This window comes from Gymnoscopelus braueri (genome assembly GCF_963280865.1).
Source record: "Gymnoscopelus braueri genome assembly, chromosome: 10".
In the NCBI taxonomy this organism is placed as follows: domain Eukaryota; kingdom Metazoa; phylum Chordata; class Actinopteri; order Myctophiformes; family Myctophidae; genus Gymnoscopelus; species Gymnoscopelus braueri.
Window position 1 is genome coordinate 16,271,064 of NC_137611.1, and position 245,000 is coordinate 16,516,063.

The following is a 245,000-nucleotide window of genomic DNA, read 5'->3' on the forward strand; positions in this document are numbered from 1 at the left end:
ACACACACAATGTATGCATGGTTCATGTATAAAGGCTATAGTAGACAATATCATCTCAGGCCACCACCACCACTGAAGCCCCTCGCTTCAACCAGTTGAGTAAATAAGGCTGTAATCCAGTGGTTCTCAAAAGTGGGATCCAGGGACCATGCATGATCTGGGTTCCTTGAGGAGAGGGTTCCGAATGGACCCTTTCACAGTCACAGCCAGGTCTGTAACTCTGAGAGTGTACAAATGCCATTTGTATGGAACCAAATGGTCCCTTATGGGTCCATTTGGTTCCAGTTGTACACTCTCAGAGTTATGGGGGGGGGGGTCCTTGAGATTAAAAAGGTTTGAGAACCACAGCTGTAATAATCCTATAGTGAGTCTAACCAGCGGTGCTGTTGTCAATGTGCGTCAGTAGGGCTCCTTCGGCTCTGTCCTGGTCCTGGGCCGCCGCCGCGCTGCTGCTGCTGTCCGGCTCGGAGCGCAGCGGGGATGATGACGGGCCCTGATGCAGGAGTTGGTCCTCCTCAAAAACCAACTTGAACTCGAACTCGCCCTCCTCCCAACAACCCGCCGGACCCGGACCCGGCGCGGCCCCCATCATCCCCGCAGCGAAGAGAGAAGAAAAGTGGTCCCGGGTTGAGGCTGGGATACAGAGAGATATAACTGTCTGTATATCCGTTACACTGTTTAACAATATCCTGGGATACAGAGAGATAACTGTATCCGTTATACTGTTAAACGATGTCCTGGGGATACAGAGAGAGATATTAACTGTATCCGATGCTGTTAAACAATAAATATCCTTGATGATGCGGTATCAAAGTGTCATCAACGTTCCCAAAAAGCTGCTGAAAGCGTCCCGGGTATGATAACGTCTCATTGCCGCAAATATCACTCTGATTACAAAGATTGTACGTTGACTTCTGTAACTTTTCATGACAGTGTTGGTTAAACGATGCCGTCTGTTTGCTTAGTCGAATATCTGCAAAGTTTTAAAAGTTCATGAATTCCTTGCCGTAGGCTACGAAATGTCCATGATAAATCAGAAACACACGCTATACCGGTTTTTTATTCCCTTGCTCTCGCCATCCTTTCTTCTTCTTCCCCGTTCAGGGAAGGCAAAAAAAAAAAGTTTATCAAATATTTTTGTCGTCCTTTACCCTTAATTGCCTTTGGGTGGGTTTCCCAGCCCCAGTTGGTCCGTTACTCATTCCCCATAGGACCTTTGGCTTGTCAGTCATGGGATCCCCCACCCCAATCCCCTTCTCCCTCTCTCTCTCTCTCTCTCTCTCTCTCTCTCTCCCCCTGCCATGGAGGCTTCTATTAGTCAGACTTTATTTTATCCCTTGCAATCTCTCATATCAGCAAGAGTAGGCTAGTTCACTCTGTACATAGAAGAAGTTAGATTACTTTTTATGAGCTTGATTCTCGACTTGCTGCCAGATTCATTCAACCAGATTATCAATCTTCATTAAAAAAATAAGAAAAAAGTACATTTTCAATTAATGTCTCTAATGCCAGTGGTGGAAAAAGTACTCAAATGTCTTACTTAAGTAAAAATATCAATACTGCAATGTGGAAATACTCTGTCAAAATCATTTTTTGAAAACTAAAGTTTTCAAATAATTGTGGTGGAGTACAAGTGAAATATTTGCCTCTGAGGTGAGGTGTAGTGGAGTAGAAGTAAAAGTACTGAAAATTCGAAATACTCCAGTAAAGTAAAAAAAATACCTCGAAATTGTACCTAGGTACAGTACTTGAGTTAGTTAGTTACTTTACACCACTGTCTAATGCCACCAGCCTAATGCCACCAGCCTGGACTCACCTGGTACTGTGGGCCAACATTCATATAGGAATGAATCCTAACTGTCTGTGCATGGAGCTATCATGTTAACTGTCAGCTGGGGGACATAGAAGGGACTATTTCCTGTGGCGTTGGACTTGGACATGACATCCCCCTCCTCCTCCCCCCCCCCCCCCCCCCCCTCTCTCTCTCTCTCTCTCTCTGGCTGTCGCTCCTCTCCTTTCTCCCTCTTTCCCCCACCCCCTTTTCCCTAAAACTCCTCGTCCCTCCTCCTTTAAAGCCTTCCAAGTTCCCTCCCTCCCCACCTCCCTCTACCCCTCAAACCCCCCCCCCCCTCACCCACCTCCCCATTCTCACTCTCCCTCACTCCTCCCCTTGCCTCGAAAGATCTGTTTCTCATTATCCTCTGTAGTCTGCTCTCTGTCTGAGTCGGGGAGACGAAAAACTTAAATAAACATACTCTCTCCCCCCCTCCTCTCTCTCTTGCTCACTCTCTCGTGCTCACTCTCTCTCTCAACTCTTTCCTCACCCCCCCCCCACCCCCTCCTCCCCCAGTTCTCACAATCATTAGGTTTTTATGCTGTACTGGTGGTGTGTAACTGGGGTCTCTTCTCACTCTCTCCCTCTCATCCTCTTGGGGCTGCGTGGGCAGGCCGTCTATATACTGGATGGTTGGTTGGCAAGAAGAGGGTGCAGGATTGTAGTGTTTAAGTTTCTGTCCCAGCCCAGGCCCATACATGAGCTATATGACACTCAGGCCACTTTTGTTTCCTTACACACGTGGTATCTCACCTCACCTTAGGTTAGTTTCTAACTCAATGCAAGGATATTTCAGGTAATGTGTGTTCTTTGGATTGCACTCCCCCAAAGCATCTTGGTATAGTCTCTAAACGTACTAAGCAGCAAATACATTGTACTTGAACTTGGTCTTGCATACTAGGAACATTTTCGCAGCCCTGCGGTGTCTTCGTGGGAAAACAGTGAGCTGCACTTCGAAATGGAAAGATCTGGGTCTTTGAACGGAAGATTTAAAGAGCTCAGGTACTCCTTGCTATGTTATTTAATTATTTAAAGGTGCCGTAGCAAGGTGATGGATGTTTGCAACACACCAGAGGAATGGCTGAAGTTTATGGATGGAGAAGCAAGCAAGAGGGAGGGGGGAAGAATTCCTGTGGATTTGTTGCCACCATGTGGTAAAAAGGGAGAGCACTCTCATTGACCAACTTCCTTTACTCTCCTTATCTGCTATTCATGGCCTGAGGCCACATACTGTATTACAGTCACAGGGGGGAAATATTGGGCAATGTGCTTTGCCTCTCAGACTTAGATGTTTTGTCTCATCAGAAGACAGTCAAAGTCAGATTTGTAAGCATTATAGGAGGAAGTGCATATTGTACAATTCAAGGTGTGTGACATAATTTATAGTTTTTGACTGTGTAATCAAGAATCCAATCTCACTGTTTATTGTGTCTCTCCACTGCTGTGTCCAGTAAAGAAAATCTGACATGAGCTGCACATGTAGGAATGAAGTGTGAGTTCTGAGAGTTAATGTTTCTGCATGCCACACCAGCATTTTGCGCAAGAGTGAGTGACAAATAAACCTCTTTATTAACTTGCCAAAGAAAGTAGCCGTTTTTCACCACTCATGGCCGATGACCTATGTCTGCAAAATGTCGGCTGCAAGTTGATGCATGTTTGCTGTAGCTTTGTCAACAGCAAGCTATCAGATTACCTCTGACTGAAAACAACTGACTGATATCGTGATATGATCAGTTGCTGTTCAGAATAGGTTTTGCGGGTATGTGGGTTTACTGCTCTTATCAGAGCTGTGAAAGCTGCTGTGTCTTTGGGTGGCTCGGTGTATTATAAATCAATAAAGACACAGTGTGTGCCAGCAGGCAAGGGTCAAATCCATTTAAAAGTCCTCTTGCTGTTTCCAGGCACACTCGAACCAGCCACTTAAAACTCATCTGCTCTGGCCGAGTTGCTCACGGGCCAACAGTGTTATATTGTACTGTACTGTATGTGAAAGTGGAGCAGGGCATTGAATCATTCCAAAATCATGCCAGGATGTATAAGAGTAAAACACAACCTTTGTAGTGTTTTAAGTTGAACTGTGATGTCTTACTCATCTTTACCTTTTTGCCACACCCCGTAAAGCAGTATTGCTTCAGTGTCTTGGACCTGTGTGAACTAGTAGCAGGTCCTAAGTTATCTATCGGCACGCTCTCCATGCATGTGCATGTTTGCACTTGTGCATTCAGCATCATCAACCGTGAATGTATATTACGCAATGTATGTTTGAGAATAATTGCCCCTTGTGTAAAGTGTGTAGCCCTATTTGTGTTATTATGGACCATCTACAATTGCCCGGGGAAGAGAAATATGCACTTCCTAATTCATGGGATAAGGGGACTATTTAAAGCAAATGTTTGTTTATTTTTTTAAGTGGCCATCAAACTAGTTTTGTGGCATAAACACTGAGGATATATTGTCCAAGATCAGACCCGTCATAGTCCCTGTTTAAATCCTGTGTGAGTGTGTGTGTGTGTGTGTGTGTGTGTGCGTGTGTGTGTGTGTGTGTGTGTGTGTGTGTGTGTGTGTGTGTGTGTGTGTGTGTGTGTGTGTGTGTGTGTGTGTGTGTGAGAGAGAGAGAGAGAGAGAGAGAGAGAGAGAGAGAGAGAGAGAGAGAGAGAGAGAGAGAGAGAGAGAGAGAAAAGAGAGAAGAGAGAGGAGGATGGAGAATAGAGAGAGTGAGTGAGTGAATAGAGAGTGTGAGAGGAAAAGAGAGAAGAGAGAGGAGGATGGAGAATAGAGAGAGAGATGGAGAATAAGACTTGAAGTAAACAGAGAGAGAGAGAGAGAGAGAGAGAGAGAGAGAGAGAGAGAGAGAGAGAGAGAGAGAGAGAGAGAGAGAGAGACTCAAGGAGGGGAGAGGTGGAACATAAGGACAGGCACACCTCTCCATTCACAGCATGTTGCAGCCTGTGGGGCAGCAGCACGTTACTCACTTTACTGCACACTGTTTGGGTAAGTAAACATACTCTCATAAAAACTTGGGCCTAAGAAAACTGTGAGAAGAACGGAATAAACAGTAGGACGAGAATAGAATGTTTAGACTGGAGAGGCGGTTGGATATTTAAGACTCAGATTTAACACATATACTGTAGATTGTTAGTGAGGGCACAAACAGAGCTATCAGACATTCATCGCATACTCAGCTGCTTGACAAAGGTGAGGTAATGATCTTCTTCACTACATCCTTCTCTTGAAAGTTGCTGCTTGTATTTACTTGACCTACATTTCTTATCTTTGAGAAAGGATATGATGATATTGCTGATACTTTGTGGGTTACAGTGTAAATGACATCGTTTTTTGTATTTTCCAGACATGCATATAACCCTGTCATTTTTTACTTTGTGTACTTACATGAAGCACTAAGTATGATGTTCCACTCATAACTTGGTGTTTTAGTTGCAGGTTGCTCTTTTTCTATTTCTGCTTTTGTAATTAAGGCTCATTCAGGCATTGCAATGGTATTTTATATAGCTTCTGCAAAGAGGAAAACAACTCAAAACTCTTACATTGGTGGCTTTCATGTTTTGTTTTACTTAAATGTATTGGTCACATTGGATTAGCTTAGTTAAGACTTTCACTTTCACTGTCCATTGCTTTAAGTTATCAATTATTTGATTGACAAACGAAAACAAAATATATTCATCAGTACTAACACGTTATTTTGGGGATACAAAGCTTTTCTTTTGACTACATTTTGGTGAGCTTGCGCAATCTGAGGCTGTGCTTTCTTAATGTTAATCCAGCTCTGCTTTGACTCATTACAGTATGTTTACTGATTCACTCTTATGTAAAGGCATCCTGGGAAATAAACAGTGGACTTTGGAAATGGCACAGTCAGGATATATGACATGAGGAACTAATGTAGTTTTCTCACCCAAGGAATTTGCTTTCATGGTAATGGAGCAAACTAGTTTGAGAGGTTATTTGAAAGGTTATATCCTCTTTGGTCCTTGTGGAAAGTTCAAAACTTTGAGAAAGATTGAGAAAGATCAAAAGAAAGCTACGTGCACATGCACACCCTGAGCGAAAAGTAATAGACTAAACTAAATTAAAATAAATAAAAAAACGCTCGCACACTGATGAAAGCCTCAGTATGTAACTTGTTTTTAATGAATATAATGTAATTTTGTCCAATCTGTATGGTAGAGTATGTTAATTGTACAATTGGGGTGGTTGTGTTTTGTCTCCCTGCTCTTCTATCGAGGCATTTTGATTGTGTCAAAGGTCATGTCTCACCTAGACACAGGATCTGACACAAATGTTGACCTGATGGTCAAGATTCAATTCATCCCCCGAGCAAGCAGGCAGGATCTATTAGCTCAATGGCAAAAATGTCAGCACTTGCGCAGGAATCTGGGTAGAAGAGGAAAGTTACATAGTGCTGCTTTAAAGAAAAATGCATTTATTGCACCCTAAAGGGCTCACATGCCCTTCATCAGAACGAGCCTGATGAAGGGCACGTGAGGCCGAAACGTCACAGCACTTTATGGCGCAATGCATTTATTTTTCTTTAAGTAATGATTGAGAAAGAGACACAGAGGGGGAGACGACATGGAATGGAAAATTCCTTTTACATTCATTGAATGGATGGCTGTGTCGTAATATGTTTTGTTTCTTTATGACAGAGCGCACTTCTAATACTTGACGTGTTTTATCATGTCTCCTTAGAACCTTGCCAATATACTGTGGCTCAGTGTGAATGTTTGGAGGTCTACATATTACGGTTGTTTTGCTGCTATTGTGTGCCTTTACAGTGGAAAGGAATTCCCCCCTGGGGACAGTAATGTATATAGAGTCTAAGGTAACCGTGTAAAGTCAAAACTATAACCATCTAGAAACGAATGATGCCTTTCTAGTTATGTGAAGATTCTGGTACATTCTTTTGCTCAAACAGTAATGTCAGCTTTGTACCCAGAGCTGTAGCTGTCACTGTCATATAGCTCCAGCCTATATCATAATCATATCATCTATCACAGCTTTCATATTATTTACTGAAACAGTATTTTGATTATATGTCTATGTGTCTTTCATCATTTATTTTTAGTACAGTAAGAATTATAATAATTATATAGATAATAGGATGACAGAGTTGATACAAATTCAGTATTGAAGTTCAGTCATGAAGTCTCAGGCTAACATAACTGCTTGGAGTAAGCTCCTATAGAGATCAACCGGATTTTAGACACTTCTAGGTTTGTGGCGAGGCTATGGGGACGCACTAAATCAGATAGCAAAGTCTGAAAAAAGAAGAAGAAAGGGATTAAAATCTCAGCTAACTTGATTGGGGCCATTAAACTGAAAAACAAATCTAGATAAATCTCAGTGAAATGTAGTATATTAACAGGCTTACTGAATGGTGAAGGTCCGACCATTGTTTAAAGAAGGTGTGGCCTGATTCAATCAAGTATTTGTATCTTCATATAACTGGTCCTTACTAATGCTCATTGTAAGATGGCACCATATCTACTCACTCTGTGTCTCAGAGGAGGTCTGTGGACGGTTCAGGAACCTGCCTACCAGTGACATCATTAGTAGGTAGGTTTGGTAATTTCAAACAAGATTTAAAAAAAAAATATATATATATATGTATTGATGATTGAAGAACAATGGCTTCTATTTCAGTTACGTTCCAGAAAGAGAAAGGCTGTAGTCTCTATTAAGCTTGGAATCCCAACCGATGCTGTCACTGGTAGGCAAGTTTCTGAACTGTCCATAGCCCACCGATGAGACCCAGACTGATTAGACGGAAATTATGCCATCTCATAATGAGCATTAGTGAGGACCAATTATATGAAGATATGGTTGAAAATGGGTGAAGTGCTCGTTTAACATCAAGGCCGGATCTCTGTAAATGCTCTGTGTAATTGCTCATGGGGTATTGTTACACAACATGGAGTTAATGAGAAGAATCATCAGCATCTATCTCGACTCCTCTCCCATGGGTCAGATGATGATGATGAGGATGATGATTATGATGATGAAAAAAACTTCCTGAGATTAATGAACAAATTGGTTTACTAGCTGCGTATCAAAATCATAATGCGGTGATGAGCTACGGTTGAAAGAATACCCAAGTCAAATTTATTTATACAAAACATTTCATACGACAGGCGTATGCGCTTCAAAATAAAAACTAAAATAAGCAGAGTAAACATGCCAAACACATAAGATAGGAACATAGACATTATTACATATAAACACAAAATAAGATAATAAGATAATACAAACCTAAGATAAAAAAACGTATGCGATTTAACAAAAGGATAAGATAACAACACACTTTGAACCTAGCTAAACAGCTTGTACTGTATGTTTTGAGTCTGCTTAATTCAAGTGGTAGAGCTCCATTAGTAGGACCATAATGACAGAAGGCACCATAACCTGATTTAGAATTTATTCAGGTTTAATGAGGGGACCTTTATCTGATGATCTTTTCTAAGGGATCTATCTGTTTAGTGAGCATGCCAACAACGTAGAAAGAAAAGCTTTTAATAGTGTACATATATTTGCGAAAGAAGCACTGACTTAATTCCACTCCATGACCCCAAAATGCCCCAGTCAGTACTCTCTGGTCAAAAGCTGGAAAATATATTTTGTGCTTCCTTCTCTTTTTCTAGAATTATACTGTATCTATCTCTGATGTTCCTCCTCCATTTCCTGACCATGTCTTGAAGAACTCCTGTTATACATCTCGTTTTTTCCCCCTATTGCACACTCATTGTAGTGTTACCCCGCAAATAAATGCAAGACGGACCACAATGTAGGGTACAAAAATAGCAATTATTTTATTATAGAAAAGCTTTACAAAAATGGTACTTGTATTTATTTGTATATAGAAAATGGTTTAAAAGTGTTTAAGAGTGCATCAAATAGAAGGGAAGACTGGTACAAAAAGTAATCAAACAAATCAAATAAAGAAGGGAAAGGAACAGCGGTCCTTAAGGTGCCGCTTGTCCCACATGGACCTACAATCAACGACAAAGCACATTTGTCAGTTCATATTATACACATGGCACGATAGCATGTGTCCCCCTGTCTCCGCCTGTATCTGTTAGAGCAATGACATCATACATGTAAGTTAAACACAGTGTTACACAGAAACAATTATGTGCGGTAGGTACTGGAGAAATGTGAGTATGTTGCCTATATGTGCAGGGTTGATATATTATATCAACCCTGCACGTATACATATACTCACATTTCTCCAGTTTAAATGCCTTGTACATGTAGCTGAAGAAGCCACACCCCAAACAATGGACAGGCACGACAACAGTACACAGTGGCACAGAACTGGCAATATAAAAACATTTCTTTGTTGTAGACCATACAAAATAATGCAACAGTAAAAGCGAGGATACAAAACAAAAACAAACAACAGGCCCTCGAGAGTTAACAGGTCAGCACTCAAACACCCCCCTCTCAACAACACGCTACCGGCAGTGTTGTGAAGACCCACAGATTATCGAAGTGTTAGCCTGTTCTGTTCAGAACCCTCTTAAATATGCGTCTCACTCAGGATGTCAGTCAGGACGTCACCCTGTACTCTGCTACCCTCTAGGCCTAGGGGCTACAGTAGGATCACAGAAATAGTGTTAAGGCAGCAGGACTATGATCAGCAAGGTGCCTCACATCATTTCGGATGTGACACTGTGTTGAGAGATTGTGAGCTTGTAGATCTGTTATTAAAAAAAATTGGCCTATAACATACACATGTACCCACAATTGTTACACTGTTGTACTGTATATATCGCTGATATACATTACACAGTTGCATGCAGAATAACCCATTAAAACCGGGAAAGCATCGGTGTCATTTTAGATTTTAGCTATATATATAGCAACATATAGGTTTTTCAGAAAACTCTTAGGATTTAGAACAGTGGTTCTCAAAAATAGCAGATGTACAAGCTTGTACATCTGCTATTTTTGAATGTTTTTTAAAAATCTTGAAAGTGTTTTTTAACACAAATCAGGTCCCTGGCACAAAACATTTTCAGATGCGGGTCTGTGGTCAAATACATATGATTTTGGGGGTCCTTGGCACAAAAACGTTTGGGAACTACTGGCTTAGAAGTTAATGATACTCATCAAGTACAACTTAATGTTAATCTAGGGAGTTTTGCTTGCTCATCAACTAATTGCATTAAGTTAAAAGGATGGCAAACTTCCAGTGCTCTGCCTCTAAAACTCCTAGATTCCAGGACATTTTTAAGAGTGTCATGCAAAAGTGTAGGAAACTTGCTATTTGGCTGTAGAGAATCTGTTTCTGGTCCACATTTAACTGTCATTTGTCTCCCTTCCCCAGAACCGGATGCCATTTTAACATGAACAATCCAAATCCTCCCCTACCACTCGTCAACGGCACAAATCCGGAGGACGATAGCCTGGTGAGCAATGACTTCACAACGGCCTTGGGTGCCCTCATCCTCGGCTTGGTCTTCCTCCTGGGGGTCCCTGGCAACCTCTTCATCATCTGGAGCATCCTGGCGCGCGCGCGTCGGCGCTCCATCACCACCATCCTCATCCTCAACCTCGCGTGCGCGGACGGCTTCCTCATGGCCCTCACCATCTTCTTCATCATCTACCTGGCCAAGCAGTCGTGGGTCTTTGGCGACGCCATGTGCAAAGGCCTGTTCTACCTCTGCAACGCCAACATGTACGCCTCCATCTTTATCATCACAGTGATGAGCCTGCACAGGCTGGTGGCCATTGTGTGGCCAAGTAAATTGCCCGTCCTCGCCAGCAAAAGAATCGTGATGAGGGTGATCTGTGGGCTGTGGGTGCTGGTCACGTTCATGTCCATCCCCGCCCTGGTGTTTCGGGATGTGAGAGAGGATGTGGATGAGAGGAACAAAACCAGGCTGGTGTGCGCCTTCAATCACTCTAAACCTACATATGTAAGTGCATAGTGGGGCCTTGGACACAGGTTTTCAAAGTGGGGGCTGCCAGGGGGTGGTAGGTAGAACGGAGAGGAAAATGAGATTACAGAGAATTAGACATTAAATAGCAGCTCTTCTAGCTCACAACATGTCACGATGCGACACCTTGTGAGCTTGCAGTTCGACTATTTCAGTTAGTTTTTTTAAAGCCATACACAGGAAGTCATGAAACTATTCCATGCGGCATCAAATTAGGGAGAGCATCTCATTTTTGTGAAGTTTGAGAGTGGAAGCAGTTATATCTGGTAGGATTCCTTGAAATGATCAAGTGGGCATGTCTCATCACCACAACATATTTTAACCCATAAAGCATTAAACGTGCCATCACTTGTGATAGAAAACATTTGTGATGTGCATGTTTCTCTCTCGTGTCTTTTCATGCTCTTGAGGTTTATGACTAAAAGACAGATCCAGTCTTGTTTGGAGAAGCCAAACTATTCACAAAGCAATTATTTGGAGTGAGGATAACACGTTTTTATCCTGTTTTACCTGTGCACACAGGTGAGGTTCCAATACGCCTTTGAGACTGTGTCTGGGTTCATACTTCCATACACGCTCATAGTGACCAGCTACATCCTGATTCTACGACGTCTGAGGCAGACCAAGTTCCGTCGCAAGGTTCGCAGTGAGAACCTCATCCTGGCCATCGTGGTGACGTTTGGCGTATTTTGGCTGCCCTATCACGTGATCAACATGGTGCAGGTGTGTGGTTGTATGCTTGTTGTATCATACCGTACATCACGTGTGTGTGTGTGTGTGTGTGTGTGTGTGTGTGTGTGTGTGTGTGTGTGTGTGTGTGTGTGTGTTTCTTTTTACTGACTTAAAGACAAAGCTGACAGGGAAAAGTTGAAGGGGTGGTACTGTAGGTACTGTCACAATTAACCACTTATATACTTCATTGGCCATGGGGCCCCCAGTCTGTACTCGGTCCCCTCCTTTTTCCCCCCCTCTACACCAAATCTCTTCGCCGAATGTTGGCCTACTATGACATGCCCAGAATAGGGCATGTCATAATAGTTGGTTAACCTTAAAGGGTAAGACCACTTTAGTAGAGGTTTGGGTTGTGTAGTTACCTTGCCATGATGTAACTCCAAAGGTGGGCAAGAAATCAAAAATAATTGCTCCATTGATTAGAAATTGATAATTCAAAATATGCTCCTCATTGACTTACATTGTACGGTAAAACAGCTCTCAAAGTCACTCTTTTAGCACATAAATGAACCCAAACATAGCTGATTCAGACAATATAGAGCATCACCAAACCCAGTACTGTTTGTTTTTTTAATAAAAATGTCAACTTCCTGTTGATTTTACTATTTGAAGATCTGGATCCGGATCCGCCGATCCAGTCCGGGTTTTCTACTTATTAAAAATGGCAAAATCAACAGGAAGTTGACATTTTTATAAAAAAATAAAACAGTACTGGGTTTGGTGATGTTCTATATTGTCTGAATCAACTTTGTTTGCGTTCGTTTTTGTGCTAAAAGAGTGACTTTTAGAGCTGTTTTACCGTACAATGTAAGTCAATAATAAGCATATTTAGAATTATCAATTTCTAATCAATGGAGCAATATTTTTTTATTTCTTGCCCACCTTTGGAGTTACATCATGGCAAGGTAACTACACAACCCAAACCTCTACCAAAGTGGTCTTGCCCTTTAAAGGCCAGCTTGGGGTTCATGTGGGTCTGGAAGCAAGGCACAAAATCAAAAACATCTGGTCATCTGAATGAATATTGTCTGCTTCTGTCCTATAGGTGGCAGCAGAGTGGTTCAATGAGCACTCAGCAGTAAGAGAAAAGTGAGTATCAGTTGTGTCCTACACTTTATTGTCATGAGAAACTGAACTTTCACATTTACACATGAAAGTTAATTTCATATGTCTTGTATGTTTCTGCATATTTAGTTAGTATTTAACCAAAATGAATTCAAATCTTTGACTATAAAGTATAACTTTTCTTCAAGCATGAAATATATTCTGATTCAGAAGGCATATTGCATACCAGAAATACAAACTGACAAACATTAAAGAGCTCCCATAGACCATATTCACACGGCGGCCATGTTGCTATTAAGTCAATGAAGTGCCACCCCCGTTTCCACGGCAACGGGGTGGCACTTTCAATGTTAAATTCCAATATGGCCGCCGTGTGAATATGGTCTATAGAGCGTGCCAACGTGTCGTCACCACGGGGGGCGTGGCATTGGGCGTGGCATTGGGCAATGTTAAAGGGCAAGACCACTTTGGTAGAGGTTTGGTTTGTGTAGTTACCGTGCCATGATGTAACTCCAAAGGTGGACAAGAAATGAAAAATAATTGCTCCATTAATTAGAAATTGATAATTAAAAATATTCTCCCCATTGACTTACATTGTACACTGAAACAGCTCTCAACGTCACTCTTTTAGCCCATAAACGAACACGAACTAAGCTGATTCAGACAATATAGATTATAGAACATCACCAAACCCAGTACTGTTTATTTTTTTTATAAAAATGTCAACTTCCTGATGATTTTACTCTTTGAAGATCCGGATCCGGATCCGCCGATCCAGTCCAGGTTTTCTTTCTAATAAAAATAGCTAAATCAACAGTAAGTTAAAATCTTTATTAAAAAAAAACAGTACTGGGTTTGGTGATGTTCTATATTGTCTGAATCGACTTTGTTTACATTCGTTTACATGCTAAAAGAGCGACTTTGAGAGCCGTTTTACCGTACAATGTAAGTCAATGGGGAGCATATTTTGAATTATCAATTTCTAATCAATGCAGCAATTATTTTTGGGCGGTGAAACCGCCCCTATAAGTGAGATTTGGAGAAATGTACATTTTCCTGCGCTGTGATCTGGGCCCAGGAAATGTGTACAATTATCCTGCGCTGTGATTGGCCAATCACAGTCTATTCAGGACTGTGATTGGCCAGTGTCACATGACACATGTGCATAGCCCTATATAAGCAACCATAACTTGAAAAAAACCAAACTTTGGTTTTTTTCAAGTTATGGTTTCGTCCATCATAAAGAGTGTTTCAATAAATGTATTTATCTTTTGTACATGATTGGTTGACTCCATTCAGTATTGTGATTAGCTAGCAAGACACCGCCCACTTCACACAGGGTGTGATTTTTTATTTCTTGACCACCTTTGGAGTTACATCATGGCAAGGTAACTACACAACCCAAACCTCTACCAAAGTGGTCTTGCCCTTTAAGTCAACCTGGTTTTTACCCCTCAAAGATGTCCGCCGCTACCAAAAGACACTTGTTGACGCCCCCTTCAGGATTTTTGGCACGCTCTATTGAGGGATTTATAGAGCAACAATTGGATATGTCCTATTGGCTGTAAACTGTCAAAAGGGCCACTTCACAATTCACACAGAATACAACTTCAATGATTCATATGCATGTAGGTAGCACATTTTGTACACTAAAATACAATATAAGGCACTTAACAGTTAACAGTATGTGAATTTGCAGAGATTAAAGAAAGTAGGCTAATTAAAGGCAGTGTAAGTGATTTTCTTTGGTTCAAATAAGTGTTAAATAGCTCTATATTCTGATTACTCATTGCTACTGTAGTGTTTGTTCAGGACAGCAGTCTCCATGTCTCTCCAGCTCTTTATTAAACAGAAAATGCATTTTCAGGTCAGGATACCAATTTTATCCAATCAGGATAAGTGAACTCAGACAGGATACAGATTAAACAAGTGAAATTGGAAGTGATGACACAAAGAAATGAGCAGCCAAAATTAGAACTGGAACTATAAAAATTAAGCTGATAAATGGGTACTCTCTCCTGATTGCCAATTTTGCAACACAACCTGCACATTTATTCTCTGTTTATTAAAGAGCTGGAGAGATGAGAAGACTCCTGTTATTGACCAAACAGCAGCTTGTAGATCTGCTCTTTTCACAATTGTTCACCCCCATAGGGGAAACTGAGGTTCATATTTAGAAACATATTTAGGCTTACATGCCCACAGTAGGGATGCCAAAGTTAATCGTTAAAGGAGATTAAAAGTAAATGAATCAAGGGTATTGTTTTTTCAACAGATAAGGTTGTTCAATTATTCTGGGTCAGGAGTTATCACGTATCACTCAGTAAGGTAATATCACTCAGTTGTCAGGGATGTGTAAGGAGACATACAGTACTAGTGACATAGCCTGACTGTCCTTTTCATTCTCTCTCCCTTCAGGTTGGATCACATTTGGAAGTCCAGTCGTGCCGTGACCTCAGCTTTGGCCTTCATCAGTAGCTGTGCCAACCCCGTCCTTTATATGTTCGCCGGGAAGTCCTATATCAGGCAGAACGGCTTGGAATTCATGGCTCGCCTCTTTGAGGGCACATCAATGGACATCACAGGGACTAAAAAGGGTGCTCATAGTAGTGCAGCAGACAACAGTATGGGACTTACAAATGCAGAGTCTACTGCAACTGTAAGCAACGGCGCCAATGCTGTGCAGAACAACCTAACACAATAAGAACCTTTGTGACCCTACCAGAGCACTCTGTCGAGTGAAATGACGTGGAGCATGAGACGCTGGTTAAAGCCAAGCATTGTCAGCCTAGCTGAGCCTGAATTTTAAGATTACCTTTAAATCAGAGCACCATTGTGGCGTTTACATAGTTGCGTTGTAAATAGTGTATAATATACCCATCAAAAGTGTCTATAGTATGTCTAGGCTGTATTCTAGGCACAACGCTGTTCACTATTGAAATACATAATATTTGTATATAGAGATATTGGTCACACTTTACTTGAGCCTATTGGAGCACTATCTGCAGAGAAAAACAAAAACTAATTAAAATAGACATTAATCTGGCATGGCCATACTGGAGAAGCCATCACAGCTGTACACACATTGAATAAAGTATAAATACTGTATGTGGACATACTGTTAATTTCAGTAACACTCAAGTTAGAATAGTTAGTTCAAGACCAAGGATAACAATTTGAATTACCGTCTCAACATGACAGTAACTGGATAGTTGATAAATGGATAGAGTAAATGTATGTCATACCCTGGGAAAAGTTAAAATTCAGAAAGTTACCCGCTACCACTAAATGAAGCTCTGCAATTTTGTATTTATTAGAGACAAACTCCACTATGCTGTAAATGCAGCAATTTTGTTCTACATTGAAAATGTAAATGTCTTGTGTTCATACAGTAGTTAAACTACAATTATACATATAATTCATGTCCAGACTGAATTGGTTTATTTTTTACACTTTTATATTAAAAGATAAATGCCATTTTGAAGCGCTTTGTGTTTTTATTGGGTCGTGCTAGTCTTTTCCTAGGTAGAATAGTTTAAGAGTGTGTTCAAAACATAGAAATAGAATATAACCATGCATCATGTGACTGAGGCCAGGTATATCCAGACGGTAACCGGAACAGTAGGCACCTGGCATTTCTGGGCATCTTTTTAAACGTTTCTTTTGTAGTTTTAAGTTTGATTTTAAATATGTAGGTGGTTAAATACGTATGACATTTTTTAAATCACTTACACATTTTACAAATCCTGCAATATGATATCCAGTAGCTAATTTAGGGGATAAACAAAAGGTTGAAGGGTACATTTAGGTCTGATAATGTACCAGGCATGTTCAAACCATAAATACTTCCAAAGCATACATTTAGGTTAATTATTTTCCACTGAAGTCTCCACAGGGTGTAGGTGCCCACTGGACCTGTATCCATCCAGACAGTAAGCTAATATAAGGATTTCAAATCTTGTAATGTTCATAAAGCCTCTGACCAGACAGCAACTATGTGTGGTGCGTTTACACAAACCCTAATGGCTGCAAATCAACTAAAACTTATGACAGATAATCAAGTCACATAAATTAATCTTATGCATTTCAGAATGGTATATTAACTGCACAGCACACACAAGACTTAATCAACTTCTTGTTTATTCAGTTATTGAAAAATGTTCTGGCATAATACTACAATACTTCCCTAGTCATCCAGTGATGTCCCCAATACCTAGAGCAGCAAAAGAAAAACATTGTTTTAATAATAGTCTACATAGTAGTTCATGTCTCAATTTTTTTTTTTACATTTTATTTTGTTTGAAAGTGACTGGCAGATGTGGCACCAGGTAGCCGCTCTGCTAATTAACCTCCAGTGTTCTCTGGCACAACAGAAATATCACAGCTCTAAAAAATGGAAGAGCAAGACAACTACTGTGCTGTAATGTCTACATTTTTGCATAATAATAAATTATTAAACAAATTCAACTCATGGAGCTTACCGTTATGCATAATGATCCAAGTCCTCCACAACCTATTGGGGAGGGGGAAAAAAACAGAATACCCATCATTAAACTCACTTCACCAACACACGTGACAATCTGCAACATGGTGGAGGAGGAAATCAAACCCATCAGTGCAGTAAATAATGTAATCATGAGGTTCAGGTGAAACACGGACTGCAGATCATCATGTTAGGTTTGACTAAAAACTGTAGGTGAATCGAGCGCATAAATAATGATACTAATAATCATGTTCGAACGTTACACCTGCTTGTAACAGAGACACACACACAACCCCCCGCATGTCGAGTCGATGTTACATGCGGTTAGCTACACGCTAGCACACGAATAGGCTACTATCAACAATAGGTTGTTTAATGCCAATGTATGGATGGCAGCCTACCAGTTAACTATCTCAGCTATATATATATATATATATATATATATATATATATATATATATATATATATATATATATATATATATATATATATATATATATATATATATATATATATATATATATATATATATATATATATATATATATATATATTACAGACACAGATGGCAACACCAGTAGCCTACAATTAAAGAATACCATGTGACGGACGGTAATCCAACGCCACAGAAACAGCGAACGACTTGACGTTAAATGAGAATTAATTCTACGCACACAAAATGAAGCGATAAATAAAGTGATCTAATAGAGCATGTTCTTACCGGTTACAGGAACATGTGGGATCGTCACCAGGAGCACATGCGGTCGGTCCACCGCATGTTGAGGACAGACAGAGAAAAGAAGAGACACATTTTGAGGCTGCGGCTGTATTTATGGCTTCATCAAAACCACGTGTTTGTTGTCCTACCTCCCGTTTCCGGCCTGGTCTGTGGCTCTCTGCCACTGTCTCTAGGCAGACTATATAAGCACACCAAAATAAATACATTAATCATATATATATACATATATATATACATATACATGAAAGGAAAGTAGATCTGGCTGTAAAACAACTGAAAACTAATTTTCCAGTGCATTTGATATAAATTAGTATAAAAAGCACACACTATTTTGTCAAAAATGTAAAAAATAAATAAGGTGGGCACCAAGGAAGAGTGGGCACTTTGGTGTTAAATTAGCTTTCTTCTTTTTTTAACCAAAATTAAAAAAAATATATATATATTTGGAAAATCTTTTTAAAAAACTGTAGCTACAACTTGCAACAAAACCTGTATATCCAGTCATTCTGGGGCATAACAATGAGGTTGAAGGATAAAATTAAGTCTGATAATGATGTACCGTGTATGTTTTGTAGCTACAGTAGAAATATTAGACCTTAATTGTCGAATATTCAAGCATGTATACTTTACTTTAAAAGATTTTCCAAATATATATATATATATATATTTAATTTTGGTTTAAAAAAAAAACACCAAAGTGCCCACTCTTCCTTGGTGCCCACCTTTGAAAATGTTCCCTCACCAAGATGGCGAACAACACCGTCCGGTTTGGATTTCTTACAGACGTTTCGGCTACGGAAACACAGCAGGTCCAAATCAGACATGCAGTAGAGCTCAGACAGGACAGTCTGGACATACTGTACAATATTACACTGTTACTGCGACCCATTATAACATTATAACCGGGACGTCTGTGGTCATGAGGGTATTAATAGGTATGTGAATGTTTTTCTTGTTGTGATTATATGTGCTTCAGTCCCAGACTCAATGTGCAGGGAAGGTCAGTGTGTGTTTGGTAACAGCTCATTTATACTTGGTTGCGCGCTGTGTCGCGCACCGAAAATAGCAGATCTACAAGCTCACAACGCGTCGCGGGGCATTGCTTTGAGAGTTTGTAGATCTGCTATTTTCACAGTATCACCTCTAGCAGTGTTGCTTATTATGTGTGTCAATGAATGTTCAGTCGTTGTTATAACACCCATCCAGTTGTTTCAGTGTGTGTGTCATTACAACTCAAACAGGACATTTTTGATTGATTGAACACTTTATTAACAATTTGTACAGGTACGGTTTACAGTTATTGTTAAAAGGATAACACAAAAAGCCCTATAGGGGCTTGTTTCCATTGTGGGCTTGTTTCCATAGTGTCTGTTGACACTAAAGGTACATTCAATGGGCTTGCAAAGTTTGATACACAGGAGTCAGGAGGACCCCAATGGAAACAAGCCATAGTGCTTTCTTGGGTTCAATCCTTTTAGCATTGTATTCAATCAATAAAACAAACAAACAAAAAAGTGAAACAGACATGTTTGTTATGAGTGTTGCATTGTTTTTGTCCCAATAAGAGACTTTCTTGAAGGTAGGGCAAGTGATTTTCTTTAGTTAAAATACGTGTTAAATACCTCTATATTCTGATAGTATTCGTTGCCATATAGAGTGTTTGTTCAGTAACAGATCCATGTCTCTCCAGCTTAATAAACAGAAAATGCATTTTCATGTTGGTATACCAATTTTATCCAATCAGGATAGAGAACTCAGACAGGATACAGATTAAACAAGTGAAATTGGAAGTGATGACACAAAGAAATGAGCAGACAAAATTGCAGCTACAGTATAGGCTACTCTCTCCTGATTGGCTGAAATGTTGACACCTACCTGAAAATGTATTTTCTGTTTATTAAAGAGCTGGAGAGATGGGAGGACCCCTGTTATCCTGAACAAACACTCTATAGCAATGTAGCCAATATAGTGCTTTTACCTTTTTAACAAAAAACGTTTTGTTTTGACCAAAACATACTTTTGTAAAGTTTTGCTTCACTTACTCTGCCTTTAAAGTGAGGATGAATTGTTGTTGGACGTGGCATCTTTTTTTATTTCTTTGTAATCGTGTTCATTGTCCTCCTATCTCCCTTTGAAGGAGGGGGGTCTGGCTTCGTGGGCCGTGAGCTGACACGTTTGCTGCGAGACAAAGGTCACGAGGTCACAGTCATATCTCGCCAGCCAGGTCCAGGAAAAATCACGTGGGTGAGTATGATGTCATAGAAGTGATTTTGGTCATGGATAGATTCATATCCCACAATTATAGCAGCATTATAGATTCATATCCCACAATATTAGCAGCATCATAGATTCATATCCCACAATGATAGCAGCATGTACATAGATTCATATCCCATAATGATAGCAGCATTATAGATGCATATCTCACAATGGTAGCAGCATGTACATAGATTCCTATCTCATAATGATAGCAGCATGTACATAGACATAGATTCATATCCCACAATGATAGCAGCATTATGTACGTACATAGATAGATTTATATCCAAGAACAATAGCTGCATCATACATATACAGTAGATTCATATCCCAGAATAATTACAGCATATAGATTAATATCCTAGAACGATAGCAGCATCATGTACATACATACATAGATAGATTTATATCCCAAAACGATCTCAGCATTTTACATGAATATCCCAGAACGATGGCATCATCATCATGTAAGGGACAGGGCAAGAGTCTTATCTAAACCTGGGAATTCCTTTTGATTCCAAAGGATGAGGTAGTATACAGTCAATGGGTGGCACACTGGCACTCCACCGCCTCTGTAGCTGGACCATGCTGACTGACTTAAAGTGTATTGTAGAATGATAGCTTTTGCTCGCCTTCTAAGTGTCTTGCTTAACCGATTTGCATTGTGCTGTTGTCCTTAGTAGGGCAGTTTGTCAGCGTGACTTTTTCCGCAAAGCCATCAATACAGTGTTTTGGGTTGTACATGATGAATGAAATTATTCTAAGTGCAGCGGTGCGTTCAACTTTGTTGACATTGCGCCTCATTGTTTCTATAGGGTGAGTTGGAGTCTGGGGGCCTCCCACCATGTGAGGGCGCTGTCAACCTGGCAGGAGAGAACCTTATGAACCCTCTTAGATGGTGAGGTACTAACCGGAAAACTAGTTGAAATTTTGAAGACAGAACTGTCTTTACACCTGCTTGTAAGAAAAGTTAGAAAACATGTGTTTTCTTGCATTTACATCCAGGCCACATAATATGTGGTCATCATAAGCGGTTTGGGGCTGCAATTTGTTTGATGTTACAAATGTAGACTAAATGGTGTCTTTGTAATATATTTTTGTATTTATTTTTGTTTGTTTGTGATAAGGCCCATTGATACTCAATGCTAAATACGGATACAGATTAAATTAATGCAGTGTATGGACTGAGCCTCCCTCTGCGTTCATGCCATCGGTCTTTCTGCATATTGTCTGAAAGCTTATGGATCCTAAATGTATATGCATCCATAAGGTGCAATACTGCAGGAAACCGTGAAACTCTGCTAGATGGACAGCAAATTGAACACAGTGAAGAAAGAGACAAATTGAGGTTCATTTGCCATCTTTGTGTTGCCCTATCCTGCCCTCTAGTGGATGAAATTGGTTGAACCTCCATTGAAACATTAAATAAGTATGACATGTATTGTGACCAGTGTTGGAATAGTTACTACAACAGAGTAATATGTTACTTATTACATATTACTTGTTTAAAAAGTAATGTAGTTACTTTACTTATTACTCCCTGCCAAAAGTAACTAGTTACTTATTACTTAGTTACTTTTTTTCTCTCGCCCCCAGTAATTGCATCCTTTCTCCCCAAAAGTCTGACTTTGCATTTTCAACATTAGCAGTTGTTTTTTTTCTCTTTCTGCAGCCTACATTGTAAAATCCTCATTGTTGATTTAACTCTGAAAAGTGTTCTGTACACATGACGGGTCCATTTGGTTCTATTTGTACACTCATTTCAATTATATTAACACTAAGACTTTTACTGTGTATGAATTCATAACTTACAGACTAAATGAACAACTTCTGTTGTTTATTAAAAAAATGTATTCTAATAAAATACAAAAATAAAAAGGCTCCCATAGCAACACATATCAATAAGCAGACATGGCAACACTGTTTGATCCGGTTTAAAGGGGCCACACCATGAATTTTTTTTTTTTAACATTCAGTCATTCATTCTCATTTCAGAGATTTTCAGAATGGGCGTGTCTGAACAGGCCATTTTAGAATGGCAATGCATGTGACATCACTTGCATTGCCATTGCATTGATGCTGGCCAGACAGAATTGCTCAGTAGCCCCCCCCCTGCCCAAGAGGACGTTTTGGTATTGCAGCTGAAAGTGCTGTATAAGCCAGAGACAATTGACTTGGGATGAGTATATCTGAGTGATGATTTAGGCTCAAACCTTTTGAAAAAGGTTTGAGGGACATACACCATATGATATTAAATATCAAATATTTTTTTTAAATTCATGGTGTAGATCCTTTAAGGCCCGCCCTTCCGCAGCTGATAATTCACACATAGACAAGTGCGCAACGTTTCCGTATCCGCTCTAGACCGGATCAGCAAGCAGCCTGCATAGCAACTGGATCCCAACCAGTCTACTATTATATCAATTGACCAAAAACAACACAGGATCAAATAAACACACTCAAACCCAGAGTACCACCAAGGCTCGTGAAAAAAAGTAATAAGTTACTTTTTGAAAAAAAGTAAAGGTAATAATATTACTCAAAACGTGAAAGTAATTAGTTACATTACTAGTTACTGGGAAAAAGTAATAATATTACTTTAAGTTACATATTACTTTAGTTACTTTCCAACACTGATTGTGACTTTGTGAGCAATGCCGCTTGTGTTTCTGAACATATACTGTATGTACATTCACATCCGTTGTGAACAGGAGTATAAATGGGCCATTAATTGAGCTATCTCGCCTTTTTCTACTTGAAAAGTTGTATTATAGTTTAGAGTTTCTCAGTGCCTTTACTTGGTCTTGTTGTTTTCAGGTGGAATGAGAGTTATAAGAAGGATCTGTTCTCCAGTCGCATCGACACCACAAAGACCCTGGCACAAGCCATCGCAGCTTCACCCAACCCCCCACACTCCTGGGTACTGGTAACAGGCGTAGGTAGGTCACTGTCAAAATGCCATCATGGATGGTGTATATATGACACATGTTTAGTTGTACAGTAGCTTATACACTGCCCTGAGTGTTAATTTACTCTGAGTGTACAGATGGAACCAAAAGTTTAGTTCCATCTGTACGCTCTCAGAGTAAAATCAACACTGAGTTTTTTTTTTTTTTTTCAAGGTTTTTTTATTTTATATTTTCACATACAGGTCTATAACAAAGGGCATACAAAAACAGTGAATGTATGTTACCCCTCCCACCCCCCCAAAGTTCCCGCTCTGAAAGAGCCACAACCCTGGTATCTCATTGTACCATTAAAACAAAGGACAATACAAACAAATAAGACACAATTGCAATGAAATGTCAAAAAATAAAAAATAAATAAAGTATACACAGTAGAATATATATATTACTAAAGAAAGATTTAAAATGAATTTAAAAAAAATACACAAAAAATATAATACAAAAACAAATTCAGTGGGGTCAACACTGAGGATTTCAATGTTATATATATATATATAATGTATTCAACTATGACAGTTTTTATATTAAGCTGCTTTTTGTTTTTGCTTACACTTTCTACAGTATGTCCTTGATGATGCAGGCAGTAGTTTATCTAAACATCTTTTGACCCACAGCCTGCTACAAGCCCAGTCTTACAGCTCAGTATTCAGAAGACAGTGAATGGACGCCCTTTGACCTGCTGTCAACATTGGTAAAGGAATGGGAAGCTGCAGGGCGTCTTCCAGAGGATATTTCCAAGGCTACTAAACAAGTGGTCATCAGACCTGGTATGAACTAACTGCACAATTCTAAGTGTATTATTGTATTATTGTACAAGATTTCCAGTACTTTGCTATATAATAAACTACACATAATAGTTCTTCCATTCCATGATTGGCTGAGCTGTTCTAAAATCACTGTAAACCACAGCTTCTTGTGGCTTATTATTTCAAGCCTGATTTGTATTTAGTTGCACTCGGGTGTTGGTCACCGAAAATAGATCTACAAGTTGATTGATTGAATGATGTAGTTTATTTAGTAAGACATGAGAATAATACATGACAGTACATAACAGTACATGGAAGTACAAATTCACAATACAAGGTATACTAAACTGGAACTCTCATTAAGCACGCAGCTTGTTTAAGATGTGAACCCCATGCACACAAATCATGATGACATATAAGAGGCAGACAGATATACACACTACTATACAGAATGTCATACAATCAGCTTTCAGGTTACTGGTATGAAGAGAGAAAAAAATATATATATACAAAAGAGGAAAATGAAGGAGGGGGGGGGGTAGGTTAAGACTTAGACAGGGGCCATTTTCGAATTGCAGCCTCCTGAAGGTGTATCTTTCAAGGTGTATTTTTAGTTCAAAATGCGTTTGCGAAGCGTTGTGATCTTGTAGGTTGGGCTTTTACATTGTGCAGCACCCATGTGCAACTGAGAATAACTCGGGCTATTGTGTGTGTGTGTGTGTGTGTGTGTGTGTGTGTGTGTGTGTGTGTGTGTGTGTGTGCGTGTGTGCGTGTGTGCGCTCTTACCTGACATTTTCTGGTTCTCCTGCCTACTGCCAGGAGCCGTGCTGGGTCGGGATGGCGGCGCCATGAAGCAAATGCTGCTGCCCTTTTGGCTTGGCCTCGGAGGCACCCTGGGATCTGGGAGACAACCTTTTCCGTGGATTCATGTCTCTGACTTAGCAGGAATCATCTCCCATGCCCTGGAGCCCTCACCCGACACGCCTTCACCAGACCCTCAAATTCTCAACGGAGTTGCCCCCACGCTGTACACCAACCACGAATTCACCAAAGAACTGGGTCGCGTCCTGAGGCGGCCCACCATCTTCCCGGTGCCAGGCTTTGTCATGAATGGTCTCATGGGCTCTGAGAGAGCCGTGGTCCTCACGCAGGGACAAAAAGTAGTGCCCGAGAAGACTCTGGAGTCTGGGTTTCGGTACAAATACCCAGATCTGTCCTCAGCCCTTAAAGAGATTGTTGGGAGTTAACATAATAGGGAGAGATGCTAAAGTGCAGTTTGACTTGTGTGACATCATTTTAATCTGAGCTGTCGGGTGAAACTGGAAACCTTGTATGTCCTAAACCGTTACTTTTCAGGAAATGTAACAAACATTTTCAGAAATAGACTAGTAAAAATATCCGATCTACAAGTTGCTGATCGGGTATTTTACTACTTTTGCTTGACTCTCTTGTGCGACGAAGTAGGCCATTAAGTAATCTGAGTTCCCAGAAGTTCTCGCCAGCTCTTGCATACAAACAGGCATTAAGTGACACAAAAATGTTTTATGTTTTTTTTTCATGTATGTTTTTTTTCCCCAAAAAACATACACATTTGAAATATGGAGATACAAGGTTTCTGCCCGACATCGACGATATGCAGTATTTGCCCCCTGTATGTAATGATTCTGAATATAGTTAATATCACTACATTACATTTATACAGTAAAATCCTTTGTTCTGAGGACCACATACAACACCAGGCGATAGGAACTTTTTAATTTTATTTTAGAAATTAGCACTGCCATCTGAATCTGATCCACCTTCCTTCCACTTTTTTATTTATTTGAGTGTTCATTTCTTTGAAGAGTTTCACTCTGTCTATAATGCATTATAACCTGCTTATAACACTGTATAGTTACTTATAAGCATATGTTTCCCTAAAGCAATGCCATTAATACTTTGGCTATGAATGCTTACACCTACAGTATAATTATGAATTGTTATAAGCAGATTGTAATGTATTATAGACATGGGCTTCATAGAAATGTATTTCCGCTTACTGTTGCATGTGGAATGTGCTTGAAGGTACTGATGTACTCTGTGGACATTCCCAGGTTCCACAGCATAGAACAAGATAGGAGATCTCTGAGTCCAAAGCGATATCTATGTAATCTTGGATATTAGCTCATGTCAGTTTTCTTCATCAAATAACATCAACATACAGTCGCACACCATTTGTAAATGTATTGGTATGCAATCCCAATTTCCTTCATACAGTAAAGGAGGACTTTACATGATTTAATGACCTCAGTGAGCCAGAGCCTACAGAGCCTGCAATGACATAAAACTACCTCAACAGTCAGTGGTCCTGTGGACCTCACCGGTGGGATTCTTTTAGGAAATCAGTGTGGTTTTTCTCATGATGTAAACACTTGGCAAAAAACGGCCACATTTCAACATATATAATAAAATGTTATTTATGTAGCAACTTTCTGAAACATGATCTACAAAGTGCTTTACAAATGAAATAATGCTCTATAATACAAGTACAACAGAGGCCTCAAAGCAATACCTATACTGTCTATAAATTCAGGAATCTCTGAGTGAGTGAGTATAGTCCAGTGGTGGAGAGTTACCCTAGTACATTTACTCAATTACTCTTAAGCACTTCCTGTAATTGGTCCTCTCTGATGCTTATTTTAAGATGGCACAATTTCTGTCTACTCGCTCTGCGTCTCTTATGCTTATGCGTTAACTTATGCCAACGGCTGCCATGATATGGTAGTGAAAATACTGTATTAGTTACAAAAGGGACTGATAAGGCAGTTGTTTTTTTATTTGCAGTTTTTGAAAATTAATTTCAACATGCATTAGGCAAGTTTAAATTAAGGCCCGCCCTATACAGTGTAGCCCACCCACCCATTTTACATTCTAAATGCATGTGGATGGTTTGTTTTGGCATTGCTTTAAAAGCAAAACAATTTAGAGATGATGATCTTGATGAGCATCATCTATAAAACGTGACAGTCACCTTTCGTGGCGACATGTTTTATCTGGCAGAGAAAATTCAGTTTCGAGCTCCTGCCAGAGTTTAGACTTCACCACTTTGTTGGCATAGCATCTATCAGTCATGTCGTACTGATAGACAGAGCTGTCCTCTCCTGGATCCTTTTGACGAAGTGCTCTTCGGTGGCTTCGTTCCAGATGGCCGTCTTGGCGAATGAAAACATTATGTGTTAACGAGTGTTATTGTTTGCCTGGTTTCTATTTACTGCCCGTGTTCAGATCTGGTCTAAAGCCCGCACACTGTATCCGGTCATTTGCACGGACGCACACACACAGGTCGCTTCCGCATCCGCTCTCGACCGGATCTGCGAACCACAAACCGAATTGATCCCCGATTCCCCGATCCAGTCTCTACTTCTTTTTGGAAGCTCGGAGCACTTAGAATATATCCCACAAACCCAGTTATAAATCTAAACATATATTTCTCCTCGTGATGTCGTCTGCTGCGTTGTTTATTTATCATTCTAAAAGTCGTCCCTCAACAGTGGTGGAAGTAACTAAGTACATTTACTTAAGTACTGTACTTAAGTAACATTTTTAGGTATTTGTACTTTACTTGAGTATTTCCAATTTCCAATACTTTTACTTCTACTCCACTACATCTCAGAGGCAAATATTGTACTTTTACTCCACTACAATTATTTGAAAACTTTAGTTACTAGTTACTTTTCAGATATAAATTATGATTTAATGAAAAATACATTAACCACTTCAGCCCTATTTTATACTTAGGGTATTTTAGTACTTTAAGTACATTTTGATGCCAATACTTTTGTACTTTTATTCAAGTAAATTTTGAATTCTGGACTTTTACTTGTAATGGAGTATTTCTATATTGCAGTATTGGTACTTTTACTTAAGTAAAGAATTTGAGTACTTTTTCCACCACTGATCACTTGTCTTTCCACTTTCCACCACTGCGTTTATGCATCCGGAACTCTTTGTAAGGAGTGTGTTGTCAGGGGGACGGGGACGGTCAACACAGCTCGAGCTACCAGCTATCTTTTTAGGCAAAATGTTGCACTCATTTGATGACGAAGGGAATGTAGGTTTGTTGTGTGTTTCTAAGTTTGTTGTTAAAGTTTACGACTATAAGACAGAATATTATATGTTTGAAGGAACTTCATACTTTATTAACAGTTTGCAAATAGTACAGTGGTAGGATTGATTATACAATGCTAAAAGCAGGGCTAGACTGGGGGGGACTGGGATTCGGCCTTGACATTGTGGCCCAGACTGGCCCACCACAACCCGGCGTGCAGATACTCTAGTACCGCCCCGCTCCGGGCCGTGGAGGCACATACACACATGATGCCCCACTTTAACTAAGAAACACCCTCCATGTTCTGGAGCCTTGAGTAAAACAAAACTACACATTCTATAAATATGCTAATAGCCTCTATAGCAGGGGTCTCCAACTTTTTTACGACCAAGGACCGCTTAGCTGAGGGAGAGATGAAGCAGGGGACCCCCATTGTATAACATTGTGTTGCAAACCTTTTCATTGATTTCGTAGACTGCTTCATAGACTTGTTGGACAGCACTATGATCAGTGTAAATGAATGTTTTGTTAATGTTTTCAGACATTTATCCACTTTAACCTCCAATACTCAAGTAAACTTGCCCCTTGCTCACAACGCCTTGCTGTGAGCTTGTAGATCTGATGAGAGACACGCCAGTGGGCCCAATTACATGAGTTCATTTTACTTTGTGGGCCGACCAGCCCCATTGTGGTCCTGGGTATTCAATTCATAGAGACAGACATACAATAATATGTTTTCTGTTTGTGTACAGTTGCAAATTGGACCCATGTGCTTACAGATGTATGGAGAGGAGACCGCTTTTAAGGTACTAGCCCATTTCCTTTTTGAAATGTGCATTTATTTATGGAATTTGTGTTTGTTGTAAAATATATATACAGTATATGTTTACTGTCATGTTTCTTTCATTGGATGAATGAATGATGTGATTGCGCCAAAAATGAATCCACCAGACAAAGAACTATGTCGTGTTTTGGAGAGAAGATGTGATTCGATTCGATTGCCAGTCTGTATAGTGTAAACTTAAGTAGTCTGTTTGGTGGAGAGCAGCCTTTATACAAACGGGGTTTGGACTACAGTTATAATGCAAATTACAAAATGGCAACAATAAATTGGACTACTTGGATGGTTGGTTATAATGGTGTGTTTTTTTTGGGGGGGGGGTTGATTAGCATCTTTGGTTTCTATTGATCCAGAAGTTAAGGCCACACCTCCCTGCCTGGACCAAGCATAAATAAAGCAGCATAGCATGCTCCTGTTTATACTTTCCGTTTACTACTATGACTAGAGAACGTTCAGTCTGTAACAACCGCTGTGAACAATCTTTCAGCTGTGGGTAGAATCAATCAGCGGTGGAGAATTAGAAATGGAGGACTCACTACCCTTCAGTCACTACCCTGTGGCGGACATTCTGAGAACTGTGCGGTTTATACTGAACTACACAGAAGATCACGGCATCAACCTGCGTGGAATTCACCTTGGTCGTGCTCCCTTTGAGGACTTAAGTACGAGGAAGCTGCCTATAAGTTACAACAAAGCCACAGTTTGGAGTGTCTACAAAGATGCTGTGGAAAAGCTTGGTATGTGGAAAAGTTTAATGTTATCAAACCATACACTTCATTTCAGGCCAGATAGTGACAATAGCAGATATATAAGCTCACAATGGGTTGTGAGCGTGTGTAGATCTGCCATTTTCGCCAAATGCTTAACTATTTTTGCTGATATATTAATATTTTTGATATATTTATATTCCGGCTATAACACATGCCCAGGACTGGACAGGTGGTTAAATGCTTTTTGTAATGTTGTGGTGAAAGGTATTCATAACATTTCTGTCTTTGCAGGAGAGCGTGTTGTTGATCTGATCAACTTCAGAAAGATGTGGAAGCATTTCTTCCCTCAGATAGTAAACAAGGAACCCACGACAGAGCTGTGCTTGTTTTGCCACGGTAACAAGCAGCTGTCTCGTGCCATGCTGCCGACTGCGTTAAAAGAAGTCATTGAACAGGAACGGCTGCAGCATGTCGAATTTGTCGAAAAGGAGAGGTCATTTTTCCAGAAGATGAATACTAAATGTGGAATGGTCTGTGAGGACTCTCATCTGTCTCTGGGCACCTCCAGTCCCATCAGCAAGAAGATCACCATGAGCTACAGTTTTGATTATACACAACAGGTGAAAATAATGATCATAACACCATTGTTTGTTTTACTAAACACAATACTATGATATGCAGATGTGATTTCAATGTATCGGCTCTTTTTCTATCTTTCTCTCTCAGGTTCACTACCCTTCTAACCCTCAACAGCCTGGGCCCTTGTATTTTTTGATTCCACGCAAGTGTGGCCTTTTTGGTGTCTGCTGTGGAGGGATGCCGATGCAAGTGAGTTATCTAATGGATGAAGGGATGTTACCAAGCGAACCAGCCTCAAACTTCATAAACTATCTACATCATTTTTTCAACAACTATGGAGTTGGAGAAACGTATGTGGACCTTCATAGCAGTGAGGGAAACCGGACCAATTGTTTGCTATGGTACTGTGCCTGGCGGACGATGCACAACCTTCACCTGAAGGTGGACCTCCACTTTCGGATTACAGGCCATGACATGTCTGGCCCCGACTTGCTCTTTGGACTGTTCAGGCAGGTCTTTAGGAAGACCAGAGTGCAGACGTTGTCAGACATTGCTGGGGTTGTGAGGGACAGCACTCCTAAGAAGCAACTAAACATTCCCCAGCTTGTAGGACTGGAGGATGGCACCGTGCTTGTTGAAGCCTACGACTGGCACAAGCACCTGAGCAGCTGCTTCAGAAGCTTCAAAAGCATTGAGAGACACAAGCACTTCAGGTAATTATCATTGGCATTGTACAGTATAGCTATTCTATTTTACAACATTTTATGCAAACAGCACATTGGTGACAGTAGGCATTAGGCAATATATTAAATGAACTATCTGCTTCAATTCTATTACAGCTTTGATTCCCAGAGACCTGGTGTGATGTTTGCCAAAGAACAGTCTGATACGGAAGAGGTCAAGTTTCAGCTGCTGTGCAACACTGATGTCCGCCCCCCCATAGATGGCCTTCCTGTCCAACCACCACCCGGACTGAGCATGTACAGGAAGAGATATCTTTTTGAGAATATCAGAGAATTCTGTTCTGATGTGGGGACAAAAAACATCACATGCCCTACACCAGCCTACAAGTCCTCAGCCTGACTTTACACTCAGTGTGTACACTACACATATACCACAATGATAGATCAGATGATATTTAAAATACTCTAAATGTATGCATAGTTATGTTAGTTTTTTTTCCAATATATATTTTTCAATACCTTCCTTTTTAATCCTATGAATCCAAGGGTTCCTAGTATTTTGGGGCGAACATGTGGCAAAAAATAGCAGATCTACAAGCTCACAATTGTGACCCGTTGCGAGCTTGTAGATTGTCAATCTTTGGTCAAAAGATTTGGTGTGTAGACTGAAGAGGGGAACAAAGGAGCGGACCATGTATAGAGCCCTGGTTGGCCCCCGTCAACGAAGTACTGTATAAGGTTTAAGTGAAGATTGTTCATGTTTAAATAATACTTTTCTCCCAGTTTATACAATGTTTGCTTTGTTTTGCTTTTGTACTTCACGGTCTGTCTTTGACTTCACCAGTCTCACGGAACTTGGTCCCAAGTTTGGAAACGGTACCGGTGCTGACACCAAATAATGCTTCCACTCTGTGTAACGAAACACCAGCTTCCACTTGCCCTATTGCACGGGCCTTATCCTCAAGAGACAAACGTGGTATCGTTCCATGGGGCAGTGTTGCTGCTTGGAGCATACACAAACTCAACAAAGTTTCAGGACCCATGCTCAGGTGCCAGTCACAGGTGTGTGCTGGCAGGTCGCTCAAAACGAGAGTGATAACGAACAGAAACATTTTTGGCAACTTTTTGGGGGGCGCTACCCACACGTTTAGCTGTGTTGCTCATTCCACGATTGCACGATCCTTACAAGTTATACATTGTTGTAATCAACGATGACAACAAAAATACAATACCATTTGCTATTATTGAAGGGGAGAATTCATCGACCGAAGTTAAGTTGACAACGTTCTTTCGAGGAGTTTAGTATAGACTATCATAGCTCTCAGAAAATACATGTTGAGGTTGGGATGCCAATTTGGTAGGAGAGAACTCATACAGGATTAAAAAGAAAAAAATGGAAGTGATGAAACAAATTAATGAGCAGTAGACAAAATTGGAACTGGAACTAAATTATCTTTGTGAGGTTCTCTCCCTGACTGAATGAAATTTGGTAGGCTACCCACCTGAAACTGTATTTTCTCATTAAAGAGCTGGGGGAGACTCCTTTTATGGAACAAATACTCAATATTTATATAGTATGGAATAAATCACATAATTTAATATATGAAAAGCTGGTCCCCTGCTATGCAAATAATGAAAAAGAAAAAGATGTAACTAATTTGCCTACGGTTGCCAAAGATAAAACATCGCAGACCCCCACCCCAAACCTCTTCCTTCCTTAAAAAAAAGAGATTATTTTAAGCTACACAGTTATTCAATTCTCTAATGTTTTATAAGTTCTTATCGTCTGATAATTTGGTTGCCTATTTTGAGTTGTCTCTCTCTTTGTCTTGCTTTGTTATGTTACGGTTTGCTTTGGTTTAAAAATATTGTAATAACTATTGCAAATGTAACTACTGTCATGTATATGAGGCTATATATAATACTGCAACACAACTGACAATAAAGAGTTTAAAAATATATAATTTATTATTGAATTTTGTATTGACAAATGTGCATATGTTTGTACTGTAAAAAGTATAAAACAAAAAACCTAGCAGAGACATACAGAAAAATATAATCCATAATAATAAAAATTTTGCCAAGTAAAATAGCAAAGAACAACTAAGGAACTGTAAAAGGTACCTGCTCAACGTATTGACTGTTATGTCCAGCTGTTCAGCCAGCTCTTTATAGACTTGAAGTTAATACAAAGTTAATAAAATTTTATTTTGTCCAATCTGTATGGTAGAGTAGTGCAATATGTAACTTGTACAATTGGGGTGGTTGTATTTGGTCTCCCTGCTCTTCTATTGAGACATTTAGATCCTGTGTCTAGGTTGGACACGGTCCTGTTTTTGACTTGAAGGTCAAAATTCCATTTCTCCCCAGACCAAGCAGGCTCTAATAGCTCAGTGGTCAAATAAATTCAGCTCTTGTCCAGGAGACCTGGGTTCAAATTGGGGGTAAAACAGGAAAGTTACATAGCTCAGCTTTAAGGCCAGGTAAAAGCCTGTTCAAAGAATCCCATTCGACTGAATCCCAACCTCAGAATATAGAGCTTTAACCTATTAAACCAATTTAACCAAACAATATTACTCGGAGCACATTTGATTGTCCATCTTTTATAGATAATACTATATAGTTTAATCCATTTAGAATATTCTGGCTAGAGAAGGATGATCCTCACAGCTGAAATTATACCTGCTAGCGCCGATTCTGATTCAAGACATAGATGTGAATATTTTATGTTAATGATAGAAATCATAATGAATGCATGTTTGTGTTATTTTTATGCTATGTTGATGAATTGAATTCATAGGACCACAATGGAAACAAGTCCCCATGACTTTTTTTGTGTTCTCCTTTGAGCCCATACAGTCAGTATGTTTGACTGCCTGCTTGTGCTGTTTACATTTCTGACTAATAAAGTATTCAATCAATCAAACATGATTCATCTATAGCAGTTTTATGGACCCAATTTGCTCACACACAAGGTCAATTAAAACAAAAAACACAGTCTACATAGTTGTACCAGTTACTCTTAAAAACTATTTTAGTTTTTTAAATACAGTTTCAATACAATTTTAAATGGAGTTCTTTGTTTAAACGCTGATATTTTATATATATATTTTTTTTTTTGCACAGTTATATTAGCTGCCATAATTATGCTATAACGTTATTTATTTTATTTATTGTTTATATGACGTACCTTGGACATTGGTTTGTTTTGTGTGTTTGGGAGTTAATTTATGTTTCCGACCGGAACTCTTTATATGGTGTGTTGTGAGCAGGCAGATGTGGTAACACAATCACCTCCTCTTTGAAGACGAAGTGGCAGAAAAAGGTTTGTTTTAATACGTTTGTTGTTTAAGTTTGAACATCTAAAGTAAGAATATTGCATATTGTAGAGTACAACACTTTTGTAATTTTACTGAAGTACATTTTGAATTCTGGACTTTTACTTGTAACAGTATTTTTTACAATGTTGTATTGATACTTTTACTTAAGCAAAGCATTTGAGTACTTTTTCCCACCACTGTTGTTTTGTCTAGAAGGAGTGATAACACTTCTACGTTACATTCCTGGGCACACTTTAAAGTGCTAATTAAAAGGGGTCTTCCTCGTTGTTCTAGCCTACCCATATGGCGTTACCCATGGCAACGCGATGGGGCCATTGGAGTGGACTGTTATAATGCAAATCACTTAATGCTGGTGTGAGACCCGCAATGACAATGAAGCGGGCTATTGGGATGACTGACTACAATGTAAATAATTAAACAGGAAGTGGGCGTTATTGATTAGCATATTTGGTTATTCATTGGCTATAGACCGCCGAAGTCTGACGTCATTTACACATCCTTTGTTTGTCTACCTGGTTCGCAGTTTTCCACCCCCGTTCTGAATCCCATAGACGTATTTAATATCGCGTCAAATAAGAACTGTGTTCCAAAAATAAACAAATGACCACGGCGGGTTGACTCTTATGGATATGAAGCATCAACTGACGGTGAGAAAACGCTAATGTTACTTCCGCCAAATTAGTTACATTTTCGCCAGAAACAGACTGTATCAAATATAAGTGACTGACTATCATAAACTATACAGAACCTCCTCCCTGACAATAACGCCGACACGCGGTGTTTATTTTTGGACCACAATTCTTATATGAGACGATTCTAAGATGACCCAATGTTATTCTCCATAGAGAAATTACTTCCGCAAACCTGGGGATGAACGAGTGACGTCAGGACTTCGGTGCTCTATTGATCCAGTCAGAAGTTAAGGCCACGCCTCCCAGCCTGGACCAAGCATAAATAAAGCAGCATAGTGCATGCATGCTGTTGTTTACTCTCTGATTACTACTAGAACGTTCAGTCTGTCTCCAACTCTGTCTGTGAAACAATCTTTTCAGATGGATCATCATCTTTTCTGCCAGATGGAAGAAGCTCGCGTCATGTTAACTAGAATCATCATGGACGAGGGGGAAAAATTCGAGTCGTTCGGTTTCAGTCACATCCCTGAGGAGGATGCGATGAGAGCCGTGCGGTTCATGCTGAACTATGCAGAGGACCACTCCGTTATCCTGCGTGGACTTCACCCTGCTCGTACCCCCTTCGAGGAGCTGAGTACGTGGAAGCTGCCGTTGAGTTTTAACAAAGCCACAGTGTGGGGTTTCTACAGAGATGCTGCGAAAAAGCTTGGTATGTGGGAAAGTTGAATGTTGTTTTAGAACAGTGGTTTTCAAACTTTTTCATGTCAAGGACCCCCAAATTGATATGTATTTGGCCGCAGACCCCCATCTGAAAATATTTTGTGCCAGGGACCCCCAGAAGAGAAGATTTGTGGTAAAAAATTGTTCAACATTTTCCAAACAGTTTAGATATTTTTCAAGTATTACCAAAAAATAGCAGATCTACAAGCTCCGCACTGTGAGCTTGTATAGCTGCTATTTTTGAATAGCCAACGTATAAATGGATAAAGTGAAGATGATTGTATTGCTAATGCTATGTTAACTACTTTGCTACTTAGCTGTGAGTGAGCATGTAGATCTGCCATTATCACCAAATGTTTACGTGTGTGTGTGTGTGTGTGTGTGTGTGTGTGTGTGTACACACACACACATATATATATATTCATATTTTGTATATAATATTCCCAGGACGCTAGGATTCATGTGGTTAAATGCTAAACTGTAATATTATGTGGAAAGGTTGGTATTCATAACATTTCTGTCTTTGCAGGATGGCGTGTTGTTGATCTGATCAACTTCAAAAGGATGTGGGAGTATTTCCTCCCTCAGATAATAAGTGAGGAACCCCAGACAGATCTGTGCTTGCAGTGCCACAGTAGCAAGCAGCTGTTTCATGCCAACCTGCTGGATGGGTTAAAATTATGCGAAATAATACGTGAGCGGCAGGAGCATCTCGCCCTTGTCGAAAAGGAGAACTTGTTGTACCAGGAGATGAATGCTAAATGTGGAATGATCTGTGATGATTCTCAGCTGTCTCTGGGCCCCTCCAGACCTGCCAGCAGGAAGATCACTATGAGCTACAGTTTTGGTTATGCACAACAGGTGAACATAATTATGATAATACCATTGATTTATTTTTACTAAACACAATACTATGGTATGCAGATGTTTATTTTTCTGATTCTTCCTCTCTCAGGTGCACTTCCCTTCTGACCCTCTACAGCCCGGGCCCTTGTATTTTTGGATTCCACGCAAGTGTCAACTTTTTGGTGTCTGCTGTGGAGGGATGCCGAAGCAAGTGAGTTATATAATCGATGAAGTAATGGTACCAAGGCACGCAGTCATAAACTTCATACATCATTTTTTCAACAACTATGGAGTTGGAGAAACGTATGTGGACCTTCATAGCAGTGAGGTATACAAGAACAATTCTTTCCTATGGTACTGTGCCTGGCGGACGATGCACAACCTTCACCTGACGCTGGACCTCCACTTCCGGACTGTAGGCCACGACATGTCTGGCCCCGACTTGCTCTTTGGACTGGTCAAGCAGGTCCTCAGGAAGACCAGACTGCAGACTTTGTCAGACATTGCTGCGGTTGTGAGGGACAGCACTCCCAAGAAGCAACTAAACATTCCCCAGCTTGTAGGACTGGAGGATGGCACCGTGCTCGTTGAAACCTATGACTGGAACCAGCACATATGTAGCTACTTCAGACGTTTCCCTCACATTGAGAGATACCAGCACTTCAGGTAATTATCATTGGCATTGTACATTATAGCTATTCTATTTTATGAACATTTTGGGAAAATCACACTTGGTGACAGCAGTTCATATATTAATCCATTAAAGGAGCATTTCACCCCTGGAAGAACTTACAGTCACTCAATGTTAATAATATTTGTAGTAGATAACAGTAGCAACATTTTAAATTTGCACCCTATGGCCAGAAAAATATAGAAGTATGTGTGTTTGACTGGGGTTTGACTGGACTGCTGCATTACTACAATGACCATAATGCTTTGGGGCACTGCCCTTCCTTGTGGGGAGGGGAGGCTGCGTGGGGGTGTGGTCTACATTGTAGTCAGGAAATAAGGTGAGATAAAGAGACTATGAGTCAAATGACTCATAGTCTCTGAGGATATGGATACAAATCTAAAAATACAGATAAAACACAAAAAACACACCAGGATCATGTTTATGGGTCCGTTTTCTGAAAAACGTATGTTTCTATGTCAGCGGTGACTTGAAAGAGAAAGAAGCAAGCAAGTACATGTGTACCGGGTGCACGGTTCAGGCGGACATAGTTTCATAGATAGGAATACCAGCACTCACTTTAGTCCATTTAGGATCTTGTTTATTAAGGTCTTATCCCCCCAGCAGCAGCTCATACAACGGACGTTTCGGCCCACCGGCCTTCCTCAGGGTATATGAGACATACAGACATGTGTCACTTATAAAGGGGACCTTGGTGCCTCGCACACAGCGGTTGCAGGTGAAAAAACACACTTTTCCACATGAGGGTAAAAACACAGAAAAACAACACAATAACAGTATTCATTTGTTTCACTTTTGGAACACTTTTTTATAAAAACCTTGTCTAGTTCCTAGACACCCCTTCAAAGACAGACTCAGATTTTTTTTAAATTACACAATTCTAAAAAGACTGCAAAGCACATTTTAAATACCGAAATATACACTGTATCACAACTAGAGAGGCATCAACACTTATTTTCGTCTTTAAGACGCATAATCAACTCATTGCACTGAAAAGTGTGACACATTTAAATATATAGCAGCACTCTTTTTCTGCTTAAAAAAGGCACAATTCTATAAGAAACAGCCAAGCAGTAATTCTTCATTAAGCCTTTTAGGGTGTTCAGTTTGTAGGGTGTGTATCCACCACGCCTCTCTCTGTAACAGAAATCTATCTCGATCCCCACCTCTTTTTAACGGCTGTACTAGCTCTATACCCTGGAACCTTAAAGAGCCGCATTAAAATGTCTAGCCACAGGCGATTTTTCATCCTTGTTTCTAATATTACTTTTATGTTCTGAAATTCTCACTTTAAGTTCTCTTTTGGTTTTATACACATAACAATGGGCATTTTAACAGATATACCACAAACTTAGTTTTACAGGTGATGATGCTCTTGACATCCTTTTTTTTTACCTGAATGTGGGTGTAATACATGATTACCTCTGATCATTGCATTACAATGAACACAGTTAAAACACGGGAAGTTGCCCGTAGGCAAATCGGACATAAAATGTTGCGGTGGAACATAACAGTCTGCTCTCACTAAAGAGTCTTACATTTTTGGCAAAAATGGGATTGGGATCACTAGATAACACATACCAGTCTTTCTTCACGGCACTCTCAATATCAGTACATAAAGGGGAATAAGTTGTGGACAAAACCATCTTCGACTCCCCTGCACGAGCAGGCTTAGGAGTTAACAAGCTAGTCCTCTCTTTCTCTCAAGCTCTCTCTACATTAGTACTCAGCACTTTGTCACGGGTGTAGTGACAAAATGGATGTCAAGAGCATCATCACCTGTAAAACTATGTTTGTGGTATATCTGTTAAAATGCCCTTGTGGCCTTTGTTATGTGGGTAAAACCAAACGAGAACATAGTGAGAATTTCAGAACATAAAAGTAATATTACAAACAAGGATGAAAAATCGCCTGTGGCTAGACATTTTAATGCGGTGGGACATGAAGTCTGCTCTTTAAGGTTCCAGGGTATAGAGGCAGTACAGCCGTTAAAAAGAGGTGGGGGTCGAGATAGATTTCTGTTACAGAGAGAGGCGTGGTGGACACACCCTACAAACTGAACACCCTAAAGGGCTTAATGAAGAATTACTGCTTGGCTGTTTCTTATGGAATTGTGCCTTTTTTAAGCAGAAAAAGAGTGCTGCTATATATTTAAATGTGTCACACCTTTCAGTGCAATGAGTTATGCGTCTTATAAGACGAAAATAAGTGTTGATGCCTCTCTAGTTGTGATACAGTGTATATTTCGGTATTTAAAATGTGCTTTGTAGTCTTTTTACAATTGTGTAATTTATGAAGTGTCTGCATGTCTCATATACGCTGAGGAAGGCCGGTGGGCCGAAACGTCCGTTGTATGAGCTGCTACTGGGGGGATAAGACCGTAATAATGCTCAAACCTTTTCAAAAAATCGGAAATTCGAAAATATTTTGTTCCAGCGACCCCCAGATGCAAAGATTTGAGTAAAAAAGCTCTAAAAATACATATATATATATATTCAAAGATTTTCAATTTTTTTTGTGGTAGATCTACAAGCTCACTTCATGAGCTATGAGCTTATATATCTGCTATTTTTGAATAGCCAAAGGATAAAATAATGGATAAAGTGGTTCAAATCTAAAATGACTCGGATGCTTTCCCGGTTCTTCATGGGTTAAATTAACTATCTTGATTCTATTCTGTTTATATTCTATACAGCTTTGATGCCCAGAGACCTGGTGTGGTTATGGCCAGAGAACACTGTGACGCAGAACCATTGGAGTTTCAGCTGCTGTGCAACCCTGATGTCCGCCCCTCCGCAGATGATCACCTTCCTGTCCAAACTCCACCTGGAGTGAACATGGCCAGGCACAGCTATCTTTTTGAGAAGATCAGAGAATTCTGTTCTGATGAGGCAAAAAACATTACATGCCCTCGACCGAAGTCCACAGCATCTCGGAAGAAGAAGGCTGTCTGATTTTAGATGAACTTCAAGTGTACACACGTATACCACAATGATGGACCATTGGATCCACATGATTACATTTTTTAAATGCTGTTAAATGTTTTTTTCCTACACTGTCTATTTGCAAATACCGTTTCTTTTTTCAAATTGTAAATACTGTTTTTTTTTTACCACATGAATCATAGCTACCCCATTTTTGGGGGGTGTGTAGCGGGGGAAAAGGAGCCCTGGTAGTATAGCCCTGGTGGACCCCTGTTGCTAAGTATAGAGGATTTACATTTTAACCCATTAAAACCGGGAAAGTGTAATTTTTTTATAGATATTAATATCAACGTTTTTCAGAAAACTCTTAGGATTTAGAACAGTGGTTTAGAACAGCAGTTTAAAAAAAAATTGGAACAATTTCGTTTTTTTTTTTTAACACAAATCTTCTCTTCTGGGTCCCTGGCACAAAACATTTTCAGATGGGGGTCCACAGCCAAATACACATAATTTTTGGGGGTCCTTGACACGAAAAAGTTTGACAACTACTGATTTAGAAGACATTTGTAGAATCGGCCTCAGGTCTTAATGGGTTAAGTGAACATTATTATTTTAATACTCTATCAGAGGTTTTACTTCCATATCTCTTCTGTCAGGCAGAAACCAGCTATGTCCAAAATATTAACTTTTCAGGAAATGTTTTTTTCTTTTCTTTTTTTTAAACACGATACTGCCTCATTAAAGTCGGTATGGTGACTTTATACATCGTCAAATACTTGAATGTGTCCTTATATTATCATGACTTTACCCAAATACAGCTTAAGTGGATTTAGGAGGTTACTGATCATTAATGTGGAGATATTCTGTGGTTATTTGTACAGGGTTTGTTTTTGTAATAGTGGTTTTCTTTGCACCATTAAATTCTAATTCTGATGTTTTTGTTTTCTTTGGGGTCTTTTGAATGCAACTGGCTATTCAGCACAATAAATGGTAATTGTTTAAGCACCTTAAAACAATACATAGTTACGGCACGCATGATTAATGGGGCTTGTAGGATTCATCTAAATAATACAGGAAACGTAAATACATATTGTAATAGTAAATACACAGGCTAGTGTACTTGCTTTGGCAATGTTAACGTTTGTTTTCTCATGCCAATAAAGCTCCATTGAATTGACTCCCAATGGAAACACTACAAGTCAAGCCATTGAGAGCTTGGTTTATTATTCATAACTAGATAAAGGTTGCACCCCAGAAAGGACAATTACTGAGTTAAAAACAGGTTGAAACAAAGTCCTCCGTTTGTCTCACTATAGGAGTGTGCTTGATAGGGCCAAATAATGCAAATCATTTATAATATACAGGTGTAGACTAATTAATAGAATAGATGATAGAAACATATATTTGATAATTTAGTAAAACAATTATTGATACCTTTTTTTGGCATGTTATATGCAAAAATATTTTCAAAAACTGAAAACTATGCCGAGTTATGAGTGAGTAATACCTTTATATTTCTACACAACAGCCTAACAGTATTCAACTGTTATAATGTAAACACATATTTAGGTGCCATAATTATTTGTAAAGTAACTAAATTACATTTACTCAAGTACTGTGCTTTACTGTACTTTTACTTCTACTCCACTACATCTCAGAGGCAAATATTGTACTTTTACGCCAATACAATTATTTGAAAAGTTATTTAATTACTTTGTAGATTTTGAATATTATTACATTAATCACTGCATTAACCACAGCCCTATGCATACTTAGCCTTAGGCTATTTGAAAATAGCAGATCTACAAGCTCACAACGCATTGAGCTTGTAGATCTGCAATTTTCAAGGTATTTTTATACATTTGGAAACTTGTGAAATGGGACATTCTGCAAAAAAAAAATCACACTGGACTTTAACTTATAACAGAGTATTTCTACATTGTGGTATTGGTACTTTTACTTTACTAAGTACAAAATGTGAGTACTTTTTCCACCACTACTTGGAAGTTCATTTACGTTTCCGCCCGGAACTCTTTGTTATTGTGTGTTGTTTTCAGGAGGACCAGTTAAGTGGTCACACAGGCACCGTGCTCACCTTTTGAAGAGAAGACCTAAGCGGTAGAAACTACAAGGTTTGTCTTTAACAAAGTTTGTTAAAATGTAACATCATAAGAAGAATGTTGCATATTGTCTGTTTTATGGACAATTTGGTTTATGGATTTATTCTAGCCTTTACTAGATCAAGACTATCATACATGTGTTTTTTATCGAGTCTTACTTTTGCTTCCGTATTTGATAAAAAAAAAGCATCTATCCATGATGGTCTTCTTTTTCCAAGGCTAGATTTATTCCCTCAGTTCAGTGGTGGTAAAAGTACTAAACATTTTTTACTTAAGTAAAAGTATCAATACTGCGATGTAGAAATACCCTGTTACAAGTAAAGGTCCGGAAGTCAAAGTTTACTTAGATACTAGTATTGGTATCAAAGTGACTTAAAGTACCAAAGGTAGAAAGTATATCTTCTGCCTACACATACGTCATGTCCTAGGCAAGCATGAGCGAATAGGGTGAAGGGGATCAACGTCACGTGGTTGTTTGGCCCGGCAAGCAAAAAAATGTGTCTCAAAGTCATGATTATTGGCAGAATGGCGGAAAGTTTACTTTAGAATATTAGGCGCAGTGGTGGAAAAAGTACTCAAATTCTTTACTTAAGTAAAAGTACCAATACTGCAATATAAAAATACTCTTGTTACAAGTAAAAGTCCAGAATAAAAAATGTACTTGAGTAAAAGTACAAGAGTATTGGCATCAAAATGTACTTAAAGTACCAAAAGTAAAAGTACTAAATATTTGAAAATAGCAGATCTACAAGCCCACAACTCGTCGCGGGCTTGTAGATCGGCTATTTTCAAATAGCCTATATAAAATAGGGCTAAAGTGGTTAATGTATGTTTTATAATATCATAGTTTATATCTGAAAAGTACCTTGTAACTAAAGTTTTCAAGTAAATGTAGTGGAGTAAAAGTACAATATTTGCCTCTGAGATGTAGTGGAGTAGAAGTAAAAGTATTGGAAATTGGAAATACTCAAGTAAAGTACAAATACCTCAAAGTTGTACTTAAGTACAGTACTTAAGTAAATGTACTTAGTTACTTTCCACCACTGCCATATGCTGCGCTATGACGAAATAAAACCACACAATGTAACGAATGTGTGCATTCAGTGATGCAATTCCAATGGTGAAAGCTGTGTTGTTTCACCCGGTGAAGTAATGACTGTATATGTGTGTCTCAAAGACATTTCACAAGTTTTCAAATGTCTAAAAAATTCTTTCGTAAATAGTAGATGATATGCTATTTGAAAATAGCCGAAATGTGGCTGAAGTGGGTAATGTTTTGTTTTAATAATCAATCTCTACAAAGTAACTAGTAACTAAAGTTAATATTTGCCTCTGAGATGTAGTGGAGTAGAAGTAAAAGTACAGAAAATTTGAAATGCTCCAGTAAAAGTAAAAGTACCTCAAAATTGTACTTATGTACAGTACTTGAGTACTTGTACTTATGTACTTTACACCACTGCAACCAGTGTTAGATTAGTATCTTTGGTTTCATTAGCTATTGATCCAGAGTGAAGGCCAAGCCCCCCGCCTGGACCAAGCATAAAGTTACATAGCATGCTGCTGTTCTTACTCTGTTTACGACTAGAGAACGTTCAGACTGTCACCACTCACCACCACCTCTGTGAACAATCTTTCAGCTGCAGGTGGAAGTCATCGGTGGTGGAGAATTCATGGAGGAGTTCAGTCAATACACCCAGGAGGACGTGGGAAGAGTCGTGCGGTTCATACTGAACTATGCAGAGGATCACGGCATCATCCTGCGTGGACGTCACCCATCGTGTCGTGCCGCCGGTGCCGAGGACCTGCGTACGAGGAAGCTGCCATTAAGTTTGAACGAAGACACAGTGTGGCGTTACTACAACGAAGCTGTGGAAAAACTTGGTGATGGTATGTGGAAAAGTTGAATGTTTTATTGAAAACATGTGCAAAAATAGCTGTTTGAAGGCATTGACCCATTAAAACCGGGGAAGCATCTGTGTCATTTTAGATTTTTGCGTTGGCTATTAAAAAATAGTAGATATACAAGCTTGTACATCTGCTATTTTTGAACATGTTTTGAAAGTGTGAGAACTACTGATTTAGAAGGCATTTGTAGAATCGGCCTCAGGTCTTAATGGGTCAAAACGTTTTTGCAGTATACAGTGGTCTCCCTCTATCCGCAGGACTCTCCACTTTTTTGTGGTGTATAGTATATAGAAAACTTAACCATACACTTAGTTCTACATCAGATAGTGACAATAGCAGATCTGCAAGCTCACACCGTGTTGTTGTGAGCGTGTAGATCTACCATTATTGCCAAATGTTTGCCTGTTTTTAATCGATTTTTAAATTGTGTTAAATGCTTTTGTAATGAACAGTAATGTTGTGTGTGAAGGTGCTCATAATATTTCTGTCTTTGCAGGAGAGCGTGTTGTTGATCTGACCAACTTCAAAAAGATGTGGAGGTTTTTCCTCCCTCAGATAATAACCGAGGAACCCCAGACAGATCTGTGCTTGCATTGCCACGGTAACAAGAAGCTGTTTCGCGCCGACCTGACGAAGATCTCGATAAAGTCGAAATCTGGCAAAATACGGGAACAGCTGCAGCATCTCGACCTTGTCAAAAAGGAGAACTTGTTGTACCAGGAGATGAATGCTGAATGTGGAATGATCTGTAAAAAAAAACATCTGTCTCTGGGCCCCTCCAGACCTGCCAGCAGGAAGATCACTATGAGCTACAGTTATGAATTTGCACAACCGGTAAAAATAATCATCATAACCACCCCTGATTTGTTTTACTAAACACAATACTATGGTATGTTGATGTCAATGTATCCAATCTTTTTTTCTGTTTCTCTCTCTCAGGTTCACTACCCTTCTGACCCTCAACAGCCCGGGCCCTTGTATTTTTTGATTCCACGCAAGTGTCTCCTTTTTGGTGTCTGCTGTGGAGGGATGCCGAAGCAAGTCAGTTATATAATCGATGAAGGGATGTTACCAAGAGAACCAGACATACACTACCTGCATCATTTCTTCAGCAACTATGGAGTTGGTGAAACATGTGCGAACCTTTATAGCAGTGAGGAAAACAGGAACAATTGTTTGCTATTGTACTGTGCCTGGCGGACCATCCACAAACTTCACCTGAAGCTGGACCTCCACTTTCGGATTACAGGCCATGATTTGTCTGGCACCGACTTGCTCTTTGGACTGGTCAAGCAGGCCTCCAGGAAGACCAGAGTGCAGACTTTGTCAGACATTGCTGGGGTTGTGAGGAACAGCACGCCTAAGAAGCAACTAAACATTCCCCAGCTTGTAGGATTAGAGGATGGCACCGTGCTTGTTGAAGCCTACGATTGGGACCAGCACCTGAGTAGATACTTCAGATGCTTCCCACACATTGAGAGATACCGGTACTTCAGGTAATTATCATTGGCATTGTACAGTATATCTATCTATTTTATGAACATTTTGTGAAACGGGCACATTGGGGACAGTAGGCAATATATTAAATAAACTATCTTGCTTCTATTTTATTACAGCTTTGATGCCAAGAGACCTGGTGTGGTTATGGCCAAAGAACACTGTGATGCGGAACCCATCGAGTTTCAGATGCTGCTGAACGCTGATGTCCGGCCCGCCATAGATGGCCTTATTGTCCAAGCTCCACCTGGACTAGACATGGACAGGCAGAAATATTTCTTTGAGAAGATCAGAGAATTCTGTTCTGATGAGACAAAAAACATCACATGCCCTCCACCAAAGTCCTAAGCACCTCAGAACAAGACTGTCTGATTATACACCCACTTCAAGTGTACACACATATGTGTACCACAATGATGGATCATTGGATCCTGAGAGCCATGTGATTTGATTTTTTTTTAAATAACCCAATGAATCCTAGCTTTCTGGGGCTAATGTTCGGCAAAAATTTGGCTAGTGCTAGTGTTGACTCGCAATGAAAACAAGCCAAGCCATTGAGAACTTGGTTTATTATTCATAACTACATAAAGGTTGCAGGCCAGTCGACACAATTACGGAGTTAAAAAAAAAATCCATGTCATTATAGGTGAAAAAACGTAAAAAGAAAATAGCCTATCTACAAGCTCACAACACGTCGCATCACGACACAAGCTTGTACATCAGCTATGGGGCTCAACTTGTAGATTGTCAAGGAGATGTATGACCCAACCAGCAGACAAGCCACCAACTTCAGAAATAAAGTAACTCCAAATTTGATATGAACAAAATAGACCTGTGCTGGGAGGACTAAAGATTTTCTGTGATTGTCCAAAATTGGAAGCTTATTGAGACAGGGTACATTAGAAATACTTGCCATTTTGATTTATCCCTTACATACATTGACTTATATTATGGAAGTTACTGTTTACTGTGGATAAACAAAAGGTTTAGGCTACTTGTTGCACACTTACTAGTGGCAAGAAAAATTGTAACTTTATTCTGGTTTAAACCGTTGCCGCCCATAATACATCAATGGCATGAAAGGTTCTTTATAATATTACAGCTAAACTCCAGTCTGATATCTTGTATTAGGTTATTTGAAATGACCATTCTGATTATTTTCATTTTGTATTTAATTTTAATTATTTTTTAAATTAAAGAGGAAATTCCTTTTTGTATGAATTCAGGTGATGCCATGTATGAACGCTCCTTTTTTTTGTATGTTTGCCAAATTTTTCTTTTTCATTTTCTTTAGTTTTTTTTTATCTGCGTGACAAAGATGGCTGTCTACAATTTGAAAGTGCATAAATGCTCATAATGATTTTTGTTCCCAAAAATACATAAATAACTAAAGTTACTACTGAGTCTGTACTGCTTGGCCTTGATGGCTAATTTATGTGACATAACGTTGCTGTCAGGCAGAAACCTTGTCTCCATATTTCAACTTTTTATGTTTTTTTTCTCTGTAAACGAATGCACTACTTCATTATACAAAAAAAAAAGAAAATAGCACATTTACAAGCATTTTTACACTACTCCTCCCTCTCACACACAGTCAGACACACATACACACACACATCTGCGCTTGCTTTCTGCCGCTCTTGACATTAGGGATGGGACATCTAGACGTTAACCGTGGACTTGAAAAACCAGTATGGGGTCGTGTCTACCAAACGGTGAGGGAGCACAACTCAAACTGCAGTGCACCAGTGCATATACCCTCTGGATTCTGGAAGCAGAGGACGTCCGGACCCACTGGGCAGACAGACGGAGCCTATTCTAGACAGCTCACCTACAAGAAATTAGGTGCCGATTAGTCCAGTGGTTTGTATGATAATCCCCAGACTCACAGACACACCCACAGACAAAGGAATGAAAACATTCATCTCCCCCTTTGACTTCAGCCTTGCGCTGGGTGGCTGCCTGGCTTTAAGTCAAAATATCATGGTCATCTTAATTTGTTGCTTTTGTGCTGCATGAGCAATTATAGTCTTTGTTATATAGGAGAGTGCAGTAAGAGGATATTTAAACCAAAAACACTGCAGGTTGCTGTGTTTTTAAACCAAAATTCGACCCCTTCTAAAAATAAGTAATATTCCAGTTAATAAATCGAGACAATTATGTGATATGTCACGCATTTTTTAAAGACAATATTGGGAGATATTACCATTTTCACTAGATGGTACAATGGTACAATAATTAACACTATTGATTTGACAGAACCACTAGATTACTAGTCCAGTGGTTTTTGCAGTACCCAGAGCTTCTCTAGTCTCTACTGCACTGATACTGCCTTGTTTAATCCACAATTGAGTCCATTGATGGTGAGCAGATTGTTTTTACATTTAACATGAATTTGATCAGGGAGTACACATGGAAACACCCAATAACACATTTCAATGACTCAAATCACAAATATTGGTACTCTTCAAAGTTCTTTTTCCCTAATTTGCTATTCCTATCCAGGCCAGCAGGTGGTGTGGTCTGCCTTTCATTCAAGGCTGTATGTTTATTGTTTACCATATTTTCCATTTCACAATTACTGAATATTTAAGTGTATTGCTGTTCATTTGTATGCATTCAAAATACATGCGAATAAAAGTACATTACACCAGATAATATCAAGCAATCCGCATAATTATCTATTTTGAAACTAACATTTTGTTGGGGAAAAAAAAAACAAGACATGGTATAATAACGCTTTCGCTCCTACAGTATGTGGATCTCACACTTCATGTAGCCAGTCTATGACATCACATATATGCATGTATGATGTGTGACTCCAAATTGGGCAAGGTTTCAGCCAGATCCGACTGCCATTATAAAATGAAAGTTAGATATTCAAAGAAATGTAAATAAAATAAATCATGGAGTTTGATTTTATTTTGGTATGAAAAAAATTGAGATTCCGCACACTGTCTTCACTTACAGCAAACAAGTAGTTTATTACAACGTTTCGGTCTAAACGACCTTCATCGGGTATTTTATATCGGTAAAAGATATACAAGTATAATCACAAAATAACTTAAACCCAGGATAACACATTAAAGCGTAACGAAACACTTGTTTCCAATGTGGTCCTGAGGTACTTAACTTCCTTGGTCTACTGGTAAGGAAGTACTGTTGCAGTAGTCAGCCCCCGGGGTTACTGTTGGTGTTCACCGGTCCAGCGGTTTGCCAGATTAGCCCTGGACAGACAGACAGACAGACCAACAGACAGACCCCTCTTCTAGCTGTCTCGCTTCCTACAGAGTCACACTGTACAAAAAGAATCTGCCATGGTGTACTTAACCGTCAATCCCTATATGGAATCTGTCCAATATATCGCTCGATCTGATATATTGGACTGATATATATACTGCTAACTCCCTGTATCTCTTCTCTACCAAGAATTGAAGTGAATCATCAACTATTCAGCCAATGTATGAGTCAGCAATGGAAGTGGACATTGAAGGTGGGTCCTCCCATTGACATGTGACGTGTAGATGTTCTGGTTCACTGACATTCTTTGTTTATCTCCATTTGAGGGTTCAATATGCTGGTGTCTGTGTATCAATGGCAGGACACTCTGAATCACTATGTAAGTCCTCCTCTTCGCTCTGAATGATTGGCAGCTGATCTCCCCAATCACTGCTCCGGGCACAGCGGTATACATCTCTGTTCGGGGACATCAACAACATTTCAAGAATACTTCAACAGTGACTATGTTTACGTAAACGGTATCATCCCTATTTTGGGCATGTCAATGTAGTTGTCATTTTTCTAAAATAGCGATAGTTGATCGACACATCATATGGTGAAGTATGAAATAGGGCTTAAGTGGTTAATCTGAATCTCCTGAATGTTGGGCATACTGTATGTTGTTTATATCGCAGTTTCTATTTGCCAACAAATAAACATCGTCAGCCTATCTTTGTTCTCATAAACAGAGTTTTTTTTCCCCAAGTACTTGAGATGTTTGGGGTTAATTAACGTTTCTTTACCTGCTGTGTTTCCTAGCAGTGACTACCCGGTGTTCGATTTGTCCATTGGAGCTGCATGTGTGACAGTGGACATGCCTGGGCCTGCGTAGTACTGGTGCTACTAGCCTAGCCCAGTCCAGACCTTCTCCTAGGTCCGCTGGTTCTTTCCGGGTCAGAATCAAGTAGCTGAACTTCTCCGTCATATGCTCAGGGTTCTGGAAAGGACATGAGATTAGAGATTTTTTTTTTTCGAAGACATGTTGACAAATGTTCTCTTCTGGGGGTCCCTGGCACAAAATATTTTCAAATGGGGGTTCAAAGCTAAGTAGCTGCCCACCACCGCGGAGGTTGTGGGTTCGAATCCACCGTAGTGCATCCGTCTTTGACGTCACAAAAAAGTGCCGACTCAGAATCACATTATTATATACAAACGTTAGTATTGACGTTACAGTTCCAAGTTATTCATCTTTCTTCATGAAATGGCAAATAAAAGCAGCTCTTTGAAAGAATATCATGAGAATGATGGCAGAGCATCCCAGATACAATTCAACATCATCTTATGCTCCAAATGAGTGGGTAAGGGTTCAAAAAGCTCAAAGCTTCAATCCCTGGCTGACAACATACAGTACAGTTGTCTCTCAACACCTGGAGGGAATCAGACTGACTAGTTCTGTCTTTTTCCAGGTAGTTAATTGCATTCAAATGGTATCCCAAGTGTAAATGTGTCCCCAATCATACAGTTGAAAACCTTAAGTCTCCAGTCTCTTCTCCTAGACCTAGAACAGACACTGCCCCCCACACCAACTGTCTCACTTTGCACAAGACTTGACAAAGGATGCTGTCTTACCCCGGGCAAAGGCAGAGGGTGGAACCTTTGGTTGAAGTTGCAGGGTACTATGTTTACCCGTGCCAGCTTAGGACATTGCAGTTCATGAGGACACTGTGAAAACAGCAAAGGAGAGAAAAAAGGATGTCAATATGCTGCATGTTAGTTGTTGAGAGTTAACATACATTCAGTTATACAACATGGAACAAAAAGCACATACTGGGGCAAACACTGAAGCTGTTCTGGTGTCATGGACAGTTTTCTCTTGTTGCTGTGGTTGGAGAAATGAAACAATCATTAGTTTGCTTTTAATACATTAGAATTAGTATAACGTATGGATTGATTTTGCGAATACCTTTAGTAGAATTTCTCTGGCCTCCATAAGTATTTGATGGCCATCTTTAGTCCCATTCTCAACCAGGACCTATGACGGGATATTGAATGGGATCATTTGTTAAGCTTGTAGTTATAATGATTAGAATCACTATAATTTACAAGAAGACATTTACAAGAGTTATTTTGTTTGTTTGTTTTAACTGGTGTAGATTTGCAAAGTTTCATAGTACATATTGACACATGTGGTGTACATAAGCACAACAGGACAAGCACTCAGGCCTGATTCATGGACCAGTGTCACACACCAAAAATTGCAGATCTACAAGCTCACAATGCATTTCAGTGTGATGTGAACAGGTAGATCTGCCATTTCTGGAGTGCAACACGATGCGCAACCGTATACTCTCTATACTATATGAGATATCACAAACATGGGTTGGTGCGTTTAATATGAACCAACCAGATATGAGCTGGTCTTTCTCCACAGTGTGAACAGTGCATCCTCTCGCTCCCTCTGACCGGGCAGCTCTGACAAGGAAAAGGCCCCCAACACCACGTCAAACTGCACCTGAAAACATACACATTGGATTGTCAGTTTCCTACATTTCTGACATGCACAGTTCCACCATAAATAGGCTGACCATGGATGCACTTTTACAACCACACTGCGTCATACTCATGATGATACAGCTCCAATGCATCCACACCACTGATGACCACTGAACAGACACGGTACGAATAATGTTCTATTAAAAAAAATATATGTGTTGCTAGAGAATATAGAGGCAATTTTGTTCTCACCAGAAGAGAAGTGGCATTACCTTCGGTGAGACAGGGAGGAACTGTCGGAAATAGACGTGCTTGATGTGAGGTTCAGCTGATTCATTGTCACCTGCTCAAGGAAAAAGAACATTCTCTGACCTTCACATTCATTTTTGCATGCATCAAAACACACAGATTGTCATTGTGGAATGGAGCTACACTAAATTAGCAATGCAGAGTGTGTGTTACTGTACCTTTAAGAAGTCGCTCTGCCAGGGTGTTCATTGGTCCAGAACTATCCACACAGATCATCTCCTTCAGACTGTCCCCCCAGAATGAGTGTGCTGCCCTGGGGGAATAAAAGAGAGAGAGACCTTGGACGGACCATCTCACAAGAGAAGACAGATGTAGAGGCTCTTACTGTTCACATGGACACTGACCAGACAGATGTTCCCAACCCCGAGCCAAAGTCCAGGAGAGAATGAGGGGCAAACAGCGGATCTCTTTTCTTTACCTGGAGAGTGAAAGAAAAAGTCTTTATGATGGATGTAGCCTGGGGAGAATAAATTAATACCCTATTTTATACTTTGTCGTATGATGCGCAGATACAACGCTTTGTATGGTTAAAAAAGGGACCCCAGGTTGATAGTGGTTAAGTCTGTCTGTGGCCTTTATAAATATTTAACCAAGGAAAAGTATTAACAAGAACTTGTGACTAAACAATAACTACATTGGATCCATTGGACCACAGGTTCCCTTTTCCACTTCCCGAATAGTAACAGTTTTGGTCTTGAACGTGCAAGGTACGTACGTACGTACGTACGAACCCGACAGCGACAAAATCGGTATGTGTGCCTTAGAAGTCTGAAGACTGTGTGAAGTCTGAGGTGTGTACCTCATTAAGAGCTCTTCTCACTGCAGCGTAGCCTCCTGCCAGCCGAGCAGCCATGTATGTCACACCCAGCTCTTCATCATACCTATGAAATACCAGAGATTATGAAAGAAATATGAGAGATTTCAATGAGAAAAACATCATACAGCAATGCAATATTTACGTGAAACACAACATAATTTCAAAACAGCAGAGCATGAAGACAAGAAGATAAGTACAAAAAAATATAAATACAGCAATGTTTTCAATTGCAGAACAGAAGTAAACATAACACAGCAGTTACAGAAAATGTCAGAATTACTTCATTTGGGTCCAGTGATATGTTGTTCTTTTGAGTTCTGACATCACTTTCTTCCTGATGCTGGCCCCAAGCACGTAATCATCTACATCCTCTAAATTAGGAAAAACACATTTTAACAAATCAAAGACACTCCCTTGCATAAAAAATGTCTCTCCTGTCATTCTATATGCCATCGCCTCTTAATCATTCATTCATCTGTCAGTCACCTCCTCCTTTTGCTTTTGCCTTCTCCCACAGAGCGTTCTCCAGGTTTATGGCTTTCTGTCTCAGTGAGACATCTTCAGCCGCTCTCTTCCTGCTCCACAGGAAGTTTGTGAGGCTCTGAGCTCGTTCAGCCAGGCCTGCCACCTCAGCTCCTGAAGGCGGGAGGAATTACACAGCACGTCAAAAATACTATTTTATTTTTGCATGCTACTACAACTATACTACTACCCAGCACAGCAGCAACGACAACGCAACGCACAGAAGAATCCCTTACTTCTGGTCAGACGAAGGAGGAGCCAGGCCCGGAGGCAACCCACAGAGCCTAGAGAGCCTCCTAGTGTCGCCAACACCTGCTGCAACTTCTCACCTAACCTGGCCTGGCATTGGCCGGACTGATGGCGTGGATTCACTCACACGTGGAACTGCGTTGTCGGTCAGGCTAGTCCCAGGCTAACCCTAACCCCTAATTAGCACTGTCTCTAACCCCCAAGAGACAGTGGGGGCAGTAGCATGCCACTTGGACACAGGCCGGGGTCTGATCAGCCTTGCCGGGTCGCCTGGAGGAGGGTGTCTGTTGCAAGACCCGAAACACCCAGTGACTGCAGGTCACAACACTGATGATGTGTCCAAGTTTGTGCATCAGTTGATGTTTTATTAACTACTACTACTACTAATAATAATGATTATTATATAAATACTATCTTGATTATATTCTTTCCTTGATAGTTACTAAATGCTGTACAATAGAAAAACAATATCATGAAGCTACTCTGCATGATCATTTATTATAATTTTGTTTGCCAGCACAAGTTAACTTACTTTTAATGATGGAATATGCAGCACTTGAGAGCTCCTCTGGCAGGCGCAATGTTTTCAAGTTGGTGACACCTGGATGCTTCTTATGGGGAACTCCGTTTAGGAAATTAACCATGGGCTGAGGGTGGGCTGCTGCTGCTGCACTCATCCCCTGATTAAAAAAAACAAAACATGAAATAAAACGGTTATTTATGCAACATCTCACCCACCCACCCTTTCTTCTAAGATCCAGATTTTACAGAGCGTTGAGCTGACCGAATAGTGACAGTCTAGTATCAAGGTAGCTGTAGAATACAACTCTCGTAGACGTATTTATGATTCTGACGTTTTCAATCTACGAGAGTTGTAGGGTTCACGCCCCATGGAGACAGGGACTTTCTGCACTATGCCCCGTAGACACTCCAAACATGTACAAATGTGAAAATAAAGGTGCTTACCCCCAAGCCACAAATGTTATCTGTCTCTACGCGGTAGTAGTTTAATGTAATAATCCATATCTTTCAATAAAGAAGTGTTTTAATGCCGTCTGTGGCCGATTCTGTCGGAAGTTCCCTATGGGCGGTAGTGACCGGGCGCATCCGGTGAAACCCGGAATTACACTAAATGTAAACAGGAAGTAAACGAGGGTGAAAAAATGGCGTTCGGCCACAGACGGTATTAAAACACGTATTTATTGAAAGATATGGATTATTACATTAAACTACTACCCCGTAGAGAGCGTTACCATTTGGGGCGTGGCGGTAAGCACCGTTTTTTTTCAATGTGTACATGTTTGGAGTGTCTACGGGGCATAGTGCAGAAAGTCCCTGTCTCCATGGGGCGTGAACCCTACAACTCGCGTAGATTGAAAACGTCAGAATCATAAATACGTCTACGAGAGTTGTATTCTACAGCTAGCCTTGATACAAGACTGTCTATCCTTATACATCTATATATCCTTATGACCGATGATAACCGTCTTGATCCAAGGCTAAGCCAGTTGATGACCTCTCCTCCCTGGAAATATGCTTTATTCAGTGACCTAGCTAACAACAACACCTGCTAAAACCAAACTCACCCTCCTGTTCAGACACACCATTCTCACAAGTGCCTTTTGACAGAGAACACATGCGCCATAGCTTCTAGATGCCATGTTTACGAGTTCAATTAAGGACTGTAGTGTTTGATGACAAGGAGTTTAAGTCAGTGACAACTTAGCTTCTCCTGTGTTGGTTCACATCACATGCTGGTGCTGGACAGTCAGTGTTGCCAGATATCATGAGAGAAAAAAGCAACCATGTCTAGGAAAACAAGCCCAAAAAGAAGCGACTAGGCTACGGCTATTTGAAAATAGCCAATCTACAGCTACACTTTATAAACAAGCCTAAAAAAACGCATCCTGCAACTGTCAATATTTAACAAGCAACTTTGCAGAAAAAGAAGCCCTTATTTTTTGTCCGCTTATAATAAGCGGACATGGCAACACAACAATGACACTGATACCGGATACACCGGCAATGGTACGTATGAAAAATAATTCCGACTACAAACTGAGGCCGGAAGCGGAACCTTTCAGTTCCACCACTGGCTAGCTCTGAGCTAGAGAATAGATTTTTCCCGCGTTCAGCGGACTCTCACTTTTTGACTGTTTATTGTTGTTTTAACGCTTTTATTTTGCATAAACCATGTCGAAGCGAAGAAGCTGTAGGGCCGTCACCACATCATCTCAAGATGCCAAGGAGGATAAACAAGAAGTTCAGACAAAAACTGGTGAGTGTTTTCTTTTTGTTGTGCTGTGTGCGTCACGCCACCAGTGGTGGAAAAAGTACTCAAATGGTTTACTTAAGTACAAGTATCAATACTGTTATAAATAAATAAATACTCTTTTACAAGTAATTGTCCGGAAATTGAAAATGTACTTGAGTAAAAGTACAAAAGTATTGGCATCAAAATGTGCTTAAAAGTACAACAAGTAAAAGTACTCATTATGTAGACTGTCCCATTTCACAAGTTTTCAAATGTATTAAAAAACTTTTGCAAATAGCAGATCTACAAGCTCACAATGCATTGTGAGCTTGTAGATCGGCTATTTTCAAATGGCCGAAATGTATATAGGACTGAAGTGGTTAATGTATGTTTTGTAATAATAATCAAAATCTATAAAGTCAGTAGTAACTCAAGTTTTCAAATATTGTAGTGGAGTAAAAGTATAGTATTTGCCTCTGAGATGTAGTGTGGAGTAGAGGTAAAAGTACTGCAAATTTGAAATACTCCAGTAAAGTAAAAAATACCCCAAAATGGTACTTAAGTACAGTACTTGAGTAAATGTACTTAGTTACTTTACACCTCTGCACACCACTCATGGAAACAGGACATGTCTGGAGCATAGTATAATTATATATTTGATCTGGACCATAGAGTTATAATATATCTGGTCTGGACCATAGAGTTATAATATATCTGGTCTGGACATGGACAACACGTTCTGCTACAACATTAACTAGACAGAGACAGTAATGGTTACACCCACGTCCATAACAAATTATGTTCAATCAATGTTAACAAGCCCCTATAGGGCTTTTTGTGTTATCCTTTTAAACCGTACCTCTGTACAATCTGCAAACTTGTTAATAAAGTATTCAATCAATCAATCAAGCATGTATTTACAGCCTAAAGTAAATTAGTATTCAGTGTCTGCGGTTGAAGCTCCTGAGAACGACAGGGTTACAGTATTTGCAATGTCACAAAAAATCAACAACAAACATAGCAGCTCCTCTTTTAAGCCCCCATACAACAACATCCACTGAAATGTACATGATTCCAGTAGTTTGTATTTATCCATCTCTAGACATGTCTCCCTGCAATTGCAACTGTTGTTGTAGGCTACATTTTAATGGCCAAATCAGGGCTAATCTTGCATTCTGAGATTGTGCGTGCATGCATCTGATGATCTGATATGAACACAAGTAACACATGTATTGTTGTCATCCTCTTATCAGTGTGGCAGTGGGAAGGAGATGAGGGTCAGTGGGAGCCCTACCCTCCGTCAGAATGCACTTTACTAGACTCTGCCGTCTCTGGTGGGAAGACCTCCGTCACCCTCAGTCTGGGCTCTGGCACAGCCTACAAGGTTGACCTGAAGAAGATGGTCCAGATCAACCCGGTTACCAAGTACAAAAGGAAAATACGCTCTCACGCAGTGAAGCCAGGTGTGTGTGTGTGTGTCATGTACATGTTTTATAAGCATAATGCTTCAGAAGTTTGTATTTTTGCCATGCTTTTTTGTGTGTGGGTCTGAGTGAAATGGCCTCACTCTTAGGCCTTTCACAATTATTACATAATCGACTAATCACAATTGTTTTGCATAATCGCAATTATTTTGCATAACAATCGTAATAATTGTGAGTCAGGATTTGCTGAAAAATTCCTGTGCTCTGGAGCTGTACTGCTATAGAATAGAAACAGCAGGCTAGGCCACTTTACCTGGTTCCCCCTATGAAACACTTAATATAACTTTTATATGTTTACTTCAGTTTGTGTGTGTGTGTGTATATATATATATATATATATATATATATATATATATATATATATATATATATATATATATATATATGTATGTGTGTCAACCTGCACCATTCATACAGACCATATTTGATTCCTTTATTTGTCTTTACACATGCAACAAAATTAAGTCTGCAACTCCCAAATAGAAAGAAACATATCTACAAATGTTTTGGGGGAGAACCTGTGTTCCTTTACATTCAGTTACTTATTAACATGTTTTTTCTGTTGTTTGGCTTCATGTTATTTGTTTATTTTCTGTGTTTTACCATTTTTATGTTTGCAAAATGCGCAATCAACATTATGATGCTCTCTGCCTAACCAGAAAGCTTGAATGGAGAGAGTGACTTAGCCGGTGAAGATGGGACTAAAGTTGAAATTAAAGAGGAACAGAGAGAGGATGAACCCGTCACTAAGAAGAAGAGAGGAGCAGGAAAGAGTCAGACCAAAACAAAGCCGCCTAAAGAAGAAATGGAAAGTAAAGGTATGTACCTACCCAACCAAGCTCTCTTTCTTTTTTTTTATGTACTCCGTTTCTTTTTAGAATAATACATGACATGTATATAGCGCTTTCCAACATAAGTCGCTTTACAAAACAAAACTAACAAAAACAAAACTGTTAGTTTTTTTTACTTTCACTTTCACTGTTATATTATTTTTCCAGTTTTAGACAGAATGTCAGTCATTACAAATACAGCATTTTAATTGTTCAACCCCCCCTCCCCCCACATATCCCCCCCGTCCAGGGACATCAACCACACAACAACATACAAAGTCACATACACAGAAGAATGTTGTTGTTTTGTAATGTAAGATAGAGATTTGTGAGGGTTATATAATGTTAGGCTTTATTGTCCCACAAGGGGAGTTGGCGGACCAGCTGCCACACCTGAATTTGCATAATCATGACTCTCAACCCCACCTTCATGCAAATGTCCAGCCGGCTCACAAAACACGGCTCAAACTAGGCTGTACTGACCCATGTGTCACTCTGCACCATCACAGTTACTAAGGCAACCTTTACTTTATGTTGTTCATACCTCTGCTTCCCAAACTTAGGGTCTCACAGACCCGTTTTTTTATGGGTTGCCTTTCCTACAGTAAAATCATTATTTACACCATGTAGATGTTTTTTGAAAAAGGTCTTAAGCACTTGTCAAAAGATTTTCAGAAAAAAATATATTAAAAAAATATAGTTTCAAAAATATTGAAAATGGCAGATCTGTAAGCTCACAACGTGTTTTGATTGGACACATTGTGAAGCTTGTAGATAGGCTTAAGTGATTAATTCCAGGCAGACACCATGTATCTTTTGGGCAAAGCTTATAAATGAACTAATCAATATTAAAGTGTTTGTGCTCATTTGCAGGATCATTCACACCACACACACACTGACTTTGATTGATGATTGACCTCACCGTGATGTTTCTGCTGCTTTGTCTTTGTACAGAGGTTGTCAGGACAGTGATCATGAAAGGCAAGGCTCCCGTGGACTCTGAATGCAAGGCCAAAGTCGGCAAGGTACAGTATGCTTAGGTAGATGGGACATGATGTGATTTATGCCAGTGAATCTTGCACGCACGTGCGCACACACGCGCACACACACACACCTGTGGTTTGGCATCTGTTTGGGCAGGCTTTTTAAAATGATACTTCCTTTTTTCACTTTTGGTAATAATGTAGTTAATACACTTATGTTTACAATCTCTTTTCCTCCCGCAGGCCCGTGTTTACAATGAAGGAAATGATGTTTATGACGTGATGTTAAACCAGGTAAAAACATTACACTTAATATATAAATGGTCATTAGTAGCACTAGCAATATACCGTACATTTAAAATCATTTTTACACTTCATAATTAACTAGCTCAACTATTATGAATGTGATACTGTGTAAGCTATATTGTTATCCCCATTATGGCTGGGGAAAAGGAGTGCTTGTTTTTGTTACCTCAACAAGGCAGGCGCGCCGACAGTGTGCTTATGAGGCTCACGAGCCAGTGCCCGCAGTGAGCAGCCATTTGCCGCGTGCGTTGATGAGCATGCTGTCCATTTTTACGACCGCGGTGGACACAGAATCTATCGCGTGAAGTAAAACGAGCATTTCCTTCCCACCGTCCCAGCCGATCACATGCCGAGTCCTTCCAACCTTTCATAGTGGGGGAAACATAGGATGTCATTTCATATTCAGTAGAATTTGTTTGGTGTTTGCAGACAAATCTTCAATTCAACAACAACAAATACTACCTGATTCAGCTTCTGGAGGACGACAGCTCAAAGTCCTTCAGCGTGTGGCTGAGATGGGGCAGAGGTAGGTTCATGTCTACAGCACTGTTTCTCAACGTCAGGTTCGGGGATCACCAGTGGTCCAAATGGGACCATTATGGGTCATAACTTGAGAGTTATAAACCACATTAACACTGTCATGTCCCTGTTGTGGGCATGCCACATCGAAAATGGACGATTTTATGCAACTTTAGCTTGTACATCAGTTGTTTTCGCTGTGCGACAGCATTGTACGACAACATATGAAATTGGGCTTAAATGGTTCATGCATTTATACTTTAGTGGCAATCTAATGCTTTTTGTTAAGTATTTGACAACTGAAACACAGTTTAAAATACTTATTTTTTCATACGACACTGTATTTGCTGAAGCATAAACTCTGTCTGTCTGTGTTCTGTAGTGGGTAAAGTTGGACAGACCAGCTTAACAGCCTGTGGAGGAGACCTCCTGAAAGCCAAAGACTTCTTCAAGAAAAAGTGAGACTGTTTATAACAAATACATGTTTCACACATGCATACCTTGCTTATTGTAAGTTGCTCTGTCTGGTTAAGAGCGTCTGCTAAATGACTAAGTTGTGAATTGTACAGAGTAACAGAAAGGAGTTTGGTAGAAACTGACTTTTTTTTTGTCACAGGTTCCTTGACAAGACCAAGAATGAGTGGTGTGACAGGGATGCCTTTGAAAAGGTGGCCGGAAAATATGACATGGTGTTCGTGGACTATAACACCAATGATAAGGCAAATGTAATGCAATTTTTATTTTTTATGAAGTTCTGTATTCCCTTCCATTTTGTTTTCTTTCATCCCTCCATTTAAAGGTAGGGTAAGTGATATTTTTTGTTTAAAACAAAAAGTATTTTGTTAAAAGGTTAAAGCACTATATTCTGATAGTAATCATTGCTATAGAGTGTTTATTCAGTAACAGGAGTGTCCCCGTCTCTCCAGCTCTTTAATAAACAGAAAAAAAAAATTCCGGTAGGTTTCAAAATCTCAGCCAATCAGGAGAAAGTACCGATTTTTAAGCTTCATTTTTATAGTGTTCCAGTTCCAATTTTGTCTGCTCATTTCTTAGTGTCATCACTTCCAATTTCACTTGTTTAATCTATATCCTGATTGAGTTCTCTATCCTAATTGGATAAAATTGGGAATGAAACTGAAACGAAAATGCATTTTCTGTTTTATAAAGAGCTGGAGAGACAAGGACACTCCTGTTACTGAACAAACACTAGTCTATAGCAATGATTACTATCAGAATATAGAGCTATTTAACACTTATTTTAACCAAAGAAAATCACTTACCCTACCTTTAATTTATTGATTAATTCCCTCCTTTTTATCTATCTGCCCTCCTTCAAGCCCTCCTCTTTGCCCCACGCCTCATAAATATGGATGCCAACAATATCAATGTCTGTACTGTAGTAGGGCTGAAACTATCGATCAGTTTCTTCGCGATTATTCGATTGATTACTTTTTCCATTAATCGAATAATCAAGAGGCATGGTTTTTTAAATAATATATTTAAAATTCTCACGTCTAGTTTTATTAAATGGTTATTTGTAAATCAATTAATCTGATTAACTGTTGCACTCCTAGTCTGTAGTAGCAGGTATATGGCTGAATCTACGAACCTCTACCTGAACCTCTTATCACCTCTGATCTTCCAGGAGAACCTGACTCAGGTGGACACTGTGGTCAAGAAAGAGGCCTCCAAGCTGGACGTGAAGCTTCAGAACCTCCTGGGGCTTATCTGTGACCTGAAAGCCATGGAGGAGTGTGTGCTGGAGATGAAGTTTGACATCCGCAAAGCTCCTCTAGGTTTGTCAATCAGAAGCACTTAAAAGCGGAACTAATTGGCATGGTTTTGTCTGAACTGCCACCATAAAATGCTTTCTTAGCATGAAAGATGGATAGAAGGATTTCAGTCGGGCAGGGCTAGAAATGACTAAAAGTTACACAAGGGCTGTCACGATTATTACATTTTAGTGGACAATTAATCGTCGGGCAAATAATTGCGATTAACTTTTTTTTTTACATTGAACAGTGGAACTTATTGTATAAATCAAAATTATATTTCTGTTTGCCTTTTAGGCTTCATACGCAAACAGTGCATAGGGAAGATATGAAAAAAAAAAACGGATCCAATATCCAATAATATATTATCCAAAACTAATGTACAATGAAATGACTGACAATGGCGATGACCGCTACCAATTATCAAAATGAATAATATGCTATTGCCAAAACGGGCCATGCATTTAATCATTTTATACTTTCCAAATGTTTAAAAAAATAGTGGAAATAGCCGATCTATAAGCTCATGGCCAAAACAGGCCATGCAATTAATAATTGTATACTTTCCAAAATGTTCAAAAATAGGAGAAATAGCTGTGTGAGCTTGTAGATCGGCTATTTCCGCTATTTTTCAACAGACGCATTTATACAGATGAATGGAAAACGATTATGCCAAAATAATTGTGATTATCTCAATTAAATGCGTATCAGGCCATTATGTAATAATTGTGACAGGAACCCCATCACTCAACTCAACTCGACTCAACTTTTATTTATAAAGCACATTTAAAATGACTGAAGCCAACCAAAGTGCTATACAGACCAAGAGACAGGGCCGGCCGCTGCCATAAGCAACATAAGAGGTCACTTAGGGCCACAACCACTAGGGGGCCACAAAAAAATATATACATAATTCTTTTTATTTTTATTTTTTACTTTCATATTGTAATTATGGCATGTATCTCCTATCCAACACGTTATTATTTTAGTATAAAATAAAAAATGACAATGATTTTATAATGGGGGGCCACCAAAAAAAATCTTGCTTAGGGCCACGAAAATCCTAGGGCCGGCCCTGCCAAGAGAACAACAGTAACTTAGCAAAAAACATTAATACAGCAAATTAAAATACACACAGCAGAGAAACAGTGAGGTGGGGTCTAGGGTCATGGGGTGTCCGTTTCAGCTGTGCTCAAAGGCCAGAGAAAACAAATATGTCTTCAGTAATGATTTAAAAAAGTGTCTGGGAGGACTGGGAGGCTCTTAATGTTAAGTGGAAAGCTATTCCAGAGCCTCGGGGCAGCTGCAGCAAAGGCTTGATTACCTCTGTTTTTTTACCTGGTCGTGGGCACAACCAGCAGCAGCTGGTCGGCCGACCTAAGAGCTCTGGATGGAGTGTAGTACTGCAGAAGATCTACGAGGAAAGGGGGGGGGGGGTGCAAAGCCATTTCTAGCTTTGAAAACAAACTGCTTGTCCTGTACAGATTAACCCATTAAGACCTGCGTCCGATTCTTAAAATGTTTTCTAAATCCTAACAGATTTTTGAAAAAAATATATATATATTTTTTTTTACGGTTTTTCAAAAATAGCAGATATACAAGCTCATAGCGCGGCACATATCTGCTATTTTTTGAATAGCCAAAGAAACCTAAAGTGACACAGATGCGTTCCAGGTCCAAATGGGTTAAGTGTTTCCTTGCTGATGAAAGCTGCATTTGTCTCTCTGTGCCTGTAGGCAAGCTGACCTCGGAGCAGATCCGTGCGGGATACTCAGCCCTGAAGAAGATCGAGCAGTGTTTAAAGAGGAAGGGAAGCCATCGTGAGCTGCTGGAGGCATGCAACCAGTTCTACACACGGATCCCCCATGACTTTGGGTAGGGAGTTACGTAGTTGTGCAACAGCAAGAGCATGGCACCTACAGTTACGGCTCATTTATACTTCGGTGTTCTGCCCTTATTGACATATTTTCAAATCCCGCCAGTTGAAAGGGTTTGTTTGACAAAGTATATCGTCTCTGTCAGGTGGAAACCCTCATATGTCCAAAACTGTTACTTTTCAGGATAAAAAAAATAAAATAGCAAAAGTAACAGATCTACAAGCTCAAAAGTAAAACGCGTTGCTTTGCGCCACGTTTCGAGCTTGCAGATCTGCTACTTTAGATACTTAATTCTTTTGCACTTTTATTTCCATTTTCATACATTCTGTAATCACATTATATGGACATACGGACATACACAAAACAAACAAGAACAAAAATTGCATCACACATTCAAACAGCATCATACACATCAAAGAAAAACTTTCAAAGGCATCACAGACACAGGCAACCAAAAATCACTATTCTAACAGCACCAATCGTCCATACATGACCTTCAGGACACTCCGGCCAATAGCGTAGGGAGGACAGGCAACCAGCTCTCGTCCAACAACATTAAGGGGGGACCGCATCCCCAATCAGTCTGGGCAACTGCAGTAATACCGGTGTCCATCTGATATTGAAATCCTCTGTCCTCATATGTAGTTTATGCTTTCCATCAGATATATGCTTTTTAGCCTCTCACATCATTGCTGGATAGTCGGTGGCTTTACATTTCTCCAAGACACAGTAATACTATTTTTTTTGGCGATCAACAGCAACACCCCAAGCAAATATATCTGGTTCTTGGTTGCTATTCCCCCTGGAATCTCACCAAGTATAAAGAACGCTGGCTCAAAAGGAATGTCAACTCCCATAATTTGTTTAATCTCCCCTTGAATATCTGTCCAAAACGTATGTATTTTGGGACAATCCCAAAATATGTGGGTTTGGTCCCCTATCTTCCCACATTCTCTCTAGCATAATTCAAATGTTAATTTCTAGTTCCCACTTCTGCTTAATATCTAGAGTGTTTCCCATAACATTATCTTGAAGCCATCTGTATAGATGGGCTATCAGATTCCTTGTTATGTCTCCCTCCATGGTCAACATACGTATTATTTTTAGATTTGAAGGCAATTTACAGATCTGCTCCCAGTGTGTATTTTTTTTGTAAATAGTGTCTTAATATTTAATTGCAGTTAATATCTTGTAATAATAAATATAACTTTATGTGTCAGGTTGAAAACACCCCCAATCATCAACTCCGAAGAAGTACTGAAGGAAAAGATTTCACTGTTGGAGGTGAGTGTGTCGTTTTCTTTTAGACGTACAGGTTTCACTGTAAGAGGTGAGTGTGTCGTTTTCTTTTAGACGTACAGGTTTCACTGTTAGAGGTGAGTGTGTTGTTTTCTTTTAGATGTACAGGTTTTATCACCTCACCATCATCCTCTACTGGTTGCTCATTCATCTCCATCATCCTGCTTCTCCTCCTCTGGTCAACTTTAAAGTGACTAAAACATTGCTTTAGGCCAGGTTTAGGTAACATCACACTGATATCCCAGATGCACCCAGTAGGGCATTCACAACTAATGATTTGTGTGAGTCGACTGTTTTGACCAATTAGTCGACGACTAGTCGACTAGTCGAAATTAACATTAAAAAAAAAATTAAAAAAAAAAAAAAATGTAGGGGGGGGCATTGTTTTAATGCCATCCTACTACTATATTACTATTATTATTATCCTCCTGCCCTTATCTTTATGGCGTTTTAAGGGAAGCGCTTCTGGCACAGCAGCACAGCACCACAGCAGCGTCTCCAAGGATCCCCATTGCCCAATAATAGGCTTTTATTGGGCATACCTTTGACCCCCTTTTGATAAAAAATAAAGTCAGGAGGATAATAATAATAGTAAGACGGGCCATTACTATGGCATTAAAACAAATTGAAATAAATACATTTTAAAAAAAAACTTTTTTTTTTCTTTTTTCTCAACTATTCGACTAGTACCAACAGAGTCGACTAGTGGTTATACTAGTCGACTAGTCGACTAGTTGGTGAAAGCCCTAGCACCCAGTATTGTTTGCATGCAGTGAGTGTGTTCCTTGCCGAGACCATGCTTCGCATTTAGGACAGTCATTTCTTTAACCACTTAAACCCTCTAGACTTAACTAAACTGGACCTGAGTTGGCTCTGTACTTGGACTGCTTTTTTTTACGTCTACACCAAATCACCAAAAATGGCCGATGTATTGGCACAACGTGTTGCATTGCGACATGTTGTGTTGTGAGCTTGTAAATTGGCAATTTTTTGGCTAATACACCCCCCCCCCACAGAATATGGATGCTGGGGTTCAAGTGGTTAGCTTAAACTTTGATTTTGAGTTTGGTTGTTTTTCTTTTCAGGCATTGGGTGACATCCAGATTGCGGTGAAGATGGCCCAGACTGGTGCAGACAGTTCGGAGCATCCTCTAGACAGACAGTACCACTCCCTCCACTGCCAGCTACAGACCCTGGACTCCACCGGCCACGAGTTCCAGGTCAGTCACATACCACACCTGTAAGCTTGTGTATCGGCTTTTTTTCACCTCTTTTTTTATTTGTGGAGGAAATCTTAAAGACATGTATGTAAACGTTTTGTCTATAATGACGAAAATAAAATATATATTTTCGGGTATAGAATTTGTATTGAAGTACTGATATAGTAAGTAAAAAACGTATATAGTTATATTGCAATGTGTGGTTGTTACAAAAACCCAAGGAACACCTGGACTTGTCTAATGGCACACCATGTGTGAACTACTGGTCTAATAGTCTACCAGGGCTCAGAACCAGAAGGATTCTACTTATTGTGACCTAATCTCAATGCTTATAGGCTAGTTAGTAATCTCGAATTGCTGAAATTGGGTTAGGGTTAAGGTGCAGGGGAAAAAAACAATACCATTTCTCCCTGGCAGGTGGTAGAGAAGTACCTCCAGTCGACCCATGCCTCCACTCACAGCGACTTCAGCATGACTGTGCTGGACATCTTCTCAGTGGACCGGGAGGGGGAGAGGAACAACTTCCTCTCTCAGATGCACAACAGGTACAGTAGCAGCTGTTTGTATTACATATTACACTTTCTGTGTAATATGTGACTTGATCCTAGATGTGTGTTATTCATATTTTGATTCATGGTTGTTGATGGTGTGATTGCGAACGCGGAAGGAGGCGCGCCGAGGGCGCTGCCTGTGTGCGCTGCCTGTGTGCAGCCGCGCCCCCATGTCACTCACACTCTCATTGGCTGCTGACAGATCTCAGAGTGGAGCTTACTATGAAACCAACCCGATCGCCCCCCAAACACTGTGAAATAGCACGGATTGACAAACGGCAATTCCGTGCATAGATGACTAGGAACTCCGAAACTCCGTGCATAGGAGAACCATATCCCCCCCATTAACTTCAATACGAGGCGGAGGCAGTCACGTGACTTTCTCTCTACGCTCTCCCCATCACGGTGAAATAACACGGATTACAAGTCCGTAAATACACAACATAACAATTTAAAAAAGACACAAAAAAAAATAGGGCTGCGTTCGCTTCCCGCGTTCGCGCGTCTTACTTGTCTTATGCTGTCTCACATGAGGTGCTGCCTGAGAGCCTGGATCATAACACAACTGTAATCAGACAAAGACACTAATGGAAAGAAAGAATAAATAAATAGCATACGATGCTACGAAGGAATTGAATGAACACTAACAGTTGTGCTAGTGAGGGTTTTTGATTCAATTTGGTTTAACACTTTACGTAAAACATTCTTCCATTAACCACGTAACCCTAGGGGTCCCCCAATTGAGAAACACCGCTCTTGTGTGTGTGTGTGTGTGTGTGTGTGTGTGTGTGTGTGTGTGTGTGTGTGTGTGTGTGTGTGTGTGTGTGTGTGTGTGTGTGTGTGTGTGTGTGTGTGTGTGTGTGTGTGTGTGTGTGTGTGTGTGTGTGTGCACTAGGACGCTACTGTGGCATGGCTCTCGTCTATCCAACTATGTGGGCATCCTCAGCCAGGGGCTGCGGGTGGCCCCACCAGAAGCCCCCGTCACTGGATACATGGTAGGATGGACGGACAAATATACACATACATACAGTATATACATGTATTAAAAAATATATATATATTTCTTTATCCCTCTATTCCCTTTTTCACAACAAGAGAAAGAGAAAAGATGGGATGTTGTTTCATAGTTTCCCCATCTCCTACACCAGTGGTCTCAAAGCGGTCCTTTTTTTCGAATGACATTAATCTTGTCTTATGGGGGTTTCTGGCACAAAATCTTTTCAGATGGGGGTCCGCGGCCAAATACATAGCAATTTGGGGGTCCTTGTTAGTGGTTCTCAAATGTTTGAGAGCCACTGTCCTACACCTAGCATGTTGTCTTGGTACTATTCTAGTCACACACACATTGATCCATGTGTTTTTCTCTGCTTTAGTTTGGTAAAGGTATCTACTTTGCTGACATGTCATCAAAGAGCGCCAACTACTGCTTTGCCAACCAGCGCAACAACACCGGACTACTGCTGCTAAGCGAGGTGGGTGGGCTTTGTTAGTGACTTAGTACCATACCTTTCCAACAGTACCGGTACTATATATTTAAATGGTGGTCAAATATATGTCGTCACTGTCCGACTGTCGAGCTGAACCGTTGTGTCTCCAAAGCCGATTTTCAGGAAAGAACCTGTGTTTTAATGGTTCCAATGTAGTTATTATTTAGTCACAAGCTCTTGTAAATACTTTTCATTCGTTCAATATTTATAAAACCCACAGCAAGACTTTCCCTTTTTCTATTTTTTTTCAGTAATGCGACACATTGTGAGCTCGTACATTAGCTATTTTATGTATAATGTATGTAGCGTACATTTGTAAGACAAAGTAGGGCATTAATTTACCAAAAAAAGAAAAAAGACAGTTGAAAATGAAGATGCAAGATTTCTGCCCAACAGTGATGATATAGTATTATCATAATTACAGCTAAGTTCAGTACACAGGTATTTGTCTGTCCTTGCTAAATGTTGATAACTTGTATACTATATACTGACTTCTGGGGGGGGTCCTTGAGGGGGTTCCAGGGGCTCCCTAGCGAAACCAAATTGGACCCTTTACAGTTCTGTAACTCTTGAGAGTGTACAAATGGACCCCTACGGGTCCATTTGGTTCCATTTGTACACTCTCAAGAGTTATGGGGGTTTGTTCGTGGCCTAATACGTGGCAAACTGGGGGTCCATGAAATTAAAATGTTTTGAGAGCCACTGCTTTTATTTGGTTCCCAGGTGGCCCTGGGAGACAGTAATGAGCTTCTGGCTGCTGACTACGAGGCCGACCGGCTCCCTGCGGGCAAACACAGCACCAAGGGCCTCGGGCAGACTGCACCTGATCCACTGAACTCTGTCACCCTGTCAGTATCTCTCTCTTTCAGTATTTCATTTTTTCCAGCACTTAACACATTGAGTGCCAAAAACGGTCCGGGCCGTTTTTTAATAATCCAAACGAGGTGTGTTTTTTTTTTTTTTTTTTTCCTTCACAGCACCAGGAGATATCATTTTTCGAAGATTTAGACTTTAATCCACTTCCTGGTTAACTTATGACTTCAAAAGCCTGTATCTCGGCTCCTGTGTACCTTTTTCTTTGACTATGTATTTTTGACTATTTTCAACTGGCTGCAACTATGGAACGGATTACTGAATGTTTTTAAAAAAAATCCCCCGATTTTTTCCCACACCTCTATGTGTGTAATGAGGGGATCACCGTGAGGACGGTGATCACTGAAAATATTTTGTGACTACTTGAAAAAGGTTCAAAAATTGTTAAAAATCCAGGCACTGACTGTACCCTGTTTTTAAAAAAAACTGGCACTCAATGTGTTAAAAGGCCCATACCGTTAGTCTGGCATGTTGTTTAGCCTATTTATTATCACGTGCTTAAGATGTGTAATTCAACATTGTCAAAGTTACATTATGGTTACATTTTGATGCACTTGATTTGAAAAAGTCAAGCTGAAAATAGTCGCTGGAGGAAAGATTCATTTACAAAGAGAATTCTAAAGTCCTAAGTAAGTAGGACTATGGGGATAATATTGACTGCAATAAGGTTCTTACTTTTTTAAATATGAATCTGTCCTCCTGAGTATAGCTGAAAAATTATGAACACTTCGATAGTAAGGAATGCAAGGGTCAGTGCTGCAACAGCTTGACGATTCATATACAAAAGTAACAAAGGTTAACCTCTCTCTCTCTTTCTCTTTCTCTTTCTTTTTCTTTTTCTTTCTTTCTTCATCCCTGCCTGCCTCTTCCTCGTCCTGCGGTCAGGGATGGTATGACCGTGCCCATGGGTCCAGGAGTGAAGACGGGGATTGGGAAGGACGGCGGTTACTCCCTGCTCTATAACGAGTTCATAGTCTACAACCCCGCCCAGACCCGCATGAGGTACCTGCTACGCATTCAGTTCAACTACGCCTCACTGTGGTGACACAGTGCAGTACAGGATCTATACACTATGACAACGTTGCAATACAGTTACTATAATACACTAGCCTGGAAGACTGGAGCAGAACTTAGTGAAGTGGGGGGTGTCGGGGTGGATATTGTAGTTTGAAGCACAATTAGATTAGATTAGATCACTTTGTTTGGTAGACAAGTCAAAAAAAGTAGTGGTGGACCGAGGGGGGAAAAAATAAACCAAATAAGAGTCCACATTTTATCTCTGCTATCCATGCGTTTTGAAAATAATTCTACCAGAGTAACTTTCAAAACAAGTTTCAAAGCTCCAGGTGTCATGGCACTCGCACCCTGTTTACCTTCCATTGAGTTAAGAAAGGGACAAATAAGGGACTATATTAATCCATTTGGTAAGGATAAATGGATTAATCTATCTGGTTAGGATTAAAGGTTATTTGAGAAAAATCTGCAGAACATTTTGTACTTTTTGTTTGTATTTTATGATGTGTCATGAATGCATGTATAACAGTCTGTCACAATTTAGCTGTTGACAAAATTATCTTGTTTAAAAAAAAGTTAAGTTTTACATTGTTGGTTAACAATTACAGCTCATTCCACGCAAATGTAGCTCGATAGACCAGTTTATTCCATGTAAATTGGAACACAAGTCTATGTGTTTTGTTTGTATTTTATTGATGTCATGAATGCTCTTGTAACAGTTTCTATGTCACAATTTGGTCAGCAAAATATCTTGTTCAATTAAAAAAGCTTGCATTTTTGGGGTTTTTTACAAATTGTTGGTTAATAGCTACTAAAATCTTTCAATAAAGAAACATTTGAATTGATCTATCCATTGTGTCTATCAGTTAAAACCTGGTTATGTAAAAACATAAGTTTCTATGACAGGACTGACAGAAAGAAAGAGGGAGAGATAGAGAGAGACCAGGGTTATGTACAAAAGTAAAAAACAGCTCTTCAACCCCATCAACAGCTGACACTTAACCATCAGGAACAGACAAGAGTGGAGGAGTGAGCAAAATACACTTAACCATGTGATTGCTCGAACAGCAACTGGACAGCAATGCAACAGCTTATTCCATGAAAATGTAGCTCAGTAAGTAGGTCACGTGTTTTTGTTTGTATGTGAGAGGATAAAGAACAGGGAGGGAGGAAGGGAAATAATTAAATATGTAGATTTGTTGGACCTTAAAGGTCCTTACACACCGGGCGATTTTTTTCATGCGAATAATACTTTTTTTTAAAAACCTTATAAAGTCAATGCAAGCTTCCACACCAATTTCGCGGAGCGAAAAAAGCGTCTTTTAATTATTCGGAACGAGTCCGAATTTTGCGTATATTCGCATATTCGCCGGTGTGTAACCGCCTTAAGTGCAAATTTTGTCACACATAGGCTCGATCTATGAACATAACTGATTTTAGTCCTGTTTGTGGCAGGGCTGTAAAGCCTGATTTATTCTTGGTTGCACATCGCGTTGCATGCTACGACGCGTTGTGAGCTTGTAGATTGGCTCTTTTCGGTGCAAGAAACCGCTGCACAACTAAGTATAAATCAAAGGGTGGCTCGTCGTTTGTTTTGCTATGATGAAACGCACTGAGCAGCATGATCCGCCAAGGATGAACCATACATTAGGCTTAAATTACAATGTTAATTTCCCAATTTCTCTCTGGCCTAGTAAATGCTGCTTTCTGTTGCTGAGTGAAAGGGAGAAGGGAGATTGGCAGCCGGGTGACAATGAAGAGAAAGCAGAAGAGATGAGGACCAGCTATGTACTGTATTGCTAAAGTACAGTGTATAGTAGTGTTTTGCAATAGTCATGTTACAGTAGAGCGTATTAGTGACAAAGTTAGTCCACTCATATTATGTACCAAACATTGATTGGAGATTATTTAGTCTAGGCGCTTAAAATCAAGTGTCTGGTAAACGTAATGCTTCAGCTGCTGCTGTGGTCGGTAGATGAAATAAGAGCGGGTGATGTAAGACATCACTTGACACACTGTATGCAAATGAGATCAACTGTTTTTTTCCTTTCCCAACTACGTGCTTGTGAGGGGCTATAGTTTTATTACGTCAAACCTTACACTTCTTGCCATTGATTGTTTGGGAATTTCCAATAGTCAACCGTCAACCGACAGATAAAGAGGTCAGTGATGGTAGTATGATTCTGTGCGAGTAGAATCACAGCCAGACAAAAAGACAAAAGTAGTACAGTTCAATATTGTTGCTGCAGACTCCTTGTATCTAAATTTTTTGCACTGTTTTATACTTTAATAAAGTAGTGAATATAGCATCTTTACAAGCTTACGACACGTTGCATCACAATGTGTTGTGAGCTTGTAGATCCGCTATTATTAAGTTGTTTTTTAATGTTATTTGGAAAATGTTCACCTATAATGCAAAGACCAAAATAGGGTATGTCTGTGGGTTTTTGTAAAAGTGAAAAGTATTTTACTACGTTGGATCTATTTCTGCCTGGCAGGGACGATGTGATTATTTTAGACTGTCTATCTGTGCATGTAGGTTACTGTATGTCACTCTGTCCACAAAGTTGCATCGTCGTAGAGAAGACAATGATGGCCACGGAAACCACTGGTGTCGTTCCCACAGTGATGACAAATGGAGGTGGCGTTGTGAAAGGAAGCTATATGGTTTCCCATCGTATAAAACAGACGCCACCACCTGCAGGCATAAAGCCTGACTGGCGCGCAACTAAGTAGAAATACAGCTTAATACTCACAATTAAAATAATGAGGGGAGGCCTGGGTGGGCAGCAATGTATAGGTTCATTTAACTGCAGCCATGTGTCCTGGCTAGCCCTTCAGCAAGGCACTACTCTATCAGTATGTATGTCCCATCTGCAAGTCATTGGCTGCCGTTCTTAATGGGTGACTTCTACAATCATTGTCGGTATAGCATACAGAGAACCACAATGCTGGAAAAAGAAACAGCCTGGCCTAATTTCTTTTACATCCAGACAGCACACTGCCCGTTAACAGTAAGCTTGTGAGCTCACAAATGGGAAACTGAGTTTTTTTTTAATTGCGAAAGAACTGACGTTTAGTTTAGTTTTTGGGGTATTTGGGGACCGTCCGTTCCATTCAGCTGTTCCACCTCTGGTTAAGATAGTCTAGTCTCAAATGCCTGCTAGAGGCCTAAAAAACAAGTTGATCTTGATTTCTCTAAATGAGATGCTGCATCTCAAGGGGCATATCCTCTAGTAAAATGAAAAATGTTTTTAAATAAATAAAACATGCATGACTGTGCACAGGAACACGCCAGACCTGTTTGACTCAAAAATATAGCAAATGAAACTTAGGAATGGCACTGCTGTGTAGTGTGTAGTGATGGGATCACCAGTTTCAGAATTAAAGATATATTGAGCATTATACAGTATGTAGACACAAGGTTTCTGCCCGACAGCAACGCTATTCTAAAGTCGCCTTCTACTGCAACAAACCCTATTCTTAGGTGATGTATCTTTACATCTATTGAGATACACAGTATACTAGTCCCATTCAGTGGTAGAAGAACAATTATCACAAGTAGAAATATCTTCTTTATGAATGGACCAGAGATTTTCAAACTTATCTATTAAAATGTTGTTTCTTCAAGTTTCTTCAAGGCTAAGAACAAATGTTCTGAATAAACTCGCTGCATAATTTTCAGCTGACGGTGCTTTTTGGTGTGTAAAACATAACACTGATGTGGTCAAATTAGGGAAGTTGGAAAGTGCTGAAAGAAATTAAAACAACAGTCATCTATTCTGGCAAAGTGAATAAGAAAGTAAAATAAAGATTATAGAGTTTATGACATTTTGGAAAGGTGTGCCATGATAAAACAACAATGAACAGAAAGCAAATGGACATATTACTAGCAACTCCATCTATAGGCTGTGCACAACTGTAGTCCTGGGTTTCCAGAAGTTGGTAGCTCATGGTCCATAGTGTTAGAAGGAGTTCTCCTTAACTCCTAACGCTATGGACTAGACACTAGAGCTAAGTAGTTGGCATACCCATTTAATTTTCCCATAGCTTTGTTTGATAGGTTCTGTAGCAGATCTAAACCGAAAACATATAACACACACTTAAAACGACAACTGACAAGAACAGTATTAATAATAACAGGTCAGAATGAGCATTGGGAATAGTGACTGAATAGTGACTTTGCAGCGTCAACCTGATGACAGTACCTGTAAGCCAAGGGCAGCTGGAGGGACGAGACATGAGAGGGGACCTGATGACAGTAACTGTCAGGACTGGTGAGGGGGTCGAGAGATAGCCTCGCGTAGCCAGACTATATCACTGCATGGATATGAGTCTGGTGCTTCTATGAGGAAGTTTTTTTCCCAAGGGGCGGGGTCAAAACAATGGCCCTTGAGTGCAATTTTTTTTTTGCACTCGCAGATTTGTCTGGTCCCAGGCTAATTGAGAGGTCGAACTGGATCATAGCTGTTTTCCTGATTACTGACCGCATGTGCAGTTCAGATGAGGGGGGGGGGGGGGGGGGTGTTTCATTAGAAATCTATAATTACATACCTGAGAGGGGGACGCTCTTAGCAGGTTTAAAGTGGTTAAACGATTGTACTTGTAATGACAAACCTTTAAATACCATGCATATTTTGAAAGAAGTATTTTCTTATATTAAAGCATTGTGCGATATTCGGTAGGGGCCCCCTTTTGATTAAACAAGATGAATTGCTATAACATGCACTCAAAGCATAGTTCCTCAAGACAAGCCAGCTCTCCTTTTGAAGGTACGTTTTGTGATACCGTTGATGTGGATCGAAATAAACTTAATTAAACTCCTGGGCGCCTCTTAACCACTTCAGCCTTATTTCAAACATCATACGATGGTGTTGCGTGGCACAAATAGCCGCTTGACAAGCTCAACATGACACATCGAGGTTGTAAATCTGCTATTTTTTGACAATGTTCAAATATAATGGCATGCCTCCGGATGCCAGGTTGAAAGTGGAGTAACATACATAGTACTTGACCTTGAAACAGGATATTCAGGTTAGTGGCTCATTGCACAGAATACAAAACACACAAAGACAGGTCTCACACATATATTTATTGTAAAAAATACATATAAAAACAACTTTTGAGACATACAAAAGATTGGAGCTTAGAAACAGTATATTGACCAAACAAAGACCAAGCCATTTTTTTGAATTGCATTACAATATTTACAATTTAATAAATAAAACTCAAACTTTTGTTTCTATAACCAGAGTTAAAGGCAGATTGTCCATATCGGGATGCAGATACCACTGTGGTGACCCTTTAAAAAAAACTAAAACACATTCTCATCGAATCGATCAATACATCAATGTATCCATGATCTCAAAGCACAGGGCAGAGGAGAGATTTTAAACCAAGGATGGGGGAGAATTGTACAAAATAATCATCCTTGGTTGTATAGGAGCTAGTTTACACAGAGTGTCTTAGTTAGCATTGGTAGAAATTGAGGTATTGCACCACACAGCTTATGGGGAAGGTAAAAAAACAACAACATTTGGGAGGTTGTTCAGATTGTCTATTATTTTCACCGACAACCCAACCGTGCTTTTATAGCCCCTCCCCTTTTCACCCACTCCAAGTTAATATTATGAGTTATCACCACAACAAAATGTAACACCTAATTATCAATGTTTCTCTTATTCTGCTCTCTAACACATAGCTCCCGATGCACAGACATACTTTTGGCATTCTTCTTTTTTTCAATACAAAAAGGGGGGAAACATGCATACCAACTCGTGGCAGGACAAGTCATAGCACCTCAAATTGCAGAACAAGGGACGAAAAAGCTGGGGTGGACAGAGCTGAACGTTGTGCTGATCCAGATCGTTTGTTTTAGGATAGAAAATGGATCGTGCAGAACAACAGACATGCCCTTTTAAGTTCAGGCAGCAAAAGCAATAAATCCATGTTTTGTTGTCTACACTGCTGGTCTGTGCCAATCGTGCACCAAACTCACACCAGTCAGGCTCCACTCGTCACTAATTCAGCCTCAGAATTAGGCTAGCATCTCAACTCACCCCGTCACTAAAGAAAGACAACAGCTTGCACATGAATCCCTTCTCCTGGCAAAGGCAATCAACACACACACACACACACACACAAGGCAAGGGTAGCCATTTAACACCTTAAGCAATACTTAGAATCAATAATTGGTAAGATACAATGTCTATGAATCCTCAAGAGGGAAGAAGGGGGGAGTTAACACTATTATTTAGCCATCAGCGCTGCGTTCCATAGCCTCCAGTATTGGGGGAGGCATCTGCCACATGGTACAAACATGCCCCCAGAGAAATGCCTCCCTCGACTAGTCTGTCCATACTTTTTTTTTCTCCACTCTGCCATTCAACAAACCAGATGGCCCACAGTACCACTTGGCGTCTGGTTTAAAAGAAATCTGGACTTAGTCCCCGGAGGGAGTGAAGGCGAGTAATGCCCGATTTATTCTTGGTTGCGAGCCGTTGTCACGCACCGAAAATAGCTGATCTACAAGCTTGCCTTGAGCTTGTAGATCAGCCATTTTCGGTGGGCGACTTAGGTATTAATCACCCTTAAAGAGTGACATAACACAAACCACATTCCTTCAGCCAAGTAGAATGAGAGTAGTGGGACACCATGTAATATACCACTGCCGTATAGCGGTGCGTTACCAAAATCGCAGTTTGATTAAAAACTAGCATAAAAAAGAGCCCTCTTGACCAGCAGACCTCTGGGCACTGTACTGTAAACACACACACACACTCAAATTCATCGGGACAATTCCTGCCCTCAGTTGTCATCACACACGCTAACACAAACACACAGTCATCATCAGGACATTTTTGTCCTCACTCGTCAGTACATATGAACACACACACACACACACACACACACACACACACACACACACACACACACAGTTTCTTGAATACAGTCAACATCAGGACAATTTCTCATTCACAACTTTATCTGAGACCTTATTTGAAAATAATCTGCCTTGAGGGAGAACAAAGTGCTCAAAATGGTGCCAACACTAGTACTGCTATGGCCTTCTGAAATACCTAAAACAACCACCAAGTAGCAGCGAGTTCAGCACTAACCACCTACTGGGAAACTGACCTATTCAGCAAACAATCAATCAATTCACCCCCCAAACTTCCCCTGAAATGTATACAGGTAATGACGGAAAAAAATAAAACAAAATACCACCTAATCTACAGCAGCCCCCGCTCACAGAAATACAACCCCTCAACCCTCCAGCTAGTTGAAAAAAAAAAGCAATGCGATATTCGTTTTATGCGGCAACTGTTTGCTCCTTTAGTTTCCAGTCTCTGGATTAACCAAGGAACGAAACATTCATTCAATGTAACATAATAAATGTAGGCTGATTAGCAATACTTTCTTTTGCAACATTGGCAGAGAAGAAATGACCTATACCATTTGTAAAGAATAAAAAAAGTTGAGGATTTAAGAGCCACAGTCAATTTGCTGCTTTCCTCCTCGAGGTCAAGAGGTCTTTCTAAGAGGGTTTTCCATCATCTTCGATTGAAAATATTTCTTTGACGTCTTTTTTTTGTGTGTGTCCAGCAGATTCTGAGTAGTCCTTGAAGGAGAAAGGGAGGGGACCAGTTCCATCACTTGTCCGAACCAAGGACTGAGGGAACAGCTGGTTTCATTGTTGCCATTTGGCTTTAAAATGGTCCACACCAAGTACAAATGGGAGTGGTCCATGTGGAAAAGATCATTTGGTGCTTCCTCTTAGGACTCTCTCTCTTTCTCTCCGCCACATTATTGTAGAAAGTTTTCATCTTGGGGGAGGGGTTTACTTGTTAAGAAATTCAAATATGCTTTTTATTCTGCAGTATTGGGATTCGGTATAGTCTCCTGTAGGGATGCAAAAAAAGGAGAAGCCATCTGTTAGACACATGGATTTGTTTTCTAATCAGTCTTTTGAGATAAAACTTGGACAGAGATATGTCGTGCTTCTTTCCACAGTATGTTTACTGTACTGTACCGTTGCACGATATGTGAGGTTACATCTGTGATGGCATGATGTGTGAATCTAAACGAATTGAGCATTTCTCTGCACCACAACAGAAACCAATTTGATACTCTAATATGTGACAATTTTAACCAGCATCACTGGTTATTTTATGTCATATGACAAAGTATATACAATCTACAAGCTCTTCTTTCGTAATAGGAAACCTTTTTTGAACACAAAATAAGGTTGCCAGGGTTAATGTGGTTAACCACCCAGTATCCCTATTCTGGGGTGAGCATTCGCCCAAAAACGTATTAGATCTACAAGCTCGCAACACGCTGTTAGCTTGTAGATCGACTATTTTCAGCAAAGGTATTAAGTGTAGCTCATGGGAATATGGTCTACTTAGTATTGGACCCATGAAAATACAGACAACATCAAGTGTAGGGTTTAAGTGAGACTGAATGGAGTGTGTAAAATAAATTTATCTTACATTGCAATGTATTTATTTGTTCAGAATGGAGAACCCCTGTCGGCTGGATACACTCTTATATACCCCATGAATCAACACACACACACACACACACACACACACACACACCTGAGTGGGGTTGGTCACTGTGTTCAATACATGTGACATGTACATCAATCAAAGGGATGTTCAGGGCAGCAGGGCTTCACCTTTGACCAGGAGTCAATGCAACTGGAGGAGCGGGAGATATTGACAGAATGGGTAAAAAAAGGAGAAAAAGGGAAGGAGGACACATTAATGGAGGAGGAGGAAGGACGATGAGAAGAATAAGGAAGGGGGAAGTACAGAAAGAAGCAGAGGAATGGAAAGAATAAGGAGAGGAAAAATGGAGAAAACAAACAAAAAGTCAGAGGGAGAGAAAGAGAGGATGACAAGGAGTAAGACAAGTAGGAGAGGGAGATGACAGTGGAGGAGGAGAAACAAGTGGATGTGGGGTGCACAAGGACAACATTACATTTTCATCAACTGATGTCAGTGTTCCTGCTGTGTGCAAACTACTGAAAAACTGTAGACTTAATTCACTCCACCTGAAGTGTGGCTAAATGCAATCACTGTGGTGTCATGCAAATCACCGCAGGGGGCTTTCGTGCCATTAAATGCAAAATGAAAAAAGTCACACATTCCTCTCCACTTGCTGTGACATTCATTTAAATAAATACATTTTACTAAATTTCACAGCAAGTGTGGAGGAGTGTGCGACTCGTTTAAATTCCCAATATTTGGCACCTCATATGCATCGTTTCAACTTTTTTTATAAAGTAAAATTCTGTTATCTAATTGTCTATTTTACGGACAGCATGTGTTTATATTTCATCTCACATTTTGGGGGAATTGTGAATTTTTTGTGCATCTGCACAATTTTGTAATTTTTCTCTTCCATGTTTTATCGTTGTATGTTATCACTTTTTATTTTATTACTGGGCAAATACACGTACAAGTAAGCTAGACACAAACTAAACAAACTGAACTTGTTTACCTCTTATGGTAGACGCAGAGGCAAGCCAACCGAGCAATGGTCTCTCCTTGCACCAGATCCTCCAGACAGATAGAGCACTCCCCACTGTCTTTACTGAGCACATCAGCTATAAGTACGAAATCACACACACACAAAAAAATCAGTGAAGGTGGGATGATTGAACCACTTGATGCTAAAATACACACAATATTAGGGATGATATACGATGGGTGGGTCGAAAGTGTTGATAAATCTGCCTCTAAATATTACCCATGGTGTCATTGTGGTTCAAATACACCCTCCCCTGTGTCAACTACAGGTGTCCAGTTCCATAGCAGCTGTGCTTTTGGCTTCCAACTCCAATGTCACAGTTTCAATTGTTTTAATAGAACATTAACCACAGCCCTATATACACAGTACTCAATCATGCGACGAATAGTGAAAATACTACTTGAGCTTGTTGATCTACTTTCTTTTCATGTGACCCACATTCAAAATCACCATGAACACAAGGAGGGGCTCGGGAGGGGATAATACAGGGGGACTTCAGGTGTATGTAAAAGCGGTGGCTTCAATATAATACTCACTATTGTATGGTAGAGGGGGGGACGTGAGGCAGCTCAACAGGTGATCCTCGATCCTGCCCCCCGGAAAAGGCTTGGTGCAGAAAGGACAGCGGATATCTGCATGAGAAAGGGAGACAAAGCCTTTGTTCAGAATGCAGGCAAATCAGATTGGTTTCTCACATCTGATCTTTCAGATTGACTGTCTGTCCACACTGTTATTTGCAAGTGATTAGATCAGATTTGTGTATTCAGACGTCGTCGACCGATCTGCATTGGTTGTTGTGGTAACAATGTTAACAACACAGGCGTGAGTAATGCTCTGTCTGTCTGCTTTAGCATGACACCGTTGTATCAACAGTGCCATGCTAAGCATTTTGAGCTTGTAGATCGACTATTTTGAGACACACATTTAGAGGTCAGATTTGAATCAGATTTCAAACCACCTAGGAATGTGGAGAAATCAGTTGTGTTAATCAGTGTTTTAATTTTGCTGTTCAGAATTGATCAAACCCAATCTGATTCCAATCTGGATAGGACAAAAATTGTTGTTGGGTTGCCTGTCTGAACATAGTCTAAATAACAACGATTTACATGCAACACTATGCTGACACATAAACATGTAAATATGTATCATGAGTTCAAAATACATTGTTCCCATGTGGTTTGCATACAAGTTTTACACTAAATGAACATCAACAAGTGTAAAACATTGTTCTGCTGATACTCTCTTTGCACCAAAATGCACTGAAACTCTTTTTGCAGCTTAATGTCTAATATCATGAACATAACCTCATGTACATACTGTAACTGTACCAGCTGGATATGCTGTGTATATGTAGATATATTTCTACTTTCTTTTTCTTCTTGCTCTCCCTGCCCCCCCTTTTCTTTTTTCTGAAAATAACAAAAACGATGGAGCGAACTAATTTCACCCACTTATTTACACCTGTAAACCTGTGATGTGACAATAAACTTAATTCTTCTGAATGTTTTAGGACATCTATCTTAAGCAAGCTTAAACACAAAACACACACCTTGCTTTTAAAAACAAACCATGAGCTGTACCGTCATAAGGCTGTACATATTATTTACAAAGATTGTGGTGATTGTTGTCTCATATTATCACTATAACCAGCATTTGGTCATAATAGGTGAAGTTCACTGTGCCTTGTCAGCTTACGCATTTGCTATATTCAATAAAGAGATTTGGTGTAGACAAGAGGGAAAGTGTGGGGGGGGGGGGGGCAAGTAAGGTTAAGAAAAAAAGTTCCCAGCTGTCCTACTCGGGGATATGAGGCCATCGACATTAGTCTATGGTCTGGTAACGAGAGAAATTGTGTCCCACATTTCCCCTCCAGTCTTTATGAGTGAGTGGGCACGTGAAGCCTTTGACCCATTTCACTACACTTGCTAGAGGGCTGCCCTGAAAGTCAGCCCATTGTTATGTTTTGGTGGTGGGATCTTGTGATGGTATTACATTACTCCCTTCTATGTGTATTTGACTGAACAATGCAAAGCAATTTAAATGCCATTCCTCTGAAAGGAAAGGTTTCTATGCACAGACAAGTAGAAGTGAGGTTGCATCAAGTTGAGAAAACTACCCACAGCATGATGAAATTATTACCAACACACAGCCCCTGTGACTCGAAAACCAGGCACCTCCTATAGTTTTACGCTACAAGTCCACCATGTACAATAGATCCTCAGATGGTTTAAATCGTCATGTAAGCAGGAGAGAAGAGATAATCTGCTCAGGAATGTAAAGAATAATCCATTTTAATTTCGCGATGGCCAAACTGCGGGTCACGTTGCTGCTTCTCATGACATGACATGTATGTGATATTTACTTTCAATAAGCAACTGCCATTGTGTGTTGTGTTCCTCTAAAATGTAATTGCTACTTCTGCAACTATAGACAATACATCCTACTCAGTACTCACTACCAAGTAGAGTGGAAAGAGAAGGACAGCTGTGTGTGAATCACCCTCACACGTCCTAAAAAACAATGTTCAGAACACAATGCTACTTGTGTGATCACTGATCATTATAATAACTTATACCAGGGGTCTTCAACAGGGGTCCTCAGAGTTACTACAGGGGGGCCGCCAATTTGTTTTACATTAACCACTTCAACCCTAGCATAACATCCCTTTTCTGAGGGGAACACTAGCCGAAAATAGCAGATCTACAAGCTAGATCGGCTATTTTCAGCAAAGAGGTTTGGAGTAGGGGGGGGAGCAGAGCAAATACAAGTTGTGAGGGTTCACTGTCTGAAAATACATATGAATCCAACACAACGCTAAACAAATGATAGTGTTATCAAACGAGTCTATGAAATGGTTTAATCAACAACACAATGTTATACATGTAGTGGGGGTTCCTGCTTCATGTCTCTCTCAGCTAGGGGGTCCTTGGCGTGAGAAACATTGAAGACCCATGACTTAAACGCTGCTGATTGTGTTGTCATTATAACGACCCAATACACTGTACTGAATTGTGTGATGATCATTATAACAACTTACTGCCATGTCTGTTGTTGACGCGGTACAGGCCGATCCAAGCCTCCGACACCGGCCGCTGGTGTGCGCCCCGCACCCGGGCGGACCTGGCGCTCACGTTGCGCCCAGATGACGAGTGCCGATTCCCCGGCAGTCGCTCGGAAAAGGTGCGGTGGGGCACACGGCCTCCTCCCGTCTCCTCTCCGGACGGGTGGTGCTCCACGTTGACGCCGGGAGCCCCCGGGCTGGGGCTGCTGCTGCCGTCCTCGTCCGCCACAGGCTTGTTGTCCTCCCCGGTGGAGGAGCTGTCGCCGCCGGCCGGTGATGCTGCCCCCGCCGCTTGGCCGATGATGCCGGAGCCGGGGAGGCTGATGTGGTCGGCGGGGCTTCCGTCGGCGCTGCTCGCCTGTTGATGCCCCGGCATCATCATCATCATCATGTCCGAGTCGCTGCCCTCCTCGGATCGGCTCTGGTTGGCCTCCGTGTCCTCGAAGCTCCCCGAGAAGTCCACCATGAGACTGGTGGGCCTGGCGCAGCGGGGTCGCCGGTACGAGTCCCGCTTGGCGGTGCCATCCTTTCCGAACAGCGCCGGGGGGAGCACCGGGTCTTCGTGCACCAGGCGGCTCGCTCTCGTCCCCATCTTTGAGCAGCTAGGAGGCTAACAGGCTAATGCAGCAGCTGGCTAGCCGAGCTGCTTCCTCAACAAGGAGACAAACTAACTCACTAAAGGCAGCCTACTAACAACCACTAACCCACCGCTAGTAGACGCCCACTCTGATACCGACATCAAATACTGTAGATTAGGTGTTTTTGTAATAGTGGTCGATAAGTAACGATGTTTTAACGACCCCGTTCCTGCTTCAATTCGTCCTTCTCTCTCGGCACATTTTTCTTTCTTATTAACGTTCCGTTTAGTTGCTGCAGCGGAAATGGTGCGCCATCGCTTCCTCCTTTTGCACAGTTGTATTAGTCATTACGGTAGTAGTCTCGCTTTACCAGACTGTTGCCTCCCACAATTTTCAAAAGTATAATATTTGCCTCTGATATGTAGTGGAGTAGAAGTACTGACAATCTGACATACTCCAGTAAAGTAAAAAATACCTCAAATTGTACAGTACTTGAGTAAATGTACTTTACACCACTGATTTTGTTTATAATATCTAATTGTATATTGTTGTTTCATTTCATTGTTTCGTCATAATGTGTTTACTGTATATGTGCGTCCTCTTCTGCGATTTATTTGATTTTGTATTGTTTTATAAAGAGCACATGGGTTTGGGTTCGAATCAAGTAGCTGATCCGGTCTGTGTGTGCGTGTGCGTGTGTGCGCGCGTGCGTGCGTGTGAGTGTGCAATTTACCGGATACAGTAGGCGGGCCCCGGACCGGATCACACTGGTTAATTTGGAATAGAAACCAGGCTTTCTATCAACAGGCATAAAAAAAGCTTGTGCACGCGACGTTAGACTTTACGGTAACAGCATACACAATGATAAAATCGGCCAATCACGTGTTCATCCCCAGCCTTGTTGATTGGCCGGGGATGAACACGGAAACATACTGTTCCGTGAGCAACGATAGGACATCCGGTTTTTGAGCTAGCAACGATAAGGTTTCCGGTTGCCTTTAAAATAAGATAGAGAATTTGTAATGTTTTTTAAAAGACACAAATCTATTTTAAAAATACATCTATGATGTATGTCTTTTAAATGGCGCATACTAGAGCACTTCTAAGTGCCAATTTTCTTTTTAAAGACACAAATGTATTTTAAAAATATATTTATGATGTATGTCTTTTTAAATGTCTTATACTAGATCACTTCCAAGTGCTATAGGTTGTTCCTGATTTAAACTAGCTATTGATCCCCAATAAATGCGCACTTAGCACAGTTTCTGATCCTGGACCTGTTTTGCACTTTAACTGGATATTCATTTGTGTTTGTTACATATGTATTGTTTTTGTATTGTTTGTCCATTATTGTAATAATGCTGCCTCTAGGCCAGGTCACTCTTGGAAAATTATCATGATAATAATATTGTTTATTGCAGAAGCAAATAAACAGTGATAAAAGCAACAACAAAATATGCTACAAATAATAATAGTAGATAGTGCAGGTGAGATTTAAAAAATAAATCAAGGGGGGTTTATAAAGTTGAGCTCACCTATTTAAAAACTAAAATACAATACAAATAAGAATGTATTCAGAAAAATGTATACAAAATGTGTGTGTGTGTGTGTGTGTGTGTGTGTGTGTGTGTGTGTGTGTGTGTGTGTGTGTGTGTGTGTGTGTGTGTGTGTGTGTGTGTGTGTGTGTGTGTGTGTGTGTGTGTGTGTGTGTGTGTGTGTGTGTGTGTGCGCGTGGGGATGACTGACTTATCCTGTGTGCATCGATCAACAGGTGTGCAGTCAGTTGTTTGAACTTAGGCCAGGTGTGACTGCTTGATCCATTCAATCCGGGAACGCTTCTCTGTCATTTTAGATTTCTTTGGCTATTCAAAAATAGCAGATCTACAAGCTCATAGCTATGAGCTGCATTCCGGATTGAATGGTTAAATCAGCCATCAAAGGCATCAAAACACATGAAATGCATTTAAAAGCATAATATGATGAATTAAATACACAGGCAAAAGGCCAGGGTGAATGTGTAGTTTTACCTTTTCTCATATATCACATTTGTCAGGAGTAAGATTTTTTTTCTTTTTTACATGGACAACACATACGTTTAACCCATGCACCCTTTAACCTCTGGTCAAGGCCCATACAGGTACAAACTTTTATTGTTCCGCTAGGTACCAGCCTCTCATGTGTTTATTATTTTGGATGTCCTTTCTACCTTCAACACATTTCCACCATTGAACAAACTATACTCCATCAATGAATTTCATCATTATGCATAAACAAAACAGGTATAGGCTGAAGAAATAGTTTTATCAAAAGGTGGCGGAGGACATAAAAATATTTAGCCTGGATTTAAAAGAAGTCAGAGTGGGTGCAAGCATGTTCCAACTACTGTATGTGTGACAGAACTAAATACTGCCTCACCATGTTTTGTTTTAACTCTGGGAACAGTTAGTAAATCAGTCCCAGGCGACCAGAGACTTCTCGTTCTCAAGCCAAGGACTCATAAATGTACAAACAAGTCAGACATGTATTTGGGCCCTGAACCAATTGAGTGATTTATTTTTTATTAAAATTAATTCTATGACTCAATGGAAGCCACTGCAGAGATCTGAGAAATAATGTAATATGTTCAGCTTTCATAGTTCTAGTTATAACTATAACTGCTGCTTTCTGAATGAGCTGAAGCTGTCTAATAGCTTTTTCTGGAGACCTGAGAGAAGACTAGAGTAGTCTAGCCTAATGGAAATAAAGGCATGGATAAGGCTTGTTTAGACATGAATGCTCTACTCTGCAACTGTATAGTTAGAGATGACAATAGACTGACTTTATTGTCTTGTCGTGACTACTAAACATTTGACCTGAATCCACCACAATTTCTGGCTTATAGCTTTTAGCTTTCAGAGACAGGGGAGCACTAATATTCACCCTTTCTTCCTACATCAAAACCCATCTCAGTTTTGTCTTTGTTTAGAGAAAGGACATTATAGCGCACATCCAGCCACTGATTTTTGTGCAATGCACTGACAGTATGACAGTGGTTCTCAACCTTTTCTGGATGAGGGCCCACTCGAAAATCTTGATAGTGTTCGTGGCCCACCCATCTCTGACCACTTAACATGGCAGCCATCTGATCACTTAACACAATGTGACGCTTTGTGAGCTTGTAGATCAACAATGTTCGCACTGTGGATTTGAGAGCATATCAGCTGTAGGCCTACTGCCTAGAGAGCCAAAACGAGCTATTTGAAATGTACAGTACTATGTGAGAAGAAAAATGACTTCAAAATTGATCTTCTGTCCAACCAAAAGCACTGCTGAGGTGGCAGTGGTGTAAAATAACTAAGTACATTTACTCAAGTAGTGTACTTAAGTACAATTTTGAGGTATTTGTACTTACTTGAGTATTTCCAATTTTCAATACTTTTACTTCTACTCCTCTACATCTCAGAGGCAAATATTGTACTTTTTAACTCCACTACAAGCATTTGAAGACTTTAGTTACTAGTTACTTTGTAGATTTAGATTATTATTACAAAACATACATTAACCAATTCAGCCCAAATGGAAAATAGCCGATCAACAAGATCACAATGCGTCTCCGTGCAACACGTTGTGAGCTTGTAGATCTGCTATTTTCCAAAGATTTTTTATACATTTTAGACATTTGAAAACTTGTGAAATGGAACATTCTGCATAATGAGTACTTTTTACTTTTGTAAGTGTATTTTCTGCAAGTAAATTTTGATGCCAATACTTTTTGTACTTTTACTCAAATACATTTTGATAATAGGACCTTCACTTGTATAAAAATAGCTACAATATAACATGACACTTATTACGGTATACTAGAAAGAACAAAGTTCACACCCTCTCCAACTACAATTTACCTTTCAAAGTCATGTATTTATTTACCTGACAGTTCTGGCACAATTCAGACGAATAGTGACAGTGCTGTCTGTGGAAGCAGTGGTCCACAAGATTATATTATCTCTCCAGCAGAGGGCAGTGTATGGGGGAGACTGACTCAGTAGTCACCACAATGCAACAGTGGTCCAGTGCAGTGTTTCTCAACCTTTTCAGGCCGCGCCTGCGACCCCCCAAAATAATCATATTTGAACTGGGGACCCCCCCCCACCCTGTTAAGCAATTGGAATTGTAAGAGCTGAGGCATTACATATTGTTTGACTCAGTTCCATAGATAAATATTGTGAAAATAGCAAGTTGTGAGCTTGTAGATCTGCTATTTTCGCAATATTTGCCTCTTATATTATTTGACAATTTGGCCAATGTTTGACCAGTTTATATAATATAGATTGTTGACCACTTTTCTGGTATCCAAAAGGTCTGAAAAGTCCTTAATTATTGTCACTTCACTGATCTGGGGACCCTTAAAATCATGTGAAAAATCTAGTGAAGTCAGCAATGAGACAGGCAGCAACAACACATGGCAACATACCTGCAGTATGTGATTGTGAATACACATTAACACTGCCTGAAATCATGGTTCCAGAAGAGGGAACAGAAGAGTTGAATTAGAACAAAAGAATACAATGCTGTTTACTGGCACTAAGAAGGTTATGTTAATGTTAACAATAGTAAAAGTATACTACATGCATAGGCTACATGAATGTAGACACACTAATGTTCTGCCATTCTGCACTGAATTTATGCTCTGTGGTGATGTCCTGAGACCTGGCTGTGAGCGAGACCTGGCCAGGATAGCTGCACTGCATTTAGCAACAGAGAGAGAAACCATAAAATCAATTCATAAAACCTAATAGGTCTCATAAAAAAAAGATGACAGAAAGCGAGAGAAAGCAAAGCGAGACAGAGGTCAGATGAGACAGACAGACAGTGAGTCAGAGTGGCACACAGTCCTGTGAGTCAGAGTCATGTGTTCGTCAGGTATGTTCACAAACAAGGAATTTTACTTAAAAATAGGAATTTAGGAATGATAGAGTAAGAGGTGCGATCAGCAGTGTGAACAACAGCACTGTACGTGTATATATGATGAAACAAGGCATGTATCATATTGCACAGACCTGTTAGAAATAATATTGCACTGGTTATGCTACTGCAGGTATTGTACATTAAATATTGTATAGATATTGCACTTGTTGCATGGATGCAAATAGCAGGAACAAGGAATGATGTGTACATCACTGGATAATTAACAGAGCTTACAGTCTAATAGGCTACTGTTCTATAATTCAGTGCTGGTATATGGGTCAGGTGTTGAGCAGTGCAACCACACGTGGGAAGACACCGCTTGTGTGCCTGGATCTTATACGGCTTTGATGGTTGGACTTGCTTCCCAGACGGGAGAACTTCAGAGAGCTTGTGGCCAAGAAGATGAGATGGATCAGAGATGATCCTGCCCACTCGCTTCCTGGCCCTGGAAGTGTGCATCAGTCGTTGACGATGGGGGTGGAGGAGGGGCAGGTTTGTGGCAGAGTATCTTTTCGGCTGACCTGATGATGATGTCCTGCAACCAATGAGTGTCCAGGACAGACTGTGATGGCATCAGTGTAGAACTGCACCATCATAGAGCTTGGATTTCTTCAGCTGCCAAAGGAGATGCAGCTGAATTCTTTTGTAATGACTTGTGTGTCGATGCCAACTTAAGCATGTTCATGTTATCTGTGGCCGTGTGGAGTTATGTGGTGTGTCGGTGATTTAAGCTACATGATGTCAGGGCTCTATGAGGAGAATTACATCACTGGACCAGTTTAGGAAAAGATTACAACCAACTGGAAGTGATCCAGGACGATGAGCGGCCGAGGCGCTCCAGATGTGCATGAGTGAGTGAGTGCGTGAGTAACTTTGAGCGTGTGCGTGTATGTGTCGGCTCATCTGGATGGACACATACACTCGTGTGCAAAGTCAAAGTCACTCACTCACTCACGTGTGTGTGTGTGTGTGTGTGTGTGTGTGTGTGTGTGTGTGTGTGTGTGTGTGTGTGTGTGTGTGTGTGTGTGTGTGTGTGTGTGTGTGTGTGTGTGTGTGTGTGTGTGTGTGTGTGTGTGTGTGTGTGTGTGTGTGTGTACAGCCAACAGGCAGAAGTCCTGAAGGTCATCCCTCTGTGTTTTATAGGCATGGATAAACAGGGAGGTGATTTCATTAGAGTTAAACACACACAAACGTGCGCACACACACAAACGTGCACACACACACACACACACACACACACACACACACACACACACACACACACACACACACACACACACACACACACACACACACACACACACACACACACACACACACACACACACACACACACACACACACACACACACAGACCTCTGTGTTGTGCTCCTCTCTTATTCCATCTCTTCCTGTATCTCGTCCTTCTTTCTTGTTTTTCATGGCCCCATTTTCATTACATCTTTCTTTTACTTCCACTTCCTTCCATCTTTTCTCATCCTCTGACTCCTTCATCCTATCACTCTCTATCCCTCCATCTCTCATCTTTCTGCCCTTCCTGTTTATTCTTAGTAACTATGTTCCCTTCTCTTCAAACTCACCACTTCAGTTGGAAATATGTTACTTTCAACAAGTGACACGGTTGTAAAATGAAGTATAAGTTATGATGATCTGTCACCTGATTCTGCCTTTCTTTTCCTTTTTGTTTTTCTCAGCACATAAAAGCACCGCAAACACCATACATGTTTAATAAAAGATGCCACTTGTTCCGCCCTTTGATTTCCTAATGAAACACTAGAACTGGTTCACACAGGAAGAGAGTGACGGAGATAGGAGAGAGAAGGAAATGGAGAGAGAAATAGAGAAACACAGAAAGTGGGAAGAGATAGAGAGAGACAGCAAAGCAACTTCAAAGCAGGCCTACTTATTTCCATAGAGATGACAACATGCATTTTCCTAAAGATTGCTCCAGTAGAAATTGAGGTCATGTCACTCAGGCAATTCATCTAGGAGCAGCACTGATCAGGCAGTCAGACACATTCATCTTTAAATGTGTGATGAGGTCATGGGATAGGTGGATTACACCTCCACTAAAATGATTCCCTGTTAAAAAGCAACACATTTAAAAGACACAAAGGAAAAATATTTCATAGGAATTTCAGTTCACTTCCAAAATGACAGGGAATTTAAAATTATGTATCTGCTGTTTAAAAAAAGTATATGACAATATAACTATATAAACTATATGAAAATGTGTTAAGGACAGTGATGGATTATCCACTGAAACAAACAGTTTCACAACAAAATTCATTTACTAAAACATCTTAATGTCTAGCATATAGCCTCGTCCACACTGGAATCACAGCAAAGTGCCCAATTCAGTAGGTGCATTCTAAACTGGGTGGGATGATTATTAATGTAAAATGATCCATAGAGCTAAATTAAAACAAATCTTTGGCGCTTTCTAAAGTATAGAAGATAACTTAAAGGTAGGGTAAAGTGATCTTTTTTTGTTAAAATAAGTGTTAAATAGTTAACTAGTGGTTACTCCTGCTCTTTAGTAAACAGAAAATGCATTTCCAGGTCATGATACCTATTGTATCCAATCAGGAGAGAGAACTCACAAAGAATACAGATTAAACAAGTGAAATTGGAAGTGATGACACAAGACTTGATTTTAGACAAACTTGGAACTGGAACTCTATAAAATTGAAGCTGATAAATGGGTACTCTTTCCTGACTGGCTGAACATTTTCAGCCTACCTGAAAATGTATTTTCTGTTTATTAAAGAGCTGGAGAGATGGGGAGGCCTCTGTCACTGAACAAACACTATATAACAATGATTACTGAACCCAGAATATAGTGTTTAACCTTTTAACAAATAACGTTTTGTTTTAACCAAACATATCACTTATCCTACCTTTAAATCCCTAGGTGACAAAATGATAGCATTATAATTGCATTTATCTTGATCTTCTTTAGTCGAATACATTCAATTCATGACGTGTCAAATTCATGACGTGTCATGATTTAGATGGGAAGATTTATGGGATTTTGGAAAAGATATCTTCATACACAAGCTGCAGCCTATGGATATGAAGCTGCACAAAATTCTTCATGAGTTTTGTTGTATTGTTTTTCCCCCTAAGGACCCCAAACCAGCTCATGTAAAGTTATAGACTGATTGTCACCCTCTGGTGGCCACAGCGACTTAGGCCTACCAACCCCAAGGTCACTTATAAAGACTATTTCACATAATAATACTGGATAAAAGACTGTGATATGAAAAACCTTCAGTCCAATCAATCACAATGTAATCAAAGAAATAACAAACAAACAAATAAATTCAATCTATTATTATTGGCAATATGGGTTTGAGTGTTAAAATATAAACGCAAAGCAAGAATAAAAGTAAAATAAATTGCGCATCTGATTGCAGTTGCAAAAATTTTTTAAGAGTCCCTGCTAACAAACATTACGACGCATACAGCATTTTCTTCCTTCCTCCCTCCCTACACAATCTAGTGAACCATACGTGTCTGCCTGGCAGTCCGACTGAATCTGATACCTCCTGGTCTCTCAGCCCTCTGGGGCCTGTCAAAGTGTCCTTCACTGCAATAATGTCTCACTGCAGGACCAGAGGAGGAGAGTGATCTGTTGATTAATGAACGGACTGCCGGTGGGGAGTACTATTGATTCACACGGTCACAGGTCACAGGTCACAGAGAGAGAGAGAGAGAGAGAGAGAGAGAGAGAGAGAGAGAGAGAGAGAGAGAGAGAGAGAGAGAGAGAGAGAGAGAGAGAGAGAGAGAGAGAGAGAGAGAGAGAGAGAGAGAGAGAGAGAGAGAGAGAGCTTTTGGCAGCAGCCTATGGCTTCTGGGAGCGGTGATCACTGAGGTGATTAGGAAAGTCCTGCAAGGAGACCGGTTGACTGTGAATGTGGACAGACAAAGAGAGAGAGAATCAGAGATGGTGAGCAAACAGCGGTCCTTAAAGAGCAGCAGATGTCATCCAGATGTCAACCTCCCCCCTCTCGCAAAGCCAGGGGTCAGAGGTTAGCATGTGAGCCACTGGCCTGTGACTCCGGGGAATTGGACAAAACAAGAGCACTGTAAACCCTTGAGTGATAATCTAACTCTGAGAGTGTACAAATGGATAAGGATAATCTTTTTAGGGTGTACCGTATTTTCTTCTGTCCCATGTTTTAACCATGGACATGTTTTTCTGAGCACGCATGATGCCACTAAAGTACCAGTGAAGTTAAAATCACCTGTAAGATCTCACACACACACACTCACTCACTCACACACACACACACACACACACACACACACACACACACACACACACACACACACACACACACACACACACACACACACACACACACACACACACACACACACACACACACACGCAAAACTGTAATTTTGACAAACACTTCTTGGATATCTCCTGTACATATTCAAAATCCAACACATATCATATTTCTCACTTTCTTTTTTTCAAAAAAAAATACCTTCCCTTTGAGAGGTACATGTATGTGCGTGACTTAATGGCATCCAAAGGGACTGAGAACTCAATAATGACACACTGAAGATCATTTCTTTTTAAAGTACATGCTCTGTGTTAAGCTCCCTTAAGCTTGGGCAAAGGTACCTTTCAAGCTGAGAATGTACCTTTAATGAGTACGGCACAGATGTGTGCAGAAGTGATTTGTGTTATCCTTTGACTTCATCACACTGAAGCACTGTGGACCTGGTCAAAATTGGTCACCTTGGACTTTTAGTCTATATATATAACCAGAATGTATTGTCCTTTCTTGAAAGGCACCATCACTCCTGGAGTTAAAAGCATCTGCAGAAAGATGCAAGTTGCTAAAAGGTGTCACGGTACCATGGTGAGGGAAGAATTTATATAAAAGGTTTGACACTTAATACTCACATTTTGTTAAAAGCAGCTTTTACAGGGCTCCCCGCTACCTCTCCGAACTCCTCAAACGCCACACCATGCCCCCTCCCGCTCCCTCAGGTCTGGTCCTTGACATCCCCAAGACAAAGGGGTGACATACAGTAGGGCTTTCTCAGTTGCCGGCGCCCCACCCTATGGAACTCACTCCTAGCTCACATCAAAGCTGCCCCAACCCTCGCTTTCACCCACGTTTAAAACCACACTCAAAACCCACCTTGTTAGACTCGCATTCCCTACCTAATCCAAATCCCCCTTTTCTACCTTTTATTTTTCGTCATTTTTGTATTCTTAGTTTTTAACCTTTTCAACTAGCTTTTTCCAAATAAAGTTCTTATTTTGTTTCAGTTTTCTGCAAAACGACTTTGAGTATCTAGAAAAGCGCTATATAAATTGTATGTATTACTATTATTATTTCAACCTGAAAAACAAAAATGTTGCTGTGACTGTAATGGTGCAGTGGCATCAAGATAAAACCTTGTGGTAGACAGCAGCCATTCCTCAAGGTTTCTTTCAACTGAAGATGCCAAGTTGTTAAGAGACAGTGGGACGTCCACATATTAAAGGGATAGTTCACCCAGAAAATTAGGTAAAAGCACTATTGGATGAAGAACAACTATAGTCACAGGAACGGCGCTGTTTCAGTCATAAACAACTGAAATGTACATCTAACAACCTCAAGGAAAATGTACAAAGTAGCAGTCTCCAATTTTTCTCCCCCAAGAATACTTAAGAATAAATAAAAAGGAACAACAATTTAATCTACGTATATAGCCTTTATTTATTATCTACATTAAGTAAACCACGTACACACAGTATCAAGGCACACAGAGTATGAACAGCTTATAATAAGGTGCACTGCATCGAGGGCCACAAAGCATTCTGCATGTAGTGAGGCATAAAAATAATTATGCGAGAGGTATTATATATAACTTATTATATGAGTCTGATGTATTATTAGTCTTTGGTATTTAAGGCAATTCCTTCTTTAGCATTTTCTCTTGTGAGTAGTAATTCTAACACATTGTATTTGGTATAGCAATAAAGCATTCTAGATGGATCAAATATGTGTGTGTGCATGATTAGATCACTGGTTCCAGGACAGGAAGTAGAGACGTCCCGTTCCATCACTGCACACCAGCTCATTGGGGTGGTCTGGGTTCACCTCTAGAACCAACACAGGCCCTCTGCACACAAACATACCCACCTGCAAGGAGAGCAAGGTTATTTAAGTTAACGATGGAAAAACATTTTGGATAACTGAAATAGAAATTTACAAAAAAACGATAACTAACTGAAACAGTGTAGTGTGTTTACAAGAGTACTGTAACTAAAACGGAAGAAAATAGAAAATAGAGAAAATGTCCTTAGTTTAAGTCTTTGGCAAAAATCTTCAAACATAGCAAAAATAAAAGATCTACAAGGTCACAATGGGTCGCATTGCAATGTGATGTGAGCTTGTAGATTGCAATTTTTGTGACCTTGCTTAATCTTGCCCTATATATATATATATATATATATATATATATATGTATTATTTTTTTAAGATTTATCTTTGGACTTTTATGCCTTTATTGACAGGACAGTAGGCTGACAGGGAATGGGGAGAGAGAGATGAGGAGTGACATGCAGCAAAGGACGTCGGGATCGAGACTCAAACCCACAACGCGCTGTCAGGCTACACTGAGCCTCGGTGCCTGGACGGTCCAGCGGTCCAGTCTTAATCCATATATTACAATAATAAAACTAACACTACATTCTTTTCACGAAATAAAAAACTAAACCAAACCCGCTTTAACTGAAAACAAAAAGTCAAAATGAAATAAATAAAAAAAAACAATGAAAATACACAGACAAGAGAAAGGTGAATGAAACCAATGATCTTTGAGAGAAGAGGAAAATCATGTTGAGATTTCACCACAGATGGATACTGCATTCTGTCAGTAGTAGTAACATAACATAATCTGTGTTATACAGCATTGGTTCTTTAAGTGGGGTCCGGGGACTCCCCCAGGGGTCCTTGGGGGGGTACCAGGGGGTCCCCAGCACAATTAGTTAATATAGAGTCACAATCATTTTAACCACATATTTTATACTTTGGCTATTCAAAAATAGCAGATATACAAGCTCATAGCGCGGCACGAGTGCTGCGCTATGAGCTCCGCGCTATGAGCTTGTAGATCTGCTATTTTTGAAAAATCCTGGCACAAAAATCTTTTGAGACAGGGGGTCCGCAGCAAAACAAAACATCATTTTGAGGGTCCTTGATATAATGAAGTTTGAGAACCACCGTTATACAGTATACTACTTTACTATACAATACCTGTCGCTTGGTGCTCCTGTCCCACAGCTTGACTGTGCGGTCGTAGGAGGCTGAGATGATGGTGCTTCTGGTCATCCTGAGCACACTGATCCTGTCACTGTGGGCCTACGGAACAAACAGCACCACTTATTACGGTAACCGGTAGACTCGCCCCAAAACACACTCGCCCCCATTGTTTTTCGTGGACTGATCGTAATTATTCCTAATTACACAGTAGCATCCTCAGTGTTAACATTAACCCATTAAAACCAGCCCTACATCCGTGTCATTTTAGATTTTAGCTACATATATATAGCAACATACGTTTTTCAGAAGGATTTAGAACAGTGGTTTAGAACAGTGTTTCTCAAAAATAGCAGATATACAAACTCACAGCGAGTCACGAGCTTGTACATCTGCTATTTCTGATCATTTTTTAAAAATCTTGAAAGATTCAGAAACCTGCCTACCAGTGACATCATTGGTTAGGCAGGTTTGGTCATTCCAAACAATGCAATAGCTTCTATTTCAGTATGCTCACTTTCCAGGGAATTATTTGAAAACTTTAGTTACTAATTACTTTGCAGATATAAATTATTATATTATAAAACATACATTAACCACTTTAGCCCTATTCTATACATGGGCTATTTGAAAATAGCCGATCCACAAGCTCACAACGCGTCCCGATGCGACGCGATGTGAACTTGCAGATCTATTTTCAAACATTAAGTACTTTTACTTTTGATACTTTAAGTATATTTTGATGCCAATACTTTTGTACTTTTACTCAAGTAACATTTTGAACACAGGCCTTTTACTTGTAACAGAGTATTTTTATATTGTGGTATTGCTACTTTTACTTAAGCAAAAGATGTGAGCACTTTTTACACCCCTGGTGTCAACCCACTCTCACAAAGTGGTTGATTGAACTACGCATCATTCCGTTCCATTTCTTACAGGTTTCCACTGGCTCCAGGAGCTCACATCAGGCGAGTGGTTGAACCTCAGGTTCCCCTTCATGTCTCCAATCACCACAAAGTCTGAGCATAGAAGAGACACACATCAGATCTTCATGTACAAACACACATCAGATCTTCATGTACAAACACACATAAGATCTTCATGTACAAAGCAACGTTGTCCATCAATCGACAACAAACTGTTACGGGTGCACTTAACCCATTTAGACCCTTTGGCTATTCAAAAATAGCAGATATACAAGCTCATAGCGCGCCACTCCTACGAGCTTGTAGATCTGCTATTTTTGAAAAATCGTGGAAAATTTTAGCAAATTTGAATAGAAATATATATTTTTAAGAAAACATTTGTAACTCAAATCTTTGCTTCTGTGGATTCTACAAATGTCTTCTAAATCCTTATGTTGCTCATGTCAAGGACCCCCAGAATTATATGCATTTGGCCTACGGACCCCCCATCTCAAAATATTTAGTTCCAGGGACACCCATGAAGCAAAGATTTGAGTTACAAATGTTGCCTTTAAAAAAATATATATATATATTCAAATATTTGCAAAAATCAGATTTGCAGATCTACAAGCTCATGTGCCGCGCTATGAGCTTGTAGATCTGCTATTTTTGAATAGCCCAAAGCAATCTTAAAACACTGGTGCGTTCCATTTCACTGCAGTAAGTAACTTTGAAATAAGAAAATGCTGCAGAAAGAGAGATTAGAAATGATATAACTGCTGCTGTGAGAATAGCATACCTTCATCCAACGTAAAGGCCGTTACCAAGGTCCTTGCTTGGACATCTGTTAGCTCGTCAGTCAGTTCCGTACAACTGAATGAAGTACGGAGTGTTGTCATGGAGCCCAGGGCAAACTGTGAGGAAGAGAAGCAACATTTGTTTGTTATGTTTGTGGGAACAGTGTTATTTGGTGAACATGATATACATTAAAAAATAGCTCCGACATACAATATAATTTTGTTTTACTATGGCCAGAAAGCGACTATTTCTTTAACCACTGGACAGAAATGCCTAAAACACAAAAGTATTAAAACCCCATTGTGTGATAAGTAGCCTCTAGCAATAAACAATTGGAACTGCACACTTGTTAGAGACAATGTTTCGTATACACAGTCAAACTCACTACAAAGCCTAGTTGGACACGTCCATTGCTCTCGCCCATGAACCACACGCCTTTCTCATCGTCCTTCAGTAGTCCCAGAATGCGGCTTTCCGTCTGCCACCTGAGACACAAGACACATACATATTTGTCTGTTTAGGTTTCAGTACCATTAACTTTTTTACAGCGTGTCTCTCGCTGTCTATAAAAGGGCCTGTTTGTTTGTCTGGGGCTAATCTCATAAACCGCCGGATAAGTCATGGGACATTTCTTGCGCACACGTATAGGGTAGGGTCAAAGACGTATCTCCCAAACATTTCTTTTCCCGTTTCAAAATATGATTTCTTTCATCATCTTATAATGAAAGTAAATTGGGCTCTGATCGGGCTGAAATCTTACCCAAATGTGGAGTCATACGTCATAGATACGTCATAGATACGTCATAGACGACCAATGTCATGATCTCATGAATGGCTGACGTCACAGACTGGCCACATGAAGTCAGAGATCCACATTGGAGCCACGTTGTTCTCATAGACAGTTTTTTTACAGGTTCTTAAAGACCCAGAACAAAAAACAAAACTATGTCTCCTTGACCATTCTTTGTAAAAAAAAAGTGATATGGTAGGTTAAGTTCAAGCTTGGATACTAGCAGGACATACACAAAAAAACACAATACATACTCCAGGGTTCCCACACATTTTTAACAATGAATTTTCAAAACGTATTTCAAGTATCTCACCGCATTTCCAGGCCTATAGCAATCATACTGTAGGTGCAAACAGGGCTCTTACACCAGTGCGCTGTCAATGCCCCGATACAGACTCAAGCAAAGGAGTCACGTGACAAAAATAACAGATCTACAAGCTAACAACGTATCACAGTGCAACGTGTTATTAGCTTGTAGATCTCTTCTTTTTGTCACGTGATGTCCTGTATACATTAGGCCACACGTATTTCACGTAACGCTAGACATGTTTTGGGACATGTTTTTATGAACAAAATCAATAGCCAAAATACTATGTAAATTATATCCAAACATTTTCCAAAACATTTGATTAATTCCAAACCTTTTCTAGGTTTGGAAAACATTTTTATTTTATTTTTTCTCCAGGAATTTCATGACCGTGGGAACCCTGATACTCATCACAATACATAAAACACACAGTAAACATATATAAAGCAGGCTATTTTACTGGCTGATGGTGTTCTCCCAGTTGTCATCATCATTGGAGACTTTAGCTATGAGTCCGCTCTCGAATGCAGCGATCAGGATAGAGATGTAGTGGAGGTGCATCGCTGGTTCCGTCTGTTTGTAGGTGGATACCTTCGCCAGGCTAGGAGCAAATGGACCACAACGTGAACAATAATCAGTGGTGGAAAAAAGTACACACATGTTTTACTTAAGTAAAAGTACCAATACTGCAATGTAGAAATACTCTGTTACAGGTAGAAGTCCGGAATCTAAAATTTACTTGAGTAAAAGTACAAAAGTATTGGTATCAAAATGTACTTAAAGTACCAAAAGTAGAAAATACTCGTAATGCAAAATGTCCCACTTTTCAAATGTATAAAAATCATTTGAAAATAGAAGATCTACAAGCTCACAATGTGTGACATTTCAAAGGGCCGAAATGTATACAGGGCTTAAGTGGTTAATGTATGTTTAGTAATACAATCTAAATCTAAAATGAACTAGTAACTAAAGTTTTCAAATGATTGTAGTGGAGTAGAAGTACAATATTTTCCTCTGAGATCTAGTGGAGTAGAAGTAAAAGTATTGAAAATTGGAAATACTCAATTAGTGACAGTGCTGTGTGTTTACCTCACAGCGCTGTGTTGAGGGTTCCACTGCAGCTTCCACACATTAACAGACGGCTTCCTGCAGCCGACGGCAAACTGTCCTTCAGGCATGGAGCAGATGGCTGTGATGCCGCTATCAGAGGCCTGCCACATGATGACACAAATCTACTTACAGTACATGCACACACACACACTCTATCAATGTCAACCAATCAATCGTATTATTGTCTCCGCGAGGCCGAAATGCATGGCGAGAGAGTATATTTTGCACCCTGTCCGTCCGTGTGTGTGTGTGTCCGTCCGTGTGTCCTGTCCGTCCGTTACCAGCTAATCTCCGGCACCGTTGGCCCGGTCGCTGCGAAACTGTGCACACACACTCCCTGGATGCCAATTCAGAACCTCTGGCCCCAATTTTTCACATGGGCCTGTTATAGCCCCACCAGGAGGCCGATTTGTGTGAAACCCATGTTTTGATATTACTCCTACAGATTTTATCCAAACGTCATGCCAATTGGTACACAGTATCTCTATAGTCATGTGATCAACACCGATCTGTCCGATTTCCCATATTCTATCCTCATTGGCTAAGGTTGGCTTCCAAAGTTGGTACGTTTTGAACAAAATGCCTCAAATCATGAACGCAGCTTGCGATTTCCGTGAAACTTCACACGCACATTCCCTCTAGGCCGAGGAAGAAATGCGACCCTTTTCACATTGGCCTGTTATAGCGCCACCAGGAGGCCACAATGACGTACCTGACCTGGCAGAGACCTGTGCTCCGAGGAGCACTTTTTCTAGTTTAATCTGGTTTCACTCCCCTCAGTACAAGTACTGTATATTCACGGTCTGATGCTGCAAAGTGTGTATACAGTATATACACAGTAGGGGTGTCACGATACTCGATACGTATCGAAATCGAACCGAAAATGACGTACGATACAGTGTATCGAAATCAAAAGCCGTATCGCGATTCAAGGGTTAAAAAAAAATCCCGCGCATGCGCACATCCGATTGCACGTCCGGGTGAAGCCATGCTGGAGCTTCTGTTGTGTTTTTCCGTGCATCGCGCATGCGTGCTTACGACGGGGGAGAAAAAAAAAAGACGACACGACAAACCCACACACAGTGCACACCGCAGAGGAGTTTGGAGGAGAGACAGAGAGAGAGACCGCTGTAGCGTTGCGTCTGTACTACTACGTTACATTTGACCATGGCCACTGCTGAAGCCAGCGATGGTAATGATGATACACAAACAGAAGAATTGGAAAACCCTCCCGCTTCCTTTAAGTCAAAAGCCTGGCAATATTTTGGCTTCCCAGTGAATTATGAGGGCACCCGACGCGTTGTTGACAAAACGGCTACCGTTTGTCGATTATGCTTCACATGCGTATGGCTTAGCTCAGGGGTCTTCAACGTTTTCAGCCCAAGGATAGTTGAGAGAGAAATGAAGCAGGGACCCCCTCTATATTGTATAAAAATGTGTTTCAGATGAAACTTTTTTTGTTTACTTGGTCTTCTCTTCACCTATACCTCTTTGCCAAAAATAGCCGATCTACAAGCTCACAGTTGTGACTCGTGAGCTTGTAGATCTGCTATTTTTGGCTAAAGTTCACCTCAGAAAAGGGATGGGGTTAAGGTAAAAAAAAAATCATATCACACAAAGATATGGTGGACCCCCTGTAGAAACTCTGAGGACCCCCGAGGGGTCCCGGACCCCCTGTTGAAGACCCCTGGCTTAGCTTATTCACATTTCTTGTTTGTTAAAGCTCTTACCTGTTCAAACAATGTGAACATACTTTAAGAAGTCTAAGAACATGTAGCCAAATAACAGTTGTATTGTCTTCTTACATGTTCAACTTTGTATTTAGATTTTATTTAGTTATAGACTAGAGCTTGAAGCTTCACAAGAATGTTGTTGTTAACTCATCTTAAAGAAGAATCTGAAAATGACAGTTGTTGTTAGGGCATAAAACCCTTTTTTGTTATTCTCATTCTCATTTGATATTATTCAAATGAAAGGGACTTATTGAGAAACATGTGTTTTTCTTTACAAATCAAGACAATAGCCTAAATTAATAATCATATAGCCCTCAAAGCTGAAAAAAAATGATGTTTTAAAAAAATGTATCGAAAATCGAATCGAATCGTGACCTTAAAATCGAAAGTCGAATCGAATCGTGGATTAGGCGTATCGTGACACCCCTAATACACAGTGTTGTCCAATCTATATCTGCTTCAGTATATTGTCCTACACTATACTCTTTCTTATCCTAAATCTGTGTAAACATGTTAAACACCAATATAATATACTGTAGTCAAATTCATGCATGCCTGATGGCAAATAAAAATATTTGTATGTATTCATACTTCAGTTATTGACACGCAACATTTTTGGTCATTCGATCCCTAAAGCCGAAAATAGATCTACAAGCTGACAACGCGTTACATTATGTTATGTGTGCAGGTATCCAGGTAATACATCACATTACCTGCTCTTGGCCAATCACAGTGTTGTGCTGCCATATTTCCAGCAGGCCAGATTCATAGCCAGCCAGCAGCAGGGTGTCTGTCTGATAGTAGCACACGGCTGTGACATTACCTTTCAGACTGGGAGGGATCTCTGGAAACACAGGACGCAATACAGAGTGAGACATTACTGAATGAAACACATCCCCTTCACAGTTCACAGTTCAATACAGAGAATTTTAAATATAGTCTAGACTCTAGCACAATTGCATTCAAAAGGCAGGGAACTAGGGTTTGCAGCAGAAGGAATGCGGAAACAAAATGGCATAATGGACATAGACATAATGTTAGACTGTGACATACAGTAATGTATTACCTTTAGACCATGTCCAGCACCTCAGTGAACCGTCCTCAGACACAGAGAGGAATTCTGGGACTCTGTCCTTGGTCACCATTCCATAGATTGATCCACTGTGATCTTGGAACGTACTGAAGTGTTCCACCTACAGGACAGTACATACACACATAAGGTACATACACACTCAGTCAATTTGGCAACACAGATTCGGCAATTCAGATTTGCCAACCAGGAAACACCTGTGACACCCACAGTCACGAAACTAGAGGGAGCGTAAAAATCTATCTGGTACCATCCACCCATAAAACAAACATGGGCAAATTCTCCTTCTACAGCACGGCCACCAAGGTATGGAATAGTCTAAGCCCATCCCTCAAAAAAATGCAGTTCGCTGGGCTCATTTAAAACAGCCCTAAAAACTCATCTTTCTGGAGGCCAAAAGAGGAGGTAGTACCAGTTTCCCGGTAGACAGTCGACCCCCCCCCCCCCCATTTTTTTTTACATATTTTTTGTTTTTGTTTTTGTTCATGCTTTTTTTGTTTGTTATTCTTCCCTGTATTTTTATGTTGATATTTGAACTGTTTGGTTGCTACTATATGTCTATGAAATGAATATCAAGGACCTCAACGGAAACAAGTCCACAAGGACTTTTTTGGACGGACCTTTTAGTCAAAAGTATTATTAATGTAATTGTGATGTTTCACATTCTTTTTGCCTAATAAAAAGTTCAATCAATCAATCAATCAATCAAACACGAAGACACACAGACTGACCCAGCAGAGCCACGCCATAAAAAAACATATTTATGTACAGTATGCTTAATGCTCGTTTTACTGTGTTCATATGAATATCATATTTAAACTGCAGTTCCCTCATTGAACCAGGACACGTTTACTGTACCTGAAAGGGCTTCCAAAGCTCCACTGTCCCATCATCAGATGCAGTGGCAACGATCATGTCCTCCGCTATGACTTCTGCGCTGTCATCGTCGTCTGTAACACGTTATCAATGCAAATGTCAGTGGTGGAAAAAAATACTCAAATGTTTTACTTAAGTAAAAGTATCAATACTGCAATGTAGAAATACTCTGTTACAAGTAAAAGTTCGGAATTCCAAATTTACTTGAGTAAAAGTATAAGTAAGGTATTGGTGTCAAAACGTACTTAAAGTACCAAAAGTAAAAGTACTCATTATGCAGAATTTCAAGTTTCAAGTTTCAAGTTTTCAAAATGTATAAAAATCTTTTGAAAATAGCAGATCTGGGGGCACGGTGGCGCAGTCGGTAGCGCTGTCGCCTCACAGCTAGAAGGTCCTGGGTTCGATTCCCACCGGGGACGCTGTGGGCGCTTGGGGCGTGTCTTCTCCCCCGTGTCATCAGCGCCCATACCCTAGGTGGGGTTGGCGAAAGAGCCTACTCTGTGTGGAGTTTGCATGTTCTCCCCGTGTCTCTCAGGGTAGTTAATACCCTCACAAAAAAATGTAGTAATCCTAGTCGCTATACCGCCTCCCCCATGACAGCCGGGGCGCCTGATGGAGGAGAAGGGAACTGGTTGGAATAACGTGTTCCTTCCACGCGCTACGTCCAACCAGGGAAACTCCCCCCCGTCAGGTGACAAGAAGGTCAGTTGGCTCTCATGCATTGAAGGAGGCATGAGCTCGGCCCTGACCTCCCTAGGCTGGTGAGGGGAGTGTAGAGCCCAGGATCACTTAGAAATTGGCACCGGGTGAAAAAAATAAGGGTTACAAAATCGCGGTATAAAAATTATAGTAAAAAGAAAATAGCAGATCTACAAGCTCACAACGCGACGTGTTGTGCGCATCTCTGTCCACGTTTGGGGCAAATATCGACCAATAAGAAGAGTCCCTTGGATTGGCCATCTAAGTGCACCTAGAAAGTTTCGGAAGTTTACCATGCTGGATGGCCCTCAGACAGTGTTCCTCATGAAGCCCAGTGGACTGACAGCCAGAGCACAGGTCATAGTCGTCACACACTGTACACTTATGCCTGATCCCAAAAATGCTTCCCCCACAGCCGTCACAAACAACACCAGGGTGCAGCAACTCCTGCATGCAAGGATCTGGCAAACAAAACATGAGAAATGCATCAGTATGAATTTAGTATAAAAACTCCATGGAGCAGGTCTCCACCAGGCCAGGTAGCTAAAATTGACCTCATGGTGGCGCTATTCCAGGATAATCTGAATACTTTTGAATGGAGGTTCTTCCTTGGCCTACTGGGAGTGTGTGTTCAAATGTTCTCACTGATGAGTCCAGCAATGCTTGTGGCATTATGTGCAAACGTGACCCTCCTGAAAACTTTGTCAGGTTTTCAAATTCCATTTTATTTGACTATGATTGCCTTTCAGATACATCTTGATAACATGACGTCAGGGATAATGTGTACCAATTTGGGTGAGGTTTGGACAAAATTGGTAGGAGTATCAACAAAAACTGTGTTATGCAACGAAAACGCAACACGAAAACGCAAATTGTCAGGAGTAAATTTGGGGTGTTCCGTAATAATCCAAGAAATCCAAGGGTAAAGAATTTTTATTGTATGACCTACGGTTCAAGAGTTACAGGCCAAAACGTGAATCGTCCTGTTATAGCAGGATCTTTTTTCAAAGATTAAAAACTTTTTTTCAAAGATTCAAAGCGAGTTTTCAGTCTTGCAAATAATTTGTCAAGCTTTTGAAACCTTTATTTTAAGTTAGGAGTAATGGCAGTGATCTGATTCCATAAGGCACAGCCACAGGTTGTCCTCAATGGAGGCATACCTTTAGGAGGAATAATAGAACAGTGGTGAAGGCGCTGCCGGTGGGCAGAGATGTGGCTGATCTCCATGCCAGTGTCCCACTTCCACACATGCAGAGAACCCTCCACACTGCCTGCCATCACATACTCCTCCTGCACACACAAACACACACACACACACACACACACACACACACACACACACACACACAAAAATGGTTCCTACTATTGTTTATGTGTGTGGTTCTTAACCATTTCATGTTGACAGTAACAGAGTGAATGTACATACTTTGCTTTACCTGGCTTCTACATATCACTGTTGCTATTCTTAATTATTTCTTTGTTATTGTTGCTACAATGCAAAACCAAATGATTTTACACAAATCTTGAGTCTTGAATATTCCCCCCCTATCCAATGTATTAATGGACTGTGACGTCCGCTCACCAGACAGCAGACAGAGATGAGGGGACATTTCCAGGAGATCTCCCTGAGACTCTGGCCTGCTTGCAGGTCCCATACAAGCAGCCTGCCATCATTGGAGGAGCTCACCTGGGATAGAGATAATGCACATAGAAAACAATGTGGGGAGAAAGTCGTTAAGGTTCACTTCTGTTTACACCACTTATGTTTCACTTATGTTTCACATCTTCAAATAATAACTATTTTATTTTTTTATATTTTGTGATAAATCACACAAAAGTGACACCACAAGTTCCACAACACAAGAACATTTTATTATTATTTATTTTTCTTTTTTAATTAACTCTTGGAGTAGAGTGAAACCCAGTGTGTGTGTTCTGGTCTGTATCCGTTTAAGAAAGTAGGTAGCTGATATATTGCACTTTTTACCTTAATGCTAGGTATGCTCTTAGTTGCTTGTTTTAGAAGAGAATGCACGTATGACTTCTGGTGATTAGTAGTTTTCTTGCCTACCTATGTTGAATGCACTTATTAAAAGCGACTGCTAAATTAGTGTAATGTAATCTAATGTAATGTTCTGTAAGGGAGTCCTCACCACACAGCGTGAGGTCCAGACGCAGCCAGTGATCCAGTCTCTGTGAGAGTGAGGGAGAGACTTGGAGAGAACTGCTGGAGATGAGCTTACATCCCACACCATCAGAGCCTGAAATAAACACATTCCATGATGCACTCATGGCCACCCACCGTTGCAGGTACTGTAGGCGGCAGCCTATCACATTTACGACATAATCGTCTGATTATTTGAATTGATTGCAATAATTTCACATTATCGTTAGAATTGTTTCCATTCGTCTGTATGAAAACAGCTGGATAAAACGAAACAGAAATGGCATATTTTCATGTTGTCGACGCTCTTTTAATGGCGTCATCTTGTTGCGCCCCGATAATGTCAACATGTTCGTTGTTCCCTTCCCGGAATCTACCCAGCCAGTGAGGACCATGTGGCTGTGGATGGTTTATACCTGTTCTGACCATAATACATAGTACATCATTTTGATTACTGGTACCTGTCATTACCATATCAGTAATTTATTTGTATGTCAGTAATGGGCTTTGTATACTAATAAAATGTTCAATCAATCAACAACAAAAAAAGGTAAACAGAAATGTATTTTTTTATTTATATGTTCCAATTTATGTTTCCAAAATGTCATGTTCGTGACAGCCCTGGTTGGATCAGGTTGCACACATACACACAAACCCACACATACAGTACCTGATCTTTTCCACCAGAGAGTAGTTCCAGACCATCAGGGCTAAAAGCCAAGCAGGTGACCCCTCCACTGTGACCCCGTAGCACACAGGCAGCAGTGGGGTCAACCCAGGTGTCAGGGGTCACGTTCCTCAGGTCCTCCAAGGACCACAGAGCGATGGTGAAGTCATCTGAATGACAGAAAAAGTAGAGTTGGTAAGCAAACACAAAACTATTTAATGTAGTTTATAGTTGGTACACCCCCCCCCCCAACCAGTTCCTACGTGAAAGCCCCCCAAGCAGGTGGACATAATTATCTTCCTTTTTGATGTTGACCAAGATTTTTTGTAATTGCAATTTTTTTAATTGACCACTTTATCTCCATCAATACTCACCAGAGGCAGAGGCCAGGTATCTGGAGTTTTGGGCGAGAGCCAGGATGGGGCCTTGCTGCATCTGAATCTTTCCTACTAACTCTAGGCCTACCAGCGTCTCCTCCTCTCTTCTGGTCATCCAGACCCTCAGTGACTTGTCCCCTCCACCAGACACCAGCAGCTCAGGAACCTTCGCCTCGGTGTTCCCAGGAACCTTCGCCTTTGCGTTCGCAGCCAGCCACGTCAGGCACAGGATGGACACATGGAGGTCCACACTGGCCCATATCCTCTCCGCTGAAATAACGCACACTTTGCTGATCATGATCTTTTGTAAGGCATCATGTTTCTTTCTGTGAAAGACTGGTGTTATGCTCTGTTCAATAGAGCGCAGGTTTTAGTGCAGGTTTTAGTGCCATGTCCGCTGAAATGAACGTGCTCTAACACACCTGATTTGAGGTTGAAGAGCTTTAGTCCGTCTCCATGGTAACCAACAGCGATGCAATGTGCGGTTGAGGCCGTACACAGAGCCGCGGGCGCCGAGCTCCTGAGTTTCTTTGCAGGAGGCTCCTGGTCCTGGTCATACAAAAAGAACACTAGCATACTTAGCATACAAAGATTTTATATAAAACACAACTCGATGTTAGTTCTGGGTAATTCATATATAGATACAGTAGTTTTGGAAGGAAAATTCAATAATTGATTTTATGAAGTCAAAGATCATTCGGGAGATTACAGTACCTCGTCTTCAATGAACTTGGCCACTGAACGGCCGAGTCCCCCTGACCATAGCTGGAGCTGTGATAGAAGAGACAAGGCATTGTCATCCCAAAGAGAGAGTGGTGTGGTCTCAATAAACAACATGTAAAGTATAAATATATAAATGAGCAAAGCATATGTCCAAGATTAAACATATGTTATAATGTAATAGTACCTGTTTTTACTCAGGCGTCAGTGGCTAAACAAGTAAGTACTATTACATCACAATAGGGGTGTGGTGGTCAGGTGAGCCCAGCAGTACAACCTAGTTGAAAGTTTCGACCTGTAGAGGCCAGTGCAACACTAGTTTTCTGCACTGTGTGAGTGGAGCTACTCTTAATCACATGAACATGTAGTCTCGTGTAGCCAGATGATCAGAGATCTCAGCTGATATGTCTGGGGAAATCTAAATTAATTGAATATCTCCACAGTTCAAGCGAACTGTGGAGAAAACCAGCACCTACTGCTTTGAGCGAAGTTTACAGGGCTACAACAGCTACAACACTAAAAGCAATAGATACAGTATATATTTACAGAAGAGAAATAATAGATATATTAACACCTTTACCGCCGGGCCCGTAGTTCTACGGGCCGTTAAATCCAACGGTTAAGCGCCGAGCCCGTAGTCCTACGGGCTGCGGTCTTTTCGCGCATGCGCGGTCCGGGTGCACTTTCGGAATTTTTTTGATCCACTTCCGTTTCCGGTTTGATGACAGGAAATAGAATTATTTGGGATCCGGTTTCGACGATCACGCCCGCTCCCATTCTACAGACGAAACTGAAACTCAATTCTCTTCCTGTAGTTTTTTCTCCTCGCATTTCACTGTTTAACGTAATCCGCTCTAACTCAAACATGGATGCCCCGTTTGACACGTGGTTTTCACTGGGAGATACAAGGAGATCTCGCGGATGTAAACAGACCGTTCACGGCTCAATCTTAAGGATTTTAACAAGATCTATGGCGACATGAAAAAAACAAAAAAACAACAAAAACACCTTGGCACTGGTGAGTACATTATGAGATTAACCTCTGGCGGTGGATGTGTTAACAGAAAAAAAAGGGGCTCTGTCTGTGGAGCTTGCTGAGGGAGTGCATGTGTGTGTGTGTGTGTGTGTGTGTGTGTGTGTGTGTGTGTGTGTGCGTGCGTGCGTGCGTGCGTGCGTACGTGTAAAGCCTCACCTTAAAGTCAGAGCCGGCAGTCAGCAGCCTGGTTCCTCCATCCAGGAAGGAGAGTGCCTCTGTGGCTCCCCAGTGAGCCTGAAAGCGCCCCACACAGGCGGACGTTGGCACTGACCACAGCCTCACCTCCCCGGAAATAGTTCCAGCACACAGCATGGAGGAGGAGCTTGAGAAGGAGAGGCAGCGCACGGACCCCTGGTGACCAGAGAGGGACTGGGGGGGGGGGGGGCAGGTGTAGGAAGAGATGGACGACAAGAACAAGAACACAGTTTTAGATTTTAAGCATTATCGCTGAAGCTCTTGTCTGGCAAACTAAAAGTCCAAGGCAATGAATAAACGTCTTGTTTTAGCTTGATCTGTGTATTCAAAGGGAGCATGGAAGGGAAGTCAAAGACTCGTCTCTCACGGTCTCCCACTCACATTGGGAGCACTTGTTTAAGGACATCTGGCACCCTCTCGGGTCATACGACGAGCGGAGAATGACAATGGCATAGTGTGTTGCGATAACGCAGTGTGTAAAAACTAAAAAGACCATAGTGGTGACCGGAGACCAAGGCTGCTTCTTGAAACGGAAGTGGTTATTCCATGTTTTGTAATAATAATCAAAATCTACAAAGCAACTAAAGTTTTCAAATAATTGTAGAGAAGGTAAAAGTATAATATTTGCCTTTGTAAAAGTACTGCAAATTGGAAATACTCCAGTAAAGTAAAAAATACCTCAAAATTGTACTTAAGTACAGTACTTGAGTAAATGTGCTTAGTTACTTTCCACCACTGGTTGCTATATTTATTCCATGCTTACCGTCAATGTTTTATTTTGGAGCCAATTCCAGACAACCACAGTGCCATTCCAGCATCCCCCAGCTAGAAGGTGACCTTCGGGGTCAAAGGTCACACAGTTCAGAGGGCTGGTGCTTGGCAGGGTTGCCACCTGTTGGCCCTTTGGAGACGACCACACCTGTAGGGCACAGCAGCATTGTATAATACAAACATGGGCAACTAGCGGCCCGGGGGCCACATAAGGCCCCCACCTTCACTTAATGCGGCCCGCAGGTTAATATCTGAATACTGATATATTATTGATTTCAGCTGTTACAATTCCAAACATGCAAACATGACCCGCTTTAAGGACTTCAGTCTAATATGTTACAGGGAGATTGAAGAACCAGGACGATTGAAGAAAGCGCGCTTGTTTTTACCACCCAACCAGCAATTCTGTAGAAAAAGCACTAGAGGGAGCCACGAGCCAGGCTTTCCAACTAAAGTGCACACACATATATGGCCGCAACCACACACACACGCGCATGCACAAGCGCACACGCTCATGCGTTCAATTTAAAAACAACACTAGAGGGAGCCACGAGCCAGGCGTCCCAACTAAAGTGCACACACACAGTCCACACACACACACACACACACGTGCAAGCCAGGATTTTTTCTTCAATTTGGTTTATTGAAAGCATGACTGTTAAGATACTTGTATTGTGTTCTGGCTTTTGTTTTAGTTTCTCCCTGACACGCGCACGTGCACACGCGCACGCGCGCATGCTTTCAATTTGGTTTATTGAAAGCATGACTGTTAAGATACGTTTATTGTGTTCTGGCTTTTGTTTTAGTTTCTCGCACACACACACACACACACACACACACACACACACACACGAAAATAACTATTCTGTCCCTATCGGTTCACAACTCGGACGGCGCTGATTCGACTCATCAGAGCATCGGCCGGTCAGCGCGGGCACTCGCGCCTGGAGGCGCGAGGGCGCGCCTCCTCGGCCTCAAGCTCTGCTGAGTCGGTGCGCCTCCGTCATGGACAATAACTATTATCACGTGACACGTGCGTGTGAACCATAGAGGTATAGGTGTGAACGCGTGTTCAGCGTTCCCCTAGCGTAGCTTCCTGGTTGCTACGTGGGGGGGAACAACAACAGACAGGTCCGCGTCGCATCAAAGCCCCGCCTCGCCCCGAAGCCCCGTGCCTAAAAACGAGCGCTCTGTCTTCAATCGTCCTGGTTCTTCAATCTCCCTGTGACATATATATTAGTAGCTTAATGACTAGTATAACATTTTATTTTATGTATTTAGTTAACATAAGTATAACTAAATGCATTTGAAATTAAATAAAAATGTTACTTTTCAGGATTCCAATTCAAGAATAGCAAAAATAGCAGATCTACAAGCTCAAAACGCGTCGCAGTGCGACGCGTTTTGAGCTTGTAGATCGGCTATTTTTGAGAATTTTTCGTGACATAAAATGGTCGAAGTACGGCATTAATTTACGAAAAAAGTTAAAATACAGACATAAGAGGTGTCTGCCCAACAGTATATGCAATGTGGCCTTCTGGAGTGAGTGTGGAAATATAGTGGCCCTCTCCATCATCAAAGTTGCCCACCCCTGGTATAATATATAGACAGATAATATGTAATATAATATTTCCATGATGGAAATGGAGGCAATGCTCTTCGGGATTTGTGGTACAAGTACTGTCATTTAAATTAACTAACTTTCAGTGTGAAGTCCAGGGACACGGTTGCCAGGTGCTTCCTGTCTGCGGTGACATCACTTCCTGTTATCGTGTTGGAGTGGGCGTCAATTAGACCAGTCCTGTGAAGACAAGCAACAAGCAATCCAGTCAATGAATATAATAGTTTAATTGGTGATACTCGCCTCTGATATAGATATGTTACAATAATTATTAGTATAAACTCCCACCTGCAGCCATTGTCAGTGTCCCACAGCTCAATGCGTCCATCAAACGAGGTCGTAGAGAGAAGCCCCGCCCTTAAGAAGACACAGCTAGTGATTCCGTCACAGCTGCTCACCAGTGACTTCACTTCCTGCTCACAGGAAAGAAGATTGTTGATTGGATTTTTTTTCATGATCTTTTTTTAATCTTCTCCCAATTTAGTCGTTATGCCAATTCCCAATTACCCCATGTAGTCCCTTGTCACTGCAGACCCCTACTAGTTGGTCTTGGGGAGGGTGTAATGCTGAACTATCACATTTTTTCATGAGAAACAATTACAGTAGTTATTCTAAATTCAACGCTCAGAGTCAGCATCTAAAGTCCTTTCAGTGACATTGAAAGCTCTTAGAGTTTGGTACCAACCTGTCCAGTGTGTGTGTGGATGAGATGCAAAGTGCCCTGTCCAGTGCCAACCACCACCAGCTGTCCATCTGGACTCAGTGCCACACAGCTGGGCTCAGAGCTGAATGTCGACACCAGCTCACTAGGTTGAAACATACAGGACATCCCACACACCCCATATTGGTGACCTCAGTGATTGTCAATTCAAGGACCCCCAGTTTGATATTCATTAGTCCACGGAACACCATTTCATACAATTTGTTCTATCTCTGGGACCCCAAACTACGCTGCAAATTCCTCAGTGTTCATTTAAGTCTGAGAGTGTACAAATGGAACTAAATGGACCTGTAAGGTCCCAGACCCGACCTTGAGAAACATTGGGTTACCTCATAGTTAAGTAGTGAGTAAGTATAAATAAATTCATATTATCATTTCTATTCCTGGAAAAAAATGAAACTGATAGATAATCCAGGGAAGGGAACGGAAGGGAAGACATTTTGGTGTTTCCTTTATTTGCAGGAATGGCTCCTGACACCACCCACTTTGTAATGTAGATTTAAAATACATTTGAACACCACATTGTGATTGGTCGAATATCCTAACGGTCTGAAGAGCAGAGCTCAACTTTTTAAGGGCAGAACTTACAGACTCTCTGTAGCATTCAAAGACTGTGGAAGAGATAGCCTGGATTGAGAGACTAGGCACTGGTCAACCACAGATACAACCCGCTTACCTGTTGCTTCTCAGAAGCTCCTCATCGTTGTTTAGCAACTGGACGGCCCGAACGCCTCCTTTACCCATCATGCCTTGTGCCCAAGAGTGAGCGGAGGAGTGAGGAGGCTCGTTGAGTGCCTGCTGGACATAAATGGCTGGCCAGGAGGGCAGGAGGGCACCATGGCGCCGCAGGAAGTCTCTGCAGTCCTCCATGTTTCCCTGGCTGGCAGCTGAGAGGAGACAGGTAACATACACGGTAGATGTGGCTGTAAGTTGTGAATGTTACCCTTTTATTTTTTTAAACCTGTCAGACGAGTCGATTAGAAACAGACATTTACACTTGAGATCTGTGTCGGTGTCGTGAACCAAATATAGCCGATCTGCAAGCTCACAACGTGTTGCACTGACACGTTAACTTGTACCGTAGATCTACTATTTTCGGTATACGACATGGTGTGCCACCAAGTACTGTTGAGGATTTTGAAAAGGTAAATCAGTCATTACACACATATACGCAGCATGCACGCACAAGCACACACAGAGCAATTACCAGTGAGTGTAGGCTTGCTCTTCTTGTCTGCAGGAGAGAGAAGAAAAAAAGTCAAAACAGATTGAGACCCTACTGTACATTTATGCAATATGCTTCAAATGAACTCCTGTATGATAAGTTATATGATTGAAAAACCCCTATGGAAACAGATCCTCTCTGCTCACCATACAAGCTGTATGTCTCCAGGAGGTGGTGCAGAAAGCCGTGGCGCACATTAGCATACAGGAAGTAGTAGCTGGAGAGAAGAGAGCGGAGTTCCTCCCACTGGTCGCTTCCCATCTAACCAAACACAAACAGTTACAGTACATACAATAAATATGAAATGAAAACCTCAAAAACAAGAATACAGTTGTGTTCTGGATCCATCATTGTGTGATGGATGTTGAGATTAAATCAGTGGTTCTCAAAGTGGGGTCCGGGGACCCCTAGGGGTCCTTGGAGGGGTTCCAGGGGATCCCCAGCAAAATGTGTTAATACAACATCACAATAATTTTAACAATCAATATCGTACACGTTGGCTATTCAAAAATAGCAGATCTGCAAGCTGCAGGTTTGGAAAAGTTTATATGTGATAATTTTGAGGGTCCATGGCACAAAATGTTTTCAGATGGGGGTTTATCAATTTGGGAGTCATTGACATGAAAAGGTTTGAGAACCAATGGATTAGATTAGTGACCAGGTGAGAAGGCAGATGACTGACCAGGTGAGAAGGCAGATGCATGACAGAGGTGGCTTCACAGTGAAGGAAGGTGTTTGTTCCCTGTGGATCCGCCCGACTCCAGAGATAAGCTGAGAAATAGAGAGAGAAACGCTGTACAGTGTGGTATATATAACAGTAATCTCTCAAGAACAGATTCTGCTCTCCGCTTGAATCTGTCGGGGGGGTTCGTCATATCGCGTACGCACTGGCCTACAAGTGGGCGTGCCTTCATATCAGGAAGCAGGCCGCGCTTTACCCAATCAAATTTAGTGGGCGGGATTTACGTGTCCGCCGATCCTTCCCCACTAGAAACAAACCGAAACTCATTTAACAATAGCGTCCTCGGAGCAGACAACCACGGAAAGATATTCACATTTTAACTTGCTCTTTCATCATAGAAACAAGTGGGCTTATAACCAAAACCATCCATGTTCTCTGGGAGAAGTGGTGTTAGTGTTCCGTGTAGAAATATTGTTAGTGGGAATGAAAACAAAGTCGCAACACCTGAAGTGAAAGTCCGAAGGCAGACCAAAACCCCTGTTTCCTTGCGCACGGGTCCACCATATGTAGCCTCTCCCAGTCCCAGAGCTAAGTGAAAGAGTAAAAAACAGCAGAGGGCGCTGTTTTTCCTTTTTTATTTGGCGATGGGTTCCCAGATTGATATAACAGTGGTTCTCAACCTGTGGGCTGGGGCCGTGATAAAGAGATAGAGATAGAGAGATAGAGAGATAGAGAGATAGAGAGATAGAGAGATAGAGAGATAGAGAGATAGAGAGATAGAGAGATAGAGAGATAGAGAGATAGAGAGATATATTAACCAGAAGGCTCCCCCCAATTCACAATCGCCCCCATTTTCTTTCACAGACTGGTCACCCCCAGTGGTTCTTGTATTCTTGTATTTGTTTAACTCTTTGACTGCGGTTGACTCGATAACGCGTCAATTGCGAGTTTTCCAGTTGACGCGTTAGACGCGCGTTCATTGTTTAATCTCTGATCGCGCTATTCTGCTTATTTTTCATTCTAGGTTTCGAGTTCCACTTACTTCACCCACACCGGCATCCGGTTTTATGACGCAGATTCCGTTTCCGTTTTTCATTTTTTTCCCCGGTCATTTTCGGCCAGAATAGGGAAACACACAGTTTTTCACACGGTATAAAAAACGAACGGAGAGGTCCACTTCTATAATCTATAGTCTGGGTGACGAACAGTCAGACGTTACGTTTAGGAATAGGGGCGGCCATAGCTGAGTGGTTAGTGAGCCCGCCTAGGGAGCCAGAGGCCCTGGTTGCCCCAGGTACGATTCCAGGCCACGCCAGCATATGTGTCGATGAAATGAAATTTGTCCCTGAGCAAGACTCTTAAGCCCTAATTGCTCACAGGCCCTCATTGGAAACAAGCCCGCAAGGACTTTCATGAACGTCCTGTTAAAAGGAATAAGGTTAGGTTTAGGCATAGTTTGACTGAGGTTACGTTTAGGAATACCTGGTGGCGACCGTTCCGAGGTCGCCGGATTTGACTAGTGTGTTTCGGGGCGAGCGTTCTTGTATTCATATCTAATACGTCTTTAAAATTCTAAATAAGCAATGATTTGTGCAGGTCATTTATGACTCTATGGGTCTGTGTGTTTCACCTGCCAACAAGAGGTGAGCCCTGCTTCTGTCAGCTTCATGAGGGAGAAGCAGCTCCTCAAAGGCCCGCCTCACCTCTGGATTGGTCAGGGCCAAATGGTCGTCAGTGCGATGGCCGTGAGATGCACCAATCAGGCTGTAAGTCAAAATGAAAACGTTTTTTTTTTCAAAACTCCTCCTTGGGATTGCCGCCCATATTTGTATTCAAAAGGCATCGTCTCTTGATCAATCAGTTATATTATAGTAGTCAGCATACTAGCATCGCTGTTGGGCAGAAACCTTGTTGTATGTCCAAGACGTACAAGGATTTAACTCTCCTAATGCCAGACTTATTTCTGGCTGTGTTTGCCCAGTGCCAGCGATTTTTCGAAGTAGTCACAGAATATTTATCTCCATTATGATCGATCCCCTGATGATTGCTAATCACTGAGGGTTATACTGTGTGGTTTCACAAATGTCAACGAGGTCATCGCGACCTCGTTGACATTAACATTGGCCCAGACAATACCATGTCTGGGCCAAAAATACAAAAGTAAAAAAAAAGTGCTCAGGAGCCGAGATACAGCCTTTTTCAGTAATAAGTTAAACAAGAAGTGAATGGAGCAGCAAATCTTCGGATCACGATATCTTGGGTTCTGATTTTTTTTCTTCCATTTTTTTTTTTATAAAAAAAAAAAAACTTGTGATAACTCGTTCTTGGCACTCAGGGCCAAGAACGAGAAAACGAGAACGAGAAAAATACTCGTGATAACTCGTTCTTGGCACTCAGAGAGTTAATATGGAGATACAATGTTTCTGCCCAACAGTGACGATATTCAGCATAATTATGCTAAGTAATCAAGGAAATCGAGTGACAAACTCAACGGTAGAGTTCACAGCCAATTTAGTGGCCGAGCGAGCGTACCTCTGTAGACTCTGCACCATGTGGGTGAATGTGGCCATGGGAACACGTCCTTGGGGCTTCCTGGACAGGCGTAGTACTTCCTGCCATGTGACCTGCTCTTCCTGTGAGGACAGGTCACTGCAGGTACTCAGTATGGCGTACAGGTCTCTCTCCCTCAGGCCTACAAGGTAAGAGGAGAATATGCCACTGTAGCAGCTGTTACCAGTTCAAGTCTTCATTCGTTGTGACGTGAATTAATTGTGTGTAGTGTAGGCAAGGGTGCAACAATTTAATTGATTAAAATACATTTTAATAAAAGAAAGAATCCTTGAAAAAACATTGAAATTACGCATCTCTCGTTTCAAAATGTTATGAAAACAGCTGATCTACCAGCTACTCAGTGTGAATAGATATAAAACAAAATAGAAAATAATAAAACCACAATATTTCTTTGCAGAAAGCTCACCAGCAGTGCTGACAGTAAGAGCTGCCAGGGCCCGGCGGAGACCAGTCACCCCTCTGTACTGGGAGCACAGTCTGTCCAGACTGTAGTGAACCAGCTGGCTCAGTGACGGAGGCAGTCTCTCAAGGCTCTCCTTCATCTAGGGAGCACATACAGAGAGATATGCAGACACCACCACCATCATCATCAGATAAGAAATGATTTATTTCATTATTTATATTTTTAGCTTTATTAATCTCTCCCCCATACAGCTAGTACTGTCTTGTCTCTCTTAGATGTTAATAAGAGGCTGAAAACAGACCTTGTCAAAGGACGCAAAGTTTCTCAAGTCTTCACAGGCCAGGTGGAGATACAAAGGACTCACTGCTCCTTTCTTCATCATCAGGGTCTGGAGCTACACACACACACACACACACACACACATACACGCATGCACGCACAACATGAAATCTGTATGCATGAGTGTCATGTACAAAACAATAATCCATGAAGATTCTACAGTTAAGGCTAATTTAAATGTCTGCAGACTTGAGCCTTTAGCTCAAGTAATAAAGAGAGGCACCTATGACACACCACACATTAGAACAAGGTAATTGACACAGTGGAGTCACATAAGCACTAAGAGTGATAAGAACCTGGTTGTTGAAGGCAGAGTCACTGAGTTTCTTTCCAAAGACATCAAGGCCCTTCTGGACGATCTCCTTCTTGTCGAGCATGGACAGCTGTCCCAGGACTAACGAGACGGCTCCTTTCTTCTTGGCCAGAGTTTGCAGCAGGTCTGAATTGGATGTGACGCTTACCACCAAACACGTACCCTGATAGCAAGACAAGAATACATAATATTACATACTACACAACCTCACTGTAACTCACTGTAATAACATAGCCTCATAGCAGGTACCCTCGGAACCCATTCCTGTACTAACAGGCTGGTCTTGTAAATACAAATATATATATTTTTGCAACTGCCTGGTTAAATAAGGTGGGTTGACCAGTCATTCCTGATTCGGTTTTATGGAGACAAGTTTGATGCTATGATCACGAAGGACTCATATGTTATGTTTGGCATCCCAACCTCTTGGGTCACACAGTTATTTAAACTTTGTTGTGCCAACAGTTGCAAACTTTAAGTTCAGTACGTGACCCATTCTTCATCTACACAACCTCTGCGAGTTTCCACCATTGGAGAATTCAGATGATGAATTTGAATTCAAGCCGTGATGTAAAAGTTTAAAATCATTTACGGTGTGTTTTTTCTTTCTTTAATAAAGCATTGCCGTGGTGGAACCTCGCTGAGGTCGTGTGGATAAGGACTGACTTATAAATACCGACCTGTGGGACCTGCTGTGGTATCCAATCAGAGTTCAGCTGGCCTCTGCGATCGCAGACGAGGTCCGCCCCGTCTACCAGCAAGGTCAGCCGCTGGCCCTTCTTGTCCTCACTCAACATGGAGTGGAACACTGACAGCAAATCTCTATGATGGAGAAGAATTATTATTACTATAAATAAAGATAAAGGGCATGGGTATAACATGACACCAATACCTGTAATTGGAACACATTAGTTGATTCTGATTCAAATGCCATGCCATCTGTAAATACGACTGTTTCGGGCTGGACAAAATAAAATATCACAATATTTTTAACCAAATACCTCAGTATCGATATTGTATTTTTGAAGGTGTTTTTTTTTATCATAAAATAAGGCTTAAAACCAGGAAAAGACAACACTTATCACAATATTACGATATAGAAGATTCCAAACAATATCTAGTGTCATAATGTCAATATATATTTCCAAGCCCTAAGACTGTGTCCTTAATATAAGTGTTCTGCCTGGTTAACGTACTTGTACGATGAAGGAAGAGGTGATTCCTCCTGACTGTCCTTCATCTTCCATTGGATGAGGCATCGGAGAAGGTTCTCCACAGAGCGTGCGGATTGGCTGGAAGCCGTGGAGTAGGAGATGACAGAATCACCGCCGAGTGTTTTCTTAGACTTGTCAGGGGCTCTGAGAGCGTTGCCAAGGGCAGCCTGTACGGAGGGACAGGTAAGAGGACAAATGACGATGTAACAATCAACCACTACTCTGATCTTTATACCAGGAGAGTACAGAGCTTCCTGGCAATAGAACCATGTTTCCTGCAGAGGAATTACATGAACCATTTTCAACCTTTTTTGAGCAGGTCATTAAAGGCAAACATTTTCAACAATTTTCAAAGATTTACAGTATAAGCCGTCTACTTTCACTGTACATCATACGACAAAGTATATAAGGCAGTGGCTAATGACCAAGGGTTAATGTACGTCTCTCAAATAGTACTGTACTATTGGTTCAGTACCGCACAACAGGAGACCTGTGTGCATACTCTTAAAGTGCCAATTTAGTTGTGTTATTTAAGAAAAAGTAGGCAGATCACACGTTTTTTTGTTTTATATATCAATGAATTGATTAACTAATTAAGCATTAATTTATACACACAACGGTGTTGTGCAATAATAGTAAAAATATCAGATCTGTAAGCTCGCGATGTGTTGTGAGATTGCAGATCAGCTACTTTAACTATTTTTGATATATAATGTATTTGTATATATTTTTTAAGCTTTTCACCTATATAATGATATGCCCAAAATGTATTGATTATTAATCAATTAATCAATTTTATAACCTAGTCTCTGCCGGGTGGAAATCTCAGATGTAAAAAACTGTTCCTTTTCAGGATTCAAATTCAAAAACAGCAAAAGTAGCAGCTCGACAAGCTCAAAACGCGTCGCTTTGCTCTGCGTTTCCATCTTGTAGATCTGCTACTTTTGATACTTTTGCGTGACGCTTGTAGTATGGTCAAGAAGGGCCTTAATTTACAAAAAAGATAAACACAAAAAGTTAGAATATGGAGATACTGCCCGACAACAGCAACAATCTAATAGTTTGGTGAACTGTTGCAGCTCCTACCATGAAGACAGTCTTGCCCTCTCCTGGTGCTCCCTCCACCAGCAGCATGCCTCCTTTGGTCCGGGCCTCCTGGATCTTCTCCACAGCCTCGGCCAGCAGCTTGGCTCTGCCATAGAACTGCCTCTGTAGTGCCCCCTGGTGGACCTCCTGCTCGGTGACATCCAACCCAGCTTCTGCCTCATCGTCCTCCTTCCAGTGTGGTAGATTATTAAATTTAGGAATAAGGTTCGTTTTAGTCATAGTTTTACTGAGGTTACGTTTAGGAATACCTAGTGGGGACCGTTCCGAGGTCGCCGAATTAGACCCGAGCGAGCGTGTTTTGGGGCGAGCGTTCTTGTATTCAGGCTTAAGTGGTTGAGAAAATGTCCCTCCCTCTGTTTCTTTTACAAATCGAACCATGAACATCTCCATATTTGCTACAGTTTGTTAAAAAAAATTGCACTTGGTGTCATTGTCAAGATTTGTCATTATTGAATAGATAGCTAAATACATTTTTGCTAAACCCGAGTACAGACTTAATCATATTCTAGAAGTTTTATTCTAGAAGTTTGTTGAAGGTGAAGTTGGATTTGCTGGAGGGGTGTAATGGGATTCAAGTGAATGAATCAAGTCACTTACTTCCACAAAGTGCTTCAGGACAGCTGTCCAGAGATCCTCCAGCACCGCCTTGCCAAAGTCCTCCAGACCTTTCAGATAGGGCTTCCCGTCCACAACCCCACCCCACTGACACGGATAGCTGTTAAAGAGAGGTATGGTCAATAGAAATAAAGTGCACTAAGTCAGGTTTTCACAAACTTTGCCATGCTAGCAAGGACCCCTGAATAACCTTTATAATATTCATAATAATTAATGTTATTTATAATGCACTTTTTATTTGAAACAAATCTCAATTTGCTACAATCAGGGTAAAATATTTGTATAAAACATGACAAAGCTAAAAAAGAAATTAAAAACATTAAAATCACGTGAGGGCATAGAGCCTAAGAGAAAAATAAGTGTAGCAGAAAAAATGCTTTATTAAAAAGGTAGGTCTTAAGTCCTCTTTTAAAAGCATCAACAGATTGCGGTGCTCTCAGGTGGAGGGCATTCCAGAGTCGAGGACCGGCCGAGCAGAAGGCCCGGTCGCCCATGGTACAGAGCTTGGTCATGGGGATGCAGAGAAGGTTGGTGTTACCAGAGCGGAGGTTGCGAGTGGAGGTTTTTGCCTCTGCCGAGTTTTTGACTCTGACTGCTATTGTGAAATAGCTTTTAAAGAAATCCGAAAAAAGCGACTATAGTGAAAATAGCAGCATCAACAAGCTCACATGTTGTAAGCTTGTGAGCACATTGTGACTTTTGTGAGCACATTGTGACTTATTTATAGTATTTTTTGTCACTAATGACATGCCCAGCGCCGATTGGCCGAGGCTCTAATGCCTGACAGCGAGTCACGGGTTCGATTCCCGAGCCTGACAACCTTTTCTGCGCATCACCCGTGTCTCTCTCCCCATTTTCTGTCACTCTTCCACTGTACTATTCAGTAAATGGAAGAAAGAAAAGCTAAAAATGTAAAATAAAGAGATGCCCTAAATAGGGAGGCAGGATAAATAACGTATGAATTTCAATTAAAATGTGTAAACCGGTACATGCATTATAACATATTTGAAAATAACATTGGCAATCTACAAAGAAGCATTTGATTTCATTTTTTTGTTTGAGTCCTTGAGTCCTCAAGTGCAAGGAAATCATGACTTGTTTTATCCATCTCAGGGAATGCAATCCGATGACTTCAAAGGTTTGGATGTGCCTCCATCTTTATGTATTGTAAAAAACCTCACTTTTCTGTCACTTTCACACCACTAGCCAACATCCTCGTCTTCAGGTCGGCCATTTTAGATTTTGCCTCTGCCGACTCTGGGGCAAAGTCTGACCTCCACGCCACTGGAACTGACCTGAGGAACCACAGATGGACCTAAAAACCAGTACATGAACTAGAAAAGAACTTTGGAAAAGCACCATTCTAAACATCTACACCAGTGGTTCCCAAACGGTGTGCCGTCCAGGTGTCCATTTTGTGACAACCCACAACATTATTCGTACTACTAGTACTACTAATTAACTACTAGTTAATTCGTTTTCAATTTATTATAAGGCTATTTTGCAACACAGGTGTGCCTTGAGATCCTGGCTTGCCTTTTGCCTTGGGCACAAAACGTTTGAAAACCACTGATCTAACACTTTTGTATAAGTAGATGTTTAGGCCGCTTTGCAGCCTGAAAATCCACTAGCGCCGATCAGAGCACTGGCAAAGCTTGACCAATCAAATGGATGTCACGTTTGTGACATTTATTGCACCCAGTAACATCACATCTGGATGTCACCTTTGTTTGTGACACAACATCATAATTGTAATATATAGGATGCCATGTTGTGTACTATGAAATCATGCTGTATTATGTAAAAATGTGAAATTAGACTGTGGTAATATTTTATGTCACATTGTACAAAACTAGACAAAAGTAAGGAACAAGTTCACTGAAACTGTAATGGTGTTACTCTCCCCGTCCATGGTGGGACCACGTTCTAACATACTTGGTGAGGTCTGGATCCCTGCAGTAGCAGAACATCTTCTGGTGTGCCGTGTCTGGGTACAGTGCCTGGAACTGACGGATCTCCATCTCTGTGACGGACAGGCCTGCTGGGGCAGTGGCTAACTGCACGGACAATGACAGGGACGTTACATTTAGACATGCAATAATGTGGACAGTGAGTCCTAAACATCGTATTTGAGAAACAAATCGGATTTACCTGCAGTCTGAAAAAGAAAGGCCATAATGCCATGACTGCACATCAATGATTTCAGTGAACCCACCCATACACTAAAAACAACTGCCTCCCTCATTAAAAAAAACAAAAAAAAACATCCATACTGGATTATAAAGGCGGTTACACACCGGCGAATATGCGAATATACGCAAAATTCGGACTCGTTCCGAATAATTAAAAAACACTTTTTTCGCTCCGCGAAACTGGTGTGGAAGCTTGCATTGACTTTATAAGGTTTAAAAAAAAACGTAATATTCGCATGAAAAAAATCGCCCCGGTGTGTAAGGACCTTAACTCTTGAGATGCAGGCACTGTACACTATGATGTTGAGTTAACTTTTCACTCTCTTTTCCCTTTTTCTTTCTTTTCATGCCTTCTCTTTTTAGCTTATTTCAAGTTTGTTTTGTTTCTGTGGCTGTAGGTGGGGTACTGGGGAGCAGGGGGAAAGTTGGAGTTGATCTTAAAAAAAAAAAAAAAAACACTAGAAAGCACTGATATGCAATATGATACTGCTGATTATTGCAAAAATGAAAAACTGAAAAGAAAAAATAAATGGGGAAAAAACTGAAAAACTGATTGTAATTATGTGCTGTGTCTCTGCAAATTGTGGAAATAAAATGTCATAAAAAAAAAATATATATATAATAATATAATAATATACTAAATTAATGAATTAATGATGCAACGTATTACCCAGCTGTACTGCGGCAGGTCGGGCAGGGCGGGCCGCGGGGGCACAAGTCCGTACCGTTCCCCCAGGATGCACACCAGCATCTGGCTGCGACACACCTCCGACAGACACAGCTCTGTGGCGCGCGCCGACTCCTCCTCGGTCACACCCCAGCGCAGCTCCACCTCCTGCAGGTAGAGGTAGGCGGACGCTGCGCGGCGCCGTAGCTCCGGGAAGACGCTGCGCACCAGGACGTCACGCTCGGCGTGCATGTCCCGAAAGGTGGAGGAGATAAACACCCGCACGCCTCTCCACCTGAGGTCAAGATGGAGGAGGATTGGAGAGAGGCCGAGAGCGAGGGGTGCAGGGAAGAACACAGGATTGAGATAAGGAAGGTGGATAGTTAATTTACTACAGCTTTAGTTAAAGCTGCAATCCGTAACTTTTATTCCTACCTGGGTCTCTCCCACGCAAGCGCAGACATTTCTACTGCTGACCTAATACAGAAAGCCTGTTTGGGCAGAGGACACGCTTTGGGCTTCAATGCAATACCTCATGTCAAGCAGTAAATGGAATACACTTATATAGTAGTGGTCCTACCCGACCTCTATAGAAGAGCAGTTAGACCAACTACAAACACCACAGCATATTACATAATTATAGTTACCCTCACTTTAAAGCAAAGTTATTATGTAATATATGATATATGCCTTACTACATATATGCCTTACTACGTATTACTTTTTGCGTTACATTCACCAAAATAATCGCAAAAGTATGACTAGCATTATAAAATGGAAGAGGATAAGGGCAGTGAGTGTAGTCTGCATCACGCAAACACAATCTATAAAGAGACACATGATAACTAAATCTCTCTCTCATTGACTGCAAGTTGTGTATCCACACATGGACTTTAACATCCATCCTTGGGCTACGAGCAAGTGTAACTGTGTTAGTGTTCCTGTCATCCATTTATGCAAGAATTGAACTACTTAAAATAACTATCTGACTGTCAACAAGGTGACCTCACTTTGACAGGGGGATTAGGATCTGACAATAAGGTATATCTGAACTATTAAGGGAATTTCAAGTTAGCAGCCAAACCAACTTCAACTCCGTAATGACGGTACAGGCTAAAGTTGATTTATTGAAGTTCCAGCTGGTAACGCAGATTGTAATGCATTACCTGGCATAACTGTGGTGAAGTATTACTTAAATATTATTAGTAACCCACTAAATAACTCTGTTACCACTATTACAGTAAATGTATAAATATAAAACTGTACTTTTGTCAAATTAGATCGCCCCCCCCCCCCCAAACACTGTCAATGACCATGGAGGAAACATTACCTTAACCTAGGGCTGGTTGGTAGAGGAGTGACACTGGTTGTGGTTTGAGGTTGTGGAGCCCCTTGTGGAGGAGGGATGTTGTGCAGTTTGTCTATATGCTCCACATGTTCCAGCAGCCGAGATGAACCGCGCTCTGCCACAAACCTGACGACACAGGAACACATGAGGTCAGTGTGTGTGTGTGTGTGTGTGTGTGTGTGTGTGTGTGTGTGTGTGTGTGTGTGTGTGTGTGTGTGTGTGTGGGTGTGTGTGTGTGTGTGTGTGTGTGGGTGGGTGTGTGTGTGTGTGTGTGTGTGTGTGTGTGTGTGTGTGTGTGTGTGTGTTAATTTTGATTTCGTTTTAGTCATAGACTTTTGAATATAATTCCATTTAGTTTTAGTCATATTTTAGTCATCTGAAATGTTTTAGTTTTGTATTTTGTTTCATATTTTTTGGGGCTTTTGTGCCTTTATTGATAGTGAAGGAATAGGACAGGAAACAGGGAGAGAGATGGGGAGTGATAGGCAGCAAAGGTTGTCGGGATCGGGATTCAAACCCGATCAGGCTGCATTAGAACCTATACAGTATGTGGCCTATTTTAGTCTGGTTTTAGTTGACAAAAATATAAGATTTTAGTTGACTAAATATCATAGTCAAGATTTTAGTTGACTAAATGGCATAAGATTTTAGTCGACTAAATATCATAAGATTTTAGTTCACTAAATCTAATGTTGATTTAGTCGACAGAATTTTATTTTGGCGGGACGTGATGTTGTCGTAATTGCCTGATTTATACTTAGCCCTGTGCCGAAAATAGCTGATCTACAAACTCACAATGCGTCTAGTTTTTGTCATCCTAGATTATTTAGTTTTCGTCAGTGAAAAAAGGTAGTCGACAAACATTTTTCGTCATAGTTTTTGTCGACGAAATTTACACTGGTGTGAGCATGGAGTAAAGAATAATAAAAATAAAAACTCAAATGAACAATGCAAAAGATCTAGTTCCTTGCGATGGCAGTAATGCAACATACTGTAGTGGATGCCGGCTGCCCCATAACACAGAAGAGGAACATGCTTTGTTGTGACTGCTCAATATGCATGCAAACGCAAGCTTGAGGGCATTCAGAGCATTTGAAAGAGACGCCCTTGGGGCACTTCACTTGACCACGTAGCCCTTTCCCCTGTCTGTCTGAGTGTCAGTGTCAGTGAGTCAGGTGGCTCAGCAGTGAGTGGCCTCGATGGGTGACTGGGTCAAGATAGTACGGTCGTTTGAGTAGAAGTTCTCGTCTGAGTCGCTCCATGCTATTGTGGCTGGCAGTGTAGCAATGGTTGGTGCTGGACAAGCACTGCCCAGTGATTTTCTTCAGCAGCTATCATCTATAGCCACAACCCACAAAACATTTGAATCTTGTCTTCCATGCTGCCCATCTCCCTCTTTAAACAAATTGAATAATATCTTAGTGTAGTTGGGTACAGCCACTGTGGCCACATTGGTACCAGCAGAGGGCCTACGCCTGGGTCACTGGTATAGACTGTCTTTTCCGGGTGTTAGTGGACTGCAGGTGTCCGTTGATCACCTTCTTCACCACGTCAGGGAAGTGGCAGATGATGACGATGATGATGATGGCGAACCAGGCCCTGCTGCTCAACAGCAGCTGATGGAATACAAAGTACATGTTCTGGGTGTGGAAGAACGGCCAGAAGACGCTTCCATAGACAAGGGAGAACGTAAAATAAAAGGCTACCGAGCCCCACATCACTAAATGGTTCATCCATGTCCAGAAATGGGTCTCTAACGCCAACTTTAGGGTAACTGTGATTAACATGACAGTGAAGACAAACGCACCAAACGTCCAGTTCCCGAACAGCTGTCCATTGCCAAAGAGCATGGTGTCCTCCCCCATCAGTATACACGACCCAAAGAACAAGACAAAGCCATGACAGAAGCTCAGCAATGTCCAGTACAGACTCTCTGCTGTCCTGAAGTGCAGCAGAGAGTTCCTACTGATGTGCCTGTACAGGACAGGTTTACTCTGCAGTACATGTGGATGGACCGGCTGTTCAAACACACTGTACACCAGGATGGGCAGAAAGGTGAAAAAGACGTTGTACATCATGTCAGTGATAGGGTCATATAGAACTTGTTGTGAAAACAGACAAAAGAACTGGTATAAAAACTGGGGCATGGTAAAACACACGCTCTTGTAGAAGAAGTACTTCACAAGCATGGCTATTCGAAAGTAGTATAAGTGGCCGTGGACCAGAAGGAGTTTAGCCAGGAATTTAAACCTGGCAATTGCATAATCACTGTTTCTCACGGCCTGACGACCCTCCTTACCCATAATACCTATGCCAACGTGGGCTTCGTGTATCATACTAACATCATTGGCTCCATCACCAATGGCGAGTGTGATGGGTTTCTCTGGGGAATTCTTTAAAAGATGTACCACCTTGGCTTTCTGTAGGGGGGCCATGCGGCAACACAGCACAGCAGAACAGCTTTTACACACTTCCATAAAGAGCTTCTCATGTCTTCTCAGTGCTAAAGAGAGGCTATCCCCGTCCACCACCAAACCATATTGGATCACATTGTCTTCTTCCTTTATCCTTTCGGCGAATCTGTGCAGTTGCTCGGCACACTCATGCTCGTGCTGCTGTAGGAGCTCTAGAATGTTCATGGTGCGGTGGAAGTGGCCACACGACAGGCTGGCACTGACTGCCGTCTCGTGTTTGTCCCCCGTCAACACCCATACTTTGATACCCGCCAGACGTAAGATCTCAATGGTCTCCTGGACCTTGTCCTGGAGTCTGTCTTCCACTGCTGTAGCTCCCAGAAGCTGAAAGTCTCTCTCTATGTAGCTGAAAGCCTCCTGTAGTTTCTCCTCCCTCTGATGCAGAGCGGAGCGGGCTCCGTTCAGACGCCTGTTCACATCGATATACTCCTCTGGGCTTAAGTGGCGACATGCAAACACCAAGGTCCGCAAACCTTTCAGGGCAAACTCGTCTACATGAAGCCTGGTCTTCTCTATATCTCCATTGGTGGTGAGGGGCAGGATGGCTGACTCTGCTCCCTTGGTGAACAACACTTCACCTCCTGAAGGAGTCTGTAGAATGACGCTCATCCTCTTGCGATTAGGATCAAACTCTAAGACATGGAGCAGCTTATACCTCTCTGACTTGCTGAAAGTTTTGATTTCCATGGTGTCTCCATTGTTGCCAGTGAAGGCTACTCCCATCCTATTAGTGGCCTCGACCAAAGCTTTCTCGTCTGGTGATAAGGCATAGTATTCCATCTGCGTTGATAAGCCATTAGCAAGGGAGAGTGGGTCTCCAACCCCTACCGAACAGGCAGGCTCGTCATAACTGATCTGAACTGTGTGACACAACGACAGCGCCTTGAGAAAGAACATCTCATCACCAGTCAAGTGAGGTGGAGAACTGTCCGGTGACTCCACTGCCATTCCCTCTGGTACCAGTTTGCCCTTTATCTCCTTGTACTTTTTTCCATTGATTGTACACTCACGGAACTCCATCTCGTTTTCTGTTAGTGTACCCGTCTTGTCAGTTAACACGTACTCCACTTGTCCCAGCACTTCGTTGAGGTCCGACGTGTTCACTTGGGCTGGCTGATCACTCTCCTCGTGGTACAGGTCCAAATCCCAGACAATGAAATACGTGCCCAAGAACCTCACCATCTCCATGGCGACACAGAGCGATATGGGAATAATTTTGTTGTAGAGGACCAGGAATGTCAAGAAGTCGTGGATGAACTTCCAGATCTTGCCGACGTTTCTCTCTGGCTCAGTCGTGGGGTTGTAGATGGGCCCGTCCCATTCCTTCTCAAACTGCCAGGCATGCCTCAGGGTTGTGCTAAAGACAGCTAAAAACAGCATGATACCCATGTAGATGATTACAAAGGTGTTCGTGGACTTCTCCACCATTGAGCGTTTCAGGAACTGGCACTTATAGTTAAGGGCCATCTTGGATTCCATCCCTGTATAAACTGCTACACCGAAAATCTCTTTGGTATTTTTCAACCTGGCTCCTCGCAGCAGCACATTCTCTGGTCCCAGTGGTCTGACAATCTCTTCCCCTTGGTGGGTCACTGTGATCCGACCGACAAACCTATACAGGTCGGCCTCAGGTTGTTGACACTCCACCACAGCCTGAAGAGCCTCCAGTTTGGACATTGACTGACACAGCGCTGTCTCTGATATGGCGTAGTGGGTCTTGAGGCTGGTCTCCCCGTCAAGGCTGGCAGTATTGATGTAGCAGGTACCATCTAGGCGGTCTGAGGATAGCAACACCAGGTCAGCCGGGAATGTCTCTTCTTTAGCCACACGCACGATATCCCCCACCCTGATGTTTTTGGATTTCGTCTGAAACAGACTTCCATTGCGAACCACAAACACTGGAGCACCGTTCAGCTCATTGTCCGCCTTGTGTCTCAGCCAATCTTCATAGCCCTGTTTGATGGCAGTTGCTGTGAGGACTATGGATAGAGGTATGGCATGGGTGACTTGGTGAGTACGGGAGTCTATCACAAACGTTATGATCAAGATAGTAAGGAAATATAAGTTGGCGGTCCTTGTGAACTGCTCAAGCACATTCTTGGGGACAAAGTTCCAAGTGGTGTACTTAGATGAGATGACTCTGTTGTCAGCAAAGACTTGCGGTTTGTAGTGGCCACGCTTTGGGAAACGGTTAGCTACGTACACTGTCCTGGTCTCACTCTGGTGGGGAGGGTCAAACCCCAGCTGCTGCCGTATCCACCGGAGCATCCTTGCAAAAAAACATCTGACAAAGTAAAGCCAGCAATCTGGATCTCTCGCTCAATCGCTTTCGGATAGTGTTTAGTTATTTTTCCTTATTCATAAATTCAACATGAGTAGCAGCTCTCCTTCTCTATCTCTAGGCTGACCAGAGGTCTGATTTGACATTACACACAACAACTACAAAACTGCCTTGGATGTTCTAAAACTCACACTGTTAGAGGAATCAAGGTAATAATGTGGTTTGTGGAAGGGATTGTATCCGTTTTGGTTTGCGACAGAGTTGGACCTGTGACATGTGAGTCAAAAAACAAAGCTCAGTGAAAACAGCCCGACACGTCCGCCATTCATGTCTTTATAGATGGCTTGGCTAAGAAAGAGCCTATAGCTGATGACGTCATCCATGCCCAAATTTGAGCAATCCGACCCCCATTCACTTCCATTAGAAACCTTTTTTGCCAGACCCAGGGGGTCGGCCTACAGGAGGCTTTGTTTGTCGGTCGGTCGGTCTGTCCCTCTTTTCCTACCTGTCCCCTTGATTGGCCAAGCTTCGTGTGACGTAGTGCTCTGATCTTCAGATTTCAACCACTAGGGGTCTGGCAGTGCTCCGAGGAGCACTTTTTCTAGTTAAGTTATATATTTCAAAAAGTATAGAACAACTTATGTGAACAAAGATTAGTGAGATTATACTGTAAGTTTGCCTAGTGACAGTGTGTACAAGACATTTGGTGTTGAATGCGAGTTGAACAGGTGACATTTTACCTGAGAACTTGCTCACTGAAGCCTGAAACCACCACACAATTTGGGTCTTGGTCCATGCACGACCTGGTCAAGATTGGGAATAAAGGAACATAAAGAATTAAAACTTCTTCTCACGATTCATATCCATAAGAAAAGACCTCACACTCCTCCTAATAACTCCTAAACATTCTTCACTGCCGCATATTCATTTTCATTGGTTCCATACAAAAAAAAAGTGCTTTGTAAATGTGCTTCATCAGGTTCATTTCTAATAAAAGGAAGTGATCTCACATCTTTAGGGTGGACTGTTTGATATAACAACCCACTCCCAACTCACAGTTTGCCAAATCAATTAGTCAATTAATCAATTAGTCAACAAGTCAATGTTAACTCTCTCAGTGCCACACAACGCGATATCCCAAGTTTTTTCTGAATGCCCTCAGTGCCAGAACGAAAAATCCCAAGTTAAAATAAAAATAAAAAATTTAAACATTTTCTTTAAAAATGTTCAGAACCCAAGATATCATTATCTGAAGATTTGCAGCTCCATCCAATCCTTGTTTAACTTATAACTGAAAAAGGCTGTATCTCGCTTCCTAAGCACTTTTTTTTTACTGGTTTGTTGCTGGCAGTGGTAGAGTATGAACATATTTTTCTATTTCATTGGCACTGAGAGAGTTAAAGCAAGATAAATATTATAAATAATAAAATTCTCATTGTGTCTTTAATTGAAAACAAGTTGGGTTTGGATATTGGCTTAATTCCTCATTGTCTGTAACTGATGCCAGTCTATTTTCTCCCTATGGTTCCGAGGATGTGTATTGCCATTTTTACAGTACATACTATCCATCAGGAAATTCACTGTAGACATACGATAATGTCTACTGTATGCTTAAGTAAGATTTATGAATATGTGCTTGATTGTCGGTTTGTGATTAAGTCACTTACAGTAAGATGACATTATTTTATCTTAACCACACCAACCCTAGCGTCCCTATTCTCGGGCGAACATTCAGCAAAAATAGCAGATCTACAAGCTCACAATGCGACAAAAAAGAACAAATCTTATTTTCAGGGAAGAGATTTGGTGTATTTGGACAAAAGGAGCAGACCAAGTACAGTGCCCTGGGGGACCCTGGTCAACTAAGAAGGGCACAGTGTACTTGCTTAAAAAAAAGCATCCATGATCTGTTTTCTCTGGTAACTCTAAGTAGAAGTTTTAAAAAAGCTTCTTACTTCCTGAGAATTTTCACAACCAGGACCTTGTCGTTTATGTCCTTCCTGTAGTTCTTGATGCTCCATTCCAGCTCTTGGTTAATGTTGTTGTCTTCGCTCATTATAATGATGTTGTCCACCTGGGGGAATAAATTCATGAAAACAGTAATTACCCTGTTGTCCCCATCTAGAGCAGAATCTTTTAAGATTTGTCCAAATCTTTCACAATTCCTCAAACATAGCTGATCTACAAGTGCACAACATGTCGCATCGCAACGTGTTGTGAACTTGTAGATCAGCTATTGCCAAATAGTCAAAAATAGGGCATAAGTGGTTAATGATGCTACAAAAAAATAATCTAAGAACATTAAGGCAGTTAAAAGGTTCCATGCATTACACCAGAATAATTATAGGCTACAAGCTATACAAGCACAAACCTTGTTTTTCTTTGTGAACTCTCTGGAGAAGAAAGAACCCCAATTTTCACTTGAATCTAGTTGACATTCCTGTGAGTAAAAAAAAAAAGAAAGGTACATTGTGCAGTTATACCATCATATTTGTGCCAAAATATGCCATTTGGAGGATGTTTGTGTAGTCCATAATTCGACACGCACGCACACACACACACACACACACACACACACACACACACACACACACACACACACACACACACACACACACACACACACACACACACACACACACACACACACACACACTTAAATCATAGTCATACTCTTGTCATCTGGACCAAGTGTAGCTTAGTTTGAACAAAACAACTTGAACAAAATATCTATAAGCCAGAGAGGGTCTCTTGTAAAAGAAATCGATGGCTTTGATGCTATAGATTAAATGTAGGCCTATTTGACAGTGTAGAAACATAATTGCCTTGATGTAACATTAACGAGCGTCAACGAGGGCCAGCTTGACACAGACACACACACACACCTCCCCTCTGCAGTGCTGTGACTGGAGTTTGTAGAGTACATACATACATACATACATACATACATACATACATACATACATACATACATATATACATACATATATAAATACACACACACACACACACACACACACACACACACACACACACACACACACACACACACACACACACACACACACACACACACACACACACACTAACCCTTACCTTGACCACGTCCCTCACATTATCCAATAGAATGTCAGACTGTAGCTTGACCTCCTTACATTGGCTCCAGCTAAACACACACAGCCTGGGGTCCTCAGCGCTGCTGCCAATCATCAGAGACAGCAACACCGCCACTTCCAGACTCTGGGAGGATTGATAGCCAATGGAAATAGCAAAAATTCAATACAATACATATGAAACTGCATACAAAGTGCATGGCAAGTGTGTCCGAGCCAGGGGTTCACTTCAAGCAAAGACTATAGCCTGAATTAGACTTGATATACTTAAAACTAGCTAACTTTGTTAGCGGTTTTAAAAAAAGAATAGTAAATTAGTTATGAGATTGAGACACTAAAATAGTGTAAAGTAATTGATGAGTACGCCTCTCCTGTTCAGAAGCATCATGGCAACCGGGTCCACCAAGAGTGTTGGATTTTGGACTGTGTTAAAGGTTATAAAACTCTCACCGCCTTGCTCAGTCTCAGACATTAGCATTGTCATATTTCAGAGCTACCTGTACAGTCTTCCTATTTTGATGCTCATTTCAGTATAAATCAATACAGTCATCGATTTTTTGCATGAGCTTCCCTGTTAATAAATTATCAAAAAGAAATCTAGGTCCTCACAGAAGGAGTGAGTTTGCCATCGTCTGCCTCCTCTGTGTTGTCGCTCTCAGGACCAGGAGGTAGGCAAAAGTCTAGTTTCTTGCTCTCGTCATTCCTGATGTTACAGGAGAGCAAGATGACAGTGCGTCCAGGGAGGGGCGGCACGTTGTATCGACAGGAGATCTGAACCGCCGTCTCCAAAGCCTGCCGGTAACGAGCAAGCAGAGCCACGCTGTAGTTTCTCTGACTGGATAGAGAGAGGAAAGGATCAACACAGTTTAAACACTTTCAACCTGGTGTTCTTATTATAGGCTATATTGCTAAAATAGCCGATCTACAAGCTCACAACGAGCCACAACGCGCTAACGCATTGTGATATTGTAGATCTGCAAATAATCCCAATTGTGAGCACATCTTGTACCTGTATTCAAGGTGCTGGACATCAAGGCAAGAATCACGAAAAAGGTTAAAACATCCGCACACCGGTTTAAAGCTACCAAACAATTTTATTAAATGGCAAACCTTTCCACCTTATAGGTCTTCATCAGGTAAATGATGCTTGATGAAGACCTATAAGGTCGAAACGTTGCGTCATTAATACAATTGTTTGGGGGCTTTAAACCGGTGTGCCAACATTTCAAACTTTTTCAGAATAATTACTATTACCATTTTTCTTCAGAATTGCATTTGAGGCCTGCTACTTCCACTAAGTAATAATTCATACATACACAGCCTTCTGAAACTGGGCCTTCCTCAAATTGTACAGTCGACAGACGAAGGGCACCCCAAGTGCCTGCCTCATCCTCTTCCTCCCGGCTGATTCCCAGTCCAGAGACTTGAAGCGTCTGCTCTTGGGAATCTTCGCCAGGACGCTTTTCAGAACCTCTACGCTGCTGGGGACTGCCTTCTCTGATGCACGGGCTGCAACCATTTATTGAGAGTATGAATTTTGTCTGTACAAGAATAATCAGATTAATCACACAAACAATCCATACTCCAACAAACAATCGTTGGGATGCATTGTGTAAATATATATGTATGTGGGTGAATGTCTTTATATATTTTTATGGGTGTTTGAGCAGGGCATATATGCACAAAACACACACACACACGAGAAGTGTCACGCCAATAAAAATGTTTCAAAAGTTTGGTTTTAATTAAGGTTTGTAAAAGTGTGTGTGTGTGTGTGTGTGTGTGCGCACACGTGTGTGCGTGCGTGCGTGTGCTACTCACCCAGGCAGTTCATCTCCATGAGGACCTTGTAAGCAGCCAGGAATCTGAAGGGGAACTGTCTGCTCTGGATGACAGCTTTCTGTAATGACATCAAGGAACAGCAAACGTCATATGGCAGAGTCCATGAATTAGTTTAATTTAGAAAAAATAACATGTGCACCAGTTTCTGGGGTTCCCACCCAGACATTTCCATGCCAAGGACCACTAAATAGCATTAACATCTGAGTGTAGTCCCCCTTATTGCAAAATGGCTATTAAAATTGGTTGTGATGCGGCATGCAGCTCTGCTATTTTAAATATTTATATATTTTTCATTGGTTAATGAGGTGGGGCTGATGATGTCACCTTATTGGTCAGTCTGCTGAGGATGCTCTGGTGGTGTTTCTCACTGATGCCCTGAGTTATCATGTTCCTCAGATTCCTCAGCATCGCCATGAACGGAAGAGACTTGTTGTCTGAACAAAGACATGGACAGAACGCTTAGTGTGACTGTGTGTGTGTGTGTGTGTGTGTGTGTGTGTGTGTGTGTGTGTGTGTGTGTGTGTGTGTGTGTGTGTGTGTGTGTGTGTGTGTGTGTGTAATGTGTATATATATGTGTGTATACGTATGTGTATGTGTGTGTGTGTGTGTGTGTGTGTGCAGACCGATGAGCTTTTCCCAGGTAGAGGCCTTGTTGCCCTGCTGACTGAGCAAGCGTTCCCATGTCTCTGGCTGATTGAGCTTCATGCGCTGTCCAGCCTTCAGCCTGTCCCACACCCCGCTCAGCCCACTGCGGGTGAATGCCTGCATTGTAGCAGGATACCTGGATCACGCACGAACGCACATAAACACACAAACACACAAACACACCACTTTGTTGAGACTAAAAATTGCAATCAGGTTGAAACAAGACAGGGTCCAATAACAGTGTTTGAACTCTCATCTCTATCATGGTGCCAGTTCAGTGTTTTGGACCTCGTTGTAAAGTCCATATGGTGCATAGAATTGGCAACATAGTTGGTGCAGAGTTGGTATTTCTTGAAGTGTGAACTTCGTTCTTGGTAAGCTTTGTTTTATAGGAACTAACTAACAGAAAAATAAAAGCATCATAATTCCCTGAACACAAGTTTAGATAAGATTAAGAAGTTACATAACACTGGGTAATTGAGGGGGATGTATATTAAATGGGTAGCCAAAGACAGTAGCTCAGCAGAGATTTAGAATGACTGCATCTAGATACGGAGCCACGATGGTGTCATTTCTGGCGTTGCTGCTGCTAGGCTACCTGTCCTGGCAGAGGCAAGGGGAGACACAGTAGATGGGGTTAGCTTGAATGAGATTCCACAGCAGGTTAACAGAGCAGCAAGCATCAGTGCTTTTCACACTGACCCACAGGGAGACAAAGCAGCAGCCTCTACCTTCACCCAACAGACCTGCCAGCCTGACATCCATACTGTGCTGAGAGAGATGACCGCTCTGATGACGGAGCAGCGAATCCAGCTACAAGCAACCATGGAAAGACTCAGGGACAGCGAAAGTCTAATTAAAGGTACCGTATTTTCCGCACTATAAGGCGCACCGTCAGTGCGCCTTATAGTGCGGATGCGCCTTATAATCGGATGCGCCTTATATATGTATCAAAAAGCTCACAGCGCCTCGCGCTGCGAGGCGTTGTGAGCTTGTAGATCTGCTATTTTTTGACAAAGAGTTTGGTGTTGGTCCATGAAATCTATGAAAATACAAATTTATACAGTATGTAGTGGGGGCCCCTGCTTGATCTCTCTTTCAACTAGGGGGTCTTTGGGCTGAAAACGTTGAAGACCCCTGGACTAGATTGATTAGTCTATATATCACACAACGGCGTCACGCAAACATTGCGAAAATTACAGATGTACAAGCTCGCATAGCATAGTGGTGAAGGAGGAAATCTTGCCACAGGCGCTTCCTTGTATAAAAACGGCCAACATGTAGTTGTTGCCTATGAACATCAACCTAGCTATACTGCTTCCACATCTAACAGAGCCTCTCTTCTGCTGGAGCCAGGAGATGTGGTCTATGTGAAACTCTGGGTGAATACATGGACATATGACGATCAATATAACATTAGTATCTTTTGTGGCCACCTGCTGTTTACAGTGTGAGGAAGGGACATTTATTTTAACAGTAACATCAAAGCCTGCTAATATTGTAAAAACAGCCCATAATAACTCAAACAACTCAACTGTACATGACGTATGTGTGTAGGATGCATGCTTAGTGGGTAGAGAGCCTGTCTGGTAATAATAAGTTCACCAGTTTGTGCCCTGTCCCACCCAGTGTACAGTACATGTCCCTGAGCAATGCACTTAACCCCTAATGGGCTGATCATTAATGAGCTGGGTGACGCTGAAAATGCATTTCCCCCACAGGATTAATAAAGGTCTACCTTTTAGTGTTTTGTGCAGGTGTGCAACTGTGTCTTACTTTCTTCCCAGTATGGCCATGACATGATGTGCTGGTTCCTTAATGTGGAGCCTCTGGATCATTTTCTTTAAACTGAACTCACTTTGCTTCTTGTCCACCACCGCTGGTCTGCTCTGCTGCACCTTCAACTACACACACACACACACACACACACACACACACACACACACACACACACACACACACTTCGTCACAGCATCTCCTCCACAAGTCAGCGTGTAGGTTTTTGGTTTATTTTGAGAAAGTGTTAAAACTACTTCAATACTTTTGCACAAATGGATATACACGTTAAAAAAGACAACTCTATACTATAACTAAACCAAAGCACTAAAGCTACATTGACTCATTTTGGTGGGGATTCCCTGGAACCCCTTCAAGGACCCCTGGGGGTCTCCGGACCCAACTTTGAGAACCACTGCCCTATAGTTCTGCAATGGGTGGCGGGGTATTTGTAACCTGTGCAGAGTCAGATTTGCACCTCTGGTTAACGTTTTAACACACCGTTGACACAGGAGGTAACTTTGCCAAAATGTCAAAACAGGCACAGTGGCTGTGTCCGAAATCATTCAGTAATCACTATATAGTGCATTATACAGTGACTTCACCATTTTGTAGTGCCGTCCGAAATGTATGGTGAGAATTATCATAGTGCACTCTTCATATCCCATGCAATGCACCGTGAAAAGTAGGGTACCACCGATGGTCACTGACCAAGCACTATATACCATCATACATTGCACTGAAAGAAAAAGCTATGTGACGATATACATTCATCAAAATCTATTGTAAAGGTTTACTGTATGTGATGTGAAAACAAAAGAGTGTCATGTCCAGGTTTCCCCAGCAGGGGATGTAGTGGGACACTATGAGAGTTAACTGTTCACAATGAGAATTCAGAAATGATGTACATAATTACAGTGGTGTAAAGTAACTAAGTACATTTACTTAAGTACACTTTTGAGGAATTTTCACATTACTGGAGTATTTACCATTTCCAATACCTTTATTTCTACTACATTTCAGAGGCAAATATTGTACTTTTACTCCACTACAATTATTTTACATTTTTAGTTACTAGTTACTTTATAGATTTTGATTATTATTACAAAACGTACATTAACCACTTCAGCCCTATATAAATTTCGTCCATTTGAAAATAGCCGATCTACAAGCTCACAATGAGTTGCGATGCGACAATTGTGAGCTTACAGTATAGATCTACTATTTTCAAAGGATTTTAAGAGGTTATTTCGAAGGAGTAGTTGTGGTGTGACCCGGAGGTGTTTTTTTTTGCCGATGAGCTCACTATACAAAGTAGTCATGCATCATTGATTACATCATTGATTCATTCATTACAGTCCTCTACAGGGTTGGTAGTAACTGACTACATGTGATGAAGATTACGCAGTGGTGGAAAAAGTACTCAAATGTTTTACTTAAGTAAAAGTATCAATACTGCAGTGTAGAAATACTCTTTAATACTTTTTAATTTTGTATTTGCATTCAATGTAAGAGAATGGACTCACATGTTCCTTCAGTAGTTTTTCATCTGATCTGAGGATGTCTGCCCACTTTTTCAGTTGTGCATTGGTCGGTACCTGGGGTGCAGGGAAAATAGAGGACAATGTGTGGGATGATGGAGAGTGGAGCAGTAAAACAAAAAAGGTGAGCCGTCTAGAAAAGGGTCTGTCTGTCTGTCTGCCTGTCTGTCGCTAATCTCGCAAAGCGCTAAATATCTTGTGCACACTGCCAGTAGACCTCAGAAGTATACCTCCACAAATGTTTGGAATTGAAATATAAACTAAAAGAGACCTTTTGCCCCAAAATCCCAAATATGGAATCATACAGTAAGTCATAGATATGTCATAGACATATGCGACTGATGTCATCATAGATGACTGACGTCACAGGCTGACCACTTGAAGTTTGAAATCCACATTAGAGCCACACCAGTCCCATGATTTATGCAATACAGGTGTACAGAATCACCATTCCAGCACTGTGTACAGTGGACAGGGTCTAAGGTTCAGCACTCAAAGCAGAGCCGCATCGAGCATAAAACAATTTTGTCCACAGAGAACTTGTCTTTTTCTCATTCAAACCCATTTTGTAAATGAATAGGCATAGTCTAAATAAACAATACATACAGCTATTAAGTCTGTACATAGTCTAAATAAACAATACATACAGCTATTAAGTCTGTACATAGTCTAAATAAACAATACATACAGCTATTAAGTCTATATATAGTCTGCAAAAAAGCATGGACTTTAACAACAAAGACAATCGGACTGAGAAATCTCAACAAGAGAACTGAAGCTACCTTAGCTTAGGATTTCTCTCCTCTGGACTGAATAGCCCGCAACATATGAGTGTTAAAAAACTGAAATGTACTCATCGAATGTAATGTGATGCCCAACATGACCTACCTGCTCTAAAAAAGAATAAAAACAAAGTTTAAAAAAAAAAAAAAGTCTATATATAGTCTAAATAAACAATACATACAGCTATTAAGTCTGTACATAGTCTAAACAAACAATACATACAGCTATTAAGTCTGTACATAGTCTAAATAAACAATACATACAGCTATTAAGTCTGTACATAGTTGCAAACGCGGAAGGAGGCGCCTCCGCCCAAGTCCAGCTTACTATGAAACCGTGCTCGGGTTGTGTGTGTGTGTGTGTGTGTGTCTGTGTCTCTGTGTCTCTGTGTGCGTGCACTGCCTGTGTGCAGCCGCCAGAGTGCGCCAGAGTGCGCCAGAGTGCAGGAATGTAGACAATGCTCTGATTAAAATGCACAACAGCCTGCAAAACACACACACACACACACACACACACACACACACACACACACACACACACACACACACACACACACACACACACACACACAATGTCAATGTTCTCTCCCCATCACGGTGAAATAACAGGGATTACAAGTCCGTAAATACACAATATTTTCGAGCTGCGTTCGCTTCCAGCATTCGCGCGTCTTACTTGTCTAAATAAACAATACATACAGCTATTAAGTCTGTACATAGTCTAAACAAACAATACATACAGCTATTAAGTCTGTACATAGTCTAAATAAACAATACATACAGCTATTAAGTCTGTACATAGTCTAAATAAACAATACATACAGCTATTAAGTCTGTACATAGTCTAAACAAGTAAGACGCGCGAACGCTGGAAGCGAACGCAGCTCGAAAATATTGTGTATTTACGGACTTGGAATCCGTGTTATTTGACTGTGTGTGTGTGTGTGTGTGTGTGTGTGTGTGTGTGTGTGTGTGTGTGTGTGTGTGTGTGTGTGTGTGTGTGTGTGTGTGTGTGTGTGTGTGTGTGTGTGTGTGTGTGTGTGTGTGTGGCAGGCTGGTGTGCATTGTCTAAATTCCTGCACTCTGGCGCACTCTGGAGGCTGCTTACAGGCAGTGCACGCATGTGAGTCACATGGGGCCATGTGAGCCAATGAGAGCATGAACACAGACAGAATCGCAGACACACAGACAGACACACAACCTGAGCAGGGTTACATAGTAAGCTCCACTTGGTCGCCGCGCCTCCTTCCGCGTTCGCAATAAACAATACATACAGCTTTTGAGTCTGTATTTTGTGAAATAAATGCATATACGGCTAACGTTGTAAATGTATGTATGACGTCTACATACAGCTGACATCTAAAGTTGTATGAAAGATAGAGAAAGAGAACGAGCGAACGAACGAGAAAAAGTCGATACTTGATGACCTTCTTATTTGAAACCTTAAAAACCTTATATAAACCTTAAAACCTTAATGTTAAAAAATAAATGAAAAAGAAGCGAAGAAAATGTGTTGTTCAGTACCTTGCCTTTAGGCTTTTTGCTGTTGTGTTTGCAGCGATGTTTGCGCGTGTTGTATTTGGCTAGATGGTACTCAGTGAATTGCTTGAACTTGTCAGCCATAGCCTTCTTCAGACAGGTTGGTAGATTTTTACTGAAACACTGCAGAGGAGATTGGATGGTAGCAGTTAGGGCAACTATAAACATTTGGGTGAGATGTGTTTTTGGACAAAAATGTGCTGAAAGAGGTGGATTCACAGAGGCACATCATGCACACATTACACTTAGGGTTTGCCAGCAACTTATCAGGACCAATCAGATCAAAAATATTCAAAAACAGCAGAAATAACCAATCTACTTGTAGATAGACTATTTCCATGAAGTGTTGAACTGTTTTTTTTTGTTCTGAAAAGATAAATCTGTCTTCAGTATGATTGCGATAAACATGTACAAGGCTCTCCTGTTAAATCCCAACAGTTTCAACTCCTGATAAATAGAGTAAATCAAGAAATGTGGCTGAGACTCACCGTGCTGTAGAGTCTGGCTACCTCCAGCCAATCAGAAGGCAGCTGTATGGCTGCACAGAAGTACCTGCGGACATGTGGTTTGGTGGCGGGCAGATTGGCAGCCAGAGTCAAAAGGAAGTTCGCTGTAATGCGAATGTTCAGCTCCTGTCTGGTGTACACTGCCACCTGGAGGGCAAAAGGAAAAGAACAGATACAGTAAATGGCACAGTATGTCTATATGGCTTAAGTTAGGTACAGTACATGGTACTGTGGTTTTAAAGTAATACTGGAGCACTGTTTATAGATTTACTAGGGCAGTCCCTTCGTAGTCTTATTTCTTTAGCTGAGGACAGCGCTAATATTACAGCGTTAATGTTACAACAAGTTAGTTACTAGGGTTGTGGGGTGAGCCTAGTAACCCTAAATAGCCATAATATAAAATAGGGCTTAAGTGTTTAAAACATAACTGTCCATGTTAAGTGACCCGTTTTGCTCATGAGAAATATGTGTTTGGGCATATAAAAATGGAGAATGCATTCACAGATACACACCAGGGGTGTATTGCCGGTGGAGCGAAGTGGAGCGCAGCTAGCTCTGAAGGGGCACGCACGCCCGCACATGCACGGACAAGCGCGTGTGTACCCGCGTGCGTGACGGTGCGTCTACCTTCACCTTGCAACTCGATCAAAAACAGCCATTTGCAGTTTCAACACCTTGCTTACAAAAGCTGCCGACGAGGGGTGTCACAGTGTGAATTAACAGGAATGACCGACCTGGCTGGAGGCATATCAATGGTGCATTGTGTGACCTGCTAGGTAGCCTACTGTAGGTGTCAGATGTTCTGTCTGAAGCAGTCAAAAGAGTTTGATAACAGTGGCTGATAGAAGAATCATGAACTAATTAAATTACAGAGGTGGCGTCTGCAAGGTAGATGCATATGACAACACTACAGTGTCCCCAGTATGAAAGTAAATAGAATAACATTTGATATACAGTATATCGTTGGTTAATAAATAGGCCTACATATTAAAGAGGTTATATCAATTGGTGATCGCTCACGTGCGCATGTGACGTACTGTAGCGCTCCACTAGCTAAAACAATCCACAGTACACCCCTGAATACTGCATAACCGTGCACATATATAAAAACACACGCACATACACACCCTGAGGAGAAACTGTGGGTCAGTTGCAGAGATGTCCTTAGAAAGGTTTGTGATCCTGGTCCAGACACTGTCCTCTGCATCCCAGTCTGTCTGGCCTGGAGCCATGCTCTTATTGACCAGAGAACAGCATACCTCATCCAGTAACTCATACTGAAGGGCAGAGGAACAGAGGCATGTGTTCAGAGGAAGGACACCTTTTTTTGCTAGATGCTAGTTTACTATGCAGATACAGTATCGTTGCTGTTGGGCAGAAACCTCCTCTCTCCATATTCTAACTTTTTGTGTTTTTTTGTAAATGAACGCCCTACTTGATCATACTACTACAGCGTCACACAAAAGCATCAAAAGTAGCAGATTCGCAAGCTCAAAACACGGCCCAAAGCGACGCGTTTTGAGTTTGCGGCGCGTTTTGGAGCTTGCAGAACTGCTACTTTTGAATTTGAATCCTGAAAAGTAACAGTTTTGGACTTATGAGATTTCCACCCAACAGAGACAATGTATTATTGTTGTTTTTGTTATTATTATATATTGACTACTTTTTAAATTTGACTGCATCGATTAGTCCAATTAACTCTTTCAGCTCTAATGGACTTCACTCAGTCAATCTATGCCACTGTATTTAGTGACATACAAACATAGGATGTCTTAATGTCTGTGTATTGTTGTGTGTATATATTCAGTTAAACATTATCTGTATATATTTTTATTTAAATCAATATATTTTTTCATTTGATTAATTAAATTGATTAGTTCCATTAACTGCCCTAAAGGAATAAATACCCCCCACACACCTTTTTAGCCTTCAGTTCTGCTTCAGTCTCCTCCTTTCCTCTGTCTAATTCTGCAAACTCCTCCTGTCTGACTGCTATAGTCTCATCATGGTCCGGAGCACCAAGCTCCATCTGCAGCACAGAGAACTCAGTGGTCCTGATAGCCTCCACCTCCACCTCCATCTCTTGTTCCTCCATGCGGTCTTCTTCAGAGAGCTGTTGGCCCAGGAAATGGAGAGGAAAACAGCACAGCAAACAGGGTCTTAGAAACCCTACAATCGCTTTGGGTGTCAGTTTACTGAAACAACGTACATTTTCAATAAATTGTTATTATTATTATTATGCATAAAAAATAATTCGACAACTCCAACGCAACACTGTGCATATTACGTGGTAATAAAGCGATGCAAGGTGAAATAGCTTTGATGTGAAATATTTGCCAGTGATTGTTGCATTGTTTATTCATCAAGCCCCTTGTGTGTAAAGACCTTTAATCTCAATGTTTTGATCGAGAAAAAAAGAAAGCAATTTAAGATAAAGACAACAGATGGTTTCATGTACCTCACTTGTCTCCTCGCTATGGGACTGAGTCTCTTCAGATACCTCGTCACGTGTTCCATCTCCCCCGTCCGGCTTCTCTTCTCCACTCAGACCAGGATAGAGGGATGAAGGAGGGACGTGAGAGAAACGCCCGAGCAGGGCACCACTCGAGGAGGTATCCAGGGACGAAGACAGCCAAGGCACCGCGGACACGAGCGAAGAGGAAAGCAGGAGAGGTGCTCTAGTTAGGAGCGTGTTCTCAGTGCTGAGAAGGGGAGAGCTGAAAGAGGGAGTGTAGGAAGAGGATGAAGTGGAGAGAAGGAGGGTGGAGGTGGTAGAGGACAGGCCAGAGGGTTGCAGAGAGGGGCATGAGGAGGAGTGAGATGCCATGGCTGAGAGCTCGGTGTTTGTTTGGGCCAACAGGGAGGAGGCCTGGACCAGAAGCTTGTTCTCCAGGCTTGGTGGAATGTAGTTGGAGAACAGACCTCTCCCCAATGTAGCCTGCTGGTCCACATGGACCAAATGCACCGCTTTCATTTCTGTTGAGAGAGAAATCAATAGAAAGACAAAGACTGTCAGCAAGGTGGAGTCCTGTTCTAAGTCCTAGATAAACAAAAACTCAGCAGTATAATGTATAGTGTGTAGGCAGCTATAATTAACAGAAAAGTTGCCCAACAGCATTCTACCTGTTTGTACATGCATGGTGCAGCAGCTACGATATGTTATGTTGCCATAGTGTGCCATTATTATGACAAAGTATAAAAGCAGCAATAAAAAGGGAACAAAGTACACAAGTTATTACTGTATACAGAATGTTACTTGGTAGTGTTAAACACTTATTCTGATATACTTCATCGTAAGACGAATAGTGAAAATAGCAGAGCTACAAGCTCACAGCACATCGCAAGGCGTTGTGAGATCTAATATTTTATACATTATTTTTAGAAAATTATGGAACGTTTCTGAAAATGTTGCCAGTAATGACATGCCCAAAATAAGGATGCCAAGTTGGAAATGGATAATAGCTGCTGCTAATGTGTGGAAAGTATTGAGCACATTACCATTTCAGTGCAATGTGAGCCTGAAGTTAATTTGCATAAGAAAAGCATTTTGACTTTGAAAAAGTGGCAGGTGCATGGGGTGTGGTGGAACATACTGCAGTGTTCAAACAAATGGTCATAACTCAAAATACTTTATGAAGGAGGCCTATAACTTCTGTGGGTGTAGGCCAAGAGTGGGTGTAGGGCAGGCCAAGAGACTAACAAAATGTAAGAAGACAGTACATAATTTATAACTGTGCTTAATTACAATTTTGAGGCACTTTGACTTAAGTTTACTTCAGTACTTCTTACTCCATTAAAATTACTTGACAGCTTTTACAAGCTTTGCAGACGTATATTATGCTTGTAGATCACAATGCTTGTAGATCTGCTATTTTCAAAAGATTTTCATACATTTGAAAACTTGTGAAATGGAACATTCTGCATAATGACTACTTTCTACACATTGCTTTTGCTTATATATTTCTACATTTTAGCAGTAGAAATACTTAAATAAAAGAGAAAATGAGAGTACATAGCCTATACTTCCTCCAGATTAGAACAGACTGTCTGATTTGCAATGAGTCAGAGTCCACACATATAGATATAGGCATGGTGGTTAAAGACAGTTATTATTAAACGACGTACAAACTTACCGCAACTCAAATGTCCCCTCTGTGCAGACAGGCGAGTTACTGTTACTGTGTAATATAGTGGCTATTCTTATGTATTTATTCAACGTTGTTACGGACCGGTCAATATAGTCTATGAGCTGTCTTTAGCTGTGTTCCGTAGGCAACAATAACGGAGCAACCTTAAGACTTCCGGTGGACAATCTCTTCAGAATAAGAGTACCCTCTAGAGCAAAAAGGAGCCATTGAAAAACGGTTAATTTTCACATTAAAACTATAAATTAAGCATTTAAACGAAGCCATACAACACATATTATGTTTCTGTGTAACAAAAACGGTTTTTAAAACATTAATTATTTATCTAAATGGATAAACGGAGCTTGCAGCGGATATGGTGCGCCATCGCTTCCTCCTTTTGCACAGTTATATTAGTCATTACGGTAGCGTCGTTCATTCCAAACAGTGAAGTCGGGATTGAATCAAGTACTCGATTATTTTACTTTAAAAAAGTATCAATAATACTGCAATGTAGAAATACTCTATTACAAGTAAAAGTCAGGAATTCAAAATTAATTAAAAAATATTGTTTAAAAAAAAAATAGCAGATATATTTTCAAATGGCCGAAGTGGGTAATGTATGTTTTGTAATAATCAAAATCTACAAAGTAACTAACTAAAGTTTTCAATAATTGTAGTGGATTAAAAGTATAATATTTGCCTCTGATATGTAGTGGAGTAGAAGTACTGACATAAGTAAAAAATACCTCAAATTGTACCTAAGTAGTACTTGAGTAAATGTACTAAGTTACACACCACTGATTTTGTTTATAATATCTAATTGTATATTTCATTTAATTTCGTTTCATCATAATGTGTTTACTGTAAATGTGCGTCCTCTTCTGCGATTTATTTGATTTTGTATTGTTTTATAAAGAGCACATGGTTTGGGTTCGAATCAAAGTAGCAGATCCGGTCTGGGCGTGTGTGTGTGTGTGTGTGTGTGTGTGTGTGTGTGTGTGTGTGTGTGTGTGTGTGTGTGTGTGTGTGTGTGTGTGTGTGTGTGTGTGTGTGTGTGTGTGCGCGCGCGTGCGTACGTGCGTGCGTGTGTGTGTGTGCGCGCGCGTGTGTCACACTGGTTAATTTGGAATAGAAACCAGGCGATAAAAGCGGCAAATCAATCAACACAGCCGGGGATGAACACGGAAACATATTGGAAGCTGGAAAGACTCTATTCATAGACTATAGTGACCGTAACAACGTTGAATAAATACATAAGAATAGCCACTATATTACACAGTAACAGTAACTCGCCTGTCCGCACAGAGGGGACATTTGAGTTGCGGTAAGTTTGTACGTCGTTTAATAATAACTGTCTGTATAACCACGCCTATGTGTGGACTCTGACTCATTGTAAATCAGACAGTCTGTTCTAATCTGGAGGAAGTATAGGCTATGTACTCTCATTTTCTCTTTTATCTAAGTATTTCTACTGCTACAATGTAGAAATATTTAAGCAAAAGCATTGTGTTCACATTTTTGTGTAAAAGTGCTTTTACTTAAAGGGATATTTCACTTTCAAAAATACTTTTGTTCATTTTATCGTCTACTCAGGCCTTTGTGAACCCCCAAGACAGTTTTTAAGTTGCTTGATTCAGTATTTAGATATTTGATATTCATTTTAACAGACACGCCCCCTTCCTATACAAACCCATTGTAACTTCAAACTTCATTTTAACCATGTTAGATTCATCAAAAACACCCGTCCTTGGTTCTGGTGACTCACCCTGCCCTCCTAATGCGTGAGGGGGCCGTGTTTTTCCGATCATTTTTTTTAAATTTATTTTATTAAATTATTTTATTGTATTATTTTTTTCATTTTCCAAAAAAATAAAAAAAAATAACTGAAAAAAAGTAAGGACGGGTGTTTTTGATGAATCTAACATGGTTAAAATGGAGTTTGAAGTTACAATGGGTTTGTATAGGAAGGGGGCGTGTCTGATTAAATGAATATCAAATATCTAAATACTGAATCGAGCAACTTAAAAACTGTCTGGGGGGCTCACAAAGGCCTGAGTAGACGATAAAATGACCAAAAGTTTTTTTGAAAGTGAAATATCCCTTTAAGTAAAAGTATCAATACTTTTTAAGGCAATGTACAAAAGTATCAATACTTTAACAAGGCAATGGAGAAATACTAAGTAAAAGTCCGGAATTCAAAATTGACGCGTAAAAGTACTAAAGTATTGGTATCATTGGTATTCCGTACCTGGCTTACCGATCACAAACTGTCACTACACCTTGGGAAAACTGAATCCATTTTCTTTGGGACCAAACATTCCCTCAGTAAGTTGAAGGTAAATGACTTCAAGGTCAAAGTCGATGACACAATCATCTCTAGCAAAGAAGAGATTACCTATTTGGGATGTATTCTTGACAAATACCTGACAGGAGAAAGCATGGCAACAAAGGTGGTCAAAAGAGTAAACCAGAGAACCAGATTTATGGGCAGAGTTTCCTCTTTTGTCAACCCTCAGGCCCTCAGGCCCCTCTCAGGGGCCCTGATTCAGCCCCTTTTTGACTATGCTTGCTCCTCTTGGTACTCCAACACCTCAGTGTCACTGAAGAATAAGCTTCAAACCTCTCAAAACAAACTGATTCGACTACTTCTCGGACTGGGGCCAATGACCCACCTCTCTCCCACTCACTTTGCCAGCCTAGGCTGGCTCAGGGTGGAAGACGGGGTTAGCCCCTTTCGGGACCCTGTTTACCTTTTTTATATTTGGGAAGGCGGTATCCAGGGTCCCTTGTCGCTCAAAACACTCTCTCTCGTACTGGCGGCTACCACTGTCTGGTCTCGGGCTAATAGCTCGTCGCTTAGAAGTTGCAGAGATTTCTCAAAGGTACCAACAAGAGCAATACTAACGCGCCAGAAAGCTGCATTAATCCGCACGGATCGGCGATGCCGTTTAACATTTTTTATAATTTAGTAAAACTTAAGCTCCTCTCTCACACTCTGCTCCACTGCCCATGTCCCGCCTCCCCGCGGTGACTGACAAGCTGCGCGTCCTACGCATAACTCTATGGTCCTACATTACTGCCTCTGATTGGCGAGCTCCTACATGCTTGCATGACAATCACAACGCGGGGAGGCGGGACATGGGCAGTGGAGCAGAGTGTGAGAGAGGAGCTTAAGTTTTACTAAATTATTAAATATGTTAAACGGCATCGCCGATCCGTGCGGATTAATGCAGCTTTCTGGCGCGTTAGTATTGCTCTTGTTGGTACCTTTGAGAAATCTCTGCAACTTCTAAGCGACGAGCTATTAGCCCGAGACCAGACAGTGGTAGCCGCCAGTACGAGAGAGAGTGCTTTGAGCGACAAGGGACCCTGGATACCGCCTTCCCAAATATAAAAAAGGTAAACAGGGTCCCGAAAGGGGCTAAAGACGGGGTTAAACAAAAAATGGGACTGGTCTTCAAAATTGTAAATGCAGATTTGCCCGAAATGCCCCCTATACCCGCTTATCTGTTTAAATACCTCCAAAAAGTTAGTGACACCCACAGTCACGAAACTAGAGGGAGTGTAAACAACAATCTGGTACCACCCACCCATAAAACATACATGGGCAAATTCTCCTTCTACAGCACGGCCACCAAGGTATGGAATAGTCTAACCCCATCCCTCAAAAAATGCAGTTCGCTGGGCTCATTTAAAACAGCCCTAAAAACTCATCTTTCTGGAGAACACAAGATTTTTTTGTACATAGTGTATTTTTTCTCTGTATTTTTATGTTGAATTGAAATGTTTGGTTGCTATATATGTCTATGAAATTAATTCAAGGACCCCAACGGAAACAAGTCCGCAAGGACCTTTTTGGTCGGACCTGTTAGACAAAAGTATTATAAATGTAACTGTGTGTTACATTCTTTTGCCTAATAAAATTTTCAATCAATTAATCAAAATGTACTTAAAGTAACCAAAAGTAGAAAGTAGTCATTATGCAGAATGTTCCATTTACACAAGTTTTCAAATGTATGAAAATCTTTTGAAAATAGCAGATCTACAAGCATTGTGAGCTTGTAGATTGGCTATTTTCAAATGGCCGAAATGAATATAGGCTGAAGTGGTTAATGTATGTTTTGTAATAATAATCTAAATCTACAAAGTAACTGGTAACACAAGTTTTCAAATAATTGTAGTGGAGTAAAAGTACAATATTTGCCTCTGAGATATAGTGGAGTAAGTGCAAATTGGAAATACTCCAGTAAAGTAAAAATACCTCAAAATTGTACTCAAGTACAGTACTTGAGTAAATGTACTTACCAGTAGTTACTTTACACCACTTCTACAATGTAGAAATATTAAAGTAAAAAGCCCTGTGTTCACATTTTTATTTGTGTGAAATTACAAAAGTATGGGGATCAAAATGTACCTACAACAATGCCAAACGTAAAAAATACTCATCATCAGTAATGCATTCATTCATTACTTTAAAGGAGCAGTTCACCCCTGGAAGAACTTACTGTCACTCAATGTTAATAATATTTGTAGTAGACAACAGTAGCAACTTTTGAAATTTGCACCCTATTGCCAGAACAATATAGAAGTATGTGTTTTTGGCTGGGGTTTGACTGGACTGCTGCATTACTACAATGACCATAATGCTTTGGGGCACTGCCCTTCCTTGTGGGGAGGGGAGGATGCGTGGGGGTGTGGTCTACATTTTAACTTTCCCCTCCCAGTTCTCACTACAACAACATCAACACATGTTGATGTTGTCATCAACGTCAACCAGTGTTGCCATGTCTGCTTATTATAAGCGACTCTGAGACTTTGTAAATATTGGTAGTTGCAGTTTTTTTGGGCTTGTTTTTAAATACATAAATAAAATAATTGTGTACTTGTCCACGGACCCTCATCTGAAATTATAATTTCTGCCAAGGACCCCTGTACCAGATTTGTGTTGTTAAAATATTTCAAAAATATTCCATACATTTAGCGCTTTTTTTCCTCAAGATTTCTTAGAAAATAGCAGATCTACAACCTCACAATGCATCACATCGCTACGCGTTGTGAGCTTGTAGATCGGCAATTTTCAAATGGCCCATGTCTTGGTTTCAAGTGCTCTTGGCATAGGTATTTTCTTTTGGGCTTGCTTTCATAGACCTGGTTGCTTATTTCTCTCACAAGATCTGGCAACAGTGAATAGACTTGAATGTTCCGTTCCGTGAAACTTTTCAATCTTTGCTGCTGTTGTATTGTGTTCTGTATTGATTGCATCTTTTAGCAAACTAAATATCATGTGTAAATTAGCAGAGTAGCGCAAACGTGTGTGTGTGTGTTCAACATTCCCTCCCAGTTCCCACCATGAAGACAGTCTGGTGCTGGTGACGTCCATCTAGTCGGGACATCCATGGCGATGAGGCGTAGTCAACAATATAATAAAGCAAAACGTTTCATACTCTTGTCATGTGTGATTCCTTATTTCTGAGAACATAATGTTTCACTGTCATTTCCAGTTATATTCTTTGGACTAAACTTATAGAACACATGATGGCCATTACTTTAGAATATATGACATGCAAATACTCTTGTCATACACAGCCTAATTTTTTTTCTTTTTTCCAAATGAGACCGTTTCATGGCTTCAATTGGTGTATATGGATAATATTAGGTTTTACTATAGCCTATTGTATCTAAGACCAGTAAAGTTTAATCCTTTGTGCTGGGGTCCCCAGAAAAATAATGATTACATGTAGAAGTAAATACTAACAGAATGTACAAGAATTTTTCACTATTATATCTGTAATGCTTGTAATTATGTACCATTCTGCCAAATGAAAGACTATCTCCTATCCTATATCATGACACAGTTCAAAAGAACCCTTATAGAATTGGGTGTACATACATTTTGTCATTATAAATGCTTACACAATGTAGAATATACCAATGAGTAGAGCAAGCAGTGTGTAAATGTAACCGTTTTATTTAGAAAAAATATATATATGGCTGCAGTCTCAGGTCTGCAGTTCCTTAATTTTTGCAGGCTGATGAACACTTTCTGTGCTGTCATTGGAAAGAACACATTAGATTAGACTTGTAGTTTACATGGATATCATCCGACGTGATACCTAATTTATTCTTAGTTGCATGCGCACCGAAAATAGCACACCTACAAGCTCACAAAGTGTCGAGTCCGCTACGAGCTTGTAGTGCCAAAACCAGGTTGGAAGTTCCGCTATGACAGTCATGTCCCCAAAAAAAAAGACATGGGTTTCCGTGGCTACAGGCTAAGTCAACAATAAAACGTTCCGTTCACGCCACGGCTCCACGAGCTAGTTTAGTCTGGGATACAACATGAGATTATAGTGATAGTGGCAACTTTACAGCATGTTTACCTACTCGAGAGACAAGCGTCCACTGTGTCCACGGTCCGTGTAGGCTACATTCTGTCAGTTCCACTAAGAAACATCCCCGACGGGTTGTTGCTCCTCACTGGCCGCCTAGCTGCGTGTGGGTCCGGGTACTAAAGTATAACTCTGATATGTTTGCAGACGCCATGTGAGGTAGCTAATGGGAGTGGTCGAGTGGGGAAAGAAGGTTGAACAATGTTACGGTGACACCTTCGGGGACGGTCCTTTGAGCTATGGGTGTTGGTTTGGATTTGAACTAGCCATGGTTCATATGACGCTTGTATACAAGCGTCATGGTGCCGAGTCCCCCTGGTCTAAAGTTGTGTTAGATTTTTTCACATTGCCATCTCTCACATAAACATAAACGTTCAGATTTCAAATATAAAGTGCTTACCACCAAGCCACGGATGTTACAAGGCGACGCAAACCGCGATAAGTACTCGTATCTCCCGTATTGTTCAATAAAAAGCATTTTAATCCCATCGCCGGCCATTTTCTTTATTCTTTTTGTAATGTATCGGAGTGCAATACACCTCCCAACCATTAGTGTCGCATGGTTGGAAGCATCAGAGAAAATTTGGAGAAAATGGCCGGCGATCGGACTAAAATGCTTTTTATTGAACAATACGGGAGATACGGGTACTTATCGCGGTTCCCGTCGCCTTGTAACATTCGTGGCTCGGTGCTAAGCACTTTATATTTGAAATCTGAACGTTTATGTGAGAGATGGCAATGTGAAAAAATCGAACACAACTTTAGACCAGGGGGACTCGGCACCATGACTGTCATGGTATGACAGTCATGTTTCAGGGCTAGATTTGAACTACACCTGTAGTCACCTGCAGTCATGTAGTGCGGACATAAGGTGAGAACGCCAACCAAAGCGTCAAATGACTCATTTGACGCTTTGGTTGGCGTCTCACGGATCAAAAAACACATATACAACACCAAAAAAAAACAGGATCATGTTTATGTGGTCCTAGACTTCATAAAATATTTTTTTTTTATCAAAATCGGCGAACTGTCCCTTTAATGTTACAGCTGGTCAAGGTGGGGCATGTGTACTGCTGCTGGTTAGCTTAACCTAATAATATACATCTGCAAAGCTTGTAAAAGCTGTGAAGTAATTTTAATGGAGTAAAAAGTACTGAAGTAAACTTAAGTCAAAGTGCCTCAAAATTGTAATTAAGCACAGTTATAAATTATGTACTGTCGTCTTATATTTGTTAGTCTCTTGGCCTGCCCTACACCCACTCTTGGCCTACACCCACAGATTTTATAGGCCTCCTTCATAAAGTATTTTGAGTTATGACCATTTGTTTGAACACTGCAGTATGTTCCACCACACCCCATGCACCTGCCACTTTTTCAAAGTCAAAATGCTTTTCATATGCAAATTAACTTCAGGCTCACATTGCACTGAAATGGTAATGTGCTCAATACTTTCCACACATTAGCAGCAGCTATTATCCATTTCCAACTTGGCATCCCTATTTTGGGCATGTCATTACTGGCAAAAATCTTCAGAAACGTTCCATAATTTTCAAAAAAGAATGAATAAAATATTAGATCTCCAATCTCACGCCTTGCGATGTGCTGTGAGATTGTAGCTCTGCTATTTTCACTATTCGTCTTACGATGAAGTATATAAGAATAAGTGTTTAACACTACCAAGTAACATTCTGTATACAGTAATAACTTGTGTACTTTGTTCCCTTTTTATTGCTGCTTTTATAGTTTGTCATAATAATGGCACACTATGGCAACATAACATATCGTAGCTGCTGCACCATGCATGTACAAACGGGTAGAATGCTGTTGGGCAACTTTTCTGTTAATTATAGCTGCCTACACACTATACATCAGGGCTACTCAACTTAAGATGGCTCAGGGGCCACTCAGCAAAATACCAAAAGTCCAAGGGGCCGCCATAAAAATGACGGTCCTATTTTGGATTTTTCGATTTTGTAACGCACAAGAAAATGTACATTTTGACATCATATTCTTTTCACTGTACCAGTTTATTTTGTGTTGTGTGTATGTCCAGTGGCAGACACCTATCCTGGGCGCGCGGCAAAGCCGCGCGGCCGGAAAAATTTGGGGGTCAAACCCCCCCCAAAAACCCGAAATGCATAGAAAACTATGCATTATACCTGTAACAATTGACGCACCTGTATGTATGTCTGTCTGTTTGTTTTTGAAAAATGTTTTAGCAACCCATATATTTGAACGGAAATGTATATTTTTATCCTGTGCTTTTTTTTTTTTTTTTTTTTGGCGGGGCCGCCAAGACGCTGCGATCGGGGCCAAGACGCTGCGATCGGGCCGCATGCGGGCCGCGGGTTGAGTAGCGCTGCTATACATTATACTGCTGAGTTTTTGTTTATCTACAGTAGGACTTAGAACAGGACTCCACCTTGCTGACAGTCTTTGTCTTTCTATTGATTTCTCTCAACAGAAATGAAAGCGGTGCATTTGGTCCATGTGGACCAGCAGGCTACATTGGGGAGAGGTCTTTTCTCCAACTACATTCCACCAAACCTGGAGAACAAGCTTCTGGTCCAGGCCTCCTCCCTGTTGGCCCAAACAAACTACGAGCTCTCAGCCATGGCATCTCACTCCTCCTTATGCCCCTCTCTGCAACCCTCTGGCCTGTCCTCTACCACCTCCACCCTCCTTCTCTCCACTTCATCCTCTGCCTACACTCCCTCTTTCAGCTCTCCCCTTCTCAGCACTGAGAACACGCTCCTAACTAGAGCACCTCTCCTGCTTTCCTCTTCGCTCGCGTCCGCGGTGCCTTGGCTGTATTCGTCCCTGGATACCTCCTCGAGCGATGCCCTGCTCGGGCGTTTCTCTCACGTCCCTCCTTCATCCCTCTATCCTGGTCTGAGTGGAGAAGAGAAGCCGGACGGGGGAGATGGAACACGTGACGAGGTATCTGAAGAGACTCAGTCCCATAGCGAGGAGACAAGTGAGGTACATGAAACCATCTGTTGTCTTTCTCTTAAATTGCTTTGTTTTTTTCTCGATCAAAACATTGAGATTAAAGGTCTTTACACACAAGGGGCTTGATGAATAAACAATGCAACAATCACTGGCAAATGTTTCATATCAAAGCTATTTATATAATTGATGCCTCGTTTAAATCGACCTCTTGCCAAATAAAGATCGCTTTATTGCCACGTAGTGTCATATGCATGTGTATGTACTGTAAAAAAAAAAGGGAAAAAAAACGTGCGTCAGGACTTTAAACCGTAGTCGAGTTTTGCAGTGTAGTGTTGCGTTCAAGTTGTCAAATTATTTTATATGCATAATAATAATTAATAACAATTTATTGAAAATTTACATTGTTTCAGTAAACTGACACCCAAAGCGATTGTAGCGTTTCTAAGACCCTGTTTGCTGTGCTGTTTTCCTCTCCATTTCCTGGGCCAACAGCTCTCTGAAGAAGACCGCATGGAGGAACAAGAGGTGGAGGTGGAGGCGGAGGCTAACAGGACCACTGAGTTCTCTGTGCTGCAGATGGAGCTTGGTGCTCCGGACCATGATGAGACTATAGCAGTCAGACAGGAGGAGTTTGCAGAATTAGACAGAGGAAAGGAGGATACTGAAGCAGAACTAAAGGTGTGTGTGTGGGGTATTTATTCCTTTAGGGCAGTTAATGGAACTAATCAATTGAATTAATCAATTAAAAAATATATTGATTTAAATAAAAAATATCTACAGACAATGTTTAACTGAATATATATACACACAACAATACACAGACATTAAGACATCCTATGTTTGTATGTCACTAAATACAGTGGCATAGATTGACTGAGTGAAGTCCATTAGAGCTGAAAGAGTTAATTGGACTAATCGATGCAGTCAAATTTAAAAAGTAGTCAATATATAATAATAACAAAAACAACAATAATACATTGTCTCCAAAAGTCCAAAACTGTTAAACTGTTTTCAGGATTCAAATTCAAAAGTAGCAGATCTGCAAGCTCAAGCTCAAAACGTGTCACTTTGGGCCATGTTTCGAGCTTGCGAATCTGCTACTTTTGATACTTTTGTGTGACGCTGTAGTTTGATCAAGTAGGGCGTTCATTTACGAAAAAACACAAAAAGTTAGAATATGGAGAGAGGAGGTTTTTGCCCGACAGCAACGATATCTGCATAGTAAACTAGCATCTAGCAAAAAGGTGTCCTTCCTCTGAACACATGCCTCTGTTCCTCTGCCCTTCAGTATGAGTTACTGGATGAGGTATGCTGTTCTCTGGTCAATAAGAGCACGGCTCCAGGCCAGACAGACTGGGATGCAGAGGACAGTGTCTGGACCAGGATCACAAACATTTCCAAGGACATCTCTGAAACTGACCCACAGTTTCTCCTCAAGGTGTGTATGTGCGTGTGTTTTTATATATGTGCACGGTTATGCAGTATTCAGGGGTGTACTGTGGATTGTTTTAGCTAGTGGAGCGCTACGTCACACACGCACGTGTCGTGAGCGATCACCAATTGATACAATCTGGGAACCCATCGCCAACTGAAAATGAAAAACAGCGCCCTCTGCTGTTTGTTCTATGTCTGTTGGCTCTGGGCGGACGATAACGTAACACCAGAGCACAAGGAAACCGGTGTTTGTGATGCGCCTTCAGCGCATCACTTCCGGTTGGTGCGACTATGTTTTCATTCCCACTAACAATATTTCTACACGGAACACTAACACCACTTCTCCCAGAGAACATGGATCGTTTTGGTTATAAGCCCACTTGTTTCTATGATGAAAGAGTAAGTTAAAATGTGAATATATTTCCGTGGTTTTGTCTGCTCCGCGGACGCTATTGTTAAATTAGTTTCGGTTTGTTTCGAGGGGGAAAGATCGACGGACATGTGAATCCCGCCCACTACATGTGATTGGGTAAAGCGCGGCCTACTTCCTGATCTGAATGCGCACTCGTTATGACGAACCTCCCCGACAGATTCCAACGCAGTGCAGAAGCTGTTCTTGAGAGATTAAATTGATATAACCTCTTTAATATCTAGGCCTATTTATTAACCAACAATATACTGTATATCAAATGTTATTCTATTTACTTTCATACTGGGGACACTGTAGTGTTGTCATATGCATCTACCTTGCAGACGCCACCTGTGTAATTTAATTAGTTCATGATTCTATCAGCCACTGTTATCAAACTCTTTTGACTGCTTCAGACGGAACATCTGACACCTACAGTAGGCTACCTAGCAGGTCACACAATGGATCATTGATATGCCTCCAGCCAGGTCGGTCATTCCTGTTAATTCACGCTGTGACACTCCCCGTCGAAGCTTTTGTAAGCAAGGTGCGAAAACTGCAAATGGCTGTTTTTGATCGATACGCAAGGTAGACGTACACGGGTAAACACGTGTATGTCTGTGCATGTGCGGGCGTGCGTGCCCCTTCAGAACTAGCTGTGCTCTACTTCGCTCCACCGGCAATACACCCCTAGTGTATCTGTGAATGCATTCTCCATTTTTATATGCCCAAACACATATTTCTCATGAGCAAAACGGATCACATAACTTGTACAGTTATGTTTTAAACACTTAAGCCCTATTTTATATTATGGCTATTATATTTAGGGTTACTAGGCTCACCCCACAACCCTAGTAACTAACTAGTTGTAACATTAACGCTGTAATATTAGCGCTGTCCTCAGCTAAAGAAATAAGACTAGGAAGGGACTGCCCTAGTAAATCTGTGTCACAGTGCCACAGTATTACTTGAAAACCACAGTACCATGTACCTAACTTAAGCCATATAAACATACTGTACCATTTACTGTATCTGTTCTTTTCCTTTTGCCCTCCAGGTGGCAGTGTACACCAGACAGGAGCTGAACATTCGCATTACAGCGAACTTCCTGTTGACTCTGGCTGCCAATCTGCCCGCCACCAAACCACATGTCCGCAGGTACTTCTGTGCAGCCATACAGCTGCCTTCTGATTGGCTGGAGGTAGCCAGACTCTACAGCACGGTGAGTCTCAGCCACATTTCTTGATTTACCCTATTTATCAGGAGTTGAAACTGTTGGGATTTAACAGGAGAGCCTTGTACATGTTTATCGCAATCATACTGAAGACAGATTTATTTTTTCAAAACAAAAAAAACAGTTCAACACTTCATGGAAATAGTCTATCTACAAGTAGATTGGTTATTTCTGCTGTTTTTGATGATTTTTGATCTGATTGGTCCTGATAAGTTGCTGGCAAACCCTAAGTGTAATGTGTGCATGATGTGCCTCTGTGAATCCACCTCTTTCTGCACGTTTTTGTCTAAAAACACATGTCACCCAAATGTTTGTAGTTGCCCTAACTGCTACCATCCAATCTCCTCTGCAGTGTTTCAGTAAAAATCTACCAACCTGTCTGAAGAAGGCTATGGCTGACAAGTTCAAGCAATTCACTGAGTACCATCTAGCCAAATACAACACGCGCAAACATCGCTGCAAACACAACAGCAAAAAGCCTAAAGGCAAGGTACTGAACAAAACATTTTCTTCGGTTCTTTTTTATTTATTTTTTAACATTAAGGTTTTAAGGTTTATAAGATTTCAAATAAGAAGGTCATCAAGTCTCGCATCATAACATCGACTTTTTCTCGTTCGCTCGTTCTCTTTCTCTATCTTTCATACAACTTTAGATGTCAGCTGTCTGTAGACGTCATACATACATTTACAACGTTTGCCGTATATGCATTTATTTCACAAAATACAGACTCATAAGCTGTATGTATTGTTTATTTAGACTATGTACAGACTTAATAGCTGTATGTATTGTTTATTTAGACTATGTACAGACTTAATAGCTGTATGTATTGTTTATTCAGACTATGTACAGACTTAATAGCTGTATGTATTGTTTATTTAGACTATGCCTATTCATTTACAAAATGGGTTTGAATGAGAAAAAGACAAGTTCTCTGTGGACAAAATTGTTTTTTGCTCGATGCGGCTCTCCTTTGAGTGCTGAACCTTAGACCCTGTCCACTGTATACAGTGCTGGAATGGTGATTTTGTACACCTGTATTGCATAAATCATGGGACTGGTGTGGCTCTAATGTGGATTTCAAACTTCAAGTGGTCAGCCTGTGACGTCAGTCATCTATGATGACATCAGTCGCCTATGTCTATGACATATCTATGACTTACTGTATGATTCCATATTTGGGATTTTGGGCAAAAGGTCTCAGTCCGATCAGAGCCCTATTGTCTTCCATTATAAATGAAAGTTTATATTTCAATTCAAAACATTTGTGGAGGTATACTTCTGAGGTCTGCTGGCAGTGTGCACAAGATATTTAGCGCTTTGCGAGATTAGCGACAGACAGACAGACAGACCCTTTTCTAGACGGCTCACCTCTGTGGGGCCACGCTGTAAAATAAAACGTTTTTTTTTTACTGCTCCACTCTCCATCATCCCACACATTGTCCTCTATTTTCTCTGCACCCCAGGTACCAACCAATGCACAACTGAGAAAGTGGGCAGACATCCTCAGATCAGATGAAACACTACTGAAGGAACATGTGAGTCAATTCTCTTACATTGATTGCAATTTAAAAAAAAGAAGAAATCCCCAGAGGGGTTTCTCTATGATCTGAATTCCTGATACTTAAGTGTGTCAGTGGTGGAAAGTACATGTACTTAAGTACTGTACTTAAGTACAACTTACAACTGGGTTACTTTTTACTTTACTACAGTATTTCCAATTTGCAATACCTTTACTTCTACTCCACTACATCTCAGAGGCAAATATTCTACTTTTACTCCACTACAATTATTTGTAATTGTTTTTTGACTATATTATAAAACATACATTAACCACTTTAGCCCTATTTTATACATGGGAATAGCCAACTGAGCTTGTAGATCTGCTATTTTCAAACATTAGTACTTGAAGTATATTTTGATGCCAATACTGTTGTACTTTTACTCAAGTAACATTTTGAACACAGGCCTTTTACTTGTAACAGAGTATTTTGATATTGTGGTATTGCTACTTTTACTTAAGCAAAATATCTGAGTACTTCTTCCACCACTGAAGTGTGTAATGTACAAAGTGTGACATGGCACAGTTTTAAAGGGGAATGAATCTCCAGGCTGATTTTTTTTTTTTTGTAGTTTTCCAGTTCACCTACAAACTATGGCAGGGTAATAAGCAACACGGCTGCAGTTAAATCAAATTGATAACGGGTGTGTTAGATATAGGTGTGCCAATGTGCAAGCATAGACCGTAGTCGACAGTATTTTAAATGCACATTGACACACCTAAATATAATAGTAACATACCCTTTTATTGATTGTTCATCTGCAGCTGTGTTTACATCTCAGTGTACTAGAATCTGGGCTGATTATAGTCCGTTATTTTTCATAATCTGATTACGTAATACTCATCACGTGTAGTCAGTTACTACCAACCGCTGTAGAGGACTATAATAAATCAATGATGCATGACTACTGTAAATAGTGAGCTCATCTGCAAGATAAAAAACACTTCCGGGTCGCACCAAAACTACTCCTTCGAAATAACTTCTTAATATTACTCTTTATAAAACAACTTTTAGAGCTATGTTGAAACGTCACCTAATATAAAACGTTCTTTGTTTTGTTCTCACGATCATTCAAATATATTTTGATTAGGAGAAGAAACAGAATTACTTGACAAACTGGGACGTGCTGCTCTTGCTGCACTAGCAATACATTGTCACATTGTTAGTGAAAAGATGATGATGATGCTAGGTCTTTACATTTCTACATAATTTCTGAATTCTCATTGTGAACAATTAACTCATGGTGTCACACTACACCCCCTGCTGGGGAAACTTGTACATGACACTCTTTTGTTTTCACATCACATACAGTAAACTTTTACAATAGATTGTGATGAATGTATATTGTCACACAGCTTGAGAGCAGACCAGCGGTGGTGGATAAGAAGCAAAGTGAGTTCAGTTTAAAGAAAATGATCCAGAGGCTCCACATCAAGGAACCAGCTCATCATGTCATGGCCATACTGGGAAGAAAGTAAGACGCACACAGTCACACACCTGCACAAGACACTAAAAAAGAGACTTTTATTAATCCTGTGAGGGAAATTCTGTTTCAGCTTCACACAGCTGATGGCTGCTCAGATAGGGCACAAACTGGTGAACTTCTTATTACCAGACAGCCTCTCTACCCACTAAGCACGCATCCTACACACACACACACACACACACACACACACACACACACACACACACACACACACACACACACACACACACACACACACACACGTTATGTACAGTTGAGTTATTATGGGCTGTTTTTACAATATTAGCAGTCTTTTGATGTTACTGTTAAAATAAATTTCCCTTCCTCACACTGTAAACAGCAGGTGGCCACTAAAGATACTATTGTTATTTTGATCGTCATATATCCATGTGTTCACCCAGAGTTTCACATAGACCACATCTCCTGGCTCCAGCAGAAGAGAGGCTCCATTAGATGTGTGAGCAGTATGGCTAGGTTGATGTTCATAGGCAACAGCTACATGCTGGCCGTTTTTATACAAGGAAGCGCCAGTGGCAAGATTTCCTCCTGCACCACGGAGGAACATATTGAACTGGTAGACACCTTTCACTGGTGCAGTAAAGAAACCTGTGTTTGAAAAACACATTGATTTAGTTGTTGTTTTTCTTTCTTCCTTATATTAAAAGAATGAGTGAAAAACATAATTTGTTCATCTTCCAATGAAACTTCCACAGGAACAAAATGTATTCATAAAAAAGTTTACGGTTTGCACAATCTTTTATCAATTATGAAACATCATACTTGTGTGCTGGTTATATGCATTGCCAAAATTGGTGATGACATTTCTGTAGATCAGGATAGTGTGAACGTTGTAAGGACCTGTGTTTCCGCTTCCAGATTCCAGAAGTGAGGCTGAGAAAGCCACAACATTTAATTGTATAACTAATCATTCATGCAGTTCAGGTCTATAAATACACACAAGTACATTTTATTTCCATACCTTCATTCAGCTTGTGTAGAAGCTGTACCCTCATGCTCCGTGGCATTCGACCTGGTTTCAATGGTTTCAAGAGCATCTGGGAAAACATTATATAGCATTAAAATGATCATGTTTGAAAACACGTAATGTAGTAGTCAGTAGAATTAGGGGTAAAACTGTTAATCGAACTCATCGATAGAATCGTTTATGAAAATAACAAATTTTGGAAAAAAATAGCAGATCTACAAGCTCATAACTCATCACGATTTGATGCTATGCGAGCCTGTACATCTTTTTGCGCGACGCCGTTGTGTGGTTAATTAGACTAATCAATTTAGTCGATTATGAAAAATATATTGGATTATTTTCATATATATATATATATATATATATAAAAAAAAAATCCCTATATAGAATTACCTTTCATCAGACTTCCTCACTGCTTGCAGGTCTTGCTGTGTTGCTTGTAGCTCTTGCTGGGTTGCTCGCAGTTCCTGCTGGGTCTGTTCCAGATCAATGCGCTGCTCTGTCGTCAGAGCAGTCATGTTTGAAAACACATGAAATATTTCTGCAAAAGATTTTGGTTACACACACATACTGTACAATGCAATCAATATGTAAATACCTTTAATCAGACTTTCGCTGTCCCTGAGTCTTTCCATGGTTGCTTGTAGCTGGATTCGCTGCGCCGTCATCAGAGCGGTCATCTCTCTTAGCACAGTATGGATGTCAGGCTGGCAGGTCTGTTGGGTGAAGGTAGAGGCTGCTGCTTTGTCTCCCTGTGGGTCAGTGTGAAAAGCACAAGCTAACCCCATCTACTGTGTCTCCCCTTGCCTCTGCACACGACAGGTAGCCTAGCAGCAACAACGCCAGAAATGACACCATCGTGGCTCTGTATCTAGATGCAGTCATTCTAAATCTCTGCTGAGCTACTGTCTTTGGCTACCCATTTAATATACATCCCCCTCCCTGCCTTTTTATGAATACACTTATTAACCCAGTGTTATGTAACTTCTTAATCTTATCTAAAATTGTGTTCAGGGAACTATGATGCTTTTATTTTTTTGTTCCTATAAAACAAAGCTTACCAAGAACGAAGTTCACACTTCAAAGAAATACCAACTCTGCACCAACTATGTTGCCAATTCTATGCACCATATGGACTTTACAACGAGGTCCAAAACACGGAACTGGCTCCATGATAGAGATGAGAGTTCAAACACTGTTATTGGACCCTGTCTTGTTTAAACCTGATTGCAATTTTCAGTCTCAACAAAGTGGTGTGTGTGTGTGTGTGTGTGTGTGTGTGTGTGTGTGTGTGTGTGTGTGTGTGTGTGTTTTTGTGCGTGCGTGCATGATCCAGGTATCCTGCTACAATGCAGGCATTCACCCGCAGTGGGCTGAGCGGGGTTTGGGACAGGCTGAAGGCTGGACAGCGCATGAAGCTCAATCAGCCAGAGACATGGGAACGCTTGCTCAGTCAGCAGGGCAACAAGGCCTCTACCTGGGAAAAGCTCATCGGTCTGCACACACACACACACACACACACACACACACACACACACACACACACACACACACACACACACATATTCACTCACTCACATATATATAAATACTAACTCACATATATTCACTCACTCACTCACTCACTCACTCACATATATATATATATACTCACTCACTCACTCACATATATATATATATACTCACTCACTCACTCACATATATATATATATACTCACTCACATATATATATATATACTCACTCACTCACTCACATATATATATATATATATATATATACTCACTCTTACACACACACACTCAGCGTTCTGTCCATGTCTTTGTTCAGACAACAAGTCTCTTCCGTTCATGGCGATGCTGAGGAATCTGAGGAACATGATAACTCAGGGCATCAGTGAGAAACACCACCAGAGCATCCTCAGCAGACTGACCAATAAGGTGACATCATCAGCCCCACCTCATTAACCAATGAAAAATATATAAATATTTAAAATGGCAGAGCTTCATGACTCATCACAAGCTTGTAGACCGGCAATTTTAATAGCCATTTTGCAATAAGGGGGACTACAGCCAGATGCTAATGCTATTTAGTGGTCCTTGGCATGGAAATGTCTGGGTGGGAACCCCAGAAACTGGTGCACATGTTATTTTTTCTAAATTAAACTAATTCATGGAGTCTGCCATATGACGTTTGCTGTTCCTTGATGTCATTACAGAAAGCTGTCATCCAGAGCAGACAGTTCCCCTTCAGATTCCTGGCTGCTTACAAGGTCCTCATGGAGATGAACTGCCTGGGTGAGTAACACACACTCTCACTCACTCACTCACTCTTTTACAAACCTTAATTAAAACCAAACTTTTGCGTGACACTTCTCGTGTGTGTGTTTTGTGCATATATGCCCTGCTCAAACACCCATAAAAATATATAAAGACATTCACCCACATACATATATATTTACACAATGCATCCCAACGATTGTTTGTTGGAGTATGGGTTGTTTGTGTGATTAATCTGATTATTCTTGTACATCTAATCAGACAAAATTCATACTCTCAATAAATGGTTGCAGCCCTTGCATCAGAGAAAGCAGTCCCCAGCAGCATAGAGCTTCTGAAAAGCGTCCTGGCGAAGATTCCCAAGAGTACACGGCCCTTCAAGTCTCTGGACTGGGAATCAGCCGGGAGGAAGAGGATGAGGCAGGCACTTGGGGTGCCCTTCGTCTGTCGACTGTACAATTTGAGGAAGGCCCAGTTTCAGAAGGCTGTGTATGTATGAATTATTACTTAGTGGAAGTAGCAGGCCTCAAATGAAATTCTGAAGAAAAATGGTAATAGTAATTATTCTGAAAAAGTTTGAAATGTTGGCACACCGGTTTAAAGCCCCCAAACAATTGTATTAATGACGCAACGTTTCGACCTTATTAGGTCTTCATCAGGCATCATTTACCTGATGAAGACCTATAAGGTGGAAAGGTTTGCCATTTAATACAATTGTTTGGTAGCTTTAAACCGGTGTGCAGATGTTTTAACCTTTTTCCTGATTCTTGTCTTGATGTCCAGCACCTGGCCTGAATACAGGTACAAGATGTGCTCACAATCTCCTATTGAACTGTAATAATTAACCACTTAACCCTAGCGTCCCTATTCTGTGGCCAAACATTGGGGTTATTTGCAGATCTACAATATCACAATGCGTTAGCACGTTGTGGCTCGTTGTGAGCTTGTAGATCGGCTATTTTCGCAATATAGCCTATAATAAGAACACCAGGTTGAAAGTGTTTAAACTGTGTTGATCCTTTCCTCTCTCTATCCAGTCAGAGAAACTACAGCGTGGCTCTGCTGGCTCGTTACCGGCAGGCTCTGGAGACGGCGGTTCAGATCTCCTGTCGATACAACGTGCCGCCCCTCCCTGGACGCACTGTCATCTTGCTCTCCCGTAACATCAGGAATCACAAGGGCAAGAAACTGGACTTCTGCCTACCTCCTGGTCCTGAGAGCGACAACACAGAGGAGGCAGATGATGGTCCTGAGAGCGACAACACAGAGGAGGCAGACGATGGCAAACTCACTCCTTCTGTGAGGACCTAGATTTCTTTCCCCCCCTTTTTGATAATTGATTGACAGGGAAGCTCATGCAAAACATCGATGACTGTATTGATTTGTACTGAATTGAGCATCAAAATAGGAAGACTGTACAGGTAGCTCTGAAATATGACAATGCTAATGTCTGAGACTGAGCAAGGCGGTGAGAGTTTTATAACCTTTAACACAGTCCAAAATCCAACACTCTTGGTGGACCCGGTTGCCATGATGCTTCTGAACAGGAGAGGCTTACTCATCAATTACTTTACACTATTTTAGTGTCTCAATCTCATAACTAATTTACTATTCTTTTTTTAAACCGCTAACAAAGTTAGCTAGTTTTAAGTATACCAAGTCTAATTCAGGCTGTAGTCTTTGCTTGAACCCCTGGCTCGGACACGCTTGACATGCAGTTTGTATGCAGTTTCATATGTATTGTATTGAATTTTTGCTGTTTCCATTGGCTATCAATCCTCCCAGAGTCTGGAAGTGGCGGTGTTGCTGTCTCTGATGATTGGCAGCAGCGCTGAGGACCCCAGGCTGTGTGTGTTTAGCCGGAGCCAATGTAAGGAGGTCAAGCTACAGTCCGACATTCTATTGGATAATGTGAGGGACGTGGTCAAGCTAACGGTTAGTGTGTGTGTATTTACTCTACAAACTCCAGTCACTCACAGCACTGCAGAGGGGAGGTTTGTGTGTCTGCGTCAAGCTGGCCCTCGTTGACGCTCGTTAATGTTACATCAAGGCAATTATGTTTCCACACTGTCAAATAGGCCTACATTTAATCTATAGCATCAAAGCCATCGATTTTTTACAAGAGACCCTCTCTGGCTTATAGATATTTTGTTCAAGTTGTTGTTAAAAACTAAGCTACACTTGGTCCAGATGACAAGAATATGACTTATGATTTAAGTGGAATTTATATTTATGAAGTATTTATATTGTTATTAGTGTCTAAATGTCCTATGAAAGGAGTTTATTGTGAGAATTGACCCAAGCTTGTATATTTAAGGTTTCGAGGCCTATCAGGCTCAAAGCCTTATTGCATTCCTTGGCTTTCTTTTTCTTCCGCCGTTTTTGCAGTTCTGGCCCAACCGTGCATACGCTTTTTACGAAACTCTGCAATATGGTAGAGGGCTATGCCAAACGGCCAAGGCCCGAAACTCACAACCATTGGCCAAAGGGTGGCGCTGTAGCACTCAATTGAAAATGCCAACTTTGAACAGGTACAACTCATGCCCTGTTTGACCTACAGCCATGAAACTTCGATACACACATGGGTGTCCTCATATATAACAACTTTCACACTCTGACTTTTGACCTCTGACCTTTAGATCTCCCACCATTTTGAATTCTATGAAAAACAGTACAAATTAATCTCCTCCTGGGATCTTTGAGCAATCTGCACGAAACGTTTTACGCATGAACTTTGGACCTATGCCGACATAAGTGAAAACGTTAAGCTTTTATAAGCCAATGAATATTGCAGTTTTATGAAAATTATTCGTCTGCCCCTAACGCATACACGCAGACTCACATTTGTTTGAAACTTTGCAGTAATGTAGAGGGGTCATTCCAAGTATCACTGAAACCAATCTTACTCCAATTGGTCAAAGGGGGGCGCTATAGCAATTTTTTGAAAATGCAAACTTTAAACAGGCAAAAGTCATGCCTCGTTTGGCCGACAGCCGTGTAACTTGCTTACACATGTGCCTTGACTCATGAGGAACACATCTATCATTTTGACCAGTAAGCTCCGCCCTCAGATTTTACGCCATATTGAGCAGTTTGAAAAACACTTAAACCAAGGATTTCTGAGCAATTTGCGTGAAACTGTGTCAAATGTTTGAGCTCCTTTTTCACCACTTCAGGTCTGTTGGTCCAATGGCTTGATTGCTTAATCATCTGCCTTGAAACCACAGGGTCGCCGTTTCGACTCCCACCTCATGCAGACTAACCTGACACCGTCAAATGGAAGAAGCTTGCGACACACATTTGTTTCACAGCCTACTTCCCATCTGAGACTTCGGTCGCAGAATCGATGACAGACAGTTTTTCTTTTTTTCAAGCTACTAGGCAGGTGATTGGATGATCCCGCCCCTAGCAGCCGCTGATTGGTTCGGACACGCAGTGTTCGGCCATGCTTACTCCCTGCGCAATCCCAGACCTCCCTGAAATCAAATGCAAATGAGATTTCCGGAGGGAGGGGGTTTACCAGGCTACATGCAGACATCATTATAATTGCATTGCACACAACATGACTGTATCAATGAATACATGTGCAATTGTTAAAGATAACGTGAAATGCTCATTTGAGAGTAGTTATTTTCAATGTATGACGTACTTCATTCCCCGTTTTGTTTTGTTGGATTCTCCTTTCTCACTGATTAAGGCTGTGGATTGAATAGCTCAATCAGTAAAACGTTAGCCTCTGGTTCCGAAGGTCCCCGGTTCAAACCTCACTCATTACAGTTTACATTTAAATTGCATTGTACAAAACATGACCCTGTTAATTCAGACATGTGCAATTTTTAAAAAATAACATGAAATGCTTTTTTGAGTAGTTGATTTTTATGTATGACATACTTTCTTTTGAAAATAGCCGATCTACAATCTCAACGTTTCAGATAGCAACACGTTGTGAGCTTGTAGATCAACTATTTTCACTAGATTCCATTCCGAGGAGACAAAAAAAATCTTTATTGGTAAATGTTTTGTGAACCAGTGATCTAGAGTAGTTGGCGAGACAGAGGCTTGGTTCATAACGGACTAGGCCTGACCTCGACAAAGTCGAATAGTCAACGGACTAGGCCTTACCTCGACTAAGTCGAATAGTCGACTGGTTAGTCGCGGGGGGTCCGAGTCGACTGCGTGTCTCTTAGTCGAATCTAGTCAAAAAAAAGAAAAAAAAAGAAAACGGGTTTTTTTAAGGGCCAAAATGTTTTTAATTGTTTTTTGGCCAAGTCTACACCTGCAACCACACGTAACGTCCACGTTATTCTTCTTATTCCTCATCTTTGTATTGGTATTGTTTGTGTTGGAGCGCCTCAGTGTGGCTGCAGAGTTCATGTGCAACCTCTTCCAGAGAGATAGAGACACTAGAAGCTCTGCTGGAGACACAAAACAAACTGTGTAGACTTGGCCCTTTGAAATAAAATGTATTTTGGCCCTTTTAATTTTTTTAATTTTTTTTTGCATTAGTCGACTGCCAGTCGACTATTGGCAATTAGTTGCCAATTAGATTCGACTAAACAAATCCTTAGTCGGGGACAGGCCTATAACAGACGGAAAAACCTACAGATATCAACAGACACCATCAGGGAGGCCATATCTCTAGCTCAATGAGAAGAGAGGCAGCCTGTGAATCCATAAGTTGCTGGTTCGATCCCTTGCTGGTTCGAATGCGTTGAGGTGATCATCATTTGGAATTCTTAGTTTTACAAATAGTGTTTCTTGAGGTTAGGTCGTTGTTTTACTGAGGTTAAGGTTAGTGAGGGTGGGTGTAGAAAAGAGTCATCTAGTCAGCAACCTTCCCCCTATTCCCATGGATTGGATCCAGCCCTCTCACCTGCTCTCACTCATCACCAATCACACCTGTCTTCACTCACAACTCATTATTGGCCTGGTGGCTTTTTCTTTGAAATAATGTGTAGTTTTTCAAATATTTAACTTTAAGCGCCCGATGCCACGTTATTGGCCATGGCCATTTAAAGGGTAGCAACATTAACAAACACATGAGTCTATAGCTGTAACAATGCTTTATACACCAGGGAACTAAATTACTCGTATGCAGTGTCGCTTTTGCCAGGATTCGATCCCATGACCTTGCGGTTCAGTGTCAAGAGCTCTTCCAACTGAGCTACCCAGACACAAGAAACAATATACATTGACATTAAATGAACATGCAACTTTTACACTACAGATGTCTTTTAATCAATAAAAGATTAAATCGAAGCTGTGTGATATATACATTTTGAGTTAAGACCATTAATATCAACCCATGTCCCTCTGCACTCTAGCAATCAGTGCACCTGGTGATACCTAGCCTGTCAGTCATTGGCTCCTCAATGGTGCTGAAAAGTAACTATTTACATTTACTCAAGTACCAATACAAGTTGTTACAATGCAGAGCACAATTTTGAGGTACTTTTACTTTACTTTTCATTTGTGTTGCTTCTACTACAATTATAGCATAATGTGACAGCTTTAGTTACTTGCAGATTTAATTATTAATACAACACCTACACATACAGCCGGTCTACAATGTGACGCGTTATGAGCTTGTAGATATATAATAAGCAATCCATGCTGTATGATAACTTACCACACATGAAATCCAATTCTGTCTATCCAATGGCTCAGTCAGTACACTGTCTACCTGCAAGTCTGTAGGTCCCTGGTTCAAACCCCAATTTAACCAGTCCAAATATAATTTACTGAACAAAAATCATGACTTTGTTAATTAATGCATGTTCACTTTTTAAAGACAAGATGAAATGGCATTTTGACAGTATTTGTTTGTCAATTTTCTGACATATGTTCTTGTAGAAGAGTCATCCTAGTGTGCAACACTCCCCCTGGCCTATTCCCATGGATTGGATCCACCCACCTCACCTGCTGTCACATAATCACACCTGCCCTCACTCACTCCTCATTAGTCTCTCGCGCTCTCTCGCTCTCGCTCTCGCTCTCTCTCTCTAACTGCCTCTCTTTCTCTCCAAATCTCTGTCTCTCGCCTCATATCGCCTTTTGCCGTATCCCTCGAAACCGCTTGTTGCTGCTTGCAGCTATATTTGTATTTCTTTTTGTGTGTAAACACTTTTTTATGTGCTTTATAAATAAAGCACTTTGAAACTGAAGATGATGGCCAATGTTGATGATAATTGAAAAAAGAAATTATTCATTGTTTATAAAATTATAATCATCCACTGTCCCGCGATGTCCTGCAAAACGGGTTCAGAATGGGCCTGTTTGGAGTTTGTGTGTGTCGAATTATGGACTACACAAACATCCTCCAAATGGCATATTATGACACAAATATGATTTCTTTTTTACTCCCAGGAATGTCAACTAGATTCAAGTGAAAATTGTGGTTCTTTCTTCTCCAGAGAGTTCACAAAGAAAAACAAGGTTTGTGCTTGTATAGCTTGTAGCCTATAATTAGTCTGGTGTAATGCATAGAACCTTTTAACTGCCTTAATGTTCTTAGATTTTTTTTTTGTAGCATCATTAACCACTTATGCCCTATTTTTGACTATTTGGCAATAGCCGATCTACAAGTTCACAACATGTTGCCATGCGACACGTTGTGCACTAGTAGATCAGCTATGTTTGAGGAATTGTGAAAGATTTGGACAAATCTTAAAAGATTCTGCTGTAGATGGGGACAACAGGGTTATTACTGTTTTTATGAATTTATTCCCCCAGGTGGACAACATCATTATAATGGGCGAAGACAACCAAAACGAAGAGCTGGCCTGGAGCATCGAGAACTACAGGAAGGACATAAACGACAAGGTCCTGGTTGTGAAAATAAATCAAAGGAAGAAGTAAGAAGCTTTTTTTAAACTTCTACTTAGAGTTACCAGAGAAAACAGATCATGGATGCTTTTTTTTTAGCGAGTACACTGTGCCCTTCTTAGTTGACCAGGGTCCCCCAGGGCTTTGTACTTGGTCTGCTCCTTTTGTCCAAATACACCAAATCTCTTCCCTGAAAATAAGATTTGTTCTTTTTTGTCGCATTGTGAGCTTGTAGATCTGCTATTTTTGCTGAATGTTCGCCCGAGAATAGGGACGCTAGGGTTGGTGTGGTTAAGATAAAATCATGTCATCTACTGTAAGTGACTTAATCACAAACCGACAATCAAGCACATATTCATAAATCTTACTTAAGCATACAGACACATTTACAAAGCACTTTTTTTTTTGTATAGAACCAATGAAAACGAATATGCGGCAGTGAAGAAATGTTTAGGAGTTATTGGGAGGAGTGTGAGGTCTTTTCTTATGGATATGAATCGTGAGAAGAAGTTTTAATTCTTTATGTTGTGCCTTTATTCCCAATCTTGACCAGGTGGTGCATGAACCAAGACCCAAATTGTGTGGTGGTTTCAGGCTTCAGTGAGCAAGTCCTCAGGTAAAATGTCACCTGTTCAACTCTCATTCAACACCAAATGTCTTGTACACACTGTCACTTGGCAAATTTACAGTATAATCTCACTAATCTTTGTTCACATAAGTTGTTCTATACTTTATGAAATATATAACTTAGAAAAGGTTGGAAGTGAATGGGGGTCGGATTGCTCAAATTTGGGCATGGATGACGTATAGGCTCTTTCTGAGCCAAGCCATCTATAAAGACATGAATGGCGGTCGGGCTGGTTTCACGGAGCTTTGTTTTTTGACTCGCATGTCACAGGTCCAACTCTGTCGCAAACCAAAACGGATACAATCCCTTCCACAAACCACATTATTACCTTGATTCCTCTAACAGTGAGTTTTAGAACATCCAAGGCAGTGTTTGTAATGTCAAATCAGACCTCTGGTCAGCCTAGAGAGGGAGAGCTGCTACTCATGTTGAATTTATGAATAAGGAAAAATAACTAAACACTATCCGAAAGCGATTGAGCGAGAGATCCAAATTGCTGGCTTTACTTTGTCAGATGTTTTTTTGCAAGGATGCTCCGGTGGATACGGCAGCAGCTGGGGTTTGACCCTCCCCACCAGAGTGAGACCAGGACAGTGTACGTGGCTAACCGTTTCCCAAAGCGTGGCCACTACAAACCGCAAGTCTTTGCTGACCAGAGTCATCTCATCTAAGTACACCACTTTGAACTTTGTCCCCAAGAATGCGCTTGAGCAGTTCACAAGGACCGCCAACTTATATTTCCTTACTATCTTGATCATAACGTTTGTGATAGACTCCCGTACTCACCAAGTCACCCATGCCATACCTCTATCCATAGTCCTCTCAGCAACTGCCATCAAACAGGGCTATGAAGATTGGCTGAGACACAAGGCGGACAATGAGCTGAACGGTGCTCCAGTGTTTGTGGTTCGCAATGGAAGTCTGTTTCAGACGAAATCCAAAAACATCTGGGTGGGGGATATCGTGCGTGTGGCTAAAGAAGAGACATTCCCGGCTGACCTGGTGTTGCTATCCTCAGACCGCCTAGATGGTACCTGCTACATCAATACTGCCAGCCTTGACGGGGAGACCAGCCTCAAGACCCACTACGCCATATCAGAGACAGCGCTGTGTCAGTCAATGTCCAAACTGGAGGCTCTTCAGGCTCGGGTGGAGTGTCAACAACCTGAGGCCGACCTGTACAGGTTTGTCGGTCGGATCACAGTGACCCACCAAGGGGAAGAGATTGTCAGACCACTGGGACCAGAGAATGTGCTGCTGCGAGGAGCCAGGTTGAAAAATACCAAAGAGATTTTCGGTGTAGCAGTTTATACAGGGATGGAATCCAAGATGGCCCTTAACTATAAGTGCCAGTTCCTGAAACGCTCAATGGTGGAGAAGTCCATGAACACCTTTGTAATCATCTACATGGGTATCATGCTGTTTTTAGCTGTCTTTATCACAATCCTGAGGCATGCCTGGCAGCTTGAGAAGGAATGGGACGGGCCCATCTACAACCCCACGACTGAGCCAAAGAGAAACGTCAGCAAGATCTGGAAGTTCATCCACGACTTCTTGACATTCCTGGTCCTCTACAACAAAATTATTCCCATTTCGCTCTGTGTCGCCATGGAGATGGTGAGGTTCTTGGGCACGTATTTCATTGTCTGGGATTTGGACCTGTACCACGAGGAGAGTGATCAGCCAGCCCAAGTGAACATGTCAGACCTCAACGAAGTGCTGGGACAAGTGGAGTACGTGTTAACTGACAAGACGGGTACACTAACAGAAAACGAGATGGAGTTCCGTGAGTGTACAATCAATGGAAAAAGGTACAAGGAGATCAATGGCAAACTGGTACCAGAGGGAATGGCAGAGGAGTCACCGGACAGTTCTACACCTCACATGACTGGTGATGATGAGTTGTTCTTGTCGTTGTGTCACACAGTTCAGATCAGTTATGACGAGCCTGCCTGTTCGGTAGGGGTTGGAGACCCACTCTCCCTTGCTAATGGCTTATCAACTCAGATGGAATACTATGCCTTATCACCAGACGAGAAAGCTTTGGTCGAGGCCACTAATAGGATGGGAGTAGCCTTCACTGGCAACAATGGAGAAACCATGGAAATCAAAACTTTCAGCAAGTCAGAGAGGTATAAGCTGCTCCATGTCTTAGAGTTTGATCCTAATCGCAAGAGGATGAGCGTCATTCTACAGACTCCTTCAAGAGGTGAAGTGTTGTTCACCAAGGGAGCAGAGTCAGCCATCCTGCCCCTCACCACCAATGGAGAGATAGAGAAGACAAGGCTTCATGTAGACGAGTTTGCCCTGAAAGGTTTGCGGACCTTGGTGTTTGCATGTCGCCACTTAAGCCCAGAGGAGTATATCGTTGTGAACAGGCGTCTGAACGGAGCCCGCTCCGCTCTGCATCAGAGGGAGGAGAAACTACAGGAGGCTTTCAGCTACATAGAGAGAGACTTTCAGCTTCTGGGAGCTACAGCAGTGGAAGACAGACTCCAGGACAAGGTCCAAGAGACCATTGAGATCTTACGTCTGGCGGGTATCAAAGTATGGGTGTTGACGGGGGACAAACACGAGACGGCAGCCAGTGCCAGCCTGTCGTGTGGCCACTTCCACCGCACCATGAACATTCTAGAGCTCCTACAGCAGCACGAGCATGAGTGTGCCGAGCAACTGCACAGATTCGCCAAAAGGATAAAGGAAGAAGACAATGTGATCCAGTATGGTTTGGTGGTGGACGGGGATAGCCTCTCTTTAGCACTGAGAAGACATGAGAAGCTCTTTATGGAAGTGTGTAAAAGCTGTTCTGCTGTGCTGTGTTTCCGCATGGCCCCCCTACAGAAAGCCAAGGTGGTACATCTTTTAAAGAATTCCCCAGAGAAACCCATCACACTCGCCATTGGTGATGGAGCCAATGATGTTAGTATGATACACGAAGCCCATGTTGGCATAGGTATTATGGGTAAGGAGGGTCGTCAGGCCGTGAGAAACAGTGATTATGCAATTGCCTAGGCCTGTCCCCGACTAAGGATTTGTTTAGTCGAATCTAATTGGCGACTAATTGCCAATAGTCGACTGCCAGTCGACTAATATAAAAAAAATTATAATAATAAAAAAAAAAAATCAAAGGGCCAAGTCTACACAGTTTGTTTTGTGTCTCCAGCGGCGTTTCTAGTGTCTCTATCTCTCTCTCAGGTTGCACATGAACTCTGCAGCCGCACTGAGGCGCTCCAACACAAACAATACCAATACAAAGACGAGGAATAAGAAGAATAAAGTGGAAGTTGCGTGTGGTTGCAGGTGTAGACTTGGCCAAAAAACAATTAAAAACATTTTTGGCCCTTAAAAAAAAAAATTCGACTAAGAGACACGCAGTCGACTGGGACCCCCCGCGACTAACCAGTCGACTAGTTGACTTAGTCGAGGTCAGGCCTACAATTGCCAGGTTTAAATTCCTGGCTAAACTCCTTCTGGTCCACGGCCACTTATACTACTTTCGAATAGCCATGCTTGTGAAGTACTTCTACAAGAGTGTGTTTTACCATGCCCCAGTTTTTATACCAGTTCTTTTGTCTGTTTTCACAACAAGTTCTATATGACCCAATCACTGACATGATGTACAACGTCTTTTTCACCTTCTGCCCATCCTGGTGTACAGTGTGTTTGAACAACCGGTCCATCCAAGGGGCACGGTGGCACAGTCGGTAGTGCTGTCGTCTCACAGCTAGAAGGTCCTGGGTTCGATTCCCGCAGGGGACGCTGTGGGCACTGGGGGTGTGTTCTCTCCCCCGCGTCATCAGTGCCCATACCCTAGGTGGGGTTGGCGAAAGGGCCTTTCTGTGTGGAGTTTGCATGTTCTCCCCGTGTCTCCTAGGGTAGGTACCCTCACAAAAACATGCAGTAATCCTGGTCACTATACTGCCTCCCCCTGGCCAGCCGGGGCGCCTGATGGAGGGGAAGGGAACTGGTTGGAATAACGTGTTCCTTCCACGCGCTACGTCCAACCAGAGAAACTCTCCCCTGTCAGGTGACAAGAAGGTCAGTTGGCTCTCATGCATTGAAGGAGGCATGAGCTCGGCCCTGCCCTCCCTAGGTTGGCAGAGGGAAGGTAGTGCCCAGGATTACATAGATAATTGGCACTGGGTGTAAAAAATAGGGTTACAAAATCGTGGGATAAAAAAAAATAAAAAAAAAGAACAGCCGGTCCATCCACATGTACTGCAGAGTAAACCTGTCCTGTACAGGCACATCAGTAGGAACTCTCTGCTGCACTTCAGGACAGCAGAGAGTCTGTACTGGACATTGCTGAGCTTCTGTCATGGCTTTGTCTTGTTCTTTGGGTCGTGTATACTGATGGGGAGGACACCACGCTCTTTGTCAATGGACAGCTGTTTGTCTTCACTGTCATGTTAATCACAGTTACCCTAAAGTTGGCGTTAGAGACCCATTTCTGGACATGGATGAACCATTTAGTGATGTGGGGCTCGGTAGCCTTTTAATTTACGTTCTCCCTTGTCTATGGAAGCGTCTTCTGGCCGTTCTTCCACACCCAGAACATGTACTTTGTATTCCATCAGCTGCTGTTGAGCAGCAGGGCCTGGTTCGCCATCATCATCTGCTGCCACTTCCCTGACGTGGTGAAGAAGGTGATCGACGGACAGCTGCAGTCCACTAACACCCGGAAAAGACAGTCTATACCAGTGACCCAGGCGTAGGCCCTCTGCTGGTACCAATGTGGCCACAGTGGCTGTACCCAACTACACTAAGATATTATTCAATTTGTTTAAAGAGGGAGATGGGCAGCATGGAAGACAAGATTCAAATGTATTGTGGGTTGTGGCTATAGATGATAGCTGCTGAAGCAAATCACTGGGCAGTGCTTGTCCAGCACCAACCATTGCTACACTGCCAGCCACAATAGCATGGAGCGACTCAGAGAACTTCTACTCAAACGACCGTACTATCTTGACCCATTCACCCATCGAGGCCACTCACTGCTGAGCCACCTGACTCACTGACACTGACACTCAGACAGACAGGGGAAAGGGCTACGTGGTCAAGTGAAGTGCCCCAAGGGCGTCTCTTTCAAATGCTCTGAATGCCCTCAAGCTTGCGTTTGCATGCATATTGAGCAGTCACAACAAAGCATGTTCCTCTTCTGTGTTATGGGGCAGCCGGCATCCACTACAGTATGTTGCATTACTGCCATCGCAAGGAACTAGATCTTCCTTAGATTACTGTTCATTGTTTTCCTTTTCCAAGTCAGTCAAACTGAAACAAATATGATTTTACATGCAGTTTCATTTCATTTTTGTTAGTTTAGCATTGTTCATTTTAGTTTTTATTTTGTTTAAAAACAGCTTTTGGTATTATTATTATTCTTTACTCCATGCTCACACCAGTGTAAATTTCGTCGCCAAAAACTACGACTACCTTTTTTCACTGCCGAAAACTAAATAATCTACGATGACAAAAAATCGATGACTCATTTTGAGCTTGTTGATCAGCTATTTTTGGCACAGGGCTAAGTATAAATCAGGCAATTACGACGACGTCACGTCCCGCCAAAATACATTTCTGTCGACTAAATCTACAGTGGATTTAGTGAACTAAAATCTTATGCCATTTAGTCAACTAAAATCTTATGATATTTAGTCAACTAAAATCTTATGATATTTAGTCAACTAAAATCTTATGATATTTAGTCAACTAAAATGTTATGATATTTAGTCAACTAAAACCAGACTAAAATAGGCCACATACTGTATAGGTTCTAATGCAGCCTGATCGGGTTTGAATCCCGATCCCGACAACCTTTGTTGCGTGTCACATCCCATCTCTCTCCCTGTTCCCTGTCCTATTCCTTCACTATCAATAAAGGCACAAAAGCCCCCAAAAATATGAAACAAAATACAAAACTAAAACATTTCAGATGACTAAAATATGACTAAAACTAAATCAGAATTAACACACACACACACACACACACACACACACACACACACACACACACACACACACACACTGACCTCATGTGTTCCTGTGTCGTCAGGTTTGTGGCAGAGCGCTGTTCATCTCGGCTGCTGGAACATGTGGAGCATATAGACAAACTGCACAATATCCCTCCTCCACAAGGGGCTCCACAACCTCAAACCACAACCAGTGTCACCCCTCTACCAACCAGCCCTAGGTTAAGGTAATGTTTCCTGCATGGTCACTCATTGACAGTGTAGGGGGGGGGGGCGATCTAATTTGATAAAAGTTCAGTTTTATATTCAAAAAGTTACTGTAATAGTGGTAAAAGTTATTTAATGGGTTACTAATAATATTTAAGTAATACTTGCCAGGTAATGCGTTACAATCTGCGTTACCAGCTGGAACTTCAATAAATCAACTTTAGCCTGTACCGTCATTACGCAGTTGAAGTTGGTTTGGCTGCTAACTTGAAATTCCCTTAATAGTTCAGATATACCTTATTGTCAGATCCTAATCCCCCTGTCAAAGTGAGGTCACCTTGTTGACAGTCAGATAGTTATTTTAAGTAGTTCAATTCTTGCATAAATGGATGACAGGAACTAGCCTGGTAAACCCTCCCTCCAGAAATCTCATTTGTATTTTATTTCAGGAGTGAGTCTGGCCTGCAGACCTATATGGGCAATTTGGCTGTGGGCTGGAGCTGGGCGGGAGTAATGTAGCTTTGATGTCCAAGTGGCCCTTTGATGTCCAATTAAGCCACTTTAGGCTGCAGTGATTATCACCAGGAGTAATTGGTTTGTCTGTGATGTTAATGAGCAGCTTGTATGAAAGGTGTATTGATTAATGACGTGTGAACCACTCGGGTTCCACCTGATTGGCCTACCCCCGCTGTCAATCACAAAACAATGAGCGAGGACGCTGATTGGCTCGGTTATTTGGTAATGCACTAGAAACGCCCATACAAGCCTTCATGCCAGACTCACTCCTGGAATCAAATGGAAATGAGATTTCCGGAGGGAGGGTTTACCAGGCTAGACAGGAACACTAACACAGTTACACTTGCTCGTAGCCCAAGGATGGATGTTAAAGCTGTGTATCCATGTGTGGATACACAACTTGCAGTCAATGAGAGAGAGATTTAGTTATCATGTGTCTCTATATAGATTGTGTTTGCGTGATGCAAGACTACACTCACTGCCCTTATCCTCTTCCATTTTATAATGCTAGTCATACTTTTGCGATACTTTTGGTGAATGTAATGTAAAAAGTAATATGTAGTAAGGCATATATCATATATTACATAATAACTTTGCTTTAAAGTGACGGTAACTATTATTATGTAATATGCTGTGGTGTTTGTAGTTGGTCTAACTACTCTTCTATCGAGGTCGGGTAGGACCACTACTATATAAGTGTATTCCATTTACTGGTTGACATGAGGTATTGCATTGAAGCCCAAAGCGTGTCCTCTGCCCAAACAGGCTTTCTGTATTAGGTCAGCAGTAGAAATGTCTGCGCTTGCGTGGGAGAGACCCAGGTAGGAATAAAAGTTACGGATTGCAGCTTTAACTAAAGCTGTAGTAAATTAACTATCCACCTTCCTTATCTCAATCCTGTGTTCTTCCCTGCACCCCTCGCTCTCGGCCTCTCTCCAATCCTCCTCCATCTTGACCTCAGGTGGAGAGGCGTGCGTGTGTTTATCTCCTCCACCTTTCGGGACATGCACGCCGAGCGTGACGTCCTGGTGCGCAGCGTCTTCCCGGAGCTACGGCGCCGCGCAGCGTCCGCCTACCTCTACCTGCAGGAGGTGGAGCTGCGCTGGGGCGTGACCGAGGAGGAGTCGGAGCGCGCCACAGAGCTGTGTCTGTCGGAGGTGTGTCGCAGCCAGATGCTGGTGTGCATCCTGGGGGAACGGTACGGACTTGTGCCCCCGCGGCCCGCCCTGCCCGACCTGCCACAGTACAGCTGGGTAATACGTCGCATCATTAATTCATTAATTTTGTATATATTTATTATTTATATATATATATATATATATATTTTTTTTTATGACATTTTATTTCCACAATTTGCAGAGACACAGCACATAATTACATAAATTTTTTCTTTTCAGTTTTTCATTTTTGCATTAATCAGCAGTATCATATTGCAGATCAGTGCTTTCTAGTGTTTTTATTTTTAAAAGATCAACTCCAACTTTTCCCCTGCTCCCCAGTACCCCCCCCCCCCCCCCACACCCACAGAAACAAAACAAACTTGAAATACAGAGGAAAAGGAAAAAATAAGCTAAAAAGAGGAGGCATGAAAAGAAAGGGAAAGAGAAAAGGGAGTGAAAAGTTAACTCAACTTCATACTGTACAGTGCCTGCATCTCAGAGTTATAATTCAGTGTTGTTTGTTTTTTTATGAGTGAGGCAGTTGTTTTTAGTGTATTGGTGGGTTCACTGAAATCATTGATGTGCAGTCATGGCATTATGGCATTTTTTTTTTCAGACTGCAGGTAAATCCGATTTGTTTCTCAAATACGATGTTTAGGACTGACTGTCCACATTGTCTAAATGTAACGTCCCTGTCATTGTCCGTGCAGTTAGCCACTGCCCCAGCAGGCCTGTCCGTCACAGAGATGGAGATCCGTCAGTTCCAGGCACTGTACCCAGACACGGCACACCAGAAGATGTTCTGCTACTGCAGGGATCCAGACCTCACCAAGTATGTTAGAACGTGGTCCCACCATGGACGGGGAGAGTAACACCATTACAGTTTCAGTGAACTTGTTCCTTACTTTTGTCTAGTTTTGTACAATGTGACATAAAATATTACCACAGTCTAATTTCACATTTTTACATAATACAGGCATAGTACAAAACATGGCATCCTATATATTACAATTGCGATGTCGTGTCACAAACAAAGGTGACATCCAGATGTGATGTTACTGGGTGCAATAAATGTCACAAACGTGACATCCATTTGATTGGCCAAGCTTTGCCAGTGCTCTGATCGGCGCTAGTGGATTTTCAGGCTGCAAAGCGGCCTAAACATCTACTTATACAAAAGTCAGTGGTTTTCAAACGTTTTGTGCCCAAGGCAAAAGGCAAGCCAGGATCTCAAGGCACACCTGTATTGCAAAATAGCCTTATAATAAATTGAAAACTAATTAACTAATAGTTAATTAGTAACTAATAGTTAATTACTATTAACTAATAGTTAATTAGTAGTACTAGTAGTACTAATAATTTTGTGGGTTGTCACAAAATCCCTAGATACACCTGGACTTGTCTCACAGCACAGCTGTGTGCCTCGGCACACCGTTTGGAAAAGCACCATTCTAAACATCTACACCAGTGGTTCCCAAATTTATTTTCGAGTTCATGTTGTACTGGTTTTTAGGTCCATCTGTGGTTCCTCAGGTCAGTTCCAGTGGCGTGGAGGTCAGACTTTGCCCCAGAGTCGCTAGAGGCAAAATCTAAAATGGCCGACCTGAAGACGAGGATGTTGGCTAGTGGTGTGAAAGTGACAAAAAAGTGAGTGCTTCTTCAGCTCAACTCGTACTCTCCTGGAGCAGTATTGTCAAAGGCCGATTCTGTTTAAATTTACTTTTCAGGTGATATACAAGAAAAGCAGGTGATAGATTTTCTTTTACAATACAGAAAGATTCAAACCTTTGAAGTCATCGGATTGCATTCCCTGAGATGGATAAAACAAGTCATGATTTCCTTGCACTTGAGGACTCGGAACAAACAAATGAAATGAAATGCTTCTTTGTAGATTGCCAATGTTATAATGCATGTACCGGTATACACATTTTAATTGAAGTTATTTATCCTGCCTCCCTATTTAGGGCATCTCATTATTTTACATTTTTAGCTTTTTTTCCTTCCATATATTGAATAGTACAGTGGAAGAGTGACAGAAAATGGGGAGAAAGACACGGGTGATGTGTAGAAAAGGTCGTCAGGCTCGGGAATCGAACCTGTGACTCGCTGTCAGGCCCTAGGCCAATCGGCGCTGGGCATGTCATAAGTGACAAAATATACTATAAATAAAAGTCACGATGTGCTCACAAAAGTCACAATGTGCTCACAAGCTTACAACACGTGAGCGTGTAGATGCTGCTATTTTCACTATAGTCGCTTTTTTTCTGATTTATTTAAAAGCTATTTCACAATAGGGGGTCCGCAGTCAGAGTAAAAAATTCGGCAGAGGCAAAAACCTCCACTCGCAACCTAACACCAACCTTCTCTGCATCCCCATGACCAAGCTCTGTACCATGGGCGACCGGGCCTTCTGCTCGGCCGCTCCTCGACTCTGGAATGCCCTCCCTGACCACCTGAGAGCACCGCAATCTGTTGATGCTTTTAAAAGAGGACTTAAGACCTACCTTTTTAATAAAGCATTTATTTTTCTCTTAGGCTTTATGCCCTCACGTGATTTTAATTTTTTTAATTTCTTTGTCATGTTTTATACAAATATTTTACCCTGATTGTAGCACATTGAGATTTGTTTCAAATAAAAAGTGCATTATAAATAACATGAATTATTATGAATATTATAAAGGTTATTCGGGGGTCCTTGGTAGCATGGTAAAGTTTGTGAAAACCTGACTTAGTGCACTTTATTTCTATTGACCATACCTCTCTTTAACAGCTATCCGTGTCAGTGGGGTGAGGTTGTGGACGGGAAGCCCTATCTGAAAGGTCTGGAGGACTTTGGCAAGGCGGTGTTGGAGGATCTTTGGACAGCTGTCCTGAAGCACTTTGTGGAAGTAAGTGACTTGATTCATTCTCTTGAATCCCATTACACCCCTCCAGCAAATCCAACTTCACCTTCAACAAACTTCTAGAATAAAACTTCTAGAATATGATTAAGTCTGTACTCGGGTTTAGCAAAAATGTATTTAGCTATTTATTCAATAATGACAAATCTTGAAAATGACACCAAGTGCAATTTTTTTACAAACTGTAGCAAATATGGAGATGTTCAGGGTTCGATTTATAAAAGAAACAGCGGGAGGGACATTTTCTCAACCACTTAAGCCTGAATACAAGAACGCTCGCCCCAAAACACGCTCGCTCGGGTCTAATTCGGCGACCTCGGAACGGTCGCCACCAGGTATTCCTAAACGTAACCTCAGTAAAACTATGACTAAAACGAACCTTATTCCTAAACGTGATTTAATAATCTACCACACTGGCAGGAGGACGATGAGGCAGAAGCTGGGTTGGATGTCATCGAGCAGGAGGTCCACCAGGGGGCACTACAGAGGCAGTTCTATGGCAGAGCCAAGCTGCTGGCCGAGGCTGTGGAGAAGATCCAGGAGGCCCGGACCAAAGGAGGCATGCTGCTGGTGGAGGGAGCACCAGGAGAGGGCAAGACTGTCTTCATGGTAGGAGCTGCAACAGTTCACCAAACTATTAGATTGTTGCTGTTGTCGGGCAGTATCTCCATATTCTAACTTTTTGTGTTTATCTTTTTTGTAAATTAAGGCCCTTCTTGACCATACTACAAGCGTCACGCAAAAGTATCAAAAGTAGCAGATCTACAAGATGGAAACGCAGAGCAAAGCGACGCGTTTTGAGCTTGTCGAGCTGCTACTTTTGCCGTTTTTGAATTTGAATCCTGAAAAGGAACAGTTTGACATCTGAGATTTCCACCCGGCAGAGACTAGGTTATGAAAAAAAGAATTGATTAATAATCAATCCCTATTTTGTGCATATCATTATATAGGCGAAAAGCTTAAAAAATGTACAAATAAATAATATATCAAAAATCGTTAAAATAGCTGATCTGCAATCTGATATTTTTTACTATTATTGCGCAACACCGTTGTGTGTATAAATTAATGCTTAAGTAGTTAATCAATTCATTGATATATAAAACATTAAAAAACGGATCTGCCTAATTTCTTTTAAATGACAACAAATTTGGCACTTTAAGAGTATGCACACAGGTCTCCTGTTGTGCGGTATTGAACCAATAGTACAGTACTATTTGAGAGACGTACATTAACCCTTGGTCATTAGCCACTTAAGCCTTATATACTTTGTCGTATGATGTACAGTGAAAGTAGACGGCTTATACTGTAAATCTTTGAAATTTGTTGAAAATGTTTGCCTATAATGAACCATTTTAAACCTTTTTTGAGCAGGTCATGTAATTCCTCTGCAGGAAACATGGTTCTATTGCCAGGAAGCTCTGTACTCTCCTGGTATAAAGATCAGAGTAGTGGTTGATTGTTACATCGTCATTTGTCCTCTTACCTGTCCCTCCGTACAGGCTGCCCTTGGCAACGCTCTCAGAGCCCCTGACAAGTCTAAGAAAACACTCGGCTGTGATTCTGTCATCTCCTACTCCACGGCTTCCAGCCAATCCGCACGCTCTGTGGAGAACCTTCTCCGATGCCTCATCCAATGGTTCCAATGGAAGATGAAGGACAGTCAGGAGGAATCACCTCTTCCTTCATCGTACAGTCAGGAGGAATCAGCTCTTCCTTCATCGTACAAGTATGTTAACCAGGCAGAAAACTTATATTAAGGACACAGTCTTAGGGCTTGGAAATATATATTGACATTATGACACTAGATATTGTTTGGAATCTTCGATATTGTAATATTGTGATATGGCATAAGTGTTTTTTCCTGGTTTTAAGCCTTACTTTATGATAAAAAAAATACCTTCAAAAATACAATACAATATCGATACTGAGGTATTTGGTAAAAAATATTGTGATATTTTATTTTGTCCAGCCCTAAACAGTCGTATTTACGGATGGCATGGCATTTGAATCAGAATCAACGAATGTGTTCCAATTGCAGGTATTTGTGTGCCCTTTATCTTTATTTATAGTAATAATAATTCTTCTCCATCATAGAGATTTGCTGTCAGTGTTCCACTCCATGTTGAGTGAGGACAAGAAGGGCCAGCAGCTGACCTTGCTGGTAGACGGGGCGGACCTCGTCTGCGATCGCAGAGGCCAGCTGAACTCTGATTGGATACCACAGCAGGTCCCACAGGTCGGTATTTATAAGTCAGTCCTTATCCACACGACCTATGCGAGGTTCCACCACGGCAATGCTTTATTAAAGAGAGAAAAACCACACCCTAAAATATTTTAAACTTTTACATCACGGCTTGAATTCAAATTCATCATCTGAATTCTCCAATGGTGGAAACTCGCAGAGGTTGTGTAGATAGAATGGGTCACGTACTGAACTTAAAGTTTGCAACTGTTGGCACAACAAAGTTTAAATAACTGTGTGACCCAAGAGGTTGGGATGCCAAACATAACATATGAGTCCTTCGTGATCATAGTATCAAACTTGTCTCCATAAAACCGAATCAGGAATGACTGGTCAACCCACCTTATTTAACCAGGCAGTTGCAAAAATATATATTTGTATTTACAAGACTAGCCTGTAAGTACAGGAATGGGTTCCGAGGGTACCTGCTATGAGGCTATGTTATTATTGCTATGTTACAGTGAGGTTGTGTAGTAAGTAATATAATGTATTCTTGTATTGCTATCAGGGTGCGTGTTTGGTGGTAAGCGTCACATCCAATTCAGACCTGCTGCAAACTCTGGCCAAGAAGAAAGGAGCCGTCTCGTTAGTCCTGGGACAGCTGTCCATGCTCGACAAGAAGGAGATCGTCCAGAAGGGTCTTGATGTCTTTGGAAAGAAACTCAGTGACTCTGCCTTCAACAACCAGGTTCTTATCACTCTTCGTGCTTATGCGACTCCACTGTGTCAATTACCGGTCCTTGTTCTAGTGTGTGGTGTGTCATAGGTGCCTCTCTTTATTACTTGAGCTAAAGGCTCAAGTCTGCAGACATTTAAATTAGCCTTAACTGTAGAATCTTCATGGATTATTGTTTTGTACATGACACTCATGCATACAGATGTCATGTTGTGTGTGCATGTGTGTATGTGTGTGTGTAGCTCCAGACCCTGATGATGAAGAAAGGAGCAGTGAGTCCTTTGTATCTCCACCTGGCCTGTGAAGACTTGAGAAACTTTGCGTCCTTTGACAAGGTCTGTTTTAAGCCTCTTATTAACATCTAAGAGAGACAAGACAGTACTAGCTGTATGGGGGAGAGATTAATAAAGCTAAAAATATAAATAATGAAATATCATTTCTTATCTGATGATGATGGTGGTGGTGTCTGCATATCTCTCTGTATGTGCTCCCTAGATGAAGGAGAGCCTTGAGAGACTGCCTCCGTCACTGAGCCAGCTGGTTCACTACAGTCTGGACAGACTGTGCTCCCAGTTCAGAGGGGTGACTGGTCTCCGCCGGGCCCTGGCAGCTCTTACTGTCAGCACTGTTGGTGAGCTTTCTGCAAAGAAATATTGTGGTTTTATTATTTTCTATTTTGTTTTATATCTATTCACACTGAGTAGCTGGTAGATCAGCTGTTTTCATAACATTTTGAAACGAGAGATGCGTAATTTCAATGTTTTTTCAAGGATTCTTTCTTTTACTAAAATGTATTTTAATCAATTAAATTGTTGCACCCTTGCCTACACTACACACAATTAATTCACGGCACAACAAATGAAGACTTGAACTGGTAACAGCTGCTACAGTGGCATATTCTCCTCTTACCTTGTAGGCCTGAGGGAGAGAGACCTGTACGCCATACTGAGTACCTGCAGTGACCTGTCCTCACAGGAAGAGCAGGTCACATGGCAGGACGTACTACGCCTGTCCAGGAAGCCCCAAGGACGTGTTCCCATGGCCACATTCACCCACATGGTGCAGAGTCTACAGAGGTACGCTCGCTCGCCCACTAAGTTGGCTGTGAACTCTGCCGTTGAGTTTGTCACTCGATTTCCTTGATTACTTAGCATAATTATGCTGAATATCGTCACTATTGGGCAGAAACCTTGTATCTCCATATTAAATCCTTGTATGTTTTGGACATACAACAAGGTTTCTGCCCAACAGCGATGCTAGTATGCTGACTACTATAATATAACTGATTGATCAAGAGACAATGCCTTTTGAATACAAATATGGGCGGCAATTCCAAGGAGGAGTTTTGAAAAAAAACATTTTCATTTTGACTTACAGCCTGATTGGTGCATCTCACGGCCATCGCACTGACGACCATTTGGCCCTGACCAATCCAGAGGTGAGGCGGGCCTTTGAGGAGCTGCTTCTCCCTCATGAAGCTGACAGAAGCAGGGCTCACCTCTTGTTGGCAGGTGAAACATACAGACATTACATTAGTCATTTAGCAGACGCTTTTAACCAAAGTGACTTACAATAAGTGCATTCAACATAGGTAGGGAACGAAACTACTAATCACCAGAAGTCATAAGTGCTTTTTCTGCAAAAACAAGCAACCAAGAGTATACCTAGCGCTAAGGTAAAAGTGCAACATATCGGCTACCTACTTTCTTAAACAGATGAGACAAAATGGCAAAATCAAATGAGCAAGAGCTAAAACAAATAAGTGTATCGACTAAACAAGATCCAATAAAATAATACAACAATAAAACAAGAGTTCGTACAACTAGTTAACAACAAGTAGGCCAGGCAAAGAGGAAGGGTAGTGTTTCCTGAAGAGGTGGGTTTTCAGCCTGCGGCGAAAGATGGGCAGTGACTCTGCTGTCCTGACATCAGTGGGAAGTTCATTCCACCACTGTGGGGCCAGAACAGAGAGAAGTCGTGACCGTGTAGATCGGCCAGAAGGACCCTTGAGTGACGAGGCAATCAGTCGCCCGGAGGTGGCAGACCGAAGTGGTCGGGCAGGGGTGTAAGCATCGACCATAGCCCGGAGGTAAGAAGGAGCTGTTCCTTTCACTGCCCTATAGGCTAGCACCAGGGTTTTAAACTGGGTGCGAGCCGCTACGGGGAGCCAGTGTAGAGAACGGAGAAGTTGTGTGGGAGAAGTTGGGGCGGTTGAACACCAGACGAGCCGCAGCTTTCTGAGCAAGCTCCAGAGGTCTGATGGCAGATGCCGGAGCACCAGCAAGGAGGGAGTTGCAGTAGTCCAGGCGGGAGATGACAAGAGCCTGGATGAGCACCTGAGCTGCCTTTTCCGTGAGGGAGGGGCGAATCCTCCTGATGTTGTAGTGGAGGAATCTGCAGGACCGTGTCACTGATGCGATGTTTGCCGAGAACGTCAGTTGATCGTCCAAGGTTACACCCAGATTTTTCGCAGTCCGAGTTGACGCCACCACAGCATAATCAATGGTGATGGCCATGTCTCGGTGCGGACAGCCCTTCCCCGGGAGGAACATCAGCTCGGTCTTGTCCAGGTTGAGCTTCAGGTGGTGCGTCGACATCCACTTTTGTGACCCATAGTCATAAATTACCTGCACAAATCATTGCTTATTTAGAATTTTAAAGACGTATTCGTATTATATATGAATACAAGAGCGCTCGCCCCGAAACACGCTTGTCCCGGGTCAAATCCGGCGACCTCGGAACGGTCGCCACCAGGTATTCCTAAACGTAACCTCAGTCAAACTATGCCTAAACCTAACCTTATTCCTAAACGTAACGTTGGTAAAACTATACCTAAACCTAACCTTATTCCTAATCTTAACCTCATTAAAACTATGTCTAACCCTAAACTTATTCCTAACTTTAACCTCTGTAAAACAAATACAAGAACCACTGGGGGTGTCCAGTCCGTGAAAGAAAATGGGGGCGAGTGTGAATTGGGGGGAGCCTTCTGGTTAATATATATCTCTGTCTGTCTCTCTCTGTCTCTGTCTCTCTAGGCCCACCAGTGGGCCCCAGCCCACAGGTTGAGAACCACTGTTATATATACCACACTGTACAGTGTTTCTCTCTATTTCTCAGCTTATCTCTGGAGTCGGGCGGACCCACAGGGAACAAACACCTTCCTTCACTGTGAAGCCACCTCTGTCATGCATCTGCCTTTTCACCTGGTCAGTCATCTGCCTTCTCACCTGGTCACTAATCTACTCAAACCTTTTCATGTCAATGACTCCCAAATTGATATTTATTTGGCCGCGGACCCCCATCTGAAAACATTTTGTGCCATGGACCCTCAAAATTATCACATATAAACTTTTCCAAACCTGCAGCTTGCAGATCTGCTATTTTTGAATAGCCAACGTGTACAATATTGATTGTTAAAATGATTGTGATGCTGTATTAACACATTTTGCTGGGGATCCCCTGGAACCCCTCCAAGGACCCCTGGGGGTCCCCGGACCCCACTTTGAGAACAACTGATCCAATCTCAACATCCACACAATGATGGATCCAGAACACAACTGTGATCTAGTTTTTGAGGTTTTCATTTCATATTTATTGTAGGTTTTCATTTCATATTTATTGTATGTACTGCAACTGTTTGTGTTTTGTTAGATGGGAAGCGACCAGTGGGAGGAACTCCGCTCTCTTCTCTCCAGCTACTACTTCCTGTATGCTAATGTACGACACAGCTTTCTGCACCACCTCCTGGAGACATACAGCTTGTATGGTGAGCAGAGAGGATCTGTTTCCATAGGGGTTTTTCAATCATATAACTTATCATACAGGAGTTCATTTGAAGCATATTGCATAAATGTACAGTAGGGTCTCAATCTTTTTTGACTTTTTTTCTTCTCTCTCCTGCAGATAAGAAGAGCAAGCCTACACTCTCTGGTAATTGCTCTGTGTGTGCTTGTGCGTGCATGCTGCGTGTATGTGTGTAATGACTGATTTACCTTTTCAGAATCCTCAACAGTACTTGGTGGCACACCATGTCGTATACTGAAAATAGTAGATCTACGGTACAAGTTAACGTGTCAGTGCAACACGTTGTGAGCTTGCAGATCGGCTATATTTGGTTCACGACACCGACACGGATCTCAGGTTTAAATGTCTGTTTCTAATCGACTCTTCACACGTTGCTTCTGTGCGTCTGACAGGTTTTAAAAAAATAGGGTAACATTCACAACTTACAGCCACATCTACCGTGTATGTTACCTGTCTCCTCTCAGCTGCCAGCCATGGAAACATGGAGGACTGCAGAGATTTCCTGCGGCGGCATGGTGCCCTCCTGTCCTCCTGGCCAGCCCTTTATGTCCAGCAGGCACTCAACGAGCCTCCTCACTCCTCCGCTCACTCCTGGGCACAAGGCATGATGGGTAAAGGAGGCGTTCGGGCCGTCCAGTTGCTAAACAACGATGAGGAGATTCTGAGAAGCAACAGGTAAGCGGGTTGTATCTGTGGTTGACCAGTGCCTAGTCTCTCAAGCCAGGCTATCTCTTCCACCGTCTTTGAATGCTACAGAGAGTCTGTAAGTTCTGCCCTTTAAAAAGTTGAGCTCTGCTCTTCAGACGTTAGGATATTCGACCAATCACAATGTGGTGTTCAAATGTATTTTAAATCTACATTTCAAAGTGGGTGGTGTCAGGAGCCATTCCTGCAAATAAAGGAAACACCAAAATGTCTTCCCTTCCGTTCCCTTCCCTGGATTATCTATCAGTTTCAATTCGTTCCAGGAATATAAATGATAATATGAATTTATTTATACTTACTTACTTACTACTTAACTATGAGGTAACCCAATGTTTCTCAAGGTCGGGTCTGGGGACCATCAGGGGTCCCTTACAGGTCCATTTAGTTCCATTTGTACACTCTCAGACTTAAATGAACACTGAGGAATTTGCAGTGTAGTTTGGGGTCCCAGAGATAGAACAAATTGTATGAAATGGCGTTCCGTGGACTAATGAATATCAAACTGGGTGTCCTTGAATTGACAATCACTGAGGTCACCAATATGGGGTGTGTGGGATGTCCTGTATGTTTCAACCTAGTGAGCTGGTGTCGACATTCAGCTCTGAGCCCAGCTGTGTGGCACTGAGTCCAGATGGACAGCTGGTGGTGGTTGGCACTGGACAGGGCACTTTGCATCTCATCCACACACACACTGGACAGGTTGGTACCAAACTCTAAGAGCTTTCAATGTCACTGAAAGGACTTTAAATGTTGACTCTGTGAGCATTGAATTTAGAATAACTACTGTAATTGTTTCTCATGAAAAAATTTGATAGTTCAGCATTACACCCTCCCCAAGACCAACTAGTAGGGGTCTGCAGTGACAAGGGACTACATGGGGTAATTGGGAATTGGCATAACGACTAAATTGGGAGAAGATTAAAAATGGATAAAAAATATCATGAAAAAAAATCCAATCAACAATCTTCTTTCCTGTGAGCAGGAAGTGAAGTCACTGGTGAGCAGCTGTGACGGAATCACTAGCTGTGTCTTCTTAAGGGCGGGGCTTCTCTCTACGACCTCGTTTGATGGACGCATTGAGCTGTGGGACACTGACAATGGCTGCAGGTGGGAGTTTATACTAATAATTATTGTAACATATCTATATCAGAGGCGAGTATCACCAATTAAACTATTATATTCATTGTCTTCATTGACTGGATTGCTTGTTGCTTGTCTTCACAGGACTGGTCTAATTGACGCCCACTCCAACACGATAACAGGAAGTGATGTCACCGCAGACAGGAAGCACCTGGCAACCGTGTCCCTGGACTTCACACTGAAAGTTAGTTGATTTAAATGACAGTACTTGTACCACAAATCCCGAAGAGCATTGCCTCCATTTCCATCATGGAAATATTATATTACATATTGTCTGTCTATATATTATACAATGCTGCTGTGCCCTACAGGTGTGGTCGTCTCCAAAGGGCCAACAGGTGGCAACCCTGCCGAGCACCAGCCCTCTGAACTGTGTGACCTTTGACCCCGAAGGTCACCTTCTAGCTGGGGGATGCTGGAATGGCACTGTGGTTGTCTGGAATTGGCTCCAAAATAAAACATTGCCGGTAAGCATGGAATAATAACAATACCCGATAATAACCCGTCAAATTAAAGCAGGCCTTCCTTCCCAGCAGCAGAGCCTCCGAATCCGTTTCAAGAAGCAGCCTTGGTCACCGGTCACCTCTATGGTCTTTTTAGTTTTTACACACTGTGTTATTGCAACACACACTGCCATTGCCATTCTCCGCTCGTTGTATGACCCGAGAGGGTACCAGATGTTCTTAAACAAGTGCTCCCAATGTGAGTGGGAGACCGTGAGAGACGAGTCTTTGACTTCCCTTCCATGCTCCCTTTGAATACACAGATCAAGCTAAAACAAGACGTTTATTTATTGTCTGCTTTTTTCTTGGGACTTTTAGTTTGCCAGACAAGAGCTTCAGCGATAATGCAGGTGCTTAAAATCTAAAACTGTGTTCTTGTTCTTGTCGTCCATCTCTTCCTACACCTGCCCCCCCCCCCCCAGTCCCTCTCTGGTCACAAGGGTTCTGTGCGCTGCCTCTCCTTCTCAAGCTCCTCCTCCATGCTGTGTGCTGGAACTATTTCCGGGGAGGTGAGGCTGTGGTCAGTGCCAACGTCCGCCTGTGTGGGGCGCTTTCAGGCTCACTGGGGAGCCACAGAGGCACTCTCCTTCCTGGATGGAGGAAGCAGGCTGCTGACTGCCGGCTCTGACTTTAAGGTGAGGCTTTACACACACGCGCACGCACACACGCACTCCCTCAGCAAGCTCCACAGAAGGAGACCCTTTTTTTCTGTTAATATATCCATTATTTCTCTTCTGTAAATATATACTGTATCTATTGCTTTTAGTGTTGCAGCTGTTGTAGGCCTGTACACTTCGTTCAAAGCAGTAGGTGCTGGTTTTCTCCACAGTTCAAGCATATTCAATTAATTTGGATTTCCCCAGACATATCAGCTGAGATCTCTGATCATCTGGCTACACGAGACTACATGTTCATGTGATTAAGAGTAGCTCCACTCACACAGTGCAGAAAATTAGTGTTGGACTGGCCTCTACAGGTTGAAACTTTCAACTAGGTTGTACCAAGCCCCCAGAACCCAGTGGTTTCATTGAAGCCAAATGGACATGCTGGCCATTCATGGTACTGCAGCTTAGGGGCCTCAACATGAACGAGCGAAAACGGTTTCGACCAATGGTCTCGACTCACGAGCATGCGCACGAGCTTGCGCACGGGGCTGCGCGCTTCTGTGACGCAAAACGCGTCACAGAAGTGACGCACTGGGGCCCAAAATAGGCCGCGCCCACCAAATTTCCAACCCGGAAGAAGGGGTGATTTAGGCCCATGCGCTGGGTGAGCAACTCAATGCAAGTGGATGGGGGGAGATTTCGGGTGCCCTCTCTATTATTTTTAACTCTATCGGTTGTACTGCTGGGCTCACCTGACCACCACACCCCTATTGTGATGTAATAGTACTAGTTTAGCCACTGACACCTGAGTAAAAACAGGTACTATTACATTATTATAAAATATGTTTAATCTTGGACATTTGCTTTGCTCATTTATATATTTATACTTTACATGTTGTTCATTGAGACCACACCACTCCCTCTTTGGGATGACAATGCCTTGTCTCTTCTATCACAGCTCCAGCTATGGTCAGGGGGACTCGGCCGTTCAGTGGCTAAGTTCATTGAAGACGAGGTACTGTAATCGCCTGAATGATCTTTGACTTCATAAAATCAATTATTGAACTTTCCTTCCAAAACTACTGTATCTATATATGAATTACCCAGAACTAACATCGAGTTGTGTTTTTATATAAAATCTTAGTATGCTAGTGTTCTTTTTGTATGACCAGGAGCCTCCTGCAAAGAAACTCAGGAGCTCGGCGCCCGCGGCTCTTTGTACGGCCTCAACCGCACATTGCATCGCTGTTGGTTACCATGGAGACGGACTAAAGCTCTTCAACCTCAAATCAGGTGTGTGTTAGAGCACGTTCATTTCAGCGGACAGGGCACTAAAACCTGCACTAAAACCTGCACTCTATTGCTATTGAACAGAGCATAACACCAGTCTTTCACAGAAAGAAACAAGATGCCTTACAAAAGATCATGATCAGCAAAGTGTGCGTTATTTCAGCGGAGAGGATATGGGCCAGTGTGGACCTCCACGTGTCCATCCTGTGCCTGACGTGGCTGGCTGCGAACGCAAAGGCGAAGGTTCCTGGGAACACCGAGGCGAAGGTTCCTGAGCTGCTGGTGTCTGGTGGAGGGGACAAGTCACTGAGGGTCTGGACGACCAGAAGAGAGGAGGAGACGCTGGTAGGCCTAGAGTTAGTAGGAAAGATTCAGATGCAGCAAGGCCCCATCCTGGCTCTCGCCCAAAACTCCAGATACCTGGCCTCTGCCTCTGGTGAGTATTGATGGAGATAAAGTGGTCAATTAAAAAATGCAATTACAAAAAATCTTAGTCAAAATTAAAAAGGTAGATGATTATGTCCCCCTGCTTGGGGTTCTTTCACGTAGGAACTGGTTGGAAGATGTACTGTATGTAACTATAAACTACATTAAATAGTTTTGTGTTTGCTTACCAACTCTACTTTTTCTGTCATTCAGATGACTTCACCATCGCTCTGTGGTCCATGGAGGACCTGAGGAACATGACCCCTGACACCTGGGTTGACCCCACTGCTGCCTGTGTGCTACGGGGTCACAGTGGAGGGGTCACCTGCTTGGCTTTTAGCCCTGATGGTCTGGAACTACTCTCTGGTGGAAAAGATCAGGTACTGTATGTGTGTGTGGGTTTGTGTGTATGTGTGCAACCTGATCCAACCAGGGCTGTCACAAACATGACATTTTGGAAACATAAATTGGAACATATAAATAAAAAATTACATTTCTGTTTACCTTTTTTTGTTGTTGATTGATTGAACATTTTATTAGTATACAAAGCCCATTACTGACATACAAATAAATTACTGATATGGTAATGACAGGTACCAGTAATCAAAATCATGTACTATGTCTTATGGTCAGAACAGGCATAAACCATCCACAGCCACATGGTCCTCACTGGCTGGGTAGATTCCGGGAAGGGAACAACGAACATGTTGACATTATCTGGGCACAACAAGATGACGCCATTAAAAGAGCGTCGACAACATGAAAATATGACATTTCTGTTTCGTTTTATCCAGCTGTTTTCATACAGACGAATGGAAACCATTCTAACGATAATGTGAAATTATTGCAATCAATTCAAATAATTGTGATCAGACGATTGTCGTAAATGTGATAGGCTGCCGCCTACAGTACCTGCAACGGTGGGTGGCCATGAGTGCATCATGGAATGTGTTTATTTCAGGCTCTGATGGTGTGGGATGTAAGCTCATCTCCAGCAGTTCTCTCCAAGTCTCTCCCTCACTCTCACAGAGACTGGATCACTGGCTGCGTCTGGACCTCACGCTGTGTGGTGAGACTCCCTTACAGAACATTACATTAGATTACATTACACTAATTTAGCAGTCGCTTTTAATAAGTGCATTCAACATAGGTAGGCAAGAAAACTACAAATCACCAGAAGTCATACGTGCATTTTCTTCTAAAACAAGCAACTAAGAGCATACCTAGCACTAAGGTAAAAAGTGCAATATATCAGCTACCTACTTTCTTAAACAGAACAGAACACACACACTGGGTTTCACTCTACTCCAAGAGTTAATTAAGAAGAAAAATAAATAATAATAAAATGTTCTTGTGTTGTGGAACTTGTGGTGTCACTTTTGTGTGACTTATCACATAAGATTAAAAATAAATAAATAATAATAGTTATTAGTTGAATATGTGAAACATAAGTGATGTAAACAGAAGTGAACCATAATGACTTTCTCCCCACATTGTTTTCTATGTGCATTATCTCTATCCCAGGTAAGCTCCTCCAATGATGGCAGGCTGCTTGTATGGGACCTGCAAGCAGGCCAGAGTCTCAGGGAGATCTCCTGGAAATGTCCCCTCATCTCTGTCTGCTGTCTGGTGAGCAGACGTCACAGTCCATTAATACATTTCAGTCAGACAACTCTTAGATTGGATTAGAATATATATTTATTAGCAATATATATTTAGCAAGCTTGAGCATGGTATAGAAACAAGAGGAAGCATAGTTTGGCGTCAGGCCTCTGAATCCATTCATTCCATGTAAGGATAACATTTTAATGAATGTTACATGCCAATTAGCATTTACAGGGAATGAATTAAACCCCCAAGGGGATCTAGAAACAGAGCCTACAGGTGGATGCCGGGGAGGCGGGTGGGATGACTTTCATGGGCAGCAGCAGAGGGAGCAAGCAAAGGCAGCAGATCCGGCAGGATCTCGGCAGCAGCAGCAGCAGCGTCGCACGTCAGAGCAGCAGAAGAACGCAACCAGACTGGATAGGTAGGCAGAGCATTACTTATAACTCACCGACCAGGAGAAGAGTGCATGTGACTTAGTCACCTGATCGGTTAGCCCAATCCCTTGAGTTGCCTGGCCTGAACTAGCTCCGTAAACTGCGCCTCATTGAATAGGGGGGGAATATTCAAACTCAAGATTTGTGTAAAATCATTTGGTTTTGCATTGTAGCAACAATAACAAAGAAATTGTGTGTGTGTGTCCAGGAGGAGTATGTGATGGCAGGCAGTGTGGAGGGTTCTCTGCATGTGTGGAAGTGGGACACTGGCATGGAGATCAGCCACATCTCTGCCCACCGGCAGCGCCTTCACCACTGTTCTATTATTCCTCCTAAAGGTATGCCTCCATAGAGGACAACCTGTGGCTGTGCCTTATGGAATCAGATCACTGCCATTACTCCACTGCCATTACTCCACTGCCATTACTCCTAACTTAAAATAAAGGTTTCAAAAGCTTGACAAATTATTTGCAAGACTGAAAACTCGCGTTGAATCTTTGAAAAAAAGTTTTGAATCTTTGAAAAAAGATCCTGCTATAACCGGACGATTCACGTTTTGGCCTATAACTCTTGAACCGTAGGTCATACAATCAAAATTCTTTACCCTTGGATTTCTTGGATTACTACAGAACACCCCAAATTTACTCCTGACAAGTTGCGTTTTCGTGTTGCGTTTTCATTGCATAACAGTTTTTGTTGCTACTCCTACCAATTTTGTCCAAACCTCACCCAAATTGGTACACATTATCCCTGAAGTCATGTTATCAAGATGTATCTGAAAGGCAAGAGATGGACAGAGATGCTCACAACACGTCGCGATGCGACGCGTTGTGAGCTTGTAGATCTGCTATTTTCAAAAGATTTTTATACATTTTGAAAACTTGAGATGGCACTTTCTGCATAATGAGTACTTTTACTTTTGGTACTTTAAATGCATTTTGATGCCTATACTTTTGTACTTTTATTCAAGTAAATGTAGAATTCCAGACTTTTACTTGTAACAGAGTATTTCTACATTGTTGCAGTATTGATACTTTTACTTAAGCAAAACATTTGAGTACTTTTTCCACCACTGACATTTGCATTGTTTATTGTTTATTGAATGGATCCCCATTAGATGACGCCAAAGCGACAGCTAGTCTTCCTGGGGTCCAAGCTTAGCATCATCTTCTTCTCCAGTTTCTGCAGGCTCCTCCTCTTCGTCTTCCTCCTCCTCATCTTCATCCTCTTCCTCCTCATCTTCATCCTCTTCCTCCTCATCTTCATCCTCTTCCTCCTCACCCTCTTCGGCGTCTGCTCAAGACTGGTCTGGCCCATGTACGTCAAACACAAACAACGTGTCTGTTGTTTCCACCGTCGATGACAGCGCAGAAGTCATGACGGAGGACATGATCGTTGCCACTGCATCTGATGATGGGACAGTGAAGCTTTGGAAGCCCCTTCGGGTACAGTAAACGTGTCCTGGTTCAATGAGGGAACTGCAGTTTAAATATGATATTCATATGAACACAGTAAAACGAGCATTAAGCATACTGTACATAAATATGTTTTTTTATGGCGTGGCTCTGCTGGGTCAGTCTGTGTGTCTTCGTGTTTGATTGATTGATTGAAAATTTTATTAGGCAAAAAGAATGTAAAACATCACAATTACATTAATAATACTTTTGACTAAAAGGTCCGTCCAAAAAAGTCCTTGTGGACTTGTTTCCGTTGAGGTCCTTGATATTCATTTCATAGACATGTAGTAGCAACCAAACAGTTCAAATATCAACATAAAAATACAGGGAAGAATAACACTATGTACAAAAAAGAAAAAAGCATGAACAAAAACAAAAATGTACAAAAAAAAGACCAGGAGACCTGGTTCTGCCAGACCCAGAATAAGTACTTTATAACATCAGAGCACTACGTCACCGGACTTCACATGACGTGTCAGCCTGTGTCTATGCCCATGTATGGACGAAACAGGTACAAAGCCTCATGTAAGCCCGACCCCTTGGGTCTGGCAAAAAGGGAGGGGGGGTCGACTGTCTACCGGGAAACTGGTACTACCTCCTCTTGTGGCCTCCTGTTTTAGATGAGCCCAGCGAACTGCATTTTTTTGAGGGATGGGGTTAGACTATTCCATACCTTGGTGGCCGTGCTGTAGAAGGAGAATTTGCCCATGTTTGTTTAATGGGTGGGTGGTACCAGGTTGTTGTTTACGCTCCCTCTAGTTTCGTGACTGTGGGTGTCACTAACTTTTTGGAGGTATTTAGACATATATGCGGGTATAGGGAGCATTTCGGGCAAATCTGCATTTACAATTTTGAAGACCAGTCCCATTTTTTGTTGTTTAACCCGGTCTTCCACCCTGAGCCAGCCTAGGCTGGCAAAATGAGTGGGAGAGAGGTGGGAGCAAATCTCACAAACAGCTGGACCGATCAGCGGTAGATTTCTTGTGCACACTGGCAGAAGGCCCCAGAATCGACTAATTGTTTTCACATATTTTATCATTTTTGAAACATTTTCTTTTTTTCTTTTTTTTTCAGAATGACTGGGGTTATGGTTATCGTGTCTTTGGGTCTGTTTGAAGTTGGCAGAGCCAATTTCATACATGTAACATTCACCTGGTCTGAGCAGGGGGGCTAGCCTGGTAAACCATCCCGGTCGCGTGAATTCACATTATCATGTGTCTTCTTCTGCAGACCGGTCTGCCACCAAGTGCCAGACCAGTCTGCAGAAGACGCGACCAGGCTGCGAGACCGCGCGTTTCCTACCGGGTCTCCGTAGATGGCCCCGCCCACACTGGGCGAGCGCAGTCAGCGCACAGAAGTCAAGGCGCAGACGGCTGTGTTGTTGAAGGACAACGGTCGCGAGCTCTGTGCTTGTACTGTCTAGGGGTGGGGGCCGACGACGACCATAATTTACGATTCTGTCCCTATCGGTACATAAATCAAACGGCGCTGAGTCGGCTCTAGCGGCCTGCGCAACGTTCGGCACAGCGACTCTCTCGCCTAAAGGCTCACTCGGCGGTGCCTCTTGTTGCTCAAGCCCGCCAGAGACGCGCCTCCGACGTTGTTACTGTTACACCGAAGGGGGCGTTACTGAGACTAGGTAGGAAACACCCGTGCGTGACCAGGCTAGGGGGGGAGGTGTCATTTCCTGGCAGGCAAATCTGAATTGCCGAATCTGTGTTGCCAAATTGACTGTGTGTGTATGTACCTTATGTGTGTATGTACTGTCCTGTAGGTGGAACACTTCAGTACGTTCCATGATCACAGTGGATCAATCTATGGAATGGTGACCAAGGACAGAGTCCCAGAATTCCTCTCTGTGTCTGAGGACTGTTCACTGAGGTGCTGGACATGGTCTAAAGGTAATACATTACTGTATGTCTAACATTATGTCTATGTCCATTATGCCATTTTGTTTCCGCATTCCTTCTGCTGCAAACCCTAGTTCCCTGCCCTTTGAACGCTTTTGTGCTAGAGTCTAGACTATATTTAAAATTCTCTGTATTGAACTGTGAACTTGAGGGAATGTGTTTCATTCAGTAATGTCTCACTCTGTATTGCGTCCTGTGTTTCCAGAGATCCCTCCCAGTCTGAAAGGTAATGTCACAGCCGTGTGCTACCATCAGACAGACACCCTGCTGCTGGCTGGCTATGAATCTGGCCTGCTGGAAATATGGCAGCACAACACTGTGATTGGCCAAGAGCAGGTAAACTGTGTGTGTGTGGCTTATGCCTGATTTATACTTAGTTGCGCACCGGAAAAAGCTGATCTACAAGCTAAAATGTTGCGTGTCAATAACTGAAGTATGAATACCTACAAATATTTGTATTTGCCAGCAGGCATGCATGTATTTGACTACAGTATATTATATTGGTATATGTTTACACAGATTTAGGATAAGAGTATATAGTGTAGGACAATATACTGACATATATAGATTGGACAACACTGTGTATACTGTATACACACATTGCAGCATCAGACCGTAAATATACAGTACTTGAAACCAGATTAAATAATACGATTGATTGGTCGAAATTGCTAGAGTGTGTGTGTGTGTTTGCATGTACTGTACTGTAAGTAGATTGTGTCATCATGTGTCAGGCCTCTGATAGCGGCATCACAGCCATCTGCTCCATGCCTGAAGGACAGTTTGCCGTCGGCTGCAGGAAGCCGTCTGTTAATGTGTGGAAGCTGCAGTGGAACCCTCAACACAGCGCTGTGAGGTAAACACACAGCACTGTCACTAATTGAGTATTTCCAATTTTCAATACTTTTACTTCTACTCCACTACATCTCAGAGGCAAATATTGTACTTCTACTCCACTACAATCATTTGAAAACTTTAGTTACTAGTTACTTTTTTGATATTTATTACTAAACATACATTAACCACTTAAGCCCTGTATACATTTCGGCCCTTTGAAATGTGACACATTGTGAGCTTGTAGATCTGCTATTTTCAAAAGATTTTTATACATTTGAAAAGTTGTGAAATGGGACATTTTGCATTACGAGTACTTTCTACTTTTGGTACTTTAAGTACATTTTGATACCAATACTTTTGTACTTTTACTCAAGTCAATTTTAGATTCCGGACTTCTACTTGTAACAGAGTATTTCTACATTGCAGTATTGATACTTTTACTTAAGTAAAACATGTGGGTACTTTTTTCCACCACTGATTATTGTTCACGTTTGTGGTCCATTTTCTCCTAGCCTGGCGAAGGTATCCACCTACAAACAGACGGAACCAGCGATGCACCTCCACTACATCTCTATCCTGATCGCTGCATTCGAGAGCGGACTCATAGCTAAAGTCTCCAATGATGATGACAACTGGGAGAACACCATCAGCCAGTAAAATAGCCTGCTTTATATATGTTTACTGTGTGTTTTATGTATTGTGATGAATATCAGGGTTCCCACGGTCATGAAATTCCTGGAGAGAAAAATAAAATAAAAATGTTTTCCAAGCCTAGAAAAGGTTTGGAATTAATCAAATGTTTTGGAAAATGTTTGGATATAATTTCCATCGTTTTTGGCTATTGATTTTGTTCATAAAAACATGTCCCAAAACATGTCTAGCGTTACGTGAAATACGTACACTGGTGTAACAGCCCTTTTTGCACCTACAGTATGATTGCTATAGGCCTGGAAATGCGGTGAAATACGTTTTGAAGATTCATTGTTAAAAATGTGTGGGAACCCTGGAGTATGTTTTGTATGTGTTTTTTTTATGTCATGCTAGTATCCAAGCTTGACCATAACCTACCATATCACACTTTTTTTTTTCTTTACAAAGAGAATGGTCAAGGAGACATAGTTTTGTTGTTTGTTCTGGGTCTTTAAGAACCTGTAAAAATACTATCTATGACAACGCGTGGCTCCAATGTGGATCTCTGACTTCATGTGGCCAGTCTGTGACGTCAGCCATTCATGAGATCATGACATTGGTCGTCTATGACGTATCTATGACATATGACTCCAAATTTGGGTAAGATTTCAGCCCGATCAGAGCCCAATTTACTTTCATTATAAGATGATGAAAGAAATCACATTTTGAAACGTGAAAAGAAATGTGTGGGAGATACGTCTTTGGCCCTACTGGCAGTGTGCGTAAGAAATGTCCCATGACTTATCCGGCGGTTTATGAGATTAGCCCCAGACAAACAAACGGGCCCTTTTATAGACAGCAAGAGACACGCTGTAAAAAAAAGTTACTGGTACTGAAACCTAAACGGACAAATATGTATGTGTCTGTCTTGTGTCTCAGGTGGAGGAGGGAATGCCACATTCTGGGACTACTGCAGGACGATGAGAAAGGCATGTGGTTAATGGGCGAGAGCAATGGACGTGTCCAACTAGGCTTTGTAGTGAGTTTGACTGTGTATACGAAACATTGTCTCTAACAAGTGTGCAGTTCCAATTGTTTATTGCTAGAGGCTACTTATCACACAATGGGGTTTTGATACTTTTGTGTTTTAGGCATTTCTGTCCAGTGGTTAAAGAAATGTCGCTTTCTGGCCATAGTAAAACAAAATTATATTGTATGTCGGAGCTATTTTTAAATGTATATCATGTTCACCAAATAACACTGTTCCCACAAACATAACAAACAAATGTTGCTTCTCTTCCTCACAGTTTGCCCTGGGCTCCATGACAACACTCCGTACTTCATTCAGTTTTACGGAACTGATTGAATGGAATGAACTGCTAATGGATGTCCAAGCAAGGACCTTGGTAACGGCCTTTACGTTGGATAAAGGTATGTTATTCTCACAGCAGCAGTTATATCATTTCTAATCTCTCTTTCTGCAGCATTTTCTTATTTCAAAGTTACTTACTGCAGTGCAATGGAACTTAAAAATAACTTTTTAAATGAAAAGAACGCACCATTGTCATTTTAAGATTTCTTTGGGCTATTCAAAAATGGCAGATCTACAAGCTCATAGCGCGGCACATGAGCTTGTAGATCTGCTATTTTTTTAAAGAATCGCAAATTTGAATATATATATATTTTTAAAGGGAACATTTGTAACTCAAATATTTGCTTCATGGGTGTCCCTGGAAGTTGAGATGGGGGGGGGGGGGGGGGGTCCGTGGCCAAATGCATATAATTCTGGGGGTCCTTGACATGAAAAAGTTTGAGTAACACTGATATAGCAACATAAGTCTTTCAGAAAACTGATTTATTTGAGTTACAAATGTTTGCTTTAAAAAATATATATGTGTGTGTGTATGTGTGTGTATGTATATATATGTGTATATATATATATATATATATATATATATATATATAATTTTTTTTTTTTTTTTTTTCAAAGATTTGCTCAAACGATTTTTAAAAAATAGCCAAAGAAATTGACACAGATTGTTTCCCCCGGTCTAAATGGGTTAAGTGCACCCGTAACAGTTCGTTGTTGATTGATGGACAACGTTGCTTTGTACATGAAGATCTGATGTGTCTCTTCTATGCTCAGACTTTGTGGTGATTGGAGACATGAAGGGGAACCTGAGGTTCAACCACTCGCCTGATGTGAGCTCCTGGAGCCAGAAACCTGTAAGAAATGGAACGGAATGATGCGTAGTTCAATCAACCACTTTGTGAGAGTGGGTTGACACCAGGGGTGTAAAAAGTGCTCACATCTTTTGCTTAAGTAAAAGTAGCAATACCACAATATAAAAATACTCTGTTACAAGTAAAAGGCCTGTGTTCAAAATGTTACTTGAGTTTTGACTTTTCATGTCAAGGACCGTCAAAATTATGTCTTGTTTTTGCTGCGGACCCCCTGTCTCTAAATATATTTTTGTGCCAGGATTTTTCAAAAATAGCCAAAGTATAAAATATGGTTAAAGTGGTTAAAATGATTGTGACTCTATATTAACTAATATATGTGCTGGGGACCCCCTGGTACCCCCCCAAGGACCCCTGGGGAGTCCCCGAACCCCACTTAAAGAACCAATGCTGTATAACACAGATTATGTTATGTTACTACTACTGACAGAATGCAGTATCCATCTGTGGTGAAATCTCAACATGATTTTCCTCTTATCTCAAAGATCATTGGTTTCATTCACCTTTCTCTTGTCTGTGTATTTTTTTTTGTGAAAAGAATGTAGTGTTAGTTTTATTATTGTAATATATGGATTAAGACGTGACCGCTGGACCATCCAGGCACCCAGGCTCAGTGTAGCCTGACAGCGCGTTGTGGGTTTGAGTCTCGATCACGACGGCCTTTGCTGAATGTCACTCCTCATCTCTCTCTCCCCATTCCCTGTCAGCCTACTGTCCTGTCAATAAAGGCATAAAAGTCCAAAAATAAATCTTTAAAAAATAATATATATATATATATATATATATATATATATATATATATATATATATATATATATATATATATATATATATATATATATATATATATATATATATATATATATATATATATATAGGGCAAGATTAAGCAAGGTCACAAAAATTGCAATCTACAAGCTCACATCACATTGCAATGCTACCCATTGTGACCTTGTAGATCTTCTATTTTTGCTATGTTTGAAGATTTTTGCCAAAGACTAAAACTAAGGATATTTTCTCTATGATTTTCGTCCGTTTTAGTTACAGTACTCTTGTAAACACACTACACTGTTTCAGTTAGTTATCGTTTTTTTTGTAAATTTCTATTTCAGTTATCCAAAATGTTTTTCCATCGTTAACTTAAATAACCTTGCTCTCCTTGCAGGTGGGTATGTTTGTGTGCAGAGGGCCTGTGTTGGTTCTAGAGGTGAACCCAGACCACCCCAATGAGCTGGTGTGCAGTGATGGAACGGGACGTCTCTACTTCCTGTCCTGGAACCAGTGATCTAATCATGCACACACACATATTTGATCCATCTAGAATGCTTTATTGCTATACCAAATACAATGTGTTAGAATTACTACTCACAAGACAAAATGCTAAAGAAGGAATTGCCTTAAATACCAAAGACTAATAATACATCAGACTTATATAATAAGTTATATATAATACCTCTGGCATAATTATTTTTATGCCTCACTACATGCAGAATGCTTTGTGGCCCTCGATGCAGTGCACCTTATTATAAGCTGTTCATACTCTGTATGCCTTGATACTGTGTGTACGTGGTTTACTTGTATCCTTAATGTAGATAATAAATAAAGGCTACCTACGTAGATTAAATTGTAGTTCCTTTTTATTTATTCAGTATTCATGGAGGGAAAAAATTGGCGACTGCTACTTTGTACATTTTCTTTGAGGTTGTTAGATGTACATTTCAGTTGTTTATGACTGAAACAGCGCTGTTCCTGTGCCTATAGTTGTTCTTCACCCAATAGTGCTTTTACCAATAGTACATTTCTGGGTGAACTATCCCTTTTAATATGTGGATGTCCCACTGTCTCTTAACAACTTGGCATCTTTAGTTGAAAGAAACCTTGTGGAATGGCTGCTGTCTACCTTCAGTGGCAGAAATAGCCTTTTCTTTTATCTTGATGCCACTGCACCATTACAGTCACAGCAACAGTATTGTACCTGGGAATCAAAAGATTCCCAGGTTGAAATAATACATACAATTTATATAGCGCTTTTCTAGATACTCAAAGTCGTTTTGCAGAAAACAGAAACAAAATAAGAACTTTATTTGGAAAAAAATAGTTGAAAAGGTTAAACTAAGAATACAAAAATGTTGAAAAATAAAAGGTAGATGAGGGGGATTTGGATTAGGTAGGGAATGCGAGTCTAACAAGGTGGGTTTTGAGTGTGGTTTTAAACGTGGCGAGGGTTGGGGCAGCTTTGATGTGAGCTAGGAGTGAGTTCCATAGGGTGGGGCGCCGGCAACTGAGAAAGCCCTACTGTATGTCACCCCAGGTTCGTTTCTTTGTCTTGGGGATGTCAAGGACCAGACCTGAGGGAGCGGGAGGGGACATGGTGTGGCGTTTGAGGAGTTCGGAGAGGTAGCGGGGAGCCCTGTAAAAGCTGCTTTTAACAAAATGTGAGCGGCAAGTGTCAAACCTTTTTATAAATTCTTCCCTCACCATGGTACTGTGACACCTTTTAGCAACTAAAAGGTTGCATCTTTCTTTAGATGCTTTAACTCCAAGAGTGATGGTGGCTTTCAAGAAAGGACAATAAATTCTGGTTATATATATAGACTAAAAGTCCAAGGTGACCAATTTTGACCAGGTCCACAGTGCTTCAGTGTGATGAAGTCAAAGGATAACACAAATCACTTCTGCACACATCTGTGCCGTACTCATTAAAGGTACATTCTCAGCTTGAAAGGTACCATGCACAAGCTTAAGGGAGCTTAACACAGAGCATGTACTTTAAAAAGAAATGATCTTCAGTGTGGCATTATTGAGTTCTCAATCCCTTTGGATGCCATTAAGTCACACGCGTACCTCTCAAAGGGAAGGTCTTTTTTTTTCCTGAAAAAAGAAAGTCAGAAATATGATATGTGTTGGATTTTGAATATGTACGGGCGATGTCTAAGAATTGTTTGTCAAAATTACAGTTTTGTGTGTGTGCGTGTGCGTGCGTGCATGTAAAAGATGTGGTAAAATGTTGCAAGTGGGGGGTCGGATCAAGCATGTAGACCACGATAAACAGGCCCAATGAGACCATGAATGTCACCGTAAGCCCAGTAACAATGTTTATCATTAGTTTGGAAAAAGACACTAGAGTGAGAGTCTACAGATCTTAAATATGATTTTAACTTCACTGGTACTTTAGTGGCATCATGTGTGCTCAGAAAAACATTTCCATGGTTAAAACATGGGACAGAAGAAAATACGGTACACCCTAAAAAAATTATCCTTTTCCATTTGAACACACTCAGAGTTAGATTATCACTCAGGGGTTTACAGTGCTCTTGTTTTGTCCAATTCCCCGGAGTCACAGGCCAGTGGCTCACATGCTAACCTCTGACCCCTGGCTTTGCGAGAGGGGGGAGGTTGACATCTGGATGACATCTGCTGCTCTTTAAGGACCGCTGTTTGCTCACCATCTCTGATTCTCTCTCTCTTTGTCTGTCCACATTCACAGTCAACCGGTCTCCTTGCAGGACTTTCCTAATCACCACAGTGATCACCGCTCCCAATTAAGAAGCCATAGGCTGCTGCCTATGCTGCCTGCTCTCTCTCTTTCTCTTTCTGTCTTTCTCTCTTTCTCTGCCTCAGCTGACATGTCCTGTGACCGTGTGAATCAATAGTACTCCCCACCGGCAGTCCGTTCATTAATCAACAGATCACTCTCCTCCTCTGGTCCTGCAGTGAGACATTATTGCAGTGAAGGACACTTTGACAGGCCCCAGAGGGCTGAGAGACCAGGAGGTATCAGATTCAGTCGGACTGCCAGGCAGACACGTATGGTTCACTAGATTGTGTAGGGAGGGAGGAAGGAAGAAAATGCTGTATGCGTCGTAATGTTTGTTAGCAGGGACTCTTTTTTTAAAAATGCAACTGCAATCAGATGCGCAATTTATTTTACTTTTATTCTTGCTTTGCGTTTATATTTTAACAGTGTCTCAAACCCATATTGCCAATAATAATAGATTGAATTTATTTGTTTGTTATTTTTTTGATTACATTGTGATTGATTGGACTGAGGGTTTTTCATATCACAGTCTTTTATCCAGTATTATTATGTGAAATAGTCTTTATAAGTGACAATGGGGTTGGTAAGTCGCTGTGGCCACCAGAGGGTGACAATCAGTCTATAACTTTACATGAGCTGGTTTGGGGTCCTTAGGGGGAAAAACAATACAACAAAACTCATGAAGAATTTTGTGCAGCTTCATATCCATAGGCTACAGCTTGTGTATGAAGATATCTTTTCCAAAATCCCATAAATCTTCCCATCTGAATCATAACACGTCATGCATTGAATGTATTCGACTAAAGAAGATCAAGATAATTGCAATTATAATGCTATCATTTTGTCACCTAGGGATTTAAAGGTAGGATAAGTGATATGTTTTGGTTAAAACCATCTCTCCAGCTCTTTAATAAACAGAAAATAAATTTTCAGGTAGGCTGAAAATGTTCAGCCAGTCAGGAAAGAGTACCCATTTATCAGCTTCAATTTTATAGTGTTCCAGTTCCAAGTTTGTCTAAAATCAAGTCTTAGTGTCATCACTTCCAATTTCACTTGTTTAATCTGTATTCTGTGCGAGTTCTCTCTCCTGATTGGATACAATAGGTATCATGACCTGAAAATGCATTTTCTGTTTACTAAAGAGCAGGAGTAACAACTAGTTAACTATTTAACACTTATTTTAACAAAAAAAGATCACTTTACCCTACCTTTAAGTTATCTATACTTTAGAAAGCGCCAAAGATTTGTTTTAATTTAGCTCTATGGATCATTTTACATTAATAGTCATCCCACCCAGTTTAGAATGCACCTACTGAATTGGGCACTTTGCTGTGATTCCAGTGTGGACGAGGCTATTATATGCTAGACATTAAGATGTTTTAGTAAATGAATTTTGTTGTGAAACTGTTTGTTTCAGTGGATAATCCATCACTGTCCTTAAACACATTTTCATATAGTTTATATAGTTATATATTGTCATATACTTTTTTTAAACAGTAGATACATCATTTTAAATTCCCTGTCATTTTGGAAGTGAACTGAAATTCCTATGAAATATTTGCTCTTTGTATTTTTCCTTTGTGTCTTTTAAATATGTGTTGCTTTTTAACGGGGAATCATTTTAGTGGAGGTGTAATCCACCTATCCCATGACCTCATCACACATTTAAAGATGAATGTGTCTGACTGCCTGATCAGTGCTGCTCCTAGATGAATTGCCTGAGTGACATGACCTCAATTTCTACTGGAGCAATCTTTAGGAAAATGCATGTTGTCATCTCTATGGAAATAAGTAGGCCTACTTTGAAATTCCTTTGCTGTCTCTCTCTATCTCTTCCCACTTTCTGTGTTTCTCTCTTTCTCTCTCCATTTCCTTCTCTCTCCTATCTCCGTCACTCTCTTCCTGTGTGAACCAGTTCTAGTGTTTCATTAGGAAATCAAAGGGCGGAACAAGTGGCATCTTTTATTAAACATGTATGGTGTTTGCGGTGCTTTTATGTGCTGAGAAAAACAAAAAGGAAAAGAAAGGCAGAATCATGTGACAGATCATCATAACTTATACTTCATTTTACAACCGTGTCACTTGTTGAAAGTAACATATTTCCAACTGAAGTGGTGAGTTTGAAGAGAAGGGAACATAGTTACTAAGAATAAACAGGAAGGGCAGAAAGATGAGAGATGGAGGGATAGAGAGTGATAGGATGAAGGAGTCAGAGGATGAGAAAAGATGGAAGGAAGTGGAAGTAAAAGAAAGATGTAAGGAAAATGGGGCCATGAAAAACAAAAGAAAGAAGGATGAGATACAGGAAGAGATGGAATAAGAGAGGAGCACAACACAGAGGTGTGTGTGTGTGTGTGTGTGTGTGTGTGTGTGTGTGTGTGTGTGTGTGTGTGTGTGTGTGTGTGTGTGTGTGTGTGTGTGTGTACGTTTGTGTGTGTGCGCACGTTTGTGTGTGTTTAACTCTAATGAAATCACCTCCCTGTTTATCCATGCCTATAAAACACAGAGGGATGACCTTCAGGACTTCTGCCTGTTGGCTGTACACACACACACACACACACACGCACACGCACGCACGCACACACACACACACACACACACACACACACACACACACACACACACACACACACACACACACACACACACACACACACACACACACACACACACACGTGAGTGAGTGAGTGAGTGAGTGAGTGACTTTGCACACAAGTGTATGTGTCCATCCAGATGAGCCGACACATACACGCACACGCACAAAGTTACTCACGCACTCACTCACTCATGCACATCTGGAGCGCCTCGGCCGCTCATCGTCCTGGATCACTTCCAGTTGGTTGTAATCTTTTCCTAAACTGGTCCAGTGATGTCATTCTCCTCATAGAGCCCTGACATCATGTAGCTTAAATCACCGACACACCACATAACTCCACACGGCCACAGATAACATGAACATGCTTAAGTTGGCATCGACACACAAGTCATTACAAAAGAATTCAGCTGCATCTCCTTTGGCAGCTGAAGAAATCCAAGCTCTCTGATGGTGCAGTTCTACACTGATGCCATCACAGTCTGTCCTGGACACTCACTGGTTGAAGGACATCATCATCAGGTCAGCCGAAAAGATACTCTGCCACAAACCCTCCCCTCCTCCACCCCCATCGTCAACGACTGCACACTTCCAGGGCCAGGAAGCGAGTGGGCAGGATCATCTCTGATCCCTCTCATCTTCTTGGCCACAAACTCTCTGAAGTTCTACCGTCTGGGACGCAAGTCCAACAATCAAAGCCGTATAAGATCCAGGCACACAAGCGGTGTCTTCCCACGTGTGGTTTCACTGCTCAACACCTGACCCATATACCAGCACTGAATTATAGAACAGTAGCCTATTAGACTGTAAGCTCTGTTATCCAGTGATGTACACATCATTCCTTGTTCCTGCTATTTGCACCCATGCACCTAACAAGTCCAATATCTGTACAATATTTAAATGTACAATAGCTGTAGCATAACCGTGGCAGGGGGGCGGCAGTGGCTCAGGGGTAGAGTGTCCGGTAGAGCGGCCGGATGGGAACCGTGAGGTTTCAATCCCGGGCTCCCCCAGAGTTGGTGTGGAAGTGTCCTTGAGCAAGACGCTGAACCCCTAATTGCTCCTGATGAGCAGGTTGGTGCCTTGCATGGTTTCCTCTGCCATCGGTGTGTGTGAATGTGTGAATGTAATGCACAATCTATGTAAAGCACTTTGGATAAAAGTGCTATATAAATGCACCATTTACAATTTATAACCAGTGCAATATTATTTCTAACAGGTTTGTGCAATATGATACATGCCTTGTTTCATCATATATATCCATACAGTGCTGTTGTTCACACAGCTGATCGCACCTCTTACTCTGTCATTCCTAAATTCCTATTTTTAAGTCAAATTCCTCGTTTGTGAACATACCTGACGAACACATGACTCTGACTCACAGGACTGTGTGCGTCTCTGACTCACTGTCTGTCTGTCTCATCTGACCTCTGTCTCGCTTTGCTTTCTCTCGCTTTCTGTCATCTTTTTTTATGAGACCTATAAGGTTTTATGAATTGATTTTATGGTTTCTCTCTCTGACTGTTGCTAAATGCAGTGCAGCTATCCTGGCCAGGTCTCGCTCACAGCCAGGTCTCAGGACATCACCACAGCATAAATTCAGTGCAGAATGGCAGGTGAACATTAGTGTGTCTACATTCATGTAGCCTATGCATGTAGTATACTGATTTTTCACATGATTTTAAGGGGAGGGGGTCCCCAGATCAGTGAAGTGACAATAATTAAGGACTTTTCAGACCTTTTGAATACCAGAAAAGTAGTCAACAAACTATATTATATAAACATTGGCCAAATTGTCAAATAATATAAGAGGCAAATATTGCGAAAATAGCAGATCTACAAGCTCACAACTTGCTATTTTCACAATATTTATCTATGGAACTGAGTCAAACAAAATGTAATGCCTCAGCTCTTACAATTCCAATTGCTTAACAGGGTGGGGGGTCCCCAGTTCAAATATGATTATTTTGGGGGGTCGAAGACGCGGCCTGAAAAGGTTGAGAACCACTGCACTGGACCACTGTTGCATTGTGGTGACTACTGAGTCAGTCTCCCCCATACACTGCCCTCTGCTGGAGAGATATAATATAATCGTGTGGACCACTGCTTCCACAGACAGCACTGTCACTATTCCTCTGAATTGTGCCAGAACTGTCAGGTAAATAAATACAAGACTTTGAAAGGTAAATTGTAGTTGGAGAGGGTGTGAACTTTGTTCTTTCTAGTATACCGTAATAAGTGTCATGTTATATTGTAGCCATTTTTTTAATAGAAGTGAAGGTCCTGTTATCAAAATGTATTTGAGTAAAAGTACAAAAGGTATTGGCATCAAAATTTACTTACAAAAGTAAAAAGTACTCATTATGCAGAATGTTCCATTTCACAAGTTTTCAAATTTCTAAAATGTATAAAAAATCTTTGGAAAATAGCAGATCTACAAGCTCACAACGTGTTGCACGGAGACGCATTGTGATCTTGTTGATCGGCTATTTTCCATTTGGGCTGAATTGGTTAATGTATGTTTTGTAATAATAATCTAAATCTACAAAGTAACTAGTAACTAAAGTCTTCAAATGCTTGTAGTGGAGTTAAAAAGTACAATATTTGCCTCTGAGATGTAGAGGAGTAGAAGTAAAGGTATTGAAAATTGGAAATACTCAAGTAAAGTACAAATACCTCAAAATTGTACTTAAAGGTAGGGTAAGTGATTTGCGTTGGTTAAAATAATTGTTAAATAGCTCTATATTCTGATAGTACTCATTGCTATAGAGTGTTTGTTCAGTATTAGGAGTCTCCTTGTCTCTCCACCTCTTTATTAAACAGAAAATGCATTTTCGTTTCAGTTTCAGTTTCATTTCCAATTTTATCCAACCAGGACAGAGAACTCAATCAGGATACAGATTAAACAAGTGAAATTGGAAGTGATGACACTAAGAAATGAGCAGGCAAAATTGGAACTGGAACACTATACAAATTAAGCTTAAAAATGGGTACTTTCTCCTGATTGGCTGAGATTTTGACACCTACCGAAAAATGTATTTTCTGTTTATTAAAGAGCTGGAGAGACAGGGAGACATCTGTTACTGAAGAAACACTCTATAGCAATGATTACTATCAGAATATAGTATTTTAACCTTTTAACAAAATACTTTTTGTTTTAACCAAAAAATATCACTTACCCTACCTTTAAGTACAATACTTGAGTAAATGTACTTTACACCACTGCCACCTCAGCAGTGCTTTTGGTTGGACAGAAGATCAATTTGGAAGTCATTTTTCTTCTCACACAGTACTGTACATTTCAAATAGCTCGTTTTGTCTCTCTAGGCAAGGATAAGGATAATTCCTTTTAACAGGTCGTTCATGAAAGTCCTTGCGGTCTTGTTTCCAATGAGAACCTGTGAGCAATTAGGGGTTAAGAGTCTTGCTCAGGGACAAATGTAATTTTATCGACACATATGCTGGCCTGGCCTGGAATCGAACCTGGGGCAACCTGGACCTCTGGCTCCCTAGGCGGGCTCACTAACCACTCACAGCCAGGTCTCAGGACATCACCACAGCATAAATTCAGTGCAGAATGGCAGGTGAACATTAGTGTGTCTACATTCATGTAGCCTATGCATGTAGTATACTGATTTTTCACATGATTTTAAGGGGAGGGGGTCCCCAGATCAGTGAAGTGACAATAATTAAGGACTTTTCAGACCTTTTGAATACCAGAAAAGTAGTCAACAAACTATATTATATAAACATTGGCCAAATTGTCAAATAATATAAGAGGCAAATATTGCGAAAATAGCAGATCTACAAGCTCACAACTTGCTATTTTCACAATATTTATCTATGGAACTGAGTCAAACAAAATGTAATGCCTCAGCTCTTACAATTCCAATTGCTTAACAGGGTGGGGGGTCCCCAGTTCAAATATGATTATTTTGGGGGGTCGAAGACGCGGCCTGAAAAGGTTGAGAACCACTGCACTGGACCACTGTTGCATTGTGGTGACTACTGAGTCAGTCTCCCCCATACACTGCCCTCTGCTGGAGAGATATAATATAATCGTGTGGACCACTGCTTCCACAGACAGCACTGTCACTATTCCTCTGAATTGTGCCAGAACTGTCAGGTAAATAAATACAAGACTTTGAAAGGTAAATTGTAGTTGGAGAGGGTGTGAACTTTGTTCTTTCTAGTATACCGTAATAAGTGTCATGTTATATTGTAGCCATTTTTTTAATAGAAGTGAAGGTCCTGTTATCAAAATGTATTTGAGTAAAAGTACAAAAGGTATTGGCATCAAAATTTACTTACAAAAGTAAAAAGTACTCATTATGCAGAATGTTCCATTTCACAAGTTTTCAAATTTCTAAAATGTATAAAAAATCTTTGGAAAATAGCAGATCTACAAGCTCACAACGTGTTGCACGGAGACGCATTGTGATCTTGTTGATCGGCTATTTTCCATTTGGGCTGAATTGGTTAATGTATGTTTTGTAATAATAATCTAAATCTACAAAGTAACTAGTAACTAAAGTCTTCAAATGCTTGTAGTGGAGTTAAAAAGTACAATATTTGCCTCTGAGATGTAGAGGAGTAGAAGTAAAGGTATTGAAAATTGGAAATACTCAAGTAAAGTACAAATACCTCAAAATTGTACTTAAAGGTAGGGTAAGTGATTTGCGTTGGTTAAAATAATTGTTAAATAGCTCTATATTCTGATAGTACTCATTGCTATAGAGTGTTTGTTCAGTATTAGGAGTCTCCTTGTCTCTCCACCTCTTTATTAAACAGAAAATGCATTTTCGTTTCAGTTTCAGTTTCATTTCCAATTTTATCCAACCAGGACAGAGAACTCAATCAGGATACAGATTAAACAAGTGAAATTGGAAGTGATGACACTAAGAAATGAGCAGGCAAAATTGGAACTGGAACACTATACAAATTAAGCTTAAAAATGGGTACTTTCTCCTGATTGGCTGAGATTTTGACACCTACCGAAAAATGTATTTTCTGTTTATTAAAGAGCTGGAGAGACAGGGAGACATCTGTTACTGAAGAAACACTCTATAGCAATGATTACTATCAGAATATAGTATTTTAACCTTTTAACAAAATACTTTTTGTTTTAACCAAAAAATATCACTTACCCTACCTTTAAGTACAATACTTGAGTAAATGTACTTTACACCACTGCCACCTCAGCAGTGCTTTTGGTTGGACAGAAGATCAATTTGGAAGTCATTTTTCTTCTCACACAGTACTGTACATTTCAAATAGCTCGTTTTGTCTCTCTAGGCAAGGATAAGGATAATTCCTTTTAACAGGTCGTTCATGAAAGTCCTTGCGGTCTTGTTTCCAATGAGAACCTGTGAGCAATTAGGGGTTAAGAGTCTTGCTCAGGGACAAATGTAATTTTATCGACACATATGCTGGCCTGGCCTGGAATCGAACCTGGGGCAACCTGGACCTCTGGCTCCCTAGGCGGGCTCACTAACCACTCAGCTATAGCCGCCCCAGTAGGCCTACAGCTGATATGCTCTCAAATCCACAGTGCTGTGGGTGACTGACAGTATGATTGACTGCCCTGTAATTGTCCACGACATTTTAAAAGCTTCATCCCAAGTTAAATGATCTGTCGTGTTTAAAAACGGAGCTGTGTGGGTTTAACGTAATGCTACTTCTTTTTTTCTCTCTAGAGCTACCTTTCTTCACACCTCAATTTCACACTTTTATTACTCACTCTTCTTCAGTGTATACTTTTCGGGTTTCATTTCGGGTGAGACGTCACATTCTTCCCCGTAAACCGATGATTAACAGAGACGAGCGGGCAAACTACTCTGTCTATTAAAAAATGAATCATTTTACTCTGGCATTTAGACTGACATTTTGGTCACTATATGACTAGGATCAGACAGCAAGGATTTGATTAAGCCAGATTTATAGTTGCGCTGCACAGCACACCAGTGTGGCATGAGAAGATTGTTGATCTACAAGCTCACAAAGCGTCACATTGTGTTAAGTGGTCAGATGGCTGCCGTGTTAAGTGGTCAGAGATGGGTGGGCCACGAACACTATCAAGATTTTCGAGTGGGCCCTCATCCAGAAAAGGTTGAGAACCACTGTCATACTGTCAGTGCATTGCACAAAAATCAGTGGCTGGATGTGCGCCATAATGTCCTTTCTCTAAACAAAGACAAAACTGAGATGGGTTTTGATGTAGGAAGAAAGGATGAATATTAGTGCTCCCCTGTCTCTGAAAGCTAAAAGCTAAGCCAGAAATTGTGGCGGATTCAGGTCAAATGTTTAGTAGTCATGACAAGACAATAAAGTCAGCCTATTGTCATCTCTAACTATACAGTTGCAGAGATTAGAGGATATTTTTTTTAAATCGTGAAAATGTGTGCGAAACTTTGAATAAATATTTTCTAAAGCAAACATTTGTAAAAATATTTTGTTCCAGGGACCCCCAGAAGCAAAGGTTTGAGTTACAGATGTTCGCTTTAAAAAATATATATGCAAAGATTTGCACAAATTGTCACGATTTTTAAAAAAAACAGATATGAGCTTGTACATCTGCTATTTTTGAATAGCCAAAGAAATCGAAAATGACAGAGATGCGTTACCGGATTGAATGGGTCAAGCAGTCACACCTGGCCTGAGTTCAAACTACTGACTGCACACCTGTTGATCGATGCACACAGCATAAATCAGTCATCCCCCCACACACACACACACACACACACACACACACACACACACACACACACACACACACACACACACACACACACACACACACACACACACACACACACACACACACACACACACACACACACACACACACACACACACACACACACACATACACACACACACACACACACACACACACACACACTCAAGACCCATGCAGGGAGAACCTCTGCCATGACAGCATGTCCATCTGCTCTGGCTTGTAACCTCTCTGCTATAAATGTGTTTGAACGATCCACCCGATTGTGTCAATGAGTGTCAGAGGAACCCCAGCGAAGTGGAGGATGGCATCTGACTTGCTACGGCCTTTTATGCCTTTTTTAAAAAGCACATTGATTACCTTTGTGTAGGAAACATTCTATACAAATAAGCTTGCCTTGCTTTCATGGTTGATGAAATACGTAAATACTGACTACTATGCTGACAGTTTTTTGGGTGGCAGTCAGTCTGTAATGGACTAAAGGAAAAAACATTTACTTTGCATGCTTTATTGCATTAAACTAGTTTCCTCTGAACTTTATTCCTTTGAGATGTGTTTGCCATCCACACCTCAAATGAACTCAGTCTGCATGCCTCACCCACCCTTAAGAGGTGGAGGAAAATTAATGAGGATATTTTTGTCTCCTCTCCTCTCCTCTCCTCTCCTCTCCTCTCCTCTCCTCTCCTCTCCTCTCCTCTCCTCTCCTCCTCCTCTCCTCTTCCTAGTCGTCTTGTATTAATTTGTACCCTGCTTTTTCCAACACATCATCTACAGATGTATGTATGCGTCCACAGTCTGTGCCTGCACTCTCATCTTCTGTCGCATGCACGCAGCAGACACCGTCTCCAGTGAAGCAAAGGACATCAGATAAAAGGGAATGGGGAACACGGTGCTCTAACAAGCATCATGACTGCATCATTTCGGTTAGAACAGAACACCCTGCATGCAAGGCAAGGCAGAGAGAGAGAGAGAGAGAGAGAGAAAGACATTGAAAATCATGGGGTGAGCAAGACAGACCGTGGGAGAGAGAAGAAAACAAGGAGACAGAGATAAAGGACTTAGTTGTGGGATGACACAGGAAGACGATAGGACTGGTTTTGTTGTTCAAACCAGTAGTTCTCTAACTTTTTCGTGCTAAGTACCCTCACATTTCTATACATTTTGCAGCAGACCCCCCCATCTGAAAATGTTTTGTGCCAGGGACATGGTGTGGTCTAGCCAACACCAACTCGGGACTCCTGAATCGCTGCCCTCCACACCCTCCTATCTAACATCAGGGCCTTGAGCTCTACAGTGTTGTTAAGCTGTCGTGCATCTACAGTACATAGGTGGATGCACTTCAGGGACCCCCAGAAGAGAAGATTTGTGTTAAAACAAATGCAAAATGATTCAACAGTTTTAAAACGCTTTCAAGATTTTTCAAGAAATTTCAAAAATAGCAGATGTACAAGTTTGCAGCGCGGCACGAAGTGACACGCTGTGAGCTTGTAGATTTGCTATTTTTGAGGACCACCGTTCTAAATCACTGTCCTAAATCCTAAGAGTTTTCTGAAAAACGCATGTTGCTTTATATAGCTACAATCTGAAATGACACAGATGCTTTCCCGGTTTTAATGGGTTAAAGGAAATAAATCATATTCATGAACATTAAGTGTTTTAGTAAGGTGTTGTGTTGGGCCACCACTAGGCAGAACCGTTTCAATGCACACCGTCATATAGATTCTACAAGTCTTTGGAACTCTACTGTTAAGGATAGAAATGTTTCGTTATAGGCCTAAAGGTAGGTGATCACTCAGGATACATTTGTATTGATTTGCAGTGACCTTTCCCTCTACAAGTGGACTCAAGAAAAATGCCCACACATGCAGCTCGCTCACTTGTGGAGAATTATTGTGAAGGATAACTGTGCTGCCTCCAAATGGCAGATTGTTTAAGATTCAAAGTTTAAAAATGTTAAAATAATTCTGTCATTTAATAAGTCAATAAGTTAAGCTAAAAGGTAATGTTCTTTGTAACAGATCATAGTATTTGTACTGCCATCTAGTGGTGGAGGTAAAAAAGTATAAAAACGAAAATGAAAGTAAAATGCACTCAGTGAAGCCAGCATTTCTCCAGTGAACAGTGAGCTGTGCTTGTGGTCTGATGAGAATAATCTTAAAACGTTTTTGCCTTGGACATTATTTGTCTGTAAGTACATCTAAGTTGTAGTTAATCGGTGTAATGATTGCATTTCATGTAAGATTTGATGTTTGCAACTTTCTGTGTAGACTAGGCTAATTGTTTGTTTGTTAGTTGTGTAAGCACATGTGCTCTGCATTCCATGTTAGCTTGTTGCTGCAGTGGCTGCATTCTGTGTTTGTAACTTTGTGTAACTGGTTCAAATGCAACTACTTACAATTTATGTATACTTATATGCATACTAATTCATATATATGTGTATTTCTGTCTATTTCTGTACTGTTTCAGTTTTACAACCAAAAATACCCTGCAGAGACTTCAGTAAATTACCAAGAAAAGTCAAGCCTTGTTTGTTTATTGGAGGATCCCAGGATTGTTAACTAGCTGTCTAGCTTCACATAGGCACGTGTTGCAAGGGCAGTATAGTAAAAAGACAAGAAGCACAGCGGGCTCAAGCATACAAGATTATAATCAGCAATCATGAGTACATGCTCAGGAAAGAAATACACATTGGATGCTAATGATGATCAAGAGGAGGAGAAGGAGGATTTGGAAATCCTGACACTAACGAGACAACAGGAGGAGCATGAGGCATTCCAAGCAGATTCCGTCAAGTCTTCTCACAAGTCGTCTCACAAGTCTTCTCACCAGTCTTCTCACAAGTCTTCTCACCAGTCTTCTCACAAGTCGTCTCACAAGTCTTCTCACCAGTCAGTCAAATCGAAACCTGAAGCATCCTGTAAGGCATCCAGTAAGTCATCACGATCCTCAATATCGTCTTCATACCTTAAAGCAAAGGCTAAGGCAAAGGCTGCTCAGGCTGAAGTGGCATTTGCTGAAAAACAAGCCGCAGTGATGAAGCAAAAGGCTGAACTTGAAAAACAAAAGGCTGATGTTGAGGCCGATCTTCTTAAACAAAAGGCTGATGTTGAGGCCAATCTTCTTAAACAAAAGGCTGATGTTGAGGCCAATCTTCTAAAACAAAAGGCTGTACACAAGGCTGAACGTGAAAAACAAAAGGCTGTACACAAGGCTGAACGTGAAAAACAAAAGGCTGTACACAAGGCTGAACGTGAAAAACAGAAGGCTGATCTTGACGCCAATCTCCATGTTCTCCAGTCTCAGAGGGCTGCTGCTGCTGCCTCCGCCGAAGCCGCAGCCTACAAGGTAGCTGAGGAGAGTCAATGTGTCACAATGTCACACTCGATTAGGGTTGGTAGAGGAAGTTGAAGACCAGGAGCCCCCTGTTCTACAACTTCCTCTACCAACCCTAATCGAGTGTGACATTGTTCCTGATGATACGACGGAGATACCCTCACCAGAAATCGCACATTGTCACTCCCACATACAGCCAGTTGCCGAGAAGATTCATCCTGTGGACCCAGACGCTCCAATCCTTTTGCTCTTAGGAAAAGACATCTTAGGGGTGCACAAGGTGCGAGAGCAAATAAACGGGCCCCACAATGCTCCTTACACGCAGCGGCTAGACCTAGAATCGGTCATCGTGGGTGAAGTGTGCTTGGGGACAGTCCACAAACCATCAGAGGTCAGTGTCTACAAAGAAAACGTGCAGCAAAATTGTCACACATCCTGTTTCAACCCATACCCAAAAGACATCCAAGTGATGGAAGGCTACAGTAGTATGACACAGCATCCTGGTTCCACCTCTACAGCCTGTAAGGAAGATGCAGGCCCCACAGAGAGGACAGACAACCTCAGATGCTCGGTGTTCGAACAGTCCAAGGATGACGACAAACCAGTACTATCCATGGATGACAGAACATTCCTGGACATCATGGACAAACACGTCTACCAAGACAACGACAGCAATCGGGTAACTCGGATTAGAGGATCCACACACCCTGACCAGTGGTCCTATGTTGCTACGGATGCGATCCCTGCAGACCAAGCCACCAGGTCTATACAGACAGCCGATGCACAACGTAGCAGTTGGTTCTCAGGCCCTGCCTTCTTGTCACAGTCCAACACAAAGGACACATCTGAATACAGCCTCTTCAACCTTGTTGAGCCAGAAGCTGGCACTGAGATTCAGCCTGAAGTCACAACTCTGAGTACCAAAGCCTTCAAGTCTCAGTTGAGCCCTGAACATTTCAAGCGATTCTCAAGCTGGAGAATACTCTGTCGAACAACAGGACACCTCATCCATGTGTCTACATCCTTCAGAGGGACCTCAGACAACACAGGAAGCGAAGGATGGAAACGTTACCTAGACACAATTAGTGTAAGTGAGCTGTCACAAGCCAAAGACTTGCCTATGGACAGACCCCCGCTAAAGCCCCCTTTTTACCAATGTTGGTGTTGGTGTCTTTGAACCCCGGACCAGCATGACACGTCATACGAGAGGAAGTAGTGCAGACAGCAAATGCTGGGCTGTACACCTTACCTACATGTCTACCAGAGCAGCTCACTCTGAGTTGATTGAATCCATGCCAACTGACAATCTCACCAATGCTCTGAAGGATGGAGCTGTCAAGATGTTTCTGAGGCCAGTCTCAGAGATTGTAGTCCTTCTGTCACAGGAGACTTCTTGAAAGAACTTTTATGTTGCTATTGCAGCCAAGGACATTCCCTTAAGGTTGATCTGTAATGGTACAACGTTATTGTACCAAAGCGGGGAGTGTGCTGCCTCCAAATGGCAGATTGTTTAAGATTCAAAGTTTAAAAATGTTAAAATAATTCTGTCATTTAATAAGTCAATAAGTTAAGCTAAAAGGTAATGTTCTTTGTAACAGATCATAGTATTTGTACTGCCATCTAGTGGTGGAGGTAAAAAAGTATAAAAACGAAAATGAAAGTAAAATGCACTCAGTGAAGCCAGCATTTCTCCAGTGAACAGTGAGCTGTGCTTGTGGTCTGATGAGAATAATCTTAAAACGTTTTTGCCTTGGACATTATTTGTCTGTAAGTACATCTAAGTTGTAGTTAATCGGTGTAATGATTGCATTTCATGTAAGATTTGATGTTTGCAACTTTCTGTGTAGACTAGGCTAATTGTTTGTTTGTTAGTTGTGTAAGCACATGTGCTCTGCATTCCATGTTAGCTTGTTGCTGCAGTGGCTGCATTCTGTGTTTGTAACTTTGTGTAACTGGTTCAAATGCAACTACTTACAATTTATGTATACTTATATGCATACTAATTCATATATATGTGTATTTCTGTCTATTTCTGTACTGTTTCAGTTTTACAACCAAAAATACCCTGCAGAGACTTCAGTAAATTACCAAGAAAAGTCAAGCCTTGTTTGTTTATTGGAGGATCCCAGGATTGTTAACTAGCTGTCTAGCTTCACATAGGCACGTGTTGCAAGGGCAGTATAATAACTCATATGACAATATCCCTTCTTTCCACATTTCTGTTGCCCAGAGCATGTTTTTGCACCAATGGAATGTAAGATGTGCATTTGTCTATGTAATGAGCGGTTTACACACTGATTGCTATAACACCCCCTGACATTCTCAGTCACTTGAAGTCGTTTTTTGTTTTTAATCAAAGCTGAAGACTTTTTTGTTTGCTGCTGCCTTTTATCTTTAGTAACTATTTTTATTGTAATCAAATGTCATTTCATAATGTGTTCCTTTTGCACTTAATGTCTTGTGTAAAGCACTTTGAATTGTCTTATTTATTTATTTTTACTTTATGTTTATTGACATTTTTCCAACACATTGTCTTATTTTTTAAATGTAATCAGCGGTTCAGGTCAGGAGCCTGTCTCCTGTTTCTGTAGCGTGAGGCAGCTTGATGTACAAGTACACACCCTGGATATGACGCTAGCAGGGACCCGCGTCGTCACCCCCAATCCAGACCTTGATGCTGAGTGCCAAGCAGGGAAGCATTAGTACCATTTTTATAGTCCTTGGTATAGGACTCGGCCGGGGATTGAACCCTGACCCTGACCTCCCCCAGTCTCAGGGCGACCACACTTTAACCACAAGGCCATTAAGCTGGTTGTTGTAATGTGCTATATGAATAAACTTGCCTTGCCATCTTGATCCAAAATCGAGGTCAACCGGGCCTCCTCACCATTTGTATACAGAGGATGGAGCATGATAGGATTTTAATTGCTTAACCACAAGAACCCTAGTGTCCCTTTTCTGGCCTTGTTTTCTGCAAAGACATTTGGTGTAGAAGGGGGGAAAGGGAGGGGCAGAGTATAGACCCTTGGGGGACCCAGGTCAACAAAGGTTTAAGTTTAAGAGGTTATATCATGTTTGGAAACATCTGTATTTATATTTCTCCATTCAGTTATAGATGGGTTTCCTTTAATTTGTCACCTGTGCTGTACATATAACATACAGATGCACATGTGAACAAGATAAAGAGTCTTATTACATGTACAGCATCATTCCACTCCAGACAGTAGCAGTAGAGCCAGGCAGCAGAGGCAGAGCATTGGTATTCTAGGTGTGTACCATTAGCTTTTAGCCTTATCTGATCCACAGCTTTTCCTGTCTGTCTGCTCAGCAAGGCAGCTCCTTCCTGTGTACCGGTGCCCACCACAGGTACACAATGTCCTATTATAAAACCTCAAGGACCGCACGCGCGCGTGTGTGTGTGTGTGTGTGTGTGTGTGTGTGTGTGTGTGTGTGTGTGTGTGTGTGTGTGTGTGTGTGTGTGTGTGTGTGTGTGTGTGTGACTGTGTGTAATACATTTGAAGAAATTAACGGGTGAAAGCATTTCCCACTCTAGTCTGTTTTATAAAAAAACAATCAATGAAATGACCTTATGTTGTAATGGAGAGAGAGGACAGGAGATACAGAACATCAATTGTGAACTGAAAAACATTTATTATTATTATTATTATTATTATTATTATTATTAAGCTAATATTATTATTAGGCTATTATCATTATTTATTTATTTTTGATGCACTTGCTCCATATATTATTATATTTGGCTATATATATATAATAGTTAATTATTATAACAGATTATTAACAAATCACTATTATTACAATTTGCTTTAATGAGACATTAAAATCAAACACCAATGTTTATTAAAATTGTAGAAGAACTCATGTGGCTATACCGGGTGAACTACATTACCCATAATGCTCCTGTGTCGATAGGGATTTGTTGATGTATAAAATAAACCTTGTACTCTGCAGGAACAGAGTTTCTGTCTGCTTACAACTTTCGGTGAGTCTGTAAATGCAACCGTCACACAATTATGATTCTATTTAAACTATATACGAACTTAACTGTGGTTGTTGAATGAAGAATTATGTAAAGTAAAGAACGTCCTGCAGACAGTTAGCAATCACTGCTAAGGTTAGTTCAATACAACAGACAGAGGACTAAAGATCATTAAGATCATACATTTATAGACGCTATGGGTCATTTATCACCACTCGATTTGTAATTACGACTATTGATAACTAAACGGAACAATCCCCATTGGACAGAATGATAAGTGGTCAAAACTTTGCCGATTTAAAAAAACTAGTTGCAAAAAAGGCACGACACCTCCAGTGGTGGAAAGTAACTACATTTACTCAAGTGCTTAAGTACAATGTTGAGGTACTTTTTACTTTACTTGAGTATGTCCAATTTTCAATACTTTTACTTCTACTCCACTACATCTCAGTCTGGTAAATATTGTACTTTTTACTCCACTACAATTATTTGAAAACTTTAGTTACTAGTTACTTTGTGTGTACTAGTTACAAATGGCCGAAATGTATATAGGACTGAAGTGGTTACTTAATGCATGTTTTGTAATAATAATCAAAATCTACAAAGTAACTAGTAACTAAAGTTTTGTAGTGGAGTAAAAGTACAATATTTGACTCTGTGATGTAGTGGAGTAGAAGTAAAATAATTGGATAAAGTACAAATACCTCAAAATGGTACTTGAGTACATGTACTTAGTTACTTTCCACCACTGGTTACAATGCATTCATAACCATTGCCTATTTTCACACAAAGTATAAGAAGAACATAACCAAATAATATTGACCAAACAGGCTGCTTAAGCTATGTTTTACCTGGGCATATTGTATAGTGTTGGCATTGTATAGAGCAGGCTATTTGTTGCTTTAAATCAGGGCTCCAAAGTTCAAAGTACACTCCTTTACCTGCTTTGTAGAATATAAAAAAACAACACATTGTTTGCAGTGGCTCATTTTATATCTCTGTAAATATAATATAGTTCAAGGGTACAGAGCTCTCCGCTATTGTGTGGAACTGCTCTGTTTATATGTATTATGGCTATATTCCCAGTAATAACTGACACAAGTTCAAGTTAGGATGAGTGACTTTCAACAAGGTCCACGCAGTGACGCAGGTGCTGTAATAAAATTGGTACTGTGCTTGAATTGCCCCAACATTAAAATTTTGCGAAGATTCTCACGAAAGAGCCAGGACTACTGTATATACAGTACACTGCACAACTGCAATATCTAAAGAGGGTTGAATTGGAGTCTGGACTATTCAAAAATAACAGATATACAAGCTCATTGCCGCGCTACGAGCTTGTAGATCAGCTATTTTTGAAAAAATGTGACATTTTGTGCAAATCTTTATATATGTTTTTTGAAGTGAACATTTGTAACTCAAATCTTGCTTCTGGGGGTCCCTGGAACAAAATATTTTGAGATGGTGGTCCGCGGCCAAATACATATCATTTTGGGGGTCCTTGACATTAATACGTTTAAGAACCACTGATATAACAACATAGGTTTTTTCAAAAAACTGTTAGGATTTAGAAGACACTTTGTAGAATCGGCCTCAGGTCTTATAATGGATTAACTGATATTTCAATTTACTGGAAGAGCCATTTGCCATTCACTTTGAATGTGTTTTGAATTAGACTTTTAAAACAGCCTGTGCCATCCCGTTCTGGTCTGTCTGTACCAGGCCAGGATGTGCTCGCAGGTCAGACTGAAGCTTCTGCCCCGCATCAAGTGCCTGTTCGACGAGCCCGTCAGAGTGACGGTGTCCGGGCTGAGGTCCAAGCAGCTGGTCACCATGAGGGCCAGGTCCACGGACGACAAGGGGGTGTCGTTCTGCTCCTCGGCCACCTACCGGGCCGACGAGGCGGGGGAGGTGGACCTGGAGAGGCACTCCTCCCTGGGGGGCAGCTACAGCGGCGTGGAGCCCATGGGCCTGCTGTGGTCGCTGAGAGCCGACGCCCCTCACGTCAAGTTCTCCAAGAGCGACGCTCGGAATCCCCATCACGTCATGTTCTCGGTCCACGACGGGGAGGGGGACGGCAGGGTTTTGGCAGAGGTGACCAACGAGAGACACCTGCTTGGCGACGGCGTGAGTCGCGTTCCCGTTACGGGGAAGAGTATCCGTGGAATCCTCTTTACTCCTCCTGGTTAGTCTCTCTCTCTCTCTCGCTCTCGCTCTCGCTCTCGCTCTCGCTCTCGCTCTCGCTCTCACTCTCTCGCTCTTGCCTTGATTATTGTGTTGAGGAACGACTATATCCAGACCGATATATCGCATCTACCAATAAGTATATATGCAAATTATTAGAATTTTTAATTGCATCGGTATCAGCAATTGTTCAACCTATCTTCACCTATCTTCATATAATTGGTTCTCACTAAAGCTCATTATTATAAGATGGCACCGTTTCAGTCTACTCACTGTACTGTGCTTATGTAAATAACATTGTACATTTTCCCTCCCAGGTGAAGGTCCTTTCCCTGCGGTTCTAGACTTGTACACTTTTGGAGGCGGTCTGTCTGAGAGGAGAGCCTGTCTGCTGGCCAACCGAGGCTTTGTGGTCCTGGCTCTGGCCATATACGGATACGAGGACCAGCCAAAACGAGTGAAAGAGATCCACCTGGACTATTTTGAGGAAGCCATACAGTTTTTGACAACACGGCCCAAGGTCTTTTCTACTTTTGATGTAACTTGAATGAGATGCTGTAAATGCTCTGAATAATTTTGCCCTCGACACCCTGGTTTTGTGTTGCATGCATGTACTAACATTCATACAGTTACATGTATTCTCTCCTGGGCAATTTCCAGTATAACTTAACCACTTAAATTGTACAGTATTGACCGGAGACCCCCAGGGATCTATACCCCCCCCCCCCCCCCCCGCAACAAATCTCTTCACAGAATATAGCTAATCTACAAGCTCAAAATATTTTGCAACACAGTCTACAAGCTCAAAACATTTTGCAACACAATCTACAAGCTCAAAACATTTTGCAACACAATCTACAAGCTCAAAACATTTTGCAACACAATCTACAAGCTCTGTACCTAGAGCTTGTACATCGGCTATTTTCCCAGAATGTTCTCCTATTTTGAAATGCCCAGAATATGCTAGGGATCAAGTGGTTAAATGCCTGACAATAACATGGAAAAATGCCATTTGTTACTGTATCTATTTGCTGCTTAGCAATGTCTCAAAACCGATCAAACTGAGCAAACCTCTAATCGAGTGTGTGACCTTAAAATCGGCATTAAGACTTTGAATGGCACCTGCTGTTTGATGTGAAAGAATAGAATTGTCTATTGTATGCATACATTGAATGAGATTGTGGCCTTAAAATCAACAGTCAAATCAAAGCGTGAATTCTGAGATTTGTGACACCCATACACTGCATCCTACACAAATTGTAATTGTCAGTCAAAATCCTACATTTACAGTACTGTTTAATCCACGTACTTTAGCATTTTCTCTATTAGTTGTGATAAATGGACATTTCAGTCCAAAATTGATCTGTCAGTTTTGTCTATACATGAAGTTGTGCCACTCGTGTTTACCTGTGAGGTTTTGGAGAGGGGCTGTACCTAGATTATGTTGTTGACATGGGCTATCACCCAGAGGAAAATACTATTGAGTTAATAGTCTGGTTCCTTATGCTTAGATTTACAATGTTGTCGGATTTTTTTGAAGATTTGCAAAACTATACATTTTTGGAAAGGTTATTGTCTAAGGAATCAGAAAATCAATGTTTGCATTTGCCCAGATGTGTATATGGCGGCCATATTGGCAATTACAAAATGGCCACCCTAAAATGTACGTTTTTTAATATCTCGGCCTCTAAATAAGCTGGAACATTGATTTTAACTCCTAAACCTACATTTTCAGTGTTGAGGAATCCAATGGTGGTAATTATAAAGCTACAAAACTTTACAATATTAACCCTTAGATGCATGACTGAGTCCAAAATGACCAGATGTGGTTGTTTTCTTGCAATATCTTTGTAATTAAAAAACATTTATCAATTCATATTGAAGATTTGCAAAACTATACATTTTTGGAAAGGTTATTGTCTAAGAAATCATAAAATCAATGTTTGCATTTGCCCAGATGTCTGTGGCCATATTGGAATTGACAAAATGGCCGCCGTAAAATGTATGTCTTGTAATATCTTGGCTTCTAAATAAGATGGAACATTGTTTTTAATGGCTAAACCTACATTTTCAGGGTCAAGGAATCCAATGGTGCAAGTTATCATTTCATTTTTTGTATCATCCCATTGACATAATCCATCATATGGGTAAAAACAGCACAGCCCAGGCAGTCAGTCAGATACTAACTCAGTGTTCTTTTTATTTCTTTTAACTGTGAACTTTGGATGTTTGTGTAACCATCTTAAACATCATGACATGTGTAATCTTAGACAGTCTATGCATCATCATCATCATCACTTTCGTGCGTCACAGCTTGGGAATCGTCATCGTTCTGACACTGGCTGCTGCAATGACACATTTCAGTATAGGCTAAGTCCTTAGCTTTGCAGGAACATCTGCCAGAAGAACAGTCAGATTTACACTTGCATTGAACCATCTCAAGGATGGCCTTTTGGGCTGGGAGGACCTCTGTGGTCGTTGGTTTCAGCATGCCATCCAAGTGTTTGAAGTACCCATTTTGCAGGGGATGCAACTGTGGATCCTGCATATTAATGGCTGCTTGTGCCCATGCCCTTGTTTGGACATGGATTCTCAAGATGTGCTGCTTCAGAGCTCCAGGTGTTGGAGGGAGCTTGTCACTTTCTGCCCTGTGTTTGCAGAACAGATGCCATCGCAGTTCAGGGATTGTCTTGATGTTGATACCCTTGGGTGAGTAAGCTGTAAGGACTCCAGTGTTGACAGCATTCCTTCCATCACTTCTGCTTCATCCAAAAGCATCTGTAGAGCATTGATAACATCTTCATCCGTTTTGAGGTAGACCTGCAGCCAGGTTGCCTTGCCTACCATCAAACACATCCCGATGAGCAGGTTCCTCTCCCATGACAAGACGAAGGCTGATCTGACTGACTATCTTGATACCAAAACACTAGAGTACAACAGGGGATCCTCCAAGCTGATCATCACGTCTGCTTCTAGATACACCAGGAGCAACAAAGACCTGGTCTTTGAAGAAAATAACCACGAAGAAGCAGACACACTGCTGATCCACCAGGCTGTGCTGGCTTCACAGCGAAACCCACCTGATGCACTGTTGGTATTTTTCTCCCCAGATACGGACGTTTTAGTGCTAGTCACAGCAAACTATGACCTCCTGCTGATGAACACGTCCATTTCTATGGCCTCTGGTGTTGTGCAGATTGAAGATTGTGGCGAGCTCTAGGTAAAGAAAGAGCAAAGGCTTTGCCAGCCTTCCATGCATTCACTGGGGCCGACAACACAGGGAGGTTCTCCCGTATAAGCAAGGCAACCTGGCTGCAGGTCTACCTCAAAACGGATGGCGATATTATCAAAGCTCTGCAGATGCTTTTGGATGAAGCAGAAGTGACAGAAGGAATGCTGTCAACACTGGAGTCCTTTGTATGTGCAGCTTACTCACCCAAGGGTATCAACATCAAGACAATCCCTGAACTGCGATGGCATCTGTTCTGCAAGCACAGGGCAGAAAGTGACAAGCTCCCTCCAACACCTGGAGCTCTGAAACAGCACATTTTGAGAGTCCATGTCCAAACAAGGGCATGGGCACAAGCAGCCATTGCTCTGCAGGATCCACAGCTGGATCCCCTGCAAAATCCCAGAGGTCCTCCCAGCTCCAAAGGCCATCCTTGAGATGGTTCAATGCAAGTGCAAATCAGACTGTTCTTCTGGCAGATGTTCCTGCAAAGCTAAGGACTTAGCCTGTACTGAAATGTGTCAGTGCAGCAGCCAGTGCCAGAACGATGATGATTCCCAAGCTGTGATGCACGAAAGTGATGATGATGATGATGATGATGATGATGGATAGAGACTGTCTAAGATTACACATGTCATGATGTTTAAGATGGTTACACAAACATCCAAAGTTCACAGTTAAAATAAATAAAAAGAACACTGAGTTAGTATCTGACTGACTGACTGCCTGGGCTGTGCTATTTTTACCCATATGATGGATTATGTCAATGGGATGTTACAAAAAATGAAATGATAACTTGCACCATTGGATTCCTTGACCCTGAAAATGTAGGTTTAGCCATTAAAAACAATGTTCCATCTTATTTAGAAGCCAAGATATTACAAAACATACATTTTACGGCGGCCATTTTGTCAATTCCAATATGGCCACAGACATCTGGGCAAATGCAAACATTGATTTTATGATTCCTTAGACAATAACCTTTCCAAAAATGTATAGTTTTGCAAATCTTCAATATTAATTGATAAATGTTTTTTTAATTACAAAGATATTGCAAGAAAACAACCACATCTGGTCATTTTGGACTCAGTCATGCATCTAAGGGTTAATATTGTAAAGTGTTGTAGCTTTATAATTACCACCATTGGATTCCTCGACACTGAAAATGTAGGTTTAAGAGTTAAAATCAATGTTCCAGCTTATTTAGAGGCCGAGATATTAAAAAACGTACATTTTAGGGTGGCCATTTTATAATTGCCAATATGGCCGCCATATACACATCTGGGCAAATGCAAACATTGATTTTCTGATTCCTTAGACAATAACCTTTCCAAAAATGTATAGTTTTGCAAATCTTCAAAAAAATCCGACAAAATTACATAGTGAACCAGACTATAAAGGGGAATTTCGCCCCACGTTATTCTTACCTTTATTATGACGTTATGATATCCTAGGACGAGTGGTACAGAACAGAAATTCCATAACTCCATAACGGATCCGCCACAGTTAAAAACCCGCGCCTATGGTTCTTGCTTTAAATCGCGTATTTTAATAGCGACACTTCCGGCGCCCGACCGGAAGTGTCTTAGCTGTGCGCCGGTATAGCGTGCAAGAATATCATATCTACAAGCTCGAGCTTGTTGATATGCTAGTTTCAGTATAAATCAGTCATAATGATTGATCTGATCATTATTAACTACACTATAAATGATTGCCTAGTAACCTTTCCCAGAGGAGAGATTTTGGAACTAGTAGGTTCTAATGTTCTCTTGTTTCCTGGCAGGTGGACAGCGGTGGAGTTGGCGTAATCTCCCTCTCAAAGAGCGGAGACCTGGCGCTGTCCATCGCCACGTACCTGTCCGACGTCAAGGCCACCGTGTGGATCAACGGATGCAGTGCCAACGTGGCCATCCCCCTCTACTACCAGAACGGCCTGGTCCACACTGCCTTGCTGCACGACATACACAAGGCCATACCCACCGAGACGGGGGCCTTCAACATCAAGCACTGCTTACACGACCCCCTGGCGGAGGAGAACAAGGCGTCCCTGATCCCCGTCGAGCGAGCCGCGGGACACTTCCTCTTCGTGGCCGCTGACGACGACCTCAACTGGGACAGCCGCGGATACGTGGAGGAGATGGCGGAGAGACTGAGCCGTAACGGGAAGGCGAACTTTGAGAGGGCGTGTTATCCGGGCTCAGGGCATTACCTGGAGCCACCCTACGGGCCCTACTGCCCCTCCAGTTTCCACGGTGCGGCGGGTGCCCCCACGCTTTGGGGGGGCGAGCCCAAGTCGCACGCGGCTGCCGAGGTCCAGCTATGGAAAAAGATACAGGAGTTCTTCAGAACTCACCTGGGTAATGGTAACTCCAAGACCCAGGCTAGGTTATAGATGTACGTTATTTATAAATGACACTTGTAATGTATTACAGTTGTGTAAATTTATTATATAAATGATATTTACGATTTTTTTTAATACATATCTGACTACCGTACATAATGTGAATTAAACACTGAGACCTCAAGTTATGATGATGACTTAAATCAGCTCTATGAAAACTCCTAGCTGTGCTGTTATAGCAAATAACACAGCTCTCAGACAACCATGCTGCTTGATCAGAACCAGCTGTTGTGTAGTTGGATTGTCGGATCATATTAATTATCGTGCATGTATGAGGTTTTATTTTGAGTAATGAAATAGCTGTGCCCCTTGATTGTACAGCTTAATTTTACATTATGACTTTATCGCATGGAATTAAGCCCTAACTTTGTGGAAATAGTAAACTCACTGTACTTCAGTATGAACTCGGTGTACTTACCCAGTATGGCGTGCTATGCCCACACATAATGATGCACAGTAAATGCTTTTCTTCACTGACATGAGATAACCTTTCCCTCCTACCTAAACATGCAGCCAATTGCTGCTGTGTTTGGAGGTGGAAGGTCAACTATAAAAGAAGGTGCAGCTGTAAGTTATTTTTATTTATGTTATGGTGTAAATAAGTTATGGTGTTATTTTTATTGTTCTAGTATGCAACTTATTTTTTCCTTACTTTTCTATGTTTTTGTTTTGAAAAAGGTTCCACACATTATTAACTATTGTTAATGATTATTGGAGGACAGTAAGGTTTTTTTGTGAGAGATTGTTGTTTTATATTAGACACTTTCAACGTGGCATCCCTACTTTGAGCATGTCATGTTATAGGCCAAACTTTTCATGGAATATATATTTTATATTTGTTAAAAAAATTATAATAATCACAAATAGTGAAAATAGCAGATCTACATGTATGCTAATCCAATATAACTAACCCGCCGGGAATCTGGTCAGCTAAATTTAGGGGTTTAAGTGGTTAACACTAGGTCACTTGGATATCCTACTTGCGGTGGGCTTTCCTCAACTTGTTGCTCACCAGCTAGGCTCTGTTCTATTTGAGGTAAAGTTTCCACCACGTGAGTCTGTTTATGTTAGAATAGCTCACCCTTTGAAAGGTCTTAGAGGTCACAGTCAGCAGCTACAGCGTAATCCACTTCAATGCAGCTGTTTTAGGTAGGGTGACCATATTTTCAAAAACCCAAAACAGGAATAGACTTTTTTTCTTCCCCTGTTTCCCACATGGTGTTTTCATCAGGATGTGGGACAAGTATTTGATCACTTTATACCCCTACTGTAACTGTACCTTAGAACAGAACATAACAGAACATGATCAACGTCTACAGTATGTAAGCACTCAAAACAAGTGTCATTAGTTTAACAATTTGGTAGTGAATGTTGAAATCCGTGACATTTTAGTGTTATACAGATATTTGTCGGCACTCTGGACACCTAGCTTGAAACCGGGAGAATCTCGGCCGAAACGGGATCTGCAAAAAATAACACATCTACAAACTCACAACATGTCACGAATCTCACGATGCAACGCGTTGTGAGCTTGTAGATTGGCTATTTTTGATGTTGGTTATTTGGCGTGAGTGGTTAAAGGACAGCAGATGCCAAAGGGCCTTCCCCACACGGTGGAAGGGGTTGGTTTGCGGTGGCTGTTTATACAGTCCAAAAGGGTATTTAAGGAGAAATTAATTGACATGTTTTAGACAAAGGCCTCTTTTCTGAAGAAGTTCGAAGAATAAGAATGTGTCTTCAATATTTTCCGGTGTGTGTGTGTTTTTCGTAAGGGCCTGCCCTCCCTTCCCGGGTCAGAAGTGAAACGGCGGTCAAGGCAGTCAAACAGGAAATGATAGTCATGTGCCCTGGCGAAGCAGCTAAGTCAGAGAGTAAAGGACAATGCAGCCTCTGCATTGCACTGAATACGTTTTGTGTTTTGTACCAAACAAGCATCGATTTTTATTTATCATTTATTTAATAGTTTATTCATGAATCTGGAAATTCCATGGGTAAATATGAGCCCAGTCTATCTTGTATCCTTTCCTTTTAGATTTACAGAGAGGTTGTCCTTATTTGACCTCTCTGGTGTGTAAGTGAAAGTTAAGTTAATAAAACGAAACGGGCAGGAGTGGCTTGTTGTCGAATTGCTGCATTAAGTCATCCTGGTCCTGCAGCCAACCTTGGTATAACAGCCTGTAAAAAAAAAAAGACAAAGCAACACCTACCTTCCATTTGTAACTATATAACTGTCTATATACGTTATATCTCTCAAACCCACACACGCGCGCTAATCCTCGGTGGTAGATAACATTATTGTTCTTACAACCTCTTGTTTTGTGCAGGCTCATCCGTAGAAGAATGACTGAATTATTGAAAAATAAATAAATGCAGCATTGATGAAAATGTCTCCTCCACCCTCCTGCCCTCCTTTGTTTTTTTCTTCTGTGTTCTGTCTTTGTGTTTCTCTACCTGGCTGCTCCTTTTCTGTCACTACAATTCATCCATTCATGCATCATCAGCTTGAGGCTCCTCCAAAGGAGGAGAATACTGTAGGTTATTCCGCTAAGCCAAGAACTGTTGCTGGCAGGGACATAGGAAACTCGCTATGAGATCTAGGCCAGTGTCTGTCAAACCTTTTAATTTCAAGGACCCCCAGGTTGTAGCGCATGGACCCCCATATAACTCTTGAGAGTGTACAAATGGAACCAAATGAAAACTCAGAGTTACAGACCTGTAAGGGTCCATTGGTTCCTAACTATCAATCGTTTATCTGGGGACAAAATAGGGCCCTGAATGTTAGAATATTACTATTACTTTTTACCATTCACTCATCTAATATACAATAACATTTTAGTGTTCTAAAATCTAATGATGACAACCACAGAATAAGGTTCCATTTATTGACTGCCCACCTGTAAAGTAAATAGTTCATGCCATCTGAGCCAGCCATTATCAGGATGATCATGTGAAGATGCAAAGAATAAGGGACAAGAGCCAAGAGTATAATTTATTCCACTTTTTATAACAATTTGGTGGCTGCTTTTATCCAAAGTACTGTGCAATGCCATGTGTGTATACAATTTTAACCCTGATAGCGTCCGTCTGTCCATCCAACACTTTGGCCCCCAAAAAGATATCTGCAGTCGAAACCTACTGGCTGGATTGCCATGTCATTCATTGATCTATATAGGACCATTAAAACAGCTGAGAATTGACACAATTAACAAGATGAAGTGAATGAGAATGACAGACTTATGAAACTGTGTTTTACAAGCACAGCGAGAGCCTTGTTTTCCTGGTCTCATGTCATGACATCAGAGTTACAATTATATGCTAATGATCAGTCATGAACTTTAAGATCTTGTTCTGAGGGTATAGCACTGCAGATGGTTTCTAGATGGCGCTTGTTTGCATTATCTAGGTGGTCTCGCCTAGCCAGACAATTGGAGATCTCCGATCATCTGGCTACGCAAACTATAATTATAGAATAGCTTTCCCTCTCTATATAACCGATGCACAAACTCACAACACGTTGTGACACCGCCGTACGGAAAAGTGAAATTCTGGTTTTAAGGCCTCCACAGACCAATGCTGTCTTTCTCTTCAAATCTCTCAAGACAGATTCAGCTCAGCAGTTGATTTATCTTCTTTGGGAAACAGTGGCCTATACTGTAGTGTAGATGATGTACTGGCAAAGAAGGTGAGACACTATGATGAAGGTGAGCCACACTAACAGTCCATTTTCATCACTGCAGGCTACCTCCCATTAACATCACGCTCTGTGGTGTCTGAGACAAAAAAGCAGCTCATTTAGCTGTCACTGACTGTCCTGAAGCTACTCACGTTCCACTGAAATTATACTGTAGCCTATGTGGGTTTAAGATCTCAGCCCACCAACTGTCACAGCTATAGCACATGATCACACCAACATATTATTACCAAACAGTTGTTTTTCCTTTGGCTTCTCGTATAGATATTCCGCTCCTGCCTTTTGATTAAGAGAAAGCACCCGCCTGCCCACAACAAAGCTATCCATCAGGCTCCATGCTGTTCGATTATGGCCATGGGCGTTCCCAGTGTGACAGCTTTCTTACATTATATGGCTGGGAAGTAAGATATGGTGCCATTATTGAAACAAAAGCTAAATGAAAGTCCTAGTGAGATGGCAACCACCTAGGCAAAAAGACTTTAGAAAATACAAATACCATGTCGATGTGGCTCAATTTCCCAGAGATGCTAAATTACACACAGTATACACTACATGGATTTATGTCAGTTGGTTCCTTCCCTTTCTTTAAAGTGACTTTGGGTGTACTTATAAAGTGCTATATAAGTCTGAGCTATTAATCTCTCCATTTCTTGCTCCTGCCATGACATAATACAATGTATCTGTATGTGTCAGCAGGTGTCTGATCTTGAGAAAAAGCTGTCAAACCACTTAAGCCCTATAAAAAAATGTCTCCAAAAATAGCAGATGTACAAGCTCACAACATCGACCTAACCAGATGTATTTCAGTGACAGCTTAACTCGGTGCGCACCTTTCTGGACTGCCTGCTATATTCCAATCTGGGAACCCATCGCCAACTGAAAATGAAAAACAGCGCCCTCTGCTGTTTGTTCTATGTCTGTTGGCTCTGGGCGGACGATAACGTAACACCAGAGCACAAGGAAACCGGTGTTTGTGATGCGCCTTCAGCGCATCACTTCCGGTTGGTGCGACTATGTTTTCATTCCCACTAACAATATTTCTACACGGAACACTAACACCACTTCTCCCAGAGAACGTGGATCGTTTTGGTTATAAGCCCACTTGTTTCTATGATGAAAGAGTAAGTTAAAATGTGAATATATTTCCGTGGTTTTGTCTGCTCCGCGGACGCTATTGTTAAATTAGTTTCGGTTTGTTTCGAGGGGGAAAGATCGACGGACATGTGAATCCCGCCCACTACATGTGATTGGGTAAAGCGCGGCCTACTTCCTGATCTGAATGCGCACTCGTTATGACGAACCTCCCCGACAGATTCCAACGCAGTGCAGAAGCTGTTCTTGAGAGATTAGCTATATTCCTACACCTCATCGTGACCTGGCAGCTTCCATTTATGTTCACATTGTCTTTTCCATGCATACAGTACAATTCCATACATGTTTTCGCCACATTATCTGTCTAGAATAGAGCGTCTGCTCAGTGTATATGTTACATCGTTTAGTTGTGAAAACTCAGTATATGGCATTCACACGTATGTGTGAGCAAAATCTTTCTCGTCCCCCGTAGTATTGTGCTGTATACATCCACCGCCTTACCCAGGTTGGACTGGTCTGTCCTTATCTCATTGTATTTCATCTTCCTGCATAGTGTTTAAACTGTAATGGATGTGTATATTCCACATTGATGTTAATTTTATCCTATGAATGTACAAATATTCCCGGAGAATGCCACTTCTCAAGCCCCTGGAGGGTTTTTAGGCATTCTCCTTCACATTTTTAACGAATCTTTGTGTATCATTTTTAAATGTTCTTGTAAGTGATAATAAACAAACAAACAAACAAAACAAACAAACAAATACCATACAGTCTACTTCAGCCACACTATAAGCTAGCCGCAGCGAGCCACCATAAAACTGTAAAAGTTGTTTTGTTGAGGGATGAGTGTGTTTAAGAAACACAGCTGTGTTGGCAACAGCGTGCGCAAGGACTTACACACTGTGTGCTATCAAAGAAAATTACTACTCCCATCTGACACCTCTGTGTGTTATTAGGCTATGGTGAGTGTACACTAGCAATTAACCCAGTATGCCATGCTGATGGCAAGCGCTGTTGTAAACTGGGATCCATGTCCCCCCATCTGGTGGGGTTTTGTTTATTTGTGCGTGTGTGTGTACACATACACATTCGAGAGAGAGAGAGAGAGAGAGAGAGAGAGAGAGAGAGAGATGTGACAGGTGCCTTGGAGTAGATTGTAAAGGGCTCCTTTACAAACTCTAGTGGAGGGATGGAACACCATTGTAACAAAATGTATTACCTTATTTGATGTTTTGATGATGGTGGTGCTGTTAAAGGAGAATTCCGGACAAATTAAGTGTTATCTTTGATGTCTCGTTACTCACCTACCGATGTGAAAAGTAGCGTTCTTTTTTTTCATATATTCCCCTGTCGTCATTTTTTAAACCCCCTCCGTTGTCATAATGGGAGCGCGTGGCTAAGGGAAATTCGTCTATTATAACCGACGCAAAGTTGTTTTTTTCACTACTAGTATTCATAGTAGAGTCTCATGATAGTCAAACATGCGTTGAAACTATCTGCGAGGCTGCCGTCAATGGCGAACGATTTAACACTGGTTGCTTGTTTCTTCCAGAACCTGGCAACTCGTGTATGAAAAAATATATGAAAAAAAAGAACGTTACTTTTAACATCGGTAGGTGAGTAACGAGACATCAAAGATAACACTTAATTTGTCCGGAATTCTCCTTTAAGTGCTCGGTCCAAAATCTCCCATAAGTGTTCACTGTTCAGTTGAGTCGAGATCAGGTGATGGTGAAGGCCATAGCGCACGGTATGATTCACATCATTTTCATACTCATCAAATCATTCAGTGGCCCCCTGTGAATGGGGGCCACACTGTCATGCTGGAATAGACCACTCCCATCAGCATAGAAGTGTTTGATCAATGGATGATGAAGGTGATCATACAGAATCATTTGATTGATTAGTATTGATGGGGGCAGAGGTTATCAAACTTTTTAGCTCGAGACCCAAAATGAACAAGTGAAAATAGCCGATCTACAAGCTCACAATGCATCGCAATGCGACACGTTGTGAGATATTTTGGAAAATCTTTTGAAAAAGTAATTGTAAGTAATTGTAGGAAATGGGGGAAAAAACATATTTACTCACAGATCCATTTGGTTATATATATATATATATATATATATATATATATATATATATATATATATATATATATATATAAAAACAGCTAGTGCAACATCAACTGAAGCATTCAAAATACAAAATAACTGATGACTGTAAATGAAATATGTGATAAATGATGTGGTATGGGAATGGCATAGACTGGCATACTCACCGATACCAGCGTTTTAGGCAGTATCGGCAGCTTTTTCCGATACTGGTATCGTATCGGTATCGGAACAACTTGGTGTACACCACACATACACTCTTCAACTTGTGTAGAATATGGTGAAGGATGACTCATCTGACCATATCACTTTTTTCCACATCTCTGCCTATGGTTTTTACATCACCGAACTATGAAATATGCATTTGTCTTTGTAAGGAGGGGCAGTGGTGGAAAGTAACTATAAGTACATGTACTAAAGTGCTGTACTTAAAGTTGTACAATGCAGAATCACAAATAACGATTTTTAGCAACCTCTGCTGGTCACTACCGTCACTGCATACAATTTCCCTAGTCCTCGATTACCCAGAATTCCATTCGTTTTCACCGGAAGCCGGAAGCGTTTCAAAAAGCGATCTTTTAATTGTTTTATACTATCTACGGATCGTTTCTCTTAGCCAGTGGAGCATTAGTTACCATGAGCTGTGCTTTCTTTTTCTGTTCTTTTTCGATCTTCCAATCCTACATTATCTTAAAATCAGCGTGAGGTTCCTTTTTGTTAATAGCGTGGTAGTTCCTGGCCAAACAGGAAACCGTTGCGGTAGTTCCTGAGGACGTCGGCCACGACGTCATGACGTTGGCCAGGAACGTCATTTTCCCGGGAAAGTCCCCCCCGTACACGTTCAATAGAAAATATATAAATAAAAGGCTTCCGGGGGTGAAATTCACGGAGTGGGTGTTGTGAAACTTTTGCCACTCGCAAAAGATATACAATTTAACTTTAGTTTTGTTGAAAACGTTACCTAGTATTACTTTAAGTACAATTTTGAGGTATTTGTATGTTACTTGAGTATTTCCAATTTCCAATACTTTTACTTCTACTCGACTACATCTCAGAGGCGAATATTGTACTTTTACTCCACTGCAATTATTTGAAAACTTTAGTTACTAGTTACTTTGTAGATTTTGATTATTATTACAAAACATACATTACCCACTTCAGGCCTATTTCGGCCGTTTGAAAATAGCCGATCTACGAGCTCACAATGAGTCGTGATGCGACGCATTGTGAGCTTGTAGATCTGCTATTTTCAAAAGATTTTTATACATTTGAAAACTTGAAATGGGACATTCTGTATAATGAATACTTTAAGTACATTTTGATGCCAATACTTTTGTACTTTTACTGAAGTAATTTGTTTTCTCGGAATTACGGACTTTCACTTGTACCAGAGTATTTCTGCATACATTGCAGCATTGATACTTTACTTAAGTAAAACATTTGAGTACTTTTTCCACCACTGATGAGGGGATCCACAACCCTACCAAAATATCCCTCTCTATATGTAGTTGGTAACAGGCTTTTCTTGCTGACAGTCTGCTGACAGTCTGATCACGTCCTACCAGAAGAGTTGCTGTTCTGTTTTTCCTTGTCACACTAATGTGTGATCGTCCCCAAATGTGCACTTTCAACCACAATTTATGACCCTATTTAACTGATATCTGTCCCACAGATCAACATGCAGATGTCACTTTAGATAGGCTTCTTTTCCTACTGAAACCCTAGCCAGTTGAGCAGTCTGTGACTGCAGCAACCTATACCATCCATTTCCCAGTACTGAACCCTCTTTCATAGTGACTTAAATCTTTTTCCGCAGCAGGTGAGCCTACAAACAGTAAATTAACAGGGCTTAATACCATTATGCATAATACAGTTATGCATTTATACATCTTGATGTCACCACCTCTGGTATGAGACATTATTTTCACACGAGATAACTCAAGAAGGTGGGCAGGACAACAACCTGGGGCTCCAACACACAATATGCCCCACACATCATATCAAAGCAAAGCTGGAACAAAAGGCAGTCAACTAAGCATGCAGTATTAAAAGACTGAAGCACATCACTTCAACTACCTGTAACAACTAACACCAAGAGGCCAACAGGTGGAGGAGACTTCAGGCCTGACACTGCATTCACTGTATTCTTTAGGGAAGCATTATCCAATCCCCACCACACCATCATCGATGGAAACAAAGAAGAATAAAGTCAATGTTTTAGAATGGTCAAAGTCCTGACATTAATCCAGTAAATGGTGTCGAAGGACCTGAAGTGAGCAATTCATGTGAGGAAACCCACCAACATACCAGAGTTGGAGCAGTTCTCTACAACCGTCGCTGCTGACTCCTACAGTTCGCGGCTTCCCACTCATGAACACAGCCACTTGTGTTCATTGGAACACCCGGCCAAACCGGATGCACTGTGTGGAGGGCTCAAACCCTAGTCACCACTGTGGTGGGCATGAACTTTACCCCTGTGCCATCTACAGTAGGTGCTCAGGTTCCCCTACTTTTGCCACTCACAGATATGAATTGGATCATTTACCTCAATAAATAAAGGCCAAGTGTAATGTGCGTCTCATTTGTTTAATTGGGTTCTCTCCATACTTTTAGGACTTTTTGAGAAAAAATGAGCTGTGATATGTTATTGTGAGCGTGTCTGTCTAATCTGAGTCTATTTCTCATCATTGATAAACAACACATTCAACTACGCATCAAGACAGGAGAGCTGCATGATAAAACAGACTCTACCACTTCACAGGAGCACTGCGTTCAAAAGGAGGATCTTCTAAAATGAAAAGCCAGATGTCTTTTATCTCTCATGTGATGATTCCCTTCTTGCACATGACTCAATAATACATCGCACATCAAATGGCATCTCAAACCTGTTAAAAAGACTCTTCCACGCTTCAGAGTGATAGTTGTGGGGCATGAGCTGATAAAGTCTGCCTGACTGCTTCTCAGCTCCAGATTGTATAATTAGCCAACAGTGTGCTGCCATCATCAAATGGACACTTTGAGTTTTCAGGAACCCAAATTAGTATAGGCCTATGCCATGGTACTGACATGACACTGACCATGATACTGACATGATACTGACCATGATACTGACCATGATACTGACCATTATAATGACCATTATCCTGACAAAGTCAGTAACTTTAACAACTGCAGTGAGTATTTCTTTATCCCTGTAATGGAAGTTAAGAGATTGAACAGAGATGTATCTGATGTCTAGTGTGTCAGGTTCTGTCTCCTTGTGTTTTATTTTGTAGTGATATTTGAGTGTGTCCTGTATGTATTCTTTGATTATTTAGGCTTTACTTTTCCGTTGTGTTCCTTTTATTTTGTCGTAATGTTTCTAGTGTTTCCTGTTTTCATTTGTTCCTGATACCTGTCTTGTATTGTTACCTTGTGATTAGTTTAGTTCTCCACCTGTGTCCTGTCTGTCCCTTAGGTTAACCTCACGTCACCAGTCTTTCCACATGTCTTTCCACCTCGAGGAAACCCTTAGGTTAGCCAACCGTGTCTTAATTGTCTGTTGAGTTCACCTGTGTCCTGTTAATCTCTGTGTCTATTTAAACCCTGTGTTTGCATGAAGATGTTACCAGACCTTTTTAACTGCCTCTGTGTTCAGTTTGAACTTTTTGGTTCCTACCTACCTGCTGCTAAGTTAATGGGGCTTAAATAATTGTTGGAGCAACAGTGTTTCGGGGACGTTCTATGTTTTTTATAGTGACGCACGCTTGTCAATAATCTCAGTTTCAGTCACAGTGTTGTTGTAAAGAGTTCATAAGATATCAAGAAGATGAGAAAGTCCCCCTAATTTCCTCTCTTATTGCATGCAGCCAATAAGGTACGATTTGTTGAGGTTTTGTGTTGTTTTGTGCTAAGAGATTTACTTTGATTTAGTGTTGCGTAACTTGCGTTGTTAACCCATGTTGTCAGCTATGTAGGCCCACACTAGGTAGCTAAGTGCTAACTAAATGTTTGCTAAGGTTAATTATTATTGTAGATTTTGTAGTTTGACTTGATTGCAGAAGGAATTAATGTTTTTTGTATGTGATAACGAATATGACACTAAGACAAATTCAGCGTAGCGATAGTTCATGTAGGCATGGAAGGCAGGAGTTTTTTTTTTTTTACCTCTTAACTTTTATCCCACGATTTTGTAACCCATGTTTTTACACCCAGTGCCAATTGTCTATGTAATCCTGGGCACTACACTCCCTCTGCCAACCTAGGGAGGCCAGGACCGAGCTCATGCCTCCTTCAATGCTTGAGAGCCAACTGACCTTCTTATCACCTGACAGGGGAGAGTTTCCCCGGTTGGACGTAGCGCGTGGAAGGAACACGTTATTCCACCCAATTCGGAAGGCAGGAGGTTTATATGCTACCTTCACTCTCCCCGGACCCCCCCCATTCATTCGCTAACAAGATAATTCATTCGTACTCCCACAAGTCAGTACGCTCAACCTCACGTCATTCTCATTCGCTACAAGCCAACTCACTCACGCCCTCATTTCCACAGTGCAACTCTGGTGGTTCATTTAAGCAGCCTCTGTTTATTCTACGTGCTTAGCTGTCATTGCCGGTTGTACAGCTGTCAGAGTCGAAATCCCTCCACCTCCCCAGCCTCCTCCCTGTGGCATTTGGTTCTTGTTGTTGGTGGGATGGTTCTGTGGATTGTGCTGTGGTTCTGTGGATGGTGCTGTGATATGTGGTGGTTTGGTTGTGCATTGAGGGTTCAATGTTGTGTTTATGTAATAACTGTATTTCATGCTCTGCTTGGGGGGTTTGTGAGTGTATTTTATGCTCTGCTTGGGGGGTTTGTGATTGCAGATCTGTGACATGTTTGCGCAGGGAATCTGTAATATCACATGAGCAGAGTCACACCGCCAAACTGAATGCAATAGCATGCAATATATGGTAAATGGTTAAATATTGGTTATTCCTGAGCTGAAGTGTCTAAATGAACAAGTAGAAATAATATTGATGTATGGCTTGTTATTGTTTGATCAGTTTTTGTCACAGTTCTCACGGTCCGGATTTAATAAATCCCACCAGTAAGAACGTGTTGAATAATATTGATGTATGGTTTGTTATTGTCTGATCAGTGATTTATTGTATTTCGTGTATATTTTTGTCACAGTTCTCACGGTCCGGATTTAATAAATCCCACCAGTAACTTTTAAGAACGTGTTGCTGTCATCATTGCATAAGAGGGAATTACAACCATATCCTCTGTATTTCTGTTATGTCCTGTATTGGTGCATGTTTTTACCTGGATTAATGTCTGTATCGTTTGGCAGGGTTGAACAGTTAGTTGTTCATTGCAATCCTTTATAAGCATGTTCTGGCTTGGCTCTGCTCGTTTTGGTCGTAAACAAATCGTCTTGACATGGAGATGTTAACTGAAATGGAGTTGGATGGATAACGACTCAAACATTTTCAAAAAATAGCAGTGCAGAAAGGTCACAATGTGTTGTAAACTTATAGATCAATGGCCTTGTGAAAACGGAACACGGTATTAAACACTGTCTTTCGGAAACTTGAATTGAAGATTTGAAGGCAATTCATGTGTTTAAAGTCTTTTGTGACCCCTTTCGTGGGTTTTTAACCCATTAATTAAGACCTGGAACTGTGTCATCTTTAGATTTGAGCTAAAAAGCATTATTTTACACTTTGGGCTATTCAAAAATAGCAGATATACAAGCTCATAGCCGAGGTTACACTATACAAATGATATAAGCCGGGCTTTGAAAAGAGAAGATCAAAGACTTCCATGTTTCTGGCAAATTGATAAAGTCTCCGGTTTCCTCCCTCGGGAGTGTGTTTTTCAATCGATTGCAGTGAGACTCCCAAACATTCCCAGGTGGCTTTAGAGTCAGGGACACACGCACGCGTCCTGACAGATATCAGATAACATTGACACGGAGGCAAAAGGTTGAAACACACGCATGCAGTTTTTTTCTCACTGTGACTCCTTTACAGGTCTTTTTATGCTCTTACTATATGCTTAATTTTCATGATGAAAATAGCATTATCTACAAGCTCACAACGCACCGCATCCTGGGAGCTTGTTGATTGTCTATTTCGGATGCATGCCACCGTCTTACGACAAAGTATAAATCAGGCAACACTGTTTCTGGGTTTGTCATGGTTTCTCTCTCTCTTACCCATTGAAACCGGGAATTAAAGCATGTCATTTTAGATTTTTGCATTGGCTATAAAAAAAATTGCAGATATACAAGCTCACAGCGCGTCACAAAAATAATGAACAATCTTAAAAGGGTGAGAACTGCTGATTTAGAAGGCGTTTGTAGAATCGGCCTCAGGTCTTAATGGGTTAACCCCCCCCCTTTCATCTTATCTCTCTCTTATCTCTCACTTTATTTATCTTTCATTTAAGCCTGATTTAACAAGCAGAAAACAAACATTTAAATTAAGCCCCCCCCCCCTCTCTCTCTCTCTCTCTCTCTTACCACCACCAGTACAGAAGAGGAGAGCCACTTGAGTTGTCATCAGTCCATCTTGCTGTGTCTCTCATGAGCTCTGTTTTGTAATGAAGCCTGCTAGATGAGCAGCGGTCCTAATGCACAGTGACAGGGACACAGAGCTCCATGCCTGACTCACAATCAGCCACAGGTGGTGGCCACCACGTCACTAGGGGCATCCCATGATGACGAATGAACCGAGAGAGCGGACAGAGTCACTGTTCCAGTACTACGGTGATCTCAAACTTTTCCGTGTCAAGGACCCCCAGAATGAAAGGATGACAGGGAATCCCCATAAGAGCAGATCTTAGTTGTTAGATTAGATTTACTACAGAATTGTACAACTGCCTATAGTAGCCTACTGTAGATGGGGAGAGAGAAACATGATCTGAATAGTCATTCTTACACAGTACCTTGCGTGCGCGCGTGTGTTTGTGGTTGTGTGGGTGGGTGTGAGAGAGAGAGAGAGAGAGACAAAGGACTTGTGTGTCATTTTCAAAGACGCAATTGGGCCACTGTGCCACGAGCTTGTGACATCTATGACAGACGGTTTAAAAGGAATTGTCATAATGGTTTTTGCGTTGAACAAAGAGATGGCAGCGAGGTAGCGACAATGTCAAAGGAGGGATAATGATTACTTCTATAAAGTTATGTGACGCAACGGTTACATTGTAACAATGTGAGAATTGCTCTCACAGGACTTCAGGTGAAGATCACATGTCATTTGCTCTCCCCCAAGGTGTAGAAAGTAATGTTGTCACAGACAATGTCTTCATCGTATTGAAACCCGGCTGGAAGTTTCTTCACAGAGTAAACTAAGCAGCAGAGTAAAAGAAAGCCATGTTCCTACTGATAATCAGGACAACGCAATGCCCTTTATAATTATATTGCTGTTTTCGCAGAGCTACAACCTTAAAAGAGTTAGGATCTTATAAACACTTTTAGGGTCCAAACTTCACCTGATGAACCACATTATTAAGCCGTACTTTATACAAAGTTGTACAACGGTGTAGATCTGCTAGTTTCACTATTTTCTTTAAATGTTTGAAGATGTTTGACATGCCCAAAGAACTATAGGAATGCCAAGTTGAAAGTGGTTATAAGACAACTAGAGTAGACCCTGTCTGACATTATTTTGTTTCCAGTAATGCAAGCAGTTGGAACCCACAGTTCCAGAGCAGTGGTACCCTACCAGGATCAGAGGATTAGAGACCCCCCTTGGAGGCACTGCCTGGGGGCTTCCAGAGGCCTCAGCACTTTTATGGCAGAGGGAATGTATTAGAGAATGAAAGAGTACATGCTATAGAAATTAGTATTCTTAATCTGTGCAAGTTGTTAAGAGTTGAAGATTTGAACTTATAGGTTAAGTTATCCTTGTTCTCAGATAACTCTAATTCCCTTATCACTTCCCTGTTGTACGGTATGATAGAGGGCA

The 245,000-nt window shown here is 41.3% G+C and overlaps 13 protein-coding genes across 20 annotated transcripts in view; 8 read left to right on the forward strand and 5 right to left on the reverse strand.

Annotated features, from left to right (window-relative positions):
• nfatc4 (nuclear factor of activated T cells 4) overlaps nucleotides 1–1,132 on the reverse strand; it is an 18,451-nt gene extending 17,319 nt beyond the window's left edge. The window contains exon 1 of the mRNA XM_080440765.1: nucleotides 376–1,132. Coding sequence (XP_080296891.1) covers nucleotides 376–592 — 217 coding nt within the window. The 5' untranslated portion in view covers nucleotides 593–1,132. The remainder of the gene's footprint in view (nucleotides 1–375) is intronic.
• Nucleotides 1,133–4,704: 3,572 nt separating this feature from the next.
• ltb4r2b (leukotriene B4 receptor 2b) lies at nucleotides 4,705–16,065 on the forward strand. 5 transcript variants are annotated; one of them, XM_080440474.1, is made up of 6 exons: nucleotides 4,717–4,825; nucleotides 8,491–8,633; nucleotides 10,179–10,770; nucleotides 11,314–11,514; nucleotides 12,569–12,612; nucleotides 15,007–16,065. In XM_080440474.1, exons 3-6 carry the CDS (start codon nucleotides 10,198–10,200, stop codon nucleotides 15,290–15,292), a joined length of 1,104 nt encoding a protein of 367 aa, XP_080296600.1. In that variant the 5' UTR covers nucleotides 4,717–4,825; nucleotides 8,491–8,633; nucleotides 10,179–10,197; the 3' UTR covers nucleotides 15,293–16,065. The 5 variants fall into 5 exon arrangements, with proteins under 5 accessions (XP_080296597.1, XP_080296600.1, XP_080296599.1 ...); XM_080440473.1 differs by lacking the exon at nucleotides 4,717–4,825 and adding an exon at nucleotides 4,834–5,029; XM_080440471.1 differs by lacking the exon at nucleotides 8,491–8,633 and having other exon boundaries at nucleotides 4,705–4,825.
• Nucleotides 16,066–18,632: 2,567 nt separating this feature from the next.
• Nucleotides 18,633–25,314, forward strand: sdr39u1 (short chain dehydrogenase/reductase family 39U, member 1). The gene is made up of 6 exons (XM_080440059.1): nucleotides 18,633–18,746; nucleotides 19,949–20,055; nucleotides 20,886–20,968; nucleotides 22,888–23,009; nucleotides 23,651–23,803; nucleotides 24,602–25,314. The coding sequence occupies exons 1-6, from the start codon at nucleotides 18,731–18,733 to the stop codon at nucleotides 25,027–25,029; spliced, it is 909 nt and encodes a 302-aa protein (XP_080296185.1). The 5' UTR covers nucleotides 18,633–18,730; the 3' UTR covers nucleotides 25,030–25,314.
• A 2,489-nt stretch (nucleotides 25,315–27,803) lies between these two features.
• On the forward strand, nucleotides 27,804–32,291 carry LOC308093912 (uncharacterized protein). The gene is made up of 6 exons (XM_080440307.1): nucleotides 27,804–27,872; nucleotides 28,622–28,675; nucleotides 29,198–29,447; nucleotides 29,712–30,040; nucleotides 30,147–30,712; nucleotides 30,839–32,291. The coding sequence occupies exons 1-6, from the start codon at nucleotides 27,843–27,845 to the stop codon at nucleotides 31,080–31,082; spliced, it is 1,473 nt and encodes a 490-aa protein (XP_080296433.1). The 5' UTR covers nucleotides 27,804–27,842; the 3' UTR covers nucleotides 31,083–32,291.
• Nucleotides 32,292–36,573: 4,282 nt separating this feature from the next.
• LOC308093346 (uncharacterized protein) lies at nucleotides 36,574–40,007 on the forward strand. The gene is made up of 2 exons (XM_080439679.1): nucleotides 36,574–36,887; nucleotides 39,608–40,007. Exons 1-2 carry the CDS (start codon nucleotides 36,595–36,597, stop codon nucleotides 39,864–39,866), a joined length of 552 nt encoding a protein of 183 aa, XP_080295805.1. The 5' UTR covers nucleotides 36,574–36,594; the 3' UTR covers nucleotides 39,867–40,007.
• A 1,908-nt stretch (nucleotides 40,008–41,915) lies between these two features.
• LOC308093738 (uncharacterized protein) lies at nucleotides 41,916–46,748 on the forward strand. The gene is made up of 5 exons (XM_080440069.1): nucleotides 41,916–41,968; nucleotides 43,594–43,843; nucleotides 44,358–44,695; nucleotides 44,801–45,357; nucleotides 45,478–46,748. Exons 2-5 carry the CDS (start codon nucleotides 43,627–43,629, stop codon nucleotides 45,704–45,706), a joined length of 1,341 nt encoding a protein of 446 aa, XP_080296195.1. The 5' UTR covers nucleotides 41,916–41,968; nucleotides 43,594–43,626; the 3' UTR covers nucleotides 45,707–46,748.
• Nucleotides 46,749–48,344: 1,596 nt separating this feature from the next.
• mettl17 (methyltransferase like 17) lies at nucleotides 48,345–54,706 on the reverse strand. 2 transcript variants are annotated; one of them, XM_080439249.1, is made up of 14 exons: nucleotides 54,554–54,706; nucleotides 53,500–53,647; nucleotides 52,683–52,832; nucleotides 52,477–52,567; nucleotides 52,179–52,260; nucleotides 51,724–51,797; nucleotides 51,538–51,632; nucleotides 51,343–51,413; nucleotides 50,982–51,083; nucleotides 50,541–50,609; nucleotides 50,406–50,456; nucleotides 50,207–50,299; nucleotides 49,381–49,574; nucleotides 48,345–49,054 (listed from the first exon to the last, which is right to left on the reverse strand). In XM_080439249.1, exons 1-14 carry the CDS (start codon nucleotides 54,626–54,628, stop codon nucleotides 48,928–48,930), a joined length of 1,422 nt encoding a protein of 473 aa, XP_080295375.1. In that variant the 5' UTR covers nucleotides 54,629–54,706; the 3' UTR covers nucleotides 48,345–48,927. The 2 variants fall into 2 exon arrangements, with proteins under 2 accessions (XP_080295375.1, XP_080295374.1); XM_080439248.1 differs by having other exon boundaries at nucleotides 50,982–51,089.
• Nucleotides 54,707–55,065: 359 nt separating this feature from the next.
• parp2 (poly (ADP-ribose) polymerase 2) lies at nucleotides 55,066–70,279 on the forward strand. Its single transcript, XM_080440045.1, has 17 exons — nucleotides 55,066–55,245; nucleotides 56,475–56,684; nucleotides 57,365–57,523; nucleotides 58,490–58,560; nucleotides 58,762–58,812; nucleotides 59,254–59,350; nucleotides 59,726–59,801; nucleotides 59,960–60,068; nucleotides 60,989–61,139; nucleotides 62,852–62,990; nucleotides 64,213–64,276; nucleotides 65,377–65,511; nucleotides 65,929–66,056; nucleotides 66,958–67,057; nucleotides 67,436–67,534; nucleotides 68,273–68,397; nucleotides 69,308–70,279. The coding sequence occupies exons 1-17, from the start codon at nucleotides 55,161–55,163 to the stop codon at nucleotides 69,465–69,467; spliced, it is 1,959 nt and encodes a 652-aa protein (XP_080296171.1). The 5' UTR covers nucleotides 55,066–55,160; the 3' UTR covers nucleotides 69,468–70,279.
• Nucleotides 70,280–74,509: 4,230 nt separating this feature from the next.
• On the reverse strand, nucleotides 74,510–82,916 carry LOC308092911 (uncharacterized protein). Of its 2 annotated transcripts, XR_013933816.1 has the most exons (6): nucleotides 82,014–82,916; nucleotides 79,513–79,608; nucleotides 78,947–79,052; nucleotides 78,040–78,141; nucleotides 76,337–77,338; nucleotides 74,510–76,301 (listed from the first exon to the last, which is right to left on the reverse strand). XR_013933816.1 is itself a non-coding variant. In XM_080439042.1 (5 exons), exons 1-4 carry the CDS (start codon nucleotides 82,627–82,629, stop codon nucleotides 78,084–78,086), a joined length of 876 nt encoding a protein of 291 aa, XP_080295168.1. In that variant the 5' UTR covers nucleotides 82,630–82,916; the 3' UTR covers nucleotides 74,510–77,338; nucleotides 78,040–78,083. The 2 variants fall into 2 exon arrangements, 1 of the variants encoding a protein (XP_080295168.1); XM_080439042.1 differs by having other exon boundaries at nucleotides 74,510–77,338.
• Nucleotides 82,917–83,496: 580 nt separating this feature from the next.
• On the forward strand, nucleotides 83,497–203,759 carry LOC308093389 (telomerase protein component 1-like). The gene is made up of 59 exons (XM_080439725.1): nucleotides 83,497–83,554; nucleotides 145,915–146,039; nucleotides 153,569–154,086; nucleotides 154,549–154,734; nucleotides 155,345–155,494; nucleotides 156,957–157,121; nucleotides 157,486–157,623; nucleotides 158,598–158,673; nucleotides 158,761–158,777; nucleotides 160,049–160,167; nucleotides 162,501–162,658; nucleotides 162,993–163,102; nucleotides 163,381–163,459; nucleotides 163,735–163,930; nucleotides 164,479–164,677; nucleotides 164,714–164,740; nucleotides 165,227–165,386; nucleotides 169,821–169,876; nucleotides 170,174–170,295; nucleotides 170,820–170,882; nucleotides 176,947–177,090; nucleotides 178,548–178,839; nucleotides 179,457–179,578; nucleotides 180,280–180,393; nucleotides 181,517–181,634; nucleotides 182,067–182,255; nucleotides 183,146–183,372; nucleotides 183,741–183,882; nucleotides 184,397–184,576; nucleotides 184,807–184,899; nucleotides 185,060–185,195; nucleotides 185,481–185,640; nucleotides 185,942–186,075; nucleotides 187,685–187,773; nucleotides 188,219–188,333; nucleotides 188,471–188,497; nucleotides 188,836–189,046; nucleotides 189,655–189,775; nucleotides 190,059–190,183; nucleotides 190,301–190,400; nucleotides 190,528–190,683; nucleotides 191,142–191,354; nucleotides 192,283–192,340; nucleotides 192,495–192,617; nucleotides 192,778–193,050; nucleotides 193,254–193,420; nucleotides 194,002–194,109; nucleotides 194,565–194,669; nucleotides 195,291–195,420; nucleotides 196,262–196,299; nucleotides 196,339–196,527; nucleotides 198,314–198,440; nucleotides 198,655–198,785; nucleotides 199,184–199,305; nucleotides 199,799–199,939; nucleotides 200,856–200,955; nucleotides 201,224–201,347; nucleotides 202,063–202,142; nucleotides 203,323–203,759. The coding sequence occupies exons 3-59, from the start codon at nucleotides 153,571–153,573 to the stop codon at nucleotides 203,440–203,442; spliced, it is 7,881 nt and encodes a 2,626-aa protein (XP_080295851.1). The 5' UTR covers nucleotides 83,497–83,554; nucleotides 145,915–146,039; nucleotides 153,569–153,570; the 3' UTR covers nucleotides 203,443–203,759.
• On the reverse strand, nucleotides 93,303–143,738 carry tep1 (telomerase-associated protein 1). The gene is made up of 57 exons (XM_080439226.1): nucleotides 143,712–143,738; nucleotides 143,047–143,564; nucleotides 142,507–142,701; nucleotides 141,716–141,865; nucleotides 140,571–140,735; nucleotides 140,068–140,205; nucleotides 137,747–137,818; nucleotides 136,221–136,348; nucleotides 134,423–134,580; nucleotides 134,124–134,233; nucleotides 133,779–133,857; nucleotides 133,274–133,466; nucleotides 132,567–132,792; nucleotides 131,941–132,084; nucleotides 131,216–131,284; nucleotides 130,800–130,918; nucleotides 129,585–129,647; nucleotides 124,072–124,215; nucleotides 122,745–123,036; nucleotides 121,818–121,939; nucleotides 121,064–121,177; nucleotides 119,865–119,982; nucleotides 119,247–119,435; nucleotides 118,143–118,327; nucleotides 117,627–117,768; nucleotides 116,930–117,109; nucleotides 116,596–116,688; nucleotides 116,298–116,433; nucleotides 115,853–116,012; nucleotides 114,951–115,084; nucleotides 113,321–113,409; nucleotides 112,785–112,899; nucleotides 112,621–112,647; nucleotides 112,090–112,300; nucleotides 111,378–111,498; nucleotides 110,981–111,105; nucleotides 110,773–110,872; nucleotides 109,064–109,219; nucleotides 108,262–108,474; nucleotides 107,064–107,120; nucleotides 106,772–106,898; nucleotides 106,347–106,619; nucleotides 105,976–106,142; nucleotides 105,295–105,402; nucleotides 104,724–104,828; nucleotides 104,302–104,431; nucleotides 103,435–103,602; nucleotides 102,425–102,516; nucleotides 101,543–101,669; nucleotides 101,190–101,320; nucleotides 98,723–98,844; nucleotides 98,094–98,234; nucleotides 96,922–97,021; nucleotides 96,538–96,652; nucleotides 95,770–95,852; nucleotides 94,831–94,935; nucleotides 93,303–93,714 (listed from the first exon to the last, which is right to left on the reverse strand). Exons 1-57 carry the CDS (start codon nucleotides 143,725–143,727, stop codon nucleotides 93,595–93,597), a joined length of 7,980 nt encoding a protein of 2,659 aa, XP_080295352.1. The 5' UTR covers nucleotides 143,728–143,738; the 3' UTR covers nucleotides 93,303–93,594.
• Nucleotides 125,559–128,831, reverse strand: LOC308092772 (phospholipid-transporting ATPase IF-like; the record flags this gene model as incomplete). The annotated part of the gene is made up of 1 exon (XM_080438873.1): nucleotides 125,559–128,831. One exon carries the CDS (start codon nucleotides 128,829–128,831, stop codon nucleotides 125,559–125,561), a length of 3,273 nt encoding a protein of 1,090 aa, XP_080294999.1.
• Nucleotides 203,760–222,285: 18,526 nt separating the features above from the next.
• On the forward strand, nucleotides 222,286–230,231 carry LOC308092872 (acyl-coenzyme A thioesterase 1-like). Of its 2 annotated transcripts, none has more exons than XM_080438978.1 (4): nucleotides 222,286–222,360; nucleotides 224,080–224,542; nucleotides 224,859–225,061; nucleotides 229,554–230,231. In XM_080438978.1, the coding sequence occupies exons 1-4, from the start codon at nucleotides 222,301–222,303 to the stop codon at nucleotides 230,160–230,162; spliced, it is 1,335 nt and encodes a 444-aa protein (XP_080295104.1). In that variant the 5' UTR covers nucleotides 222,286–222,300; the 3' UTR covers nucleotides 230,163–230,231. The 2 variants fall into 2 exon arrangements, with proteins under 2 accessions (XP_080295104.1, XP_080295105.1); XM_080438979.1 differs by having other exon boundaries at nucleotides 222,343–222,360; nucleotides 224,046–224,542.
• Nucleotides 230,232–245,000: the final 14,769 nt, after the last annotated feature.

Bases quoted from the DNA above. Each gene is read 5' to 3' on its own strand.
- LOC308092872 (XM_080438978.1), top strand. From the start codon at position 222,301: ATGTATAAAATAAACCTTGTACTCTGCAGGAACAGAGTTTCTGTCTGC. The intron at 222,361-224,079 runs GTGAGTCTGTAA...TGTCTGTACCAG, and splicing joins CTGTCTGCTTACAACTTTCG to GCCAGGATGTGCTCGCAGGT. The intron at 225,062-229,553 runs GTCTTTTCTACT...GTTTCCTGGCAG, and splicing joins TTTTGACAACACGGCCCAAG to GTGGACAGCGGTGGAGTTGG.
- parp2 (XM_080440045.1), top strand. From the start codon at position 55,161: ATGTCGAAGCGAAGAAGCTGTAGGGCCGTCACCACATCATCTCAAGAT. The intron at 62,991-64,212 runs GTAGGGAGTTAC...TTTATGTGTCAG, and splicing joins CGGATCCCCCATGACTTTGG to GTTGAAAACACCCCCAATCA. The intron at 68,398-69,307 runs GTCAGTATCTCT...TCCTGCGGTCAG, and splicing joins CCACTGAACTCTGTCACCCT to GGATGGTATGACCGTGCCCA.
- LOC308093912 (XM_080440307.1), top strand. From the start codon at position 27,843: ATGTTGCACTCATTTGATGACGAAGGGAAT. The intron at 28,676-29,197 runs GTACTAGCCCAT...ACAATCTTTCAG, and splicing joins GAGAGGAGACCGCTTTTAAG to CTGTGGGTAGAATCAATCAG. The intron at 30,713-30,838 runs GTAATTATCATT...ATTCTATTACAG, and splicing joins GAGAGACACAAGCACTTCAG to CTTTGATTCCCAGAGACCTG.
- LOC308093738 (XM_080440069.1), top strand. From the start codon at position 43,627: ATGGAGGAGTTCAGTCAATACACCCAGGAGGACGTGGGAAGAGTCGTG. The intron at 43,844-44,357 runs GTATGTGGAAAA...CTGTCTTTGCAG, and splicing joins TGTGGAAAAACTTGGTGATG to GAGAGCGTGTTGTTGATCTG. The intron at 44,696-44,800 runs GTAAAAATAATC...TCTCTCTCTCAG, and splicing joins GTTATGAATTTGCACAACCG to GTTCACTACCCTTCTGACCC.
- ltb4r2b (XM_080440471.1), top strand. From the start codon at position 10,198: ATGAACAATCCAAATCCTCCCCTACCACTCGTCAACGGCACAAATCCG. The intron at 10,771-11,313 runs GTAAGTGCATAG...CTGTGCACACAG, and splicing joins ATCACTCTAAACCTACATAT to GTGAGGTTCCAATACGCCTT. The intron at 11,515-12,568 runs GTGTGTGGTTGT...TCTGTCCTATAG, and splicing joins ACGTGATCAACATGGTGCAG to GTGGCAGCAGAGTGGTTCAA.
- LOC308092911 (XM_080439042.1), bottom strand. From the start codon at position 82,629: ATGGGGACGAGAGCGAGCCGCCTGGTGCACGAAGACCCGGTGCTCCCC. The intron at 79,053-79,512 runs GTGAGTATTATA...TCGTACTTATAG, and splicing joins CCCCCCTCTACCATACAATA to CTGATGTGCTCAGTAAAGAC. The intron at 78,142-78,946 runs GTAAACAAGTTC...CCGCTCCTCCAG, and splicing joins CTCTGCGTCTACCATAAGAG to TTGCATTGACTCCTGGTCAA.
- mettl17 (XM_080439248.1), bottom strand. From the start codon at position 54,628: ATGGCATCTAGAAGCTATGGCGCATGTGTTCTCTGTCAAAAGGCACTT. The intron at 52,568-52,682 runs GTGACTGACAGA...TTCCTAATTTAG, and splicing joins GGCAAAAGCAAAAGGAGGAG to AGGATGTAGATGATTACGTG. The intron at 50,300-50,405 runs GTATGTGCTTTT...CTGTTTTCACAG, and splicing joins CAGCTTCAGTGTTTGCCCCA to TGTCCTCATGAACTGCAATG.
- tep1 (XM_080439226.1), bottom strand. The intron at 140,736-141,715 runs GTGTGTATGTGC...TTTGCCCTCCAG, and splicing joins ACCCACAGTTTCTCCTCAGG to GTGGCAGTGTACACCAGACA. The intron at 121,178-121,817 runs GTATGTTAGAAC...GTGGTTCCTCAG, and splicing joins AGGGATCCAGACCTCACCAA to GTCAGTTCCAGTGGCGTGGA.
- sdr39u1 (XM_080440059.1), top strand. The intron at 20,056-20,885 runs GTGAGTATGATG...TTGTTTCTATAG, and splicing joins GTCCAGGAAAAATCACGTGG to GGTGAGTTGGAGTCTGGGGG. The intron at 23,010-23,650 runs GTAGGTCACTGT...TTTGACCCACAG, and splicing joins GGTACTGGTAACAGGCGTAG to CCTGCTACAAGCCCAGTCTT.
- LOC308093389 (XM_080439725.1), top strand. From the start codon at position 153,571: ATGAAAGCGGTGCATTTGGTCCATGTGGACCAGCAGGCTACATTGGGG. The intron at 185,196-185,480 runs GTGAGCTTTCTG...CTTACCTTGTAG, and splicing joins TCTTACTGTCAGCACTGTTG to GCCTGAGGGAGAGAGACCTG. The intron at 190,184-190,300 runs GTGGGAGTTTAT...TTGTCTTCACAG, and splicing joins GACACTGACAATGGCTGCAG to GACTGGTCTAATTGACGCCC.
- LOC308093346 (XM_080439679.1), top strand. From the start codon at position 36,595: ATGCACAACCTTCACCTGACGCTGGACCTCCACTTCCGGACTGTAGGC. The intron at 36,888-39,607 runs GTAATTATCATT...TATTCTATACAG, and splicing joins GAGAGATACCAGCACTTCAG to CTTTGATGCCCAGAGACCTG.